The following is a 288,358-nucleotide window of genomic DNA, read 5'->3' on the forward strand; positions in this document are numbered from 1 at the left end:
CTTTACACCTAGACTGAGCTTTGATCTTGATCTTGCATATTGTAGTAAGTTATCTACATATAAACTCTATACTGAGACATTGGAATACAAGCAAATACAGCCATATTTAGGGTTTTCCCTTACGCACGGTGCAAGAAGGGCTATAACAATGTTGCGTTTAGGTATTTTACCCGTGCCAACCTTTACCTCTAGATGGTCACTAGCTGGTTCCCCGATATGTAAACTCTGTCAAGGAGGTGATCAGGACATTGAGCATGTTTTATTCGTATGTCCTCATCCAAATATAGTTTCAGCACGGGCAAGATATCTTGACCCGATATATCGCAAATGCAAAATTACTACAGTAAAAAATTTGTTATTAGTGGGCAAACAACCACCCAGTGAATGGGTTTGTTATAATCTCTACAAATTTCTAAAGTCTTCTTTAACATTATACTAACTTCTGTTGATTTATTCTTATGTAAACTGTTTTTAAATTTGTGGTCCTCAGTTGAGTACCAAAACAAATAAAAATCTTTTGACTAGGTTTTGACTTTGACAAAGGCATGATTGCAAACGAAAAGGCGAAGCAGGTGAGGACAGATCATGACATTCTACAGCCTTAAATCAGCACTCCTGAAGGGGCCCTAGTAACAACAATGTTACTCCTTAACACCCTGCTACTGGAACATAGAAGGCTTTTAGACATTCACCGGGAACCCAAAAACACATGGAAACATAGGATAGAATCTGCCGGGCTGCCACCTGGTCGGCATGACTACAGATTTAAAGGCCCAGCCAGTATAACAAATAGAAAAATAAATGAAAGACTTTTTTTTTCACTTATCAGTATATACTTCAATTTGTAATGCAAGAAAAAAGCACTTTAACATTAGCCTGTCTGCTGGTGCAGCAGCCCGGTGCCCCCTATCCAGCCCGCCCAAAGTAGTTGGAAGGCACTCTCAAGACAGGTGCTCTGCCTGGCACTCACACTCCCAGGCACTTCTAGGCTGTTAATGTAGTCACATATACTTTTCTCTCTCTCTCTCTCTGCACTTCGCATGTCTGATCTCTGAAGCATGTGCATTAACCTACTAGGCCGCCCTTCCAATTAGTTGCACTGATAACCTAAAGGAATGTTTTTTTCTTTATATTTCAGATGCACAATTCTACACAGGGAATAAATGTGTGGTACACACAGCAAAGTTACCAGGCTTGCAATAACAAGCTTCTGTTTTCTTATATGTACAACACATAATGTTAGATATGAATTATGAAAATAGAAAGATAATCAAAGGACCACTTCTCTCTCCCATGAAATAGCGTCCTACTGGTACCTTAGAGTTCATCTTTAATGTTTGGAAAGAGTGTATCATTCTACTCATGAAGTAAAAAAATGTCACTCATAAGTGTCACACATGTGGTCACTTAATGCCAAAGAAACAGGAAACTTACAAAGAAAACCCAGAAACCAAAGGAAATACGAAACTAAGAAAAGAAAACAAGAAGCAAGTACTTTGTTCATCATCCCAACTGTGAGTAAATAGCTGGTCTGCGTTATTATCACAAGACTCTGTATTTGTACTTCAGTTTAAAAGTAACAGGTATTTTCATAGCTGCGACACTGAGGAATGTCTGTGCTGCTGTGGATAATTTAATACTCAAGAAAAGAAGAAGCGAGTACCTGCGGGTCAATTGCTGATATCTGGCAGCGCCTCGCACTAGGAGCCCACCGCAGTCCATCTCGTTGCTGTCCGAAATGGGGGCAAACTAGAGAAGCGAACCGATGAAAAAGGGGGAAAATTCATCGGTGGCACTTTGAAAGGCGAGTGGCCTCAGTCAGTTGCAAAGATTACTGAGGCCTATGGCAACTCCCTCCTGTCCGATTTCCTGATGAGGAATAATTTGCTTGACCCCTCCCAGAATGGCTTCCGACCGGGTCACATCACGGAATCTGCCCTACTGGCTGTGGCAGAACATCTCTGGTCCGCCCTGGACGCCGGCTATCCTATTGGATCTGAGCGCCGCGTTTGATACGGTGTCCCATGCCATTCTACTGCACCGTCTGGAGGAGGCTGGCATCACCGGACCGGCTTTGGAGTGGCTTGCATCCTTCGTTCGGGAAAGGTCATTTGTGGTGACAGTTTCCCTGTTCTCCTCGGGCATGCACCCTATCAAGCAAGGGGTGCCACAGGGTTCTTCCCTCAGTCCTCTGCTTTTTAATTTTTACGTGCAACCTCTAGCCGCTGTAGCAAAGAGCAGAGGACTGACTATGGTCTCCTACGCTGACGATACCCAGAGATGGCACTCTCCAATAACGCTGAGCAGGATGCCCGTAAGTTTCAGGGCGACCTAGAGGCAGTAGCCGAGTGGATGACCACCAACTGCCTCCGACTTAATGCCAGTAAGTCGGAGGAACTACTGGTGGGGAAGGACCATGGTCAGTGGAATGACCAGTGGTGGCCGGGAAGCCTTAGCCACGCCTCCCCCTCCCAAGGAGGATGTAAAAAATCTGGGAGTGTGGCTTGACTCATCTCTCAACTTTCGAGTCCAAACCAAAAATGTGGCAGGCACCTGCTTTGGACTCCTGCGGGGGCTTCGTCCACTTTTGGGGTTTATTGACGCCTCGACTCACCAGATCATCATTCAAGCCTCTGTTCTGTCTAGAATCGACTATGCCTCCTGGTTATACTTAGGGTCTAATAGGCAGAAATTTTGAGGCTTCAAAGGGTTCAGAACGCGGCAGCAAGAACCCTTCTAGGTCTGCGCAGGTCCTGCTCGGCGCCTGGCGCCATCCGGCGCCTGCACTGGCTGCCGGTGGCCAGGCGTATTGAATTTAAGGCTCTCTGTATCGCCTTTAAAGCCCTGAAACTGTCTTCTCCCGACATCCTGGCACAAATTCTTCTGTCCTATATTCCCTCAGGCCATCTTCGTTCCCAGGGCCAACATCTGGTAGTTGTTCCCCGAACAGAGCCCATGTTGGTGGCCGCTCATTCCACTGCAGAGCCGCCTTCCTTTGGAATTCACTCCCATCTCAGATCCGAGTCCTCAACAGCTACCTGGAGTTTAGGAAGGCCATTAAAACCTACCTGTTTCCTGCACCATAGTCTCTCTCTCTGGCCCATCCGTCTTGTCAGTTGCGTTGCTGTCAGCGCCGGGACGCCCCTTCGCTGGGGCAGCTGTTTGCACTTTACAAGTAATGTAATATAACATAACATAACATGAGTATCCTTCTCCCCACACACCATTTCTGCACATGCACTGTATGTTGCTAGGAAGCGCCTTTTTGACTGAGACTGATGCAGCCTCCTCACGGCACATCACCATGCAACGTGGAACGTCCACACGCAGCGTAAGGCCGCCATCTTGAGTGTCATTTTTCACTGCAATTTCACTATCATAAGGCATGACCGCACACCATTATGTCATAAAACAGTATACCAATGAGACTACATTAGTTGTAACTGTGGTGTAATGGAGACAGACGCGCGACTGTTCAAGAAGGTAAGAATGCGAGTGTGTCAATATCATAAGCACTGTCCTGTAATCAACAGTTTCTTTTCTGAGGTTCTAGTATATTGACCCCCAGTAGCTATTGGACATTTTAATAGCGACCTACCTGAAACAATAGCCAATTCAGTGAGCTCCCTGTCCAATTGATCGGTACTGGGAGACTTGAATATCCATTTTGATGAGTCTTCTTCACCCAATGCGGAGGAATTACTCGATAACTTAGGTGCCCTATCACTTAATCTGAGTGAATAGTCCAACTCACTTAAAAGGGCATCTACTCGATCCAATCTTTACCAACATTAATAACTAAGGGCCAGATGTAGGTCGGTCGGTAACGGCCGAAAATCGGTATTTTCGGCCGTTACCGACCGGTATATGAGTGACAGGTATGTAGGGGGCATTATTTTAACGAATCGGATTCTGAGGCACCGAGATGTAGGTGGGACTCTTCAGAGTCCCAGAGGCCTTACAGAATCGGTATTTTACCATCAAATCCAACTTGATGGTAAAATACCGATTCCGGTGTGCATGCACATGTGTGCATGCACACCTATGCCATGTGACAGGCAGACCAGCCCTTAGGGCATGTATGCCTGCCACATGGAACCCGAGCCTGTTTTGGGGGTGCCAGAGGGTGTCACTTTGACACCCCCTGCACCCTTGTGCAAATCGGTATTTACCGATTCGGTAAATACCGAATCGGTAATGCCCATTCATTCCTATGGGCTTCAAAGCCCATAGGAATGAATGGGCATTACCGATTCTGTATTTACCGAATCGGTAAATACCGAATTCTTCAGAATCGGTATTCCAGCACATCTGGAATACCTACATATCCACCCCTTAGATTTACCGATTTTTAATTACCGAATCGGTAAAATTCGGTAATTAAAAATCTATTTTACCTACATCTGGGCCTAAGTAGTGCAGAATCCCACTCCACTACCGTGGACTGATCACTACCTGATACCTATTTCATGGTTTCCTGTGACTAATGATCCTCTTCTGGATCCGGTAAAGAAACTTAACTGTAATTGGTCCAGGCTCCCTATTGAGACATGGGCATTTACTCCTAATAATACGCGCCCAGTACTGGAAGCTGATCCAGAATCAGCCAACTATACATTTAATGATTGGACTTGGTGGCTCCGAAGAAGTGGACAACCAACAAGAAAGGTCCCAAGAGCATTCCATGGTACACTCCTAAGTTTAGAGGATTAAAATTGAAATGCAAACAATCAGGGAGGCATTGGAGGAAAGATTTTTCAGACAAGAGGAAGTGCGTCTACAGGGAAGCTATAAAAATCTATAAGCTAGAAGTCAGCAATGCCCAATCCTTGTATTACGCGACTAGGATCTCCTCAGTGTCCAACTCTCCGTGTGAAATCTTTAAGATTGCCAAATCTGTAATTACCCCCTGGCCTCCAGCCTCTCCAGCTGTTGATACCTTAGCATGTTGCTATAATATAGCAGAGTTCTTTTTTTTAAAAATTCAATCCTTTTATCCGACATTTCTATAGTGTAACCGCCCCTATAAAGGATCGTCCATCAGAAAATAGGTCAAATTCACCTCTTACCAGGTTGAAGATCTTCCCTCCTTTGGACATAAAATCTCTAAAAATCTATTTTCATAAGTTAAAATCAGGTTCCCCGAGGGACATGCCCCCCCACCACTCTGAACCATGTTTTTGATACAGTTGCTCCCACTATCCTAGAATTATCAATCTTTCTTTGGCTTTTGGGACTGTCCCTTCCTTATGGAAATGAGCTATGGTGAGAGCACGGCTGAAAAAAGTAGGTGCGGACCCTCAAGTTTTTGCTGATTACCGTCCAATCTCATTGCTCCCAGGGATTACAAAAATTGCGGAAAAGCATGTCAACTCCATTTTGTCCACCTTCTTGGAGTAAAATGACTGCTTTCATCCATCGCAAACTGGATTTAGACCCCATCAGGGTACAGAGACAGCCCTGATTATAGTTGCTGAGGAAGCTAGGAAAATCTTGGATGCAGGAGGCTCGGCGGCAATCATCCTCTTAGATCTGAGTGCGTCTTTCGATACCGTCAACCATCAACTGCGGATCTCTAGAACCAGAGAAGCAGGGGTATCTGAAACCACACTAATGTGGTCGGAGTCTTTTTTAGATAACTACTCATTTCAGGTCTTTGAGGACAACTCCATGTCTAAGAGTATGCCATTGAGTTGTGGGGTTCCACAGGGCTCGTCCCTGAGCCCCACCCTCTTTAATATTTAATGAGCTCCCTGGCCGAGATTGTCAAACCCTATGGCATACAGATTGTAACATAAGCAGACGATACCCAATTGATCGTCTCCCTCAATCAATCTGGGAAAAGGGAAAACAATTTGGCCAACCTTTTGGAAAAAGTATCAGCGTGGATGGAGGGCTCTTATCTACACTTGAATGGAACAAAAACTGACCTGATGTATCTGTAAATGTAAATGTACCGATATTTATAGAGCGCACAGCTATTTCCCGAAGGTAGCGTCCGGGCGCTGTACGTATCCCGCTTAGGAACCCTTCCTGGTTTTTCCTGTGAGTGTCCACTCCTGGGAACCCCCAGGGTGAAACCAGGCATCCCAGCGCTTTTGGGGCCATTGTGGAGATTAAGCAAGCTATTGCCCAGAGTCACAGAGTGGGACCCATGATTAGAATAGGCACCGAGGCGAGAATTATCGGGTCCGAGGAAATTGAGCCCAAGACCCGCTGAGGCAGGAATTGAACCATGGTCCCGGGCCAGACCTCTGCATCAGGGACTGCCGCTCCAACCATTTGAGCCAAACTTCTCCACACCTTCCCTATTAGGCCCTATCTCTCTTTGGCCTAAATGTCTGGGCAGCATGCCCCCCCTAAAGATCAAATAAAAAGCCTTGGAGTCTGGCTTGATCACAAGCTAGACATGAAGGAGCGGTCCCGTAAGGTAGCTGGAAGTTGCTATGGACTACTTAAGATGATTAGGAAAATCCTCCCTGTGCTGCCGATCAATGCTAGGAATCTGCTGGTCCAAGCCTTGATTCTCTCTCGTCTGGAATATGCAAATGCCCTTTATCTGGGCTCCCCGCGATCGACGATAAAGAAGCTTCAGACTGTGCAGAATTGTATAGCTCGATTGCTCTTACAGACCCCCCACAGAGAATCTGCGCGAGCTTCTATAGCCGCTTTACACTGGCTTCCAGTGGCGGAGAAGATACAGTTCAAATCCCTCTGCATTGCCCATAAGAATCTGTCTGCTAAAGGTCCCCCCCTTCTACATTCCATTATCTCCCCATACTGCCCCACTAGAGCCCTGCGCTCAGGAAATAAACGCATGGCAGTAGTCGCTAGAAAATATAGGTATAGCAGTGGGGGAAGGCAATTCTCTTACATTGCCTCCAAGAGCTGGTATGCTCTTCCAAACTACATTCGTTTGGAGGAAGACCTTATGTCCTTCCGAAAAAAGCTAAAAACGTTCTTGTTCCCGGTCTTCTAAAGCCGCTCATCTGGGTGAGTTCGGTTCCTAGCGCTGGGAGGCCTTCGGGTAGCCATGCGCTTTATAAGTGCCAATTCATTCATTCATTCATTCATTTTGAACACCAAATGAACTGGTGTGATCTCGGCACATCATGCAGCACTCGGCAACTTAAGGGCAGCGTTATGAAGCCAGCAAAGATAGTAACACGCATTAAAGGGGCTCAGACTTCAGAAGAGTTCACAAGCCTCTGAGTGGCAGGCTGTTCTGACAGTCTTTCTGTCTGATTAATTCTTACGGTGGAGTGTGGTCTGTTTCTAAAAGAAAGAAGGCACATATTATTTTAAATGTAACATGTATTTCTCTTAAAAGAACTGAACATCCAGGGGCAGATTTACAAGCCCCCTGCGCCACCACTACGTCACTTTTCATGACGTACTGGTGGCGCAGGGGCTCCTCCATATTTACAAGGAGAGGATAAGCCACCCTGTGTGACTTTTCCTCTCCTTGTAAATATGGCCCATTCACACGCAACACTGTGCGTGGAAGGGGCATTCCTTGGATGTTGCTGTGGGTGTTCCCACGTAAACACCCATAGAACATGCACATCTCCAGATTTACTAGAAATCGTAAATGTGGAGTTGCGTGTGAATGCTATGCCACTCTAGAGGTGGTGTAGCGAGGCGCAACGAGGAGAAATGTTTTCATTTATCCTCGTTTTTCCTCTTTCAATGCGTGCTGCATTCTACAGCACGCATTGAAAGAGGAAAAAGCCTCTTGTGATTGTTTTTGTGCAGGAAGGGACACCTGCACAAAACAATCTCCCCACGACGCAGGCATCCTTGCACCATGGTACAAGGGTGCCAGCGCCACGCATGTCTGCAGTTTGTTGCGCCAGCGCAGGAAAAGCACAGAGATGCAACATATTCTCGTAAATATGTTGCATCTCTGTGCTTTCCAAACTAACGCAGCACGTCGCAGCAAAATGACTTGCTGCACCGTGCTGCGTTACTTTGTTGTAAATTTGCCCCCCAATGTCGGAGGAGTTCTGCCGGTAATACAGTACATGAAAAAACGGTTATTCTACCCAGCACAGCAACATTGCCCAGTCCAGCAGATGAACAAGTCTCTAACCAGCCTATTCACTGCAGCAAATCTAACTGCAGTGGTGGTGAGTGTGACTTAGTGACTCATTTGAAATAAACCCAGAAACAAGATGGAGAGACTCTGTACCAGGGAATTTAAATCATAAATGTGACGGACATCTTAAGCAAATTGAATAAAAGCAAAGCTGGTACAAATAGGGGCACAACTTGGCTATAGGTATGGCATTTTCTACAGTGTGAGTGTTACACATGAGACAAGATTAGACGCATCATATGTGATAATTATGCCATTTCAGTGCCCGCGTTCAGATCAAGACAAAGTGTCCAAATCCTGTATCATAGATTCCAAGGAACATGTACTGGGACACAGATCTTGAGTCAAAACGGGGGACAAACGTCCCAAAGGAACCAGAACCAGGGCTGAGAGCCTAAAAAACAAAACAAAACAAAAAAAATGAGGACATATGTCGCAGAGCTTGAACCGGGTCAAGGAACCCAAAATGAGGAGAGAGAGAGTCCAGAACCGGGCCACAATGGGGACAAAGGTCCCAGAAACAGAAAATGGAGGGGGTCAAAGGCAATTGGGGACAACGGTCCCAGAACCAGGGGAGGACAAAGGTCCCGAAACCAGTACCCAGAGGGGACAAAGGTCCCAAAACCAGCAATGGTCAAATGTCCCAGAACCAGAGGGGACAAAGGTCCCAGAACCAGAACCAAGAGGGGACAAAGGTCCCAGAACCTGTACCAAATTGGTTCCAGAACTAAGAGGGAGAGCCCAGAATGGAGACAAAAGTCCAAAACAAAGACCAAGTTGATGAGTTTAGAACCTTTGAAAAAAATTAGGTACGCGACAAAGAACCCATAACTTGGGCATAAACTCAGAACCAAAGAAGAGGGGAAAAAAACAAGACTGGACAGAGCAAATCACAACTAAGTCTAAGTGTCCACCCTTTGAAGAAAGAAAACTTCAAGCTAGAATAAAAACTCCTAACATCGCATACGGTACAGCACTTGGAAATCTCGAAGAGTACCCAGGTCTGTAGTACCTGTAAAGCATGGAGGCATCTGTTGAGCCGTTCATCTTCAACTTGGAGTGGAAAGCGAGGGTGGACAGTAACAGTTTGAAGAAAGTGAACTGTCGCTTTCTGGTTTTTGCTGGTAAAGGACAGATTGGAGAGAGTGGTTTGTCTTTTCCTGTTTTTGTCAGTCTAAGGGGAGTATGTGGTGGTGATACCTATTAGTTGTTTTGGGTGATGTGTCTCACCTCACACTTCACTCTTAACACTCTTTGTCCTAAACGCTCGCTTGCCTTAGTGCTTCATTTGTGTTCTTACCTTCTTGGCCTCACAGAATACTTGTTGTGTTCTAACTTGTATCGGAGTGTTCTACTCTTGTCAGTTGATGGTCTGGTCAGCTGGTGAGGTGTGCGCTCAGCTGTGTCCTATAATACACCTACATGTAACTAACTAGAGGTGTCCTGAGATCTATCTACAACAAGTGCCCTTCCATTTCTGGTGCATTGCAGCAGTTTTCAGATCTCCTCAGACTTTCTTGTTGCTCAAATGGGTGTAATTTCCGTTATTTATATGTTTCCCTTGTCTTCATTGCTTAATATTGCTCACCAGAAAATGTCGCTCATAGTCATTGAATCTCACTCATAATTAGGGTGACCTGAATTTTGAAGCCAAAAAGCAAGACATTTCCCAAAAATGGAAGAAGGACTATAGTTCTACTTCAAGCAAGCGCACAGAATGACAGCGCTCCGAAGCAGGGAATTACAGAACAGGCAGTTAGAACAAGCATACAAAGCAATTTTTAAATCCAGTAGCTTGCCTGTTAATTAAATTGCTTTCTTGAAACAACTGCTAACTATCCCTGCTTTGTAAAATATAAAAAAGCACCTCCCACAGTTTTCAGTCGCCCCTCTCTAAAAACCAGGACAGAAGCTACATTTCCGGAAATCTGCCGGGTCAGCAGGTGAAAAACCGGGACCGTCCGGGCAAATCCGGGACACCTGGTTACCCTGCTCATAATTACACTGAAATTATGAAAATGTCACACATAAGCAATCTGAAACCTTGGCAGCTATGTAAAGATAGACGACAGGCTTAACACACAGGGGCAGATTTACAAGCCCCTTGCGCCTCATTTAGGCCGCCGTTGCGTCACTTTTGTGACGCAGCGGCGGCGCAAATCCTGCTCCATGGTGCAGGGGTACTTACAATGTGACGCATCTGGGATGTTGTAATGCCCTGCGCCACATGTAGGCATTCCTGTACAGGGGGGGCGTTCCAGCGCAGGAACGCCTCCTAAAAGTGGCTGAGTGAAATCTACAAGATTTCACTCAGTCACTTTTAGGCCCATGCTGCGTCAAAACCCTGCGCCTGCCTGAAGCAGGCGTAAGGATTGACGCAGCATTAACTAGATAGGGCCCCCGGAGCATTGCTGGAGCTGCGTCGCGCTTGCGACGCAACTCTAGCAGTGCGTCACTTTTACGGCACAGATTCGTCATGCATTTGTGCCGTTTTTGTAAATGCGGCGCATCCATGATAGCGGAGCTGTGGCGCACAATAACTGGCGCATCCCTGCTGATTTGCAAGGATGCGCCAGTTATTGTAAATATGCCCCTCACAGTTTTAAAGACAACTCGTTCAAAAGAAGTGCATGCCTCTAAAACAGCGCCATAATAAGAAAGGGATGCACCAGTTAATGGTGCGCCTCATTTATAAAGCGGCGCACCATGGGGTAAAAACGGCACAGATGCGTGACGCATCTGTGGCGTTAAGGTGGCGCATTGCTGGAGCTGCGTCGCAAGCGCGAAGCAGCTCCAGCAAGGCTCGGGGTGCCCATCTCAACAATGCTGCATCAAGACCTACGCCTGTTTCAAGCAGGCGCAGGCTTTTGACACAGCATTGGCCAGAAATTGACTGAGTGAAATCTCCTAGATTTCACTCAGCCACTTTTGCGAGGCGCACCTGCCTCGGAACGCCCACCCTGCGCAGGAACGCCCACAAGCAGCGCAGGGGTTTACAACGTGACGCATCTGCCTAGATGCGTCACATTGTAAATCGTTCGTAGGGATGCGCCACGTTTACGCCGCCTTGCGTGACGCAACAGCGGCGTAAACGTGGCGCAAGGGCCTCATAAATCTGCCCCGTAAGGTGGTTTGTCCAGTAGTTAATTAGTGAAAGAGTGGGTGTTGTGTACTATCTAATTACCCCTCGAGCATCCCCTGCTCCGCTACGAGGAGGGCCCTTTCTTAGTCGCGCCGCTATTGACAAGCTCAGACGGCTCTTCTAGCCACACTCCTATTTGGCAGCTTGGACGGCTCTTCTGTAGCCAAGCTCCTATTGGCCAGCTTCGACTGTTCTTATGTAGTGGCGCCCCTATCGGCAGCTCCTTCAGTAGCCACGCCCCCTGAGGAAAGAGGGCGCCTCAGTTCTGCCTTGGTCTGGCTGACAGAGCAGCTTCTCTTCTAGCTCTAGGGGGAGCCTGGCAGCCCCTCCTTGAACTATCTGATTTACCAAGAGCAAAGTCCCCTCTCACATCAGCCTTCTCCCCACGAAACTGGTGTCTCCTCATTTTATCCTTCTATGCTAGAAAACGCCGCACAGCCTCTCCACATTTTATCCTTTTGTGCTACAAAGTGCCGCACAGCCTCTCCTCATTTCATCCTTCTGTGCTAGAAAGAGCTGTGCAGCCTCTCCTCATTTCATCCTTATGTGATAGAAAGCGCCGTGCAGCCTCTCCTCATTTCATCCTTCTGTGCTAGAAAGAACCATGCAGCCTCTCCTCATTTCATCCTTCTGTGATAGAAAGCGCCGTGCAGCCTCTCCTGATTTTATCCTTCGGTAGTAGAAAGCGCTATGCAGCCGCTCCTCAGTTCATCCTTCTGTGCTAGAAAGAACAATGCAGCCCCTCCTCATTTCATCCTTCTGTGATAGAAAGCGCTGTGCAGCCGCTCCTCATTTCATCCTTCTGTGCCGGAAAGCGCTGTGCAGCTTCTCCTCATTTCATCCTTCTGTGCTAGAAAGAACCGTGCAGCCTCTCCTCATTTCATCCTTCTGTGATAGAAAGCGCTGTGCAGCTTCTCCTCATTTCATCCTTCTGTGCTAGAAAGCACCGTGCAGCTTCTCCTCATTTCATCCTTCTGTGCTAGAAAGAACCGTGCAGCCTCTCCTCATTTCATCCTTCTGTGATAGAAAGCGCTGTGCAGCTTCTCCTCATTTCATCCTTCTGTGCCGGAAAGCGCTGTGCAGCTTCTCCTCATTTCATCCTTCTGTGCTAGAAAGAACCGTGCAGCCTCTCCTCATTTCATCCTTCTGTGATAGAAAGCGCTGTGCAGCTTCTCCTCATTTCATCCTTCGTGCTAGAAAGCACCGTGCAGCCTCTCCTCATTTCATCCTTCTGTGATAGAAAGCGCTGTGCAGCTTCTCCTCATTTCATCCTTCTGTGCTAGAAAGAACCGTGCAGCCTCTCCTCATTTCATCCTTCTGTGATAGAAAGAACCGTGCAGCTTCTCCTCATTTCATCCTTCTGTGCTAGAAAGTGCCGTGCAGCCTCTCCTCATTTCATAGCGCCCACATCAGTGGTGATAAAGATTGCCGTGAGTGCATGATTGGACTCTTCACCCGATGACAGTGTGAAGGGCGTCGATCTGGTGTCACACGGTGGGCGTGAGTGTGCAGGTCACAGGTCCACTGTCGGTCTCTTTAAAGCGCTTCCACCGCTGGGGGTCAAACAACTGCAGCGTCAACGCCTGTCCACAATCCTTTGCGAAAAATCTGCATATATTACAAACCCTCACTGCACTTCTCTTTCATCCCTACGTGCCATGGATAACTAGTTTTGAATCCTGTGTTCGCAGATTATCTTGTATATTTTTGTATCAAACTCTCTATTGCTGCTCGTCACAAGTTGCAGCCTAACACTAACCTTATTGGGCGATTGTAATGTCGGTTACCCTTAATGAGAACAAATTGTTTACATACTACAACCAAGACTCGGATGAATCACTTGCACTTTGTGTGGCAGTGAAACTCTGATCAGGAATTTTTGGGAGACGTTTTCTAAATCGTAACATAATGTAAGATGAGTTACAACGTAAATGTATCTGCACGCCTTTTACGCGCGACTTCTCTTCTTGAATCTTCTACTTCCTTCCCAGAGTAGGAGCGTGTTTGAGACCAGAAGGTGTGAGGAGATGAGAGAATAAAGGGGCTGTTTGGGGCTGTTTTCCTGTGTAGAACTTCTATTTCACAAAGCACTAAAAGATATAAGTACAATCATGCCGTTTTAAAATAGCGTTTAAAATACCTGAACATAAGATCTCATCTCGCCTGGTTAGAGAGATAATTCTCCCTGCCACACAAAGGGGCATATTATCAAAGGGGGCGATAGGCAATTATCGCCGCTTTAGCAGCGGCGAAATTCTATCGCCCTATTAGCAAGCTGTCGCTAACAGCAGTTAGCGACAGCTTGTAGGGCGATAGCGAGCGGTTTGGGGCCCGCTTTGCATGTCAGCGATATTTATCACTAATGACATGCAACCTGTTAGCGACTGAAAGCAGTCGCTAACATCGCTATCGCCTATTACCAACTCAGACGTAGCGATGAAAATACCCCAAAAACTAACGCCTGCTCAGACCAGTTCTTAGCCATTATATCCAATGGGAGATGGATATAATGGCTAAGACCCTGTTAGCGATAATGCATGAACATCGCTGTATCCTCAGCGATATTCACGGATTTCTCTGCTATCGCCGGAAATGTTATCGTTTTTGAGATAAACGTTGCTAATAGCACGTTATCTCAGCGATAAAATCCAGTGACGCGCAGCGATAAAAAAATTGCAGCTAACCCTATTTAGCGATAAATATCGCTATTCGTTGATAATATGTCCCAAAGTGCAAGTGATTAGACAGTCTGTAGAGCGAACCCCAAAAATATAATCACCTGACAATGTTAGTGCGAGGCGGAAACTTGTTACGATCAATAATGGTGAGTGTGGTACAAAAACGTTCAGCATAATCTTAGTATACAGGATTCATTAAAATGGTAATTTAGGCCTCTAGGAGTGAAAGAGACACGCAGTGAGGGTTTGTATGCAGGTATTGCGCAAAGGATAACGCAATATAACGCAGGCTAACTTCCTCGGAGCAGGCTAACGCGATTTAGGCGTTAGAGCACCTTGATTTTATCATTTAAAAAAATACTCATGTAGCTGCTAATTGTGCATTGATTGTATTTTAACCATTTGCTTATTTTGCACAGGGGGAACTTGGGAATTGACTTAAGAATTGCCTAATACCCCTCTACTTTCTCCTTACCTCCCCGGTCCACCACGAGCTTGCTCGATTGTTGTGGAGGGAGGCAGCTTGCTATTCTCACTTTTCCCACACTCCCGGCGGGGCCACGGGTGAGCGGTCTAGTGCAAATACGCTCCTCTCCCCATAAAACGGATGTGCTGGCCGTCGCGCAGTGGACGTGCGCAGCGGGCGCGCCGAAGGCACGCCAAAGGCTAGCCCGTCTGCGCCCGTCCGCGCCAGACCGGGGCAGGGGGCAGGTCACTATGCTCGGCCACTGTTTTACACACCTAACCAACTAAAAGCACTTCACAGCAACTACGAGCTAGGCACCGCTCAGCTACATCGACTGGAACACTATGGCCTCCTGCCCTCTGATCTTACTTCAGTCACCTCTGACATCTCTTCTCCAAAGAGGGTACCTTTCGCCCTCACTGACTTGCACTGCGATATTGCCCATGATCCCTCCTCGGATATCCCTGATAACAAAAGCGACGAATTAACGAGATATTACCTCAATACTCGTTCCCTTGGCAAGCATCAGTCAGAGATACTCTCCCTGATCGAGCTGAACAGGCCGGATATCTTATTCCTGTCTGAGACCTGGCTGCGTGACGACTTATCCATAAAAAACACCAGTTCACCGCACTCTCAACTACTCAAATCGCTCAGACGGAAACACTTATTATTAAACTGGAAACACACTTCTCCTCGCTGGCATGCGTCGTTGCATATCGTCCTCCCTTGCACATGCCATCTTATCCGTTGGAGTTCGGCGATTTAATCGGCCATTTGGTCATCAATCACTCAAGAGTGTTGATCATGGGTGATTTCAACTACTGGCCGGATGACACAAATGAAACCCCACTTTCCCGTGACTTCACAGACCTATTGACCAATCTTAACTGCATTCAGCTTGTTCACACCCCTACGCACAACAAAGGTCACACCCTAGACCAAGTCTGGTCCTTCAACCTAGACATTACCCAACTTGTTGTTCTTCCCTGCACCTGGTCAGACCACTGTTTAATTAGGTGCACACTTGCCGGCCTGGCTGTACCTCCCTCGATTAGACCCAGCAGCATGAAGGCAAGGAATTGGGGCCAAGCCAGCATCGAGACCCTTAAAACTATTCTTATCAACACTGCCCCGCCATCCCAAGATACCTCTCTCACAATTCAGGCGGAAAACCTAGCCACTTGGCTTGAACAAGCCAGCAACAAGGTTGCCCCACAAAAACACATTAAAGCACGCAGGTCTCATGACGCTCAAAAATGGTTTTCTCCCGCCCTGAAGTTACAAAAACGAAACCTCAGACAAGCTGAGCGAAAATGGCGAAGAAAATATGAGCCTGAACTGAAAACCAGCTACTTGTCCCTTTTTAAGGATTACAAAGCTGCTGTGTTAAAATGTAAAACCGAGTTCATCACAAGCAAAATCTTGAACTCAGCTAACAAAACCAGAGAGATCTTCTCGATAGTCGACGAACTGACAGGGATGGAGAGAGTCTCAGCACAACCTGTGCACTCTCAAGAATTGTGCGACAGGTTAAACAACTACTTCTTCGAAAAAATTGACATAATTAAATCTAGCATCCCCTTAACTAGCACCCCAGTCCCTCTGCTTTGCCTGACAAAATCTGTCCCCCTCTACTGGATCATTTCCCCTTCATCAACTCAGATTCCTTTTCCAACCTGATGAACAGGGTCAAATCTGGCTCCCCTCTGGACAGTGGTCCTCCCCATATACTGCGCGAGGCTTTCGGCGCATGTCCTGATCCACCCATATCTCTTCTCAACACTTCTATCGGCAGTGGAACGGTCCCCGACTCCTTCAAAAGTGCAGAGATCCTCCCCATCCTCAAGAAACCTGGGGCGGACCCCCAAGTGCTGAGTAATTATCGCCCAATATCCCTCCTACCTTACTTAAGTAAGATTTTGGAGACACATGTGGCGGAATGCCTGAGCTCCTTTATTGAGGAGTCTCATTATCTGGACCCTCATCAAGCCGGCTTTAGGCCTGCCCACTCGACCGAGGCGGTTCTTGTAACGGTCATGGACGAGTTACGCACGGGGTCGGACCACAACTCCCCCCCTTGCCCTGATCCTCCTCGACCTTTCCTCCGCGTTCGACACAGTCGATCACAACATCTTGATCGACTGTGTCCGCAGTGCCGGCGTTGGAGGCCAGGTCCTGAGGTGGTTACGCTCCTTCCTGACGGACAGACATCAATCTGTCAGATTGGGCAATTTTTGCTCAAAAAAAGGTCGGCTCTCTTGCGGAGTCCCACAGGGCTCTTCATTATCCCCCCTTTTATTTAACCTATACATGCAACCTTTAATATCAGCCCTGAAGGAAATGGGAGCTCTGGTCTACAACTACGCAGATGACCTGCAACTCATCTTTAACATCCAACCTACTAGACTCTCTGAAATCAATCTACAGTCTACTATGACGTACATTAGCACTTGGATGAATACCAACCAATTGAAGCTTAACCCTGACAAGACAGAGTTGGTCCTGACACTCACACCTTCTAACCCCTGGAATGCCAGCTTTTGGCCTCCCGCTTTGGGCTCTTCGCCCACCCCAGTTTCTTCGGCAAAAAGCCGGGCGTTAAAATTAGCAGTGATCTTTCGATGAACCCTCAGATCAGTTCTGTTGTGTCAGCCTGCTTTCTCATGTTACGGAAAATAAAAAAAATAAAAAGATTTTTATCTATAGAAGCTCTCACTCTGGTCGTTCTTGCGCTTATCATCTCACGGCTGGATTATGCCAACGCACTGTACGCAGGTCTTCCTGCGTACCAGACACATCGTTTGCAACTGATACAGAACCAGGCGGCCAGACTGATCTTCCAACTCCCGGCTCGCCACCACACAAAACCACTGCTCAAAAAACTGCACTGGCTCCCCATGGAACAGCGTAGCATCTTCAAGCTCAGCTGCATTACGCATAAAGCCCTACCAGACACAGGCCCTAGGTTCATCTCCAATCGGATCAAAAAATACATCCCCTCCCGTACCCTCTGTTCCTCCGGACAACATTTACTGACCATCCCTAGATATAAGCGCCAAAAATATGGCGGCACTCGCTTTTCCACACTCTCCCCCTAAATCTGGAACTCCCTCCCCCTCTCAATCCGTTCCACTGATTCACATTTTCACTTTAGGAAGCTGCTTAAAACGTGGCTATTCCAGCAAGCCTACTCCTCCTAAGCCTCCAATCCATAGAGCTCTATCCCAGAAGCGCCAAGATACCGACCAGGTGAACGTTGCGCTCTATAAATATTTTAACATTAACATTACCATTAAAGGATTGTGGGAAGGCGGTGTTGCTCACAGTCTTGGGCGCTGCAGAGTTGTCTCTTCACAGCGGTGGGAGCACATTAAAGACACAGCATGGAGCCATTACCTGCACAGCTGCCAAGGTTTCAGATTGCTCACCTGTGACATTTTCATAGTGTCAGTGTACTTATGCGTGACATTCAACCACTATGAGTGACACTTTCTCACAAGCAACATCAAGCAATGACGTCCATGGAAACAGTTAAATATCAGACATTACACCTGCATGAGCATCGCATTTAAACACTGAGGGGCAAATTCTCAAAGAACTATTGCCAAGTTATCAATACTTTATCGCAGCCAAAGTTGCGATAAATGTATCACCCCATTCACAAGCTGGTGCAAACAGCCCATATGAGTGACAAATCAGGGTGCGAAGGAGATAGGGCTGCATTACGGTGTGCTACTGACACATCAGGGGCCGGAGATGTGTGTGTGTGTTTTGCAGGTCCCGCAGCAGTTATCTGCGACAGGCTCAGTGGCAGCAATGGAAAGATGAGGAACTGCAAGGCATGGATAAACCCAGCTACATGTCGGTGGTTCCAGCCTGCATCTGCTCCATGGTCTCCAATGTCCTGCGCATCTGTGTCAACTCTGTGCTGTCATCGCTGGGGCCTGTCTGACTAGACATTTCTTGTATCCGAGTATTGGCCCCAGCGATGTCAGCCAAGGATTGTCGGGGAGCATGGTGCGGACAGTGGGTGTCCGTTAGGGACTGTAAGTGGTCCCTGATGGGTCTCAGACACCCACGTATGGTATCGAGTTTGTCTGCCACGAGCTCGAAGCCCACCCGCAGCTAATCAGCCATCTCCACCTGGCAACCCAACACACAACGTTGTAATTCCATGTGTTGCTCGGGGGGTCCTGGGAGACAGCCATGGTGGTGGGTGCTTCCTGCTATGTGGCCTGTGCAGGGGTGTGGTCACCTCGAGGCATCGGGGCTATCCTGCTCCTGAGGGTGGGGTGAGGAGGCTGTTCTTGAGCCGCTGGAGGGTGTCTGAGCATAAGTGCAGGTTGTCCTCTTCATCATCACTGATGAGATTGGTGGTCTGCTCTGCAGTAGGTGTTTATTGTCCCTCTGCAATGTAAAGGGGAGATGCAGGTTTACAGTGTATGCTATGTATGTTGACGCTTTGCAGACGTTTACATACAGACTGCATGACAATGTACATTGTGACTATTGGTGGAGCTGGCTATTTGTAGGCAGACAATAGGAATTTCGACTACATGACGGATGTGTGGTTGTACTCGTATATTAACATCACGTAGTGTCAGGCAATGTCAGATGTGAGTGACCAGTTACTACGTACAAGCGGAACCTGTTGTGTCCTCTGTCCTGTGGTGTAGGTGTTTCACTTTGTACCACATTGCCGTCAATGTTGATGTGCTGTGATTGCTATGTGTGTGTGCTGCATTGTGCGTGAGTCACCCCTGCAGCTCTGATTTCGCGACCTTTATCCCTTTGAGGCGGTGTGCCTTTGAATTGTGTGTTTTTCGGGGGCTGTATTGTTTGCGACTTGGGTCATTTCTGCTCTTGGACAGATTTTGTGGTCTTGTGCATTGTTTGTCTGCTGTGTAATCGACGTCATGGGTTGTATGTGCTCATGGGTGTGTCAGAGTGTGACCTGCTCCTTTACAGATGTAATCTACACTGGGCCAACTCAATGTCGAATCGTGCACCATGTCATGTATTGTGACTGAGCCATGCTTTTGGTCATGCAGTGTCACTTGCATGGTCAGTGTTGCTCACACAGCCGCTGCTTTTCTGGATTCTGCACATGTGCATGGGTAAGTTGTGTCGTTGGTGATATAGAGGGGGGCCATATGTGCACATGGTGGACGTGGCCTACTTGGTATTTGTATGTGTGTTGCAGTGTTCCAAGGGTATCAGGGACATGTTCCACTATCATTGTGCGTGTGCTTTTTTTTATTTTCAGGAAAAAAATAGTTACATATTGTTGACGTACATCATACCAGTGGTTACATATTCAGGAAAAAACAAAAAAACAAAATCGTGCTGAATTTGCCAAAAACTAGCCAAAAAGGAGAGCAAAAGAACCCAGGTAGAGAGAAGAAACAAAGAGAGAGACAACAAGAAATGCCGAGCGGGAGGCCCAAACAATGAAATCATATATTATTAAACAAAAACATAAACATACTTATTATCCAGACATTCTCCTGCTCCTCCCCCACTCTTCCATCAATAAACCCCATGTCTGTCTACCCCTTGCCCTCCCTCTCCGCCCTTTACATTTATACAGCGCAATCTCCAAATTAAATATATGATACAATCTAGCATACCATGCCTAATATGTTGGCGGGTCTGCGTCCTTCCCCATAGTAGCAATTAAAATACGATAAACATCTGTCACTATAAAGCATAAATAACCTTGAGAAGGCTCTAACTGTAATCTTTCATCAAAATCAAATATCAGCATGGTGGATGTTAAAGATACTGCCCGCCCCAGAATTTGACATGAAAACTGTTCAATACCTGCCTTTAGGCCCAACAACTTCCCACAATCAGCAAACATATGAATTATATCAGCTGGGCCCAGGCCACACCTTTGGCATTTTTCGTTATCCCGATTCCCCCACGCCCAAAGTTTAGCTGGTGTAAAATATAATCTGAACACAGTTTTAAAGGTTAGTGCTTTGAGGTTTGCACTTCAGAAGGTTTCCTTGGAGAGCTCCAATGCCCTACAAATATCTATGTCCGGGTTGTCCAATTTAACAGCCCATGCACTTTCTACTTTACAAATGTCATCCGGAGTAGCCTCCAAAAAATATTGTTACACATCCTTGACACAACTCTGCTTTTTCGTTAAAAGTTCTAACAACGGGATTAGAGCCAAGATAGTGAATTGTAAGACCAGCTTATTTATCAATTCCCTCGCTTGTATATATTTAAAAAAAAGTGCTCGTGTTTAGCCCATATCGTAACTGACGTTCCTCAAACGAGACAACCCCATTCTGATCAGCAATATCTCCAATCTGTTTAATTCCTGCCTTTTCCCATATTTTACTTGTATTATCATAAAATGGAGCCGGGAAGGCTTATGAGCGCCACAACAATGTATATCTTTGAATTCTGGATATATCCATTTTTTTGCTAATCTTTCACCATATATTCCCGGTGGCTCTTATAATCTTAAACCGTGTTTTCTTATAGTAGCTGCCGTCCAGCTGCCTTAACACTAACCCTGGAGCGAGTTTACCAACTGCTAGCGCATAGATAGATGGCGGAGTCTCCCTGTCCACCTCCACTACCCCAAACGAATCCCAGCTTTGAGGCCTAAATAAAATAATCATGTGTTACAGCGTTACCGCCCAGAAATAATATAAAAGGTTAGGGAGTGCCAGCCCCCCCCCCCCCCCGGTGTTGAGGTAACGTCATACATTTTAGTGATCTCCTAATTTTCTTATAGCCCCATATAAATTGAGAAAACATCCCCTGTACCTTTTTTTAAGTATTGAGTTCTCTGGTTCCACGGGTATGCATTGACATAAATAGAAAACCTTGGGGAACATCGTCATTTTAAATATTAATTTTAACTTTGGCAAAGACCAGGACATTTTAGTCTAAGGAGTGGTGGCCTACATCTTTGGGAACCTGCCCCTCTCCTTCCCAATCGGCCAGAAATCTCGGCGTTATATTTGACACGTCGCTGTCCATGACTCTTCAGGTCAACAGAACGGTGGCCACTTGCTGGGGGATCATTAAGATCCTTAAAGAATTCTGCACTATCTCTCTCCCCAAGCACGTAAGCAGACGGTTGTTGCATTAGTGGGCTCCAGGTTGGACTACTGTAATGCACTTTATGAAGATTCCAACAAGGGCCTTATCCAGCGCCTTCAGGTCGTGCAGAACGCGGCTGCGAGATTTGTTTTGGCTCTACCTAATGCATCCTCTGCTACAATGGCCAGGAAGAGCCTGCACTGGCTTCCCATTCAACAGAGGATCTCATTTAAGATCCTTTGTCTGGCCTACAGAGCTCTTTTAGCTGGCCCTCTGGACCCTTTGGGCTCTCTTTTAATTCGCTATGCTCCTAGCAGGACCCTTAGATCTTCGGAGATGAATCTGCTTATAGTTCCCCACGCAAGAAAGGTCAGATGGGGCAGCAGAGCTTTTTCCATCACTGCCCCTCGGTTGTGGAATGCCCCCCCTCTGGAGATTAAGGCCCAACCGTCTCTGTCCCTCTTTAAAAAGGCGCTCAAAACTTGGTGCTTTATCAAGGCCTATGAAACAGAAAGCCCTATTCAGCCTGCATGATATGGATCTCAAACTCTGTAACTAATGGGGCCATACCTCATATTGGCTCACCAAGAAAAGGTTAAATTTAACCAATGCTGTGTTACAGGTCCGGACATGCCTTAAGATATAAAAATAGATGTGCACAGGATCACCCACATAAAGGAAATATGTGAGAAGGCAAGGAAAGTGCCTCACGAACGTAACACCCGAGGGGGATCCCGGTTTGTTAATCACCGGTATACCCACTTCTCATCATCGGTTACTTTCCTTGCTGGGAGGATGAAACAAGTGCAAAAAGAGTGTGCACAAGAAAGAATAGAGAAAGAAACAGACAAGGAGTGTACAAATACACTACCTAGTAGGACAGAGAAAAGTGCTCAGAAAAAATTAGCAAGTACCTACACCCAACAACCAACAAATATAAAAATGTGAGGTTTGGCTAGCTGAATCGATTTTATTCTGGTGCTGCCAAACTTCACCGTAAAAAAATGGTTACATTGATACCATTCATTTTTGTGACTGGACCGACATGTTTCATTGCCTTGTTATTGGCAATTTCGTCAGGGCAAATAGTTGGGTCTCTATTCTCAATCCTCCATTTTTTCATATGAGGACCTTATGCTCGAGAATGGTAATCATACCGTCGAGCATCAAAAAGACGGCGTGTCAAAGATCACGAAACCATCATGGAAACTCCTAGGTGTGAGTAACAGCTGCCGAGTCCCTCCGGCGCTTCCGACGTCTCGCAGTCCCAAGGCCTACCAGTAAGAGAGTATATTTGCTCCAGCTAGCTTCTTTTTGGTTAGGCGCCTTGACGCCCATTGGGCTTAGTAGCGCGATACAAATCAGATTTCATTCATTCATTCATAATGACATTTGCTCTACCAATAATGGATAGATGTAGATTATCCAGTCTCTTGAGGTCCCCCTCCATTTTTTTAAAAAGAGGTGCCAAATTTATTTCCCAAGTCGAGCCGACCTCCGGGGTTATGGCTATTCCTAAATATGTGGCGGCATCTGTCCTACGTGGATCCTGGAATTGCATATTTCTAGTACAAACAATTAGTGTCTTGACAGTGTTGAGACTATAGCCTGATTATGTACCAAATTCTACCGCAAGCCTTTCAATCTTATCTATCGCACTTTGCGGGTCTGGTGTAACAGCTGCGATGTCGTCTGCATCTGCTAGTACTTTTGTGCTATAGCCCAAGGTCACTATTGGTTTTATTGCCTGATCCGCCAACGTAGATCTGATCAAAGGTTCTATGTAAAGGGCAAATAATATAGGGGAGCATGGGCACCCCTGTCTCGTCCCCCGCATGATCTTAATCCTGCCTGACTCTTCCCCCATTAGTTGGATTTTAGCGTGTGCCTCAACATACATCGCTTGAATAGCAGTTATTATTCTTATTGAAGACTGGGGTACCGCAGGGTTCAAGCTTGAGCCCTAATACTTTTTAATCTATATATGGTCCCCCTGATTAAACTAATCTCTTCATTTGACATCAGTACAATTGCTTACGCTGATGACACACAGCTAGTGCTAGTCCTCGAAAAGGACATGGTCAATGCTGAACAGACTTTGAGAGACTGCCTTTCTGCAACTTTCTCTTGGATGACAAATAACCATCTAAAATGCAATTCCGCCAAAACGGAAATTTCGCCGTTTGGAGTAAATAACTCTTTCTCTCCTCAGAAGTGGTGGCCAGAGGAGGCGGAAGCCCCGCCAAACACAATTAATACAGCACGAAACTTAGGGATCAAATTTGATGATACCCTATCGTTTAAACATCAAGCAAGGGAGGTAGCAGGTGCATGTTTTAACATCATAAAGTGGCTCAGGAAATTTTTCGATCTGCTCCCCCTTGCAGCCAGACGCACGGTTGCAGTAGCATTAATTACATCCAGACTGGATTATTGCAATAGCTTGTATGCAGGGTCAAATAAATTGACTCTGCACAGACTTCAGATGGTCCAGCATGCGGCCGCAAGACTGGGACTTAGATGGCCTAGAAAGTCCTCGGCCTCTGCTGCATTGGCTGCCCTTCACTGGCTCCCGATCCATAAACGTGTTCTGTTTAAGGTCCTGACCATTACTTACAGGGCCTTCCACATGAAGGGCCAGATGTATCTCCGCAAAAGTTTTGCGCGATATCACCCCTGTCGTAACCTCAGATCTGCTACAGCCCACTTGCTTATTGTCCCTAAATTTAGATTGGCAACAAAGGGAGGTAAATCCCTGGCAGTGATTGGCGCAAGGGCGTGGAATAAACTACCCCACCAGCTACGTGAGATTATACCCAAACAAGGGTTTAGGAAAGCCTTGAAAACTTGGATATACAGCCTGTCGGATTTAACATGGAAAACACTGATGTGAATCTCTACCCCTCTGGGGACAGTATGGCTGTAAACATCTATTCAGCTGGGTGAGTCAGAGCGTCAAGATGCTCCCTGGAGTGATAGTGCGCTATATAAACTCCATATCATATCATATCATATCATATCATATCATATCATATCATTATACCAAATCCCTTAGATCTTGCATTCTGCCACAGGTATGCCCACACTACCTGATCAAATGCATTTTGCGCATCCAGCAATATCAGAGACATCTGTGTCCCGGTGGCGGCGGGAATATCAAATAAAGAAATAACCCTTCTAATGTGGTCCGTTGTGCTTCTGCCAGGGATGAAGCCATGCTGCCATGGCTCACTAAAGTCCCAATTACCTTGGACATTCTCAGAGCTAATATCTTAGAGTACAATTTCTCGTCTGTATTAATTAAGGATATTGGTCTGTATGCAGCGGGATCTTCCGGCTCCTTTCCTTTCTTCAGAAATATCACGATATTAGTTTCCTGACAAGAACATGGCAGGGTCCCCTTATGTTGTACTGACAAAAACAGATCCAACAATATCGGGATTAGTTATGTTTGTAGAGCTTTATAAATCTCCATTGGGATCCCATCCCGGCCTGATGCCTTACCTGGAGGCATCATCCCTAACGCCTCAAGGACCTCATTCAAAGTGATATCTGCTTCTAACGCAGGGAGGAGAGGAGTCTCGTTCTCCACTGCCACCTTCATTCCATCAGATATGGAGTCCCTGGAGCGATGGAGATCCTGATAGAAGTCAGTAAGTATTGTTAATATTCCTGATAATTCTGTAGCTGTTGTTCCATCCTTCACTCTTAATTGTAAAATATTATTTGCCACCGCCCTTTGTTTCATTCGCAATACCAGATGTTTCCCCATCATCTCTCCATACTCGTAATTATCCCGTGTTGCCGTTTGAAATTTTTAGCCACTTTTTTATTATAGATTCCATTAATTTTGGCCTTAACCTCAATTACTTTTAGCTCTAGTCTAGCTTGTAGATCTATCTGCCTCTGTATTATAGTGGCCATATGTTGTCTCTCACTCACACTCAATTCTTCTGTCAATACCCGTATTTCGTCCCTTTGTTGTTTTTGATGATACACCCCAAAGCTTGTTATTTCGCCCCTAAGCCCTGCCTTATATGCGTCCCACACCGTTTCTCTGGATGCACTATATCTATTCATATAAAAAAACTGTTTAGTCCAGGCCCTAATGTGCTCTATAAATCCTTCTACAACGAATAGTTTTTTATCGAACGTCCATTTCGTACGGCCCTTTATGTGTGTCAGGACCTCTATGCTCATTACCAGTGGATTATGATCCGAGAGGACCTTAAGGAGTCTTTTGATCTGTGCTCCTTCTATGAGCAAGGCTGAAGCTAAAAAGTAATCAAGTCTGACATATTTTCTATGTGGGCATGAAAAATAAGTAAAGCCTGGGTCCCCCATTTTTTTACGTGACCTTATATCTACCAGGCCATGACTTTCAGTAAGAGCGTTAAAGGTTTTATGAACCTGGGGGTTCCTCCCTGTATACCCTCCCCTACCCCACTCCCCAGTATCTACATGTATATTTAGATCCCCGCATATAATTAGAGGCGTCGGCCAGAATGCTAATTCTGTCTCCAGTGTTGCCCACAATTCTGCATCATCAATATTGGAGCCATATTCTGTACAAAGAGTGCATTGGTTAGGTATAAGAGCAATGGCCCACCTGCCCCATTTATCTGCCTTAACTCGATTATTTGGTAAAAGACGCGAAGAGACATGTATAGCCACGCCTCTAGTGGTGGTGGTTTGAGATAAATAAACAACTTGAGAGTACCCCCGTATAATGTTAACCCCTCTTTTCTGCCAGGGAATGTGTGTCTCTTGCTGACATATAATGTCGGCCCTAAATGCTCGGAGCATTTCCCAGCCCTATTTCTTTTACTCCTATCATTCAATCCACCAACATTAATTGTAGACATTGTCAGTCTACCCATACTTGCGGCTTCCTTGCTTCCTATATTGCTCTTTCAACCTCTCTCTAGCTCTCCTTCTAGTAAAGCTGCAACCACTGGTACATCTTATCTTCTGTCCAACCACCTTATTTTCCTGGATTTTCTGCTTTTTACCCCCACCTCCTCTCACCCACCCTCCCCGCCATCCCCACTCCCCCTGTACCCTTTTTCCCTGCACTCCCATCCCCCCTCCCTGCTGAATAAGGTAACAGCCCTTGCTAGCTCTGTAAGTGATGTATGGTGGCCCCTTCCCTTCCCTCGTGATGGCGTACCGTACTGCACCGTTATATGTTTTAATCTCACTGAAATATCATACCTAGACCCATATGATCCCCCCACCCGACAGAGATTGCTGTATTTGATTCTAATTTCTATAGAGTGAAAACAAGAAAAGAGCACAACAAAAAGAAAAAACAACATCATTAAACCACACTTTAGACAGTTTCTAAGCAGTTCTGTCGAAAGGCGACAAAGGACCAGAAATCCATCCAGAATTCACCCCCCTGTGTTAAAAAATTCCTTGGCCTTAATTTCTGATACAAAAACTGGGTTTGATCTTTCCAGATGACTTTTAGCCGAGCCGGGTTAAGAAGAAAGGCCTGCGCCCCCTTCTCCTGAAATTGGGTAATCATTTTCCTCAGCCGCCATCTTCGCTCCACTGTAACGCGGGCGAAATCTGGCCTGGTAAAAAAAGTGAATCCATCCGCCGCCCGCTGTGCCTCAGGTCTTGCCTTTTCAAACACATTCTGTCTCAATAAAAAATTCCCAAAATATACCAGAAGAGCTCGGGGTTTAGCATCTGGGCGAACTGGCTGTCGAATGTTAAAGGGAACCAGGTGTGTTCTTTGTATTTCTTGAGCCCAGTTCCATCCTACCAGCTCCGGGAAAGATTTTTCCAGAAGCTGGACCATAAAAGTGTGTGCACTTATTCCTTCTTTGGCGATTTTCGCCTTCCTCAAGTTTCCACTGAATGTTTGTGAGTTGCTCCTCATGTGTCGTAAGTTGACCTCTTGACCCAGTGAAATCCTCTTCTAGTACAGCTGTCCTTGTCTCAAGCTCTGCCATCCGGTCGTTTATATCACTGCAGGTTTTAGAAATTTTTCGAATTGCACACTGAAGTTTCTGGTTAGTGTTCTGGGAGCGTTTGCTTTCCACTCGGGCTTCTTCTCTGTGTGCCATGACACACTGCAGTATGGATCCTAGAGTGGGGGAAAGTGCCGGGGTGCCTGCTGGCCCTTCATTCAAATTAGGCTGATTACGACCCCCCAACAGTTGATCTCCTGTAGAGTAGTCCCATCTAAGATCTTTTTGTTTGGGGTTGCCCATTCTCCCAGAACGAAGGTGTGTTTTTTTATTAGGTGTAAACCCAGCCCTACCTCCCCCTTCCGCATCCCTGCCTGAGATACTGTCTTCCTTGCTGGATTCTGAGTTAGTCCCATGCCCTGAGCCCAGACCAGACCACGTAGCATCGGAAAGTGAGTTGAAGTAATTATCTTCTGAATCTACATCCTTCTCTCTGCCAACCTGCAGGATCCTACACGTCTTAAAGGACCCTTTGCATTCTTTTCCTTTCCCCCTCAAATTTAAATGTAGCCCGAGCTCTCCTCCTGCTGTATCAACATGTCATTCAATAACAACACTTTGTTTTAAGTCCCCGGGGAGTCCAGTCTCACCGGCATCCACATCCACATCCTCGTTTTCAACATTAGACAAAATAGTACCTTGTGTCTGCAATGTAATCGTCTCTGATTCCTGATGTTCCGGTATTTCCCCCTGGCCCAGTGGGGATTTACCAATTACATTTGATACCATTGGCCCCTTAGAACCAGCTTCTTTATCTGGGCTAGTACTGCCAGGCTGCTCCTTAGATTCACCATGAGCTGAACTGCTCCCTGTGCCCCGAAACATATCCATTATTGTAGTGGGCCGGGGTGGCTGGGGCTGTACTCCCGCACCCCTCCCCTTCCCTTCCTGAGCATTCTCTAGCTTCCCTAGCTGCCGTCGACTCTGCGCCACCGTGGCAGGCCCTGGATCTGGATCTGTCATACTCTGCTTCAGCCTTGGGGATTCCACCGGAGCAGGCTCCCCCGGTCCTCCTTTTCCCTTTGGACCTGTCTTGGGAGCCATTACACTCGTGGTCAGCCAGGTGCCACAGCTTTCACTTGCGCCGTGAATCCGGGCAAAGTTCCTGCTCCAGACCGCGGCAGCTAGCAATCAGCTGCTCTGCGATCTTCACCAGCGCCAAAGCCCCACGCTGATTCTCCGGTAAGCACAGCGCCGTTAATGCGTGCTTCTTTGCAATGTTTGTTCTGCTCGGGCGGAGCGCCATTCAGGTCTGCAATATCCCGTACTTAGTTAAAGCTCGCCATCACTGGGAAGACCACCAACGACTGACCTCACTCAGTCGCCATCTTTGACTCTCTGAGAATCCCCAAGGTAGGTCATCATTGCGCGTGTGCAGTGTGCTACACATGGTTGTGCCCATCTACCCCCGTCCTCCCAGACCCGGGTCGTTTCTCACCCTGTTGTTGTTGGGTCAAGTCATATTGAGCTGTGTCAAGACCCCCAACTCCTGCCATGGTCTCCACACTGGTGACTGTGGCCACCATTTCCTCCCATTACTCCCATTACTCCCATTACTCCCACCTCCAGTTGTCGTTGCTGCCTTCCTGTTGGCAGAGTTTCTGTTTGGTCTGGCTCTGCACATCATGCCAGCGCCCCTTGACATTCTCCATTGACCTGCACGACACTCTGACTGCATTGTTGTTGCTGACGATGGTCTGCCATATTTCCGTTTGGGTTGCCAATGTCGCAGTGGAGGGGACGAACAGTTGTTGGTAGTGTTCTGTCACCTCCGTGACAATGATCCGGTCTTCCTGTAGACTGAACCCCGGTTTCCTCTTCCTCTTCTCATTGCCATTCCCCGTACACAGGGTTCCAGGTTGGTCCTCCGTGGGCATTGTGGGATTCGGGTTGTCCTCTGCACTCGATTCGGGTGCATCCATGGCGCTACACAATTTGTTTTGGTATTGGTGTGTGTTTGTTTTTATAGTGCATTCTACCGTATGTTGCGTGGGGATTGCAGGCCTGTCATTGGTGGTCGCTGATTTTGATATTGCGATTTGGGGCATTGCAACTTTTTGGGCATTCGGGTTTTGCATTTTTGTTTGTCGTGTTGATTTTTACTCGGTCTTTGGGCACATTATCCTGCGACTATCGCATGGTGCCGCCGGGTTGGGAATTAGACGTTAAGACGGTGTTATTTTCTCGCAATAGACTGCGATGTGCAAAGTTGCGTTAGCTAAATTTGCGATGGTTGTCACACTTTCTTGAGAATATGCCCCTTAGGGGGGTTATTTTTTAGCCTGTGCGTCACTTCTCATAAACGAGGCCCATACATTATAAAGTAAGCAATGTGTTATTGAAGCCCATGGGTCTCATTTATGGGAAGTGAGGCATCGCTGCGTTAAAGCAGCGATGCAACACTTCTCAGTGAGCCCTCCTTGTGGCACCATGGATGCGTCATATTTACTGTATGACGCATCATTTCACAAGAAGTTACAGGTAACATATCATTTGGCGTATTGCTGGAGTTGTGTCGGAAGCGTGACACACATCCAGCAATGTTCCTTTCACATGGGGCATGCCCCACGTGAAAGGGCCTACGTCACCCTTTAACACATTGGTGCCCAGTCTGCGTATTCGATCCAGCAGCAGAAGCAGTAGCCTCACGCAGTAGCAGTTGGTGACGGCAGCCGGGATGTCGAGTTCACGGTCCTCGGTTCCCGATTGCTGCGTTTCTCGATTGCCGCCCCCTTTGTCCTCGTCTGCCTCCACTGCCCAAAGCCAGCAGCCGGCAGCCGCCACCCCTTTCCTGGAGCAGAACCAGCGGCAAAAAAACCTGTGAAAGCAGTGCGGTAGAGAGTGGGGGCAGGGGAGACTCCAGCATTCAGCAAGAACGAGACTCCAGACCCCAGCGAGGAGGTAGAGGTGGATCAGTGACCAGAGAGCGGTGCAAGCAGTGACCGGAGTGACCAGTGACCGGAGAGCGGTGCAAGCAGCCAAGCAGCCAAACAGGCAAGCAGGCAAGCGGGCAGGTGCACTGCAGCACTGCTGGGTCTCAAGTGTGCAATAGTGTGAGTGTGAGAGTGCGCCCCCCCCCTTAGCAGGAGGCTGCAGAGTGAAGTCCCCAGGAGAGTTTGCTGTGGCGGCCCAGCTAGGCTGGTTGCGGCCTGAGGCCTCCAGCGAGCACTGCTGTCTCACTCCCCCCAATCCCCCTCTACCGCCACCGACTGCTACCTACTGCTACTTTGTGACCGGAACTCAGCTTCTCCAGGCAATTTCGCATCATTCCACCACCCTACCCTCCACCCACCCACCCAATCGTAGTCACACTCACTCCCCCCGCCTGGGATAGTGTAATGGGGGATGCAGTCGGGGAAAGTTAGAAGCTCACCCCCGCCAAAGGACAAGGAGACGGCTACAGAGGCTGCACCAAAGAACTCCAAAGCATTAACTCCCCAGGCCCCTGTCCTCCTGTTAAAGATGAATCATACCGGGGGCTAGACACTGGAGCCTCAACAGACGCACCGGTTCTGCCACTGCAACTTCTAACAAATTGAACAACTGCAAGTAACTGGCTAAAAGCCATATCAAAATCATCCACAGCGGCGACTCCAGCAGCGAAACAGGGTGGTAGTACCAAACCCATTTCCATGGTCCCACTCAGGCACCACTCAGCACCTAACAGCAGTAAACGGGAACTGATTTCGTACTTTTTAAAAGTTGTAAAAGAATCCACCTTAGTCAACCAACACCGTAGTGACTCCGGCGCCTCCAAAACAAGAGACAAAATCAGTATTAGCCCAGCCTCAGTGAGCGAGGCTACCACGTGCGCTCCCAGTGGAAAAACGTCAAACCGGGAGTGCGGGAAGAGAGGTTCCGAGTCACCTCAACAATTGGAAGTCCCATACAAAGCATCCGTAGCCGTTCCAAGCCTCCAACTCTCATCATCCAAAGCTCTCATCCCGCTCAAACTCAGACAAAAGCAAAACAACCAAGTCTTCGTGGCACAAATACACCACCCTCTGTTGATCTTCTTCTCAATCATCAGATACCACCTTCACCTTCCCCAGGTTTTGACGGGCCCCAAAGTCATAATGAAATGGCCCCCACCAACGAGACGACCACAAACATCTCGCACTCGACAGGGAACCAGACAAAACATCAGGGCATTCAACACATCTAAGTTCAGGAGTTTGTCTTCCCCAATTCCGCCCAAAACAACCGCAACAAGCCTGGATTTTCCTCATTTTTGTTTTAAGCACAAGCAGAACAGCATCAGTGCCAGCCCCTCCTCCAGGCAAACCTACAGGAGGAGCAGTCCCCTTCCCTGACATGCAGGGCTTGAACTTCTTGCTGCAATCACCCCAAACAAGAGAACAACTCTGCAGGACCCTTGTCTTCTATAAACCCCTCTGTCAGTATGCCCAAAACACTGGACACATGGCGCCCAGGCCTCTACAGCCGAACCAGGCAGTGTCCCGGCTCCATCAGCCTGGCAGATCTTGCTACAAACAATGGACTCAATCACCAAAGCAAGTCTTACCACGGTGACAAGCTGGATACCCAAGTGGATCTCCTAAATATCTTAGCAATCCACATTCAGGGGGTATGACAGACACTGCAAAGTGTCAACGAGATGGTCTTGAGGGTGCAGCGAGACCAGGAAACAACATATTAAATGTGTAACTGCCACTGCACCCAAATAAACTAGCGGTGGTACCCGCCTTTCTGTCAGATCTTCTTGTCCCAACCAGGGAATCCTCAACAAAGATTGCCCCATAAATAGAGCAAGACCAAGAGGCACCATGGGCGACGGACACCAAACGTCCCCCGCCCTGCGGGTGAGCAGACACCCAGTAGTGCAGTTTCCAATTTAGAACAATTACAGACTGACATTACAGCATCTAGTCCAGCTATAACCATTGCCAATCTAAACATTTCATCCCTCCAATCAACTTACAAAGATGAGCAACCATTAGGTCAGCCATTTACTGCAACCAATACATTAGCCAAGCGGGAGAGAAAACGTCTAAGAAAAACAAGAAACAAAAGGCATTCCAGAGAGGCAATCAACTTAATTCCTGTCTGCATCGACCAGGGATTGAAACAGAGTGACCACGATATGGCCCTCACTCCTCAGGACACAATTGCAAACAAGGACCAATCGAGCCCCTTATCCATCCAACCCACTTTCCCCAGCCACCTAAATAACACCAAAAGGGAACTATCGCAGATTGGGAATGTATACAGCATATTTAAGCTTCAGAGGAAAGAGAAATACCCTCTACCCACCCAGGCAACACAATCTGAGAACCCCCCAATGACATCAAAGAAATTTATGAAAGAAACAAGTATAACTAGCCCACGTGTAGTACATTCAGTTACTGCTAACGAGAGGAAAGAAAACTGCCATCAAGACAAAGCCCGTAACCCTAACCCGGGAAGCAACCAAGCAACCTGGATAAAGGTCAACAAACAATGAACACAAAACAACATAGATGCAACCGTGACCACTCCTTCGACAATTACAGAGCCACCACTGGCCAACAAAGCATCGGGAAGGGCAGCACGCCTAGCGTTGCACCAGGACTCCTCTTTAAACATCCACAAATTGGACTTTATCCCCAACTACATATCAAGGGGAGCCCATGACATCTTAAGCAGAAGCGTCCTGCTCAAACTCTTTAAAGCACTGTCCCCTCTAAGCCACATAACCACCAGTGATATTGTTAGTATAGCATTTAAACAGAACACGCACTTCATGGGCCAAGAATCTACCAGAGCTTTGTTCTCTTGGGGCCAGATGTAGGTCGGCAAATACCGGTCAGTAACAGCCGATTTCGGCCGTTACCGACCGGTATTTGCAAATGGAGATGTAGGGGCCTGCAAATATACAGAATCTGTAAATTTACCGATTCGGTAAATTTACCGATTCTGTAAAATACCGAATCCAGATGTAGGTGGCACTGAAAACAGTGCCACAGGCCATTACCGATTCGTTATTTACCATGTAATTCTATTTCATGGTAAATAACGAATACCTGTGTACATGCAGTACACCTGTGCCATGTGGCACACAAACATGCCCTACGGGCATGTATGTGTGTCACATGGCACACAAGCCAAAATCAGGGGTGCAACAGGGTGTCAAAGTGACACCCTGTCACCCTTGCAAAATCGGTAATTTTACCGAATCAGTATTCAGCAGGCCCATAGGAATCAATGGCAATTACCGAATCGGTAAATACCGATTCGGTAATTACCGAATCATACAGATTCGGTAAAAATTACCGATTTTTTACCTACATCTGATTTACCGAATGTAGAATACCGAATCGGTAAAATTCGGTATTCTAAAGTCGGTAAATCAGATTTACCTACATCTGGGCCTTATTGAACAAATCTGGGAGCACAGGGACCAATTTGCAAAGTTGGGCATTAAGCTTAAAAAAGATCGACCCCCCTTGCTACCCCAACCTGCCCCAATCATTTAACCAACCAGTGGGCCTGTTAAAGGGAGCCAAAGGCCCAGACCATCAAACCCCCAAAAGAGGAAAGAGTGCACAACTAAAAAAATCACCATCACCTTTGCTAATCTAACAGCCATTAAGCACCCCGGATTTCGGGATCTAATCGCAGTCTGCTCAGTCTGCTCACCCCCAGATATGGCATGAACCAACACCCATGTAGCTACCAACTCACTTCCAGGCTGTAACATCTGCTCCTGGAATGTGTTCGGCCTGAGCACTAAACTAGAAGATCCAGGCTTCATGAAAGTACAGAATTCTTCTCTTCCAGGAAACCTGGATGACAAATCCCACACCTATAATCGGATACAAGGAATTTCCGAGGCCGGCCAAAAAAGTCGCCAACCTAGGGAGAGACAAAGGAGGCCTTTCAATCTTCATTTCAACCGATATTCCATGGCAAGCTTCAAGTATAGATCTAGAGGTCTCCTGTTTGCAATGTGTCAAACTCGAAGCCCCGCCCTTCACTTGTCTGATTATTCTTAACACCTATATTCATCCAGTGTTCAAGCGAAAAAGGATAAGAGTAGACCACTTACTAGCAACACTGGCAACCTTAAAACTTGCCCATCAGGATGCAAACATCATCCTGTCAGGGGATTTCAATATGAACTTACTACAAGCCACTAAAGAGCACACACAGGCACCAAAACAACGAGACGCACTTGGCAAGAGATATGCGGCCAGTCTGGCTGAGCTTTCAATGAGTATGCTAAACTGGAGCAGCCCGACAGACAGCCCAGCAGCACACACCAGGATCACCCAAAAATCAGCTTCAACAATAGACTACACTTTTACAGAACTTCCAAATAATGGACAGGACTGAAAGCGACCACCAACCGCAATCGTTCACGTTGCTAAGTAACATAGATAACCCAGTGTCAGCCAGAGTATTATCCCAACAAACACAATGCCACAATTTAAAACGTCTTGCATGGAAAACAGATTTGATCAACAACATCATGGGGATATGCACCCACCTCCTGGAAAGATTTCAAATCGAACCCATAAACACACAGGCATGGGAGAGCTTCACCCTAGAATTAAATAAAAAAATCTGCAACCAGGCCGCAGGCAAAAAAGTAAGAAGACATCAAGGGGCCGATTGGTTCACAAAACAAATCAGGACTCAAAAACAACAACTTAACAAACACCTTAAAAGACTACGCATCCAGTGCTCCGCCCCCTCCCAGGATCTCCTGCAATTATTCACTAAAGCCGGAAAAGACCTAAGGCGGCAAAAAAAGCGTTCCAAGAACAACTTTGGCCCAAACTCCACCATTCCACCAAACAAAGGGATTCTAGGATCTTTTGTGAAATAATCAACTAGTTAACAAACGGCAAGAACCGGCATTACAACTCAGACATAATGGAGGACTCCTGGAGGGCCCACATCGATTACTTATACAATGAAACGGCAACTGACTGTCCGGCAACTTGTGGTTCAGAACCAGGCGTGAGGGCAATTGTAGCAAATCGCGTCAAAATCACCTCCAACCCAGAAACACCTGAATACTTCTTGCAAATCCGGAAAGAGCAAGTTCTAAAAATTATTTAAAAACTCAAACCCGAGGGAGCTCCAGGACCGACCCAAAGGGTTGCCAAATGTTTTGTTCCGGTATAATCCTTCATTCTGGTCCGACCTTCTCACGACACTCTTCTCTTCAATCCTAGCATCGCGTATCTTCCCAGACTCTTTGCGGGGCAGCATTTTTAACTCAATACACAAGGGCTCCCGTTCTGACCCCTCCAACTACCATCTGATAGCCTTAATCGACGTGAAGGCAAAAATGTATGCATCAAACTTGTTGGCTGACTTGGAGGACTGGGTCAGAAGATGTAGCCTCATTCCCAACACCCAAACAGGATTCAGGGAAGGGATGGGCACACTCAAAAACATCTCCGCGGTCACCCAGCTAGCCAACTAAGCCCTTGCAAAATCCAGGCCTCTTTACGCATGCTTTATAGAGCTCAAAGCAGCCTTTGACAAAGTCCAGAGAGCCAAGCTATGGGCAAAAATGCATAACTGGGGTGCCATAACTAAACTCTTGGATGCCATCAGCAATTTGTACTCCCAGACATGGGTTCAGGTCATAAAAGTAGACGGGCACAGCATAACCAAAAAGTTCCAACCTCTTAATGGGTTAAAACAAGGGTGGCACCCTGCCTGTTTAACCAGGGGCGTAACACAGGCCCCTGCAGCCTACGCGGTGCGGGGGGCCCCTAGCTCCAAGGGGCCCCCTCGGCACTGAACTCTGGCTAGGAGGGCGCCTGATTGAGCCCGGAGGGGGCCCTTCTAAGTACCGTGCAGGGAGGCCCCCTCACTTTTCGTTATGCCAGTGTCTTTAACATCCACACCGCCGACCTTGACAAACAACCACGGTCAATCCAATCTGACCCCCCCAAAACTGGACAACGTCCCCCACACCCAGTTTACATTACACGGATGATATTGTGCTCCTCGCACAAACACCTGTAGGCTTGCAACGATTCATCACCAAACTGTGGGGCATATTATCAAGGGGGTTTATCTCCGCTTTTTTGTCTTTAAAAGCCAAGAAAGCGGAGATAAAATTATTTCCCTATTACCTAGCTGTCGCTCACACCAGTTAGCGACAGCTAGTAGGAGATAGCGACCATCTTGGGCCCCACTTTGCATGTCAGTGATATTTATCACTAATGACATGCAAAGTGGGCATGCCAAGATGTTAGCGACTGGAAACAGTCGCTAACATCGCTATCCCCTATTACCAACTTACAACTTACAACTTTTGGAGATATTCGCGCTAAGCGCGAATATCTCCAAAAGCTAACACCTGCCCTGAGCAGTACTTAGCCATGTTATCCAATGGGAGGTGGATAACATGGATAAGAGCATTAGCTCGGTAATGCATGAATATCGCTGACTTCTCAGCGATATTCATGCATTGCGGCCGTTTTCTATCGCATTTGCGATAAACCTTGGTAATACCAAGGTTTATCTGCGATAAAAATCGCCGCAGCTCAGCGGTAAATTTTTGTCTCTAACCAAGCAATAGCGATAATTATCGCTATTGCTTGGTAATATGCCTCTTGGTGCTTATACCATCTCGGCCCAACTAACCGTCAATCACCAAAAAACAAAAATGATGCATTTTGCCAGAGGAGTCAAAACAAAGGCAAACCGTAAATTCATCTAGCACTTGGATGGGCAACCCCTGTCCCGGGTAGACTCATACAAATATCTTGGTTTCCAAATAGACCGCAACCTTAATTTTAAATCACAATTGGGACAAGGCCGTACCAGAGCCAAACAACTCCAGTTTGCCTTTAGAGTCTTAAAGAAAAAACTTACAGGATGTCCTACAATTCATTTACTTAAAGCCATTTCAGCAAAATTACCACCCTCCATCTCATAAGGCTCAAAAATGTTAAACCTCAAAGACGCCATCTCCTTAAATTCAGCGCAATCAACCATCTTTAACCCCTTCCCCGCTCATGACGAGCTCAGCTCGTCATGAGTTACAACGCTCGTACGCCCCTCGTACGCTGAGCTCGTCATGTAACGCGGCTTTTTAAAAAACGCAGCGCACAGGGGGAAAACCGCTAGCGCGCATGCGGTTAAGAACCTGGTCTTGATCCCCCGATACATCTCACAATCCCAAATATGACTTGAGTATGGACTAAGAAATCAGACTCCTGCCAGACAAGGGGCATTAGCCAAATATGACTGGAGAATGAGGGATGCAGAGGATAATACCTTTGCGCATCACTGCTGGGAGAAAATCGAAACCCAAGCCAGGCTAAGTAACTCAACGTTCAGTGTTCTGAAGGATTCCCTTGCGGCATTGCAGCTCGAGGAAGCCTGGCTCACCCTCCCCACCTATTCCAGTTCTAAAACTGTAGTCAACAAGGCAATCAAATTGGCTTCCTTATTAATAGACAAAACGGCCTTCTCAACAAAAAAACAAAACACGCCTGGGACGTGATCCAAGGCTATCAGTGGCTGAAACCCCAACCATACCTGCTAGACCACTTTTCCCAGGAGAAAAAGCACTACCTAACGTTACTGCAGGTGAGGTCATTTCCGTCAAAAGACTTGACACCAAAATGGTAATACGCCTCGTAATCCAAGGAATGCCGCTTATGTGGAGGAGGGGATGAGTCTTTTCTACATTTACTATGCATATGCCCCTCCCCTGCAGAGACCCGAAGAATGGTCTTCCGGGAAGCCTTTAGGAAGGGACAAATAAGGTCATGTAGAGTAGCCGTCATTCAATGCCTTGGAGTACTATCAATCCAACTGTCCTGTAGAGCCATATTATTCCTGAAAACCGCAGCAACAGGACTGGAAAAAAAGGAAAACATTAGCTTACTAATTAATAAGTTTTAGTATTACCCGTCCAGAAATTTACTTATGGTGTCATCTGTATGTTTTATACTCATCTGTTTTTATTCTAAAATGTATATTTCATGTCTGGTGGTTTTTCGCCCTTTTATGATTTTTTATGAAATCAAATAAAAGTATCTATTCATGGTGCCCTAGAAGTGGCGCAGTGAAATCTCATAGATTTCAATGCCCCACTCCTACAACCCTTTCTAGCTGGGGAACGCCCACCCTACATACATTATACCTGGGCCAGGTATAATGTAGCGCATGGGTTTACGAAGTGACGTACTGCCTAGATGCATCACTTCGTAAATATGGCGCAACATGGTGCATTATTTCCACCACTGCTGCATTACTAATTGACGCAACGGCAGCACAAAAGTGACACAGGGGCTCATGAATAAGCCCCCAAGTACAACACATTCCCAACTGGACAAAACTATCAACGGCAAACAGCACAGTGACAGACATCACAGACTCATTGTTTCAGAGCCGGCATTAGCGCAGGTGGTGCCCGGTGCAACAATCTTTTTTGGCTCTTACAGGACATATTTTTTACACTGATTTCCTTAGTACCACCCTCCATCAGTGCCTGTCATCTCTTCATAGCCCCTCTCTAACATGCACTCATTTGTTTTATAGCGCTGCTCATACCAGTGCAAAGCACTTTACGTTACACACACTATACAGAGACAATCATTCATGGGTAATTCATTCTAGGAAATGTTATATAACGCAGAGAGGATTACAAGGTGGAGGAATGAGTATCACATATCATCCGTACTATTAGGCACTATATTTTAAGAGTGTTTGATCTGGAGTAGGATCGTACAACCGTACAACAGTGGTTGGAGTTGGCTTTACTATTAAGATTGCGGGCATATGTACAAGCCCCTATCACCACCACAACATCATTTATATCAACGTTGTGGTAACAATAGGGGCTGCGCCTTATTTACCTGCCTTGTACATAAGGCCCCCTTTCACACTATGTTTAGCGCAAAAGGGGTGGGCAGTGGGTATTGCGGTGGGCATTCCACCGCGACACCCATTTATTTCAACACTGCCCCCTGTACACATGGGTGGCGTACATAGGAGGCAGTGCCAAAATTAAGACCAGGGAAAACCTGGACTTAACTTGGCGAAACTATGAGAAATGCATTATTTCTCCAGATTTTTGCTTTTTCCATGTGTGCTGCCTTGTGCAGCACACATGGAAAAAGCAAAATACCATGGATTGTTTGTGTACAAGAAGGTGTCCCTTTTTGTACATAAGCCATCCTTTAAACAAAATGCCATTTTGTGACTTTCGTGTGTGCTGCATGAAGCAGTACACATGACGGAGACAGAATGGCATTTTAGCATTGTTTATGTGCAGGAAGGGACACCTTCCTACACATAAACAATCTTCCCCTGCATGCAAACACTCTTGCACTATGCTGCAAGGGTGCCTGCGTTGGCGCCAAGTTGCTAAACTTAGCACCACCGCAGTGATAAACGCAAGGCTGCACCACATTCTTTTAAATATGGTGCAGCCTTTAGTTTCAGAAGTGGTGGAGAATGGCTTTAAGCCAGGAAGGCTCACGCCTCTCTCCGCCACTTCCTTGTAAATATCCCCCTGCATTTCTACTCAAACAAATTCCTTTTAGTCAAACTAGGATAATGAAAGTCTGGGTGGGAAAACATAGGGGATTATTCTTAAGAACGTGTGATAACTATCACAAAATTAGACTAACACAACTTTCAACATCGCAGTCCATCGCAGGAAAATAACACTGTTTTAACTGAGTATTCACAACACAGCGGTATCATGCGATAGGCCCACGGTAATGCGTGAAATGTCTGTGATAAAGTCAACGCGACGCTGCAAAGATGCGAAACACGAACGCAAAAAAAGGTGCGATGAGGCCAATCGCAAAACAAAAATCAGCGAAAATCAGCCACAGGCCTGCAATTCACACACATCAGGCGGAAAAAATCACCATAAATGGGGAAAATAAACAGACAAACAAATGCCAAACAACAGAGAAGCACAATCGATGTTGCCGGAACAAGAATGTAGGACAACCAGAACCCCACAAACACCACGGAGGACCAGCCTGGGACCTCAGGAACAGGGAAGGCCAAGGAGAAGAAGAGTAGGAAGATGCGCTTCAGTCCGCAGGAAAACAGGATCCTGATATCGGAGGTGGTAGAACACCATCAACAACTGTTCATCACCTCCACTGTGTCATTGGCAACAGAAAATGGACTATGGCAGTCCATCGTGGACAAGGTGAATGCAGTCGTAGTGCTGAAGAGGACAATGGAAGAGATCAAGAGGTGCTGGAAAGATGTCAAGGGCAAAACCAAGCAGAAACTTTCCAACAACCGGAAGGCAGCAATGCAGATGGGAGGTGGGAGTCCTGCACCACAGGAGGCGCTGGACTATATGGAAGACATGGTGTCCAGAGTCATCAGTGGGGAGAAGGTGGCAGGAGTTGGGGGACCGAACACTGCTCAACATGACCGGACACAACAGCAACAGGGTGAGTAATGAATGACCAGGGACTGGGGGAGAGGGAGAGGTGGGCACAATACACACATGTACAATTAAGTAGAGCACATCTGCAGACACACCATGCACCAGCCCCAACTCCCACCAAGAGACCAATGTACCCAAGTATGCAACATCTCAGCACTGAACCAGCACAGAAGTCAAAGGCACACCGCATGTAAGGGAGAAAGGGCAGCAAAATCAGAGCCGCAGGGGAGACTCCCCCAAAAAGCAGCACACACACATAACATGCAGAGCACATCAACATTGACAACAATTTGGTACAAATTGCAACACGTCCACAAAAGAGCACAGGACACAGCTGGTGCCGCTTGTGTGTAGTAACTGGATAATCACATCTGGCATTGCATGGAAATGTGAGTTGATAATGTTCAGGTACAAACACACATCCGTTATGTTGTCGAAATGTTCACTGTCCCCCATCAAATCGGAAGTTCCTCCCAAACAGCCACAATGTACACAGTCATGCAGCCTGTATGAAAACATGTACAATGCAACAACATCATGTGAACACAATGTTAAACTTTAACTCCCCTTCACATTGCAGAGGGAGAATCAACACCTCCTACCGAACAGCCCGAACCTCTCTTCTCTGATGACGAAGAGGACCACGATAGCTTCAATTCCGACACCCTCCAACAGCTTGTGGAGAGCCTCCGCAGCCCAGCTCTTGGAACAGGGCAGCCCAGCTGCTAGGAGGAGACCCTACCCCCTGCTCAGACCACATAGTAGGTAGCACCTGCCACCTCAGTTGCCTCCCAGGACCCCACAAAGAACACATTGCCTTCTAACGACGTGTGTTGGGGTGCCAGGAGAATCTGGCAGAACAGGTGCAGGTGGGCTTCGACCGCAGGGCAGCCAAAGTAGATGCCATACGTGGGTGTCTAAGTTCCATCAGGGAACACTCACGGTCCCTAACGGACACCCACAGTCTGCTCGATGCCCTCCAACGGACCATGGCTGACATCGCAGGAGCCCTGGCTCAGAGACTAGAACAACTTTCCAGTCAGAGTGGCTCTAGCGATGTCACACAGGACTTGGGGCACATGTGTAGGTCAGTGGAGACCATGGAGAGGACGCAGGCGGAGAGAGTGGCTGCCAAGGCTGCACACCAGCAAGAGGTATCTGGGTTTCTCAAGGACCTCAGGACCATCCTCATGGCATTACTGCCATAATGCCTGGCGCTGATGCATGCAGCTTCTACCACTACCTCTACATCTCTGCCCCCTGAAGTGTCAGTGCCATACAGTGTGGCAGACATTCCACCTCCGGCCAATGAGATATCACTGCCACAGAGTGCTGGAGACAGAACACCACCGCCCACACGAGAGGCACATGAAACATCAGAGGACGAAGATTCAGATGAATCTGACTTCCTGGTAAGAAGAAAACTGTAGCATGCATCTCCGCCATATGGCCGGTTTCTGCTTGGTTCTGCCCTCTGCATCATCACCTTCTACTGTCCCCTGATACACTCTGCGACACTCACCTTGGGCCTCGAAACGGACTGCTATATTCTGTTTGATCGCCAATGACACAGCACTCGGACTGCTGACTGAACTCTTCCTCTTCCTTTGGACTTGTCATTCCCTGAAGGACTCTGGCTGGCCCTCCACGGGACAGCAATCTAAAGTGGGGTTTGCATGGCCCTGTACTGCTCCAGCTGCGACACTCCACTGAATGTGCCTTAAACATTCTTTGTCACACAGATGTGTCATGTTTATGATCTTTCAAGTGTGGAAGTATGGATGAATGTAGGGTCAGTGATTCCCCCTTACGTCCATGTTGCTCATGTCGTTGGACTTGGGTCCGAGGGTGACACATTGCCGAATGCAGTCCGGGTGGCGCCGACACTACAACAGAGAAACACGCATTAGTAACTTCCTTGTCCAGCACAGTACGGAATCATGCCCAGAGCCACGAGGTCATTCTTCACGCCCTTACGCTGGACTGGCATACACCAGGCCAGCCCACTCCGCTTACGTTCACAAAGGGGGACGACAACGATACATGTCCCAGGTCTTCCCTGTAGTGATCTGCTCATCACAGGTCTAGTTGTCAGCATGCCACAGTGTTACATCACTGCTTTCACGTAGCGATGCCGATAAAAAACAGGGTAATGATTCTGTTTAGGAGTCAGAGGTGGGAATCCTAAACTGTATTCAAAGCACAATACCTCTGACACCATGGATATGAGTCTTCTTCTTTTGCACCAGATAGATTTTTTATTCATCCCTGGTTTGTAACTAAATACAGATGGTGTTTTTTACATTTTAAACCAAGACATGTTGTCCCTGTGCAGGACTCACTGAGGAAATATTCTATTACCTTATTTCACATGTAAAATATATACAAGCATAATGAAAAGCTTTAAACCATAATGACATTAAATTCACATCCATACATTATACATTAGACATAAGACTGTGCAATTTACAATCCTAAATCACAATGATGCTAACAAGAAACAACAACTATAGAGTGTACAGGTAGATACTAGTCCTACTCCTTTGTGTGGTAATACCGGGACTCCTCTCATTAATGTCCTCAGGTTACAGTAATATTTTTATAGGGGGGGTAGGTGTGAGGGGTGAGGAAGGAGGAAGAAAAATAGTTCAAGGGAGGGAAATGGGAAATGAGACAAGGTGGAGAAGGAGAGAAAGAACCTGAACCGCATATTCACAAAACTGTTTTTGGTGGGGATTAGCTGTGAGTTACTACTTTTTACTAGGTTAGTGTCCTTCCATTTCTGGTGTTTACAACAGTTTTAAGCTCTTATTAGAGTTTCACATTGCTCATATTCGTAGAGGATGTCACTCATAGTTGTTGAATGTCACTCGTAATTACACTGAAATTATGATTATGTCACACATAAGCAGTCTGAAACCTTGGCAGCTATGTTTCTACTCTCGTCATAGGCTAAATATAGGTTCCACGCAGGCACAGACAGACAGCCCCAGCCCCGTTGTCTCTGCTCTCCTCACACTTCTTAGATCACAAACACGCCCCTGCTAAAGAGCAGGAGGGTGGAATGAGGAGACGTTGGGTTCATTACTTCACGAGAGGGGGGAAGGAGGGGGCTTTGCTCTCTGTAAAGCAGAGGGGACAAGTGGAGGCTGCTTTGTTCCTGCTAGAGCCCTCCGCCCCTCTCGTGAAGAAAGTAATCCGTCTCCTCATTTCACCCTTCTTGTAATCCTTCTCCTCTTTTCATCCCTCTGCTCTACAAAGCCCAGCGCACCTTCTCCTCATTTCACCCTTCTTCTCCACAAAGCCCAGCGCACCTTCTCCTCCTTTCACCCTTCTTCTCTTGGGATCATCAAAGGCTTCTCTCTTTCTTCAATCTTCTTCAATCTCCCAAAGCAGGAGCGTGTTTGTGAATTAGCAACAGGTGTGCAGGAACTAAGACGCTAATTACGTTTCCTGTTTTAACCTGACTTTGAGTGGTATAAATAAACCCCCGAAGGCATATCCCCATTGACATTTAATATCCAAATACCACGCCCATTGTAATGATAAAATATCTTTATATATTTTACTATTTGGACGCTTACTCCAGGAAACTTTGGGCCATATTATCAAGAACAGGCAATACATTATCGCCGCTTTTATCGGCACAGCGATAATGTTATGTTATGTTATGTTAACAATCTTTTATAGAGCGCACGTACACCCAGAGATTTCATGGTGCTAACTTGTCGATGCCTGAGCGGTCGGTAGATTATACATGGGCCTGAGTGAATAGCCAGGTTTTGAGCTGTCTCCTAAAAATTAGGAGATTGGTGCAGGAGCGGATTTCCAAGGGAATTCCAGAATCTGGAAGCTAGAGTCACGAACCTGCGTCCGCCCTGGCGTTGGAGCTTAAAAGAAGGAGTGGCCAGTAGATGGAGATTGGCGGACCGGAGATTGTGAGAAGGGACGTACCTAGGCAACAGATTATTGATGAATTGGGGACTGCGGGTGTGAAGGGACTTGAAAATGATGCAGGCCGTTTTGAATGCTACTCGTTGGGAGATAGGGAGCCAATGAAGTATTTTTAACAGGGGTCTTGCTGATTGCCAACGTGGCTGTTGATGGATCAATCTAGCGGCTTGATTTTGAACTAATTGGAGACGTTTACTGAGAAAAAGAGGAAGGCCTAAGTAGATGGAATTAGCATAATCCAGGTGTGCCAGTACTAAAGCTATCAACACCTGGATCAGGGCCGACTGGTTCAGCATCCGACTGATCTTCCTGATCCTACAGAGCTGGAAGAAACAGGAGGACACCACCGTGCCTACTTGGGTTTTTAACGATAGGTCCTAATCGATAAACAGCCCCAGGCTCTTTACCGAGGTGGAGGGAATAGGTGGAGAGCCAAGTTCTGGAGGCCAGTAATGTGGGCCCCAGAATATTTGACTTTTGCCATTAAGGACTAGTTCGGTCTTGCCGGTATTCAGCTTCAGGTGATTGGAATCCATCCATTGACGGATGTGCAGCATGGTGCCCTGAAACTCCCGGATGGGATTCAGGGGAGTTATCCATTGTAAAGATAAGTTGAAGATCGTCGGCATAATTAAACGTGATGGCCTTGAATGCTTTCAGGGACTGGATCAAAGGAAACAAATACAAATTAAACAGTAGGGGGGACAGTGAGGAACCCTGAGGGACCCCACAGCAGTGAAGGGAGCTAGGCGGACCGCTTGTGTGCGGTCGCTGAGAAAGGACCTGATCCAACTGTGAGCTGAGTCGCAGATTCCGGCCTGTCTGACACGGTCCAATAAGATGGTATGATCGACCGTGTCAAACGCGGCCAAAAGGTCCAGTAGGACCAGAGCCTGTGGAATTCCTTTATCAGCATTATCATGGAGAGAGTCCATGACTGCAGTAATAACTGTCTCAGTTATGTGGGCAGGACGGAACTCGGCTTGATGGGGATCCAGATAGTTAGACTGCTCGATGAAGTTGGAGAGGTGGGAGGTTACATGCGCTTCAAGGACTTTGGCCGGGTAGGGGCGAAGGGAGATAGGCCTGTAATTAGAGAGGGTTGAGGGATCTGCCCCCGGCTTTTTCAAGAGGGGTACGACAACTGCCTCCTTAAAGACTTTAGGGACCTTGCCCAGGATGCATTAACAAAGGTCAGAATGGGAGATGAAAGGACCAAAAAATGTCCTTTAGGATGTCCCGGGGAGCAGCAGTCCCTGGGGGAGACGGATTTTACCCTAGTCAGTAGGGCCTGTAGGGAGTGTACATCAAGACGTGGAAAGTGATCAAAGGAACAGGTACTAAAAATGCGTGCCGGGGGATCCGGCTTAAAATCGATGACTGGGATACTGGCTTTGATGGTGGTGATTTTATCAAGAAAGTATTCATTGAGAGAGTTGCACAGATGTTGGGTGACCACAGATTTAGGAAGAATTCTCTCAGTGTTGGATAACGTATTGACAATTGCGAAAATGTCTTTAGATTTATTTTCCGAGTGTTCTATTGTATCCGAGAAATAGGAGGCTTTAGCTTGAATGATGGCTTTCTTGTAGTCGGCACGTGCAGCCAGATAAAGGGATTTTGCGTGTGGGTAATAGGCCCTTCTCCATTTCCGCTCTTTTTGGCGGATATCTAATTTTTGGACCCTCTGGGCATCCGAGCGGTGGGCAGTTTTAAGTCTTTTTAGTGGGGCATGTATGTTACTTGCTTCCAGTAGCCAGTCTGAGATGTTGGCTTCAGCCTGATCGAGGTCCAGGTTGTCTGCTGGAGTGGAGCTATCTAAACTGTCCGGGAAAGCTTGTTTGTCGAGAGTGCTCCATTTCCTGATGAGGCACCCCTTAATTGCCGGGGGCTTGCTGCAAGTAAGAATAGAGATATTGAAGTTGATAAAAAAAATGGTCGGACCATATACAGGGGGATATGATAGGTGTGGGAACAGTAAGATTAGAGCTCCCACCTGATCAAGGGTATGTCCCTTGACGTGGTTAGCAGCAACAATGTGATGACTAAAATTCAGACCAGAGAGAAGTTCCATTAATTCGCTGGCCTGGGGGCCGCAGAGGTCATCGTTGCACCAGTGTTTTAAATCGCCGAGTGAGAGGATTTTTGTATAGTCCGTGACCACAGTGGCCAATTGTTCACACAGTGAAAGAGGAAATAAGGGCATGTGTTGGGGTGGTCTGTATATTAATACACAGATTAGTGGGCCGGCCTTAGACTCAAGTTTGATAATCTGATTGTCTACTACAGGGAGATTTAAAGCGGACATAGAGGTAAAAACATGGTCTTTATTAATGATGGCCGCTACTCCACCTCCCGCCTTTCCTGGGGCTCGGTCAACATGCAGAATGTAGTAAGTGTCTGGAAGGGCTGCCAGGATGTCCGGGGAGGAGTCAGTGTTAAGCCATGTTTCCGTGACAAAAAAGATGTCAGGTTTGTCTGATAGAAGGAGAAGGAAGATATCTAATGAATGCTTAAGTAGGGTATGGGTATTAAGGTAGGATATGTGAAGTTTTAAGTCTCTGGCTTGCACAGGAGTGGGCCTCTGGCTATGGCAAGGAGCGGTGGGCAGTGGTCCTGGTTGACTTTTAAGATCTCAAAGAATGCCGAGGTGTTTAAGGTGATCATAAATGGCAGGGCAAGGCGAGAGGTTTACCTGATGTAACCTTCTTAGGTCCTCCGAGGAGTAAGTGGTAATTTGACCAGGGGGGCTGGCCCCTAGGCCCGGGCTACCGCGGATGGGCACAGATGGAGTTGCCTTCGGTGCGGATTTGGCACGCAGGCGGCCTGCCCGCTGCGCGTGTCTTCTGCGCGTCTGGGTGGGTAAGGCCATTTTTCCTTGTGAGGGCGGGAGGGGCAAGACAACTAGTCCTCCACCCCGAATACTCCCCCAAGATGGCGGCTCTGAAAATGATCAGCGTTCCTTCCTGATCTCCCCGACAGCGCCTAATCGGCTGAGGGTGAGAGATGCGCGAAGGTGCCGGTAAGTAAGGGAAAGTGCAGGAGTTTTAAAAACACACAATGAAAATTAGACAGCTTAGCTTCTTATCCCGGCTTCCACTTCAGGAATGGCAATCTACTTTGTATGCGCGCTTGAGCAGTAGCGCGGCTTTTATCCTTGTGAGGGCGGGAGGGGCAAGACAACTAGTCCTCCACCCCGAATACTCCCCCAAGATGGAGGCTCTGAAAATTATCAGTGTTCCTTCCTGATCTCCCCGACAGCGCCTAATCGGCTGAGGGTGAGAGATGCGTGAAGGTGCAGGTAAGTAAGGGAAAGTGCAAGAGTTTTAAAAACACACAATAAAAATTAGACAGCTTAGATTCTATTCCCGGATTCCGCCTCAGGAATGGCAATCTACTTTGTATGCGCGCATGAGCAGCTGCGCGGCTTTTCTCCTTGTGATGGCGGGAGGGGCAATACAACTAGTCCTCCACCGCAAATACTCCCCCAAGATGGCGGCTCTGAAAATGATCAGCGTTCCTTCCTGATCTCCCCAACAGCACCTAATCGGCTGAGGGTGAGAGATGCGCGAAGGTGCAGGTAAGTAAGGGAAAGTGCAATGGTTTTAAAAACGCACAATAAAAATTAGACAGCTTAGCTTCTATTCAAGGCTTCCGCCTCAGGAATGGCAATCTACTTTGTATGCGCGCGTGAGAAGAAGTGCGGCTTTTATCCTTGTGAGGGTGGGAGGGGCAAGAAAACTTGTAGTGTAGTTCCTATATTCCCAATAGGCTCTGCGCATTGGAATAATATAAACAGTAGTGTAGACGTAGGACTGAGGTCGACTAGGTCTCTACTGACTATATTAGACTTAATTAGTTTTTCCAGCTAGCTCAGAGGTCACTAGAAACTTTCTTGAATGTTCAGGAAAGAGTTAACTCTCCGGACTTAGACAAGAAGGGATTAGCTTCTGACAACCATATAACATGACAACTTTGCTCCCTCAGAATAAGAGTGTATCTCTAGAGTCGTGTGAAAACAATAGACAGCTATTTCACTCAGTCAATCGTGCATACTTAGTTTCACCAGAGTGCAGAGAAATAGAGAGACAGGCGTTTTCAATAAAAGGTGTTATTTATTGAGCAGTCTTCTTTCTCATGCAAGTTAAATGAATTGCCACAATTGCAATACTTATAGTAAAGTAAAGTGCGTACAGTAAAAGGAGTATTATAAAATAATACTGTAAAAGCATTGATATGGTTTCTTAGCCATATGATACTTTAAAATAGATAAAATATATACATACATAAAAACATTGACTAACGTACTCAACTGGTGCTTCTAGATACGCCTACCCCTGTGTACCTGACCTAAGCCTAATACGTGGGAAGGAGTAAGTAAGTAGCAGTTTAAGTTAAGTTGGTTTTTGCCAAGGAATCTGAATCAAGAATTCTCTTAAGGGTTTAGTCAGCTCCGTACCTTGGTAATAGAATGTGGGAGGTCTTGTATCTCTCTCTCAGGACTCGATATCCCAGGAACCCGCAAGGCTGGCTGGAAACATCGGAGCTGGAATTTTCTCGGCTGGAGAAAAAGACAGCGTCTTTCTCAGTGCGTCAAAAGAGAGGGGCGGCGTCCGTGGGCTCTCGCATCAGCTGGGCTCTCGGGCAAGTAGATAGCCGCTCTGCTCCAAACCACCGTGTGTTTGCTTAAGGCAACGTTGGTATATTTATACCTGAAAGGTGCCGGGTTTGACGTAAGGTTGGACATAAGACGTCAATAAAAGATATCACTAAGAACTGGCCGTTCTTTCAGTGCTCGCAGGAGTTCTAGGACAAATCAAAACAGAAGCATGGGGAATTCCCAGGTTGCTGGAGGTTTGGTTTGTTTAAAGAACGCGTTGGACTTTCTAGGAGTCTAGGGAAGTAGCCTTGCCTAATTTGGACTGCATGGGCTACGACTAAATATGGATATGATTCTTATGCCTTTATAAGGATATTATTTATTATAACCATATAAGGGCATAAATCGGAAATATCGAATTAGGGTCCTAGATAGAAACACAACACCCACTCCACGAATTAATGTCCATCATTACTAAAACTAAGCAATAATAAACATATAACGATGCATGTGTGTTTTCCAACCCACCCCAAAATACATAAATCGCATTTGAAATGGTATATGGCAAATACACGAAAATGAGTATTGGTACTGTACGCTTTTCAAGCAGTGTCATCATTCAGTTAAATACATATATATATATTAGCTGAATGAATTGTGAAAATTACACATGAAATGGCTCTGAATACAGAAAAGAAGGTCGAGACCATTTCATCACATATTTATACAAATGCTGTACATGTGCTAGAGGCTGAGGTAAAATATTGTCTCTAGAGTTCCTAAAATAGAAGCTCTGTTCTCTAAGAATAGTTCTACTTTAAGCAGAGTACTTTGTGCCAGAAAAAACGGTAAATATTTTGGAAGTGAAAAAAAATTAATTTCGCTTTCAGGGGAAAAATAGTTCCAAATGTTTTCAGTAGCTTTTGTTTATCAAAGCTGAAGGCCGAATTCAGAGTTCAGTGAACGCTGTGTGCTTGTTGTTTTAAAAAGTTATTCTCGTTGTTCAGGGGAGAACATAATTTCAGACAGATTTGCAAAAAATTGGTCTACAACATCAGGTGAAAGTTCGACCAAGTTTGAAAATGCTGTAACAGTGCATGTGTGAGAATGATTGCTATCATCGATGTCAGGATCAGCAATGCTCACAGAAGGTTGTACCTGTGTGGTGCTGCTTTCATCTCGTACCCCACCGCCACATACTCGTAGTGGTGAAGTCTCAACGAATGCCGTCATCAGAATAGGTAGCCGCTGGGGACAACACGATGCATGAGCCGTTACAGGACCTAGCAAAGTATCGATATCCATTGGTACTGCTGATGGTAGTGTAAGACAGATGTCCAACACTCATTCTTCTCCGCATAGCATACATCGAAGCACAGGTAAGATGCAATCTTGCCAGATTGGTCTGAATGAAAGAAACCAGGTCATATTCAGATCTCTTAGCCGGGCTAATCCGAGTAATTTAGTGATGCGGTTCCGGTAGCGCATTGCTAGGATTGTTTCTCCCATCGTTGCTGGAGTCTTGTCTGCGGCTTTGCTTGCCATATTGAAGCAGAAGGATCAAAAATAAAATTCCTGCTAAGAGTCCCAAAAGTAGAGGTAGGCCGCCAAAGACAGAATGGACAAAATTCGGAAAGATGCCCAGAACTGTTTCAATGGGTGTTAACAGTCCCGAAAAAACTGTCTTAAATACATGTGCGATGCCATTGATTTAACATTTCTACGAAATGCACGGGGCAATTTGTTGATAATAGGGAATGTATCTCTGCCGTTGTCCTTGCAACTTGCAGTTCGTACGTCTCTGTGGACGAGGTTAAAGGCATAGTTGTCTGTACAAGAATAGATTTCATTCTGCTTAAAGTATTAATAAGAATATAAGAGATATTCAAATAAGGCCACAACGCAGCCTCCATGTCTGGATTGCTGTGTAGATACAATACTTGCATACAGCAAATGACCCTGGAGCTAACGGTTACGAGATAGGGATTTCCTGGCACCATTCCACAACAGCTGTGGTCACTTATTAGAACATAACTGCCGTTGGAAAGCTGTCTGAAAAATGGCTCTATCTGTTTTGCAGGAGTGCCATGCAGGTGACATGAAAGGTTATTTGAAGACCCTTCGCAGGCTCCATGCAAGTTAATACCTTGACACAGAAGTGTACCACTTAGTGATTTTTTACAGTTTTTACCACTAAGGAATACCTCCTTTTCTCCTTCACTATAACATTTGTGTGTGTTAAGTAAATCCCAGATTGATTTGATGTATCCTTTACCCAACCTTTCATACAGGCCTGCTGGTATATACTCTTGGCAATATTTAAACTGGAAAGTTGCTATCGGAATTGTAATTATTCCGTGTATTATCCATTCAATGACCGGTCTTTCTGACATTGTCAATGGTAATCTCTCAAGTTTTTCAATGCTCAGAATAGTATAGTCTGCTCCTTTTTGTGCCAAACTGATTTGTTTATCAGTAAGGTTAAAGATAGAAAATAATGACGTTGTGTTGTTTAAACGCCATGGCACGTAGCCTGAACGCAGATTTTGCAACGTCCAGCCAAGCTGTACAATAGAACGAAATTGGGACTGACCACGTTGTAACATTAGCAAGTCCTGCTCTATTATATCAATAGCAGATGATACAATACTCTCCAGTGAATATATTCTGGAGGACAGAGTCGTTAACCCATTGTCCACAACAGAAAGTGATTTTTCCAAATGAATACGATCAATTTCTCGTATTTTTTCGGCTGTTTCAATTAGTGTTACTTTCCAGGCCTCGTTGTATGCAGCGTATATACCGGCCGCTATGAAACGTTTTTGATGCTGTTTGCGTGGTCCCAGTAGGAAATCACGCAAGTCAGCATCGTCTTTAAGTAAAGTCAAGTGTTGCTTAATTTCAGCCAGTGTGGAATTCTGTAGCCACTCAAGGCATAATTTCCCTACACTGTATGTTGTAACTATCCCTGGATGTTGCCTCTGGGAGTATCTTGGGTCTGGCCTGGTCATTTTGAACCCCTGTGTTTTGTTCAGGAATCTATCTTGACAGTTATTTGTATCTGTGGGCCAGATCAACCATTTTTTCCAATCAGGATGTGTTCTGTTTTGGTGTAAAATATGGGATACGTCTATCTCAACATCTGTAGTGCTATTACTGTCAGGTGCTGGCTTTGGAATAGACGGTTTATTTAAGTCTTTTATCTTAGCTAGGCCAAGACAAGTAGTTTGTTTATTGTGTCATTCAGAAATATTATTTGTTCTGGGATCATGCAGGCCCTAAATAATGCTTCTAGGCCTTGTACCTGCCAATCTTTGGTACCCCAGATGGTTTTTGTTTCAATGTTGTTTTTCCAGAATTCAAAACCAAATGTAGTCATTTTTTCATAAAATGTTTCAGAATAAGTCAATTTAGTATTTGTCAACATTGTTTTCATTCCTGTCTTATTTAGCATTTTAAAATAAAACGTTTCTGCATCACTTGTGTTAAACCCTGAGAAGTATAGGAATTTCTCATAAAATGTTTTCAAGCTGCCTCTAGGCGGTGTTGCACAATGTTCCCATTGGTTATAATTAAAAACATTTCTAGGTTGAGCAGATGTATGCAAATAGTGATGACCAAAATGATTATAGCAATACAGTTCTTCATAATTTGATGAACCCTGTAAATAATCATGTTCTGTGAATTTAGCTGACATTACTAAATCTGACATCATATTAATAATATTTTCAAAGTCCCAATCATAAGAGAAAGTACTTGGTTTTACAAAGTCACTTAATGAAACCCTGAACTGGTGTGGATATTTCAAGAGCTCGATCGGGCCATAAATTTCATAATCAGTTCTGTCCCATGCTACCCCACCGGGTATTGGATTGGCTGTGATGTTCACTGATGACAGTTCTCTTTTCTCGATGTGAGATGACTTGTGAGGCTTTAGGACCAAGTTGATGTTCTGACTTGCTGTGTCCATTGTACTGTATTTTCCTTCAACTAATTTTCCCAAACAAAGAACCATGATGAGCCAAAGCAGGAGGAAAAGTACACCTAACACAATCCAAAATTCAATCCATGGTGAAATCATATAGGTTTCTTTTAGTTGATGAAAGAGTTCAGTTACTTTGTCTTTGGAAGTTTTTGTTGCTGGCATTTCTTCATGTTCACTTGGATCATCAGAAAAGTCATCAAAATTGATGAAGTAGCCAGATGCAGTTCTGTCAATTTTTGGAATTGCTTCCGAAGTTTCATTTGCTTTTGGATTTTTCTTTGTTTCATTAGCATAGACTGAGGCTACATCGTTGTAGACTGGTGTTTCTTGACGAACTGTTGCAATTTGGGTTTCAAGAGGCACAAGTTCCATGGCTTTGTTGCATAGTCCTTTTTTATTCACTGCAGGTTTATCAAATGTGATTAGTCTCTCAGTTTGAACCTCTTGGATTGTAGCAAATTTTGGTATTCTGCTATTTCTTGGGAGTCCACTTGGCCTACTACTTATTGTTGGCCACATGATTGTGGTTTTACCAGGTCGATGGATACAACTCGGTTCTCCATTTTACCAGCAAGGGGCGGTAGTACAACTGATCTTGTTCCGCTGACAGCTAACCAACAACAACAAGGAGCAAAGAGGGATTACAGGACCTAGGTCGCCCTCCACTCATCAAGTCTCAATACCAATTTTGACCTAGATCACCGGCACTCTTCTCTTATGCTATGTAGCGATATCCCTCACGTTGCATTCAGTTACAACTACCTCCCCTCTTTTAATGATTGTGGGGTAGGGGGTATATCACTCTCGTGCCCAACTTACAAAAGCCCGCCCCTTTAAAACAGACAATTGTGAAACCAATCAACCACTGTGAAAAAAATGTGTGAGAGCGAGATGGCACCTCACGGGCACACCACCAATGGGGAACCTGGCAGGTACTCACCAGGATAGCCCTGTTCTCATCATTGGTGCCATCAAGGTTAAAGAAAGGTGTCCAGGTGAAAACAAATATGTGTTTGCGAAGAAAGAAGTGCAGTGGAAAAAAAGAACAAAACACACAATAGTGTCACACAATATAAAACATATGCATGCAGCACAGACGTACAAACTTTATTTCTGTTCTTTTTTGCTGATTGCATAGATTAAAAAAGTGAATCTGACTGCTGCTTATACAGCCATATTCTACTTGCCGACATGTTTCATTGCCATAATGTTCATCTGGCAATTTCTTCAGGACGTACAATTTTTTAGGCCACTGCCTTGGACACCGGGGCTTCACAACCTCTAACGGCAGCTGTATCTCATACCAGCCGAGAGGTATTGAAAACACTTGTAGACTAACTGCTTCTGTGAGTTATCTGATGTCCCCTTCGTATTTTTACGATAATAGGAGACCTGCCGGCTTCCACTCGACCGTGACAGCTAAGACAGGTACTGCTTTTCTGTAAGAAGGCCCAAATTCCTTCTTCACTGCGATCTTCTCTCTGACCAGATCCCCAATCTTTGGAATCCAGACAGGTCTTGCTGGGACAGGTGTTTTTTTTTCAGTGGCTGTTGGCTGTTGTTTTAACTTTATGTTACTCAGGTTTCTTCTTGTTTCATTTAAGTCCTGTAAAACAGCCAAACGGTCTTTGATATCAAAGGATTTTTCTTCTACCACTGAAGTGTGACTATCAAGATCCTGAATGTGCATTCTAGTACCGAACAATAGTTCGTATGGAGTGAGACCTTTTAGAGAATTTCTTGGCAGATTATTAAGACTACGTTGGACACTTGTTAAATGTTTGACCCACCTATCACCCGAACCTAATACCCTCGCCGTTATAGATTGCTTTATGTCCCGTTTTTTTCTTTCCACTACCGCATTTCCCTCAGGATGGAATGGAGAAGAGTACCGCAATGCAATGCCCATGCTGGCCATGGCCTCCTTGTAAGCCCGAGAGCTAAACGCAGGACCCTGGTCAGAATGTAGCATGCCAATTGCGTATATGCCGATAAAGACGCGCAAATCTTTGTATAACAGTTCTGGCGTCACCCGAGCGCTGGTGTCTACATTTTAATTGAATCTAGTCTTAAATATTATGGGGAAGAATTTCTCCTGCTGGATTTCTGCGTATAGATAGCTTGATGCTTTCTAAAAAAGGGGTCCTGGTAATACTCCGGTCGGTTCACGACTGCGATCTCTGTTGCAGTCTGGACAGGCCTTCGCAAATTTGTAATGTTGCAAGCTCATCCCCGGCCACCAGTATTCTGATTGTAATTCTTTAAGAGATTTCACGATCTCTTGGTGCATTAGACCCTCACCCATGTGTGCGTCTGCTATCAATAAGACTCTCCTGTTGGTGTTTGGAATTACTCTATCCCCCACTCCAGGGATTTGAGCAAAAGGAACGGAGTTTGCATCAATTATGTATGTATTACTGAGTGGATAGTTCAGAGGTAATGCTGCATAGTCGCCTTTTAAAGACGCTTTTACCGCCAGCATTGTTTCTCCGTCTATGTATTTTTTACAACGCTTTTTTGTGGCTACGGAAGCCGGTTGAACTGCTTCCGCTGTGGCTCTGTTAGCCAATGAATTCCCTGCAACGTGAATGCCATCACGTTGATGACTCAGTGTATGTATCACGTGAGTCTTTCGTAGTTCTTTCTGCAAAAGAACTACTTGTTCCCAAAGCTTTTTATGCTTTATTGTGGCACCTGTGTCATCTTTGTAACTGTTTTTAACCCAGTTCTGCAAGCCATTATTGTAAGACCTGACGCAGAATGCGAATCGCACACTATTAGTTTCGGGAATTCACGATCTGCATTTTCAAGCGCCATCTTTAAAGATCTTATTTCAGCTCGCTGAGCTGAACAGTTTCTGAGTGATTCAGTTTTGGTGACTATTGGTCTGAATTTACCAAAGCGCCAGTGACCTTTAACAATCGCGCACGCTGTGTTGTAGGATTTTTTCTCTACATCGTAGTGTTGTGCAAATCTGTCCATGTAGATTACACCTGTGTACTGTTCGAGAGGCAGAATTTCGATTGGCGGAGGATATTCTTCTTCATATTCTAGATTTTCTAGTTTTTTCATTTTCGGGTCAAACTAGTATTTCACGTCTTCTGTAGCAAGAGAATTTTCCCATTGTATCCATTCTGGATCTAATGCCACTGCAGTCAAATTGCGTGGGCTTGTTAATGCCTCAAGGGCTGATTCAGCTGTTAAAACAGGTATTCTTCTGCCTTGGGTTTGGGCTCTTTCTTTTGCTACAGCAGTTTGAACTGCTATTAGAATTATTTCAGTTGAACTGAATTTTATTTCAGCTTGTGTGTACAAGTGAAATTTGTAAGCTATTGGTACCGTTTCTCCCTCTTTAGAGGTCAGGTACGTGAATCCACATCTTCCTGGGATAGCTCGGATTACAAGGTTGCATAAGTTTTTGCGAGTTTGTAATTTTATTTTAGCTAACATGTCTGTTTGCAATGATCTTAAAATGTCTGTGTGTTTCTGAGTCCAATTGATTGGTTTGAAATCAGGTTTTATTAATTCATAGAGAGGTTTAACCCTCTCTGCATAATTTAGAATGTATGTTCTTCCGAAATTCAGGAAACCTAGTATTGATTGTAAGTTCTTCAGCGTTTTAGGTGCTTGGAGTACAGCACACTTCTCTAAGAAGTTGTCTGCTAGGCTTTTGCCTTCACTTGATAATTCATATCCTAAAACAGGACAGTTAGATGGGCAATTCGTGACTTTTTAAAGTTGAATTTGTAACCCTCAGCTGCGAACCCAAGTATTATGGTGTTCACTCTTTTCAAGTGAGTCTCCAGGTCATCATCTGTGAGATAGATGTCATCAACATAAGATAATGCCTCATCATCATATATTTGTAGTAACTCTGTTACCCTTGCTGAGAATTATCCTGGGCTATTCTTGAATCCCTGTGGGAGTCGACAGAAGTGTTTTTGCGACCCCATTATTGAGAAAGCGGTAAAATACCTGCCTTCCGGTGCAATGTTTTGACAAAAGAATCCATTAGAGATATCTAATGTTGTTTTATATTTTTTGCGCACAATGTTTTTCATTAGTGCTGCACTGTGTGAATTTTGTACTGCAAATGTTTTGCAGCAGGAGTTTAAGTGTCTGTAGTCCAAAACTAGACGATATGAATCGACTGGCTTGGAGACAGGAAACAAAGGATTGTTCATTTGTGAGGTGCATGTTTCAATCATCCCCTGGTATTCAAGTTGATCTAAGATCTCCCTGACTTGCTTTTTAGCTTCTTGTTTAACTGGATACTGCCTTTGTGCAGTGGGTTGCTTTTTTAACTAGATTTTGTGGTGAGGCGAATCCTCATCCCATCCTACATGATTTTTATATAATGCAGGAGCTTGGGCCACTGTCCATTTTCTTGCATATATGGATTTTGTATGAGTTGAAATATGATTTGAGAAGGCAGGCATAATCATTTCTTCGCCATGAGGGCACTCCCTAACAAACTCTGGTGGCCAGTCTTTCTCAGCTAGAAGAATGTCATAGCCTTTCGACAGGTTATCCCAAAAGAGACCCCTTACTTTCCTAGTCTTGTCCCCCTCTATACGCAATGTTATTTCGTATATTTTATGAGGTTTGCTAACTCTGGTATCTGCAGTTTCCACTTGAATGTATTCATTCGTGTCCACTGTCTCCAGAAGATTCATCAGGATCTTGCGAGCTATGGTCACTTCTGCTGCGCTGTATAGCATTGTCTGGGCCCACTCTCCGTTTTTCAGTTGTGTCCTCAGGTTCCTCGGCATGTTTAATTATTTTAATACTGGCTACCTTCTTTCTTGGAAATTGTAATTTTTTACTTTGATGAGCAGGTTCCTTGTCTTTGGACTTGACGTGCTCTTCCCTGAGTTCTGACCGTCCTCTTCTTTCCGATTTCTGTGAGGAAGTCTGAAAAGATCGAGAGGGACGTGTATTAATATCTTGATATCTATCTGGTTTTTTCAAATTATCCCTATTTCTAAGGTTGTATCTTTTCTCAGAGGGCTCCCTCTGGGGAGACTTGTCTCCTCGGTCTGGTGATCTATCTCTCCGTTGAGTAGACCTTCCTCTGGACTGGAATCGTTTTTCTCTGGGAGTGGATTGTTTATTACCATCCCAACTCTTTTTTGTAGTATTTAGATTATTTTTAATAAATGTTTTTTCAAGTTTTTTAGTTAGTTGGGGTTTTACTGGTTTCCCACCCAAACTATCTCTACCTAGTTCCTCATAGGATTTTTCTATGATTCTGGCAAGTTCAAATGGTTGTTCTGCTACATCTGTTTCTTTCAATTTCTGGCGGATCGCCTCAGATGCTGCTTCTCCTTTTATGTTGGCTAATAATATAGCCAAGACCTGCTTGAAGTCTTTCAGTAGTTTCATACCCAGAGTTAAAGCAGGTTCTGGACCGTATTTATTTTGAATCTGTCTTAGCACATCTGGTATAACCGCCATAGACGAAACACCATGTGCTTTTGTGTAAATCGAAGCAAAAACTGTGCCCCAAGTGTCACAGTCCTCCACATGTGGTGCGATCCCCATTGGAAGACAGATAGTCAGAATTCTGTATTTCTCAGTAGGTGTAGTATCAGGAAATACTGCCTCTATTTGAGTGATTTTCTGAGCTAACCAGAATGGAATTTGTTCCCGTTTTGCGGGTATTTTGCCAATGGCTGATTGTATATTCTGTGGTGTGATTTTATTTGTGTTCCCCTGGTGAGGGGTGGTCTGTGGAATGTTTATTGCAGGTTGGACTGTTGAAGTCCGCATTACATATTGGACCAATTGCCTATGTATTTTAATTAGCAATTTTAGCTGAGCTAAAAGTTCCTGGTCTGACATTGTTTCAATGTCTGGATGTGGTGTGTAGCTGGCTAGAACCGGCCACGTTGCTCCTGGTCTATCAAGTGGACCGAGCCTGGTGATGTGATTGTGATGTTTTAGGGCGCCTTTAAACCAGAGCTGGTGCTCTTGGTAATTTAGTGGAATTTCAACATCCTCGAAAGGAGTGTATTCATCCGGAGGTTCCTCTATTTTATAATAGTGGAATTCTTTTGTTACAGCGTTTGCTGCTGGAAAGTGTATCCATGAATAGAATACCTCTGTCTGCCGATATTCATGGGCCTCTACCACGAATATGACTGTACCACCTCGTGATGTCAGTCCATTTTCTATAAGTTTAATAGTTGTAGTTCTTCTTACGTTGACCGGAATGAGTATAGCATGCGGGTCATTTTCTTATAGACTTGTGTCATCCGCTAGGAGTTGAGCTGTTATTCTAGCTGCCTCCCTTTCGTCTTCACTTTCCATCATTTTTAGTAACAGAAAGCTTTTTGTTGCAGATCAAGTTTCAAGGAAACAAAGATTAGGTGCACAATATTTTGGAACACTGTATCCTTCAACGTTGACTAAACCAAAAACTATACATAGGAATCTCTTCCAACTAAGTTCCGGCGGATTTTAACCTTTTACCCACTCCAGACGTCTATTGGAGTTTTTAAGGGAAAAGGGTCTGTGTAAAAAAGCACGACTGAGTTACTCTAACGTCTTGCGTTAGATTTATTGCCTTACCAAACGTTGGGCGCCATGTAGTGTAGTTCCTATATTCCCAATAGGCTCTGCGCATTGGAATAATATAAACAGTAGTGTAGAAGTAGGACTGAGGCCGACTAGGTGTCAACTGACTATATTAGACTTAATTAGTTTTGCCAGCTAGCTCAGAGGTCACTAGAAACTTTCTCGAATATTCAGGAAAGAGTTAACTCTCCGGACTTAGACAAGAAGGGATTAGGGGGCATATCATCAAGGGGGTTTATCTCCGCTTTTTTGGCTTTAAAAGCCAAGAAAGCAGAGATAAAATTATCTCCCTATTACCTAGCTGTCGCTAACACCAGTTAGCGACAGCTAGTAGGAGATAGCGACCATCTTGGGCCCCACTTTGCATGTCAGTGATATTTATCACTAATGACATGCAAAGTGGGCGTGCCAAGATGTTAGCGACTGGAAACAGTCGCTAACATCGCTATCTCCTATTACCAACTTTTGGAGATATTCGCGCTAAGCGCGAATATCTCCAAAAGCTAACACCTGCCCTGAGCAGTTCTTAGCCATGTTATCCAATGGGAGGTGGATAACATGGCTAAGAGCATTAGCTCGGTAATGCATGAATATCGCTGACTTTTCAGCGATATTCATGCATTGCGGCCGTTTTTTATCGCAACCTTTGTAATACCAAGGTTTATCTGCGATAAAAATCGCCGCAGCCTAGCGGTAAATTTTTGTCTCTAACCAAGCAATAGCGATAACTATCGCTATTGCTTGGTAATATGCCCCTAGATTCTGACAACCATATACCATGACAACTTTGCTCCCTCAGAATAAGAGTGTATCTCTAGAGTCGTGTGAAAACAATAGACAGCTATTTTCACTCAGTCAATCGTGCATACTTAGTTTCACCAGAGTGCAGAGAAATAGAGAGACAGGCGTTTTCAATAAAAGGGGTTATTTATTGAGCGGTCTTCTTTCTCATGCAAGAGAAATGAATTGCCACAATTGCAATACTTATAGTAGAGTAAAGTGCGTACAGTAAAAGGAGTATTATAAAATAATACTGTAAAAGCATTGATATGGTTTCTTAGCCATATGATACTTTAAAATAGATAAAATATATACATACATAAAAACATTGACTAACGTACTCAACTGGTGCTTCTAGATACGCCTACCCCTGTGTACCTGACCTAAGCCTAATACGTGGGAAGGAGTAAGTAAGTTGCAGTTTAAGTTAAGTTGGTTTTTGCCAAGGAATCTGAATCAAGAATTCTCTTAAGGGTTTAGTCAGCTCCGTACCTTGGTAATAGAATGTGGGAGGTCTTGTATCTCTCTCTCAGGACTCGATATCCCAGAAACCCGCAAGGGTGGCTGGAAACACCGGAGCTGGAATTTTCTCGGCTGGAGAAAAAGACAGCGTCTTTCTCAGTGCGTCAAAAGGGAGGGGCGGCGTCCATGGGCTCTCGCATCAGCTGGGCTCTCGGGCAAGTAGATAGCCGCTCTGCTCCAAACCACCGTGTGTTTGCTTAAGGCAACGTTGGTATATTTATACCTGAAAGGTGCCGGGTTTGACGTAAGGTTGGACATAAGACGTCAATAAAAGATGTCACTATGAACTGGCCGTTCTTTCAGTGCTCGCAGGAGTTCTAGGACAAATCAAAACAGGAGCATGGGGAATTCCCAGGTTGCTGGAGGTTTGGTTTGTTTAAAGAACGCGCTGTACTTTCTAGGAGTCTAGGGAAGTAGCCTTGCCTAATTTGAACTGCATGGGCTACGACTAAATATGGATATGATTCTTATGCCTTCATAAGGATGTTATTTATTATAACCATATAAGGGCATAAATAGGAAATATCGAATTAGGGTCCTAGATAGAAACACAACAAACTAGTCCTCCACCCCGAATACTCCCCCAAGATGGCGGCTCTGAAAATGATCAGCGTTCCTTCCTGATCTCCCCGACAGCGCTTAATCGGCTGATAATATGGGCTTGATAATATGCCCTTGTGAATTCTCATAGCAGCCCAGGTTCAGGGGTTTAAACTGGGATGCTATGGGAATTCACAAGGGCATATTATCAAGCCCATTATCGCCGCTTTCTAAAAGCGGCGATAATGTATCGCTTGTTGTTGATTTTATGGCCCGTCATTCGTAGTCTAAATTCAGTTCCACTGCGTGTGGCTTCACTGCCACACGAAGTGGAAGTGAATCATCATTCCTGGATACATGCTAGACATACCGAAAAAAAGAACATGCATTTTACAGAAGCAAAAACTATGATCGCCCAATAAGGTTAGGGTGAGGCTTCAAAGTGTGACGAGCAACAATAGGGAGTTTGGTACAAAAACGCACAAGATAATATGAGAGCACAGGTTTAATTAAAATAGTTATTTGTGGTCTTAGGGATGAAAGAGAAGTGACATGAGGGTTTGTATGTAGATATTTCGCAAAGGATTGTGGGCAGTCGGTGACGCTGCAGTTGTTTGATCCCCAGCGGTGGAAGCGCTTTAAAGAAACAGACAGTGGACCCGTCACCTGCACACTCATGGCCACTGTGTGACACCAGATCGACTCCTTTCACACGGTCACCGGGTGGGGAGTCCAATCATACACCTACAGCAAGCTTTATCCTTCTTTGGATTGTCGGTTGAAGTCTATGTGAGGGTGAAAGAGTGAAATCACGCTAAAATGAGGAGCGCCTGCTCAGTGCTTTTTAGCACAGAAAGATAACAAGAGGAGACGCCGGTTTCGTTTCTACACGAGAGGGGAGAATTAACATTAGGGTCATATTAACAAGGGCAGTATCGCCGCTTTAGCAGCACTTTTTGGAGATATAGTGGCGATATTTTTATCGCCCTATCAGCAAGTTGTCGCTAAGAGCAGTAAGCGACAGCTTCAGGCGATAGCGACCGGTTTGGGGCCCGCTTTGCATGTCAGCGATGTTTATCGCTAATGACATGCAAAGTGGGAGTGCCCAAACTGTGAGCGACTGAAAGCAGTCGTTAATACAGCTATCGCCTATCAGCAACGTAGGCGAAGCGATAAAAAAAGTCACGCTAAGCGCGATTATCGCTACGATCCAACGCCTGCTAAAAATATGACTTACCTGTTTCTTCAATTAGAGGTGGATTGTCAGGTTAAGTCCCCATTGGCGTTAATGCATGGATATCACTGGCTTTCCAGCCATATTCAGGCATTTTGCCGCTATCGCTGGATATATTAGCACAATGGAGATAAACGTTGCTAATAGCATGTTTTCTCCGCTAACATATCCAGCGATAGGCAGCGATAACAATAAACGCGCTAAGCGCGTTTTGCGATAAATATTGCAATTCCTTGCTAATATGCCCCTAAGGGTGTTAAAAATACCAGGGGGAGCAGCTGAAAGGCGGAGGAGTAAGCCAGCAGCCCCCACTGCACTGCGCATCAGCAGAAGAAAGACCCTTCCCTGCCTGCAGCCATCCAAGTATTACATAGAACCCACCACACCGTCAGCGTGGTGGGCTCGGGGTCTGCCGATCCTCCCTCCTCTGCTGAGCAGTATCCTCTGTGGGATGCATAATATTGATTGCATCCTTCCAGGGAAGCACCAGCGCCAACGGCGCACAATGGGAGTGTGTTTGTGAGGACAGCTCCGCCGTGATCGTGACATACAGCAAAAGCCTGGCCGCCCTGTGCGCTCCTGAACTACCATCCATTTAAGATCAGCAACAAAGCATGCCGAGGGGTAGCATCGGAGGGGATTACAACCAGGCGCGCAACGCCCATTGGACTCAAAGGGCTTCAGCCCCTCCCCTGTCATGTGTGTCAGCCCGGCTGACGGATGTATGACATCACAACGCATACTTTCACAACGCATGCCATTACGACGCAACTTTTACAACGCATACCATTACAACGCATAGTGCTTTGGGGCGCTGGATAGTGAATAGTTTAATTTACTATTTCAACTCCAGTCCCCGTGGACACTAGGGAAGGTTATTGGATAGTAAATTAACCTATTCCCTATCCTAGAGCGCCCCCCAGCGCAATGCGTTGTAAAAGTTGCGTCGTAATGGCACTGCATAGTAAAAGTTGCGTTGTAAAGGTTGTCTCCCCCGGCTGACACAACTTCCCGGGACCACACAGTGGCACCCGAGTACTTCACAGGGAGCATATTATCAATGGCCTGCAATAATTATCGCTGGCCGTGCTTAGCAATAAATTTCTTATCGCAGGCTATCTCTGAAATTTATCGCCCTGGTAGTGCGTTATTAACAACGTGTTTCTCCAGGGCTATAAAAATTCCAGAAATAGCAAGGTTATCGCCGTTTTGCAGGGAACATCGCTGGTTTTGCAGCAATGTTCCCTGCAAAACGGCGATAACCTTGATGATAAGACCCTGTGGTCGTATCAGCATAATCCACCCCCTATGTCAAACATAGATAAGTCAGGATTTTAGCAGACGTTCGATTTTGGCGAAAGCTGCAGTTTTCGCCAAAATCTAATGTATGCTAAAATCCTGTGGGCTGCCTTGTAAATATCGCAATGTGAACATCAGCAATATTTGCAAGGTAGTCCATCCGGGTTACGCCCAGTGACACCCACTTTGCATCTCATTAGAGATGCAAAGGGAGGCGTTGGGAAAAAGAGTGCTAACATGCGATTATGCATGCTTTCACCCTCTTGCAAATTGGGTGATAGTTATATCTCTGCTTTTTTGGCTTTTTCAGCCATAAAAGCTGAGATAAAGCCCTTGTAAATATGCCCACAGGTATTTAAAAGACCATGGGGCATATTACCAAGGCCATGCGGTAATCGTCTCAAATCGCGCTTATCATGATTTACATTATTGCTGGATTACATCGCCATGTTAGCAACGTATCATCAACGTTTTGCTAACAGACAATGTAATTCCAGCGATAGAGGCCGAATAACAGGATTAGCTTGTGATATCCAGTGAGGATTTCACAGCGCTCATGAAATGCTTGATAATAGGGGAGTGTGTACCTAACCTGACGATCCACCTCCCATACAAAATATGCCTAAATCAGGTTTTAAGCAGACGTAGAAAACCGGCGATAACCGTGGTTAGCGCAGCTTTTAATATCGCTTTGCGGTTCCTTGGCTGCGTTGTTAATACCGCGATGACATGTTTGCGACCTTATTCATGTTGTTTGAAGATGGATTGCCTACTTTGCATCTAATTAGTGATGTGTATCGCTAAGATGCGAAGGGTTACGAAAACGGCAGCTAACATGCGCTAATGCATGTTAGCGCTGCATTGATGATTGTGCAATATAAAAATCGTAGCTTTTTCGGCGCTATGTGCTGAAAAAGCGGCGATATGTGTGTTGATAATATGCCCCCATTTACTTGCTAACAAGGCTTTGTTGTGTATTCACCCCGCTTATGGCCCCTGCATCTCCACTCTGCATATTGCAGGAATAATCAGCCTCCCCCTGAAATATTTAGTAGCCCCCACCTCCTGAAATTTGGCTCTAGTTGCACCTCTGATTACAACAGCATTTACGGGTGGTTTAAGGCACGAAGCCGAGGTATTCTGCCCCCTCCATTATCTCACGCCATGTTATGTTTTACTACTTAATCAGGATTGAAATTAGTGCCTGGAGTGTTTTTGACCTAGTTTGCGAGCTTGACATGTGCTATTGTGCTGCCAGTGGGTCTTAGAGTGTCCTCTCCGGCGGACTTGTCAGTCACTGCCCCTGCTCCTTGTTGTCCTTTCTTCTCCTTGATATGCAAGTCTTCTGCGGCTAGAGTTACACGTGCTGCAGCTCCTGGTGATGGTCTGCCCTATGTTGAGTACATTGCTGGCACACACCTCTATGGGGCATTGTTAGATTTGGGGGTCTCTAGTTGACAGAAGTAGGTACCTTTGGCCTAATAGGGACCGTTGCGTCTAGTCAGGGTAAGGGGCTACACTCCTAAACTCACCCTGCTCACCCCCTTGGTAGCTTGGCACGAGCACACAGGTTTATCTAAGAGGCAGTGTGTAAAGCATTTGTGAACACATATAGTAGTACAGTGACAACACTACAGATGGACACCACACAGGTTGCATTATAAAAATAAATATTTTTATATAGACTTAACACAAGACCAAACAACAGAAATCCACAATACTGTACTCAAAAACAGACTGTAACTAGCTCAGTTCTCTCAAGTTGTAAATGTAACACTTTACTCCAATGTACCTTTGATGCGGAACACAAGGAAAACAAAAGGGTTGCAGGGAAGTTGATGCGTCGGTTCCTTACACTCAGGTGAGTGGATGCGTCGGATCCTTACTGCTGCGCAGGGGAGTTGATGCTCGCTTCCTTACTGTGTGGGGAGGTGAAACATCGGTTTCTTACTGCTCTCCAGTGCGATGCGACAAGATGACACCTCAATGTGATACTCTTCTCCGGTGCCATGAGACAAAATGGCGTCTTGCTCCCCGTGCGACAACGTTGATGCAATGTGTGCAAACCCGACGGCCGTGCGGTGACTCGATGATCTTTGGAGCTGTGACAGGCCCTGCAACGCGCTTCTCCGTCGATGCGATGGCGACCTCTGCGGCGGCGGAATGCTTCTCTTGCGATGCGCCGCGCTTCGGGGATGCAATGATGACAGCTGCAGCGGTGACTCGCTTCTTCGGAGATGCGACGACACGCTTCTCTGTGAGCAGGAGGTCCAAGGCAAACTGCCAGTGACAGGGACTGCGAGCAGGAGGTCCAAGGCAAACTGCCAGTGACAGGGACTGTGAGCAGGAGGTCCGAGAGAAACAGCCAGCAACAGGGACTGTGAGAAGGAGGTCCGAGAGAAACAGCCAGTGACAGGGACTGTGAGCAGGAGATCCGAGAGAATCAGCCAGCAACAGGGACTGTGAGCAAGAGGCCCGAGAGAAACAGCCAGCAACAGGGACTGTGAGTGGTGGGAAAGAGAGAAACAGCCAGTGACAGGGACTGTGAGCAGGAGGTCCAGGAGAAACAGCCAGCAACAGGGACTGTGAGTGGTGGGAAAGAGAGAAACAGCCAGCGACAGGGACTGTAAGCAGGAGATCCGAGAGAATCAGCCAGCGACAGGGAATGTGAGCAAGAGGCCCGAGAGAAACAGCCAGCAACAGGGACTGTGAGTGGTGGGAAAGAGAGAAACAGCCAGCGACAGGGACTGTGAGTAGGAGGTCAGACAGAGACAGCTGGTGACAGGGACTGCGAGTAGGATGTCAAGCAAATCCAGCACGTGACAATGACTGTGACATGGGGGTAGGTAGAGACAACCAGGGACAGGGGCTAGGGAATGAAATGAAAGGAGTTAGGGACCTCCGGACCCAGACGTGACAGAGGCTGAATGAACATGAGTTACATCGAAAGACACCAGGCAGAGACATCTGACAGGGCAGGGAAGACAGCCAGTGACAGAGGCCAAAATGAGACAGAGGGCAGTGCGAGGCTCGAGGAAACAGCAAGTGGCTGATGTGGAGAGAGTGCGTGGACAGGCAGAGACCAGCAAGAACTAAGGCTGCCAGCGAATGACACCCAGGGAGCAGGATGGACAGTCTGAGAAAACAAGTGACAGGCACTGACGGGTCAGATTGATGCAGATGTCACCACATAGACAGGCAGCGACAGATACTGAATGGAGGTCAAGCCTTTAGAGTGGGCTGACAATTCTCTGCACAGAATTGCAGAGACAGATGACAATTGTTTTGAGACAGAAATAATTCTAGGCATGTAACATTTTCAATAGGTAATGGTTTCACGTCAATTGTGTGGAGTTACTCATCACGGATCTGTGCCGTAAAGGTGGTGCATTGCTGGAGTAGCGTCGCTAGCGTCGCAAGCGTCGCAAGCGCAGCGCAGCTCCAGCAATGCTCTGGGGGGGGGCCTATTCTTCCAATGCTGCATCAATCCTTACACCTGCTTCAAGCAGGTGCAGGATCTTGACGCAGCATGGGCCCAGAAGTGACTGAGTGAAATCTTGTAGATTTCACTCAGCCACTTTTAGGACGTGTTTTTGCGCCGGAATACCCCCCTTGCGCAGGAACGCCTCCTTCTGACGCAGGGCTTTACAACGTGACGCATCTCCCAGATGCAGCACGTTGCTGCATCTGGGAGATGCACGATGCTTTTTGCGGGGGAACGCCCCCCCCTGTATACATTATACCTGACGCAGGTATAATGTAGCGCAAGGGTTTACAAAGTGACGCATCTGCTTAGATGCGTCACTTTGTAAATAGTGCGCAACAGGAGGCATGTTTTACGATGCTGATGCGTCACAAAAACGCATCGGACGCGCAAAACTGACGCAAGGCCTCATAAATGAGGCCCCTGGTCTCTTAAATCCAACGGATTTGTTTTTAAAGGGGAAGGATTTGGGACCCTGAAAGTATCAGATCAAACATATTTCATTGGCAATGGTAGAAGAGATGTGATTGGTTGACTTTCTTAGTCTCTATTTCACCAAAAGGGAGAGTTCTAATCCTGGTTACATAGCCTGAACAATTTGTGTGATCTTGTGCACCTATTGTCCACTTCCAATGCCTACGCTTCATAACCATCACAATTAGAGAGAATTTAGAAACAGGCCAACCCCTCTAGTGAAGAGCTTAACAAAATCAGCCGTTGCTACAAAAACCTTTAAAGGTAATAGTGGTTCTATTGTTCTGTCTGAAAGGTTTGGCAAGAGAATGGAGGTGAGAAGAAGGAAGACGAGGAGGATTTGTGTTCAGGTGATGACAGAGCACAACATTGTCATTGGAATGAGAAACATGACAAAGTGAAAATCCACCCTGTGCCAATATCTGTGGGAACCCAGCTCGAGACAGTGAGCAGAGCCTCTTTCCGAAACCCAGGAACCCGTAGCAGGGTGACGGTGCAGAAAATGTGAAGTAAACTCTGCCCATCTGCTCCTCAGGCAGCAGGGCACACTGTCCATCCGTGCCTTCTGTTGCAGGGCACTCTGTCCATCTACGCCTCAGGCAGCAGGGCACACTGTCCATGTGTGCCTTCTGTTGCAGGGCTCTCTGTCCATCTGCGCCTCAGGCAGCAGGGCACACTGTCCGTCTGTGCCTCCTGCTGTAAGGCACTCTGTCCATCTGCGCCTCAGGCAGCAGGGCACACTGTCCATCCGTGCCTTCTGTTGCAGGGCACTCTGTCCATCTACGCCTCAGGCAGCAGGGCACACTGTCCATGTGTGCCTTCTGTTGCAGGGCTCTCTGTCCATCTGCGCCTCAGGCAGCAGGGCACACTGTCCGTCTGTGCCTCCTGCTGTAAGGCACTCTGTCCATCTGCGCCTCAGGCAGCAGGGCACACTGTCCATCCGTGCCTTCTGTTGCAGGGCACTCTGTCCATCTACGCCTCAGGCAGCAGGGCATACTATCCATGTGGGCCTTCTGTTGCAGGGCTCTCTGTCCATCTGCACCTCAGGCAGCAGGGTACACTGTCCATCCGTGCCTTCTGTTGCAGGGCACTCTGTCCATCTACGCCTCAGGCAGCAGGGCATACTGTCCATGTGGGCCTTCTGTTGCAGGGCTCTCTGTCCATCTGCACCTCAGGCAGCAGGGCACACTGTCTATCCGTGCCTTCTGTTGCAGGGCACTCTGTCCATCTGTGCCTCCTGCAGAAAGGCACACTGTCCATCTGTGCCTCCTGTAGAAAGGCACTCTGTCCATCTGTGCCTCCTGCACAAATACACTCTGTCCATCTGTGCCTCCTGCTGTAAGGTACACTGCATTCCTCTGTAGTGGGGGAGCCTGTCAGGATGTGCGCACACTATCCCTCTGTACAATACTGCCCCCAATTGCCACTAAATCACTAGGACACACTACTCTCTCTGCTTCCTGTAGCAGAGCCACCTGCCCCTCTAAGCCCCTGCAGTGGGGCACACCGTGCCTCCTATAACAGTTCACTGTTTCACCTATTTCTTCCAGTAGCAGACCACCCTGCCCTCCTCGATGCCTTCTGTGCAGTGTGCACTGCCCTATAGCATCATGGACTCCTGATAAGATGTGCCTACTGCAGCAGGGCACACTGCCCTGTCTCTCTGTGTTTCAGGCAGATCAGTGACTGAACTGCCTACACAGTTCAGGGCACACTGTCTCTCTGTTGCTACATGCCACCCAGTTGTCCATACGTGTGTGCCTTCTGTGACATAAGAAGCTAGCACTCTGTCTCCTTGTGCCTTCAGGAGCAACGGACACCAGTGCCCATCTGTGCGCAGCAGCAGGGGCGCACACTGCCCCTGCGTGGAGCAGATTGCACTGCATTTCTGCGGCAACGGTACTGTGGGACACCAGCTCTTTCTGCCTCGGCTGACGGTGCTCGCTTCCTGCATATCACTATTCTTACTTCAGTGAGTGCAACACAAAAATAACCTTTGCACACCACACCCAACCGTGATCCCAGAAATACAGTTTTTTATCCCCCAAAACACACACCATTATCAAAAATTCTGCCAAAACACACCCCAAATTTCATATTTTACCCCAATACACACCACAAATTTCATACTTTACCCCAATACACATCCCAATTTTCATATTTTACTCCAAAACACCCCCCACATTTAATATTTTATCCCAATACACCCTCAAATTTCATATTTGACCCCAATACACATCCCAATTTTCATATTTTACTCCAAAACACCCCCCACATTTCATATTTTACTCCAAAACACCCCCCAAATTACATATTTTACCCCAAAACACACCCAACATTTCCGATCCGACATCCTAAACGCATACCCACCTCAACTCCCAGATCCAGACCAAGCCCAAGCACATCCACTGCAGTACCCTCATGTGCAGGCCCCCCAGCCCTTGGCCCTCCATTGTCACCATTGTTGACCTCATTGCACCCCAGGGTCTCCCATCCACCGATGACATCCTCCTCGGTTATCTCAAGTTCCGCCTGGACAACCCCTGTGAGCAGAACACCACAGCCTTCTGGGGAAGGTCTCCAACATCAGACGCAAGCTGCAACTCACCTCAACAGGCCACATAGCAGGACATACGGTCAAGCACGTCACCTCCGCCAGCGGGAGCTTCGACTTCAGCCACAACACCGGACTCTCCTGGACCGACCATCATTGGTAACATCATGTCTTCGCATACAATAATAATAACTGTGGGTCTCAGGAAACTCAAAGCTCTGTGTTCAAAGTGTGTCTCGTCCACTTCATGAAGCGTTAGGACCCATCACTACGTGGTATGGATACCCATCAGTTACGTTTCCTAGACCGCCCTGTTGGTCATCATTTGGGCCAATCTCACCAAGTGGTACGTCCACAACGTGCCATCAGTGCACACAAAAGTTGGTAACTGAAAAGCAGTGCATAAAGAATAATACGTGGTAGTGAGTGATTAAAAATGGATAGTGGGTACAAAAATTACTTTAATCAGACGTAATCCACTTCCAAGATTAAAAAAAGATAGTGCAAAATATCAGTAGTTTGAACAAATATCTACTGCATGTATAGAGAGGTCGACATGTTTCTGCAGTTACTGATACTACTTGTATCACCTGCTTCTTCAGGACCAAAGTTGTATTTTGCTACTGCTTACAAAAACGTGCGAGGCTTCCCCGTATAGCGCAGACGCCAGACTGGGGTATCGACGGATAGAGCAGTGCCCCTATTTCCTGAGCTGTGGCCAGGCGAGGTGTGGCGCCGGTTTCTCACACTCTAACTTCTACTAAACAGGAGCATTGAGAATACCGTTTCAGGTGATATCGTATTATTATTTGTATTATGCACACACACACGTTTTTGCACGCGTGAGGGTGAGGCAGTGGCACAGGGATAGGCTGTCCCCATGCATTGCTGGAGTTGCATCATGGTTTTGACATGACTTCAGCAATGCGTGACTTTAGCGCAGGCAGATATGTCAGGATTCCTGACGTATCTGTCATTACTTGTGTCATGGAGCACTGTTCAGTGATTACAGCGCATCCATGCTGTCGCAAGAAGGACGTAGTGAGAAGTGTTGCAACGCTGTCTTGTCGCAGTGCAGCAGCACTTTTCATGACTGTGGCACAGGAATGTGCACTATCTTATTGATTGTGTGCATTCCTGCACTGTAGTGTTGTCGCAGGGCAGCACTGCAACATTGCCTGCAGGGCTGTCCAGCGCCAAAACCTGCAGAGATATGGGTCCAAGCTTTATCCACGTTTTTAAGTCCAGCTATTATATGATCTAAAGTAACTGGCTCTAACTCCAGTTAGAGTGAGTTTTTGGGCTCTTCAGAATTTCAAGCAGCCCCTTGATAATATGGAGTAGTGGTGTTTTCGTGCATTTGTGCACAGGAACGCCTACTTTGCATGTCATTAGCGATAAATATTGCTGACATGCTTGGCAATAAAAAACGGGCTGCTATCGCCGAAAAACTCTCACTGAGGCCCGCTGGCTGCAGCTTGGTAATAATTTGATAATGAAATTGCCACATTATCGGCAGAAAACTGCAGATAACGCAGCGATACTGGGCTTGATAATATTCCCCCATGTTTTTTAAGTGGTGCGTGCTTTCTTTTCCCTAGTGAGCTTCTGGCTCGCCCAGTGGTCGAAGAGAGAGGGATCACCAGGGCAGGGCCCCTTCTTCTTCAATTGAATTGAATCCCCTACTTTTTTATTTTACAACTGCGTCCAGGATGGCAGAAATGGCTAAGGCCTATAGATAAGGCTTGGCTGTTCGTGGACGCTCAGGGCGGGCCCAGAGAAAACAAGGACAATGTCCACTTCTCCTGCTCTGCCTCTGGCAGCTGCCCCCCTCTTCTCTCTTGATCTCCTTCTTTCTGTTATTCACCCTCTTTCTGTCTCACTCCTCCTCACTTGCTGAAAACCAGGGCTTCAAGACACGGTGCTTACCCTCTTGTTCCTCTCCATTCCTTTATTTGTTCCCCTGTGAAATGGATCCAAACAAAAACACTTTTGCTGAAAATGTCTTTTTCTGACATTTTTCCATGTAAAAGTGCAGCCTCTGGACTAAGGGAAATAAAAAGTTCAAAATATGAAGAAAAAAAGTGGCCAGATTGATTTTATTCACACCCAAACACTTTAGCACTACTTTACAGAGTTTGCCAGAGGCACACTTCTTTAGTTTTCTCGTCTTTTTTTTAATAGCATTGTTTTCCACGGGTCGAGAAGTGCACCATTCCTGGAGGTACTGCAATACCTGGTTGTTGGCCTAAGCATAAACCAGCTAGATACGAAAAGGCCTGTGTGTGTATAAGGGTCGGTCCAGGATTGTGTGTAAGGATAGATGCACCTGTGTATGAGGGTAGGTCCAGGATTGTGTGTGAGGATAGATGCACCTGTGTATGATGGTAGGTCCATGTGTGTTAGTATTTGAGAGTGAGTACAGGTGTGTGTATGAGGAAAAACAGACATGTGTAGGTGGGAGGTCCAAGCATAAACGTCCACATGTGTGTGAGGAAGGCCCAAGTACGGCACTGGTGAAACTCATGTACCACAACAACCAATCATGTTACATGATATTATAGCAATAAAAAGAAAAGTATCAGCGGGGAGCGGTAGGGGGATGAAGTGGTTACTGAATAGACAAGCATCTGCTTGCATGGAGAAGTTTAATAGCAATCTCATAAGTTCTGCAATGAAAAAGTAGTATGTGGATAAAAGGTACAACGACCAGGGTAGCACACGCTGGTTTGTGGGTCAGAGGCTGGGTGAGTCTCATATTCACCGGAGTTCAGCGGAATGTGAAGACGTTCCCTGGAGAGGCACATGGAGAAGGAGAATTATGTATTGCATTTAAATAGGACTCCATAAAAAAGTGTAAAACGGACAAAATAATGAAGTGATACTATCATAAAATGTGCCTCATTTTGCTGCATGATTTGCCTTTTCTTCCCGCATAATTTATTAAACCCTGCCGCATAATTTGGCCCTTCCCTGATGTGTAAATCTAGTGTCACTGCCTATTGGCATTTCAAAATGCAACAGGCAGGCCATATGGTCCAGGGGCTTTTCCCATTGCTGATTCTTTTATTACCTACCAGAGATTGAATCCATCATGGGCATCTTCGAAGTTTCTTGCTTCTCTGGAGGGAATCCTGTCAGGTTCACTCTATCCAATCCAGTTAGGAGCTGAGTTCTTCTGGTGATTCAGAGCCCTGTGCTCTATATAGGTCAGTGTAAAAGTCTAAAATGGCTGCTTATGCTGTTTTGTGCAGTTCATGGCCTATCATAGGTATGTGTCATTTGTGTGATGCTCATTTTGGGTTTAAACAGCCATGCACGTAGTTTGCCTTCTTTATCTACCTCATAGTCTTTGTGGATTAGGCTGCAGATTTACAAGCCCCTTGCGCCACTTTTGCGTCACTTTTAACATGGGAAAAGTGATGCAAAAGTGGTGCAAGGGGCTTGTGAAGAAGCCCCTAGGTTTTCAGTATATATGAGTTGTCAGGGGCGCTGCATGTTCCTGCCCGCCAACTGTAAATATTGCTGGCTGAGAGGGTCATGTATTGGCGCCTGTTCTAGGTCATTTAGTGTTTTATCTGGTGTTATCAGTACCTTAGCCATTATTTTCCTGGCACCACACTGAACTAATGTTGAGTCCCATAGCCACCACTAAGAAAGCTTCCATTCGATTAGCATGCTAGTAGCTGACCTCTCATTTTCCTAGGAGTGTTGGATTATAGCCCTCAGTGTTTCCTTGAATAATTGTTCCTGAAAAATGGTGCCTTGCAATTTCCAACTCAGAAAAGACTTCATATCCACAGAGAGGGGATTTTGGTCTGATAGAGTTTTGGCTAGGTATTATGGGGCAGATTTATGAAGGCCTTGCGCCGCAGGTGCGTCACTTTTTCCCATGTTAAAAATGACGCACCGGCGGCGCAAGGCCTTCATAAATCTGCCCCTATGTGTTTGATACAAGTGTCGGGAGAGAGTTGGAGCCAAGAGAGGAAGTGGGTGGAGGGGGTGGAGGAAGTGGGTGGAGCCAGTGGAGAAAGTGGGTGTGTCCTCCGATAAACATTTGAGCACCTGGACTTCATATTTTCTAAATTAAGCACTGGAAAACAGTGGTGAGGAAGGGGTCTTTGCTCTAGGTAAATCAGATGGTACAAGGAGAGACTGCAGTTCTCCTTCAAAAGCTGGCAGTGCCAGGCTCCCTCTAAAGCTGGAAGCAAAGCTGCTTCTGTCAGCCATGTTATGTTATGTTATATTATTGTTATATAGCTCAAATCACCCACCGGTCTCTAAGCGCTTCTAGAGAAAGTGAACAAGTCGCCAGAGTAGAAAAACTAGTGGCAGCGGGGGCAGAACTTAAACCGATGTCAGTGTCTCTCTAAAAAGATAGGTCTTTAAGAGCTTCCTAATGGTAAGCAAAACCGGTTCCTTTCAGAGGTTCTACAGTAGATCATTCCAGATCTGTGGAAGGAGGACCGAGAACGCTCTGCCCCCTTTAGTTTTAAGGTTGTACCTGGAAGAGTCTAGCCTACAGGCCTCAGATGATCGTAGAACTCGTCCGGGAACGTACTTCTGCACTCGATCTTTTATATATTTAGGTACATCACCATAAATAGCCTTGTGGGCTATACAGAGACTCTTAAAATGCACGCGCTGTTCAATGGGCAGCCAGTGCAGTTTATGTAGTAATGGGGTGGCTTGCTTTCTCCTAGGGAGTCTAAAAATGAGCCTGCCGCATCATTTTGTACAACTTGTAGTCTCCTGAGGAGGGTCTGGGAAATTCCCAAATACAGGCCGTTCCCATAATCCAGCCGACAGTGGCGGAAACAATTGATTGCAATGCAGATGTAGAAAGGAGGGGAAAAAGTCTCTGTTGCTGCCTAAGTAAGCCCGTGCAGATTCCCACAACCGAGGAAAACTGGCAGGCCATGGTCAATTCCGAGTCGATTTCAGTCCCAGGCTTTTTACCTCTGGCACTGGTACTGGGACCACTCCTAATTCTGGGGGCCAAAAAAGATCACACCAAGGTCTATTTTGAGTTGGAATAATAAACACCTCGGTTTTATCCGGGTTGATCTTCCAGGAGTTGGCTGCCATCCAATTAACAGTAAACCTAAGAAGATTTTTTTACTGACTCCTGAGCCTGGCCGTAGTTGTCAAGCAGGACCAGAAGTTGAGTGTTGTTGGCGTAGTTAAAGACCTGGCAGTCCCTACGTGTCAGAGCCTCCACCAAGGGCTGCAGATAGATATTAAAAAGGAGCGGAGACAATGCAGAACCCTTGGGGACTCCACAGGTCAGGAAGCCCAAGTCCGACAGCAGCTCACCCAATTGAACTCTCTGAGAGCGATCAGTCAGGAAGGATCTTAGCCATTGATGTGCTTGCCCCTTAATGTCCAGATTCGACAGACGGTTCAGCAGAATGTTATGGCTGACCGTGTCGAATGCTAATAACAGGTCTAATAAAATCAGAACACTCATCTGTTTACTATCGGCCCTAACTCTGAGCTCGTCCAGAATGGACACCATCACCAGCTCTGTACTATGGTGCGCTCTGAAACCCGCCTGTCTAGTGTGGAGCAATTGATTTTCATCTAGGTATTTTGCAAGGGTTTTCAAGACATGTTACTCCAAAATGTTTGCTAGAAAGGGGAGCTGCGAGATAGGCCTATAGTTTTTTAAGGCTGCCGTATCCGCCCCAGGTTTCTCAACAGGGGGGTGACCCTTGCTTCCTTCAGGTTATTTGATAGATAGTCCATGTCTAAAGACTCATTAAGTAATCCCAGAGCCTGCCTTTCCAATCCAGGCAGAGCCATTTGGAAAAGCCTCGGAGGAGAAGGGTCCATTTAAGAGCCTGATTTGATCTGCTTTGCTAGTGCAGCAAGGGTACCAGAATCGAAGCTTGGGAAATTAGACAGCTGGCTTCCCGAGCTGTGGGGGGCACTAATCTGATCCAGGGAGCTGAAGTCAATGAGGGTTTTAATGATTTCCAGGATAATGTCCATGACTTTCTGAAGAAAGAAATCCTGGAAGCTATCGCAGTTTGTAGAGGCGATTGTAGGCTTTTTTTTCCCTTTTTGACTCAGCTCCTTCAGAATAGCAAAAGTCTCTTTTTGTTTATTTCTCCCCAAAGCAATCCTTTCTTCGTAAAATGCTGTTTTCCTGACTAGGATAGCTAATTTATACGTAGCGAAAAAGGCTTTATAGGTTTTTAACTCTGCTGGCTCATACCCAACAGGGACTGATATCAGTTATCTATGCCCGCGGTTGTGAAGACCAAATGAGGTCTAAAGTGTGACCTTTAGTGTGAGTAGGACTGTTAACCAGTTGCTGCAAATCCATTGAGATCATATTAGCCTAAAATAGATCCGCTACGGGCACTCTTTGCGTCTTGTTCCAGTGATAATTGAAATCCCCCACTACTAGGAGGCGTTTATATCTGGAACATAGATCAGTAGTAAGCCCCAGAAAACATTCATTAAAATCCGGGGTAGATCTAGGGGGCCGACACACTACCATCAGTATAAGGCAGGAGGATTTCAAGGAAATTTTTATACCCAAAACTTCCGCACTGTCACAATTTTCTGCCAGTATTTTAGTAACTATGAGGCTCTTTTTAAACAGGAACGCCACTCCCCCGCCCCTGGAGTCCCCTGGCCTATTGTGCCACACCGCATCAAAATCCATTGGTGTAGTGTAGTTCCTATTATCCCAATAGGCTCTGCGCATTGGAATAATATCTTCAGTAGTATAGACATAGGACAGAGGTTGACTAGGTCTTCTACTGTCGATATTAGACTTAAAGTTTAATGTTTGCCAGCTAGCTCAGAGTTCACTAGAAACTTTCTCGAATAGACAAGGAGGAGTTTAACCTCCCTGGATAGACAAGAAGGGATTTAGTTTCTGACAACCATAGAACATGACAACTTTGCTCTCCCCTAATCAGGAGTGTATCTCTAGAGTCGTGTGAAAACAAAAGACAACTTATTTTACTCAGTCAGTTCAGTGCATTCTTAGTTTCACCAGATTGTAGAGAAAAGGAAGAGACGGGCGTGTTCAATAAAAAGATGTTATTTATTGATCAGTCTCTTTTCTCATACAAGAGAAATGAATCGCTATTATTTGCAATACTTATTGTTAAGTAAAGTGCATACAGTAATAACAGAATTATAAAATAATACTGTAAAAGCATTGATATGGTTTCTTAGCCATATGATACTTAAAATGGATAAAATAGATACATACATATATACATTGACTAATCGTACTCAACTGGTGCTTCTAACTACGCCTACCCCAATGTACCTGACCTAAGCCTAATACGTGGGCGGGAGTAGATAAGTAGCAGTTTAAGTTACGTTTGCTTTGCCAAGGGTCTGCTTCAAGAATTCTCTGCAAGGGGTTATTCAGTTCAGTACCTGGGATTTAGAAGGCTGGAGGGCTGGTATCTCTATCTCAGGTCTTGATATCCCAGCTGCCTGCGAGGGCGGCTTGGAAACGCCGGAGCTGGATTTCTCGGCAGGAGAAAAGGCAGCGTCTCTCTCTCTCAGCGCGTCAGAAAGGAGGGGCAGCGTCTGTGGGCTTCGCTGTCAGCTGGGCTCCTCGGCAAGTCTCGCTGCTCCAATCTTGTCACCACCTCGTGTGTTTGCTTAAGGCAATGTCGGTATTATTTATACCTGAAAGGTGCCGAGATTGACGTAAGGATGGACATAAATACGTCAATAAGGATGTCATACGAACTGGTCGTTCGCACATTCTTTACTGAAGTTCTCGGCTAAATCAAAACAATGGCTGTGGGGATTTCCCAGGTCGTGGTAGGTTTGATTTGTTTTGAGAACACCGTATGCCTATTAGGGGGCTGGAGAAATAGTGCTTGCCTAATGAGATGGCATGCGCTATGACCTAATCAGATAACGGGCTTCTGTGCCGTTGTGTGGCTAATCAGATAACGGATTTCTGTGCAGTTGAATGGCTGCTAGTTAATTATTAACCAGACAATGGTCAGAAATAGGGGGATCGATACAGTACCCATAGTAAATACATCACACCCACTCCACGTAATCTATGTCCATATTTACAAATCTAGGCATAGTAAACAAAACTAGTAGTGCATGTGTATACCGAACCACCCCAAAATACAATCAAATGCATTTTGAAATTGGAAATGTGAAATACACGAAAAGATGAGTATAGTTACTATATGCACTTCAAGCAGTATAATAATGCTAAATCTAAACGCATATTTTTGAAATCAGCATGAATGAAATGCGGAAATTACACGTGAAATGGCTCTTAATACAGAAGAAAAAGTCGAGACCATCTCATCACAAAATCATAAATACTTGTGAACATGCTAGAGGGTAGCTAATGTCTCTAGAGTAGTTAAAAATAGAAATTATGTTCTCTAAGAATAGTTTTACTTTACGCAGAAGATAAGTGTCCCATAAAATCGTATATATTTTTGGAAATGGATGGGGAAAAATTGTCTCGCTCTCCGTAAAAACTGGTGAGAATATTTCTTATTGCTTTATTTTCAAAGTTGAAGTCCAAATACAGGGTGTGTGGAACACCGTGTGCTAGTTTGTTCAAAGTCATTCTTTCTGCTCTGGTGAAAACATCATATTGTTGAGACTTTCGAAAAAACTGTCAACTGCTTCTTGTGAAAGTTCCACTAACTCGGAAAAATTTTGTAACATGCATTCATGAGCATGATTGCCTTCATTGATGTTTCGATCAGCATAGCTGACAGAAGGTCGTACCTGATTGATGCTGCTTTCATCTTGTACTTCACAACTCTTCAATCGTAGTGGTGAAGTCTCCACGAATGCCATCATCAGGATTGGTAGCCGCTGGGGACAGCACAATGCATGAGCCGTTACCGGACCCAACAAAGTCTCTGCGTCCATTGGCACATCCAATTGTAGTGTCAGACAGGTGTCCAACACGCATTCTTCGCCGCATAGCAAGCACCTTAATACAGGCATAACACAACTTTGCCACATCGGTCTAAATGAAAGAAACCAAGTCATGTTTAAATCTCGTAGCCGTGCTAGTCCAAGGACTTTAGTTATGCGGTCCCGGTAGCCAATAGCTCGGATTGTTTCTTCCATTGTCGCTGGTGTCTTGTCTGTGACGTGGTTTGCCATAGCGAAGTAACAGGATCAAAAATAGGATGCCTGCCACTAGTCCCAAAAGGAGAGGAAGTCCGCCAAAGATGGAATGGACAAAATCAGGAAAAATACCCAGGATGGCTTTGAATGGGGTTAAAGCTCCCGAAAACACTGTCTTAAATACACTCGCGATTCCACCTGTATCAGAAATATTTAAGATTTCGCTCAGTATTTCTGCTAAATGTATGGGGGAATTGGTTGATAACAGTGAATGAATCTCAGCAGTTGTCCTTGCAACTTGGAGATCATACGTTTCTTTTGATGACGTTAACATGGTTGCCGTCTGTAGGAGCACAGTCTTCATTCTGCTTAAAGTATCAATTCGAATAGAAGAAATTTTCAAACTGGGCCATAACCTTGCCTCCCTGTCTCGTGCATCGTTTGGGAACAATACTCGTTCACAGCACATGACCTTCGTAGTCACGGTTATGAGATAAGGTTTTCCGGGCAGCAGACTGCAACATCTGCGATCTACAATTAGAATGTAACTCCCGTTCGAGAGTCTCCTAAAGAATGGTTCTATTTGTGTTGCAGGTGTACCTAGCTGGTGACATGAAAGGTTATTTGAAGTCCCTTCACATGCTCCATGCAAACTAATACCCTGACACAGAAGTGTACCGCTTAGTGACCTTTCACAATTATTGCCACTAAGGAACACACTTTGTCCTTTATTACTAACACATGCGTGTGTATAGGGCAAGTTCCATGTTGACTTAATGTATCCTTTACCCAACCTTTCATACTGGCCTGCCTGTATATATTTTTGGCAGTATTGAAACTGGAAAGTTGTTATCGGAATATTTATTATCCCATGTATTATCCATTCAATGACAGGTCGTTCTGACATTGTCAATGGTAATCTCTCAAGTTTTTCAATGCTCAGAATTGTATAGTCAGCACCCTTCTGTGCCAAACTGATTTGTTTATCAGTAAGGTTAAAGATATTAAATAGTGACGTTGTGTTGATTAAACGCCAAGGCACATAGCCTGAACGCAGATTTTGTAACGTCCAGCCAAGTTGTACAATAGAACGCAATTGGGACTGACCGTGTTGTAACGGTACGCAGACATAATATCGAACTTTTAATATCGAAGTGACATAATATCGAAGTTTAAATATCGATGGTGAAAAATATCGGAATCACAAATATCGATAACAAAAATATCGTAATAAGTATGTGTGCTGAAATATCGATAACAAAAATATCTAAGTAAAAATATTGTTGTAAAGAAATATCGATAAATAGTAAAAATATCGAAATAAAATATATAGTAATCATTATGTAGTAATATGTGTTATTGTTGTGTAATAATTAATAATATTTAGAATTTATTAATAGTAATGTGTACCTATAAAATATAATTAAAAAAAATAAAAAAACATATATAAATTTAGGAGCGGGATGTTGGGTTAATAGGGGATAAGGGTGGGGAGTGTATTAAAAATTTATATATTATAAATATAAAATTGCTGAATTTTCATTTTAATTAGAAAATATTAAAAAAAAGAAATTTTAAATATAACATTTTTATAAAAATTAATTAATTGATATATACATTTAGGAGCGGGATGTTGGGTTTATAGGGGATAAGGGTGGGGAGTGTATTAAAAATGTATATATTAAAAATATAAAATAGCAGCATTTTTGTTTGAAATTGGAAATTTTTTAAAAATTAAATTTTAAATACATTTTTTGTATAAACATTAATTAATTGATATATAAATTTAGGAGCGGGATGTTGGGTTTATAGGGGATAAGGGTGGGGAGTGTATTAAAAATGTATATATTAAAAATATAAAATAGCAGAATTTTTATTTGAAATTTGAAATTTTTAAAAAATTACATTTAAAAAAAATGTTTGTATAAAAATTAATTAATTGATATATAAATTTAGGAGCGGGATGTTGGGTTTATAGGGGATAAGGGTGGGGAGTGTATTAAAAATGTATATATTAAAAATATAAAATAGCAGATTTTTTATTTGAAATTTGAAATTTTTTAAAAATAAAATGTTAAAGGGATATTTTTAAGGGTCCAGGGTCAGTTTTCAGTTTTTGGGTAAAGGGGTATTTTTTGGGTTCAGGGTCAGTTTTCAGTTTTTGGGTAAAGGGGTATTTTTAGGGTTCAGGGTCAGTTTAAGGTTTTTGGGTAAAGGGATATATTTAGGCTTCAGGGTCAGTTTTCAGTTTTTGGGTAAAGGGGTATTTTTAGGCTTCAGGGTCAGTTTTGGGTTTTTGGGTAAAGGAGTATTTTTAGGGTTCTGGGTCAGTTTTGGGTTTTTGGGTAAAGGGGTATTTTTAGGTTTCAGGGTCAGTTTTCTGTTTTTGGGTAAAGGGGTATTTTTAGGGGCCAGGGTCAGTTTTCAGCTTTGGGTAAAGGGGTATTTTTAGGGATCAGGGTCAGTTTTCTGTTTTTGGGTAAAGGGGTAATTTTAGGGTTCAGGGTCAGTTTTGGGTTTTTGGGTAAAGGGGTATTTTTAGGGTTCTGGGTCAGTTTTGGGTTTTTGGGTAAAGGGGTATTTTTAGGTTTCAGGGTCAGTTTTGGGTTTTTGTGTAAAGGGGTATTTTTAGGGTTCAGGGTCAGTTTTCAGTTGTTGGGTAAAGGGGTATTTTTAGGGTTCAGGGTCAGTTTTCAGTTGTTGGGTAAAGGGGTATTTTTAGGGTTTAGGGTCAGTTTTCAGTATTTGGGTAAAGGGGTATTTTTTGGGTTCAGGGTCAGTTATGGGTTTAAGTCTAATATATTAGATAGAGACCTAGTTGACCTAAGTCCTACGTCAATTCTATAGGATATAGATCATTGTCGACAGCGCAAAAACCCTTGGTGTCATACTCGACAAAACACTCAATCTAATCTCCCACATCAATTCCATTTCAAAGTCTGCTCGATACCAACTGCGCCTTCTTTGGGGAATCCGTCACTTCTTCCCGGAGCAGGACCTTAAAACCCTGGTGCAATCGCTGGTCCTCTCCAGATTGGACTACTGCAATTCTCTTCTTACTGGCCTCCCCAAATCCCACCTGTCCCCCCTTAAATCTGTTCTCCATTCAGCAGCTCGTTTCATTTATGGGGCCAAAAGAAGCGGCCACATCACACCGATGTTATCCACCCTCCGCTGGCTTCCCATTGAGGCTAGAGCTATCTACAAGACTGCCTGTATCACCCACAAAGCCATGCACTCCTCCTCTCCTCGCTACCTGGTGAATAAACTGAAACTCTCTGGAGGCTCTAGACCATCTCTTAATGCGGAAAATGTACTGCTTGTACCTCCCACTTTCAAGAAGGAAAGATCGATGGCCCAATCCTTTTCAGGCAACGCAGTGAGAATCTGAAACTTACTTCTGCCTGAGCTCCGGACCACCACCTCCTCCCAGGCCTTCAAAACGGACCTCAAAGTTCTCCTCCTCCAAAGACACCTCAAAATTGAATTCACGCCCTCTCTATTATCTGAAAGAAGACCTCCCATTATTGAAAATTCTATTCTCCATGACTATGGAAGTGCCTTCCCAGTGTGTTCTTGTGGTTGGAGTGTTTGCCATTTATTGCAGTATTATCCTTCTACCTGTGTTTGGTACTCTTTTGTAACATGCACACGTCACTTTTCTCTTGTAACACACTGTTTGCTACCTCTCATATTTTGTTTGCTTTAGATACTTGCACAAGTGCCACCGTAACGTTTGTTCTTGTGCTTGAGTGTCTGCCATTTATTGCAGTGTTATACCTCTACTTGTACTTTGTGCGCTTTTGTAACCTGCACACATATCACGTTTTCCTCCTGTAATGTACCGTTTGCTACCTCTTGTATTTTGGTTGCTCACAATTGCCACGTTTGCCTCATGTAATTTAACGTTCTCTTTTGTAATTTGTTCACTTGTAATTTTCTCCTCATGTATCATTACTGCTCCTATTGTGAAGCGCTCTGACACCTTCGGGTAAAGTCCGCGCTATATAAAAACGCATAAATAAATAAATACATAAACACATTTCTTTCACAAAGGAAAGGGTGCAGGACCAGGGACACCGAGGGACAGCCTGTGTTACTGCACCCTTTTCTTCGTGAAAATCATTTCTCTGTTTATGCTAATACTGGCATACTTTGAAATGAAATAACAATTTGCATTTGTAATGTCAATAGCTGGCATTTCCACTAATATGAGTGGCTTTGCCCTGCAAATGCTGTGAGCAGCCTCCTGTGTGGCTTCAGCAGTGAATATGTCATTGCGCCAGGAAACAAAAATAAACCTTCAATTTACCCAATATAAGTTAAAAGGAAGGACACAGTAAAAGGAAACAGCAGCCACGCAGGTCAGAACAAAACTATAAAAGAGGCTAAAAGGAAGGCTGAATGTGAGGTTTCCTCTTATACAATAAACCTGCAAAGACAAGCGAGGGGAGGGGGTTTAGGCACTGCTGCTTGGGACTACACAAATCAGTAAAAAGACAGCTATATAAGGAGATGAAGCCAATATAGAGATGACTTTAAGTCTCGAATGTGCTGTCAAACACGAGACCTAAAAACAGAGATAAAAGCATTTCCCCTCTTATGCCATTTATAGGCCTCCTTGTGGAGGGATAGAATTCCAGCACAGTCGCAGTTTTAGAAAATGTTGTGAATCTTGAAATGCATCAAGTTCCATGGATGCTGCTTGGGAACACCCACAGCAACACCCATGGAATGCCCTTTTCACGCAGAGTAATGCGTGAAAGGGGACCATATTTACAAGGCCATGAAAAGTCACGCTGGGTGACTATATGTGGCCTTGTAAATATGGGTAGGCACACGGCGCCACTGGTGCGTCCAAAAAGGTGACACACCAGCGGCGCAATGAGCTTGTAAATCTGCCCCTTTGTGTTTTACACCACATATTCATTTGGTACTTTGCAAACTATACAATCTTTCAAAGCTATCAAATGCTTTTCTGGATTTGCTTCTAGCTAATTGCCCAATCTAATACATTTTGTAAGGTTTATGTGGAATGACAAATCTCTCCGAAAGTGCACTGACATGCAGTCAATATAAAACGGTTTCTAAGAGCACCAGATTAATAGTCAGCAGATGCGGTGTGTTTAAAGAAAACTGAGAGACAAGACGTACCTTCGTACCAATGAACACAAACTCTCAGTACTCTCATCAGTCAATAGACTCCCCGTAAGAAGGCCTAATATGTTATTTACAATCACCAAACTAATAAGGGCATCAGATGTCACTGATCAGATTTCATTAAAAAGGAAATCAGCACTCATTTTTTTGTAAACAAATTTTACTGCATTTTATATTGCAATGCAGTACAAAAAACACCTGGCCTCATTTACACAAAAATAACAAAGCGAGGCGCCGCAAGCCATTTTGCTGTGCTGAGCTGTGTCATTTTAAAAGCATACGGTGTCATGTAGTTCCTATATATCTATATATTTTCTGCACGTTTAGACAACATAGACAATAGGATTGGTGTCAAACTGATTCTGGACACCCCTATCGGGAATGTTAGCCTGTATACCAGCTAGCTCTCAGTGCCACTAAAATCCCCTCTTACCAAGGAGAGAATAGTTCTTGGCAACTATCAGACATGACAAACCTGATCCCTTAGGACCATGGAAGCAGTGTACTGCTTTTCCCTCAGTCACTCGTGCTCACTTGGTCTCAGAGAAATACACAGAATAAATGTAGGGACATTTTCAATAAGGATTTATTGTACAGTCATTATTCTAGTGTAAAATAGATGTGCTGAAACAATCATTAGACAGAAACAGATATAAATGACTAGAAGCACTATTAAAGTAAAAGGATGGTGGATTTTTATCATTCTGCTAAAATCATGAATGCAGACAAGTATGTAAAATACATGACAATAAAATGCGTACTCCTACAATGCAATCCTAACTAGATGTACCTAGCCTCTGTGTAGCTGTTAAGCTAAGAATCCCTCTAGGATAAAGTTGGACCCCATTACCTGAATTAAGAGACTGGTCTGTAGATGGACACACCGCAAGGGATGTCAGACCACTGCAAGCTGAAGTATCTGCATGCAGGAACCATAGCGTCGCGCGTCAGTGCGTCAGGCTGGAAGTCCTGATCTCTTCTCTCTATTTCAGCAAGATGTGCGGGCACATGCATCATTCGTTTTTCATTCGCAAAAGGTGCGATTCGCAGAAATCGGCCGTTTGCGAATGCAAAATCGAATTTTGGAATGCATCAATAAGAATGTGTAAATCGCAAATTTTGGAATCGCTATTGTGTTTGCGATTTCTAGTTAGAATCGCAAAAATTAAGGAATCGCATTTTTTGTACAAAAAAGTGCATGCATGAAAAATCACAATTTGCGATTTACTTAGAAATCGCAAATTGCGATTCCTATTTTTAGAAGAAGTCTGAGCTGGTGGTATTTTTTTTTCTTAACAGTGAAACAGGTGAAAGTGATCAGAAAGGCATAAAAGGAGAACACAAATGCATCTCACAAACATTCACTATGGCTGCAATCATTGTAGTTGCACGTAGGATGAGGTTGAGAGCTGCTGCTAGGAGGAGAAGGATGATTAGTGAAAGAATTTTTAGATTGCGCAGAACTTTATTAGGGCAGACAGAGCCAGATATATATGATAAGTATAGGCTCAATGGTGTTTCTATTTTAGAGTTGATTTCAGATTTGGACCCAATTTTGCAGAAGCAGACACGTAGGACCCCAGCCATTCCTACTCATGTTCAGGTACTTTGTTCACTCCACCTTCTTGTCTCAGGGTCTTTCCAGGGTGTCATAGCCGTTGCTGGTGGGGTCTCCCAGAGTTCACTGTCTAGGTTTTTCAATAATTTTCTAGATGCTATGTTGCAAAGGATAAGGCATTACATTACTTTCCCTACAACTGCGCAGGAATTGCTTCAAACCAAGTTAGACTTCTACAACTTGGCACATTTCCCACATGTCATAGGCTGCATATATGGGACACATATTCCTATTTGTGCTCCTTCTGACAATGAGTACATTTTCCGCAATCGGAAATGTTACCTTTCTCTCAACATTCAAGCTATATGTAACTCTAAAACTATTATCACTGATCTAGTTGCTAGCTTCCCTGGTAGTGCTCATGATTCCTACATTTTCAAACACAGTGCTATTCATGGTAGACTGCTGGCTGGAGAATTTGGAGATGGTTATTTGCTTGGTAGGAGAATTTTATGGAAATAAATTCATGTAGTGAATGAATACTTTACATTAACACTTATAGCTTGTATTCCACCTTTTCATGTACTGTAGGTGATAGTGCTTATGGTGTCACACCATATCTGACTCCAACTACTCGCAAAGAGCAACAGTACAACCATGCCCATATTTCAACACGCAATGTCATTGAAAGAACTTTTGGAGTCATGAAATCTAGATTTCGCATACTACATGAAACAGGAGGTGCCTTACAATATCGCCCTGAAGTTCGCTGTAAGATAGTTGCAACATGTGCCATGCTGCACAACGTAGCAACTAAGAGAGGTCTTGAATTGGATTTTGAGGATGTCTTGCAAAACAATGACAACCAACCCCAACAACCCCAAGCCAGAATACATGGACCAGACGCTGCAGAGGGCAGGAGAAGGAGGGCAGAGATCACACAACATTACTTTTAACACAGGTATGACACTTACAATGCTTATATTTAGGTACAATTTTCTTTTTATTAAGGTTAATGTGAAAAGATTTGAAAAAATGTAGTCATCATAATGGCTTTTGAATAAAGTAAAGTTACATGTATTGAGTTGTCATAAACTTTTGAGAAGCATAAGTCTTATGATGACCAATGTATCATGTTACTTTTGAAACCATGCTATTTCCTTCTACCTCTCACCCCTAAGGCTTTACTTGTGACATTGTCAGTGCCCTTGGTCATGCTGGTGCCTTTGGAACTTTTCCTGTTGCTGCGGCGTTCCACTACTAGACTACTACTCCCTTGACCTGCTATATCTGCCCCACTACCACCATAACTAACCTCCTCTTCCACAGGCATTTCACTATTTCTCACAATTTGCATGTTATGTGTGAAAGTCTTGAGTGAGGACATTCCCTATGAAATATCATCACAGCACTTTGTCAGGCCCTTCTGCATTGTAACTGCATTCTTTACAAGCTGTGCTGTGCTCATGCACATTCTATCCATTGCCCTACTACAAGATAGCATAGAAATGTTTGACCTTTTTGACCTTTTTGACTGTAGTAAATATTGTGCCTTCATTGTTGCACACATGGAATCAATTGAAGTTGCTATTCATTCCAGTTTTTGAGAGGACACCACATGGGCATTTTCCATAATTGCAGATATTTGTGTCAAACTGCTACTGATGGCACTGAAATCATCACTCATAGTACTCATTTTTCTTTTAATGACCCTAATGTCTTTTCCTTGCAGACGCTGAATTTTTAAAAGCTTCAATTCTACCACACTGGCACTGGTGTCATAATCATTGTTTGATCTGCGCTGCCCATGACGTGTCCTGCGCCTAAAAAATTGCTGCAATCTATGACGTCTGCCAAGCTGTCTTTGTGGAGGTGCAGGGTTTTGTGGAGTAACTTGGACTTGAACATTATCATTTTGTTGTACATCGCTGTCTGACTCTGGAAGTTGACGTACTCTTTGAGGTGGATTACTTCTCTGGACTGTTGGTGAGGATGCTTCAGAATGATTTTCAACAGAATTCAGCAAATCCTCAGTGAAAGACTCAGCAAAGTCTATGAAATGTGTGTCCAGGTCTTCATCTATGGTTAAAAGAGTGCAGAAATTTGGTTACTAAGTGTGAAATGTACTTTATGTTGCATTAAATAAAGTACTACATGTGAATATTCAATACATGTTTCCTGCCTACTTTTCTTGCCTATTTCTAGATTTATTATTTGCTGTTGAAGAAACACAATTAACAATTGATTTCTGATAATGTCAAGAAAAAACTACAAGTACCATGATGCATTGCAGCTACTAGGTGAAGCACTGTTCCACACACATCCTTGGATTAAACATTGAAGCAGATTGTACAACAAACCAAAATCACTTATAATGTACTTTAAATTAGCCAGCAGACACAAAAATTACAACTAAAAAAAGAGAAAGATTCTTTACCTTGAGAAGTTCCGGGTACCTCTGATGTGTCAATGTCTATTAATCCAATCACCGCCTCTGTGGAAAGGGTTCCTTCAACAAGGTCCTCAAGGGTGTAGTTGGCTTGTCTTTGGGAGTTCCACCACCAGTCTTTCTGGCAGACTTAAAGCGGGTCGCAAGTCTTTCTTTTGCGCGACTGCGCAGATCATACCATCGTTTTTGCAAGTTGGTGATGTCTCTGTGTGCTACGCCTACAGCATTAACTTTGGCTTGTATTGCCATCCAAAGTTTCCTTTTCACCCCTTCAGGCACCTTAAGGGACTGTTTGCCAAACAACTGATCCTGTCTCGCAGTCACGTCTTCTATTAAAATCTCTAACTCCTGTTCACTAAATTTCACTTTTCGCTTCCTTGCATGCTGCTCCTCAGAAAAATGTTCAGACTCCATTGCTTCAGAACTAAACACAGGCTCCTCCACTACCAACAGGCACAGCTCCAACTGCCAAAAGTCTCTCCTGCAGTACAAATGCAGACCCAGGTGCATTTGATTGCTTCCCTAGCTTCCTGGCAGTAATTGTATTGCGATGCATCATGTGTGCGATCTCGCAATTAGCGAATTTGCAAAAATGCGAATTCGCTAATAAGAATTTGCATTTTTATGCGATTCGGTAAAAATTGCGATTTTTACCGATTCGCATAAAATTTGCGAAAAATGTGATGCATTCCATTTTGCGAATCCTTATTTGTGATTCCCTACATTTCGCAAATAACGATTCGCAAAATGTAACGATGATGCATGTGCCCGTTGATGTTTATATACCCAAAGGTCTCCCCAGGAGCTCTACCTTGCTGTGCCGCTGTCAGACTTAGGATGACGTCAGAAATGAACCTTGTACATAGGTATTATGCAGGAGATGGTAGTCGTGCTGTGTTTCCGAGAATCTAAGGATCCTCATGTATAATGTATGAGGCTATTGTTCAGGGAAAACCCCACGTTCTGTAAGTAGTGCTGTAACTAGGTAAAGGGTCAGTCCTAGCAGCACAGTATATATGTATTGTAGGGACGAATATAGGTGAAAGGTTCAGATGTTACCCTGGCCTATATTGGGGTACCTACATGGAATATAACACCCACTCCTCATCCGACCAAACAACATAATTACGTTGTGAGGTATTGGTGCGCAGTAACTATAGTAAAAACCAATACTTTTCGAAAAAAAATGTAAAACTTTAAAAAGTGCTAAAAAAAAAATTACTCAAGCAATAGCTCTAATGTGTCCCTATATATAGTTCAAGCTACTATAAGCATTGGAAAGCCATGCCAGTCAAAATTCTCATTAGGATTTTTGGAGTTCCAATTTATGAGTTCGTTTTTGAAAAAAAGAAAAGAAGGCCACATTTTTCCCAGCCATGACGGGCCAAATGTTTATGTGTCCTGGCTGGTAGACGCAACATTGCTTATGCTTGCCTTCGCAGATGACGATCCCTGTAACATCTCGAAGATGATGTCAATTGAGCACAGATGATCTTCCCTACTGTCTGCAGCCGATGCCAGGGCAGTCGGTGTGCCATCCAAGGCCTGGGTGTCGGAGGAGGAGCCGGTATCCACCCCAACAGGAGCCTAGACTTCCTGTGGTGGCTCTAAGAATGCTGCCGACAACATCGGAATACGCGGGAGACACTGCAGAACCTGGGCCTTTATCGGGTCCAGTAGAGCATCAACGTCCGGTGGGGCAATCGATGGAAGTGTCAGAGAGAGATCCAACACGCATTTTTCTCCGCAGAACAGGCATCGGAGAACAGGTAAGACACAGTCCAACCAGACTGGTCTGAGTGACAGAAACCTAGAAGCACTTAGTTCCCGTAGGCGAGGTGTGCCCAGATGCTGTACCATGCTATCACGGTATTTAAGCTCCAGGAGCACTCTCTCCATTTCCTTGGTGACTGGGACGTCCATTGCTTAGCAGAAAATTTCAATTCAATTCAATTCAATTCAATTCAATTGATCTTTATTTTGACTTTTTCAGCCATAAAAGATACATGTAAAACAAAACAGCCTAACACACAACATATATATTGTATATACAGTTTAAAATACATCTTATTATAAAAATACTAAGACCATTTCCAACAAAAGAATAAAAGTACATGATACATAATAAAAAGAGTTGTGTCACCAATTGCATTTTTCCTCAAGGGGCAAAGTCATACACCATATTAATTAGCAGAGTATTTACATACTTTAACTACTCATAACGGTTGACCAACCTTCCTTCTTGAATAATAAACTGATAGAAGAAATCTGCTAATACGGAATACGACAATTTGTAGGGTATTTGTCTTTGCAATCCTATACGCTTGAGAGCATGTTCTTATTCCTAGGATATTGCACAAGGCTTTAACCCATTTTTTTCTTGCTTTGTCGTACGCTGAGCAGAAAAAAAGAATATGTCTCTCATCTTCCATATACGAGCCTGGGCACATTGCACACTTCCCCTGTATAGGGTCAACCCCGTCCCCATTTTTCTTAGACCAGCGTTGAACATTGCAGCTTGTCATAAGATTCCCATAGCAGAAAATTTACAATCAGTATACCTGCAATTAGGAGCAGGATCAGCGATAGCCCTCCAAAAATGCTTCAGAATATCGAATGTTTAAAGTTTGGTATAACTCCGAGAACCGTTTGAAAGGTGCTTAACAGTCCAGAACCTATGGTCTTAAATAGGTAGACCATACCCGTTGTATCAGACATGTTAAAGATACGATTCACCATTTCTGTGAAATGGAAGGGGTAGTTTGTACATATGAGTGCCTGAATCTCGGCCGAGGACCTTCCTATTTGAAGATCAAAAGCCTCCTGGGCAGAGGTTAAGGGAACGGATTTCTGAAGAAGCATGGCTTTCATTCTGCTCTAAGTATCAAACTGTGTAAGAGAAATATTCAAGAAGGCCATAACGACGCCTCCCTGATTGTGTGTTTCGGTGGAAACAATACTTGCATACAGCAAGTAAACCTGGTGCTCACGATGACTAGATATATTTGAAGCTAGGAAGCATTCCGCAACAACCTTGATCGTTCAGCATCAAGTAGCTCCCATTCGAAAGCAACTCAAATACCAGGGTAATCACGGCTGCCGGGGTACCTCTCAGATGGCAGGACAAGTTTGCTACTGAACCATTGCAGGCCCCGTGTAACATAATATCCTAGCATCTGAGAGATCCACTTAAAGCGTTCTCGCAGTTTGTGCTGCTAAGAAACACTTCTCGATCCCCACTTCTGCATCGAAATCTATACGGTAATTCCCAAAATTCCTAGATGAATTCCCTACCCATTTCTTCATATCTGCATGCCTGTTGTTGTTTTTCTAGGCAATTCTAAAACTGGAAAGTTGTGATCGGTAATGTTATATGGCCATGGATCAACCATTCTGTAGACGGTAATTCTGCTACAGTGAAAGCTAACCTATCCAGTTTTTCAATACACAGCATTGCATATTTTACTCCTCTTGGTGCCATTTTCATCTTTTTTTTCTGCGAGGCTGTATGCAGAAAGCAAGGACGTACTGTTGATAAAACGCCAAGTCACATAACCAGTGGGCAAGGGTTGCATTGTCCAGCTTAACAACATAATTGAACGTAATTGAGATTGTCCGTGATGTAGTATGGACAGATCTTGTTCTAGTACATCAATGGCAGAAGATACAATGTTGCCCAGTGAATAAATCCTGGATGTTAATGTAGTCATACCATTGTTGACTACAGCTAATGCTTTTTCTAAATTGATCCTATCTATTACTTTAATCTCTCCACTGCTTCTTGTTGGGAGATTTTACAGATTTCATTATAGACAGCATAGTAGAAACATTTTTGACGTGGCATTCTGGGACCCAATCAGAAAACCTGTAGATCCACAAACGCTGTAAGTAAGGATAAGTGTTATCTCACCTCTGTGAGTGTTAAGGTTTTTAGCCAATCAAGGCATAACTTCTCAACACTGTATGATGTTACCACCCCCAGATGTTCTCTTTGTACATAGCGTGGGTCTGGCCTATGGGTACGGAGCCCTTCAATGGTACCCCTGAATCTTTCTTGACATCTGTTAGTGTCTGCGGTCCAAACCAACCATCCCTTCCAATTGGGGTCTGATCTATTGTATTACATGATGTCATCTGAAGTAAACCTTTCTTTGGACGTATTGTTGTCCCTCTGTTTGTGATAGTGTTGGAATCTCAGGTGTGTTCAAATCCTTGTTCTTGGCTATTCCAAATCAGGAAGTCTATTGCACAGTTTTGATCAGAAATATCATCTGCTGTGGAATGAGGCATGCTCTAAATAGTGCTTCTGTTCCCTGGACTTGCCAATCTCTGGAACCCGAGACTGATTTTAAATCAATAGTGTCTTTCCATAATTCGAAACCCTGTTCAGACAGTTGGTTAATAAAGAAAGCAGAATAAATCTTTTTGGTGTTTGTCAACATATTTTTCTGTGCAGATGTAGGTGCAACCTTATAGTAATATGAGACTCGGTCAGAAGTATTAAATCCTGAAACATATGAAACTTTTTGTGCAAATGTTTTATAACTACTTTTCGGCGGTGTTGGACAATGTTCCCATTACTGATATGTGACATTTCTAGGGATACTAGATTTGTGTAGGAAGTGATGACCAAAATGTTGATAACAATACATGCGGAATTCAAACGCCATGAGGGGAATGGCTTGAAAAGTACTCACCAGCACCTACCAGTGTAGCAGGGATCCTGTTCTCCTACAGAACTGTGCATAGAGACTTGGAACCTCAGTGAATTAGGGTGAAACAAAACTCACCTTGGAACCCAAAATCCCCTACCGAGCTAGCTACAGTATCTCATTGGTCATTACAAATTCCCAAAACTTAGACAAACCAGAACATGAACTTAGAATACCTCAGGTCACGTGGAATATATGAATACACTTTCGTTATACAATCATTTAAATCCAGAACGAGGAGTAAATGAGTACACGTGCACATTTGAAATGTTTATTTACTAATGCAGTGTTCTCAAACGCAGTATCTTAGATAATACAAGCAAACATAGTATAAGAAGCAAAGTTATCAGCAAAGTTACTAGTCCATAGAATACAAAAGGTGACAACATGCTAAAATGCTGAATAGGGTTTAACAACACCTAATTCTCACCCTCCCTATTTAGTATATTATACTATATCTAAGAAGATCTCTTTGGGTTTTAGCAGGGCGGCCCCATATCTCAAGATCCTAGTGGTAAGGGATCACATCATCTTCCACCAGCACTCTGCATGCGAAGCACCATCAAGTGTGTACGGGTGCGCTGCGTGGAGCAATATAAAACATGCCTAAAGCCAGAATTCGGCTGCCGCTGCATGTATGTTATGTCTAGGAAGGTGCGAAGATCAGGCCTCACAACAACCACTGTGTCGAGTTATCCTTGAAGGCTTCAGCACTCACTGTACAGACACAGTACACTAAGCAAAGCTGATATCAGAGCAATAACATATTATTCTCGAGTGAATCAAAGTGCTCTACTAGGCTCAGGGCTAAAACAACAGTTTATGTGTCGTGTGCAAAAGCAGCAGAAAGGATGGCGATAGGCAATTATCGCCGGTTTAGCTGCCGTTTTCGGCCGAAAAGCGGTGATAATTCTATCGCACTATGAGCAAGCTGTCGCTAACTGATGTTAGCGACAGCTTTTAGGCGATAGCGAGCGGTTTGGGGCCCGCTTTGCATGTCAGCGATATTTATCGCTAATGACATGCAAAGTGGGCGTACTCAACCTGTTAGCGTCTGAAAGCAGTCGCTATCGCCTATTAGCAAGGCAGGTGTAGGGATGGAAATATTCCCGCTATTGCCAAATACCAACGCCTGCTCAGACCAATTCTTAGCCATGTTATCCAATGGGAGGTGGATAACATGGCTAAGAGCATTTTGTCACTAATGCGTGAATATCGCTGTATTCTCAGCGATATTCACGCATTTCGCCGCTATCGCTGGATATTTTAGCACAATGGAGAAAAACTTTGCTAATAGCATGTTTTCTCCGCTAACATATCCAGCGATAGGCAGCGATAAAAAAATCGTCGCTAAGCCTATTTAGCGATAATTATCGCTACTTGTTGGTAATATGCCCCATAGAATTATTTTAATTTTCATGCACAGTAAAATATGTGAAATGTATTTCTCTGGACTGGGGGCAAATATACTAACATTTTGTTCTAGGTTTATGTCACGAAAGTGATGCTAACCAGCACAAAGTGTGTTTTTCCTAATTTACTTGCCAGTGCAAAACTTGTTTTGTGCCGGAAAGAACCTTGGGGCAGATTTACAAGCCCATTGCACCACCGGTGCGTAACTTTTTCTGACACACCAGCAGCGCATTTTGCTGCCCCATATTTACAAGGCCAGGAAAATCCACCCTGGGTGACTTTTCCTGTCTTTGTAAATACGGCCCCTTTAGACGCTGCACTTTCTGTGAAAGGGGCGTTTTATGGGTGTTGTGTGTGTTACCACTCATTACCCTTGGAACCTTGGGGCATATTAGCAAGGAACCTTGTTAAAATTATCGCCGTTTTATCGGCAGGAAACTGACGATAAAATGTAAATAATGGGCTTGCTAATATGCCTTATAGAATTCCTATAGGATCCCAGATTAGATGTCCTGCACATCTAACCTGGGATTCTATAGGAATTCTCTAACGCATAAGAGCAAGCCCATTATCGCTGTTTTATCGTCAGTTTCCTGCCGATAAAACGGCGATAATTTTAACGAGGTACCTTGCTAATATGCCCCCAGACACATTTCCAGGTTTACAAGAATCATGAATCTGGAAATGCGTCTGAAAACTACACCTCTCTAGGGGAGGCGTCGGGAGGTGCAACGAGGAGAAATGTTTAATTTTTCCTTGTTTTTTTCCTCTTTCTATGAATGCTGCATTCTGCAGCACACATCGAAAGAGGATATCACCGCTGGTGATTGTTTATTTACAGGAAGGTGTCCCGTTCTGCACATAGACAATCATTTCAACAATGACGTTTTGAAAGTTCTATGTGTGCTAATGCGGCACACATAGAAGTTGTAAAACGCCATTTCTGGTTGTTTATGTGCAGGAAAGAAACCCTTCCTGCACATAAACATCATCCCCGTGACGCCGGCATCCTTGCACCATGGAGCAAGGGTGCCTGCGTCGGCGCATGGCAGCAGTTTGTGCGCCAGCGCAGGGGGAAGCACAGAGATGCAACATATTGTTGTAGATATGTCAGTTCCCTGTGCTTCCAAACTAATGCGGCGCGGCGTGGCAAACTTACTTGCTGCGCCGCGTTAGTTTATTGTAAATCTGCCGCCCTGAAAGTAACACAAATCAGCTCAAAGCATTGCTTTCCGTTATTTAGCGCCATGAGGCATTACATGGGAATTTCCATGCAACCACCCATGCCTTGTGACTTAAAACCCTATCTACAAACAATAGCACACAGGGTTTAGCGCCAAAGATTAAACCATTCAAAAGAAGGAGTTAAGAGGAGAAATGTTTTTATTTCTCCTTTCTTTTCTACCTTTGCATGCGTGCTGCACTGTGCAGCGCAAATACAAATTAGGAAACTTTTTAAAGCATGTCTACATTTAGAGTTTTGTACTGGAAGGAAATTCTTCCAGTACAAAACCTATGGCAGACTAAGGCACGAACACTGGCGCAATCGTGCTAAGTTTTGTGCCTGGCGCACAATAGCCGAAAGCAGCGCTGGCACTAGGGAAAGGAGAGAAGAGAGACACATCTTTGTAGATATCGTGCTCTCCTTCTACCTCCCTTCCACGCAACACAGCGCAGCATTTTTGGCTACTGCGTTCTATGGGGCATATTCTCAAGAATGTGTTATAATTACCACAAAATTAGCTTAACGCAACTTCTCACATCGCAGTCCATGGCGGGAAAATAACCCTGTGATAACGTTGTATTCTCAATTCAAAAGGGGGTGGTGATGGACAGAGTATCTGAATTAAGCAGAACACTCCTACCCAGTCAAAAGATCAGGGCTTGATTCATCACCGCTTTTTAGCTCACTGCACCATCCCAGTTCAGAACCTGGTTACATGCAAATTAGTCTGACCCTGGCCCAGTGCATCATGGGAACAGGGCAGACCAAACTACCAAGCCAATTCTTTACTGGAAAGGAAACAAGCTTCCGGGGACCGGTTTCTGGCATACAGCCGTCTTCGGCCCGGCTTGCTTGAATCCTGATGGTGCAGTGAGCAAGGGACTCACATCTGAGCATACCCTTCCACACTTATGGTGGCCAAAACGATTCAAAAGGGGGTGGTGATGGACAGAGTATCTGAATTAAGCAGAACACTCCTACCCAGTCAAAAGATCAGGGCTTGATTCATCACCGTTTTTTAGCTCACTGCACCATCCCAGTTCAGAACCTGGCTACATGCAAATTAGTCTGACCCTGGCCCAATGCATCATGGGAACAGGGCAGACCAAACTACCAAGCCAATTCTTTACTGGAAAGGAAACAAGCTTCCGGGGACCGGTTTCTGGCATTACAGCCGTCTTCGGCCCGGCTTGCTTAAATCCTGATGGTGCAGTGAGCAAGGGACTCACATCTGAGCATACCCTTCCACACTTGTGGTGGCCAAAACGATTCAAAAGGGGGTGGTGATGGACAGAGTATCTGAATTAAGCAGAACACTCCTACCCAGTCAAAAGATCAGGGCTTGATTCATCACCGTTTTTTAGCTCACTGCACCATCCCAATTCAGAACCTGGCTACATGCAAATTAGTCTGACCCTGGCCCAGTGCATCATGGGAACAGAGCAGACCAAACTACCAAGCCAATTCTTTACTGGAAAGGAAACAAGCTTCCGGGGACCGGTTTCTGGCATTACAGCCGTCTTCAGCCCGGCTTGCTTGAAACCTGATGGTGCAGTGAGCAAGGGACTCACATCTGAGCATACCCTTCCACACTTGTGGTGGCCAAAACGATTCAAAAGGGGGTGGTGATGGACAGAGTATCTGAATTAAGCAGAACACTCCTACCCAGTCAAAAGATCAGGGCTTGATTCATCACCGTTTTTTAGCTCACTGCACCATCCCAGTTCAGAACCTGGCTACATGCAAATTAGTCTGACCCTGGCCCAGTGCATCATGGGAACAGGGCAGACCAAACTACCAAGCCAATTCTTTACTGGAAAGGAAGCAAGCTTCCGGGGACCGGTTTCTGGCATTACAGCCGCCTGAAACCGAAGACGGCTGTAATGCCAGAAACCGGTCCCCGGAAGCTTGTTTCCTTTCCAGTGAAGAATTGAAATTATTTTGGCCACCATGAGTGTGGAAGGGTATGCTCAGACATGAGTCCCTTGCTCATTGCACCATCAGGATTCAAGCAAGCCGGGCTGAAGACAGCTGTAATGCTAGAAACCGGTCCCCGGAAGCTTGTTTCCTTTCCAGTGAAGAATTGGCTTGGTAGTTGGGTATGCTCTGTTCCCATAACGCACCGGGCCAGGTATAGACTAATTTTCATATAGCCAGGTTCTGATCTGGGATGGTGCAGTGAGCTAAAAAACAGTGATAGATCAAGTTCTGATCTGTTGACTGGGTAGGAGTGTTCTGATTAACTCAGATACTCTGTCCATCACCACCCCCTTTTTGAAATTAGTTTGGCCACCATGAGTGTGGAAGGGTATGCTCAGACATGAGTCTCTTGCTCATTGCACCATCAGGATTCAAGCAAGCCGGGCTGAAGATGGCTGTAATGCCAGAAACCGGTCCTCGGAAGCTTGTTTCCTTTCCAGTGAAGAATTGGCTTGGTAGTTTGGTCTGTCTTGTTCCCATGATGCACTGGGCCAGGGACAGACTAATTTGCATATAGCCAGGTTCTGAACTGGGATGGTGCAGTGAGCTAAAAAACTGTGATGGATCAAGCCCTGATCTGTTGACTGGGTAGGAGTGTTCTGATTAACTCAGATACTCTGTCCATCACCACCCCCTTTTTGAAATTAACGTTGTATTCTCAACCCAGTGGCACCATGCGATAGTCTCACGATAACGTGACAAATGAACGCATTAAAATGAACACTTCGACAAAAAAATGCAAAACAACAACGTGAAAAAAGTATCGATGCCCCAAATCATGATACAAAAATCAGCTAGAACCAGCGACAGGCCTGCAATTCCCACACGTCATGCGAGAAAATGCACTATAAAAGCAGGAAAAAAAGACACAACAAAATAAACTCCGTTGCACCAAGGACGCACCAGGGCCAAGTGCAGAGGACAACTCGAACCCCTCAAGTCCCATGGAGGACCAGCCATGAATCCCGAGGTTGGGGAAGGGCAAGGAGAAGAGGAAGACAGGGTTCACTTTGCAGGAAAATAGGAACATCATCACAAAAGTGATAGAACACTACCAACAACTGTTTGTCACCTCCACTGTGACATTGGCAACACAAAGAGGCGCTGGCATGATATGAACAGCCAAACCAGGCAGAAACTCGCTGCCAACAGGAAGGCAGCAACGGCGACTAGAGGAGGGAGTCCAGCGCCACAGGAGGAGCTGGATGAGCTGGAGGAAATGGTGGCCACAGTCATCAGTGAGGAGACAGTGCAAGGATTTGGGGGTCTGGACACTGCTCGATATGACCTGACCGAACAGGACAGAGGACACAACTGGTGCTGCTTGTGCATATGGACTGGCCAATCACATCTGGCATAGCAGGAAACTGTGAGATGAAAATGTATGAGTACAACCTCACATCCATTATGTATCAAAATGTACACTGTCTCACATCAAATAGCCAGCTCCCCCAAAACAGTCATAATGTACATTGTCTCGCTGTCTGTCTGGTAACGTACAATGCATCGACATACATGGAACACACTATTTACCTTCATCTCCCCTTCACATTGCAGAGGGACAATCAACACCTCCTGCCGAGCAGACCAGATATCCCTGCACTGATGATGAAGAGGACCCTCTGGCCATCTGCTCTGACACCCTGCAATGGCTCTGGTACAGCCTCCGCACCCCACCCCAAAGAGGAGGGCTGCCCAGCTGCATCAAGGTGAGCCCGCCCCCTGCACAGTCCAAAGAGCTGGAAGCACCCACCACCATGGATGGCTCACACCACCTCACGGAAACACACATGGCATTCCAACGCCATGTGTTAGACTGCCAGAAGGAGCTGGCAGAACAGGTGCGGTGGGGTTTGACCTCATGGCAGCCAAACTGGATGCCATGCGTTGGTGCATAAGTCCCATCAGGACCACTTACACTCCCTATCGAACACACACAGTCTGTTCCATGTTCTACAACAATTCTTGGATGACCACGCTGGAGCTCTTACTCGTATACAAGAACTGTCTAGTCAGACAGGCTGCAGCAACGACAGCACATCACAGATGTGGTGGACAATGAAGAACAGTAGCCATCACCTCCACCCCCTGATGTGTCAGTGGCACACAGTGATGCAACCATAACACCATCACACACACCTGACACACCTGACACAGAAGACATATCAGAGGACGAAGATGTGGATGGTAATGACTCTGTGTCAAAAAGGAGGTTGTTGCATTCATCCCCGCCATATGGCCTGTTCCTGCTTGGTTCAGCCCTCTGCATCATGCCCTGCAACAACACCTTCCACTGTCCCCTGACACACTCTGCAACATTCACCTGGATTCTGACATGGACTGCCATATCTGCTCTAGTTACTAATGACACAGCAATCAGCCTGTGGACTGAACTCCTCCTCGTCCGAATAACTTGTCATTCCCCAAAGGACTCTGGGCAACCATGTAATGTGTGGTGTGCATGGACATGTACTGCTCCAGCTCCGACACACCACATAATGTGAATAAAAAATTCCAAGTCACACTGATATGGCATGTTCAATCAAGCATAAAAGTATGGATGAACGTAGGGACATTGATTGCACAAAAAGGTACACTCTGGGAAATGACATCAATGCTCATGTCTGACCCTGACCCACATGGCCAATTAGATGACTGTGATGGTGTGAACTAGCTGTGACCTCATTGCTCATGAACACCAATCTCGAAATCCCCCAACGTTGCCACACGTCCATGAGCTAAATAGGGCTGTTTGAAATAATGTCAAAATCGGTAGTAGCCCTGAAGGAATATATGATGCTTTTAGTGCGATGTTTTTACATTGCATCTACCAGTACTCCGCATATTTTTAATTAGCAAACCATTACTTCGCAGATGCATTTGTAAAATAAGAAACTGCTTTCACTGCGCAGATAATTACTTTGTAGACCACTACTCTGAAAATATGTACCATTTTTTATTTTTTTTAAAGAAAGTAACCTAGCCCCTGAGACGGGATTACAGGGAAATAGGGGTTTTGGGCGGGGAAGTATTTTTTAATATATTTTTAATAATAATAGTCGCTTATTAAATTTCATACACATCTTTTTTTCACATTGCTTTTTTTCTTTTAATAAACACCCAAACACTTTGAAAGGCTTTTAATTATTTTTGTAACTTTTAATAAGTAAATAAACACCCCTGCACTACGCAAAATACAAATTGAAAATACACTACACTACACAAACTTTATAACACTACTCTAATCCCTTCAACACTCCCTTTAGCACGAACCTACCTTGTGCCACAGTCCTGCCCCTACACGCAAACACTTCCCTATATGTCACCCTGACACTTCCCTAATCCCTAAAACACTATCCTACACTACACAAACATTACAACACTACTCTAAACCCTATAACACAACCCCCAGCACGACCCTACCCCTACTCCTAGTCCGTTCCCTATACTCAAACACTACACTACACGACCCCTGACACTATCCTAAACCCTAAAACAATACCCTACACTACAAAAACTCTACAACACTAACCTAAACCCTAGAACACTACCCCCAGTACGTCCCTACCCCTACCCCCAGTCCATTCCCTTCACTGATGCACTACCCTAAACGAACCCCTTACACTACCCTAAACCCTAAAACACTACACTACACAAACACTACAACACTACCCTAAACCCTAAATCACTACCCCATCACTACTCTACCCCTAATACCAGTCCGTCCCCTACATTGAAATACTACCCTACACAACCATCCGAAACTACACTACACACAAAAAACTACCCTACACTACACAAACAATACAACACTACCCTAAACCCTAAATCACTACCCCCAGCACGATCCTACCCCTACTACCAGTCCTTCCCCTACACTTAAACACTACCCTACACAACCCTCCGACACTACCCTAAACCCTCAAACACTACCCTACACTACACAAACACTACAACACTACTCTAAACCCTAAAACACAACCCCCTGCACTACACTAAAACAAAAAAACTACTACTCTAACACCCTTAAAAAAAACACACACCCACTTACCTCTCTCTTCTTTGCACGTCCCGTCGTAGTAATATAATGCGGAGTAATAGCACTTCGTAGTAATGGCCATGTAGTACCGGTGTGTTACCGCCTTGAAGTAGTGTCCCCCATCACATGTGACAACACAGTCTCGGGTGAAAGCGCTGTGTGCCGGTGGTGTTCGCATGAGCTCTACCTTTATTTTACCCGTATTTTGGTTTATTGTTTGTTAAAAGTATTGCTGCTGCCACAAAGGTAAAGGGAACTAAATAAATACTGGGGGAATTAGCGGGACATTGAATTTGTAAATACAACTTTTTAAAAACTTCTTTTTAGCTGTTGGAGAAACCACGACATTGACCTCTCACCCGCACGATAAAAATACATCTCAATTCACTCCGCTGCTTTAGCGGGATTCAGGGGATACATCTCACCCCTGCGCCATCTTGGTTAGCGCTCTAGTGTCTGGCTTGCCTGCAACTGCCTTCCTATTTAAGCAAGGCAATGCAGGCGATGCGCCGGAGATGCCCCCAGAGATAAGCCCGTCCGCGTGCCGGCCGCGCCTAGTGCCAAGAATGCTGCCGGTATTATAACTGCCAGAATAAATTACTCTAAGGAGGCCCTACTGAGTATAGGAAAGAAGGTAAGGAGTGGACCTCAAAAAGATCCATCACAGACCTCTGCTATCTTAGTGTGTGGCCTGATCAACAGTAGATCCCTGGTCAAACATCATCAGGAGGTGGCGGGCCAGTTGGAAGATATGGACCTGGATTTTCTCTTTATTACAGAGACCTGGACCAGTCCTGACTCCTCTGTTGAGCTGGGTTTTGCCTGCCCTGGAGGCTATAAGATGTTTCATAAACCCAGATCCCTGGGAAGAGGTGGGGGTGTCGGGGTTATATTTAAGGAGAGGTGGAACTTTGCCCCCCTACAGATTGATGAGGTTGTAGGGATAGAACTGATGGGTTTTACCCTGCAAGAAACTAAAGGAAGGACACTAACAGGTATGATTTTCTAAAGGCCCCCAGGCCTAGATACTCAGTACCAGGTATTGTTTGACACTAGCGCCGCCCTTGCCCTGACCCACTCCAGACTGCTGCTTTTATGAGATTTTAACCTATGGAACAATGGGACCCTAGGGAGTCACCTGAAGGACCTACAACACTTATGTGAGAATTGCGGCCTTGATCAGCTGATTACTGGAACCAACCCACTTAGGTGGACATCTGTTGGACCTTGTGTTTGCAAATCAGACTGAGACAGAGGTGATTGGCATACTACCCCAATTTTGGACTGACCATTCCCTGATTCACTTTAAGATCACTATATCTACCCATGTGAATAAAAATACCTGCCCAGCAACCCACCGAAAGGGAAGGGACTAGTCTAAATTACCAAAAGATAAAACAGATCCAATCTTTACCAACCAGCCACTTTTTGCTCCAGGTGACTCGGTGGGCCAGAACTATCATACCTATTGTAACTATATCACTGATACCCTTGATAAACTTGTCCCCTTGAAAAAGATAAAGAACAGTAGGAAACCTTCAGCCCCTTGGTTTAGCGAGGAGCTGAAATTATTACGTAATCAGTGTAGACAGGCAGAAAGGAAGTGGTGAAGACTCTATTTAGAGACTGATAAGAGACTGCTGAAGATAGTGCAGGCTAAATATACAGGGGCCATTGCTAAATCAAAAGCTCTCTTCTATGCCACCTCTATACTTCAATCACCGAACTGTACAAAAACTCTCTTCAATATCATAAGAGACCTTTCCAACCCGGCCTGCACGAGCAATAGGGTGGTCGCAACACAAAAACGTTGCGATGAAATCGCCATCTTCTTTGAAGAAAAGATTGGCAAAATTGTGGGGGGGCTTGCTCAGGGTAAGGTCAGCAGTCTGGACGCACCTCTCCAGATTGCCGAGGAGGAACCACGGGTAGTATCATCCATTGAGAGTTTTCAACCTCTCACAGAAGAGCTTTTTAACAGCCTTGCTCTTATTGTATCTTCTGGTTCTCCTTTAGACCCCTTTCCTCATAAGATCTGGAAGGAGTATGGACCAGAGCTATTTTCCTGGATGCGATTGATCTGCTGCCAGTCCCTGGAGGAAGGAGTAGTGCCGGAGGTATGGAAGCAGGCAGTGGTAACTCCCCTACTCAAGAAACCCTCACTGGACCCAACAATCCCAGCTCACTTTAGGCCTATATCTCTCCTGCCCTACCATATAAAAATTCTGGAAAAGGCAGGTCTTTGTCGAGTTACCTTGAAGATAACCGTTTACTGGACAGGGATAAGTTTGGGTTCCGCCCAGGCCACGGGACAGAAACTGCGTTGGCAACCATGCTGGACACACTGCGAATGGGAGTCAACAATGGCAACCCATCAGTGCTATTACTATTGGATATGTCGGCCGCATTCGACACGGTAAGCCACGCAGTCCTGTTATGCAGATTGGAGAAATTGGGTGTGAAAGGCAAGGCTCTGAAATGGCTGCAATCGTACATGTCAGGTAGACAACAGGTAGTGACCATGACCCCGTATGCTTCCTCCAAGTCCCTGGTTCATCACGGAGTGCCACAGGGCTCGTCGATCAGTCCTATCCTTTTTAACATATATCTGAGGCCCCTGATCCCTATTATAAAATCTTATGGGATCGACCTGATCAATTACGCTGAGAACACCTAATTGGTGTTTTCCATTGAAGGGAAACATGCGGTGTCTATGGACAAATTCCAGGAATGTATGTGTCGGGTCTCCGGTTGGCTTAATGCAAACTCTCTACAATTTAACGAGGGGAAAACGGAGGTAGTCTACTGCTCGACGGCTAAATTGAATCAGCAAATACCGTGTGAGCTTAGGTTCTCCCCGGGGGCCGATCTCTGTGTCCCAGTTAAAACAGTGTGTAACCTGGGAGTACTGTTTGATGAAAATCTTCAAATGGTATCGCAAACCAACAAAACAATCAGCGTATGCTTTGGCCTGCTAAAAGCTCTCAGACAGATTCTTCCTCTCCTACCCAATGAGGCTAGACCGGTGGTGGTAAGGAGTATAATCTTGTGCAGACTGGATTACTGTAATTCCCTATATTTAGGTGACATTTCATATATTTTGCAGGGGCTGCAGAGAGTCCAGTCTCTGGCGGCCAAGCTGGCACTCAACAGACCACGCAGTTCCTTTACCACAATGGCCTCGAGAGATCTCCATTGGTTGCCGATAAGGGACAGAGAAACATTTAAATCACTGTGCATTATCTATAGAGCACTGCACAGTATGGACCCCCTACCAATGCAGGAAAGATTTCCATGGTACAAGCCCACTAGGCTCCTTCGTTCCTCCAGTGTGAGTCTGGCAACAACTACCAGATTCAAGAAATCCAGGATGGGAGGCAGGGCTTTTTGCACAGTAGCATCCCGGCTGTGGAATGAGCTGCCCCAGAACATCAGGCAAGTCGACTCTCTGATATGCTTCAGAAGGAGCCTAAAGACCTGGCTATTTGCTAAAATCTGAGATTCCGGTGCCCATGACTCAGCCCTGCTATTTGCCGTTTCCATCTGATTAGGTGTTTTCTAAAGCGCCAGGATACCCGTAGGGTGGCAGTTTGCACTATATAAGATACAATACAATACAATACAATACAATAGAACCTCTCTTAGCATACCTACTCACACTCAACTGTGTGGACACAGCCTTTTTTGATGGATCACATTGATCCACATGACAAGAATCTGGACACCATACTCACATTGCCGAAGACACGTGAGAGCACAGGTTTTCCAGCAACTATCCCACACATGATGTCTGGCTCACAGAGGTGGAGCTGTCAATGGGGACTCAACCCCCAGGTGAAATGCATCTGCCAGTGCCTCCCTGTGTACAGACAATGCTCATTGAGGCACAAGATTTGGCATTCTAATCAACACTCATCACAGTTGAACACCAGTGAAGTTGCATAGGCTTTATTGGCATGTGCGTGTCAGTACAGGCAAGAGAAGGGCCACAACATGCAGACAAATGCTTCAGGCAGTAACAGGCAGCACAGGAACATGTAGAGGTGCAAGAAAGGTTGAGCTAAATATAAACCCCATTCATTAAGGATGGCAACGTTCTCAGCCCAACTTGCCTAGCTGGATGAATCATGTGATGTTTGGCGTCTGCTCCTTGCCCCCTGTCAGGAGACATGACTCACAAAACATGGGATGGGCATAGTGCTGTACCACCAGACTGTGCCGACTGTCTGCTCTGCTGACAGTGAGCATGTGAAAGGGTCCAACAAGGTTACATGTAGCACTACTTTGCCAAGTGTGTACTCTCCCTCCAGCAGTATGTCCGATTTAGGAACGTTGCCAGACGACGCTGTGCAGCTCTGCCCATGGGACTGCCTCACCTTGCACTGCTGTATGTCAATGCATAGGTGCACGCACATACATTCTAAGTCCAGCTGAATGCAGACATGTCCACTGTTGTGGTGGGATATGTGACCATTCATCCAAGATGCAACAAGGTGTTGGGAACTGTGCTCTGGGTTATAACGTGTTGTGGCTGCAGGAACGTAGTTACTCATCCATGAATGCGAGCGCAGCTTCATGGGCAATCAGTTCCAAGAGTACGTTGTTGTCGAGTTCAACTAACACGAGTTCAAGCCAATCCATTAAGTGGTTCAGACAGATGTGCTCCGTCCATTCCGTTTCCTCAGTCAGCAACATAGCCCAATAGGGGAGCGCCTCGATGTGGTCACTGCACACAAGGAATTGTGCAATCTCCCATGCACAACTGCCAGCACATACGCAGAATATCAAGGCATCCCATGCACAGGTATAACTGTTACACTCCTGTTCGTGATCCAACAGGGGTAGCACACACAAGTCATAATCCAGTTCAGCTACCGTAGTGTTGGATAGGCAGACATCCATGGGCCACTCAAATGTGCATGATTGACAGTGGAACCAGGGCTGGACGTAAGTGATGTACGCAAGACAGAAGCTTAGATGGAAACTGATGCACAACACTACCAGTGGCAGTGCTCCCAACAAATGCAGCATACATGCACGGTACTGTTCCACGTGACGGGGGTTTTGCATGTGCCCGGGATGGCCTGCCATAGCGTTGGTGCGTCTTGGAGAACCGGCACTCTAATGACCTGTGGCGGTTATGTGGATGATATGCCACAGCTCTGAGCAATGAGTCGTATGTGTGTGCAACATTAGGAAGAATGGGTTGTTGTGTACGTGAGTGTCAAGGTCATCCCATGCAGGGGTACCTCAAGCAGGGACTTTTGAGTGTGGGGTGTGGATACGTTGGTCTTTCATTAGTGCAGTTCGTGGTGCGGGAGTCGTCATCTGCATTGGTATCTCTCTCAGGGTGTGCCAGCCGCATTCAAGACCAAGGTTGGAGGTGCTGATGCCCTTCCGCCTTACGTATTGGAACAAAGGAGCTTTCATCCCTAATGTTTGTCTGACTACTACTTGCATTTTCGAAAGTGATGTGGCTTTGGAGCTGCAATTGAGGCTAGGCCTTAGGCTTATGGTGCACCAATACACACACACACCAGTTGGCATGTAGAGCATCAAGATCGAGTGGCCTTGCGCTCCTTGTACAATCTCTCTCCCTCTCTCTTTCTCTCTTTCTCCGTCTCTTTCTCTCTGTCCTTTGATGAGCGCATGACACACCTCCTTCTCTTTAATTTTTATCTTCCAGGCTGTGACCTACAGATTGTCCAGGGAAGACCCGCTATGGCTCTTCCGAATAGTTGTTTTGAGTTATTTTGAATGAAATTTTGTGTTGTGAATTGCAATTATGAATGTATGATTCTCCATTTTCTGACCACACATGAATGTTCTAATTGTGCGACATCAGGCGAATTGTTTGGTTCATGATTCCGTAAGGTTGATGTGACATATCTTTGTCTGGGGGGTGCCCGGGGTAGGGCCCCAGGGGGGGTCCAGGAAAGGGGGTGGGGTTTTGTGGCCCTGTTGGGTGTCTGAGCTGCATGATCAGTAGCTCCTTGGCATCTGTTGTTCTGCAGGTGTGGCTGTGGGCTGGGATCCCTTTCACGGTGCAGGTTGTCGTCCGACTTTACACCTGGTCCTGGCAGGTGTTAAATCCCTGCTGCTAGCGTGCCTTATCGCCTGTTTTGGGGTCTTATCGCAAATCTGGCTGGTCGTTGAGAATGTTGCAAAGTGGTGTTTTCGCGACTTTTTGCAGGGGAACGCCTTCTTTGCATCTCATTAGCGTTAGTTGCCGGTGTTATCCGCGGCAATGTTTTTTGCGGCTGCTAATGCAGGTAAACTGGTGCTATCGGCTGTTAGCTCCAGCTTGTGAATGGTGCAATAAATTCACCACCAGTTTTGCTGCGATAAAGTGCCGCTAACTGAGCGATAAGTCCTTGAGAATATGCCCCTATGACTTTTTGTAAATCAGGACCAATGTTTTGTAAATTTTAACAAATTATGGCCCATCCTTAATATTATATGGTGATTATAATGTTTGGTATGCTCATCCTCCATCGTTTTCTTTTTTGTGTTACGTTTCGACCTATGCGTTTTTTTATTTTCTTTATTTGTACCTTGAGCATCAATGATTGACCGTTTTGGAGGAATATTTGGAAAACGTTTTAAGAAAAAACATCTTGTGAACTTGTATGTAAAACTGTTTTTACTTTGATTTGGTGATGGATTGTTATTCTGAGAACATGATAGTTTGTGACGTATACTTGAAAGCACAACTTTCAGTTGAGATTTCTGTATTATTTGGTTATTTTTCAGTTCATAAATGTGCTTCTAGGTTAAGCTGCAGGCTTCAAAGATGTCACCTCAACAGCATGCTTTAAAAAAAGTGCGAGCCGATGTATGCCTTTTAGTTTGAGCCTGCAGGTAGCGCACATGCGCTGTTACTTTGCGACCTATCGTGTTTTTTTAAAAACCTCTAAACAGGGATTTTAGCCCCTCCCATTACACAAGTTCACATTCATTTTTTAAGCTACTTTAAATAAGATCACATTCATGTTTTTTTAGAAATGGGGAGGAAAGTGATTTGCCCAGAAACACAGGATGTTTAGTCAATGCCACCCCTGCTTGTTTTTCTTTTTTATGTCGGACACATGCTGGGGCATATTTACAAGTGCTCATTGCCACTAGAGCGTCTCATTTTCCAAAGTTCCGGTGGTGTTGCTCTCTACCCCATGTTTACAAGGTGGCGTTAAACCACTTAATATGGCTTAATGCCACCTTGTAGATACGCCCCTTACCACAGCCGTCCCCTGCGACAAAGGGGCAGACAATGGGTGTTGCTGTGGGGGTTTCACTGCAATACTCATTGCTTTTTTAACGTATTAATTTCTTCTTATATTTTTCTTTTTCTATACGTGCATTCTGCAGCACACATAGTGACGCAGCAATGGCGGAAAAAATGCATCATGGTGCGCCTTATTTACGAAGTGATGCATCTAGGCAGATGCGGCACTTTGTAAACCCCTGCGCTGCATTATACATGCGCCAGGTGAAATGTATGCAGGGTGGGCTTTCCCTGCAAGAAAGAGTCGTAGGAATGGCGCATTGAAATCTATGAAATTTTGCTGCGCCACTTCTAGGACACCAATGTGTCAAAGGGTGACGCAGGCCCTTTCACATGGGGCAAAAGACGTTTTCACATGGCTCTTGTCCCTTGTGAAAGGAACATTGCTGATGTGTGTCACGCTTCCGACATAACTCCAGCTATGCGCAAAAAGATATGTCATCTGTAACTCCTTGTGACATGATGCGTCATACAGTAAATATGGCACATCTGAGAAGTGTTGCATCGCTGCTTTCAAACAGCGATGCGCTACTTCTCATAAATTAGGCCCATGGGCTTTAATAGCACAATGCTTACTTTATAATGTGAGGGCCTCATTTATGAGAGGTGATGCACAGGCTCATCCCAGTAAGTATTCTTTTTTGTTTTTAAATGCGATGCTCATATGGGTATAATTTCTGATGTTGCTTCTGAGAAAGTGTCACCTATTGTGGTTGAATGTCGCTCATAAGTACACTGAAACTATGAAAATGTCCCAGGTGAGCAATCTGAAACCTTTGCAGGTAATGGCTCCATGCTGTTTCTTTAATGTGCTTCCACTGCTGGTGAAGAAACAACTCTGCAGCGCCCAAAAGACTGTGAGCAACACCACCTTCCCACAATCCTTTGCGTAATATCTGCATACAAACCCTCATTGCGTTTCTCTTTCACTCCTAGAGGCCTGAATACCTATTTTAATGAATCCGGTCTACTCAGATTATGTTGAACGTTTTTTGTACCACACCCACCATTGTTGATCGTGACACGTTGCAGCTTCGCACTAACATAATCAGGTGATTACATGTTTGGGGTTTGCTCTATAGTCCAATTGCATGTGAGTCATGTGTTGAGTTCGGGGTGTATGATCAGTCGCACTTCGTGTAGTGGTGCAAATAATTTTTAGATTTCGACCTAGGCAGCGCATGTGCTGTCTCGTTGAGAAATGTTGTATACAGTATAGTGGGAAAAGCCCCACTCCCTTTCTGGCTATCTTTTTAATTGACTTGTGGATTCGTTTTTTTCTAAATGCTGCTTTCTGATTGGTTTAGAGGCTGCTAGTCTAGCTTTATCACTGCTATGTCTCCTTCCACGGCTATTGGCCCCTTTACTGTGTGTTTGCTGAGCACTACTTTGTGCCCTTGCTACCTCTCCCGCTGTCCGAGCCTTCTCTCACGTCCCCCACACATCTCATTATGAGATCACCGCCACAGCCCGGGGGATTCCTGTGCCACCCCTCCCGCTATCCGAGCCTTCTTCCCCGCCCCCCCACACATCTCATCGTGAGATCCCCGCCACGGACCCAGGGAATCGCCTCTGCTTGTGTGAGAACTGTGAGGGCACTGCGCGTTATCAATACCACGGGCTTGTTTTCACGCCATTTAAACTTTGACACATTTAAACCAGCTCAGGAGCCTCGGGAACCCTATGCGCTTGACCCCTGATGTTAGGGAAGAGCCGCGCTGGGATTGGTAACCGCACGGGAGCTGTTGTGAATTCCAGGAAGAGCAAGGCGTTACCAAGCAACCCATCCACCTCCCCCGTTCAACTTGTTTTTAATTATTATTGGTATATTCCATGCTGCTGTGAAGCCTGCAGGCTGTTCCTTTGCGTTTCTGCTTGTAGGCATGTGTCGCGTGCATCTCTACTTGTCAGTGTGAGCATGCTTCAGAGCATGTCTGCATGAATGGAAATAAAAGAAATGAGGGTGCACGCGGTTAATGTCTCAGTGGGCAGATGTGCGCTCGACAAACCTTGGTAATGTGTGTCGTGGGTTGTTATTGAATTTGTGTATCTAAAAATGACTGATTTTCTGTTTATAACCGGGAGAGTGTGAGGTGACATGAGTGTGTGTCAGGTGTGTAAATAGTGCCACAAACTCAAGTAAGCTTGGTTTTCTGCATGGTTATGAAACCAGCACTCGTGCCAGACTCTAGTGACGTGCAGATGTTGTAACAGGAGGTGACATCGGCGTGAAATATCTAGTGTGGCACAATAGTCGAGCAAGAGGATATATCTGTGTGAACCCTCTAGTGTCCTGAAACCTTCCGTAGTGCGGTTTGCAGATAGACACATTGCAACACACTGCGGGCTTGAAAGGGCCGTTCGCTTGGGGTGCAACTAGATGCCAGTGGAAGGTGCTTCTGGCTGGGGCCCACTTTCACTCATTGTGGAGGCGAACGGCCCCACCAGTGCAAAATATAACTATCAGTTGAAATTACTCTTGTAGTGGTCGGTCAGGGAAAATGACACTTTAAGTGTGAACAGTGCAAAACTCTCCTCAAGAAATTCACAATATGGAAAACATTTAATAGTAGAGATTTTTTGGTTTCATTCGACACAAACAAGCTGTGTTTTGATATAGCTCGGGAGGGTAAGTAGAGCTTTAAGGGACACAAAAGGTTGGGGGTCTCTAATTGGACTGTGGCCTAAGACAGTAGCTCAGAATAGTTTATGAGAAGTGTGTCCACTGTACAAAGGGCATATTTCATACATGTGGCCTGCAGGCATCCTCTTCCCCCTGCTCCAGGTTCTCCTCATCACCTTCCAGGTCTGCATTCATTCTCGTTCTCCTGCTCCAGATTCTCCTCATCATCATACTGGTCTTCATTCTCTTTCTCCTGGTACTGGTTCTACTCCTTATTGTGAACTTGTTCTCCTGGTCTTCGAGGGCCTAGATTTTCTGGCTTGCTTGCCCGATTTCTGTTTCATTTTATACCACATCTTCATTACTCTCTAGCCCCCTCCCTTTTCATGGCCTCCCTCTCTTCATTGCTCCAAGTCTCCCGCTCTGTGGGGCATATTACCAACAAATAGCGATATTTATCGCTAAGTAGGGTTAGCGGCAATATTTTTATCGCCGCGCATCACCAGATTTTATCGCTGAGATAACTTGCTATTAGCAAGGTTTATCTCAAAAGCGATAAAAATCAGGCGAAATGCATGAATATCGCTGAGAATACAGCGATATTCACGCATTAGCGACGAAATGCTCTTAGCCATGTTATCCACCTCCATTGGATAACATGGCTAAGAACTGGTCTGAGCAGGCATTGGTTTTTGGCGATAGCGGGAATATTTCCATCGCTACGCCTGGCTTGCTAATAGACGATAGCGACGTTAGCGACTGCTTTCAGTCGCTAACAGGTTGGGTACGCCGACTTTGCATGTCTTTAGTGAATAATATTGCTGACATGCAAAGCGGGCCCCAAACCGCTCGAAATCGACTAAAAGCTGTCACTAACATCAGTCAGCGACAGCTTGCTAATAGAGCGATAGAAATAAGGCCGCTAAACTGGAGATAATTGCCAATCGCCACCCTTGGTAATATGCCCCTAAATCTTCTCCCGTTCCTCCTTTCCCTCCGCCCTCAATCTCTCTGTGCCCTGTATCTACACCTTCCTCTAAACTTGACCTCCTGTACTGCACCCTTCTTTCAGACACAAATGCCTATTTTCATTGTTCATATTGCAGCACAAGTCTGAAATCCTTTCATTTTCCAGCTCCAAAAATAACTTTATCCTCCCCGAGGACGCCTCTCTGCGAGAGCTGCTGTATCTACTCTATCGCCACATACTACCAGATGGAGTTCAGAGGTTCATACAATATTTGTTGAAGTAGTCTTTACTCTAGGTGGTTATATTCTGCAACTACAGTGGTTATTGCTCAGAGTTTAGTTCTTGCTTGCCTCTCGTTTCCATTGTTTATTTTAGCTTTTTGTCCTATTTTTGTTTCAAAGGGCAACATTTAGAGTACAATTCAGTTAAAGGCAGCTTATATTTTTATACCCTATCAGTTTTACGTTTCTTTGGCTCCAACTAGTTGCTCTACAACATTCATTACACACATTGGCAAAGCCAATAGCTCTAGCCAAACAGTTATAAGGTCCCAAAGCGAGACCTATTGGCTATGCCAATGCTTGTTTGATTTCTTTAAACTTCTAACCAGAGGAAATGCTTCAAACAGGGGACAGTTTGTGAAATTGTTGTTCTCCTGAAGTTAAGTATATGGGGGTAGATTTATGAAGGCCTTGCGCCGCCGGTGCGGCACTTTTTCCCATGTTAAAAATGACGCACCGCGGCGCAAGGCCTTCATAAATCTGCCCCATGTTCTACACAAGAGCAGCCCCGGTCCCTGTATCTCTGTTCTCCTGACACAATGCAGGGGCACATACACGCTCCTGCTTTGGGGAGAAGGAAGAATATTCAAGAAGAGAAGACATTGCCTAGAGAGCAAGAAGGGTGAAATGGGGAGAAGGATGAAATGAGGAGACTTTGGGTTAATTTCTTCACGCGAGGGGGGGGGCCTTTGCTCTCTGTAAAGCAGATGAGACACGTGGAAGCTGCTTTGTTCCTTCTAGAGTCCTCCGACTCTTTTGTGAAGAAAGTAATCTGTCTTCTCATTTCACCCTTCTTCTCTAGGAATCAGCAAAGGTTTATCTCTTTCTTCTGTCGTTTTCTTTCTCCCAAAATCAGGAGCATGTTTGTGAATTAGGAGGCAACAGGTGTGCAGGAACTAAAGCGCTGATTGTGTGCAAACCTGACTTTCAGTAAGAAGGAATACAAGCATTGGCATAGCCAATGGGCCTCGCCTTTGGGACCGTATAAGTGTTTAGCCATGCAACAGGTGATGTTGTTGCACCAAGGATATTGTGCTGGATAACCATAGCTGCCAAGGGTTCAGATTGCTATGTGTGTCATTTTCATAATTCCAGTGAAATTATGAGTGACAGTTCAATGACTATGATTGACAGTTTTTCGCAAGCAAAATCAAGTAAGGAAGACTAGGAAAACATATAAATAACAGCAATTGCACCCGTTCGAGCAAGAAGACTCTCTAAGAAGATGGTTAAACTGTTGGAAAAACACAGAAACCGAAGCACCTAGTGCCCTTCTAAGCTGACCATACTGTTAAACAAAAGGAGGACTCAGATATGCACCACTCATTGACAGTGCCGGCCGCAAATTTCAGCAAAGGGAGTTATTGTAGTAGGGTCAGATTATCTGTTGCGAAACCAGCGCAATGTTCCTGCCACTTGCTCACCTCAAGAACAGAGAATAACAAAATGACTGCTATAGATGGTGAGGGGGGGGGGGGAGAAAAGAAGGCCATGAGGACTGTTTTCCAGATTGGGTCTCATCACTTGAAAGCAGACATCATCGTTCGCTGGGGCACTGAATGTATCCAAGGCGCAGACTCCACTCAATTCCTTCTGCTCTGACAAACGTTACATTTTATTAAGAGCACTGATCGTTTTACAAGTACACAGGTAATAAGTAATGTTTAATGCTGCACTTATTTGGATTTGAGGCAGGCTGGTAGGTACATGGTCTCACTGCTGCAGGCAGCAGCCAGCCTGGCCAGAGTCTCTGACCCCTAAAAGGAGGGATCATGAATATACCACACTACACACTCTGCACAGAGCACGCAATGGGCCGAAAGTGGCGCACAGTAATCTCTGCAGTGCTTCATGGTGGCTGCATGCTCGCAACAGCACTCACAATTAAGTCTAATATGTTTGATAGAGACCCAGTCGACCTCAGTCCTAAGTCTAATCTATAGGATATATTATTCCAATGCGCAGAGCCTATTGGGAATATAGGAACTACACTACAGTTTGGGCTGTGATGCTGCTCACTTGCTGCCTGCAATTGCACATGAAGGGGCAGATTTACAAGTTCTGGCGCATTTCTGTAAATAAGAAGGGATGCGCGAGAAAAGATGCAACACGCAATCATTTACAATGCGGCGCACCGTGGCACAAGGATAGGGCGATGCGTGTCGCATCCTGTGGCGTAAGGGTGACGCATTGCTGGAGTTGTGTCGTAAGCGCATAACCTCTGTTGAGAAGTTCTCGTTTCACATCGGGTTCAAAGTAATACACTTCGCAGCGATTCCAATTGACCGAGCACCAACAGGATCGAGATACAGCCCCTGAAGAAGGGCCAGAAGGGCCAGAACGGCCCAAAATGCATTGGGCAGAAACCATTTACACAACGCAAGTGTGGGAGCCATCGCATCGCAAGTGGGTGAACATTTACATGGAAACAAAGCTATGATGGAATCTAAAATATTTTTTGATTCAGGGGCGCGGGAGATGTTGCCTGGCTACTAACATGCCCAGAATACTTCCTATACTGTACCCTTGTTTCTGGACCTCTACATAAACCAGAGGTCTGTAGTTGTGCCTTGATTGGCCCCAGTATTTCCATAAGGCACGGTACAGCTGATGCTTCCGGCCACAACCAGACCGTGGCTCCAAATCAAATGAAAAGGATAGGAATTGGCATTGTAAAATTAGGGTTGGGGGAGCGCTCCAAGCGCAAAAAGTTATTTTATCTGAAGAGTTAATAATCCTGCCACCGTTGCTGGCTCTTTTGTGCTTCTGCAATGGATGGCAACTTCAGGCTGGTTGCAACCATCAAGTATTACTTGATGTTGTCGAGTCTGCTGGCCTGTAGCTGGTATTATATTAGTCTTAAAAGAGAAACCACAATGTGATACTTGTGAGTGTGGGAGGATGACCCTTCCTGTCATTAAAGTTAGCCAGAGGACAATTATTCAACTTCTCTTGTTGGTTTCAACCAACTTTTTATGTCTGCAACTACTGTAATATTTTATCATCATTTTAAAATACCATTTAACTCGCCTGCTTCTTTTCTCGCACCTCAAGTCTGAACCTAAATTCTAGCTTAACGGCAGGAACCGTATGCAAAGGAGTTGATGCTGCTTCCACTTATACTATGACAAAAGTAGTGTGGAAATATTGTTTGGGTGCAGTTGTAAACATGGGGTCCATCACAGGGGGGTCCACTATTTCACACTCATATTTTGTTTTGTTAAATGTGAGTAGGCTACTATACATTTCAAAGTATTTTACATTCTGCCTGAGTCAGTCAGCCTTCAGCTGCGGGCCGGCTGCAGTATCGAGCGCCCGCAGCTAAGGAGGGTCCTGTGCATAACATACGTGCCTCAGGAGGTGGAGCTTAACAATATTGACACCGTAGTACTCGTTGTCAGTAGCCAGCACACTGGGCCCAAGTGCACGTGTCGCAGACGCCAACTGGATGATAGTGAGGCAGCTGAGTGACGCCGATGTAAACTACACTGATCTCAAGGTCACTGTTGAAGCCCACCACAGAGCAGAATACAAAGGTTCCCTACCACTGAAGTGCTACCATGCACAATCAAGCCGATGAGGGGGACACTGTGTGACGTAGATTAACCAGGACACTCCGGGAGTAATGCACTGACAAACGAGCTGTAGATGCTTCTAATGCTGGCCCACAGGGACCTGTTCTTCAAATATGGAATACTGGGGATCCAGGACCAGCTGTCAGTATCTCTGCTGATGTCACATGTCTCACTCGCTGTAGTGCTGGCAAAGTCTCCAGCAAGGTGTCCGACTCCTCGCAGCCGCAGGCGGCCAATTACTGGTTAGATGCTGGGCAGGGCCTATCGGGACCACCATGAGCTTCACAGGACAGCGGAGATGGCCACCCAAGCCACCAGGCTGCGCACCATGCCGCCTGCCCGCAGTCCTGCCGGTGATTCACTGGAGCTGCAGACGCCACACGCCGGGGTGTACAGGCACACAACGGTGTTGTTGGGACAGGGGCCGCAAGCAAGGGAGGCCGCTCAGCTAAGATTCCACCGCCCAGCGTGAGTGTAATCCGGGCCCTGCGCCACGGGGACACCTCGCTGCTCACTCTTCTTGCCAGCAGGGTTACAGGGCCTCCTCCGGGACCTGGTAGTTCCGTGCAGGGGTTCCTTACGGGCTCTCCACTGGTCAAGAACAGCACCAGGGCCACCGCCACTCCAGAGGGTTTGTGCTCGTGCTGGGGGTAGTGTGTGTTATTTCGGGAAAGAAATGCGATGCCAAAGCATGCGGGATGTTTGTTGCACATTCACAAAGACAAAGACACCCCACAGAATGCATATGTTGTGAACACATCCAGTCAATCCTACACTATATCACTTCATCTGAGCCTGGTCTGCAGGTTCACGATAGCTGGGCACCTGACAGTTGGCAGGAGCTGCGCAGCAATGCACCACCCGGCACCGTGCCACAATGCAAACCAGAGGCAGGCTGCACCTCCCGGCACCATGCCACAATGCACACCAGAGACAGGCGTGCGCTTTACGAATACCAACAACTCCGCATCCAAGCTTGTTGTGAAAGGTCCTCGAATTTCAGTTTAGACAATGCATTTTGAAAGTAACAAGGTAGTGTTGGTGCAAGTGTGCCTCTCATATCAAACTTGTTTAGTATCAGTTAATTGTCAAACATGCAGGAGCCCGACCGGTTGTTCAGCACAAACTCCCCCAGTATCCCTTTATTTCGCATACTCCCGCTGACCACACTTCCTGCCAGGGCCACTCTTCTTTCTCCTCGGCACCTCCACGCCCCTGCCCTTATTCTAAGCAGTGCTTTCGGGCACTGTGGCCCAAACTCAAGGGCCTGGAGCTTGGCGCTATCTTGTAGTGCAGTACAGCGCAGTGCTGCAGGTAGTAAATGAACCACTGAGCAGAGCGGCTTGAACCTCGCCATGGCCGGTAGCCTTCAGAGAGCGGTGGACAAAAGGGCAGGCCCGCCGTGTGTAGACAGAGTACTGGCCCTGCAGCTCTTTCACGTTAAAGGTCCATGGCAATTTGAGGGAACCCCTGTGTCTTCAAATTCGAATTATACTATCAGTCCAGAAGCAACAAAGTCCCTACCTGGTGTTCAAGAGGAAACTGCATCAGCTGGGGTTGAAAATGCCCCACATTTCCTGACAAAACTGAGTGGTGGATGAGGACTCTACCAATTTCTTCCACACCCCTGAGGAGGTGTGGGCCTGGTTGTGCTCCAAGTATATGGAGACACACCTAAACAGTGACTCAACCTGTCTGGGCTGGAAATGCAAGTATTCGAGATAGATAATGCAATTGATCTGGCCGGACCCACCCAACAATAGAACAGGCTGCTAAAGAAAATGCGCAGCTGATGGCAGAGATCACGCACTACAACAAGAACTTAATTGAGGTCCTGGACTCCGATCATGGCTCAGATGTCTTGAGAGGGGAGCGGCTGTTTTGTCCTGCGCAGACTCCCAGACTGGCTGATGACCTCTAGGCGCTGGAGCTGAGATGAACTCAGATACGCACAACATTAATTTATCAAGGGATTTTTTGGGATTGAGTGGGGGGCCATAGAGACACACGCCTAATTCCTGCAATGAACCTGGTCAAGAGTCACAACCCAGCGGCCCAGGTCCTGAGTGCCGGGATACCGCACCGCCTCCGCTCCAGCCTGTACTGGGAGGTGCACGTGTTCCTGCTGCAGGAAGCAGTCAGCAGGCAGATTCCCTCCCCTAAGCAATGCAAGAGCCAATCACAACGCTGGTAGGCGCAGCAGGCGATCGTCCCAGACGGGACATTTTCTCTGCATAGAGAAAAGGGAGAGTGGGCGGTGCTGCTCGAGGGCAGGGGGCAGTGGCTCCAGGGCCGACCAAACAGTCAGTACCCACAACAGTGGGCAAGCCACTCCCCCCTGCCCTCGACCAGGACCGCCCGCCCCTAACCAGGCACAGAGGCACTTACGCTTTCTCGCAATGCGAGAAGGCAGAAACATAAATGGTAGTTTTTACACTTTATGTTTCTGCCTTCTCACACCGCGAGAAAGCAGTGGGGCCACACCCCCCGCCCCAATGGGGGAGCCGCCACTGCGTTTTAAATTAACTAAAGTAAACAAATAGAAAACAAGCACCAGTAGTCAGTGACAGCAGAGCCTGTGCCACGCTCATGCGATCAGCTGGCAACGATACACGCACTAGATATTGTATTTCTAGTGAATCTATTTTATTTATTTTTAGTTTTTTTTCCATTTGTATGGCGCTCAGCTACCCAACAAGGGTTTCCCGGCGCCTATGACATTAAGTTGGATTGAAGGAATATGCTGAGTTGTATTTTAGCACAGTTGTTTCTGGAAAAGCCAGGTTTTTACATGTTTCCGGAAGTGAACGTAGCTTTCCTCTTTCCGGATATGTAGGGGGAGTGAATTCCATAAAATAGGCCCTCTGACAGAAAACGATCTCCCGTCAGTTCTTTGCAGTTTGAATCTGGGAACAGCGAAATTTGCTGCAGTTTGGGAGCGAAGGTTTCTTGTTGGCAGGTAGGGGGAGGCCAAGGCTTGTAGATAGGTAGGTGCCGTTTTGGTTTTGATTTTAAACATGTAACTCAGGGTTTTGAAACTGATCCGATGTTCTACCCTGAGCCAATGTAAGTCGTTCAGATGTTTTGATACTCTTTCTGACTTTGGTATCCTACACAGGAGTTGTGCAGCAGAGTTTTGGATCATTTGAAGTCGCTTGATCACTGCTAGGTTCGAGCTTAGGTAGAGGATGTTTCCGTAGTCAATACGCGATGTTATTAGTGCGTTGACTACGGTTTTTTGCGTGTCGAGGGGCAGCATCCAAATGATTTTCTTCAACCATTTTATTATGGTGAAGCAGAGGCCAGCGACTTTGTTTGCCTGCTGTTTCATTGACAGAGTATTGTCAATAATGACTCCTAGATTTCTTACCTGTGTAGCTGGGGAGGGAAGATTACCCAGCTCAGGTGGCCAATGGGGGGGGCTCCAGAGCTCCTTATTCTTTCCCAATAGGAGGACCTCAGTTTTATCCCCATTTAATTTCAACTGGTTGGTGGTCATCCAGTTGAAAATTTTCTGGAGGCCAGTTTTGAGTAGAGAAGGGGCTGAGGGATTAGACTCTGATAGTGAAAAGATGATTTGAGAGTCGTCAGCGTAGGACATTAAAGTCAGGCCTGCGCAGTCCGCCAGGTCTGCCAATGGTCTAAGGTACAGATTAAAAAACAACGGGCTCAGGATGGAGCCCTGTGGGACTCCATGTGGGGCGGGAAACGTGTCTGAGCATGCAATACTGGATTTGATCTGGAAGGTTCTCTTGGTGAGAAAGGACTTGATCCACTGTAGGGCATCACTGCGAATGCCGTTTCTCTCTAGAGTAGCCAGAAGAGTATTGTGTGATATGGTATCAAACGCCGCACTCAAGTCTAAAAGGATGAGTGCGACCGTTTGACCCTCATCCAGGAGTTTGCGAATTTTTTCCGTTACACTCAGTAAGGCGGTCTCCGTAGAGTATCCTGCTCGGAAGCCTGATTGCGATGGGTGGAGGAAGTTATTTTCCTCTGTGAAGGTAGTGAGGGCGGAATGGATATGCCTTTCCATGAGTTTGGAAAATGCAGGGAGTAAAGATATTGGTCGATAATTAGAAAGGACCGTGGGGTCAGCTAATGGTTTTTTCAATAGTGGGGTTACCATAGCGTGCTTCCAGCTTGACGGGACTGTGGAAGATTGGAGGGACGCATTTAGCATGTCTGCTATCGTGCTCAGAAGGGTAGTGTCAAGTTGTTTTCGGAAACATACAGGTAGAGGATCGCAGGGGGAGCCTGATGAGATGGACTTCAGGGACGTTTTTAGGGAGTCCATGGTTACAAGGGGCCATTTCTCAAGGGAGTTCACTTTTTCCGGTGGCCTAGGGATATCCTGCTGTGAGCAATTATCATGGGGTCTGGTAGTGATGTTGAGGATAATGTTTTCTATTTTATCATAAAAAAAATGTCACACGTCTTGACATTGTTTTTTTGTTAAAGGGCGGGTAGTAGCCGTTGTTTGAGCGCCTGCTAGGTCCTTCACTGTGTTGAATAAAGTCTTTGCTTTGTTTGTGGCATTGTTAATGGAATTGGCCACGTATAGGGTACGGGCTTTGATACAGGAGGAGTGATATGCGTTTCTCGCCTTGTTGTATGTTTTCTTATTTTCATGTTTATAATCTTTGCGCCATTTCCTTTCTAATGCTTTACATTTAGATTTTTCAATTTTGAGAAGTTCATTAAACCAGGGGGCCGGAGGACGATGGAAGTTTCTTTTTGCCTCCGTTAGAGGAAGGCATTTTTTGACTGCAGTTTCTAACCATTGGTTGGTAGCTATAGCTAGATTTTCCACATTTTGGTCGTGGGAGGGTGTGCTAATTGTTAGCGCTTGATTCAGCTTGTTTACGTCGAGTGATTATCCAATTTCTCATGGAACGAGCAGGCCATGTGGTATTTCTAGGGGCGAATGTTCTAGTTAGGCTGAAACTGATGAGGTGGTGGTCTGACCAGCATATAGAGCTGGTCAGAGTCCATTTTAAATTGGGGGTGTTTGTGACTATGGGGTCTAATAGGTGTCCTACCTTGTGCGTAGGACCGGAATTGAGGAGTGATAGGTTTAGGGCAGTTAGATCGTCTATTAGATTACTGCAAGCCATGTTTGTTTGGTCCTCAAGGTGCAGATTTAGATCCCCTAGGAGTGTAAAATTTTTGTAGTCTAACAGAAATGGAGCAATATGGTTTGCTAGGCTGGCTGACCAAGAATTGGCATTCCCAGGCGGTCTATATATTAGGGCCCTCATTTATGAAAAGTGACGCATCCTTGCGCAGGCGCAGGGATGCGCCACAATTCCTTACGACGCGCTGCGTCAGAATTTTGCGACGCGGATGCGTCACATTAATCCAATGGCGCATCATGTCGCAAGTGATGCTGTAAGCCCGAAAAAAGACACGCAGACGCTGGCGTCCTGACGTACCGGAAAGTCACGCAAGTGCGGGAAAAGTGCCGTAAGTCGCAATCGCGGAACTGACGTAAGCCTACGCGTCGCTGCGCCACTTTCACGTTGCGTCACAATCCGGAAAACGCCAAAAATACACGCATCCATATCCTAATTCTCCCGCAAATGGACACAGCAGCAGCCAAGGGAACCTTCCACATGGCAGCCAGGATGCCCAGCCACATGGCGGCCAGGATGCGCAGCCTGAAACACAGGGAGAAACCCATGTAAAGAGGAAGCGCAAAATTAATTTCAGTGCTGAGGAGAACAACATACTCATAAATGAGGTCACAGACCACCAGCACCAGCTCTTTGTAAGTTCCAAGTTGCCACTATCAAAAAAGAGGCAATTTGGCTGTCCATATTGACAAAGGTCAACGGTGTGGCCCAATCTAAGAGGACAGTCATTGACCTGAAGAAACGCTGGAACGACATAAAGCGCCGGACAAAAGAGAAAATGGAAAAAAAACGCAAAAAAAGCAGCGGCGACAGGAGGAGGCAGCCCATCACAACAGGAAGAGCTGGATGACCTTGAGGAGCGGGTTGCGGCGGTCATCCCAGACGAGTTGGTGGTTGGAATTCCAGGACAGGACAGTGCAGAGCATGAGGAACCGCAAGACACACAGGGTAAGTCCCTACAAGGGGAAATGTGCAAAGAAGGTAATGTTGTGCAGTCCATAAACTAAGGTAGCCGGCTCAATTACAGACGTGTAGTGGAAAGAGTAGTCATGCAATGTCATGAACTGTGAAGGGTCTTCAAAAAGTATTGTACCAGGGACATGCACATGTCACATTTGGTAAACACCTACCCCTGTCAAAGTAATAACATATTTTCTAAGTGAAGTCCCATCCCACTGCTGCACCTGACAAGTGCCACACGCAGGTGCAAATATACAACTACCCTCATGAAATACCATGATGTTATTTTGATCATGTAGTGGCGGCACAATGTACCACACCCACAATAATAGGCCACAGACAGCCATGTAACATAGTACAACATATCATGTCATTGCACCATTCCCACATTAAAGTGTGAGAAAGTGCAATTCCAGGGCTGTTGCTGGGGGTGTACCCACAAACATTCATGTCCAATTGACAATGTCCAATAGCAAAATCAAACTGTAACTATGACGCTGTTCCACAAATATATGCATCCACAGGGTCTGTGTAAGGCATGCACAACCTCAAGAAATACAAACTGTTCCCTCTGGGATATACCCAATATATAGCTTTTGCATTCAAGTGGACACATAGAAAGCGGAAAAATCTTTAGATGACTGCATCATGCAGGAATGTGTCCCTTCCATGCACACAAACACTGATCCCCTGCACCGCTGGACCCCTGCAACATGGTGTAAGTTTGCCTGGGTCGGCGCATGCCAAGCATTGTGCACCTGTGTTGTTGTGAAGGACAGGTGACACCAATAAAAAGACCCTACTCATAGTCACCCCATGCAGGCCCTAAATCTGTCATTGTACTATTTTGTGCATGATGGTTTCAGCCACATCATCTGCATATGTAAGGGAAAGTACTCAGGAATGTTACTCAGCATGCGAAGCCCGGTGCCACATTACACAAGCATCATGTATAACGTATGCATGGTGGGTCTGCACATCCAAATAAAAATATCAGTAGTGGTGATGTGCAATCCATACAATTTTTTTTAATACATTAGCATCTGGCAATTGTGTCAGTACCTCACACCTGCATCATGGTAGGTATAGGGGTGAGCCAGTGCCACTGGGAGAGGCCTGCACCAAGGTTTGATGTACTTGAATGATGCTCCTCACATGAATGCATGACTAAAGCACTGACCAGCCACGTCTGGATGAATGACGTATATAACATGAATAACAACATGTAGTGACATACAGTGCATACAGCACATCTATGTTGTCACGACTTTGGGAAAAACATGAGTGTACCAATTGTGTTCTTGCAGTGAAAGAACATCCAACATCAATAGTTTGCAGGAATGTGCACCATCTCACCAAAGGCCTCCATTCATGGTCTGTACCTATGCATGCACTGCAGCATACCTATATTGCAAGGTGTGCAGTCCAGCTGATAAACATCCAGCAAATATGCACCATAGTTAATAATACAAATGGATCATCAGCGAGTCTGCAGCACTGTGGGCCTTATTTATGAACGCCTTGCGCCGCTGGTGCGCCGCTTTTTCCCATGTGAAAAGTGAGGCACCGGCGGCGCAAGGCCTTCATAAATAAGGCCCCGTATGTGTAGCTTAAGTGCCAAGAATGTATAATCACATTAGCAAGCTGTTGCATACAGATGAGAGCAAATGCTCAGGAGTGAGAGCAACGTCTATGTCAATGGCATTGCATGTCCCAACAAAACTATGGCAATTACATGATAAGAAGGTGTTACGTATCCAAATAATGCAAACAAGTTGACTAACTGCACCTTGCAAGATTAGCAAGGCTGTTTCAGACATGAGACAAAAAAGCAAACTCATGCAAATGCACAATACCTCCTGGAATGAAAAGCCACAACATACATGTCCCTAAGGATGGTGACATCGTGCCACAACATATATGCATGGGAGTGGTACTGGACATCGCTGCAAACAAGGTTACAGGGTTGCCCTGTGACAAAGATACACTCGACAAATGTGCAACAACAACAATATTGTGTGCATTCCTATGGCACAACCATGAAAATTTTAGCTGCAAGAAGACAGTGAGGCAACCCATGTCCCTCCTTGCAATAGCATGGATGTACAGTACCTACTGGACATTGCTCAATGATTCAAGCAATGACAGATCCTTTAGAAATCATAATGTCAGTGTATGCACAACCATGCCGCAACTCCACCAATGCATAGTGGCAGACAATGGCAATGGCACTGCCCACATACATGGCTGCCATGAGGTAGGGGGAAAGTAGGGATGCAAGTACATTCATGAGGGGTGCAGAAATGATGGTGTCATTCAAGATCCTAACAGTGCTATTTGTGTGCTGTAGTGACACAAGTATTTAAGCATTGGTGGACTGTCTTTGCACAAGGAGTGGATGAGAAGTCATGCACTGCCCTTGCTCCTGCTGCAAGAGGGTGCAAGGATGGCGGTGGTGATTGCTGGTCAAGTCACATATGTCATGCATTCAATGATGGTAGTGCCAGGAGAGTATGAAGTCAGACCTGAATCATAAGTACCTGCAGCCGTACTATGGAGCCGTACTACAGGTACTTAAAAGTGTCCTGTTCAGTGGTATGTTGAGGTCCCTTGATGCTTGTGTGTCATGTCAGTGAAGTTACCCTTGAGGTGTTGTTGGTGAGGTAACTTAACCAGCTGAGGTGGAACTGGAGGTCATCAAGAGGGATGCTGTCTGTGGATGTCACACACTGGGGTGCAATGAGGTCAACAATGGTGTTGGAGAATGGAGCACATGGCCTGTGTGTCCTGCACATGAGTGTGCTGTTGAGTATGCCCATGGGCCCGGTCATCATAATGTAGTTGTCGTAGTACATGGTCAACCATGGCACATTAGAGTGCCTGCTCATTCTGAGTGTACCAGTGTATGGGTTAACAATGCCTCTTCCATGATTGTCCTGCTGCCACATGCAGGTGACACAGAAGTTGTCAGTGACAGTGATGGTGATGTCTGTAGCAGAGTTACGTCCTGTTAGGTGAGGTGGCATACAGGGTTGAATGTGAGGAGGTTGCTGACATTGTATAGTTGCAGTGTCCAAGAGGAATAAACCTTGGTACACAGTGTGGACCTGAGCCAGTCAAATGCAAACAGCGTATACCATGGTTGTGGTAGTCATTAGTGATGACCATTACAATGTATGCTGCACAATGTCAACAATGAAATGCATGTGTTCCAAAATATCATCTCTAAATACTTCATTGTGGCCACAATCATGTTGTGATGTAAGTACTACATGTGGTAATGAGTGTCAGTAAGAAAAATTTAAAACTTATGACAAATCCTAAAAATATCACAAATGTGCATTTATGTGTCAAATAATTACATTTGGTTGTGTCATGGGGTGACATATATCTGAACTATTATTTATATATATGTACATCATGAGAAATAGGGGGTGAAATGTTGAGAATAAGACAAAATGCTGTGCATATTTCTTCAGGCTATGAAAAATGGTGTGTGCATTACTCAAAAATCTGACTCAATTGTGTGTGTCGTGGTTGTTCATAAAGGAATTTAATGCTTCAGATCTGGGTGTGTGGTGACAAGGATAGATTGTCCATGTACTCACTGAACTTTGAACAGTGTAATGAAAGTCTCTGCTGTGCAACACCTACTCTACAGTTGCAACATGCCTAGTATTAACAATGGATACAATGGAATGTGATGACATGGCATGTTTTGGTGATATGTATGTGCCTTTTGGCAGAAGACTGTTACACCTGCTCTGCATGGGGGCACAGTGACAAACATTGGCAATTGGGGGGGGACAGCTGTGAGTCAACAAATGCAGGAAATACCAATCAATGTCTTATGGATGCAGGGATGTGTGTGAGTGTGTGCTGCAAAACATATAGTGGCCCATTCACAGAATGAACTTAAGACTCTATCCAAAACGTAGTACTATATTGGTATTGACAGAATGCACTTACTAATTCTAGCATTCACATAATTAACGTACTACTTTTGCTATACACAGAAGTTAGGATTTTGTCTTAAGTTTCTGTGAAGACAGACTTAAGACAGACTAAAGCCAAAATCCTAACTTCAGTGAATACCAAAAGTACTAAGTTCATTCTGTGAATGTCAAAAGTAGTAAGTGCATTCTGTCAACACCAAAATAGTATTAAGTTTAGGATAGAGTCTTAAGTCTGTTTTGTGAATCAGGCACACATTGAGGGAAGTCTGACATCAAAGCTGTGTCCCATTTCTCTGGAGCCTATGCAACCCTGCCTTTGTGTCACGTAAAACGAATTAGCCAGCCAGGCTCACTACTCAGAGTCAATCACAACGCTGTGAAGTGCTGGTGTGACTGGTAATAGGAAATGGGATAAGTCATGCAGCCAAATGCTGGAGTGACGGCCATGTTTGCAATGGAGGCTGAAATGCAGCCTACATACCAAACATGGAAGTGGGTATTACTGCTCTGGTCATCATGTGTGGCACCTGAGTCATCTTGCCAATATGCACATGCCCCACCTCATATTAGATCTCTCATACACACCCTCCCATGCCATGATGACACATAGCATGATCACATCAGTCACTCATCCCTTGTGTCTCAATTATAAGTCAGTTCAGTGCTCTCATCAGAACCCACACTCCACATATGGTCCATTAACTACCACTAAGGCCCCCACCCCTGTCTTCATGTGTTCCTTCATCACTGAATATGTTACCTCACACTTAGCCTACTCAATGTCAGCCGCTGTGCAAGCGCACAGCAGACGCATGTACATGGTGTGCTGAAGGCACGCCAATGGCTAGTCTGAATGCGCACATCTGTGTCTAAAATGCAATCATTTCCAGCAGCAACTGATATACAGTCATTCACTGATGCAGCTCACCCAGCCTCCATGCACTCATACATGGAAAACATTGGAGAATGACAACAGGCCTTTGCAAACATGACCCGCAGACATTTCACATGCCTACACTGCTGACAAACCTCAACCACCACCCTGGCCTCAAACACAGCCAACGCCAGCTTTTCTGCAAGTGAAAGTCACACCTGGAAGCACAACTGCGCATACCAGACCTCCACCCTCTGCAAGCCTACCAAACAGCACTACAGGGACACGGCATGGTAGAGCACAGATCTCTAAGAAGCAAGAGGCACCAGCAGATACCTTGTTAAGAACTGTATGAACACCAAGACACCTGGGGCCTTATTTATGAAGGCCTTGCGCCTCTGGTGTGCCACTTTTAAAAAGGGAAAAAGTGACGCACCGGCGGCGCAAGTCCTTCATAAATAAGGCCCCTGAAATGTAAAACACATACATGGACGCAATGAGGGAGTACCACAAAAAAATAGTCTACGATAATGGCAAGTCCTGCAAACTCGTCAAGGTCCTGCATGAATAAAACAACCTATGCTGCAAAGCTACAGACATCACCCTGGCAGGACAGACCTGTGATAAGTGTCCAACAAAGTTCACCATAAAGTAAAAAATGTCACTACAACAACTTTGCCGTACACAGGAGATGCCACAGGCACCACCACGCAAACCTCTTCCAACACAACAGCCATACTACCATACCCACCGGGACACCAGTCAAAGCTCAATGCACCCCCTCCAACATGAGATACAGCCACCTGTGGGATCACTACAGCCCTTTCCTCATCACATCAACAACAGCACCAAGATCACCCTATTCACAGCCACAGGTGACATCTGCCCCCTCTGAGACCAAGAGCTGTGAGTGTGCTCTGACACACACTAACACCACAAAGATTAGCTACACTACATGAAGCAGGATTCCAAGGAACAACGCTTAACTGGGTCACTCATCCCAGCAAGAGGTCCAAGGATCCGACTGACAACCTTCGTCTTTATGATCACGTAATTCCAATGCTGAATGCAAGAGGGACCATCTATGTGTCTGACCCTTGTCAACATCAACAGGGCTGCCTCAGCACCATTTGAAAACAAACACAGCCTCAACATTGTATCCATTGCTCATGACAGACAGCTCATACTCTCTCACACCTAAGACTGCACCAACCAAACACTTGAAATACATTGCGGAATGCATTACGTCGCAGTCTGCATGAACCACAGCTGCATGAAAAATAAATCAGAGAATACAGAAGTCTGTGTCCTTGGAACAACTCTTTCAGCATGTAAAAACACCGGTTGGGTCTCCCACTCTGATGGGAAGGGGCTGCGGCTACCGCTCAAAGAGACAGGTCTTGATGAGTCTTCTGAATGGGAGTAGGTCCTGGGTCTGCCGTAGGTGGGCCGGGAGGGTGTGCAAGATCTTGGCGGCGAGGTAGGACAAGGATCTGCTGCTGGAGGTTGGTCATAGGATGCGGGGGACAGTGGTGAGGGGGAGGCTGGTGGAGCGGACCTGGCGTGTGGGTGTGTAGAAGCTGAGTTTGCTGTACAGGTAGGCTGCTCCGGGCTACTGGAGTGTATTGTGCGTCTGGGTCTGGAGCTTGAAGCTGATCTACTTGCTGATGGGGAACCAGTGTAGGTCTCACATTTGGGGGAAGATGTTGCTGCGGTGTGGGACGTTGACAATCAATGAGCCGTAAGTGTATTGGATGCGTTGCAGTACTTGTAGGTGTTTGTCTGGGAATCCTCAGTACAGTGCGTTGCGGTAGTCCAGTCCACTGCTGCTCAGGGCCTGCGTCACACTAATTTTAGTCTGGGGTGGGGATCCACTTGTATATCCAGCATAGCATGTGGAGGCAGTTGTAGCATGAGGAGGAGATGGCGTTGACCTGCTCAGACATGGAGAGGGAGGAGTACTGGATGTATTGTAAGTTGCGTGCATGGTCAGTGGATGTTGTTGCTGTTCCCAGTGTGGTTGCCCACCAGGAGTCGTCCCAGGCTCACGGGGCCTTATTTATGAAGGCCTTGCACCGCCGGTGCGTCATTTTTAACATGGGAAAAAGTGGCGCACCGGTGGCGTAAGGCTTTCATAAATGAGGCCCAGGGTGTGGGTCCAAGGATGAGGACCTGTGTCATGTCCAAGTACAGTTTCAGACTGCTGCTCCTCATCCACTTGGTGAGGGACTTCATTCCCTCGTGGAGGTTTGTTGAGGGTGTGTGTGGGTCCCTGGTGATGGAGAGGATGAGCTGGGTCTTGTTGGTGTAGGAGATGATGTAGAGGCTGTGATGGCGGCCCACGTGTACGTGGGGGACATGTACATGTTGAACAGTGTTGTGCTGAGGGATGACCCCTGGGGTACGCCGCAGATGATGTTGATGGCGTCCCATTTGATGGATGGGTTTTGGACACTCTGGACGCTCTGGGTTCTGCGGGAGGGAAAGGACGTGGTCCAGGCTAGGGCCTTCAATTGTAATCATGATTCTCGGAGGTGTGTCTTCAGAGTGTGATGGCATACCGTGTCAAAGGCAGTTGACCGGTCCAGGAGGAAAGGGCTGCTGACTTGGTGCTGGCTAGTTGGTGCATGATGTTGTCTGTGCCGGACATGTGCACGGTCTTGCTGCTGTATGTACGTATGAATCCGGACAGGGACGGGTGAAGCATGTTGGGGTCTACCAGCCCGCGGCCCAATAGCATGTTCATCATTACCTAGATGACCTTCGTTGGGAACGTGAGCAGGGAGATGGGCCGTGAGTTCCCGAGGGCCTTGGGGTGTGCCTTGTGCGTCTTGAGGAGGGCATTGCTTGTGGCGTGCTTCCATATTTCATGGAATGTTGCTGCATTGAAGAAGATGTAGATGAACTTGTGTAGTTGTGGTATGATCGCTGCCTCTGCTTTGTACAATAAGTGCTGTGGTGATGGTACTGCTGGTGATCCAGATTGTACGGAGTTCATGACCTTGTGTGTTGCGTCCTTGTTGACGTAGTACCAGGATGTGCTGCGGTTGGGGCTGGTGGTCCTCGCTGGGGAGGTGGAGTCTGGCATAGTTGGGGTGGATGTGGTGGTGAAGCTCTCGTCGATGGCACTAAACGTGCGCTGTGAGAAGATGGACAGTGAGTCCCACACTTCTTGTGAGGGTGGGATGTTGACAACGTTTGCGCATGGGTTTCTCTGTTCAATAACGATGCAGAAGACCTCATTGCTGTCGTGTGCATTGGTATCCAGAAAGGTTTGGAAGGAGGAGCTCTTTGCCAATCTGTTGAGGTGGTGATGTATACACGTGGCGTCCTTGTGGACTGTGTGGTTGTGCAGTGTGTGTCCATGGAGCCATGTTCACTCCATCTTCCGGCATGTGCGTTGGTAGGTCTGGAGGTAGTTGGTGAACCGGGTGGCTCTGTTGCAGGCGTGGCTGTTGGAGGGCAACGTGAGTGGGGCAAAGGTGTTGGTGCAGTCCTACATACACTGTCAGAGTTTTTGGGCACTGGCGACTGGGTTTGTGGGGTTGTAGTTCGGGCCCTGGCAGAGGGGTGTGACCAGCTGGTCTACGTTTACTTTTACCCAGCATTGGTGAGGCAGCAGTTGTCTGCAGTGGTGTGTGGTTGATTAATAGAAGGTAAAATTGATGCTGTGGTGGTTGGTCGAGTGCAGGTCAGTGGTGTGGTTGGAGGTGACGTGGGTGCCTGTTGAGAAGACGGGGTCCAGCTTGTGGCTGGTGGCGTGGGTTTGGTCCCGAGTTGTCTGCAGGCGGGTCTGGTGAGGTCGTTGATCAGTATGGTGGAGTTGTCGTCGTTGTTGTCCTTGAGGTGTAAGATCAGGTCCCACAGGATGATGTGGTGCATGGAGGGGAGTGTGTGGGTGCTGGCGAGGTCATTGATGGAGCAGCAGAACTGAGCACAGGGTTGGTGTGCTGTACATGAGGGTCCTCTGAGGGTGGTGTTGGGTGTCGGTGTGGATGTTTATGTGCAGGTGGTTGCCGGTGTTCATGGTGTTGTCTGCATGGGTGCCGACCTTGAGGGTGGACTTGTGGTCGATGGTGACCCATACACAAAATCAGTCAGCGCAATCCCTGCGGTTCAACTTGTAGCTGTCTGGGATGTCTATGGTGATGTTGGTCGCAGAGGAGTAGTCCCACCAGGTCAAGTTTAATAATCACACATCTGGGGCGGAGGAGTCAAGCACATCCCAGAGCCACATGGGCTGTGTTCGTGTGGAGTGGGTGTTGTGGATAATGCATCAGAGGTGGTTGGGTCACTCCATGGGGGTTTGGTGGCTCACTTGCATGTGAAGCTGCATGTGCGGCAGGAGAAGGGTCCCGTGTGTATGTTATTGTGGTGGCCTGGAAGCAACTGTTGTGTTGGATGGCATTGAGTGCATGGAGGGTACAGGCGTAGTACTGGAGGCGACTACTGTAAAAAAGCCTAAAGGGCCAAATATAGACAAACAGGTGGTGAAGAATACTCCCTCGCTTAAAACGTTTTTTAAAGTTAGGGACCAGCCCATAAGCTCCACTACACAAATAGAGGGAAGCGATATCACAGTACCTTAAAAAAATCGCTTTGAGCCTTTGGAAAACCTATTCACTATGGAAGAGGCCGGGCAGTCGGATCCCTTAAATGGAGAGGATATAAGTGGGAAAGCCGGGAAAGCTGGGGGTAATGAGTCTCCGGTAATATCAGACCCAGAGCACCAACAAGTCCAATCAAACCACCCAGATCATATAAGCCCCAATACACCCCCCATACTTTTTATTCCCTCTTCTACCTCTCCTCTTCCCTCTCATTCTATCCTTTCTCATAAGACTCAGTCCAGTGATACAGTAGCAGTACCAGTATCAGCCACTCAAGACACGAGACCCAAGAAACCTCTAGTAACAGCGGCGCCTCTACTAAATGGCTTAATAGGAACCCAAGAAGGAGCCTCAAATCAGGGTCCCCATAAAAATAGTAACCCAGAGTCTGTCTCCTCCAGAGCAAGACGAAGATCAGAAGAAGTCAGTGAGCAAGATAGTGACCGATTGGGACGTCTTTTTCAGTCTCTAAGGGGAGACATGATGTCAAAATTTGAGATATCTGAGAATAACCAAAAGACAATACAAGACAGATTTGACCTCCTGGAGTCCAAGCTAGACAATGTCATCTCCCGTACTGGGAAGCTGGAAATGGAAATGGAAGTATTAAATAAAACTGTACAGGGGAACTCTAAAGATATCGATACCCTGAGAGCACAAAATAAATCCCTGGTTACAGATGTGGAGAGATTGGAAACCCAGGCCCGAAGAAACAACTTGAGGATTCTGAAGATACCAGAGGGCGAACAACTGGAAGACATCAAGGGTTTTGTGTGTCGGCTTCTCAGGGAAGGAGTCTTAAAAGACCGTCCTGATATAAATCTTGAGGCGGAAATTCAAAGAGTACATAGAGACCCTTTCAAGAGACACACAGACAGGAAAGCCCCTAGAAAGATTTTGGTTAATTTTCAAACTTTCAGTGTTAAGGAGCTTATCTTAGGGAGATGTCTGTCAAAAATTGATCTTCGTTACCGGTCTAATCCCTACCTCATCAGGTCAGATCTAGGAGCAAGAACTGCACAGCGACAATGGGAGCTCGGTACCAGAATGCCAGAACTGAGATCATTAGGTGCCCAGGTGCAGATGAGGTTCCCTGCATTACTTAGAATTATGTGGAGGAATAAGACTTACAGTTTTTCACAGCCTGATGATGTAGATAATCTCTTGGGTCGTATGAGAGAAAATCAAGAATGATAGCGAAAGTAAGATAAGATACCTATAATAGAGTTGGGTCCAAAAAAAATAATAATAATAATAATAATAATAAAAAAAAAATATATACATATATACCAAAGGTGAAAATTTAAATAAAGGAGTATGTAGCACTGAAATAGATTTAACATATTCCGTGCCATATTGTATTGATACACCAATGAGGAAAGGGAAATTATTAAGCACTTTATTTTTTTTATTTTTTTCCACTCGTTGTAAAAGATAACTTAAGTTTGGATTCAGTCAGAGAACCCTCCAAGGAGCTCCAAAGGCGATGACATCGCCTGGTATGTTGGGGGGGTTCCTCTGGGGGGAGGGTGCACAATGGGTGGAGGGAGCAGCGGGAGAAAAGAAAAAAAAATCCTCATATATAGAAAAACTTCATTCACACAAAGCTCAGGTTGGGTGCGAGACCATAGCTGAGCCATGAGTATGCCATATAAGCTTAAAGCCCTTTCATGGAATGTAATGGACTGGGGGGAAAAAGGAAACAGGCCCGGATCTGTGAATTTTTAAGGGACTCAGATGCACATATTATAATGCTTCAGGAGACCCACCTAGAGGCAAACGCTTGCAGTTCACTTTTTAGGAAAATGAGGTGGGTGCAGGAAATTATATGTTCTAGACAGACGGGTACAACCAGGGGAGTCACAATTATAATTCGTGCAAATAGGGGGATAAATCTGAAAAAATATGTGACAGATCAGACAGGAAGATGGTTGGTAGCAGCAATTTCTATTCAAAATGTCCCTTATACATTTGCAGTATACTATGGACCAAATGAGGACAACCACCTCCCGCTTCTAAAGCTAGCAACAGCTTTATTGGGGACAACGGGCCCAGTAATTTTGGGAGGTGATTTTAACCTGGTATTTGATCAGATACTAGATAGAACCTCGAAAGCCAAGTATCATGCTCCCACCAAATCACTTTCTACTTTAGGTGATATAATGAAAGATTTTAGTCTCCTAGACGTATGGAGGAAGAAATATGGATCTACACGGGGGTTTACTTTCTATAGTAAAAAATACAAAAACTACTCAAGGATTGACCATTTTTTAGTTGATCAGCACCTTTTTACAGATATTAGTTCTCTCTCGTTTATATCCGTTGGGATGTCAGACCATGCAGTCTTGGAATTGGTATTTCTACTAAACCTGAGCCCCCTTAAAATTAGATGGACATTAGAAAGGACACTGTTACTCAGTGACCAGGTTAAAAGAGAAATCAAAGAAAAAACTACAGAATTTTTTTCTATAAATATAGGCTCCTCTATCCCCCAGGTGGTTTGGGAAACCTATAAAGCCTTTTTAAGAGGGGTTTTGAGCTCCCTGATGGCCTACAAAAGAAAGGCCACAAAAGCCAAAAGGAGGGAAGATCTAGCGGCAATAAATAGAAAAGACACCGAGCTACAAAATGCCATTTTATTAAATCCCGATAGGGTCCGGGCTTTAGAGAAGGAGCTTAGAGAGTTACAACTTCAGCTTAAAATCCGTGACGAGAAAATTATAAAAGAAAAATGGGAGACTAGTAAATTAAAGAACTTCGAATATGGCGAAAAATGTGGGGCTTTACTAGCCTGGAAAGCTAGAGAGGAAAAAACTTGGAACAACATCAAAGTCTTAACTCAGAGAGAAACAGGAGACCCGATTGTAGGAGAAGCTGATATTAGAGATGAAGCCAGGAATTTTATGAAAAGCCTCTATACGGAAGACAAAGATCCAAAGTTAGATGAGATAGAAACCTGGTTGCTTCAGAAAAACTTACCGCAAGTTTCGGACCTGGATAAGAGAACTCTAGAAAGCGAGATCACAGGGGGGGAAATATTAAAGCAATTAAAGAAAATGAAATGGGGCAAAGCCGCAGGTTCAGATGGGCTCCCGGTTGAGCTCTATTTAGACCACATAGAACAACTGTTACCTATACTTACAACACTTTTTAATCACTTACTCTTCCACGGTCACAGTATCCCCCCTACCTGGGCTGAAGCCACAATAACGCTTATCGTTAAACCCAATAAAGACCCCAAGAGAATTGAGTCTTACAGGCCAATCTCTCTTTTAAATATAGACATGAAATTATATTCTGGGATCCTAGCGACCAGACTGGCAAAGATTATAAAATCCATAATTCACACCGACCAAAGAGGCTTTATCCCAGGGAGACAACTTAATTAATCAACTTTTCAAGCGATAGGAGCCATAGACTACGCTAAAGATAAAGGCCTCCCGTTAGCCCTGGTAGCGATTGACGCCGCCAAGGCCTTCGATCAGGTCAATTGGAACTATCTCTGGGCCACAATGAACGCATTTGGGTTTCCCCCAGGGTTTATAAAGGGTATTAAATCTTTGTACTGCAACCCAACGGCAAAAGTACTGGTTAACGGGGCATTATCTGATGGGATTAATATCTCCCGAGGAACTCGACAGGGCTGCCCCTTATCCCCTCTTTTGTTCGACATTTTTATAGAGCCTTTTGTTTGTGGCATTAGAAGGGACAATGTTATTCAACCATTCAGGATGGCTAACTTGGAGTTAAAAACTGCCCTATACGCTGACGATCTTCTTTTATATACATCCAACCATACTGAAGCTATACCCAGGCTATTCCACCTTGCAGAGGAATTCGGAAAACTGTCAGGCTACCAGATTAACAAGGAGAAGACAGAGATAATGGGGTGGAATAATGATATCCCCATACAGGGGGTGAAACAAAAGATGAGATACTTGGGAATTTATCTAACTCAAGATTTAAAGAATATACCGATAATCAGTTTGCAGACAGTTGTTAAAGACATCACTAAAACCTTAACTAGATGGGGTAATCTTCCATTAAATATATATGGACGAGTTAATCTCATTAAAATGACTATACTTCCCAAATTGACTTTTCTTTATGTTATGTTATGTTATTCTGATTTTTGAGCGCACAGCTGCCCCAGCCAAGGGGCGTCCCGGCGCTATATCTAGAACAGATAACACAACTAATGACACAGAAAAGGTAGGGAATGGTTAATAAGGCAGAGGAAAGAGGTGAGTTTTAACAGCTTTCCTAAAGGCAAAAAGGTCCTCCAGGGAGCGAATGTGGGCCGGGAGTGCGTTCCATAGTTTAGCGGCCAAGACCGTAAACGACCGGCCACCCAGTCGACATTTTTTGAAACGGGGGACAAGTGCCAAGTTTTGGCCGGCAGAACGAAGGCTGCGCAAAGGAGTGTACAGGGACAAAAGGTGCTGAAGTATGATGGGGGTGCCAAATTTAAGAATTTTAAATGCAAAGCAGAGGGCCTTGAACTCTATACGTCTGGTTACTGGCAGCCAGTGCAAGTTGAAAATTGTGCTACGGGCTGAGCAGAAGCGCGGTAGGCCCACCAGGGCCCTGGCTGCCGCATTCTGCACCCGTTGAAGTCGCAAAACTTCCGCCTGGTTGGTGCCCAAAAACAGTGAGCTCGCGTAATCGAGCCTCGATAGTACGCTAGCTTGGATCACCATCTGGGGGGTAGGGGCATCAAAAAATTTGAGGATAGGCCTCAGACCACGCAGGATGCCAAAGCACATGGACGCCACCTTCTTAGTATGGAACGAGAAGGTTAATTTGGAATCCAACCAGACGCCAAGATTTTTGAGTTCAGAAACAGGTTTTGGGGGGGGTCCCAACTCCTTAGGCCACCAGCTAGCACCCCACAGATCAGGGTGTTTCCCTAGTACCATCACCTCAGTTTTGAGGGCGTTGAGTTGTAAACAGTCGGCAGTAAGCCAGCTAGCAACAGCCCTCAAACCATCCGCAAAGTTCGATGCCAGTTGGTCAGAGTCCCCATTAAGAGCCACTGCCAACTGGGTATCATCGGCGTATGATACCATAGTGAGACCCCAACTCTTCGCCACCTCCGCCAGAGGTTGAACGTATAGGTTAAAAAGAGTGGGGCTCAACGCCGAACCTTGCGGGACTCCTTTGGTGATAGCATGGGACTTCGATCTAAACGGTGGCATCACAACCTGAAAAGATCGCTCTGAAAGGAACGATTGAAACCACTCCAACACCCTGCCTGAAATGCCTGCCTCACTAAGCCTACGAATGAGAATGGTGTGGGATACAGTGTCAAAGGCGGCACTTAGGTCCAAAAGGACCAGTGCCGCCGTTTGACCTGTATCTAGTACAGAGCGGAGATGTTCGACCATGAATAAAAGTGCCGTCTCTGTACTATGTCCAGATCTAAAACCATTCTGTGTCGGATCCAGTATATGTGCAGATGCCAGATGATTTTTTAAGATGTTATTCACATGGGCCTCTGTAATCTTTGCCACCCAAGGAAGAAGGGAGATGGGTCGATAACTCTCCGACTTCAACGGATCCAATCCAGGCTTCTTTATGATGGACATGACACAGGCAGCCTTCCAACTAGGAGGGACAGAGCCGATGGTAAGGGACTGCTCCACCAGATGGCGAATAGGAGGAAGGCAAAGGGACGCCGAGTCCAAAAACTGGGCAGGTCTCAAAGGGTCATCCGGAGAGCCAGACTTGAACTTGGCCGCTAGGAGATTAAACTCCTGCTCCGATGGTATGGAGAGAGAGGCCAAACACTGAGAAGTACGCAATGTCAAGGGCGTACTGTCAGGGTCAACTTTAGGAAAAGAGCAATAGATGACATTTACTTTTTCCACAAAGAAGCTGGCTAATGCCTCGCAGTGGGCAAGGGAACAGATTTCCGTAATAGGAAGTCTGTTCACTGTGAGCTCCTTCAAGACTTTAAAAACCAGTTTGGACGGGTTACAACTCGCCTGGAACTCCCGTGCATAGTAATCAGCGCGGGCCCGGCAGACAGCTCTATGGTATAACTTTACCTTGGCCAGATAGCAGACTTTCAGGTCTTTATCATAGTTCTTCCTCCATGCTCTTTCAGCTTGTCGGCAGGTAGCTTTGATACACCTGAGTGCCTCCGTGTACCAGGGGTTAGGCTGAGCATATCGATTCCTGCTCCAGCTGGCTGGGATTAATTCGTCAAGGACTTTAACAATCCAAGCGCAAAAGATGGTATAACCGGTTGCAACGTCATCTGTATGGACCCGAGGTGTAGTGATCAAAAGACGGTGGAAATCCTCCAATTTGAGCTTTTTCCAGGGCCGCCTGAAAGATGTTTTACCAGGCTTCCCAGTAAATTGTGTCACTATTGTGACAGACAGCTCAATGAGGTAATGATCACTCCATCCCATTGGTCTAGGGGGGGAAACCTCGACCAGTTGAAGGTTTGTAAAAAACGGGTCGAGGATGTGACCTCCATCATGGGTCGGATGACGGACCAGTTGAAGTAGTTGTACTGCTTCAAGATCATCCAGCAGACCTCTAACCGCAGGTATCTCCATGGCATCAAAGTGTATATTGAGATCGCCGATGATGGTAATGTTAGAAGAGAGCAGAGAGAGAGAGCTTACCAGCTCAGGAAGGGCTATCCTGAAAGCACTATCACTACCTGGAGGGCGGTAAATCGAAAGACCTGACAATGTTTGATTCTGACTAAAACTGATAGAAAAATGGGCACACTCAGCACCTGCCAAGTTCATGGGCTTCCAGGTGCAAATGAAGCAAGTTTTGAAAACCACGGCTATACCTCCACCTCTCCCCTTGCGATTTAATGTATGAATAGCGTAGCCCGGAGGAAGGGCCAGATTAATAGTGGCCGTGTCCTCATCACCCAGCCAGGTCTCCGTCATAAAGAAGACATCAGGGCTTTCTAAGGAGATAAGTTCATAAATATCTCGATGATGTTTCGACAAGGATCTGATGTTCATATGCCACAGTTTACCGGCAATAGGGGGTGGAGGTTCCCTCTTACGAGGCGGTGGTACCTGGCTAGGAGCCAGCGTCGGAGCCGATAGTTCCCACCATCCACATGAACAAGTGTGAGGGCCGCACAGAGGATGCTGAGCTGAGTGCAAACAAGAGGGAAAACATCATCTGATCAAATGATTCCATCCCCCTATCCTTCCCTGCAAAAGATATTACTAACCTCCAAGGCAAGATTGGATCTTTTATATGGGCCTGCAAATCCTCTAGGAAAGCCTGGAAAAAACTGAGGAGGGGCTTAAAAATCGGAGGACTGGCCTTACCGGACTTACTTGCATATTGTCACGCCTTCCACTTTAAAAACTTTAGGCTACTTGCTAACACATTAGACGCATCTTCACAGGGCCGTTTATTCCAGGCTTTATTGTATGATTCACCACATGGCCATGATTTCTTTCTATTTAAGTTTGGTGACCAAAAATATTTCAAGAAGGTGCGTCTCAAGATCTTACAGACTGCACTTAAACCCGGGGGTTTATCCGTAAGGTATTGGGAATTCCCTACTTTCACACGTATACACCAATTTGGGATTCCCCGGGCACTCCTTTATGTCTTCAGGATCAACTTTCACTTCCCTTGAGAATAGCTGGAATTGTGAATTGGGGGGATTTATGGACAGACTCAGGCCTTATGGACTGGAACTCCCTAACATTACTTACAAACGGTTTATTGACGAGATTCAAATTTTACCAATTATCTGCTTGGTGGTCAAGTCAGACTTTACAGCGGGAAAAAGATACTGTAATCTTGGATGCAATCCGCAGAGGAGGGAGATGGACTAAAGAAGTTTCATTTTGGTATAAATTGTTTACTATTGACGAAGAGAAAAACTTACGTCGGGAACTGACAAGCCTCTGGGGGAATACAATAGCTGAATCACCCGAAGAGTGCAGTAAAATTTGGTCAGATTCCTTTTCTTTATCCCAGAAATTAATTAAACCAGCTAATTTAAGGCGGAATCACTTGTTCGCGGCCTATAGAGTATATTGGACCCCGGCAAAATTATATAAGATAACGCACAACAATTACCACTGCCCCCGCTGTAAACTCATGGCAGCAGATGATATTCATATATTTCTGGAATGCCCGGAGATCCAGGAATATTGGAAAGCGATAGTTGGCTTCCTGGGGGAGGTATTATCAACAACTATACTATGCACACCCAGGCTAGTCTTTTTTGGTTTACCGCATGATTACAATATCAACAACTTACATTCACAGTTTATTTTTTATGTGGTTGTTATCGCTAGAAGAGAAATATGTAAAGAAGGGAAGTCAGCTGTCCCCCCCAGATTCGCAGAATGCCTAAAAAACATAATGGAAGTCTGTAAGATGGACACGGTTGGCCGAGATGGTAACACTGAGAATATATGGTCAAAACTGGAGGTCTGGTCGAACAAGTAAACAGTCCAATGATTATGCCAGAGGTTGTGTCGGTCCTGTCCTCCCCTCGCTTGATTAACATCACCAGGAGTCACGGGAGTTGGATAAGGAAACAACCTACCTCTGGGACATCCCTGTTCGCTTGACACTGACTCCGGGGCGGATACAGAACTGTCAGTTTAAATGGCGACAATGAGACCCATCTAGAGCACACAAAAAACTGGTGGCATATATGAGGACTTGAAAAAAAAAAAAAAAGAGGTGGTTGGGTCACTCCATGGGGGTTTGGTGGCTCACTTGCATGTGAAGCTGCATGTGCGGTAGGAGAAGGGTCCCGTGTGTATGTTATTGTGGTGACCTGGAAGCAACTGTTGTGTTGGATGGCATTGAGTGCATGGAGGGTACAGGCGTAGTACTGGAGTCTGGTGTAGTGGCGTTAGTGGCCACAAGGGGTCCTGGCGCTGGGCATGGTCCAGGCGCAGATGGCTGCAGACTGGCTTGCTTAAGGTGTGCCTCTGGTGCGCAAGTAGCACAGTCGAGCACAGTTTGGGACATATGGGGATGTGGGAGGGAGGAGCAGCTGGTAGGCGGGACCAGCAGTGTGCATGGGGTGGTGGAACAGTGGCACTGAAACCAAAATGGTGTGCAAACAGGGTGTAAAATAGTTGCACTGAGGCCACTAATGGGACACCAATATGGTGGTTCTGCACACCTGCCAGTGTGTACTCAGCAGCGGCAGCAGGGGCACACAGGGGGAGCTGGGTGTAGGTTGAGCAACATACCAGGATCAATCTGTATTATCCAAATATAACGTAATTAGCATGAAGACACAGGAAATGGTCCACACACAAACAACACAGCTGTGATGGCTATGACAGGTGGGATGATGGGAGATGGTAAGAAATCCATGTCCCCAATCCTCAGTAATTGTGGCCTGATACCTGTTGCACACATATAGAGTGCAAAAAGCCACTTGGACTTGCTACTGTGCTGGAATGTGTCCCCAATATACACCAACAAAACAGACATCAGGACATGCACTCAAGTTGAATGTTGCAAGTGTGCAAGCACTGTCTGGCCATGTGCAATGTTTTTGGACAAACATTTGGAATCCATCAAATGAATCATGCCATGTCATTTTAGGTAACATGAGTGATGATGTGTGGAAGAGGTGTGGCGCCGCGGCCAGGGCGACTGACGCTTGGAATCTGGGGACCACGGTTCGATCCCCGGCTCCGGCGGCAGGTTAGCCCAGCACCATGTGACTCTGGGCAATAGCTCGCTTAATCTTCCCGACGGCCCCCAGCGCCTAGAGACCCTTACGGGTGATTGTGCGCTTTACAAATGTGGACTTTACTTTACTTTATGTGTAGCTTTAACTTTGACATGTTGACACACATCAAAGTCAAAAAGGGTAGATGACTCAGATTTGTGCATCTGTACACCATATGTCAGACATGATCATAAACATACATCTATTTTTCATTTCAGAGCATGGTACACATCCTCATGAGCAGGAACCTATGTTTGAATCCGATGATGACGGCGGGGAAAGTGTACCAAGTGTAGACACAGACATCATCCAGGACCTGTTAGAAGCAATACAAACTCCCTCTCCCCGCACCAGAAGGCAAATCAGCACAGTGGGATCTCCGCTTGCCCAACCTGGAACCACTCCTATGCCACCTCCCACAACATCTCTGCCTCACCACTCGCCAAACACGCTGAATTCTTTTGAACAACGTGTAGTTGATGTACAGGGTCAGTTGGCACAGGAGGTGCGTAAAGGCATTGAGAGCATGGCAGGCACCCTAGAGGGAGTTCTCCGTTGCCTAACATCCAATAGTGGCAGTGCGGAAACTGGTAGCAGCAATGATGCACCACCGAGAGGAGGAGCCAAGATGGCCGTCGGGACGGTCGTGTAAGCGCCCGGCTCCGCGAGCCTTTCACTCCTGCATCAATATCCTGCCTCCTTTCCTGTGCCTGTGTTGCGGTATTACAGAGATTGAAACGCGCTGACACCGCTCGCGTTCCTCCGAAGTCTCTGCCTGCTGGTATTACGGAGATCTGGACAAGCCGATTTTCCTTCATGGTTGCCCCTGGACCCTCTGCCTGCCGCCGCCGCTGGGCGCTGCTTTACCGACGTCGGAGAGACGATCTGGGGAGGCGCTGTTGTTTGCGGTACTGCTGCCGGCTGCAGTGGGAGATGGTGTGTATCCTTCACGGATGTGGCGAGTTCCCTCAGTGCTGTAATGTATACCGGCGAGGTGGGATCCCCCTCTCGTACTACCTCCCATTGTTCCTCTGCTGACGAGCTGAGCTGCCTCCATTTTGGGACATTCTTCCTGCCTAGGGTCGCCCTCCTCGCCTGAAGCACAACTCTGTACTACAAGCCGTGTCTCTACCGGCGTCCCGGCCTTTCTCCCGGGGTCCGTGTCGCCCTCCCCTTACCACTGTGGTTTCATCGGCGATATGGTACTGGCGCTGGTTTTTCAGGACGGGGTGATGAATGCCTCCTTATCTCCCGGGGGTGCTATCCTGCCTAGTCTTGAGGGTGGTGACGGCCCGACGGCAACTACCTACGTCACGGACAGGTTGGAACCGCAGCGGGACCTGACTTACGGCGACATCCTGGCAGCGCTCACCGGCTTGAGGGACACATGGTTGCGATGCACCCGGGAGCTGGGTTGGAAGATTGACGACGCCATTTCTGCTCCGAGGCGCCCGATGCGATCCGGCTCCCTGCTGCTTCCTATCACTCCTGGAATGGATAGTATGTTTCTACATGCGTGCTCGATACAGCGGATGATGCCTGGCAACAACGTATTGTATCTGCCGGTTGACGGAGCTGCTGTTACATTGTCTCCCCCCACTCCGAGAATTGTGACTGTGCCGCTGCTTTCGTCCCCATTACCTCGCTCACCGCCTTCCCGGCTGCTGACCCTCCTGGCCGCCTTTGCCTCTGAAGGCTTTTTTCTAAGGTGGTGGACTGTTTTTCATCCTGTGCATGAGGGGACGATGGTATTTTTGGACACTGGACTTATTGGTCAATGGAGACTTTCATTTCATCTTCTCCTGCTTCTTCTCGGTTGGGGGCGGCCATCTTGTCCCTTTGTTCTGCCTTCGATGAGCTCCCGGCGGTGGCCATGTTTGGTGGACTTTCGACGTTCGGGCCAGGGCTGATGGTGTTCTTCTCACTGACTTTGTCTGTTCTACGGGCGATGATTCGGACTGGGACGCTTTCTACTATGTTTGAATGCGCTGTTTTAACTGTTTCTTTTCCCCCCTTCAGGTTGTATTAATCTGTCCTGTTGTTGATCCTTTTTGGTGGGGTATAGGTTTCGTGCGGGCTGTGGAGTCTGGGAATAATTGGTTCTGACCCTCCTCCGGGTTTCGGTGCTCTATGGGAGTTTTAGATTGGGATGTTCCTTTCTTACTCTCATAATTTAGGTTTTTCCCTAATTCTTTCCTTTTTCTTTTTCTCTTCTTGTTCTATATTTCGGGTTTGCTGGGCGACAGACACACTGCTGGGGGGGGGGGGTAGGCCGTAGCCTCCGCATGCGTGTAGGGTGGGGGGTGGGAGAGGGGTCTTTAGTTTACTGGTTTTAGTTTCTATGGTGCCTTGGTCTCTCTTTCTTTTGCCTTTCTTCTTTCTTCTTTTGGTCCGTGTGTCGGACTATTGCGGGCGGGTGGCGGCGTGCGTTGATTCGATTGCTGCTTCTGTTACCTTAGTTCCACGTACTTTGAGCCGCCGTGCCGCCTGGGGAAACTTGACTTTTGGGCTGTTGAACTGTCGGGTTGATTTGTCACTCGGTGCTGTTATGCCTACACGGATTCTGTTTTCTTCATATATAATTTGTATTTTTGATCTGCAAGTGAAAAGCTGACCTTTATTGTTGCAACGAAAAATGTTTAAAATTAACCTTCATTGCTCCTTCGTCACGGTATCATGTTGATCTAAGCTGTGGTCCTCGATGCTCACTTGTGGTAATGATGTATTACTGTGTCGCTATATTGTATGCGCATGTGCTTTCACAGTTTTTTGTGGCCGGCCGGTTGGTTGTGGGCCCGTATTTTGTCATCTTAATGCACAATAAAGGTTTTGGAAAAAAAAAAAAAAAAAAAAAGCAATGATGCACCACCACGTACTTTGTTTCACGCCATGAATGAGATATCAGAAGTCATGCAGCAGAGGCACAGACAAATGCCTAACACAAGTGCCAGTCTTGAAGTGGCCAACAGGCTGAGGGAAATTCAGGACACCCTTAAAGATATGAATGCAAAACAGGATGCCTACCTGACAAAATTGGCAAACTACCAACGGGATGTAACAGCTGTGCATGAAAATCACCAACTCATGCTCAGTGCATTCATGCGGTACCTGATGGGCATTGAACATGATGCTGGTACAATCCCATCAACATCTGCAGCCCCTGATGTGTCTATGCCTCCTGTGTCGACTGCACCACTGATTCCACCATCAGCTGTGACAACAAACACATCTGATGAAGAAGATTCTGAAGATTGTCCAGTCCTCCGCAGAACCATGCGTTAGCATCACATATTGTACCTGGACAATACATATACACTGTCTGGTGCACATAATACTGGCATTGTACCACAGTAATGATGAACGACAAATTACTGCTAGCCAATGGATGTACAACAAATTATCTGTGGCCTCCCTCCATGAGGTGAACATATGATGTTGACACTCCCTTATCACACAATAAAAAACTAATCACTCATGCATGTCTCAAATGCCATGTTGATGTATGGACTGTGCATGTACAAATTCAACCCTACTGTATGTGTCCCTTGATCATTAGAGTCCTGTCATACCTTGCTAATTGCTAAGTTGTGTCACTTTCATAAATGTGCACCCACAACATGCAATGTCCAACTGGCAACGTTCATAAAGTGACTATTAACGTGTCTACAACAGCATTGCTAATGTGCAACATTACGAATGATGACTTAAGTTAGAATGACTAACACTACAAGTTTGTACAAGGAGGGGGTGACTGGGAAAATCAGATCTGCTTGCACGCTACCATGATTGTGGGTCAGTCCAAGGTGCATGTATGTGATGATGAAATATCTGACATACCACATGTATGTATGAAAGGAAAACATCAGCACGTGGCTGGCATCAAAGGCACATCCTAAGGTAAGATGAGTAGCACACAATTCTATTAACTTAAGCATGGGAATAGGGACATGCTTCACACCAGTGATTGAAACAACATCACTCAACACTCACATTATGTCTCATGTATGAAGTCCTACAAAAACTTCAGTGCTGCTGCAAAGACTGTGGCACTCATGCCTCAATGCCTTTAATACACACTTGGTACAGTCTCCTACCACTAGATCATCAAAGTGAATGTCAACTTACATGAACATAAGCAAGGCATACCACACAACACCTTAGCCCAAGTAAGTCACACTACACACCATCCTCTGGTGGCCACATGTCTACATGTTTCACATCACAAACACCGTGATGGACATACTTTAAGGAGCACCCACACACCCCTGCCCACAGCACATCTTCCACAGGGCTGCATCCCCCATTGCACACGAACAGTGACAGTACATGGCCTCCACCATTGGAACATGCACCTCCACAGTAATAGCAAATGCTGAGAGCTACATGACATTAGCAGTTACACCCCTGCTGACCAAACAGACGTCAAGACCCACAGGCACATCTTTCCACACACATATGCAGTCAAATTCATTAACCAGAGGGTCATCATGCACCCAGTGATGTTCATAGGAACATAGAACATCCCCAATCCTCCGCCATGACAAACAACAGCATCAAGAGGTCCCTCCTACACGCCACAACAACATCCACACAATCCTCAAAGTAGGTCACACTGCCACTCCATATACACAATACATGGCATCATTGCAAGAAACAATGTTCCACAACACACTAGCAGTTAGACTCCACTATGGCATGAGGCAAGGTAATACACCACACTGGAATGTCTCCACCCTTGCAGACCGGAACAGAAGATTCAGCCTAATACATTTCACAGCACAACACACAGAGTACTGATGCTGAGTTCCTCAGGGACTGTCCCTCAGTACCTTTGTCTGCTATGTCTACATGGCTCCGCTTGCTGAGGGCATCAGTGAACATGGACTCTGCATAGTACCCTACGCCTAACACACCCAGCTCTGCCTCTCCCTCACCAAGGTACCCAACATCACAGGACAGGACTAACCACAATGGATGCGAGATGTGCCAACAAGTATGTGCCTCAGCTGGACAAATCTCCATTTGTTGTCAAAACAGGTCATCATCATCACAAGAACCACTACCACATGGGACTATACCTGGGGGTACCCTGGGCTGGATAAACATTTCAGCACTCATATGTGCCACACAAACTATACATTGTACAGAACACATCCCTCACCCTGTCATTACGGATAATAGCAGTATCCTCACCATACTTCTTCACCCTCTGCTAACTCTGAAAGTGCATCAAAATTATTGCCAACTGATGCATTCATTAGATCTGCCACACATCCATCATCATCAGCCTGTGCAATGTGAAAGCCCTCAATAACAGTATCAAAAATACCCTCAGTACAAAAAAGATGAATGTCCAGACAACCGTAGGTAGACGTTCCCTGTGGCTCCCATGATAATACCACTTCCGCCTGCACATACAGGAGCTCTACTGCATCCACACCCATACAGATATACTGACACTCAAGGAGCTCACACACGCCTACACAGTCAGCCAGAACCCTGGGACAGCAAACCTCTACCAATGAATCTGCTTCTAGGACCACAAGACATACGTCTGCAATACAGACCTAGCCATGGTCACATTTCCCTGCATCTACATAGCCAGCCTGTAAACCATCTTTCTTTTCCACTTGCAGAAAAGACGTGGCTCATACTGGCCCTCAGCATTGGGTAACACTGCAAACATTGAGGTACAGTCTCAATACCAGGTGGCCCAATAAATGACCGCCCTTGTGCCATCTGACTCTCACTTGTTGTGACGTTGTGTGATGCCTAACCCTGCCTAACAGTCATCATCCATCACCAAGGCACATAGTCATGGGATAATGCTGCATGCAGCAAATCCAACCCTTGCACGCATTGATCTGCGTTACAGGCACGTGCAATGGGTGTTGCTGTGTACCTTCCCAGCAACATCCATTGCCTTTTGACACTGCCCCAGATGTAATAGGAACATGAAATGTGAGGCACTGTCCAGAAATTACACAGACCCAGTGCCGGCGTGAAGAATGCTCAATGTTGACAAATATGATGAATTCTCCTTGTCTCCCCTTTTTCTCACAATGCAGTAGACATAGTAAGAGGAAGAGGCCGTTGTGATGATTGATTAACTGACAGGTGTCCGTTCCTGTACAAGTCTGATGTTCACCGCAAGGCAGACACACTTGCCCCATTTTGCAAAGATGACTGCGTTAGCGATGAACAGGACATTGTGCAACAGTGCTGGTGAGAACAACAGGACTGCGCAGTAACTAGCAGATACGGCACGGTCCTGCACTTCATCCTGCAAAAGGGTAGCGCTACAGGAAGGCCTGCTGTGCTCCACTACGGAAAAACGTCATGAAAGAGGTCCCAGAATCTTTACACATGATTGTTGATCACATGGGCTCACCTGAGACACATTACCTAAAGTCCCTCAAGGGTGAGTATTGGCCTGTATGAATTCGTGATAGTGTAATGAACATTTGCCTTACAATAGCTAACATGTAACGGTAATCTCAGATATGAGATCATTGTTGACATTCCTTGGCCAGCAAGGGTAAGGCTCAACCAGCGCTGATTTCTCAACTTCATATGCCTACAAGTACAACTTATTGTAATTGAAACACATATTTTATTATCAAAAATTGTTCACACTATTTAAACGTAATGCTAAACTACACTACACTATAAAAAAAATAATAATAAAATCCTACACTAATCTAATCTAAGGCACTAACATCTACACTTATCTTGTCTAACTGTTCCTATACCTACCTCACACATACTACACAACACACAGATGACCCCCCACCCCCTATTCAACAATCACACATCAGGCATACATACACTTAATCTAAACACATACTAATTAACCTACCTAACTAAACAATGATATATATATATTTTTTTTATACATCTCAAAATACATTTAACATACACTATACATCAACCCCCACCCACTCTTAATAACTTAACACTTATCCTAACACTATTCCTAAGTACTACAACTATCCTAAATACTATCTAACCATTTTAAAAATTTTAACAATAACAAGGTCCGTAACTTGACATGTGAAATTCCATGTCATGGACAACGACCACAGTAGTTCACTCTGTTCATTCCTGCTCGTCCATTTGTTCAATGGTGGCCTTCATGTCGGCAACCATGGACAGCAGGGTGGCCAGCTGCAGTTGCATGCCCGCAACCTTCAATGTCAGTTCCTTTTGGGCCTTTTCAAAATTTTCCATTTTGCCCTCAATATTGTTCATTTTGGCCATCAGGAGCACACCGTCGATCTCAGGGGGAGCTGCTGCATGCCCTGTTGCTGTACGTCCACCTGTCGTCGTTGGAAGGGCCTCTGCTGTGGTGGGTCCAGATTTTTGAGCAGTGGTTGCCACTGGGGTCCGATCCGAGGGATGTCCAGAAGTGGATTGACTTGCAGATCCTGAACCAAGACCAGCTGGGGGTGCAACCCAACCAGATGTTGATGGTGCTGATGTCTGAATGCCTGAGGGTCCACTCTGTGTAGGAGATTCAGTGTCCATCTGGGGATGTTGATCTTCACATGATCCAGTTGGTGGTCCCGAGTGCATGAGTGAGGTTTTAGCCTTTTCCTTCCTGCTCCGCGTGTTGGATGGTGGAGTGGGAGTTGGTGATCTCCATGCTCCAGCAGCACGTGAGTGCTCATGTCGGCGTCCCATCTTCCGGAATGAACGACCAACATTGCGTATGTGGCGGTATCTCTCTAGACGGATGCGATACTGCCTCTCCTCATCTTGTGTCATGTTTTCTGTAATGGAGCAATGACATCCACATCAGTCTGCACTTACACATTGACACCTGTACACATGCACATTAATGCAATCTTCTGAAAATTTTGTCAAGGGGCTATCGTTAACAGGGCATCAATTTAAAAGCATGGTGGCATCATCATCGATGGTCATACACAGGGATGCTAATTGATGTTGCGTACTACCTAACATGATAAATAATCTACATGACATGTAAGGCCTCAATACATATGAGATGGTGCATTCCAATGCATTTGTCCTGGCCATGAACCCAATGCTCGCCATTCACATATGCAGGCCCCTTCTCAACATGATGCCAGTGCATCTGTGTGCAGGCAAGGTTTGTATAGGCATTGTAATTGTGCTCTTCATACGCAGATACATAGCAAGGTATATGGACCATCATCCCTGTATGCTGCACAAGCCTACACACATGTAAAATGCACCATGGAAACGAAACATGGCCAAATTAGGATTGTCTTGCAAGGAAAGACACATGTGTGCACTGCAATTGATTTGGGCACCGCCTCCTATCATTTAACTCTTGTACATGGGGTGCTGCTTGGGAGTAAATACGTGCTGCGTTTTCACACTACGCAACACACACTGCACAACACTTTCATGGTAGACACATCTTGACAGGGGACGTCATATCATGGCCAGCATCAAGGCCTGGTATGTGTATTGACTATGCATGATAAATGATGCAATGGCCATTTATACACATGTACATCAATGCATATTTACTACTGATGTCAATAGTCAAATCTGCCGGTGGGCCTTTTAGTTGCATAGGTAACTGCATGATTATTGTGCTAATTGATGATAGACTTGCAGCACTGTTGCATCCCTCTAACAATGGCAAGTACTGACACACGTGGGGCACAAGCAAATCCTACTTGTAGGAGGTATGTCTATGTTGTACTACAATTAGCATGTGTCATGTAGCCATGGTCTACATACACTGACTGTCACGTACCCCAAGTCTCCTTAATCAGCACGACACTCTTTGACATCTCCATGTGCACACTTGCCACCATTGCATGCACACACCACCACAACATACAAACCTATGCCAATGACACCCATCTGGTACGGTCCCTCACCCATGACCCAGCCCCAACCAAAAACAACCTCCATGAAGGAAAGATAGACGCTGCAGAATGGAAGAAGGTCAGTCAGCGGATAATGTAGACACACAATACAGAGGTTATCATTCTTGGCAATTCAACATCCGCCAGGGACGACGCCTATTGGTCCACAACAATGGTCACTGCAAGAACACCCACGGAGCATACACCCCACTTGGGATTCTTCCAGGTCTACTCACTCACAACTAACAAACAAGTGGACGTCATGTCATCCTTATGAATCTACACCCTGCGCATGCTCCGATAGATATTCTGGTGGATCACAACCGGAACGTGTGAGACGGTCACCCAGGCCCTCATCAACAGCCAAGTGTACAACGGGAAGGCCCTATACACAGGAACCACTGCCAGACTTCACTTAGAATTACTACCCATAGTAAATGCATCGGCACAACTCATCCTCGACGGCCCTCACCACAGCAGCATTTCTACAGGCCATATTGACCAACACTGGGTCACCGTCAACACAAGGATCACGTTCTGCCTCCTCACCCACACACACACACAGACACATGACATGGGCCAAGAATGACTCCTCAACCGCCTCTCGTTCTCAGATCCTACCGGCCACCTCCGCTCCACCAGCCTCCCACTGGCCACCATCCCAAGGATTGACTCATCCACCACTGGACGTAGATCATCCTCCTACCTGGCCACCAAGACATGAAAGTCCCTTGGCGCACAACTACGACTGACCTGGACCATCTTACCTTCATTAAAGAACTGAAGACCTGCCTATTTCATCAGTAGCAGCACACCCCCTCCCTTCAGTGCCTTCAGCCCCTCACACCTGAGTATGGTGCTCTATGGAGGTCTAGATGTATTGTTTGATTGTGGTCTCATTTTATGTGATAGATACTTACAGCAGCACAAGAAGTGTTACTGTGTCCCTTGCACACTGTAACACCTCATACATGTGACCCTTATCATTGAGTTTATGGATTTCCACATGGTGCCATTGAGTCCTTCACACTTCCATGCACATGTGATGTGTAAACATGCCGCATGCAAGAATGAAGATTTTGGACTGTCTGCATACTTGGCATGCATGAGGAGACATTGTAAGCATACAGACAAAGATAGTAAGGATTTCACACTCACCAATGGCCTTAGGATCCTTGAAGGACTCCACCTCATCCCTTGTATTGCGACTTATATAGCGCACGTATCACCCGAAGGTATCAAGGCGCTTGCTTAGGGAACCCGTCCTGGTATTCCCCTGTGAGATACCCCGGCAGGGTATCCACAAGGTGAAAGCCAGGCATCCCGCCGCGAGGGGCCGTAGTGGAGATTAAGCAAGCTATTGCCCAGAGTCGCAGAGTGTGACCCCGTGAGTCGAGTAGGCACCGGAGCGAGAATTGTCGAGTCGGTGGAATTTATGAGCCCGAGACCCGCCGAGGCGGGGAATCGAACTCTGGTCCACGGCCGATCTCAGCATCTGGGTCTGCCGCCTCTAACCACTGAGCCACGCTTCTCTGTGTATGGTGGTGGACCACCTACAAGGGAAAGACAATAGAGCAGATTCTCAGCGTATGTTGCATATTTCAACACAGTACAGAGATTACATGAGAGTCAGTGGTATCTTCAACATTGGCTTACGAAGCGTCCCATGAGGCAACCTGATTCATACAACAGTCTCTGGCTAAGTGCTTCACATGTGAAGCACACTCTTCCACTGCATGTATGACACACATGTGATCCCTTGTTTGTGGTGTCACATTGAGATGGCATTTGCCAAATACTTGCACACTTGTCCCATATCGATGATATGTTTGCATTGTGTAGATGTATGTGATTGTGCTTTTATGGGGGACTTCATTTATAATGCAGCACACCATGGTGAAAAAACGGCACAGATGCGCGAGGCATCTGTGCGGGAATTGTGGCCCATTGCTGGAGTTGCGTCGCAAGCGCAACGCAGCTCCAGCAAGGCTCGGGGATGCACCATCTGCACAATGCTGCGTCAAGACCTACGCCTGCTTCAAGCAGGCGCAGGGTTTTGACGCAGCATTGCCCAGAAAGTGACTGAGTGAAATCTCATAGATTTCACTCAGCCACTTTCATGAGGCGTTCCTGCCCAGGAAGGCCCCCCCTGCGCAGGAACGCCTTCTTATGGCGCAGTGCTTTACAACGTTGTAAACAGGGCGTTTTATTTGCGCGGCAGTTGGTCAAATAAAGTGACGCAATTGCAGTGCAACTGCCTCATAAATCTGCCTTTATGTATGTAGCATTTTTGTGTAGCAAATTATGTTAGAGATTTAGCAAATTAACACCAACCTGTAGTTGATGGTAAGGTGCATTATTTTCCAAACATGCACAATTTAGCTTTTTGGAAGGTGGCAGGTGATGCACACACATGGCCATAGGGCATGTATGTGCACCATATGCACACACATATACTTTTGAGGGCTGCAGCAGGGTGTCTTTGAGACACCCCTGCACCCTTGTAATTATTCACAAATGTCGATTAGCAAATAGCAGATTTGCATTTAGTGTATTTATTTCAAACTATTCCAATGGCCCTCCTGGGCCATGGCAATGCATATGGAATGATCCCTTATTTGCAAAGTATAAACATGCAAGTTGCACATACGGAAGATTAATGAATTCCTAAAATAATAGTGCTTTTACTTCATACATACCATTTAGCAAATCATACATAGCGATTCCTTGAAAATCTCAAGTTTAGATTAGCGAAAGGGTTTGTTGATAGATATGGCCCTATATCTGATGTCACAGCGGTGCAAGGGGATCATCAGTGAGGCCCCTGTAGTTTCACAATGGAATAGCTTAACCTTAATACAGCAGTTAATACATGAAATAAATGTAATTTGACTTACCAATTGTTCCCTCGACCTCGATTCCAAGGTGGTCCAGGAGATCCTGCTCACGGTTGATGACATCAGCCCACCGATGCTTGTACTGTCTGAGGGTCCGGTCCACTCCAAATATTCGCAACATCTGGTACCTGACCCTCTCCCACCTCTGCTTCCTTTCTTGGGTTGGGTAACCCAGCAGTACCCTGCCTCCACTCCCAATCATGTTTGGGAGGTAGTGGACAATCAGCCACAGTAGCCCCCCATACTCCTGCTCAGTGAGGTTCCTAGACCTGGGTGACATTGTGACAAAGCACAAGCCACGCTGTGTGAATGCAACAAAAAAAATTGTTGCTTTCACAGGAATCCCCCTATTACTATAAATCCACAAAACTGAACACTAATCCCCCTATTACTAACTTTGAAAACCCCTTAACACAACACAAATCCCCCTATTAATGAATATTAAAACCCCTAAACAGACAGACACCCCTTTACACACAACACACAGGTAGACAATACACAACACTACAGAGACTATTTGGACACAGTTAGCAAGACACACACTGTAAAACAACTGCAGGACAGGACAAAACTCTCAAGCACTTTGCAAACACACTCCTACACCTCTCAGAGACTACAAAGGAGTGAAAGAGAAAGCGAAAGTATTATATAACTTCCTGTTTGTGGGCAGGGCAGGCTGGTTACATAGGGGCATATTACCAACAACTAGCGATAATTTTTGTCTCTAACTTGTTTAGAGACAAAAATTATCGCCGCACATCGGCGATTTTTATCGCAGATAAACCTTGCTATTAGCAAGGTTTATCGCAAATGCGATAAAAAACGGCCGCAATGCATGAATATCGCTGAAAAGTCAGCGATATTCATGCATTATCGAGCAAATGCTCTTAGCCATGTTATCCACCTCCCATTGGATAACATGGTGAAGAACTGCTCAGGGCAGGTGTTAGCTTTTGGAGATATTCGCGCTTAGCGCGAATATCTCCAAAAGTTGGTAATAGGAGATAGCGATGTTAGCGATTGTTTCCAGTCGCTAACATCTTGGCACGCCCACTTTGCATGTCATTAGTGATAAATATCACTGACATGCAAAGCGGGGCCCAAGATGGTCGCTATCTCCTATTAGCTGTCACTAACTGGTGTTAGCGACAGCTTCGTAATAGGGAGATAATTTTATCTCCGCTTTCTTGGCTTTTAAAGCCAAAAAAGCGGAGATAAACCCCTTGATAATATACCCCATAATTTCCTGTTGCGATGCGACTCGTTTCCGTCGATGCGTCATTATTGGCATGCGAATAAAACATAATTATGTCGCATCGTTGACTTGAAGCATGGTACAGTTAAAAATGTTCCCCTTACGGTGCGACCAGTTATGGTGGAAGCGTCATTATTGTCATGCCACACAATCTTTATTATGTCGCATCATTGATTTGAAGCATGGCTAACTGATGACATATTTTCCCCCCAAGGTGCGACCAGTTATGGTGGAAGCGTCATTATTGTCATGCGACACAATCTTTATTATGTCTCATCGTAAATTTGATGCATGGCTGACTGATGACATATTTTCTCCTTACGGTGCGACCAGTTATGGTGGAAGCGTCATTATTGTCATGCGACACAATCTTTATTATGTCTCATCGTAAATTTGATGCATGGCTGACTGATGACATATTTTCCCCTTACGGTGCGACCAGTTATGGTGGAAGCGTCATTATTGTCATGCGACACAATCTTTATTATGTCTCATCGTAAATTTGATGCATGGCTGACTGATGATGACATATTTTCCCCTTACGGTGTGACCAGTTATGGTGGAAGCGTCATTATTGTCATGCGACACAATCTTTATTATGCCGCATCATTGATTTGAAGCATGGCTGACTGATGACATATTTTCCCCTTACGGTGCGACCAGTTATGGTGGAGGCGTCATTATTGTCATGCGACACAATCTTTATTATGTCGCATCATTGATTTGAAGCATGGCTGACTGATGACATATTTTCCCCTTACGGTGCGACCAGTTATGGTGGAGGCGTCATTATTGTCATGCGACACAATCTTTATTATGTCGCATCATTGATTTGAAGCATGACTGACTGATGACATATTTTCCCCTTACGGTGCGACCAGTTATGGTGGAAGCGTCATTATTGTCATGCGACACAATCTTTATTATGTCGCATCATTGATTTGAAGCATGGCTGACTGATGACATATTTTCCCCCCAAGGTGCGACCAGTTTTAGTAGATGCGACTTTATTTGCATGCGTCACAATCTTCATTAATGGCACATTGCAGTTTTTATCTGACAATGTTGTTGCATATCTCAAGTGCTGTATGTTTTGACGCTGGGCAAAAGATGCGTGTTTACACTTAGCGTGAAAGTATCTCAACAGGAACACAAAATGTTTGTGTGTAAATATTTGTTGTTTCTATATTCAGCTGAGTCAGACTATGACATGTGTTGACCAAAGTCATTTTTGGTCCTTGTGTAACGTCACTTTTGTGCGTGGAGTCAGGAATGCATGGGTCAGATTGTGACGTAGGCAGAGCTAATGTCACTTTTGTGCGTCCAGTCAGGAATGCATGGGTCACATAGTGACGTACGCAGACCCAACGTCACTGTTGTGTGTAGAGTCATGCATGCATGGATGAGATAGTGAAGTATGATACACCAACTTCATTTATGTGGCTGCCACATTAGTCATATAATGCAAACTTGTGTGAGCACTGAGGGCTACTTTTTCATGGATGGTCATATTTATCCTCACATCCACTGTGTAACATATTAATGAATGTAATGTTTGTCCTATTATTGATTTACCTCCAACATGACTTTGCAACATACAAGAAATGTTTAATATTTTTACCTGCTGTCTGATTTCATAATGTGGACTCATCTTCACCTGTGCTTTTATCATTTTCTGCACCACTAAATTGGGATGGTAAATGTTGGTTTTTGACTATTATGATTTTATTCCCTAATTTATGATGTTTTTGCGTAGATTATTACAGCATGCATTTGTGCGGCACTTCCCTGCAGCAAGCAAATAGGGCCGGAAGGTGCTGTGTCTTTGACATACGGGAGATTCCTGGGGCCTTATTTATGAAGGCCTTGCGCCGCCGGTGCGTCACTTTTTCCCATGTTAAAAGTGACGCACCGGCGGCGCAAGGCCTTCATAAATAAGGCCCTTGTGCTTTTCTTGTGCGCTGACTCACAATGGCCGGCCTGCCTACCTGCACTATGTATCCTGTGTTGCATGGAGGAATATTTTAGTACAGGAACGGTCACCTTCATACACATGTGCATTCATACCCTGCACACAGACACACATGCACTATGGTGCCAGGGTACCTGTGTTGAACAGACACTGGTGAGTGTGGCCATTGCAGGTGAAATTGCAAGGCAGTACAATGTAAATGGATGTGTGGCCTGATGTATGTCTGATGTCAGCCTCCAGACATGAGAGTAAATGTCATGTATACCTGGTGACCTATCCTTAGGACACCCCCGCGCCGCAGGGCCGCCAGCTGTCGCGTGAGCCCCCCGCCTGAGTGCCACTGCTCTCAGCCTCGCTGAGCCGTCCTTCCTCTGGCCACGCCCCCCGCCGCTGCTCGTTCTCCCGCATTTTCTGCATTTTGTTGTTTAGTTTGTAACTGTACATCATTCCGTATTTAATTCCTGTTTTGCCCTCTGCTTGTAATGGTGTCCCCCCCCTGTGTATTTTGTCCCCCGCGCCCACCCGCCCAGCTCCCTGCTTCCCCCTTCCCGCCGCCGAGAGTGTGGACACGCCCCCTCCCTTCTGTGCCCTCCCCGCTCCCGCCTCCCAGCTGCTCCTCCCTCCCTGCACTTGGCCATAAATGGCGACCGTGCGCACGCGCGGCGTTGACGCACAGCGGGAACGCCGATTGTGTGCCGAAGGCGCGCCAAAGGTAAGCCCGTCTGCGCCCGTCCGCGCCTGGACCCTGGCTCCCGCAGACACCAGCCCACCCGCCGGACCTACGCCGCCGCCAAACTCTACGCACTCAACACCGGCCGAAGCCCGGCCTGCTATCGAGCCACCCCACGACGCACCCACAGACCCTTCTGCTGCCACTCCTGCAACTTCACCTGCATCCAGACCTGCACTACACCAGCACCGACCAAGCCGAGCACCAGCAGCAACCACCTCAAGTGCATCCTGCTCAACACCAGCTCCATCCACAGACACGCCGTCCAACTCTGGAACCTGATCTACACCACATCTCCAGACGTCGCCTTCCTCACAGAAACCTGGATGAACGCCTCCTCAGCGCCCAACATCGCCATCGCCATCCCGGACGGCTACAAGATCATCCGGAGGGACCGCGTCAACCAGACAGGAGGTGGCATCGCCATCATCCACAGGAACTCCATCCGCATCACGACCAACACCGACGACGCCCTCGCACCCGCCAAACACCTGCACTTCCAGATCCACATCAACCCCAAGACCACCCTCAGAGGCACACTCATCTACAGACCCCCGGGACCACGCACACAATTCTGTAAAGACATCGCCGACTTCATTAGCCCTCACGCCCTCCTCTCCGCTGACTACATCCTCCTCGGGGACCTCAACTTCCACCTGGAGAACAACTAAGATCGCAACACCACCACCCTGCGGGACAACCTCGCCAACCTCGGTCTCAAGCAGCTGGTGACCACCCCCACCCACTACGCCGGACACACACTCGACCCCGTGTTCTCATCCAGCAAGGACATCACCTTCAGCCACGCCACCGGACTCCACTGGACGGACCACAGCTGCGTCCACTTAAGCTTCAAAAGGACCACGATCCACCACCACCAGCAACAGCTTGCACGCAGATGCTGGTACAAGATCACAGCCGACCAGCTTGCGACTTCCCTGAGCATGAACCCTCCCACCAGCGCAACAAACCCAAGCCAGGACGCCACCAACCTCGCAAAGTGGATCAGCAACTGCGCAGACGACCTCGCCCCTCTGAAGACCCCACCTAGCAGACCCCGCAGCAAGAAAGCCCCATGGTTGACCAACGAACTCGAGAGCTCGAAGAAGAACTGCCGAGCACTCGAGAAAGCCTGGCGCAGAGATCCAACACCAAACAACATGACTGCCCTCAAGCTCGCCACCCGAAAACACCACCAACTAATCCACGCTACCAAGAAAAATGCATTGAAGGAACGACTGGACAGCAACGCACACAACAGCAAGGTAGTCTTCAACATCGTTAAGGAGCTCTCCAACCTCAACGGCGGAAACAACGACATCACCCCTTCGCAAGACCTCTGCAAGTTCCTCGCCTCCTACTTCCACAACAAGATCACGGACATACACAACAGCTTCAGCACTCAACCAACGCTCGCCACGACTGAACGACCGCCCCCCCACCACCACCCTCCGTGCCTGGACCCCGATCAGCACCGAAGACACCATCCGCACAATGAACTCCGGATCTCCGACCGACCCCTGCCCTCACCACGTATTCAACAAGGCCGACGCTGTCATCGCACCCCACCTGAGGGACATCATCAACGCCTCCTTCGACACCGCCACCTTCCCGGAGAGCTGGAAGCACGCCGAAATCAGCGCTCTACTAAAGAAGCCTTCAGCCGACCCCACCGACCTCAAGAACTACCGCCCCATCTCGCTGCTCCCGTTTCCTGCAAAAGTCATCGAGAAGACCGTCAACAAGCAGCTGGCCGCCTTCCTCGAGACGAACGGATCGCTCTACCTCTCGCAGTCTGGCTTCCGGGCCAACCACAGCACCGAGACGGCCCTGATCGCAGCCACCGATGACATCCGAGCCCTGCTAGACAGCAGAGAAACAGCGGCCCTCATCCTCCTACACCTCTCCGCGGCCTTCGACACTGTCTGCCACCGTACCCTAGCGCAGCGCCTCAGCAACGTTGGACTCCAGGAGAAGGTACTGGAATGGATCACCTCGTTCCTCGCCGGAAGGACACAGAGAGTCCGCCTACCCCAGTTCAGATCAGAAGCCACCAAAGTAATCTGCAGCGTTCCTCAAGGCTCCTCGCTCAGCCCAAGCCTCTTCAACATCTACATGAGCCCCCTCGCAGCCATCGCACGCCAACACAAGCTCAACATCATCTCCTACACCGACGACACCCAGCTGATCCTCTCCCTCACCAACGACCCCGCCACCGCCGGAGCCAACCTACACAAAGGGATGACAGACGTAGCCATGTGGATGAAGAACAGCCGCCTGAAATTGAACTCGGACAAGACAGAAGTCCTCATCCTGGGATCCTCACCCTCCGCCTGGGACGACTCCTGGTGGCCCCCCGCCCTGGGCAGCGCACCCAAACCAACAGACCACGCACGCAACATGGGCTTCATCCTGGACTCCTCCCTCTCCATGACCAGACAAGTCAACGCAGTCTCCTCGTCGAGCTTCAACATCCTGCGCATGCTACGTGAGATCTTCCGGTGGATCCCCACCGAGACCAGAAAGACTGTTAGCCAGGCCTTCGTCACCAGCCGACTGGACTATGGCAACTCCCTCTATGCAGGAACCACTGCCAAACTCCAGTAGAGACTCCAGCGGATTCAGAACGCCTCAGCACGACTCATCCTGGACATTCCCCATCGCAGCCACATCTCCGGACACCTGAGAGATCTGCACTGGCTCCCGGTCAAGAAGAGAATCACCTTCCGTCTCCTCACCCACGCACACAAAGCCCTACACAACCAAGGCCCAGGATACCTCAACAGCCGCCTCAACTTCTACGCTCCCACACGCCAGCTTCAATCGACCAGCCACGCCCTCGCCGGTGTCCCCCGCATCCGAAGAGCAACCACAGGAGGAAGTTCCTTCTCCTACCTGGCCACCAAGACTTGGAACTCCCTCCCGACCCACCTCCGCCTGAACCAGGGCCACCTTGCCTTCAGGAAGTGGCTCAAGACCTGGCTGTTCGAGCAGTAGCCAACCCCCCCTCCCCTAGCGCCTTGAGACACTCCGGGTGAGTAGTGCGCTATATGATAGCTTTGATTGATTGATTGATTATGTACTCCACATATGAGATTGTAATGCAACTTGCAGTGTAAATTTTAGAAAAATTAATCATGCACAAGGGAGTAAAGGTTGTATTATGTATTTTTATTAGTCCTAACAAAAATCAAGATGCATGATGAGGATGTTATTTTTCACAATCATAAAAAAAATTATGCACTATGTCTGCACGTCTGCGGATGCCTGCTGCTGTGCTTTGGTTTACAGGAGCATGGCCGTCCTCCTGGTCATCCTCCGGCATTTGTGGATTTAAATCAGGTCCATCATCCCAGGGGACTTTTGTGAGCACACATATGTTGTGCAGTATTGCACAAGCCAAAATTAATTTGCACACTGTCTCTGGTGAATACAGCATACGTCCACCAGACTTGTCCAGGCGCCGAAACCTGGCCTTGAGCAGACCAAATGTTCTTTCAACAATGTTCCTGTAAATGTAAATGTAAATGTACAGGAATTTATATAGCGCAAATCACCGAGCGGTTTCTAAGCGCTTGCTTAGGGAACCCGTCCTGTTATTCCCCTGTGAGATAACCCCGGCAGGGTATCCGCAAGGTGAAAGCCTGGCATCCCACCGCGAGGGGCCGTTGTGGAGATTAAGCAAGCTATTGCCCAGAGTCGCAGAGTGTGAACCTGTGAATCGAGTAGGCACCGGAGCGAGAATTGTCGAGTCCATGGACATTTTAGGATTCAAGACCCCGCTGAGCCAGGAATTGAACCCTGGTCCCAGGCTGACCTCTGCTTCCAGGTCTGCCTCCTCTAACCAGTGAGCCACACTTCTCCACATTCCTGGTCCTGCAATGTGCTTGGTTGTACGCTACTTCCTGTGGCTACTGTGGGTTTCCATAAGATGTCATCACCCACGGCTGGATGCCATATCCCTGGTCAGCTGTAATGGAATAAATGAGAAGGTAAAATGAAATGCCTGTAATGGTTCTGGTCGAGTACAGGCCATATGTTGTGGGCAATATTTCATTTGGCAGTGTCCATTGGGCATGGATGTTGCAGAGAACACACCCCGTGACTCACATGCAAGACACCTTTGGCACATAGTTATACTGGGAATTTGACACAGATTTGGACGGACATGCATTGACTCCCTATATGCCTCTAGATGACCTTGGACCTCATTTATGAAGGACTTGCGCCACTGGGGCCTCATTTATGAGGCTGTGCGTCACTTTTACGCTGCTGGTGCGTCACTTTTTGTGACGCACCAGTGGCGTAAAAAATGCACCCTGTTGCGACATATTTACAAAGTGACGCATCTAGTTAGATGCGTCACTTTGTAAGTCCTGCGCCACATTATACCTGCGCCAGGTATAATGTATGCAAGGGGGGCGTATTGACGCAAGAAAGGGTCGTAGAAGTGACGCAGTGAAATCTATGAGATTTCACTGCGTCACTTCTAGGACACCATTGCGTCAAAATCTTGCGCCTGCCTCACAGCAGGCGTAAGACTGATGCAGCCCCTTTCACATGGGGCTTGCCCCATGTGAAAGGGCGCATTGCTGGAGTTGCGTCACTTTTGTGACACATTCAAGCAATGCGTCACTTTTGCGCTTACAGATACGTCAGAAATACTGACGTATCTGTAACTCCTTGCGACATGATGCGTCATACATTAAATATGACGCATCAGGTATGTCGCAAGGAGTGCGCACTGAGAAGTGACGCATCGCTGCTTTCACGAAGCGATGCGTCATTTCTCATAAATGAGGCCCACGGTGCGTAACTTTTTCCCATTTTTTAAGTTAGGCACCAGCAGCGCATGACCTTAATTAATTATGCCCCTTCTATTGATGTATATGTATATGCTAGTACAACATTATTCCACCCATGACCTCATTAAAGTGTCATTGAAGCAATATTAACAGTATGGTAGCATGGATGGTGCATTGTATCATACTCTTTTGCTTACCTACAAGTAGGCCATTGCCATACTGACCATTCTTGAAGCGGTCATTTATGATGCAGTTCCGGAATATGAAGGCATCATGTACACTGCCAGGGTATTTTGCCAGCACATTGGTAAATAGTCCATGGTGATCCACAATGGCCTGTACATTGATTGAATATGTATGTTTGCGATTTATGTACAAATGTGCTGTTGCTGCCGGAGGTACTAATTGCACATGTGTACAGTCAATGGCACCCAGCACATGGGGTAAGCCTGCTATGTCATAGAATCCTTGCTTGATCTCCATCTGCTCTTGTGGATTGTTGGGGAAACGGAGGTAGCGGGGTGTCAGATGGATGATGGCATCCAGGACAGTTGGTAGGAATGATGAGAAAGCTGGCTGGGATATTCCTGCCACTTTGGCAACTGTTGTCTGGAAGGAGCCCGACGCTAGCATATGCAACACAGCCAGGAGCTTTGCCTGTGGCGGTATGTTGGTAGGCCTGTTGGTTCCTACCTCTAGCCTTGGTCCAATGAGTCACAGTAGATGTAGTATGGTCTGCTTCTTGAGGCGAAATAGACTTATGACCTCCTCATTCCTGAGGCCTCTCAGGACGCTCCTTTGACGGAATAACCGCTCCTTTCTGCGGCGTTGCCTTGGGGGGGGGTGGATTTTGTGGGGCAGGGGGTTGTGGTTGGATTCCTGGTGCTAGTCGTCTCCGTCTGGCAGCTACTCGCAGCATTACCACCTCCATGGTGTGGGGATAGTTGCAGCAATGTCCACTGTGGCCTCTCCTCTTGCTATGTGCAGATGCGTCATTTCCTGCGCGTCCGTTTTGTAGGCGCACCAATTCTGACGTAACCGCAACGCTGCGCATTTTCCGCAACAGATGCGACAAAAGTGGATAAAGTCATTAATATGGATGCGTCACTTTTGCGAATGTTTCTCCGTGGTAACGCCCACCTTGCATACATTAATACTTACGTGTCGCAGGGCATTTTCACGCAGTGGATTTCCGTGCGCAGTGGGCTGAAAGTGGCGCATCGTTGGAGATGCGCCACTTCATTAATATGGTGCATGCGTTGCGCCGACGATGCGCCATTATTTTCGGCGCATCGACGGCGCATCGACGGCGCAAGCTCTTCATAAATGAGGCCCCAGGAGTCCAGAGAAAGTAAAATTGGGGTTAAGGATGATTTGAAAAGAGGCGGCTTCACAGTTCGGGATATTAACTGGGAGCATATCGCAGGTAAAATCTTTACGAAATATAATAGCGATACCTCCACCCACTTGGCCTTGTCTATCCTGCCTTGTGATGGCATAGTTGGCTGGGAGAGCAGTTGCTACATCCGGGCCGGAGCTTTCGTGTAGGCAAGTTTCTGTGAGGAAGAGAGCACTGGGTGCTTCTTCTAGTAGAAGGGTGAGGATATCAAGTTTGTGCTGTGGCAAGGATCTGCAATTTACGCTCAAAAAGGACTAATTGCAGCTGGTGCGTTTTGGGCGTCTGGAAGGGATTTGAGAGAGGGGTTCTGGGTCCTGGTATGGTTGGATATTTGTGAGTTGAACATTGCAATTCATGCAGTGTGTATCACCCAATAGCGAGAGCACTATGCAATCGCGGTGTGTTGCCGGGCTTAAGGCTTTTAGTTGCGTGGAACTCATACCTGAGAGGTGGTTAGAGTAGGGATCCCTGCCCCATGCCCCCTCCTGTCCCGGATGGGCACAGACGGGCATGTCTTAGGCTTGTCTGCGGCGCGGCTTAGGCGCGATTGCTGCGCGTATTCGCTGCGCGTCATATGGTGTGACTGGTTTTGTAGAGGACGGGCTATTGCTCAGCTCCGCCTCTACCACACAGTTTGCCCAATCAGTGCCTGCCCCAGCCTGAAAGTCGGAAGAAGGTACCGCCCTGCACCCTCCCCACAAACAAGCCTAGCGCTTGCGGAGGACCGGGGCTACAGGGGACACGGGGGCATATTACCAACAACTAGCGATAATTTTTGGGGCATATTATCAACACAGGCGATAAAATTATCGCTTGCTTTATCGGCAGAAAACTGCTGCTAAAGCCGTTTTTGCGGCAAAAAACTGCCGCAAAAGCGGCTTTAGCGGCAGTTTTCTGCCGATAAAGCAAGCAATAATTTTATCGCCTGTGTTGATAATATGCCCCTTTGTCTCTAACTTGTTTAGCGACAAAAATTATCGCCGCACATCGGCGATTTTTATCGCAGATAAACCTTGCTATTAGCAAGGTTTATCGCAAATGCGATAAAAAACGGCCGCAATGCATGAATATCGCTGAAAAGTCCGCGATATTCATGCATTATCGAGCAAATGCTCTTAGCCATGTTATCCACCTCCCATTGGATAACATGGTGAAGAACTGCTCAGGACAGGTGTTAGCTTTTGGAGATATTCGGGCTTAGCGCGAATATCTCCAAAAGTTGGTAATAGGAGATAGAGATGTTAGCAACTGTTTCCAGTCGCTAACATCTTGGCACGCCCACTTTGCATGTCATTAGTGATAAATATCACTGACATGCAAAGCGGGGCCCAAGATGGTCGCTATCTCCTATTAGCTGTCGCTAACTGGTGTTAGCGACAGCTTGGTAATAGGGAGATAATTTTATCTCCGCTTTCTTGGCTTTTAAAGCCAAAAAAGCGGAGATAAACCCCTTGATAATATACCCCACGATTTGTTTGCAGAAAGGTATTTGGGAAGTGGGTTTACACAATTTACATCACACAGTGCTGTTTATTAACATAATCGTGGCACAGGCTCTGCGGCACTGACGGATGCTGCTTGTAAATCCAGCACACCCTCCGATGTCAGACCAAAGCAAGTGGCGTCGGCCTGTCCAAATGGGTCGCCGTAAATAATGCCAACGTGGTACCACAATAAGCAGCGTTTGCAAACGACTTTTGACCGCTGATAATAACTACTTACATCTCAGCGTATGTTTTATTTTAAGCACGTCTAACTTTAAACTAATGACAGACGTTTCCTCCAAGAAATGCTTTTATAAAATTCAAGACGTGAGTTTCACTGTCACACAAAGTACAAGTGAAACATCCCGCAAGAAAGGATTGGCTTCACGCCACGTAAAGAGATACTTTTCTTGAAGTCAGTCGTCAGAGCCAAAATACGATCGCCTGATAAGGTTAGGGCGAGACTGCAATTTGTGTCGATCAACAATAGAGAGTTTGGAACAAAAACGCACAAGATAACCTGTAAACATAAGATTCAAAACTAGTTATCCATGGCTCGTAGGGATGAAAAAGAAGTGGCATGATGGTTTATATGCAGATTTTTCACAAAGGATTGTGGGCAGGCAGTGACACTCAGTCTTGGGGCGCTGCAGTTGCTTGATCCCACGCAATGAGGGTTTGTATGCAGATATTGCGCAAAGGATTGTGGGATGGCGGTGTTGCCAATAGACTTTGGTCACTGCAGAGTAGGGTGACCAGCCCTCCGTAAATTTGGAGCTCAGTCCCTGGTCCATGAGGATCCTTTTGTCCCTAATTATGGCCGCTAGAGGGAGCAGCACTGCCCCCTGCCAGAAGCGTCAGCCCCCGGATGGGGCCCCTCACACCCCTCTGAGGACAAGAGCAGCCCCCAATGGCCACATTCAGAATAACAATGGGGCAGTCTGGGCTGGGACAGCATGCGGTGTCCTCCTCCTGCCTCAGTGTCCAGCAGGGCCTTCTGTCAGATGGATCAAAGGTAAAACGCCTATGCTGCAAGGTGAGGAAAGAGTTTCTATAATGAAACCTGCCAAACAAATTTAAAAGAGCGGGTCATAGGTGCATATTACCAAGGGGGGCGTTATTTATTGCAAAATGCGCTAAGTGCATTTTTTTTTTATCGCTGCCTATCGCTGGATATGTTAGCGGAGAAAACATGCTATTAGCAATGTTTTTCTCCATGTGCTAAAATATCCAGCGATAACGGCGAAATGCGTGAATATCGCTGAGAATACAGCGATATTCACGCATTAGTGACAAAATGCTCTTAGCCATGTTATCCACCTCCCATTGGATAACATGGCTAAGAACTGGTCTGGGCAGGTGTTAGTATTGGGAGATATACGCGCTTAGCGCAAATATTTCCATCGCTACGCCTGCCTTGCAATAGGCGATAGCAACGTTAGCGACTGAAAGCAGTCGCTAACTGGTTGGGTACGCCCACTTTGCATGTCGTTAGTGATAAATATCGCTGACATGCAAAGCAGGCCCCAAAACGCTCGCTATCGCCTACAAGCTGTCGCTAACTGCTGTTGGCAACAGCTTGCTAATAAGGCGATAGAATTTTTGCCGCGTAGCGACCGAAAACGGACGCTAAAGCGACGATAATTGCCTATCGCCCCCCCTTGAGAATATGCCGCATAGTTCTTTCACTGGCTGAGCTTTTTCAATATTATTTTCAACAAAGCCACGGTTGCTGCTTTTTTAATTTAAGCAACTAACAACCATTGACAAAGTCAATAGTCCAGCTTGGTGTTGTTGTAATGATACTTGCTGTATTTTATATCTGGATACAATGACAGAAACAACATAATACTAGTCGGGTGGGTGGAACACTATGCTAAGCACAGATTTTTAGCCTTTAAGCAATGCCCCCTGTAATTACATCAAACACCCCCTTTAAAGAGACCCCCCCAGTTTTCTTACCCCACTTAAAGCCCTGAAAACAACACCATGTCACACTCCTGGCACTATGCATAATGCATGACTCATGACTACTAAGTTTTCAGATTGTCTATGTACAGGGGCATAGTGAACCCTCACCCACCCCACCCCTTACTTTAGGAACTATAGCGAGGTGAAGTTCTTGATGGGCCTCTTCTGACTGCAACTCTGCAGGCAAAGGCTCAGTTCTTAATGTGAAAAGGTGGGTAGGTAAATAAGTGAAGGAATGTGTAAATGGCTGGATGGATTTGTGAAAGGATGAATGAAAGGCTGAATGGATACATAATGAAACAAGCATTGGAAATGCAATAGGTCTCGGATTTGAGTTAGAGCTAATAGCATTATAAATGGCAATGTCTTTTATCCATGTGTTATGGAGTGTATGCATGTGGTGTGTAATGGAATTATGTGGTTTGTATTGGAATTGTTCACCCTGCACTCACTACTCTGCACTCACTACTCTGCACTCTGCTTTCACTACTCTGCACTCACACTCTGCACTCACACTCTGCACTCACACTCACACTCTGCACTCACTAGTCTGCACACTCACTCACACTCTGCACTCACTAGTCTGCACACTCACTCACTACTCTGCACTCACGACTCTGCATTCACTACTCTGCACTCACTACTCTGCACTCATTACTCTGCACTACTACTCTGCACTCAGTAGTCTGCACTACTACTCTGCACTCAGTAGTCTGCACTCACTACTCTGCACTCACAACTCTGCACTCACACTCTGCACTCACACTCTGCACTCACACTCTGCGCTCACTAGTCTGCACACTCACTCACTACTCTGCACTCTGCACTCGCTACTCTGCACTCACTAGTCTGCACTCACTAGTCCGCACTCACTAGTCTGCACTCACTAGTCTGCACTCAGTAGTCTGCACTCACTACTCTGCACTCACACTCTACACTCACAACTCTGTACTCACAACTCTGCACTCTACTCTGCATACTCACTCTGCACTCACTACTCTGCATACTTACTCTGCACTCACACTCTGCACGCACACTCTGCACTCACTAGTCTGCACACTCACTCACTACTCTGTACTCTGCACTCACTACTCTGCACTCACTACTCTGCACTCACTACTCTGCACTCATTACTCTGCACTCATTACTCTGCACTCACAACTCTGCACTCACAACTCTGCACTCACAACTCTGCACTCACACTATGCACTCCCACTCTGCACTCACTAGTCTGCACACTCACTCACTACTCTGCACTCTGCACTCACTACTCTGCACTTACTAATCTGCACTCATTACTCTGCACTTACGACTCTGCACTACTACTCTGCATTCACTACTCTGCACTCACACACTGCACTCCCACTCTGCACTCACACTTTGCACTCAAACTCTGCACTCACACCCTGCACTCACACTCTGCACTCACAACTCTGCACTCACTACTCTGCACTCACTACTCTGCACTCACTACTCTGCACTCACTACTCTGCATACTCACTGTGCACTCACTACTCTGCACTCACACTCTGCACTCACACTCTGCACTCACAAGTCTGCACACTCACTCACTATTCTGCACTCTGCACTCACTACTCTGCACTCACTGCACTCACTACTCTGCACTCATTACTCTGCACTTACTACTCTGCAATCACTACTCTGCAATCACTAGTCTGCACTCACTAGTCTGCACTCACTACTCAGCACTCACTACTCTGCACTCACTACTCTGCACTACTCTGCACTCATTACTCTGCAAACTCAGGGCCCGATTCACAGAACTAACTTAAGACAAAATCCTAAACTTACTACCATTTTTGTATTCACAGAAGGCACTTACTCATTTTGGTATTCACAGAAGACACTTACTCATTTCGGTATTCACAGAAGTTAGGAGTCCTAACTTTAGGACTCCTAAATGCCTTCTGTGAATACCGAAAGTCCTAAAGTTAGGATTTTTCTCAGTTTAGGAGTAGTAAAGTTAGGACTCCTAACTTTAGGACTCCTAAACTCCTTAACTCCTTTTGCGAATACCGAAAGTCTTAAAATTAGGATTTTTCTCAAATTAGTAGTAGTAAAGTTAGGGCTCCTAACTTTAAGACTCCTAAATGCCTTCTGTGAATATAGAAAGTCTTAAAATTTGGATTTTCTCAGTTTAGTAGTAGTAAAGTTGAGATAAATCCTAATTTTAAGACTTTAGGTATTCACAGAAGACATTTAGGAGTCCGAAAGTTAGGAGTCCTAACTTTACTACTACTAAATTGAGAAAAATCCAAATTTTAAGACTTTCGGTATTCACAGCAGGCAGTTAGGAGTTCTAAAGTAAGGAGTCCTAACTTTACTACTACTAAACTGAGAAAAACCCTAATTTTAAGACTTTCGGTATTCACAGAAGGCATTTAGTAGTCCAAAAGTTAGGAGTCCTAACTTTACTACTACTAAATTGAGAAAAATCCTAATTTTAAGACTTTTGGTATTCACAGAAGGCATTTAGGGGTCCTAAAGTTAGGAGTCCTAACTTTACTACTACTAAATTGAGAAAAATCCTAACTTTAAGACTTTCGGTATTCACAGAAGGCATTTAAGAGTCCTAAAGTTAGGACTCCTAACTTCTGTGAATACCGAAATGAGTAAGTGCCTTCTGTGAATACCAAAATGAGTAAGTGCCTTCTGTGAATACCAAAATGGTAGTACGTTTAGAATTTTGTCTTAAGTTAGTTCTGTGAATCGGGCCCACACTCTGCACTCACTACTCTGCATACTTACTCTGCACTGGCACTTTGCACTCACACTCTGCACTCACTAGTCTGCATACTCACTCACTATTCTGCACTCTGCACTCACTACTCTGCACTCACTACTCTGCACTCACTACTCTGCACTTACTACTCTGCACTTACTACTCTGCACTTACTACTCTGCACTACTACTCTGAACTCACCACTCTGCACTCACCACTCAGCACTCACCACTCTGCACTCACCACTCTGCACTCACCACTCTGCACTCACAACTCTGCACTCACAACTCTGCACTCATTACTCTGCACTCACTGCTCTGCACTCTGCACTCACAACTCTACACTCAAAACTCTGCACTCACAACTCTGCACTCACAACTCTGCACTCACAACTCTGCACTCACTACTCTGCACTCACAACTCTGCACTCACTACTCTGCACTCACTACTCTGCACTCACTACTCTGCACTCACACCCGTCATACTCACACTCTGCTCACCCGCCATACTCACACTCTGCTCACCCTGCATACTCATACTGATCCCTTGCATACTCATACTGATCACCCTGCATACTCAGTTTGCTCACCCTGCATACTCACACTCTGCTCACCCTGCATACTCACCATGAGGTAAGAATTTGCTTCTTTAATAATTAAACTATGAGCAAAACGCTGCCTGTGATCTCCTTCTCGTGAGTATGAGAAGCTTGCACCGCTGCTGCCTGTGATCTCCTTCTCGTGAGTATGAGAAGCTTGCACCACTGCTGCCTGTGATCTCCTTCTTGTGAGTGTGAGAAGCTTGCATCACTGCTGCCTGTGATCTCCAAGCTTGCACCGCTGCTGCCTGTTATCTCCTTCTTGTGAGTGTGAGAAGCTTGCAGCGTTGCTCCCTGTGATCTCCTTCTTGTGAGTGTGAGAAGCTTGCACCGCTGCTGCCTGTGATCTCCTTGTGAGTGTAAGAAGCTTGCACCACTGCTGCCTGTGATCTCCTTCTTGTGAGTGTGAGAAGCTTGCACCGCTGCTGCCTGTGATCTCCTTGTGAGTGTAAGAAGCTTGCACCACTGCTGCCTGTGATCTCCTTCTTGTGAGTGTGAGAAGCTTGCACCACTGCTGTCTGTAATCTCCTTGTGAGTGTGAGAAGATTGCACCGCCGCTGCCTGTGATCTCCTTGTGAGTATGAGAAGCTTGCACCGCTGCTGCCTGTGATCTCCTTGTGAGTATGAGAAGTTTGCACCGCTGCTGCCTGTGATCTCCTTGTGAGTGTGAGAAGCTTGTACCACTGCTGCCTGTGATCTCCTTCTTGTGAGTAGGAGAAGCTCACACCGCTGCTGCCTGTGATCTCCTTCTCATGAGTGTGAGAAGCTTGCACCACTACTGCCTGTGATCTCCATCTTGTGATGATGAGAAGCTTGAACCGCTGCTGCCTGTGATCTCCTTGTGAGTGTGAGAAGCTTGTACCACTGCTGCCTGTGATCTCCTTCTTGTGAGTAGGAGAAGCTCACACCGCTGCTGCCTGTGATCTCCTTCTCATGAGTGTGAGAAGCTTGCACCACTACTGCCTGTGATCTCCATCTTGTGATGATGAGAAGCTTGAACCGCTGCTGCCTGTGATCTCCTTCTCATGAGTGTGAGAAGCTTGCACCACTGCTGTCTGTAATCTCCTTGTGAGTGTGAGAAGCTTGCACCGCTGTTGCCTGTGATCTCCTTGTGAGTATGAGAAGCTTGCACCGCTGCTGCCTGTGATCTCCTTGTGAGTATGAGAAGCTTGCACCGCTGCTGCCTGTGATCTCCTTCTCATGAGTGTGAGAAGCTTGCATCACTACTACCTGTGATCTCCTTCTCATGAGTGTGAGAAGCTTGCACCACTACTGCCTGTGATCTCCTCCTTGTGTGTATGAGAAGCTTGCACAGCTGCTGCCTGTGATCTCCTTCTCGTGAGTATGAGAAGCTTGCACTGCACATGTCTGTGCTGTGCCTGTTCTTTGAGAGGGACTCTTGCTCTGTTGCTGCTGCTGCCTTGGCACAGTACCTGCTGTGAGTGTGTGAGGGAAGCTTGCACCACTGCTGCCTGTGATCTCTTTCTTGTGAGTATGAGATGCTTGCACTGCGCCTGTCTGTGATCTTCTTGTGAGTGTGATTTGCTTGCACCGCTGCTGCCTGTGATCTCCTTCTCGTGAGTATGAGAAGCTTGCACCGCTGCTGCCTGTGATCTGTGATTCCGTGGATTCTGAACCCGTTCAATAAAGGTCACCGTATCGTTAGGATTTTGGTAACAGCGGAACAGAAATGACGAGTGCGGTATGGACGAGTGTTTTCGTCATATTCGAGTGATGGATTCACTACGGGCCCGATTCACAGAACTAACTTAAGACAAAATCCTAAACTTACTACCATTTTCGTATTCACAGAAGGCACTTACTCATTTTGGTATTCACAGAAGTTAGGAGTCCTAACTTTAGGACTCCTAAATGCCTTCTGTGAATACCGAAAGTCCTAAAGTTAGGGGGGCATATTATCAAGGGGGTTTATCTCCGCTTTTTTGGCTTTAAAAGCCAAGAAAGCGGAGATAAAATTATCTCCCTATTACCAAGCTGTCGCTAACACCAGTTAGCGACAGCTAATAGGAGATAGCGACCATCTTGGGCCCCGCTTTGCATGTCAGTGATATTTATCACTAATGACATGCAAAGTGGGCGTGCCAAGATGTTAGCGACTGGAAACAGTCGCTAACATCGCTATCTCCTATTACCAACTTTTGGAGATATTCGCGCTAAGCGCGAATATCTCCAAAAGCTAACACCTGCCCTGAGCAGTTCTTAGCCATGTTAACCAATGGGAGGTGGATAACATGGCTAAGAGCATTTGCTCGATAATGCATGAATATCTCTGACTTTTCAGCGATATTCATGCATTGCGGCCATTTTTTATCGCATTTGCGATAAACCTTGCTAATAGCAAGGTTTATCTGCGATAAAAATCGCCGATGTGCGGCGATAATTTTTGTCTCTAAACAAGTTAGAGACAAAAATTATCTCTATTGGTTGGTAATATGCCCCAGGATTTTTCTCAGTTTAGGAGTAGTAAAGTTAGGACTCCTAACTTTAGAACTCCTAAACTCCTTTTGCGAATACTGAAAGTCTTAAAATTAGGATTTTTCTCAAATTAGTAGTAGTAAAGTTAGGACTCCTAACTTTAAGACTCCTAAATGCCTTCTGTGAATACCGAAAGTCTTAAAATTTGGATTTTTCTCAGTTTAGTAGTAGTAAAGTGGAGATAAATCCTAATTTTAAGACTTTAGGTATTCACAGAAGACATTTAGGAGTCCGAAAGTTAGGAGTCCTAACTTTACTACTACTAAATTGAGAAAAATCCAAATTTTAAGACTTTCGGTATTCACAGCAGGCAGTTAGGAGTTCTAAAGTAAGGAGTCCTAACTTTACTACTACTAAACTGAGAAAAACCCTAATTTTAAGACTTTCGGTATTCACAGAAGGCATTTAGTAGTCCAAAAGTTAGGAGTCCTAACTTTACTACTACTAAATTGAGAAAAATCCTAATTTTAAGACTTTTGGTATTCACAGAAGGCATTTAGGGGTCCTAAAGTTAGGAGTCCTAACTTTACTACTACTAAGTTAAGAAAAATCCTAACTTTAAGACTTTCGGTATTCACAGAAGGCATTTAAGAGTCCTAAATTTAGGACTCCTAGGGCCCGATTCACAGAACTAACTTAAGACAAAATCCTAAACTTACTACCATTTTGGTATTCACAGAAGGCACTTACTCATTTTGGTATTCACGGAATGCACTTACTCATTTCGGTATTCACAGAAGTTAGGAGTCCTAACTTTAGGACTCCTAAATGCCTTCTGTGAATACCGAAAGTCTTAAAGTTAGGATTTTTCTCAATTTAGTAGTAGTAAAGTTAAGACTCCTAACTTTAGGACTCCTAAATGCCTTCTGTGAATACTGAAAGTCTTAAAATTAGGATTTTTCTCAATTTAGTAGTAGTAAAGTTAGGACTCCTAACTTTTGGACTCCTAAATGCCTTCTGTAAATACCGAAAGTCTTAAAATGGGTTTTTTTCTCAGTTTAGTAGTAGTAAAGTTAGGACTCCTTACTTTAGAACTCCTAAATGCCTGCTGTGAATAATGAAAGTCTTAAAATTAGGATTTTTCTCAATTTAGTAGTAGTAAAGTTAGGACTCCTAACTTTTGGACTCCTAAATGCCTTCTGTGAATACCGAAAGTCTTAAAATTGGGTTTTTTCTCAGTTTAGTAGTAGTAAAGTTAGGACTCCTTACTTTAGAACTCCTAAATGCCTGCTGTGAATACCGAAAGTCTTAAAATTAGGATTTTTCTCAATTTAGTAGTAGTAAAGTTAGGACTCCTAACTTTCGGACTCCTAAATGCCTTCTGTGAATACCAAAAGTCTTAAAATTTGGATTTTTCTCAACTTTACTACTATTAAACTGAGAAAAATCCTAATTTAAATACTTTCGGTATTCACAGAAGGCATTTAGGAGTCCGAAAGTTAGGAGTCCTAACTTTACTACTACTAAATTGAGTAAAATCCTAATTTTAAGACTTTCGGTATTCACAGCAGGCATTTAGGAGTTCTAAAGTAAGGAGTCCTAACTTTACTACTACTAAACTGAGAAAACCCCCATTTTAAGACTTTCGGTATTCACAGAAGGCATTTAGGAGTCCAAAAGTTAGGAGTCCTAACTTTACTACTACTAAATTGAAAAAAATCCTAATTTTAAGACTTTTGGTATTCACAGAAGGCATTTAGGGGTCCTAAAGTTAGGAGTCCTAACTTTACTACTACTAAGTTAAGAAAAATCCTAACTTTAAGACTTTCGGTATTCACAGAAGGCATTTAAGAGTCCTAAATTTAGGACTCCTAGGGCCCGATTCACAGAACTAACTTAAGACAAAATCCTAAACTTACTACCATTTTGGTATTCACAGAAGGCACTTACTCATTTTGGTATTCACAGAATGCACTTACTCATTTCGGTATTCACAGAAGTTAGGAGTCCTAACTTTAGGACTCCTAAATGCCTTCTGTGAATACCGAAAGTCTTAAAGTTAGGATTTTTCTCAATTTAGTAGTAGTAAAGTTAAGACTCCTAACTTTAGGACTCCTAAATGCCTTCTGTGAATACTGAAAGTCTTAAAATTAGGATTTTTCTCAATTTAGTAGTAGTAAAGTTAGGACTCCTAACTTTTGGACGCCTAAATGCCTTCTGTAAATACCGAAAGTCTTAAAATGGTTTTTTTTCTCAGTTTAGTAGTAGTAAAGTTAGGACTCCTTACTTTAGAACTCCTAAATGCCTGCTGTGAATAATGAAAGTCTTAAAATTAGGATTTTTCTCAATTTAGTAGTAGTAAAGTTAGGACTCCTAACTTTTGGACTCCTAAATGCCTTCTGTGAATACCGAAAGTCTTAAAATTGGGTTTTTTCTCAGTTTAGTAGTAGTAAAGTTAGGACTCCTTACTTTAGAACTCCTAAATGCCTGCTGTGAATACCGAAAGTCTTAAAATTAGGATGTTTCTCAATTTAGTAGTAGTAAAGTTAGGACTCCTAACTTTCGGACTCCTAAATGCCTTCTGTGAATACCAAAAGTCTTAAAATTTGGATTTTTCTCAACTTTACTACTATTAAACTGAGAAAAATCCTAATTTAAATACTTTCGGTATTCACAGAAGGCATTTAGGAGTCCAAAAGTTAGGAGTCCTAACTTTACTACTACTAAATTGAGTAAAATCCTGATTTTAAGACTTTCGGTATTCACAGCAGGCATTTAGGAGTTCTAAAGTAAGGAGTCCTAACTTTACTACTACTAAACTGAGAAAACCCCCCATTTTAAGACTTTCGGTATTCACAGAAGGTATTTAGGAGTCCAAAAGTTAGGAGTCCTAACTTTACTACTACTAAATTGAGAAAAATCCAAATTTTAAGACTTTCGGTATTCACAGAAGGCATTTAGGAGTCCTAAAGTTAGGAGTCTTAACTTTACTACTACTAAATTGAGAAAAATCCTAACTTTAAGACTTTTGGTATTCACAAAAGGCATTTGAGAGTCCTAAAGTTAGGACTCCTAACTTCTGTGAATACCGAAATGAGTAAGTGCGTTCTGTGAATACCAAAATGAGTAAGTGCCTTCTGTGAATACCAAAATGGTAGTAAGTTTAGGATTTTGTCTTAAGTTAGTTCTGTGAATCGGGCCCCTAACTTCTGTGAATACCGAAATGAGTAAGTGCCTTCTGTGAATACCAAAATGAGTAAGTGCCTTCTGTGAATACCAAAATGGTAGTACGTTTAGGATTTTTTCTTAAGTTAGTTCTGTGAATCGGGCCCTACGTATTTAGGGATTCGTTCAGAACCCTTGGGTTCCATTTTGTGTGCGCCAGCCATTTTGTGGTTGCCCTCACATAGGCTGATGATTTCGGCCAAATGAGTCTTTAGCACACGTACACTTTAGCTGACTTCTGAATGACCCGAGCGAACGGACCCTCTTGCCTGAAGCCAAACTCGTTAGGCCAGTTCCTTTCCCAGTAGCTGATCGAGATTGAGGATCCAGGCACAGGAGATCATAAACCTTTTATTACACACAACTATGTCTTATCTTACTCACACCTGTCTCTGCTCCTTTCTTTATGACCTGTTTACGATGAGGAGGTGCCCGGTTTTATTATGGGTTCGATCGACCTGTCTGATGAAGAATGTTGGGTTCGACTAATAATTGTTGGTGGGCTGGGCAATGAAATGTGGGTTTGCCATGCAATGCTTTTTGTCGTGTACACATGGGACTGGTCAACTGTAAATAAGGAATGTTTGCCTGAAGCACAATATTTGGTATAAAAGGGATGACTTGCTTTGTAGAATTCGAGCAGTCTCCTACGAATATACGCCTCCGTACTTCGTGGACCTCTGTTTCTGGTTGCAGCCAATAAATTTGAGTCTTTGACACCAACAAGAAGTTCCCGTGTCTCTGTATTCTAGGACAGGTGAACTCGGAGACTTCGGGCGTTCTCCCTGGCGCCGATGGGTCTTAAATAACCCGGTTCTTCAGATCTCCTTCTCATGAGTATGAGAAGCTTGCACCACTGTTGCCTGTGATCTCCTTCTTGTGAGTGTGAGAAGCTTGCATCACTGCTGCTTGTGATCTCCAAGCTTGCACCGCTGCTGCCGGTGATCTCCTTCTTGTGAGTGTGAGAAGCTTGCATTGTTGCTCCCTGTGATCTCCTTCTTGTGATTGTGAGAAGCTTGCACCGCTGCTGCCTGTTATCTCCTTGTGAGTGTAAGAAGCTTGCACCACTGCTGCCTGAGATCTCCTTCTTGTGAGTGTGAGAAGCTTGCACCACTGCTGTTTGTAATCTCCTTGTGAGTGTGAGAAGCTTGCACCGCTGCTGCCTGTGATCTCCTTGTGAGTATGAGAAGCTTGCACCGCTGCTGCCCATGATCGCCTTCTCGTGAGTATGAGAAGCTTGCACCTCTGCTGCCTGTGATCTCCTTGTGAGTGTGAGAAGCTTGTACCACTGCTGCCTGTGATCTCCTTCTTGTGAGTAGGAGAAGCTCACACCGCTACTGCTTGTGATCTCCTTCTCATGAGTGTGAGAAGCTTGCACCACTACTGCCTGTGATCTCCTTCTCGTGAGGATGAGAAGCTTGCACCGCTACTGTCTGTGATCTCCTCCTTGTGTGTATGAGAAGCTTGCACAGCTGCTGCCTGTGATCTCCTTCTCGTGAGTATGAGAAGCTTGCATTGTGCCTGCCTGTGATCTCCTTGTGAGTGTGAGAAGCTTGTACCACTGCTGCCTGTGATCTCCTTCTTGTGAGTAGGAGAGGCTCACACCGCTGCTGCCTGTGATCTCCTTTTCATGAGTGTGAGAAGCTTGCACCACTGCTTTCTCTAATCTCCTTGTGAGTGTGAGAAGCTTACACCGCCGCTGCCTGTAATCTCCTTGTGAGTATGAGAAGCTTGCACCGCTGCTGCCTGTGATCTCCTTGTGAGTATGAGAAGTTTGCACCGCTGCTGCCTGTGATCTCCTTCTCATGAGTGTGAGAAGCTTGCATCACTGATGCCTGTGATCTCCTTCTTGTGAGGATGAGAAGCTTGCACCGCTGCTGCCTGTGATCTCCTTTTGAGTGTGAGAAGCTTGTACCACTGCTGCCTGTGATCTCCTTCTTGTGAGTAGGAGAAGCTCACACCGCTGCTACCTGTGATCTCCTTCTCATGAGTGTGAGAAGCTTGCACCACTACTGCCTGTGATCTCCTCCTTGTGTGTATGAGAAGCTTGCACCGCTGCTGCCTGTGATCTCCTCCTTGTGTGTATGAGAAGCTTGCACAGCTGCTGCCTGTGATCTCCTTCTCGTGAGTATGAGAAGCTTGCACTGCGCATGTCTGTGCTGTGCCTGTTCTTTGAGAGGGACTCTTGCTCTGTTGCTGCTGCTGCCTTGGCACAGTACCTGCTGTGAGTGTGTGAGGGAAGCTTGCACCACTGCTGCCTGTGATCTCCTTCTTGTGAGTATGAGATGCTTGCACTGCACCTGTCTGTGATCTTCTTGTGAGTGTGATAAGCTTGCACCGCTGCTGCCTGTGATCTCCTTCTCGTGAGTATGAGAAGCTTGCACCACTGCTGCCTGTGATCTGTGGTTCCGTGGATTCTGAACCCGTTCAATAAAGGTCACCGTATCGTTACGATTTTGGTAACAGCGGAACAGAAATGACGAGTGCGGTATGGACGAGTGTTTCCGTCATGTTCGAGTGATGGATTCACTACGTATTTAGGGATTCGTTCGGAACCCTTGGGTTCCATTTTGTGTGCGGCAGCCATTTTGTGGCTGCCCTCACATAGGCCGATGATTTCGGCCAAACGAGTCTGTAGCACAGGTACACTTTAGCTGACTTCTGAATGAACCGAGCGAACGGACCCTCTTGCCTGAAGCCAAACTCGTTAGGCCAGTTCCTTTCCCAGTAGCTGATCGAGATTGAGGATCCAGGCACAGGAGATCATAAACCTTTTATTACACACAACTATGTCTTATCTTACTCACACCTGTCTCTGCTCCTTCCTTTATGACCTGTTTACGATGAGGAGGTGCCCGGTTTTATTATGGGTTCGATCGACCTGTCTGATGAAGAATGTTGGGTTTGACCAATAATTGATGGTGGGCTGGGCAATGAAATGTGGGTTTGCCATGCAATGCTTTTTGTCGTGTACACATGGGACTGGTCAACTGTAAATAAGGAATGTTTGCCTGAAGCAAAATATTTGGTATAAAAGGGATGACTTGCTTTGTAGAATTTGAGCAGTCTCCTACGAATATACGCCTCCGTACTTCGTGGACCTCTGTTTCTGGTTGCAGCCAATAAATTTGAGTCTTTGACGCCAACAAGAAGTTCCCTTGTCTCTGTATTCTAGGACAGGTGAACTCGGAGACTTCGGGCGTTCTCCCTGGCGCCGCTGGGTCTTATATAACCCGGTTCTTCAGATCTCCTTCTCGTGAGTATGAGAAGCTTGCACCACTGTTGCCTGTGATCTCCTTCTTGTGAGTGTGAGAAGCTTGCATCACTGCTGCCTGTGATCTCCAAGCTTGCACCTCTGCTGCCGGTGATCTCCTTCTTGTGAGTGTGAGAAGCTTGCATTGTTGCTCCCTGTGATCTCCTTCTTGTGATTGTGAGAAGCTTGCACCGCTGCTGCCTGTTATCTCCTTGTGAGTGTAAGAAGCTTGCACCACTGCTGCCTGTGATCTCCTTCTTGTGAGTGTGAGAATCTTGCACCACTGCTGTCTGTAATCTCCTTGTGAGTGTGAGAAGCTTGCACCGCTGCTGCCTGTGATCTCCTTGTGAGTATGAGAAGCTTGCACCGCTGCTGCCCATGATCGCCTTCTCGTGAGTATGAGAAGCTTGCACCTCTGCTACCTGTGATCTCCTTGTGAGTGTGAGAAGCTTGTACCACTGCTGCCTGTGATCTCCTTCTTGTGAGTAGGAGAAGCTCACTCCGCTGCTGCTTGTGATCTCCTTCTCATGAGTGTGAGAAGCTTGCACCACTACTGCCTGTGATCTCCTTCTCTTGAGGATGAGAAGCTTGCACCGCTGCTGCCTGTGATCTCCTCCTTGTGTGTATGAGAAGCTTGCACAGCTGCTGCCTGTGATCTCCTTCTCGTGAGTATGAGAAGCTTGCATTGCGCATGTCTGTGCTGTGCCTGTTCTTTGAGAGGGACTCTTGCTCTGTTGCTGCTGCTGCCTTGGCACAGTACCTGCTGTGAGTGTGTGAGGGAAGCTTGCACCACTGCTGCCTGTGATCTCCTTCTTGTGAGTGTGATAAGCTTGCACCGCTGCTGCCAGTGATCTCCTTGTGAGTATGAGAAGCTTGCACCGCTGCTGCCTGTGATCTCCTTATTGTGAGTGTGAAAAGCTTGCACCACTGCTGCCTGTGATCTCCTTTTTGTGAGTGTGAGAATCTTGCACCACTGCTGCCTGTGATCTCCTTGTGAGTGTGAGAAGATTGCACCGCTGCTGCCTGTGGTCTCCTGTGAGTATGAGAAACTTGCACCGCTGCTGCCTATCATCTCCTTCTCGTGAGTATGAGAAGCTTGCATCGCTGCTGCCTGTGATCTTCTCGTGAGTATGAGAAGCTTGCACCACTGCTGCCTGTGATCTCCCTCTCGTGAGTATGAGAAGCTTGCACCACTGCTGCCTGTGATCTCCTTCTTGTTAATGTGAGAAGCTTGCACCGCTGCTGCCTGTGATCTCCTTCTTGTGAGTGTGAGAAGCTTGCACCATTGCTCCCTGTGATCTCCTTCTTGTGAGTGTGAGAAGCTTGCCGAGCTGCTGCCTGTGATCTCCTTGTGAGTGTAAGACGCTTGCACCGCTGCTGCCTGTGATGTCCTTCTTGTGAGTGTGAGAAGCTTGCACCACTTCTGTCTGTAATCTCCTTGTGAATGTGAGAAGCTTGCACCGCTGCTGCCTGTGATCTCCTTGTGAGTATGAGAAGCTTGCACCGCTGCTGCCTGTGATTCGCTCCTTTATTAATTAAACTATGAGCAAAACAGCTGCATCACAATTAGGGGGAAAAGGTGATATAGATCAAGTACACGCGAAATGCCGTGTATTGCTCCAGAAATCACAATAACACGGGTAATATGCTAACAGGTGTATTTAAAATTATGCTAGTTTCCTATTACTAATGTGCATGTTGTCTAAACAGCATCCTCGTTGTTAACAGCCAAACATGCAGAGTTACAATTACAAAACAGAAGGAAGGTATTCAGGCATCAGTGATAAGACGTTGCAATACACCAAATAGCTCCAGTCTGTTTGCACTCAATACTAGACGTAGTATCAGATAATCCGTGGATGGAGGTCACATTTATTTGTATGTCCTTATTCATAAGGAAGGTAATCATACTGCAACCTTCAATGATTAGTCTCTAGGCATCCACGTGAGCCGCACTTTGTAGGTTGTAGGTCAAATCAAATCAAATCAAATAAGCTTTATTCTGTTCATTATGTTTAAACCATAAAAGCAGCAAAATAAAAATACATACATGTATAATTGACTCAACAGAACATATACAGAATAAAAGAGTCCAACTATTGAAACAACTAAAAATCAATTTGACAGTGTACGTGCAAAATCAGAAAGGGTAGATGGATTAGTGGGACTAAATACTTTGGAGCCCCTTTCACCAGGAATTGTGGTCCAATGTCAATTGCGTTTTGGGAAGATTGGATCGAGGGCCAGGATAGAAATCATGCAGGTCCCAGATGGAAATGGGGCCATCTCCCTCTTTGGGCAGAGAAAATCGCAAGTAGGGGACAATGTTCACTCTCTTGAATTTAATTAAAATCAAGTCGCCCGGAGTGTCTTTGGGTGACATGCCTAGCCACCCCACCCTCCTAACACTCAAGATTCCACCATCCAATCCAGATGGCAATGGTCTGTTATGTTGTAGCCAGGAGATGGTTTTGTGTAACAAGTCTTGGTGGGTTTCCAATTTACTCTGCCTGGGTGCTGGGACCCCGGAGAGAACAGCCACATAGGGGGCGGCTTCCGGTGGTAAATTAATCCGGGGTGCTGTCCTGGGAACTCTAAGAGGTACAGGTACAGAGTTAAGGGTAATACTCCGGCTTCTTGGATTGGGTATCGGCATTAAAGGTTCAAGAGTTTGCGCTTTCGTACTTGTCATACGTGTCATGGGCTTAAGCTTTTCATTTTTACTGGGGAAGATGGGGTGGGTGGGTGTAGCATTATTTTCAGTTGGGGTGTAGGTCCTTAATACTGTTTTTTCGATAATGGTCAGCCTGTCTCCCAGGGCGTCGATTTTTGTGACCAAGGGTGTTAAAGCAGATACTAAAAGTTGCTCTATCTGGGCCAGTAAGGTCAAATGAAGAGGTGATGCAAAGTCTGGTATTATGTTCACGGTCTCAACCGGCAAATTTAAAGGTGGATTGAAAGGAGATGATGAATGGCTTGTGCACGTTAATTTAGCATTAGGTGATTTCCCAGTATCATTGTCTTTTTGCGCGTCAGGATCTCTACTCACTATAGGGGGGGTAGACACATCCTGGGCGTAATTCGTACCACACAAGGCATTCAACTCCTCCCAGATAGACATGTTGAGAGGAAAACAATAAAAGAGAGTTCAACGACAAGGATTAATGAAAGACAACCCAATACCTCCACCTACGTTGGGGCCAAGTGGGGGGGCCCGTTCCGGCCTCTTCGTGCCTCTGAGGGCTTAGCCCGCGACGCGGGTGTTGAGACCCTTTTTGTGCGCCTCCTGGCGCGGAAATGGCGTGCTGCGGCTTCCGGTGCCACTAGGGCGTCTGGGAGTTGTGGTCTGTAATGACTCCCCCTCCGCACTGCGGCCGCTGATGGCTGTGGGCTGCGGCGGCGGGAGGGATAAGGACAGGAGCAAGTTCGTCGGTGACTGGCGCAAGAAAGACCCCGGACAGATTTATGCCCCCACGCTGCAGGTAAGTAGGTTGTAGGTATAAAGTTCATATCCGATTTGTATTGGGGAAGACAGGGAAAAAAAAGGCGCTGACATGGAGAGCTGTGTCGTGAAATGATTGTGCATGTGTTTCCCACACGATGTTTTCCTTATTAGACCTACCTATATATAGATATATATATATAGCTCTAATAACACAATGATACAAGTTATAAGACTACAAATGTTTTGTATAAAAAAGGTCAATTGGTAACTGAAAAAAAAGACAGGATTGACATAGCCAAAGACCCCGCTGCACCTCGTAAAACTGAAGGAACCATGGGGCATATTATCAAGTATGGGCGTTACATTATCGCCGCTTTTATCGGCAGGAAACTGCCGATAAAGCGGCGATAATGGGCTTGATAATATGCTCTATGAATTCCAATTGAAAGCCCTGTTAGATGTAAAGACATCTATCTATCAAGCCCATTATCGCCGGCTTTATCGGCAGTTTCCTGCCGATAAAAGCGGCGATAATGTAACGCCCATTCTTGATAATATGCCCCCGTCTGTTTTGTGTTAATTACTTCTTATCTAATCAGATAACAGTTGTGTCACATTCCTACCCTTTACGCTGGCCTCATGTTTGAAAGAAGGGGGCGAGAAGATTGAAACCTTTGTTTTCGCAGCAACACAACAGTTACAATAAGAAGAAGAGCAGCAGATTTCCCACAATAAGAACCCCCTAAAAATTCAACAACTTGCATCACAAGTTAATGTTTAATACAAAATAGAACACTACATGTAACATGTTTACCAAGTTTAAGGCTTATAATTATATGAAGCTTTTAAAAGTGTAATTGTTTTTGGTGTCTCGTGACTTATGATTATGGATGCAGCATGCTTGTTGTGAGTATCCAATGAACGAAAATTGTTGATATGAAATGCGATGTTATTACAAATCTGTACTTAAAACAGTTTTAAACTGCAAACTGAAATGAAAATAAACTACACAAAATTCACTTATAGAAAGGACCCTTGCATGCACCTTTTAAAAACACCATGGGCATCTTTTTTGTTTCTCACTTCCAGTCCTATATCCTTGTGAGCCTTTTACTCTGGCCTCCTATTTCATCCCTAGCTAAATTTGTAAAAAAAGAAGGCAGAGGAGGTGTTAGAGAAATGTGGGTTCCGCACCAACAGGAAGAATAAAAAAAAAACGTTTTTCTAATAACGATAACGTCACAAGACCCATGCCCTAGAAGGATCACCCTGCATACTCTTACTGATCACCCTGCATACTCATACTGATCACCCTGCATACTCATACTGATCACCTTGCATACTCATACTGATCGCCCTGCATACTCATACTGATCACCCTGCATACTCACAGTGTGCTCACCCTGCATACTCATACTGCTCACCCTGCATACTCATACTGATCACCCTGCATACTCATACTGATCACCCTGCATACTCATACTGATCACGCTGCATACTCAGTCTGCTCACCCTGCATACTCATACTGATCACCCTGCATACTCACACTCTGCTCACCCTGCATACTCATACTGCTCACCCTGCATACTCACACTCTGCTCACCCTGCATACTCTCACTCTGCTCACCCTGCATACTCTCACTCTGCTCACCCTGCATACTCTCACTCTGCTCACCCTGCATACTCTCACTCTGTTCACCCTGCATACTCTCACTCTGCTCACCCAGCATACTCACACTCTGCTCATCCTGCATACTCATACTGATCACCCTGCATACTCATTCTGATCACCCTGCATACTCAGTGTGCTCACCCTGCATACTCAGTGTGCTCACCCTGCATACTCATACTGCTCACCCTGCATACTCATACTGCTCACCCTGCATACTCATACTGATCACCCTGCATACTCATACTGATCACCCTGCATACTCAGTGTGCTCACCCTGCATACTCATACTGATCACCCTGCATACTCATACTGATCACCCTGCAAACTCACAGTCTGCTCACCCTGCATACTCATACTACTCACCCTGCATACTCTCACTCTGTTCACCCTGCATACTCTCACTCTGCTCACCCTGCATACTCATACTGATCACCCTGCATACTCATACTGCTCACCCTGCATACTCATACTGCTCACCCTGCATACTCATACTGCTCACCCTGCATACTCATACTGATCACCCTGCATTCTCACAGTCTACTCACCCTGCATACTCATACTGATCACCCTGCATACTCATACTGATCAAACTGCATATACTCATACTGATCACCCTGCATACTCATACTGATCACCCTGCATACTCATACTGATCACCCGGCATACTTAGTCTGCTCACCCTGCATACTCATACTGATCTCCCTGCATACTCACACTCTGCTCACCCTGCATACTCACACTCTGCTCACCCTGCATACTCTCACTCTGCTCACCCTGCATACTCATACTGATCACCCTGCATACTCATACTGATCACCCTGCATACTCATACTGATCACCCTGCATACTCAGTGTGCTCACCCTGAATACTCAGTGTGCTCACTCTGCATACTCAGTGTGCTCACCCTGCATACTCATACTGCTCACCCTGCATACTCATACTGCTCACCCTGCATACTCATACTGCTCACCCTGCATACTCATACTGCTCACCCTGCATACTCATACTGCTCACCCTGCATACTCATACTGATCACCCTGCATACGCATACTGATCACCCTGCATACTCATACTGCTCACCCTGCATACTCTCACTCTGCTCACCCTGCATACAATCAGTCTGCTCACCCTGCATACTCATACTGATCACCCTGCATACTCATACTGCTCACCCTGCATACTCACACTCAGCTCACCCTGCTGGCCCTGGAAACCCACATACAAATCACCCTTACTGATCACCCTGGAGACTCGTACTCTGCTCACCCTGCATACTCACACTCTGCTCACCCGCCATACTCACACTATGCTCACCCTGCATACTCACACTCAGCTCACCCTGCATATTCACACTCTGCTCACCATGCATACCCATACTGATCACCCTGCATACTCATACTGATCACCCTGCATACTCATACTGATCACCCTGCATACTCAGTCTGCTCACCCTGCATACTCACAGTCTGCTCACCCTGCATACTCACAGTCTGCTCACCCTGCATACTCACAGTCTGCTCACCCTGCATACTCACAGTCTGCTCACACTGCATACTCACAGTCTGCTCACCCTGCATACGCACACTCTGCTCACCCTGCATACTCACAGTCTGCTCACCCTGCATACTCATACTGATCACCCTGCATACTCATACTGACCACCCAGCATACATATACTGATCACCCTGCATACTGAGTGTGCTCACCCTGCATACACAGTGTGCTCACCCTGCATACTCATACCGATCACCCTGCATACTCACTCTGCTCACCCTGCATAGTCACCATGAGGTAAGAATGTGCTCCTTTATTAATTAAACTATGAGCAAAACAGCTGCATCACAATCAGGGGTGAAAAGTGATACAGATCAAGATCACAATAACACGGGTAATATGCTAACAGGTTACCAGTGACTACGGCCACTTTCAAAGCATTATTGTCCTGCTGCAGGGTACTGCAACAGTCAGAATCACAGAGGTGTTCACACCATATATGCTGACATGATTAACACGGTCTCAGTGCGCGAGCCACAAGAAGTGGAAAAGCTTCATAGAGCAGGCAGTAAACAATGGTGCACGCGCTCCCAACATCTGGCTTCAATTACCCAGGCCCCTGACAGCTGGTAATTGATAAATTATAGCCTTCTTCCGCGCGTGTCCGCACGGAATATGCAGGAAGTAGAGAAAGTCTACAGACTATGGCCTATTGTGTGCTGACTTCTTAAAAGACAGGCATGCAAGGCCCAATCGCCATGCAGATGGCAAAAAACGAACACGAAAAATCACGAGCATTCAGGAATGTTTGGGTTGCTTCTCGGACACCCTGATTATAGGACTCTTGGCTCCACCCACACTGCTTTGCAGTGTGTGACTGTTAGACCTGACATCATTGGTATGAGTCTCTCCTCCATTTTTTCTGTTTGCCTCCTCTGTTTACGATGTTTTTGCTGGTATATTGCTTTGGGCACTGTGCCACTGCTGATCAGTGCCACAGTGCAAGTGCTCCCTATGTGAAATTGCTATATTGATTGAATTCCATGTTTGGCTTATTTGGTTTACTGTTAGTCCCTAGTAACGTGCACCAGGAGTGCCAGGGCTTGTAAATACAAATGCTGCTAGTGGGCTTGCAGCACGTGTTGTGCCACCCACAAAAGCGGCCTAGTAAAAAGTATGTCTAAAGGTCTGCCATTGCTAGACCTACGTGCAGTCTGGTACTGTCACGCAGACTGCGCAAGTACACCTACTTGCCAGTCCCTAAACCTTCCCTTAACTTCATGTTAGTCACCCCTATGGTAGGCCCAAGGGCAGGGTGCATTGTAAGCATAAGGTAGGACAAGCCTGACAAGGTTGGCATATCCTAATAGTGAATTACAGCCATATTCGTTTTTCACTATTGTAAGGTTACCTGCTCTCCATCAGTTAGAATGGGCTGCCAGGATTATTAATGCTATAATCCTAGCTGGCTCGGGGAGCATGGTGCAATGCCGAGTTTGGTATCCCTGTACTCAGGGTTTAATAACGCATCCGTTTGGGTGGATGGTTTTTGGACTCTGTGTTTGAAAATAGCACTTTTAGAAAGTAGCTATTTTCTTGTCTAACTGTCTACCGGTCTCTGCTGGTTCTGCTGTGCGTGTGACAGGAGCTGGGTGGCTCCAGAGGTCTGAATGAGTCAGTGTGGGATGAGTGGGGCATTTGCATTAAGAGTAGGCCGAAGACTCTGCCCTGCACAGTGAATAGGCCAGGTGCCTCGGCCTGGCAACACCCACAACAAACCCAAGATGGGGGGAAATTCCCCTGCATGGACAAAGGGATCAAAGCCAAAAAGGGGTATAAGAGAAGACCCCTGAACCAAGAATTTAGATCACAAGGAACCCTGAAACCAAGGACAAGAAGCCTGCTGATCCAAGGACTTGCCTACCCCTTCTGCTAGTGTGCTGTTTGCTGGGGGGAATCCTGCATTGCTTCTTTATTTTTGCCAAGGAACCAGGAGAGAGGAACTGTGTGTGTACTCTCAAAACTTTGCTAAGAAAATCTGCAAGGGCTGGAAGAGTGCCAGCCTCCTGTTGAAGTCACAGGGCTAAAGGACTTCATCTGCTTAAAGTGCTGTTTGCTGGAACTTGTGAATCCAGCACCTCTGAAAGAATCCAGCAATCTCGATGCCGACGGACGCCGCCGAATCCAGCTCGACATCGTGAGTAACGGCTCCAGTGTCCCGCTTCCTCGACGCCGGCTGCCAGGCCCGATCGACGCCAGCAGCAACGCCAGTGAGTAGTGAGTTCGGCTCCAGCTCCAAGTGACCTCGTGTCTGCACCGCTGCTGATCGCATCGACTTCGAGCCCTCTCGACGCCGTGAGCGCTGCTCATTCTTGCAACATCGACGACGCCGTATCCTGCTTCATCTCGTGAGCGCTGCTCCTGCCGGACTTCGGTCGACGCCGCTGCAGATCGCCCCGACTCCGAGGCCCGATCGACGCCGAAGACGCGACGCCGGACATCTCGACGCCGCTGATCATCGAGTGCTTCACTTTTCCAAGGTACTGTGTTGTGGGGGTCTGTGCGACTCCGGGATCGACGTAGCGCTCCTCGCGGTCGACGCCGAACCTTTGGATTAACTTTGCCTCGACGTCGTGTGACTCCTGTGTGGGTTACATTGTTGCCAAGAACTGTGTTTTAAAGAAGAAGAGTTGCTTTTGTTACTAAAGACTTTGTGCTAAGAAGAAACCGTGCTTGAACTATTATTTTTCCTTCCAAGAGTATTTATTAAGATTGTGGTATATTTTTGTCGTTATTTGGTCTTGTGCTAAGCCTTATATAAAAATCCTTATTTTTCTAATACTACTGTGTCGTGTCCATTTGTAGTGTATTCACTTTATTACTGTATGTGGTCATAAATGCTTAACGCACTGCCTCTGAGATAAGCCTGTCTGCTTTGCCAAGCTACCAAGGGGGTGAGCAGGGGTTATCTAAGTGTGTGATCCCCTTGCCCTGACTAGAAAAGGTGTGTCCCTATTTGTCAGAAGTGTATACCTCTGCCAACTAGAGACAGCCGCTTCTAACATTGGTGGGTCAGCGGTGAGGATTTTGAACTTGGCATTTATGACCCATGTGCAGTGATTAGTGTACGCTACATAGTGAAAGCTGACCATAGCGCATTCACAATCTACTTGGTTGGATATTCTATTTTTGTTCTCCGCTTTCCTGAAGCTTGATTTTTGAAACTGCCAGTTTTGACCATGAGTGATGCCGGAGTCACTACCCCTGTTGTTGTGGAGGAGTTTGATAGGAGTAAGATAAAGGATTACAAATTACAGGATCTGAAATCCTTTTGCAAGCAATTTAAAGTTCCTACAACAGGCCTCAAAGTTAAGGAAAATGATCTCAAAGCATTGCAGGCCTGGTTGGAGGCCAGAGATCCCTCTGATCCGGTGGTGGTACCGACAGAGGAAGGGGAAGGGGAGGAGGGAGTGCCAGTGAATAGGCCCCCATCCCCTCCTGGCAGCAGTGTTTCCTCCAAAGGTCTTTCCCCTGAAGAAAGAGAAGAAAGGGCGAAAGAGCGAGCTTACAACATGGAAATGGCAAAACTTAAGATAAATGGGCAGTTGGAGTTAGAAAATGCAAGAGGCAGAAGAGAAGCTGATTTGGAGATCAAAAGGGTAGAGTTTGAAAGAGAGAAGTTAGCTTTGGAGCGTGATACCAGGTTGAGGGAGTTGGAGCTCAAAGCTAAAGAGTTAGAATTGAATCCCTCTGGTGGCAGCATCCCATCTGTGCCTACAGAAAGTAGGTTCTATTTTCCTAAAGATGTGATAAAAGATTATCATAAGAATGAAGATATTGGTCAATGGTTTAAAGCATATGAGTTAGCATTGTTGGCCCACCGGGTCCCTGAGAAGGATTGGGGAGCGGGGTTGTGGGGTCGCTTTGTGAATGAGGGAAGAGATACCCTGTTAGACATACCTGTTGAGGATAGGATGTCTTATGCTCATATGAAAGATGCTTTAATGCTAAGGTATGGCCTAACCCCAGAAAAGTACAGACAAGCCTTTAGAGAATGTAAGAAGTTGCCTGGTACGACGTGGGTTGAATATGTGTCATTTATTTGCAGAGCCATGGATGGTTGGGTAAAGGGCAGCAAAGTGGAAAGTTATGAAGCTCTTTATGATTTGTTTGCTTGGGAGCATTTGTCTAATAACTGTTTTCCAGAGCTGCGCCAGCACCTTATTGATAGCAAGATATCTAACCCTAGAAAAATTGCTGAGGAGGCGGACCGCTGGGTCAGTACCAGGGTCCACAAGGGTCCAGTTGGAGACTCAGCCAAGGGTGGGCAGGGTCCCCAGCAGAAGAGTGGGGGGGACAAGGGTAAACAGAAGGAGTCCCAGAAAGGGCCCCAAAGTAATCCCCAAGGGAACCAAGAGAAAGGTTCCCAGCCTCCCCCTGTGAAGAAGCCAGGGGCCCCGACAGGTAAACCTGTTCATAGGGGCCCACTGACCTGCTACGTTTGTGGGCAGGTGGGACACCGGTATTATGATCCCCAGTGTCCCATGAAGAATTCTAATGCACCACCATGTGCACCACCCCTTCAGTTGGCGAGTGTAGCCCTGGGAGGGGAGGAGATGGTTGCCCCTGGTGGGAGGGGTCCCGCAGAGATGTCCCTGGTCTCGCTAGGAGACATGGAATTGGTCCCTCCACCCCCTCTGCCTAGTAACACTAAGAAATATAGGCAGTGGGTGACCATTAATGGCCATAGAGTGGAAGCTCTCAGAGACACCGGAGCAAGTGTGACAGCTGTCAAGTGTCACTTGGTGTCCAGAGAGCAGGTTGTTCCCCATGCATTCTACCCTGTGATAGCTGCTGACAACTCCCAGAGAGAGTGTGAGGTAGCTCAGGTTTCCTTTGAATGGGGGGGAGTTTCAGGTACTCTTCAAGTTGCTGTAAGGCCCACCATGCCTGTTGATTGTCTCCTGGGCAATGATTTGGAAGACTCCCCTTGGGCTAAGGTGGAGAGGGAGACACATTTGAAAATGTTGGGTGTGCCAGAGTGGGTGTGTGCAACCACTCGATCGATGACAGCAAGTAAGGGTGTTGATGGGGTCCCGGAGCCTGAAAGTATGGCCCAGGACCCAGCTGTGAAGAGAAGAGGCAGGAGGCGCGGGAAACCGGCCCCCATAGTTCCCGTGGTCCAGGCGGAGGTAGACCCTGAGGGGGATGCCCTGGAGCCCACCGGGGAACAAGTTGCTGAACTGGGAGACCTACCCGAGCTGACCCACTGGCAGCAGGATGGTGGTCCCTCCATGGAGGAATTCTGTGCAGAACAGAAAGTGTGCCCTTCTCTTGTGGGTATGAGGCAGCAGGCCTCAGCCCAAACCTCAGGTGATCCGTCAGGGTCACATTTTGTTTTCTGGGAGAATGACCTCCTGTATAGCGAGCCTAAGGCTTCTGAGCCTGGGTCAGCCCATGTGCTGGTGGTACCCCAGCGCTTCAGAGCCTTCCTACTGGGTTTGGCTCATGACGTTCCTTTAGCTGGACATCTGGGGCAGGACAAGACCTATGACAGGCTTGTCACCCATTTTTATTGGCCTCAGATGAGAAGGGATGTAGACATCCATTGTAATACTTGTCACACTTGCCAGGCAAGTGGGAAAAGCGGAAGGAAGCAGAAGGCTCCCCTCCAACCTTTTCCGGTGGTCAGTACCCCCTTTGACCGGGTGGGGATTGACATTGTTGGGCCACTGGACCCCAAGACAGCCCTGGGCAACAGGTTCATCCTGGTCTTGGTGGACCATGCCACACGGTACCCGGAAGCCATCCCTCTCAGAACAGTGACGGCCCCCGTGGTGGGACGGGCACTGATGGGTGTTTTCTCTCGAATGGGGTTCCCCAGAGAGGTGGTGTCAGACCGGGGCACCAACTTCATTTCCAACTATATGAAGTCTCTGTGGAAGGAGTGTGGGGTAACCTAAAAGTTCACCACTCCTTACCACCCGCAAGGAAATGGGCTGGTTGAGAGATTCAACCGGACCCTTAAAGGCATGATCATGGGTCTTGAAGAACCAATGAGGCGGAAATGGGACGTCCTCTTGCCATGCCTACTGTTTGCTTACCGTGAGGTGCCACAGAAATCTCTAGGGTTCAGCCCCTTTGAGCTTTTGTATGGACACCCGGTAAGAGGACCTTTGAGTCTGGTCAAAGAAGGCTGGGAGCAATCTCCCAGGAAACCTCCCCAGGATGTATACAGTTACATGCTGGCCTTTAGGAACCAGACTAGGCGCTTCAGAGATCTTGCTCAGGCAAATCTGGAGGCCAGCCAGGAAGAGATGAAGCGGTGGTACGACCGGAATGCCACTCTGGTCGAACTTCAGCCTGGTCAAGAAGTTTGGGTCATGTCCCCCGTGGAACCTTGTGCGCTCAAGGACAGGTGGACTGGACCGTTTAAGGTTGTGGAGAAGAAGAGCGATGTCACCTACTTGGTGGACTTGAAATCTCCCAGGAACCCCTTGAGGGTCCTGCATGTCAACCGTTTAAAGCCCCACTTAGAAAGGTCCGAAGTGGGCATGCTCCTAGCTACAGATGTTGGAATGGAGGAGGAGAGTGAGCCTCTTCCTGACCTCCTGTATGCAAAAGAGCAAGATGGGTCAGTGGATGGTGTTGTCCTCTCTGACACACTGACCCCTGAACAGCAGCAGGATTGTCGCCAACTGTTGGGACAATTCCCCGATCTGTTTTCCTTGATTCCTGGTGTCACTCAGTGGTTTGTCCATGATGTGGACACTGGGGACAGCACTCCTGTGAAGCACAAGGCTTACAGAGTGACTGACAAGGTCAGAGCATACATCAAGGAGGAGGTCTCCAAAATGTTTGCCTTAGGGGTGGTTGAGTCCTCTACCAGTCCTTGGGTCAGCCCAGTGGTCTTGGTCCCAAAGGCTGCAGCGCCTGGTGCTTCACCGGAACTTCGGTTCTGTGTAGATTACCGAGGACTCAATTCAGTCACCAAGACTGACGCGCACCCCATCCCCAGAGCTGACGAGCTCATAGATCGGTTGGGGGCTGCCCGGTACCTTAGCACGTTTGATCTAACGTCTGGGTACTGGCAGATCGCCTTGACTGAGGGGGCAAAAGAGAGGTCAGCATTCTCCACACCAGATGGGCACCACCAGTTCCGGGTTATGCCCTTTGGGATGAAGAATGCCCCTGCCACCTTCCAGAGGTTGGTCAACCAGGTCTTGGCTGGACTGGAGGATTTCAGTGTCGCCTACCTGGACGACATCGCAGTGTTCAGCGCCAGCTGGGAGGAACACTTGCGCCACCTCCAGGAAGTGTTGTTGGCCCTGCGCAGAGCAGGCCTCACAATCAAAGCCAGTAAGTGCCAGATTGGGCAGGGTTCAGTGGTGTACTTGGGGCACCAAGTAGGGAGCGGCAAGGTGGGCCCCCCTGCAACCCAAGATTGATACCATCCTGGCATGGGCACCGCCCAAAACCCAGACTCAGGTGAGAGCCTTCTTGGGTCTCACGGGTTACTACAGGAGGTTCGTCAAGGATTATAGTAACATTGTGCACCCCTTGGCTTTGCTGACTTCCAGGAAGCAGCCAAGACTTGTGATCTGGACTAACGCCTTTCAGACGGCCTTTGACACCCTGAAAACTGCAATGTGCACAGCACCCATACTCCAGGCACCCGACTTTTCTAAAGAATTTGTTGTCCAGGCGGACGCTTCAGAGCATGGCGTGGGGGCTGTTCTAGCTCAGGTGAATGAAGAGGGCCGAGACTTACCTGTAGCCTTCATCAGTAGGAGGTTACTTCCCAGGGAACAGAGGTGGAGTGCGATAGAGAGAGAAGCATTTGCTGTGGTCTGGGCGCTGAAGAAGCTAAGACCCTACCTGTTTGGGACTCACTTCCGGGTTCAGACAGACCACAGGCCCCTCAGATGGTTGATGCAGATGAGGGGTGAGAATCCAAAGATGTTGAGGTGGTCCATTTCCCTACAGGGGATGGACTTCACGGTGGAACACCGCCCTGGCACAGATCACGCCAATGCTGATGGTCTGTCCAGATTTTTCCGCCTTAGTGATGAGGACTCCCTAGGGTAAGGGTAGTTCTCCCCACATTTCAGCTGGAGGGGACCCGTGTTAGACCTGACATCATTGGTATGAGTCTCTCCTCCATTTTTTCTGTTTGCCTCCTCTGTTTACGATGTTTTTGCTGGTATATTGCTTTGGGCACTGTGCCACTGCTGATCAGTGCCACAGTGCAAGTGCTCCCTATGTGAAATTGCTGTATTGATTGAATTCCATGTTTGGCTTATTTGGTTTACTGTTAGTCCCTAGTAACGTGCACCAGGAGTGCCAGGGCTTGTAAATACAAATGCTGCTAGTGGGCTTGCAGCACGTGTTGTGCCACCCACAAAAGCGGCCTAGTAAAAGTATGTCTAAAGGTCTGCCATTGCTAGACCTACATGCAGTCTGGTACTGTCACGCAGACTGCGCAAGTACACCTACTTGCCAGTCCCTAAACCTTCCTTTAACTTCACGTTAGTCACCCCTATGGTAGGCCCAAGGGCAGGGTGCATTGTAAGCATAAGGTAGGACAAGCCTGACAAGGATGGCATATCCTAATAGTGAATTACAGCCATATTCGTTTTTCACTATTGTAAGGTTACCTGCTCTCCATCAGTTAGAATGGGCTGCCAGGATTATTAATGCTATAATCCTAGCGGGCTCGGGGAGCATGGTGCAATGCCGAGTTTGGTATCCCTGAACTCAGGGTTTAATAACGCATCCGTTTGGGTGGATGGTTTTAGACTCTGTGTTTGAAAATAGCACTTTTAGAAAGTAGCTATTTTCTTGTCTAACTGTCTACCGGTCCCTGCGGGTTCTGGTGTGCGTGTGACAGGAGCTGGGTGGCTCCAGAGGTCTGAATGAGTCAGTGTGGGATGAGTGGGGCATTTGCATTAAGAGTAGGGGAAGAGTAGCTCCTGATAGCCTGCCCTGCCTGATACAATGCTGGCTCCGCCCCCGTGCCAGGCGACTGAAGACTCTGGGCCTGCCTGGGACTTTCCTGGCCCACCTCCTGCCGGGCAACTGATGGCCCTGCCCCTGCCAGTGACAATGCTGGCTCCGCTCCTGCTGGGCGGCTGAAGACTCTGCCCTGCACAGTGAATAGGCCAGGTGCCTCGGCCTGGCAACACCCACAACAAACCCAAGATGGGGGGAAATTCCCCTGCATGGACAAAGGGATCAAAGCGAAAAAGGGGTATAAGAGAGGGACCCCTGAACCAAGAATTTAGATCACTTCTGACAAGGAACCCTGAAACCAAGGACAAGAAGCCTGCTGATCCAAGGACTTGCCTACCCCTTCTGCTAGTGTGCTGTTTGCTGGGGGGAATCCTGAATTGGTTCTTTATTTTTGCCAAGGAACCAGGAGAGAGGAACTGTGTGTGTACTCTCAAAACTTTGCTAAGAAAATCTCCAAGGGCTGGACGAGTGCCAGCCTCCTGTTGAAGTCACAGGGCTAAAGGACTTTATCTGCTTAAAGTGCTGTTTGCTGGAACTTGTGAATCCAGCACCTCTGAAAGAATCCAGCAATCTCGACGCCGACGGACGCTGCCAAATTCAGCTCGACATCGTGAGTAACGGCTCCAGTGTCCCGCTTCCTCGACGCCGCCCGCCGGGCCCGATCGACGCCAGCAGCAACGCCAGTGAGTAGTGAATTCGGCTCCAGCTCCAAGTGACCTCGTGTCTGCACCGCTGCTGATCGCATCGACTTCGAGCCCTCTTGACGCCGTGAGCGCTGCTCACTCTTGCAACATCGACGACGCCGTATCCTGCTTCATCTCGTGAGCGCTGCTCCTGCCGGACTTCGGTCGACGCCGCTGCAGATCGCCCCGACTCCGAGGCCCGATCGACGCCGAAGACGCAACGCCGGACATCTCGACGCCGCTGATCATCGAGTGCTTTACTTTTCCAAGGTACTGTATTGTGGGGGTCTGTGCGACTCCGGGCTCGACGTAGCGCTCCTCGCGGTCGACGCCGAACCTTTGGATTAACTTTGCCTCGACGTCGTGTGACTCCCGTGTGGGTTACATTGTTGCCAAGAACTGTGTTTTAAAGAAGAAGAGTTGCTTTTGTTACTAAAGACTTTGTGCTAAGAAGAAACCGTGCTTGAATTATTATTTTTCCTTCCAAGAGTATTTATTAAGATTGTGGTATATTTTTGTCGTTATTTGGTCTTGTGCTAAGCCTTATATAAAAAATCCTTATTTTTATAATACTACTGTGTCGTGTCCATTTGTAGTATATTCACTTTATTACTGTATGTGGTCATAAATGCTTAACGCACTGCCTCTGAGATAAGCCTGTCTGCTTTGCCAAGCTACAAAGGGGGTGAGCAGGGGTTATCTAAGTGTGTGATCCCCTTGCCCTGACTAGAAAAGGTGTGTCCCTATTTGTCAGAAGTGTATACCTCTGCCAACTAGAGACAGCCGCTTCTAACAGTGACGTAGGCCCGAGCCCTAAAAAGGGTGGATGGATGGATGAGTGAGTGGAAGGATGGATGAGAGAAAAGGTAAATAGATGGATGTATGGGTGGAAGGGTAGATGGATGGGTAAAAGGGTGGATGGGTGTGTGAAAGGATGGGTGGATGAGTGAAGGGGAAGATGATGGGCGTGTGAATGGGTGGATGAATGAGTGAAAGGATGGGTGGATTGATGAAGTGATTAGTGAAAGGTTGAATAGATGGATGGATGAATGAAAGGGTGAATGTAAGGATTGATGAGTGAGTAAAAGGGGGTTAGTTGGACAAAAGGATGACTAGATGAGTAAAGAAGTGAAAGGGTGGATGGATGAGAGAACGGATGGATGGATGAGTGAAAGGATGGATGAGTAATAGGGTTAATGGATGGATTCATGAATGGATGAGTAGATGAGTAGGTGGGTAGAAGGATGGATAAGTGAAAGGGGGATGGAGAGAGAAAGGGAGGGTGAATGAATGGAAGAGTGCATGGGTGGAAGGATAAGTAACTGGGTGGATGGATGAGTAACTGAAAGGATGGCCGGATGGGTGAAAGGGGAAATGGCTGGCTGGATGAGTGAATAGTTGGATGGGTGGAAGAGTGGATGGATGAGTGTATGGATGGATGGGGTAAAAGGGTGGGTGGATGGGGATGGAGAGTGAAATGATGGATGAAAGGATACATGGTGGATAGGTTTGCAAATGGTTAAATATGTTGGATATAAATGGGCACACAGATGGAAGGAATGGTGAAAGACCGAATGAAAGATAAAAGTATGATTACACCTTGTAGCACCTATTATCTTAAGTAACATTTATTATACATTGACTTTCACGTTTATATGAATCATTGCCTCTATATAATGTGTGTGTGATGTAAAGCACTCCAACACCCTGCCCTACATACTTGGGATGAGTCACACTGTAAAAGAAATTAAGTACACATTAGAGCCAGTCTATGTGAAGCTGAGGTGCACCATGGGAGGCTGGAAAGGGGAGGCAGTTGTGTTACTTGGGGATGGCACTGCAAAGTTCCTTGTATATCCAGTAGTTTTCAATCAACAATAAAAGCGGCCTCACTTAGTACCTGTTGGAGCGAAATGAGAGTTTTGAATCGTCTCAGGTAGCAAGCTGCGGGCATACTGAAAAACTGTGAAGTGCAAGATTGTCTCAACCTAATATGAACTTATTTTGACTTCAGTGGTTGTTTATTTACTTACTTATATACTATTGTGCCACCTCCTCTGACGTGTCTGTAAAGCTTACATTTTGTCCCGAAGTTTTGTCCTGGATTTTGACCTTCTGTCCTGAATTTTTGTCCTAAAATTAGACCCTTTGTCCCGAAGTTTTACACTTGCCGTCCTGAATTTGCACCCATGCCAGTTGGTCACCCTACGTTCAAGGCAGGGCTGCCGTGCTCTCTCTAGAGCTGGCAGTGCCAGGGTCCCTCTAGAGCTGGCAGTGCCAGGCTCCCCCTAGACCTAGCAGTGCCAGGCTCCCTCTAGAGTTCGCAGCAAAGCTGCTCCTGTCAGCCAGGCCGAGCTGAGGAGCCCCTCTCCTTGAGGGGGCGTGGCTACTGAGGAGCTGTCCGAGCTGCCACTAGGGGCACAGCTAGATAAGAACCGTCGCAGCTGGCCAATAGGAGTGTAGCTACAGATGAGCAGTCCGAGCTGGCCAATAGGAGCGTAGCTACAGAAGAGCAGTCCGAGCTGGCCAATGGGAGCGTGGCTACAGAAGAGCCATCGGAGCTGAGCAGGGGATGCACAATTCACCTTATTCTCTTTCGTGGGCATAGTATAATGGGTGAACTGCTGTTTCATTCACCCCAACTAACAGTTTAAATGGTAGAGTCTCAGCAGCATTCTTTAGCCGTTGGCGAGAAATAAGCAGACATGCTCAACTGAGTCACTCATGCTGCCACCTAGAGGCAATTATAAATCTTTGAGGTTGAAACTCTGCCCGGGAAGGCTTGAGTTTTGCAGACTCGGCGTTTGGATAACGTTGTTTATTTAAAATGGTATTTAAATGCACTTGCTTCAAATCTTGAATTCAATCTTCCAATATGTAATGGTGCATCTTTCTAAGGGCCTCATTTATGAGAAATGACGCATCGCTGCGTGAAAGCAGCGATGCATCAATTCTCAGTGTGCACTCCTTGCGACATACCTGATGCGTCATATTTAATGTATGACGCATCATGTCGCAAGGAGTTACAGACACGTCACTATTTCTGACGTGTCTGTTAGCGCAAAAGTGATGCATTGCAGGAGTTTGTCACAAAAGTGACGCATTGCTGGAGTGTGTCACAAATGTGACGCAACTCCAGCAATGCGTCCTTTCACATCGGGCAAACCCCATGTGAAAGGGCCTGCGTCAGTCTTACGCCTGCTGTGAGGCAGGTGCAAGATTTGATGCAATGGCGTCCTAGACGTGATGCAGTGAAATCTCGTAGATTTCACTGCATCACTTCTACGAGTCTTTTTGCGGGGGAACGCCCCCCCTTCATACATTATACCTGAGGCAGGTATAATGTAGCGCAGGGGTTTACAAAGTGAAGCATCTGCTTAGATGCTTCACTTTGTAAATAGTGCGCAACAGGAGGCATGTTTTACACCGCCGATGCGTCACAAAAAGTGACACACCGGATGCGCAGAACTGATGCAACCCTAAGTGTTTAATGGTTCATTTTCCACAATGCATTTATATTGTGTGTGTGTCCCAGATCTATTTGAGATGAGCCCTACAAACACCCCCATCTCAGACATGAAGGGGACATGTGGAGAAGTGTGGCTCACTGGTTAGAGGCGGCAGACCCGTAAGCAGAGAACGGCCCGGGAGCAGGGTTCGATTCCCGACGCGGCAGGGTCGTGGACCAGGGTCAGCGGACTCGATAATTCTCGCCTCGGTGCCTACTCTAGTCAGAGACCACACGCGGCAACTCTGGGCATCAGCTTGCCTCATCTTCACAACGGCCCCCCCAGATCGCCGGGGATGCTTGGTCGCACCTTAGAGATACCCATCTGGGACCATCTCTCAGGGTGAGCCAGGACGGGTTCCCCAGCGGTCGAAGCGTGGAGATACTCCTCCGGGAGTCGATTCCTAGCGCTATATAAACCCACAATTAAATTAAATTAAATTAAATGAACCCTGCACCCCTGTCCCTCCCCCTGAGATTAGCCCTGCACCCCTATCACTTGCTCTTTTAGCAGTAGGCTGATCCCCAGTCGCAGGCACCAGGAACCCCCATACCGAGCCCATCACAACGCGCTCTTGAATTTAAGGACTCTTAAACAGGAGAGAATATCCTAAAATGAAAGAAATTGTAAACGGTAGGGGCCTCATTTATGAGGCCATTCTTCACTTTTACGCCGCCAGTGTGTCACTTTTGTGACGCACCAGCAGCGTACAAAATGTGCCTTGTTGCACCATATTTACAAAGTGACGCATCTACCTAGATGCGTCACTTTGTTAACCCCTGCGCTACATTATACCTGCGCCAGGTATAATGTATACAAGGGGGGCGTTCTGACGCAAGAAAGCGTCATCGAAGTGACGCAGTGAAATCTACAAGATTTCACTGCGCCACTTCCAGGATGCAAATGCGTCAATTTCTTACGCCTGCCTCACAGCAGGTGTAAGACTGACGCATGCCCTTTCAGATGGGGCTTTCCCATGTGTAAGGACACATTGCTGGAGCTGCGTCACTTTTGTGGCACACTCCAGCAATGCGTCACTTTTGCGCCATACAGATACGTCAGAAATACTGACGTATCTGTAACTCCTTGCGACATGATGCGTTATACAGTAAATATAACGCATCAATCATGCCGCAAGGAGGGAGCACTGAAAAGTGACGCATCGCTGCTTTCACGCAGCGATACGTCACTTCTCATAAATGAGGCCCTAGAAGTATAAATAAATGGTGGGAGATTAAACCACAGAATTTTTTTGTAATGTAGATGCTTTACATGCATAGGGGCAGATTTACAAGCCCCTTGCGCCTCTTTTATGCTGCTGTTATGTCACTTTTGAGACGCAGTGCCGGCGCAAAACCAGCGCAATGCTGCGGGGTATTTACAACATAACGCATCTGGGAGATGCGTCACGTTGTAAAGCCCTGCACCACATGTAGGCGTTCCGGCGCAGGGGGGGAGGGGCGTTGCGGCGCAGGAAAGACCTCCTAAAAGTGGCTGAATGAAATCTACAAGATTTCACTCATTCATTTTTAAGGCCACGCTGCGTCAAAACCCTGCGCCTGCTTGAAGCAGGCGTAAGGAATGACGCAGCATGCTAGGCATAGTGAAAAACAGGATCCTTTTCAAGTCCCTTGTGCTGGCCTTTAAGGCCTTACACAATAGCGGGACCTAATACATTCGGAAGAGGATCACACCTTATACCCCGGCCAGGATGCTGAGATCATCTACACATCTGTTGGTGATACCAACATTTTCTCTGTCCAGAAAGGGTGGCAGATCCTTCCAGGTGGTAGTCGGAAGAGTACGGAATTCCCGCCCCCCCAGTCTTTGACAAGAACACGAGCTTCCTAATTTCATTCACCAATTAAGAACCTGGCTGTTCACACAATAATCGCAGACTTTTATAGCAGTACTTCCTCATTTCTTCTTTCTCATGGGGTACTTCTGTTGCGCCTGCGCTGGGACACTCTTCGGAGTAGCCGTGCGCTATATAAATCCCACATAACAATAACATTAACATTAACATTAACACAGGGGCACCCCAAGCCTAGCTGGATCTGCGTCGCGCTTGCATGCAACTCCAGCAATGCGCCGCCTTTACGGCAGCAGATGCGTCATGCATCTGCCCATTCTTGCCCCATGGTGCGCCGCCATGATGGCGCAGCCGTGACGCACAACAACTGGCGCATCCCTGATGATATGCACGGATGCGCCAGTTATTGTAAATCTGCCCCACTATTTCTACCCTTGTCATAGGCTATTAATATATCCACGCAGGTACAGACAGCCCCAGCCCCTTTGACTCTGCTCTCTTGACACCTCCTAGATCACAAACACGCTTCTGCTAGAGAGCAGAAGGGTGAAATGAGGAGAAGTTGGGACTGTTGGGTTCATTTCTTCACAAGAGGGTGCGGGGAGGGGGCATTGCTCTGTAAAGCAGAGGGGACAAGTAGAGGCTGCTTTGTTCCTTCTAGAGTCCTCCGCCCCTCTCGTGAAGTAATCCGTCTCCTCATTTCATCCTTCTTCTCCACAAAGCCCAACGCACCTTGGGGCATATTACCAAGCTATAGCGATAATTATCGCTAAGCTTGGTTAGCGGGAATTTAAATATCGCCGCGCTCCGACGATTTTTATCGATTAGGAGCCTTGGTATTATCAAGATTTATCTCCTAAGCGATAAAAATCGGCCGAAATGCATGAATATCGCTGAAAAGTCAGCGATATTCATGCATTAGCGAGCAAATTCTCTTAGCCATGTTATCCACCTACCATTGGATAACATGGCAAAGAACTGCTCTGGGCAGGCTTAGCGCGATTATTTCCCAAAGCTGGTAATAGGGGATAGCGATGTTAGCGACTGTTTCCAGTCACTAACATCTTGGCACGCCCACTCTGCATGTCATTAGCGATTATCATCGCTGACATGCAGAGTGGGCCCCTAAATGCCCGCTATCGCCTATTAGCTGTCGCTAACTGGTGTTAGCGCCAGCTAAGGAATAGGGCGATAAAAGTATCGCCGCTTTAGCGGGAATTTTTCCCGCTAAAGCGGCGATATTGCCCTTGGTAATATGCCCCCTTCTTCTCATTTCACCCTTCTTCTCTTGGGATCATGAAAGGTTTCTCTCTTTCTTCAATCGTTTTATCGTCTAACATCTTACTCTATGTTACTGTTTGGACACTTCCTCAAGGAAATACCTTTAAAAGTTAAGGTGATCTGACATGAATTTCACTTCCACAAAAAATGCAAGTGAATCATCTTTTTCACACATGCTCAGTTTATTCAGAAATTATTCATTTTAGCGAAGCAAAAACTACGATCGCCAGGTTAGGGTGAGGCTGCAACTTGTGAGGATTAACAAGAGAGAATTTTGAACAAAAACGCACAAGATAATTTGAGAACACAGATTTCATTAAAAAAGTTATTTATGGCCTTAGGGATGAAAGACAAATGCAATGAGGGTTTGTATGCAGATTTTTCACAAAGGATTGTGGGCAGGCGGTGACGCTGTAGTAGTTTGATCCCCAGCGGTGGAATCGCTTTAAAGAGACTGACAGTGGACCTGTCAATCAATCAATCAGTACATTTGTAGAGCGCGCTACTCACCCGTGAGGGTCTCAAGGCGCTGAAGGGAGGGGGGGGTCCACTACTGCTCGAATACCCAGGTCTTGAGGTGTTTCCTGAAGGTGAGATGGTCCTGGGTCAGTCGTAGGTGTGCGGGAAGGGAGTTCCATGTCTTGGCTGCCAGGTTGGGGAACGATCTTCCACCGGTGGTGGTTCTGCGAATCCGTGGTATTCAGGGCCCATGTTGTGGAGCGCCTTGTGTGCGTGGGTGAGCAGCCTGAACGTGATCCTCTTGCTGACGGAGAGCAAGGGCAGGTTTCTCAGGTGGGTGGATATGTGGCTGTGGCGAGGGATGTCGAGGATGAGTCGTGCTGAGGCGTTCTGTATGCGTTGAAGTCGTTTCTGAAGTTTGGCTGTGGTTCCTGCATATAGGGCGTTCCCGTAGTCCAGTCGGCTGGTGACGAGGGCCTGGGTGACCGTCTTTCTGATTTCGGTGGGGATCCACCGGAAGATCTTTCGGAGCATTCGCAGGGTGTTGAAACATGAGGATGAGACTGCGTTGACTTGCTTGGTCATCGTGAGGGAGGAGTCCAGGATGAATCCCAGGTTGCGTGCGTGGACTGTGGGTGTTGGTGCGGTGCCCAACGTCGTGGGCCACCAGGAGTCGTCCCAGGCAGATGGGGATTGTCCAAGGATGAGGGCCTTCGTCTTGTCCGAGTTGAGCTTCAGACGGCTGTGCTTCATCCATTCTCGACATCTTTCATTCCGTCCTGGAAGTTGGCTTTGGTGGTGAGAGGGTCTTTGGTGAGGGAGAGTATCAGTTAGGTGTCGTCGGCGTTAGAGATGATGTTGATGCTGTGTTTGCGTGCGATGGTGGCGAGGGGGCTCATGTAGATATTGAAGAGGGTTGGGCTGAGTGAGGAGCCCTGGGGTACTCCGCAGATGATCTTGGTGGCCTCTGAGCGGAAGGGAGGGAGGCGGACTCTCTGGGTTCTGTCGGAGAGGAATGATGTGATCCAGTCCAATGCCTTACCTCGGATCCCGGTGTTGTAGAGGCGGGTTATTAGGGTGTGGTGGCAGACGGTATCAAAGGTTGCCGAGAGTTCCAGGAGGATGAGAGCGGCTGTCTCTCCGTTGTCCATCAGGGTTCTGATGTCATTGGTGGCTGCGATTAGGGCGGTCTCGGTGCTGTGGTTGGCTCGCAATCCGGACTGAGATGGGTCGAGTGAGTTGTTTTCTTCGAGGAATGCAGTCAGCTGTTTATTGACGGTCTTCTAGATTACTTTAGCCAGGAAAGGGAGAAGAGAGATGAGGCGGAAGTTCTTAAGGTCTTTGGGGTCTGCTGTTGGTTTCTTCAGAAGGGCGTTGATTTCTGCATGTCTCCAGCTTCCTGGGAAGGTGTCTGACGTGAAGGAGCTGTTAATGGCGTTCCGGAGGTGGAGTCCGATGATGGTGTCGGCTTTGTTGAAGATGTGATGAGGGCATGGGTCAGAGGGGGAGCCGGAGTGGATGGTGTTCATGACCCGGGTGGTGTCTTCAGTGCTGACGGGGGTCCATGCGCTGAGGCTGGTGGTGGGGGTCGTTGGTTTGGTGGTTGGAGGCGGAGTCTGGGGCCCGAAGCTGTCGTGTATATCTGCGATCTTGCAGTGGAACAATGTGGCGAGGGATTTGCAGAGGTCTTGCGACGGTGTGATGTCGTTGTTGCTGGCGCTGGGGTTGGAGAGCTCTTTGACGATACTGAAGAGTTCCTTGCTGTTGTGGGCGTTGTTGTCCAGCCGCTCTTTGAACGATGTCCTTTTGGTGGTGCGGATCATCTGGTGGTATTCTTGAGGGCTGTCATGTTTTCTGATGTCCGTTTGTGGTGCCAAGCTTTTTCGATGGTTCGGCATGATTTCTTTGCGGTTTTGAGGTCGTCTGTGAACCATGAGGTTTTTCTGTTGCTCGTCTTGCCTGGGGGTTTCTTCAGAGGAGCGAGGTCGTCGGCGCAGTTGGTGATCCACTGTGCGAGGCTGTGTGCTGTGTCATTGGTGTCGGGGGTGTCGACAGGTGGGTTCTGGCTCAGCGGTGTGGTCCGCTGGTATGTGGTGACTTTGCTCCAGCATCTGCGGGGGATCTGTAGCGTCTGGTGGTGGGAGGTGGTCTTCTTGAAGGTGAAGTGGATTCAGCTGTGGTCGGTCCAGTGTGGTCTGGTGGAGTGGCTGAAGGAGACGTGGTTGCTGGCGGAGAAGATGGGGGCGAGCGTGTGGCTGGCGAGGTGGGTGGGCGTGTCCACCAGTTGCTTGAGTCCGAGGTTGGCGAGGTTGTCGAGCAGGGTGGTGGTGTTGTTGTCGTTGTTTTTCTTCAGGTGGAAGTTCAGGTCCCCTAGGAGGTTGTACTCTGGTGAAGCTAGGGCGGGCGGGCTGATGAAGTCGGCGATGGTTTAGCTGAATTGTGTTTGTGGGCCCGGAGGTCTGTAGATGCGTGTTCCTCTGAGGGTGGTCTGGGGGTCAGTGTGGATCTGGAAGTGTAGGTGTTCGGCGGCAGTGAGTGTGTCTTCGGGGTTGGTCATGACGCTGATGGTGTTCCTGTAGATAATGGCGATTCCTCCTCCAGTTTTGTTGACTCGGTCCTTCCGGGTGATTTTGTAGCCGTCCGGGATGGCTATGGCGATGTCGGGGGCCGAGGAGGCGTTCATCCAGGTTTCCGTGAGGAATGCGACGTCTGGTGCTGTAGTTTCAAGGAGTTCCCAGAGTTCGATGGCGTGTTTGTGGACGGAGCGGGTGTTGAGGAGGATGCACTTGAGGTCGTTGTTGTTGTTGTCGTTGCTGTGTTCGGTGGGTGGGGTGCAGGTTCGGAGGCAGGTGAATTAGCAGGCTTGGCAGGTGAAGGGTCCGTGGGTGCGCCTCGGGGTGGCTCGGTGGCAGGCGGCAGGTCGTCCGGTGTTGAGTGCGATGAGGGTGGCGGTGTCGTATCTCAGTCGGGTGCCCTGGCATCGGCTGGGGCCAGGGGTTCTGGCGCTGGGCGCGGTCCCCAGACTTGGACGGGCACAGACGGGCTTGCCTTTGGCACGCCTTTGGCGCGCCAGCGGCGCGCCCGCTGCGTGTGTCCTCTGCGTTCCGCGCGGCGCCCTCCATAAGAGGCAAAGTGGGAGGGAGGAGCAGCTGGGAGGCGGGAGCGGGGTGGCCAATGGGCGATTGGCACGGGGCACAGAAGGCAAAAGGGAGCGGGCCGCAAGGGAGCAGCAGCGTGAGATGGTGAGCGGGGGGGGCACAGAGGGCGAGGAACGGGCGGCAAACAGAGGGGCAACCACAAAAATAGAACAGGGCAACAATCAGCAGGACAAATTAACAAGCAGCAGAGACAGGTGCAGGGCAACAATCAGCAAGACAAATTAAACAGACAGCAGAGACAGGTACCAGGGCACACCAGCGGCGAGCCCTTGGCAGCAGAAGCAGGGGCAGACACGGGCAGTCACGGGCAACCAGGGGGAGCCGTGCGGCGTGGGAGTGACAAGAGGTCAGGTCACACTCACTGCCGAGCGGCGCCCTCCATAAGAGGCCAAGTGGGAGGGAAGAGCAGCTGGGAGGCAGGAGCTGGGTGGCCAATGGGCGATTGGCAGCGGGCACAGTAGGCAAAAGGGGCGGGCCTCAAGGGAGCAGCGGCAGGAAGTGGTGAACTGAGGGGGGCACAGAGGGCGAGGAACAGGCGACAAACAGAGGGGCAAACAAAAAAATAGAACAGGGCAACAATCAGCAGGACAAATTAACAAGCAGCAGAGACAGGTACAGGGCAACAATCAGCAAGACAAATTAAACCTGTGACCTGCACACTCGCGCCCACCGTGTGACACGACAAGCCCTCGCCGCAATCCCGCGCATCCATAGATCCACCATGGGGGAAAGATCCTTCTCCTACTTAGCGGCCAAAACCTGGAATTCTCTCCCCACCCACCTCCGCCTTACACAGAACCACCTCTCCTTCAGAAAGCAACTAAAAAGTTGAATATTCGATAGGTAAAGTACCCCCCTCCCTCAAGCGCCTTGAGACCCCCTGGGTGAGTAGTGCGCTATACAAATGTTTGAACTTGAACCTTCACACGGTCACCGTGTGAGGAGTCCAATCAGTCACAGCAGCTTTATCACCGGCTTGCTGTGGATTGTTGGTTCAAGTGCAAATAACAGGGGGGCATATTACCAAGGAATAGCGATATTTATCGCAAAATGCTCTTAGCGCATTTTTTTTTATCGCTGCCTATCGCTGGATATCTTAGCGGAGAAAACATGCTATTAGCAACGTTTTTCTCCATTGTGCTAAAATATCCACCGATAGCGGTGAAATGCGTGAATATCACTGAGAATACAGCGTATTCACGCATTAGCGACGAAATGCTCTTAGTCATGTTATCCACCTCCCATTTGCTAACAAGGCTAAGAACTGGTCTGGGCAGGTCTTAGTATTTGGAGATATTCGCGCTTAGCGCGAATATTTCCATCGCTACGCCAGCCTTGCTAATAGGCGATAGCGACGTTAGCGACTGCTTTTAGTCGCTAACTGGTTTGGTACGCCCACTTTGCATGTCATTAGCGATAAACATTGCTGACATGCAAAGCGGGCCCAAAACCGCTCGCTATCGCCTAAAAGCTGTCGCTAACATCAGTTAGCGACTTCTTGCAAATAGGGCTATAGAATTATCGGCCTCTAAAGCGGCGATAATTGCCTATCGCCCTTGTGATATCCAGGGAGGATTTCACAGCGCTCATGAAATGTTTGTTAATTGGGGAGTGTGGACCTAACCTAACGATCCACCTCCCATACAAAATATGCCTAAACCAGGTATTAATCAGACGTAAGAAACCGGCGATAACCGCGGTTAGCGCTGCTTTTAATATTGCTACGCGGTTCCTTGGCCGCGTTGTTAATACCGCGATGACATTTTTGCAACCTTATTCATGTTGTTTGAAGAAGGAATGCCTACTTTGCATCTAATTAGCGATGTATATCACTAAGATGCGAAGCGTTATGAAAACGGCAGCTAACATGCGCTAATGCATGTTAGCGCTGCCTTAATTGTGCGATATATAAATTGCAGCTTTTTCGGCGCTGTGTGCCGAAAAAGAGGCGATATGTGTGTTGATAATATGCCCCCATTTACTTGCTAACGAGCCTTTGTTGTGTTTTCAGCCCGCTTATGGCCCCTTCATCTCCACTCTGCATATTGCAGGAATAATCAGCCCCCCCCCCTGAAATTTTTAGTAGCCCCCACCCCCTGAAATTTGGCTCTAGTTGCGCCTCTGATTACAACAGCATTTCCCGGTGGTTTAAGGCGCGAGGACGAGGTATTCCGCCTCCTCCATTATCTCACGCCATGTTATGTTTTGCTACTTAATCAGGATTGAAATTAGGTGCATATTAGCTACGGCCAGCGATAATTATCGCTGGCCGTGCATAGCGATAATACTATTATCGCAGTCTATCTCTGGTATTTATCGCCCTGGTAGCGCGTTATTAACAACGCGTTTCTCCAGGGCGATAAAAATTGCAGAGTTAGCGATGTTATCACCCTTTTGCAGGGAACATCGCTGGTTTTCAAGCGATGTTCCCTGCAAAACCGCAATAACCTTGCTGCTACGACCCACAGGATTGTATCAACAAAATCCAACCTCTATATTAGGGATGGCTAAGTCAGGATTTTTAGCAGACTTTAGATTTTGGCGAAAACGGCTGTTTCGCCTAAATCTAATGTGTGCTAAAATCATGTGAGCTGCCTTGTAAATATTGCGATGTATATTTGCAAGGTAGTCCATCCCGGGTACACCCAGTAACGGCCACTTTGCATCTCATTGGAGATGCAAAGGGAGACGTTGGGAAAAAGGGTACTAACATGCAATTATGCATGTTAGCACCCTCTTGTAAATAGGGCGCTGGTTTTATTTCAGTTTTTTATTGGCTTTTTAAGCCAAAAAGGCAGAGATAAAGCCCTTGTAAATATGCCCCTTAGTGCCTAGAGTCTTTTGACCCAGTTTGCGAGCTTGACATGTGCTATTTTGCTGCCTGTGGGTCTTACAGTCTCCTCTCCGGCGACCTTGTCAGTCACAGCCCCTGGGCCTTGATGTCCTATATTCTCCTTGATATGCAAGTCTTCTGTGGCTCGAGTTACTTTGCTGATACTGCTGTTCTGCTAACACTACTAGCAATGCTCTAATGTTAACTGCTATCACTACTCTATTTCTCCTTCCGTCACTGCTTTACTACTAAAACTGCTGCATTACTATTTTGCTACTTCTGAAGTCATTGCTAAACTGCTAACTTATTCATTTGATTCTAAACACAGTATATTAATATATTTATAATAGCAACTACACCACTAAACTCATTAATATGCCGAGACCAATTGGCATTGCCAATGCTTGTTATTCTTGGAGTCACTTATAGTTTAATTTTTACGATGTTATATTATAACGCAAGTTTCCGATGGCATGTGGAGCTTCTCTGCCTTTTTGAAAGGCTGTGGGGCATATTATCAAGCCCATTATCACCACTTTAGCTGCCGTTTTCGGCCGAAAAGCGGCGATAATTTAATCGCAGTATTATCAAGGGCACGCTAACAGGCTTTAGCGCGTGTTTCCTTGTGCTAGCACCTGTTTACTAACTCCTTGCATTGCATCGTTGATGAGATGCAAAGTAGGTGCACCTCACATAAATTCATGGGAATACATTGCTAACGCAGCTTCGGGATATTTACAACGATGCCCCGGTGTAGCAGGGTTTCTGTTCTCCCACAGAACTGTGCACAGAGGATTGGGACCTCAGCGAATTAGGTGACCCAAAACTCACCTTAGTACCCAACAAACCCCTTACCGAGCTAGCTACAGTGTCTCATTGGTCATAACCAACTCCCAATGTTTAGACAAACCAGAACATGAACTTACAAACCTCAGGTTACGTGGAACACATGAGCACTCTTTCGTTATACAATCATTACAAACCAGAACATGGAGTAAAGAAGAACACGTGAGCATTTGAAATGTTTATTTACTAATGCCGTCTTCTCAGGCGCAGTATCTTAGATAATACAAGTAAACATATTATCAGAAGCAAAGTTACCAGCATAGTTACTAGTCCATAGAAAGCAAACGGTGACAGCATGTTAACATGCTGTAAATGTATAAGGGTTAGCAACACTTATTTCTCACCCTCCCAAACCCGCATATTATATTAATTGCTAAGCAGGTCTCTTTGGGTTGAATTAGGGCGGGCCCATACCTCAGGATCCTAGTATGAAGAGATCACATCAGCATACACCAGCTCTCTCTGCATGCGAACAGCATCAAGTCTGTCTTTGTGCTTCAAGCAAAGCAATATAAAACCCGTCTAAAGCCCAAAGTTGGCAGAAGCTGCACTTATGCTATGTCTATTAAGGCGCGAAGATCAGACCTCATAACAATTCAGTATCTTGTTGTTCCTGAAGTTTCAGCACTCTCTGTACAGACATAGTTTATTAAGCAAAGCTGATATCAGAGTAATAACATATTATTCTCATGTAAACCACAACGAACTACTAGGTTGAAAGCTAAATCAACAATTAAGTGGTGTGTGCAGAAGCAGCAAAAGGAAAAATGGCGTTTAAACATGTAATGTGCCTATGCTAACTTAACGCATTATCAAGATATATAGTAGCTATATGACACCCCCCCATGATCTGAGGACGGATAAGATAAGATTAGGGCAACTTCATGAAAGCAGAGTTCAAGAACCATGAACAATCTTTATAAGTATAAAAAACTGCAGTAAACAAATCAAAATATAAAAAATTTCAATTTCAGAATTCCACAGCACTCAAGCCAATAGGACTGGGAGGTGAAAAATTGCAAAAACAAAAAAATGGGGCATCATCATAAACCAAGAAGGTTCATCAAGGCAAGACCGAATATGCAAAATATGCAGCTACAGCCTCCAACAGGAAATCACTGTCTTCATCCGAAAACAGTTCAGCCATCCAATTTAAAAGCGGGAAAGAACATACATGTTCTCCTAGTACTGGAGCCTCTATCACCATCAGAGGACAACTCGGTGGGTTTTCAAGAAAGCTCAGTGCCAAGAAATCTTGCGCTGCCGCTAGTACGTTCCAAGGACCCATTAGTCCATGCATCGCTGCTAAGGCCATAATCCTTTTGCCAGTACAAACCAACTCGTGAGTAACGATGGGACTCATCAGCTGATTAAAGTCGACGTCAGGAGAAACCGGTCCGCAGAGACACAAATCAATGGCCCAGTCAAAATCACAGGTCAGGCAATGAAACACAGGCTGGACACAGGTGAAGTAGGAAAATCGAAACGATAATCCATATGCCGTGCTCAAAATCGCAAGCGGCAGCGTGCCAAAATATTCAAGCATCCGGTTGCAAAACAGCGCCAGCAGGGGCTGGGCGGCTCCTTCCACATGTGGGGCATCCATATTTAAGGAAGCAAAGTACAATTAGGCCGCCTGCCGCCAGTGCCAATAAAACCGGGAATCCACCAAACAAACTCGAAAAAATGGAATGAAAGAAAGCAGGGATCACTCCAAATATCTTTTCAAATGAAGTTACAAGGCCGCTGCTTACTGTTTTGAAAAAATGCGCCAGCCCAGTTGTGGAGGACGCGTTAAAGATAGAATGTATCATTTCGCCAAAATGCAACGGTAAATCAGTATTTAAAAGGGCCTGAACCTCAGTCCGGGTGTTAGCTATGTGAAGAACGAAAGTCTCCCTAGCCGAACTCAAGGCCACTTCTTTCTGGGACAATAGCGCCCTTATTCTGCTCATGCCGCTGAAATCTGCTTTCAAGGTTGGGATGCGTGGCCAAATGGAAACCTCCCTATTTTCATGTGTGGGTGGGTACAGGACATTTCTGCAGCAAACGACACGTTCAGTTACGGTTACCACATAAGCTACACCTTTAATTAACCCGCAACAATCTTCATTATTCAAAAGTAAATAACTTCCGTTCCCCAATAAGGTAAAAGTCGGGGTGATTGCTGGTACAGGAGTCCCTTTTAAAATACATTCTAAGTTTGGTCTGTCCTGGTTGCAAGACCCGTGTAATTGTATGTGTCTACACATTAACGAATGATCTGGAGTTTCTGTACATTCCTCCCCATTCAGATAAACTTCCTGGCCGTCTTTCAAACATCGATAAGTGTAAGGAAGGGACCACACTTCATGGAGAAATGCACTACCTAAAGGCTCATAGCGACCTATGGCAACATATTTCATACCATTTGTAAACTTATATAAAGCAAAAGGTAATGTTATCAAACCGTGGATAAGCCACGTCGCAGCGGAGGCCTCTGCCACAGAAAAAGGCAAGGACTCCAATTTCTCAATATGTAACATAGAAAAAGAAGTATCTCGCATAGAAAGCAAGCGTTGTTTGTCAGTTAAATTAAAGGGGGCAAAGAGAGAAGAAACATTCATGTAGGTCCATGGCACCTTGCCAGATTTACGCGTTTGAAGGTTCCATGCAAATTGCATGATAGAACGTAATTGATTCTGTCCATGGTACAACACAGATACTTCATCATGCACAATATCCACTACAGAAGACACAATATTATCTAAAGTGTAAATGCGGGAAGAAAGCATGTTAATACTATTGTCTACTACTGCAAGCACTTTCTCTAGATTTGCTTGATCTATAGCCCTAAGTCGTGTTGCTGCCTCAATCTGTGATGTTTTCCAGATTTCATTGTAGACAACATATATCCATCTTTTTGACCTACCACTAGCCGGGCCTTTGATGAAATCATTTAAATCCACATCATCATTTAGTTTTGCAAGATGTAATTTAACTGCCGATAATTTAGAATGCTTCAGCCAGGTTTGACATAATTTACCCACAGAGTAAGTTGTGACAGAATGCTCACTTCCAAAACGAGGATCAGGTCTGACCTGTGTAAAGCCATCAGACAAACCCAGAAAACAGTGCTGGCATAAATCAGCACTCCTGTGCCACACCAGCCAACCTTTAGGGTCCATACTGGATATGTTAAAGGATGAATTCAGTAATAGGGTCTGTAAGTCCCTAATCGAAAAATGACTATAATTATTCCAGCCAGAATATTCTTCCAACTCTGGAATAGTAGGAAAATTTAGTTTTTTAGAAGTAGCCAATCCAAAGCACGTTGTCTGTGAAATAGTAGAATTAAAAAACAACATGTGATTCGGGATGAGACATGCAAGGTGCAAAGCCTCTGTGCCTTGTACCTGCCAGTGTTTAGAACCCCAAACAGATTTTAGATCAATTGTTTCCTTCCATAATTCATAGCCACCAACAGCCAGCTGAACAAGAAAGGACTGCGGAGCGCATTTCTCCAAGAAGTGAGGAGCTAAACCTTTACCTTCATTGTTGAGCTCATAGCCCAGGAACAACACTGTGTACTCAGCAATGTGCGATTTTGCAAAGTTAAATTTGTAACTCATGTCTGCAAAGTTACAAATAATTGAATTTTCCCGACACAGATGCTTCCAAATTTCGTCGTCTAGGAGATAGATGTCATCCACATACGAGCAAGCATCTGGGTCGATTCTCTCCAAAAGAGAGACAATGCGTGCGGTAAAAATACCAGGACTATTCTTATAGCCCATTGGGAGACGCCGGAATTGTTTTTGGACCCCAGCACATGTAAAACTGGTCCATTGGGAGCTAAAGCTGTCCAATCTGTGGGCATAGAAACCATTGGATATGTCAAGCGTTGTTTTAAAACGCTTACGCACTAGACTATCCACCAGGGCAGAGCCGTGAGTATTCTGTACTGCACAGTTACGGCAATGCGAGTTCAAATGCCGGTAATCCAATACCAAACTATATGATCCGTCAGGTTTGGTCACAGTAAAAAGAGGATTATTCATCGGTGACACACATGTTTCAATAACTCCCTGATATTCCAATTGTTCAAGGATTTCCGCGACGGAAGCTTTTGCTTCACGCCGAATGGGATATTGAGGTTGAGGCTGCGGCTGAGACCGCAATGGAATTTCGTGGCAAGGGGACAATTTATCCCAACCACATTGGTTACGGTACAGAGCCGGTGCGAGAGCCCGAGCCCACTCTTCTGCAAAATGCTGCGCATGCTCTTTCGAGACAGTGTTCGCGAAACTGGGGAGGATTACCTCCTCCCCTCGCGGCGCCGCGAGCACAAAAGGTGGGGGCCAGTCAGCCTCCGAAAGCAAAATGTCATACGTAGAAGAAAGATTTTCCCAAAACACCCCCTTTACGGTACGCTGTATGTCACCTTCAATTAACAGGACAATTTCATAAAGTCTCTCAGGGGGAGCAAGTCTCGTATCAGCTGTTTCAACGTACACATCAGTCGCTGTCACCCTCAGTAGTGGACGCAGCGCCTCTCTCACTATGGTAATCTCCGCCGCGCTGTCCAGCAAGGTCAGAGCCCACGTCAGATTCCGAAGCCGCGTTCTCACTATCTGTGGCATATCGATGCGCTGTCAAGGCTGCGACTTTCTTCTTCACAAACTACGGTCTTTTTGGCGTAGAATCCTCCTGCTTTCCTGCGCCTTCTGTTTGTCGGGGCTGACCACGTCCCTGTTGGCCACCACATCCCCTCCCGCCTCCTCCACCACCGGTCTTCGGGCCGATGAGTCCTGAAAGGAACAAGGAGAGCGTTGATCAGAAACCTGAAATCGATCAGGTGATTTAATCATCGCGCAATCGCGCAAATCATAAACTCTCTCTGTCGGCGCAGGAACTTGCGATGCAGGATATGATTCCGTAGTCTGCTGTTGTTGCTTCCCCTGATTCTGTTTTTTAGGCCAATTCTGTTTTTTGGACTTGGGATGTACATCTGCCGCAGCAGATTGCACTTGTGGTTGTTTCTTCTCCTTAACTGCGAAGTACTTCAAACCCTTACTTGTGCGACCAATTGTTTTATAAGCGGCCACCACAATCTTCGCCAACTGTCGGGGTCTGTCGGCCTCTGGTATAACTGCCAAAGCGTTAGACACCTGAAAGTTCACTGCGTCTCCTTTAACATTGGAGAGAATGAGATCGCTTACAATCTCAAAAGAACCACACAGGCGTATACCCAATTCAACAGCCGCCTCCGGTCCGTGATCATCCTGAACACGTTTTATGATCGTAGGCAGCTGTGTCATTGTAGGGGTGCCGAAGCACCTTGCATAAACTGCCGCAAAAGTTTTTCCCAGCTCTCACAGTCGACGAGTTCGGGAGCTAAATCCTTAGGTAAAGTAATCGTTAACATTCTATGTTTATCAGCAGGAGTAGAATTCGGAAACACAGCCTCCAGTTGGTCAAATTTCTCGGCAAGCCAAAAAGGAAAATCATCTTTATCATCGGGGCATTTACCAAAAACTGAATTGACCATAACTGGATTAAGCCTCAAACTGCCATGTTCCGTTTGAGCGGCCGCACCCCCCGGGGGACCTCCCGGGAGATGACGTCCTATGTATTGCACTAATGCTCGAATCACAGCAATCGAGACAACGTGTAGTCTACGAATATCCACTAGTGGACAAGCACCGTGATTCGGGTGCGGGGTGAAGCCACCCAATGCAGGCCAATTTGTACCTGGAATGGACAGTGGACCTAACCTCGCAGCGGACAAAGAGTGGGGTAGGGCGCCATCAAACCAAACGCGATGCTGCCAATGATCAATAGGTATTTCCAGTGCCCTGTACGGTGTGTACTCAGCCGGTACAGGGGATGGAGTGTAGTGGAGGAACACACCAGAAATTGCGTCCACCTCCGGAAATGTGACCCACGAGTAAAACAGCTCGAAAGGGTACGCCGGATCTGCACACACCACCAAAATCACAGCCAAGCCTTCCAAAGGGACTTGGTAAGTTTGTAAATGGTTGCGCACCGCAATGCGACTATGCTGCGCAATGGCCACAGCCATGATATCACCAGAACCACGAATAAACAAAGAAAACTTTGTAGCACAACTGGGTAGTAATTCAAAGAAACCGTTTTAGATAGATTCAAGCTTGAAAAGACCTATTTCAAAAAATAGGTAGGTTTCACCAACACCACCGTTTTCCGGAAACGACAGTGAAGGGGTTAAGGTTTGAATGATATACTACTCGAGTGCCATGATATAAGACCACCAACGTACGGGCGCCATGTAGCAGGGTTTCTGTTCTCCCACAGAACTGTGCACAGGGGATTGGAACCTCAGCGAATTAGGGTGACCCAAAACTCACCTTAGTACCCAACAAACCCCTTACCGAGCTAGCTACAGTGTCTCATTGGTCATAACCAACTCCCAATGTTTAGACAAACCAGAACATGAACTTACAAACCACAGGTTACGTGGAACACATGAGCACTCTTTTGTTATACAATCATTACAAACCAGAACATGGAGTAAAGAAGAACACGTGAGCATTTGAAATGTTTTTTTACTAATGCCGTCTTCTCAGGCGCAGTATCTTAGATAATACAAGTAAACATATTATCAGAAGCAAAGTTACCAGCATAGTTACTAGTCCATAGAAAGCAAACGGTGACAGCATGTTAACATGCTGTAAATGAATAAGGGTTAACAACACTTTTTTCTCACCGTCCCTAACTCGCATATTATATTAATTGCTAAGAAGGTCTCTTTGGGTTGAATTAGTGCGGGCCCATACCTCAGGATCCTAGAATGAAGAGATCACATCAGCCTACACCAGCTCTCTCTGCATGCGAACAGCATCAAGTCTGTCTTTGTGCTTCAAGCAAAGCAATATAAAACCCGCCTAAAGCCCAAAGTTGGCAGAAGCTGCACTTATGTTATGTCTATGAAGGCGCGAAGATCAGACCTCATAACAATTCAGTATCTTGTTGTTCCTGAAGTTTCATCACTCTCTGTACAGACATAGTTTATTAAGCAAAGCTGATATCAGAGTAATAACATATTATTCTCATGTAAACCACAACGAACTACTAGGTTGAAAGCTAAATCAACAATTAAGTGTCGTGTGCAGAAGCAGCAAAAGGAAAAATGGCGTTTAAACATGTAATGTGCCTATGCTAACTTAACGCATTATCAAGATATATAGTAGCTATATGACACCGGACCCGCGTAGCGACGAATAAAATCGCGCTAAGCCCCCATTAACGATGCAATCTAACGTCTGCAAAATTCCTGACTCAGCTATATTATCCTATGAGAGGCGGATTGTCAGGCCATGTAAACCATGTCGTATTATCAAGGTTTTACCTATCGCTGAGTTTTTATCGTTGGATTTCATGCGATATATCCGCATGTCCCCCCTATCGCTGGATTTATTATCGCCTTGGAGTTAAGCGTTAATAATAACGCGCTATCTCGGCGATAAATCCAGCGATGGCCGGCGATAAGAAAAACCACGCTAAACGCACTTATCTATAATCATCGCTGTTTGTTGATAATATGCCCCTGTATTTTTTCTACCGTTCAGTGGGGGGAGTCAGACACGTTGTGGAGTGTGTATCCTTGCCCCCTACCTGTTCACACAGACCTTTCTCTCCCGCTCGCACACACTGTCAAGAGAGGAGCAGGGAAATGCAGGGGAGAAGTGTGACCATTCCAGGCGAATGCCTGTGCCAGGTTCCTTTACTTTTCATTTAAATGCACCCTTAAGGTGACACCTCAGGGAGCAAAGAGAGGGTCGGGCAGAAGTGAATGCCAGAGACGGCTCACAATTTTGGTCAGTTCAGAACGGGGGAGGGGAAGTGTACTGGGGCAGCCTGACGTGAATAAAAGCCCGTTATCACTGATTGTCCAGCAAGAGGAGCTTGCAGGACACTGGAAAGCTCATCACAGCGTGCGCTTTTTAAAAACACCCTGCAAGCTTCGTTACTTCATGAGAGCACGCCGGACCCAGGGCCACGTCAGCACATATAACACTTGACAGTACAGCTTTGCATATGTGGAGCTGACACTTGGTCATTAGGAAGGATGGTCCGTCATGATAATTTCCTATTTCATAAAATAGTCTTTTATATTCCATTATATTTGTAGACTTAATCTCTGCCACTTGTTGGGGTTTTATTGTAATTTCATGAATATCAATTATGTATTGAAATATTATTAAAATATTGTTTTAATGTCACTTAATTTGTATTTTAAAATAATGAATGTTCTCATATCAACATTGAATTTGAGAGTTGGAAATTTAGAAAATGTTATTTTAATCTATCTGTGCATTTCGATCTTTTACACTGACTTCATTACTATTGTTCTATACATCAAGTTGTTCTGTTTCAATATATGTTAGTTGCCTAGGAATTTATTTTCTACTGTGTGTTCATCTGTTGTTTTGCCCATTAAAGTAGCTGGCCTTCATGTGTTTATCCCCGAGAGTCTAAGCGCTGTGACGTCGCACCTAATATAGGGGCATTTTAGCAAGGGCTTCATCGCTGCTTTAGCGGCACTTTTTGCCTAATCAGCAAGCTGTTGCTAAGTGGCGTTAGCGACGGCTTTCTGTCGATAGCAGCCGGTTTGCCCGTCGCCTTGCATGCCTGTGATAATTATCGCGAATGACATGCGTTCCCAACTAAAAGCGACTGAAAACTGTTGCAAACACCTTCATACCTGTGTCTCCACTCCCTTCCGGCCCCGCGACTCCCGGCCCCCCCTGCATCCTTTATGTACAGGCCTTTATTCAAGCGCCCTTCCGCCTTCGTGCCCTGGTCCCCGCTCCCGTCCGCACCTGTGTCTGCCGGCCCCACCCCTGTGTCCTTCAAGTATGTTCCTTTTCTCTAACCACCCCCACACTCCTCCCCCCTCACATCTGTGCCAACCGACACCCTGACGAGTGGGGCCTTTGCCACACCACATCCCATGTCTCATCTGACCTGGCGTCAAGGTCGGCGTCCGCACTGGATCCCGTCGCCGAACCAGTTGAGCAGGAGGGGCCGTCACTCTGTCCGCCTTGGGTCTCCCGTGCTTACTCTGCAAAGAGACTACGACAAACATTACTCCATTCCCCCCATCCCGCTCTACCCCCTGCCATTGCTCAAACAACTCTCCCTCTTCTCTGCTCTTCTCTCCGTCGTTCAACTGGTGGGACGGGCCGCCCTCCACGGACTCCAGCCCTGTTGTCCCCCTGCGTTCATGCTCTAGGCCGCCCTCTACGGGCTCCAGCCTGCTCAGACACGCTCTTTCCCTACACGTGACCAGCAGCTCCCCCAGATCCACACTCTCCCTCCTCTGTCCTGTGTGCCACTCCTCTGGGTTCCAATTCGAACTGACGGACCTCAGCCACCCTCCTCCGGTGGCTGCATCGACCCTTCGGGGTGGGGCTGGTGGATACCTACTGCCCCGCCGCACGGCCCCCCTCCCGCCGAGGCATCACCCACCCTTTGCCCAAACCACGCTCACCCCACTGACCCCAGCCAACCCCTCCGAACGCCGTCCCTGCGGCCCCTCCTCCACCCCCATGCCTGATGCCCGACGCTGGGCCCGGCGCTGGGCCTCAAGAACCCCGCCATCTCCCCCGAACACCTCCCTGTCACCCCTCCCACTGGCCCCTCCACGTCTCCCTCCTTTCAATCAGGACAGGTGAGAACCCACTTGTTCCCCGGGGGGGGGGCGCATCTCCGCTGCCCCTCCCCTTGCCTGTGTGCTCCACTGCTCCTTCCTTCTTCAGGCCCTTCTTTTTCCCACCCCTCCACTCTCCTGCGTCACTCCCTGTGCCCCTCCCGCAGTCTCCGGCTGGGCCGCCTTCACCATACCCGCCCCTTCCGTACCGGTCACCCTTGGCCCTGAGCCCCACATCGCCGTCGGCTCCATCGCCCCTGCCTTGAAGGTGAGACTTGGCCTCTTGGCCCCGCTCCGCTTTTCCTTATGCGGGCGCTTCTGCGTCGAGGCCACGATTACCCCGTGGCCGCGTCACCTCCCCAGCCTCCACTGGTACGAGCTTCACTGCCCGCGGCGGCTCACAAGCAACCACTGCCACAGTGACACCATTCGCTGCACGCCGCGGGGTCTTACCTTGATGTCGGGCCGCAGGATGTCAATGCGGTCCGCATCCTCCAACAGACGTATGGCCTCCAGCACGCAGGGTCATTGAAATGCACCATCACCACAAGTCCCTCACCAGTAGGCCAACCTCACACTTCCGCACTGCACGTCTTTTCACACACAGGGATGCCGCTATCAATACAAACCGCCGCTGGACCAACGCACGATAAGCCAAGCTACCCGTACCACTCTCCCAACAACTACCAGAAGCCAAATAGCAGAAAGTTAAGAAAAAGAAGCCCCAGAGAATCTCCCCCACCGGCTGATGCCTCGTGATACGAAATGACCGGTTATAAACCCCAAGGAGCCCAAACCCAGCCGAGCCCAGCCCAAAGACAGCCCAACCAGCACAACTAGCTCCCCATGTCCAGCAGCCCCTCCTCCGGCCCAAAACCCCCTGGGCAGGGCCGGACTGGGAACCAAAACAGGCCCTGGCAAAGTGCTTGGCCGCTCCTCCCTGGGGGGGGTTGGGGGTGCCGCCAAGCTCTTTGCCAGGGCCGGTTTTCGGCCAATTTTGTTACATTGCCAATTTTGCAGCTATGCTGCAAAAACGGCCCTGTAACAAAACCAGCCCCCAGGGGCCCAAAACCGGCCCCACCCGTGCAGGCCACCGGGAGATTGCCCGGTGCCCTCTACGCCAGCCCCCCCCCCTCATAGCCCTATTCTCGCTGCTTGGATGCAATTGTCTGCAAGTAGTCCCTAAACAAAACTAACAAAGCCAGGCAACGCAATAAAACAGTACTTGGTCGGTGCTGCTTCTGATAAAAACGGAAGTGATGCATCTGAGGAACCGCCAACAGAAACAAAGATAAAAGCAGCAATGCCAGACTTAAACAAATCACAAGGGGCAGGAGAAATTCCACAGACTTTGAGCCAACATACAGATTACTGTAGGTCTCGCTGAGACAGCGCATAGTAAGCCGAGACCTAAAAATCACCATCCAGCCAGTCAGCCAGTCAGCCCACTTCACAGTGAGCTGTCCGGCTACTAAAAACGTTTTACTGCCATCTTTCCGTCATCATGCTCGAGAGTTTTATGGCCACACAAAGTGCAATGATTACATCCCAGCTGACCGTTCTCCCTCTAGGGACAATCAAGTGAACTGCACTTGATCTCAGCCAAAAGGCCGAGAACCACATATTCACAAAACTGTGGGGCTTATTGACAAGGAGAGCGATAGGCGAATATCACCGCGCTTAAGCGGCGATAATTCTATTGCCCTATTCACAAGCTGTCGCTAACAGCAGTTAGCGACAGCTTGTAGGCGATAGAGAGCGGTTTGGGGCCCGCTTTGCATGTCAGCGATATTTATCGCTAATGACATGCAAAGTGGGCGTACCCAACCCGTTAGCGACTGAAAGCAGTCGATAACGACGCTAACGCCTATTAGCAAGGCAGGCGTAGCGATGGAAATATTCGCGCTAAGCGCGAATATCTCCAAAAACGAACGCCTGCCCAGACCAGTTCTTAGCCATGTTATCCAATGGTAGGTGGATAACATGGCTAAGAGCATTTTGTCGCTAATGCGTGAATATCGCTGTATTCTTAGCGATATTCACGCATTTCGCTGCTATCGCCAGGATTTTTATTGCTTTTGAGATAAACCTTGCTAATAGCAAATTATCTCAGCGATAAAAAACGGTGATGCGCGGCGATAAAAATACTGCCGCTAAGCCTACTTAGCAAGAAATATTGCTATATGTTGGTAATATGCCCCTGAATTTGGAGAGGATTATGCTGTGAGTTACTACGTTTTACTAAATTAGTGCCCTTCCATGTCTGGTGCTTTACAACAGTTTTAATGCTCTTATTAGAGTTTCATGTTGCTCAAATTCGTAGATGTCACTCATAGTTGTTGAATGTCACTCATTATTACACTGAAATTATGAAAATGTCACCCATAAGCTGTCTGAAACCTTGGCAGTTACGTATTTTCTACTCTCGTCATAGGCCAAAAATAGGTTCCACGCACCATGGGTGGCGTAGCAGTGGCGCACTGTGCAAGGAAGTGAGGATGCGTGACGCATCTCTCGACGTACGGGCGGCGCATTGCAGGAGTCATGTCGCAAGTGCGACATGACTCCTGCAATGCACAGGAGCCACCTATCCAATGCCTGCTGCGTCAAGCAGGCGTAAGGAATTGACATAGAAAGTGACTGAGTGAAATCTCATAGATTTCACTCAGCCACTTTTGCGAGGCGCACCTGCCCCGGAACGCCCACAAGCGGCGCAGGGCTTTACAACGTGACGCATCTGCCTAGATGCGTCACGTTGTAAATCGTTTGTAGGGATGCGCCACGTTTACGCCGCCTTGCGTGACGCAACAGCGACGTAAACGTGGCGCAAGGGCTTCATAAATCTGCCCCTCTGTGTCTAATGGGTTCACCGGGTGAGCGAGGGAAGGCAATGAGTCCGATGGTGTAAGCCACCTTTCGGTGACGTCACTTCCTGTCGTGACGTCACTTCCGGTGACAGCGTCTCCCCCCACTTATTTTTTTAGTACTTGTGCCCTGCCCAGCCCCTTTGTCTCTGCTCTGCTGACATCTCCTAGATCACAAACACGCCTCTGCTAGAGAGCAGGAGGGTGAAATGAGGAGACGTTGGGGCTGTTGGGTTCATTTCTTCACGAGAGGGGGGCGGGGGCTTTGATCTCTGTAAAGCAGAGGGGACAACTGGAGACTGCTTTGTTACTTCTAGAGTCCTCACCCCTCTCGTGAAGAAAGTTATCCGTCTCCTCATTTCATCCTTCTTGTAATGCTTCTCCTCATTTCACCCTTCTTCTCTTGGGATCATCAAAGGCTTCTCATTTCTTCAATCGCCTTCATTCACCCCAAAGCAGGAGCGTGTTTGTGAATTAGCAACGGGTGTGCAGGAACAAAAATGCTAATTACGTATCCTGCTCTGACTTGACTTTTAGAGTTAATAAACAATAAGTATACTCCCATCGATAATATTAATTCAAATTCTTATATTCATTTCATATATGCCAATTTTCTTACCTAATTATTTGGACGTATCCTCCAGGAAACGTCTTTCAAAAATTCAGAAGTGAGCTTCACTGCCACACGAGGTGCAAGTGAAACATCGTCATTCTGGAAGGATTCCATAGTCAACAACTAACAGGAATCACCATTTGCGATCAATTTAGATGCATTTTACAGAAGTAAAAACTACGATCGCCCAATAAGGTTAGGGTGAGGCTGCAATTGTGACGATTAACGATAGAGAGTTTTGAATAGAAACACGCAAGATAATTTGAGAACAAAGAAATCATTAAAAAAAAGTTATTCATGGCCTTAGGGATGAAAGGCAAATGGAATGAGGGTTTGTATGCAGATTTTTTGCAAAGGATTGTGGGCAGGCGGTGATGCTTCAGTTGTTAACCCCTAGCGGTTGAAACGCTTTAAAGAGACCGACAGTGGACCCGCCACCTGCACACTCACGGCCACCGTGTGAGACGAGATCGACGCCCTTCACAGGTCACCGTGTGGGAAGTTTATTTAGTGCGATTTTCTATAGCGCGAACATTACCCGAAGGTGTCAGAGCGCTTTACAAAAGAATCAGGGGTATATTATCAAGGGGTTTATCTCCGCTTTTTTGGCTTTAAAAGCCAAGAAAGCGGAGATAAAATTATCTCCATATTACCAAGCTGTCGCTAACACCAGTTAGTGACAGCTAATAGGAGATAGCGACCATCTTGGGCCCCGCTTTGCATGTCAGTGATATTTATCACTAATGACATGCAAAGTGGGCGTGCCAAGATGTTAGCGACTGGAAACAGTCGCTAACATCGCTATCTCCTATTACCAACTTTTGGAGATATTCGCGCTAAGCGCGAATATCTCCAAAAGCTAACACCTGCCCTGAGCAGTTCTTCACCATGTTATCCAATGGGAGGTGGATAACATGGCTAAGAGCATTTGCTCGATAATGCATGAATATCGCTGACTTTTCAGCGATATTCATGCATTGCGGCCGTTTTTTATCGCATTTGCGATAAACCTTGCTAATAGCAAGGTTTATCTGCGATAAAAATCGCCGATGTGCGGCGATAATTTTTGTCTCTAAACAAGTTAGAGACAAAAATTATCGCTAGTTGTTGGTAATATACCCCTCAGTTGCGATACATAAGAATTTAGGTTTACGTGAGTTTACATAAAAGACACAAATAGGAAAAAAAAGGAAGGAAGAGCTACAAATGGATAACCTCTAAGAATCACATAGGAATGGTTGTGAGTACAAAGGTCTACTACATATACTAGTGGCTAGAGATATCTCTATATATATACATAAACAAGTCGTAGGGGAAGAGGGGGGAGAGAGAAAGGAGAAGTAAGGGACAGGAAAGTGAGACAAAACGAGAGGGAAGCAGATAGTAACGAGTAAGACAGTGAGGAGTGTGTCAGAGATAGGAGGAAAGACAATAGAAAGGTCGCTAGGACCGAGGGAGAGGTCAGAGATCGCTAAAATGGCGGATCAGGAGAAAGGTAGAAGAAGGAGCGAGTTGTAAAAAGAAAATGGCGGGGAGCACAAAGGTCCAAGTCCGAAAGTTCAGGAAGAGGGCTGCTATAGCCAGCAAGTCCGGGGGGAGAAAGGCAGTCGGCCCCAAAGTCACAGCCGCACCGTCCATGAGCAGCGGGGGTAGAGGTGTCCAATCCGGAGACCAGGGTCAGGGAAGGAAGACCACTGGCGCCGAGGCAGCTGTACGCAGATTGGGAGGCAGCAAAGTAAAAAACAAAGTTAAAGGAAAGCAGGAAGGGGCGTCTCACCGGATCAAAAGCAAAAAGATGGGCTCAAGTGTAGTCACGGACAGCAGTGGAACTTCCAAACTTCCTCTGTGACTCTTGTACTTCCCACGCACTCACAGCAAGCTTTATCCTGCTTTAGATTGTCGCTTGAAGTCCATGCCAGGGTGAAAGAGTGAAACTGTGCTGAAATGAGGAGCGCCTGCTCGGTGCTGTCTAGCACAGAAAGATAACATGAGGAGACTCCGGTTTCGTTTCTACAGAAGAGGGGAGAATTAACCTTAGGGGCATATTAGCAAGGGCAGTATTGCCGCTTTTACCGGCACTTTTTGCAGATAAATCGGCGACATTTTTATCGCCCTATCAGCAAGCTGTCGCTAACAGCAGTTAACAACAGCTTTCAGGAGATAGCGACCCGTTTGGGGCCCGCTTTGCATGTCAGCGATATTTATCACTAATGACATGCAAAGTGGGAATACCCAAACTGTTAGCGACTGAAAGCAGTCGCTAACCCAGTGATCGCCTATCAGCAACGCAGGTGAAGCAATAAAAAAAGTTGCGCTTAGCGCGAATATCGCTACGATCCAACGCCTGCTAAAAACATGACTTACCTGTTTCTTCAATGGGAGGTGGATTATCAAGTAAAGTCCCCATTGGCATTAATGCGTTAATATCGCTGGATTTCCAGCGATATTCAGGCATTTTGCCGTTATCGCTGGATATATTAGCACAATGGAGATAAAAGTTGCTTATAGCATGTTTTCTCCGCTAACATATCCAACGATAGGCAGTGATAACAATAAACGGGATAAGCGCGTTTTGCGATAAATATTGCAATTCCTTGCTAATATGCCCCTAAGGGTGTTAAAAATCCCACGGGGAGCAGCAGAAAAGGGGAGGAGTAGGCCAGCAGCCCCCACTGCACTGCGCATCAGCAGAAGAAAGACCCTTCCCTGCCTGGCTGCAGCCATTCAAGTATAACATAGAGCGAGGGTTACACCGTCAGCGTGGTGGGCTTGGGGTCTGCTGGTCCGCCCTCCTCTGCTGAGCAGTATCCTCTGTGCGATGCTAACTATTAATTACATCCTCTGTGGGAAGCACCAGCGCCAACAGAGCACAATGGGAGTGTGTTTGTGAGGACAGTGCCGCATTGATCGTGACATCCAGTAAAAGCCTGGCCACCGTGTCTGCTCCAGAACTACCATCCATTTCAGATCAGCAACAAAGCATGCCGAGGGGTAGCATCGGAGGGATTACAACCAGGCACGTAACACCCATTGGATTCAAAGGGCTTCAGTCCTTCCCCCATCGTGTGTGTCAGCCCAGCTGAGACAACTTACCGGACCCACACAGCGGCCCCCGAGTACTTCATAGGGGGCATATTATCAACAGCCTGCGATAATTATCATTGGCCGTGCTTAGCGATTCATTTCTTATCGCAGGCTATCTCTGGAATTTATCGCCTTGGTAGCGCGTTATTAACAACACATTTCTCCAGGACAATAAAAATTCCAGAGATAGCGAGGTTATTGCCGTTTTGCAGAGAACATCGCTGGTTTTCCAGCGATGTTCCCTGCAAAACGGTGATAACCAAGCTGATACGACCCTGGAGTCGTATCAGCGTAACCCACCCCCTATGTCAAACATAGGTAAGTCTGGATTTTAGCAGATGTTCGATTTTGGCAAAAACTGCAGTTTTTGCCAAAATCTAACGTATGCTAAAATCCTGTGGGCTGCCTTGTAAATATCGCAATGTGAACATCAGCAATATTTGCAAGGCAGTCCATCCGGGGTACGCCCAATGACGCCCACTTTGCATCTCATTAGAGATGCAAAGGGATGCGTTGGCAAAAAGGGTACTAACATGCGATTATGCATGCTTGCACCCTTTTGCAAATAGGGCGATAGTTTTATCTCTGCTTTTTTGGCTTTTTCATCCAAAAAAGCAGAGATAAAGCCCTTGTAAATATGCCCCCAGGTCTTTAAAAGACCATGGGGCATATTACCAAGGCCATGAGATAATCATCGCAAATCAGGCTTATCGTGATTTACATTATTGCTGGATTACATCGCCGTGTTAGCAATGTATCATCAACGTTTTTTAACAGGTGATGCAATTCCAGCGATAGATGCCGAATAACAGGATTAGCTTGTGATATCCAGCGAGGATTTCACAGCGCTCATGAAATGCTTTATGATAGGGGAGTGTGGACCTAACCTGACGATCCACCTCCCATACAAAATATGTCTAAATCATGTTTTAAGCAGACGTAAGAAACCGGCGATAACCGCGGTTAGCGCGGCTTTTAATATTGCTTTGTGGTTCCTTGGCTGCGTTGTTAATACCGCGATGACATGTTTGCCACCTTATCCATGTTGTTTGAAGAAGGAACGCCTACTTTGCATCTAATAAGCGATGTATATCGCTAAGATGCGAAGGGTTATGAAAACGGCAGCTAACATGAGCTAATGCATGTTAGCGCTGCCTTGAGGATTGTGCGATATAAAAAACGCAGCTTTTTCGGCGCTATGTGCTGAAAAAGTGGCGAAATGCGTGTTGATAATATGCCCCCATTTACTTGCTAACAAGGCTTTGTTGTGTTTTCACCACGCTTATGGCCACTGCATCTCCACTCTGCATAGTGCAGGAATAATCAGCCTCCCCCTGAAATTTTTAATAGCCCCCCCCCCTGAAATTTGGGTCTTGTTGCACCTCTGATTACAACCGCATTTCCGGGTGGTTTAATGCGCGAGGCCGAGGTATTCTGCCTTCTCCATTATCTCCCGCCATGTTATGTTTTACTACTTAATAAGGATTGAAATTAGTGCCTGGAGTGTTTTTGACCCGGTTTGCGAGCTTGACATGTGCTATTGTGCTGCCTGTGGGTCTTATAGTGTCCTCTCCGTCGGCCTTGTCAGACCCTGCCCCTGGGCCTTGTTGTCCTATCTTCTCCTTGATATGCAAGTCTTCCACGGCTAGAGTTACACGTGCTACAGCTCCTGGTGATGGTCTGCCCTATGTTAAGTACATTGCTGGCACACACCTCTACGGGGCATTGTTAGATTTGGGGGTCTCTAGTTGACAGAAATAGGTACCTTTGGCCTAATAGGGACCCTTGCATCTAGTCTGTGTAAGGGGCTACACTCCTAAAATAACCCTGCTCACCCCCATGGTAGCTTGCACGAGCACGCAGGCTTATCTCAGAGGCAGTGTGTAAAGCATTTGTGAACACATGCAGTAGTACAGTGACAACACTAAAGATAGACACCACACAGGTTGTATTATAAAAATAAATATTTTTATATAGACTTAACACAAGACCAAACAACAAAAATCCACAATACTGTACTCAAAAACAGATTTTAACTAGCTCAGTTCTCTCAAGTTGTAAATGCAACACTTTACTCTCAATGTACCTTTGATGTGGAACACAAGGAAAACAAAAGGGTTACAGGGAAGTTGATGCGTCGGTTCCTTACACTCAGGAGAGTGGATGCGTCGGATCCTTAATGCTGCGCAGGGGAGTTGATGCTTTCTTCCTTACTGTGTGGGGAGGTGAAGCGTCAGTTTCTTACTGCTCTCCGGTGCGATGTGACAAGATGGCACCTCAGTGCGATACTCTTCTCCGGTACCATGAGACAAAATGGCGTCTTTCTCACCGTGTGACAACGTTGATGCAATGTGTGCACGCCCGATGGCCCTGCGGCGACTCAATGATCTTTGGAGCTGTGACAGGCCCTGCGACGAGCTTCTCCATCTATGCAATGGCGACCTCTGCGGCGGCGGAATGCTTCTCTAGAGATGCGCCGCGCTTCGGAGATGCGATGATGAGAGCGGCAGCGGTGGCTCGCTTCTTCGGCGATGCGACGACACACTTCTCTGTGAGCAGGAGGTCCGAGACAACCAGCCAGGGACAGGGACTATGAGCAGGAGTTCTGAGAGAAACAGCCAACGGCAGGGACTGCGAGCAGGAGGTCTGAGAGAAACATCCAGCGACAGGGACTGTGAGCAGGAGGTCCGAGAGAAACAGCCAGCGGCAGGGACTGTGAGAAGGAGGTACGAGAGAAACAGCCAGTGACAGGGACAGGGAGCAGGAGGTCCGAGAGAAACAGCCAGCGACAGGGACTGTGAGCAGGAGGACCGAGAGAAACTGCTAGCAACAGGGACTGTGAGCAGTAGGTCCGAGAGAAACAGCCAGCGACAGGGACTGGGAGCAGGAGGTCCGAGAGAAACTGCTAGCGACAGGGACTGTGAGCAGGTGGTCCGAGAGAAACAGCCAGCGACAGGGACTGTGAGCAGGAGGTCCGAGAGAAACAGCCAGCGACAGGGACTGTGAGCAAGATGCCCGAGAGAAACAGCCAGCAACAGGGACGGTGAGTGGTGGGACAGAGAGAAACAGACAGCAACAGGGATTGTGAGCAGGAGGCCTGAGAGAAACATCCAGTGACAGGGACTGTGAGTAGGAGGTCAGACAGAGACAGCTGGTGACAGGGACTGTGAGTAGGATGTCAAGCAAATCCAACGCGTGACAATGACTGTGACATGGGGGTAGGTAGAGACAACCAGGGACAGGGCCTAGGGAATGAAATGAAAGGAGTTAGGGACCTCCGGACCCAGACGTGACAGAGGCTGAATGAGCATGAGAGAAACTGCTAGCAACAGGGACTGTGAGCAGTAGGTCCGAGAGAAACAGCCAGCGACAGGGAATGGATCAGTGGTCCTACACACTCTGCAGGACACACCCTTGATTTAATTTTCTCCAATTGGCCTGACCTTAATGTTCTCCCCCCTCTGCCCCTCACGTGGTCTGACCACTACTTGATTCCATTTGAAGTATCTATTCTCAGACCGCCTAAGATGGAATCTACCATCCGAGAACAGGGCAGAAAGTGGCATAAAGTCACTTGTACTGCCCTGGAGCAAATATTTAGGAGTAGATCTGATCCTCTTGATGCTGATCTTAATGTAGTAGTATCTTCCTTTAATAAAGATCTCTCCGCTGCCATTGAGCAAATTGCCCCGATGCAGAACCTCTCCTCTTCAAGATCTAAACCATCAGCTCCATGGTTCTCTACAATACTAGGGGAAAACAGAAGAAAATGCAAAAAATTGGAGCGCATATGGCGTCGATCATACGATCCGGTGGCCAAAGCCCTTTACAGATCTGCTCTCAAAGAGTTTCACAAACTTAAACGCATCGTCATGAAACAGTACTTTGCGGATAAAATTAAAAGAGCAGAAAATTCCACCACGGCCCTCTTTAACATTGTTAAGGAGTTCGCTAACCCCTCTGCCTTGGCATGTCCTGTCACCCCTGCCAATTGCTTAGCAAAGGCCTGTCTGACTTCTTTTATGAGAAAATGGTGAATATCACGGCAACTATTCAACAGATTCCCACAGCAGCTACTTCAGCTCACGACACCACGTGTGCTGAAGTATTTACTTCATTTAAACCTTTGTATGAAGATCATGCCTTGTCCTTGTTCCTGAAATGTAAATCCGGATCCCCGCTCGATCCAGCCCCGGCTCAGATTTTGAATGAAATTGCTCTGCTTCTGATTAAACCTCTGCTAGAAATCTGGAACTCCTCCCTGCAATCGGGCCTCTTTCCCTCTTTGTGGAAACATGCGCTGTTGTTACCTATCTTGAAAAAAACGGGTGCTGACCCATTATGTTTTAGCTACTACCGGCCCATCTCACTTCTCCCTAAGCCAGCAAAAGTGCTAGAGAAGGCGGTGCAAGAGCAATTGTCCGAATACTTAGAAACTAACCATCTGCTTCATGACACCCAGTCAGGATTCAGGCCAAACTTTAGCACTGAATCAGCTCTGAATTCGCGAATGTGTGGATAGGGGAGAGGAGGCCATGTTGGTCCTCCTCGACCTATCCGCAGCATTTGATACCATCTCCCATGACATTTTGCTAAATCGCCTTCAGGAGGTGGGCATTGGAGGGATCCCGCTAGCCTGGGTGAAATAATTTTTGACGGGCAGATTTCAACAGGTCGCCCTTGGCCCTTTTGTTTCCACGGAGAAACCATTGATATGGGGAGTTCTGCAGGGATCTGCCCTTAGCCCCCTCCTATTCAATGTGTACCTGATGCCGTTGGCGAAGGTGGTCGAATCTTGGGGCGTCAGAGTGATCTTTTATGCTGATGACACTCAGCTTGTGTTTTCATTTCAGGATCACTCTGTAAGCTCTTTGGCTAATTTTCGCCAATGCCTGGTTAACATCGCCTCCTGGATGTCTGGCAACAACTTAAAATTGAATACTGATAAGACGGAGGTTTTATTTTTTTAATCAGAAATCTTCTATCCCCCCAATATTTGGTGGCCATCTGAACTTAATCCTCCCTGGCGCCAGTTCAAGCTGCCTGTAATTTAGGCTTCCAATTCGACACAGCTCTCTCCTGCAAAACCCAAATTAATAAAGTCTCATCATCCTGCTTTGGAAAACTCCGAATGATTAAAAAAATCATCCCTTTTCTGCCACTTGAGTCCCGCAGAACAGTAGTCCATGCCCTAATAACGTCCCACCTGGACTACGCAAACAGTTTGTATGTTGGGGCCCCAGCATACCTCATCAATCGTTTGCAAACAGTGCAGAATTCAGCTGCCAGGCTGATTTGTAATATTCCTTATCGCCACTCGATTTCACCTTATCTGGCCAAACTGCACTGGTTACCAGTGAGATACCGCATTCAGTTCAAGGCTCAGGTCCTCGCCTTCAGAGCTCTCAATGGCCGAGGCCCTGCATACTTAGGGGCAGATTTATGAAGGCCTTGCGCCGCCGGTGCGTCATTTTTAACATGGGAAAAAGTGACGCACCGGCGGTGCAAGGCCTTCATAAATCTGCCCCTTAATGCATAGACTCAGGCTGACTCATGCGACGCGGGATCTGAGATCCAACCATCTTCGCCTTATGTTCTGCCCACGATTCCGTCTGGCACGTACGGGTGGCAGAGCTTTTGCCGTGGTCACCTCCAGATTGTGGAACCTACTACCGGTGGAACTCAGATTCTTGACATCAGAGCCTCTGTTTCGAAGGAAATTGAAGACCTGGCTCTTCTCTCGTACCTAGCCCCATTGATCCTTTTCAGCTCACCCTTTCTGACCTTCCTATTCTCATGTTTTCAGCACCGGGACACCCCCATTGGGGGTAGCTGAGCGCTTTACAAATTTCTAAATAAATAAATTAATAAAATAAAATACTGAATGGCGGTCGAGCCTTTAGAGTGGGCTGACAATTCTCTGCACAGAAATGCAGAGACAGATGACAATTGTTTTGAGACAGAAAGAATTCTAGGCATGCTTATGACATTGTCAATGGGTAATGGTTTCACGTCAATTGTGTGGAGTTACATGTCACGCATCTGTGCCATAAAGGCGGTGCATTGCTGGAGTTGCATCGCAAGCGCAAAGCAGCACCAGCAATGCTCTGGTGGGGGCCTATTCTTCCAATGTTGCGTCAATCCTTACGACTGCTTCCAGCAGGTGCAGGGTTTTGACGCAGCATGGGCCCAGAAGTGACTGAGTGAAACCTTGAAGATTTCACTCAGCCGCTTTTAGGAGGCGTTCCTGCACCGGAACGCCCCCCCCCCACCCCTGCGCATGAACGCCTGGCGCAGGGCTTTACCAACGTGACTCACCTCCCAGATGCATCACGTTGTAAAACCCCCGCAGCATAGCACATCTTTTGTGTCGCCGCTGTGTCACAAAAGTGACACAGCGGCGGCGTAAAAGAGGCGCAAGGGCTTGTAAATCTGCCCCTTGGTGTGTAAGGCTCTCAGCCCTACAGTGCTAAAAATGCAGGGAGTTGACATCCAACAGTGCCAGTCTTCCAGACACTTCTGTCTGAAGCGCTTCAAGATGTCACACACCTTCAAACGCTTACCTCTTTCTCCTCTGTTCGCGCCTCAGCACATCTTGGTCTGCCCCCCGTTTAGCCTCAGTCCAGACAGGGCACAGCCCTCGCCCTCAAGCCTGTTGGCATTGCCTTTGTTTTGGGCGAGTGGTGCAGGGCTCTGTACCAAGATGGGCGGAGGAGCTACCGTTACTAAGGAGACTCAAATTTTGAGGTCGCATTCTTCCATAAATTTCCATTTCTACGGAGGAAAAACCTTCCCTCCTAAGTTACGGGGTAGAGGGGGCTCCCAGGAAATCTCTCCAGACCACCAACGGACACAGCACAAGCAGCACGACTGGCACTTCTGGTCTCTTAAATCCAACTGTTTTTTTAAAGGGGAGGGATTTGGGACCCTGAAATTATCAGATCAAACATATTTCATTGGCAGTGGTAGAAGAGATGTGATTGGTTGACTTCGTTATTCTCTGTTTCACCAGAAGGGAGAGTTCTAATCCTGGTTACCTAGCCTGAACAAATTGTGTGATCTTGTGCACCTATTGTCCACTTCCAATGCCTACGCTTCATAAGTATCACAATTAGAGGGAATTTAGAAACAGGCCAACCCCTCTAGTGAAAAGCTTTACAAAATCAGGCGTTACTACAAAAGCCTTCCAAGGTAATAGTGGTTCTATTGTTGCTCTCTGAAAGATGTGGCAAGAGAATGGTGGTGAGAAGAAGGAAGACGAGGAGGGTTTGTGTTCAGGTGATGACAGAGCGCACCATTGACATTGGAATGAGAAACGTGACAAGTAACAATCCGCTCTGTGCCAATATCTGTGGGAACCCAGCTTGAGACAGTGAGCAGAGTTTCTTTCCGAAAGCGAGGAGCCCGTAGCAGAGTGACGGTGCAGAAAATGTGAAGTAAACTCTGTCGATCTGTGCCTCAGGCTGCAGGGCACACTGTCCATCCGTGCCTTCGGTTGCAGGGCACTCTGTCCGTCTGTGCCTCAGGCAGCAGGGTACACTGTCCATCCGTGACTTCTGTTGCAGGGCACTCTGTCCATTTGTGCCTCCTGCAGAAATGCACACTGTCCGTCTGTGCCTCAGGCAGCAGGGCACACTGTCCATCTGTGCCTTCGGTTGCAGGGCACTCTGTTCATATGTGCCTCCTACAGAAACGCACACTGTCCGTCTGTGCCTCAGGCTGCAGGGCACACTGTCCATCCGTGCCTTCGGTTGCAGGGCACTCTGTCCATCTGTGCCTCCTGCAGAAAGGCACACTGTCCGTCTGTGCCTCCTGCTGTAAGGCACTCTGCCCGTCTGTGCCTCAGGCAGCAGGGCACACTGTCTTTCTGTTCCTTCGGTTGCAGGGCACTCTGTCCATCTGTGCCTCCTGCAGAAAGGTACACTGCATTTCTCTGTAGTGGAGGATCCTGTCAGGATGTGCTCAGTCCAGCTGAGCACACTATCCCTCGGTACAATACTGCCCCTAAGCTCGCTTCCTGCATATCACTATTCACACTTCAGTGAGTGCAACACAAAAATAACCTTTGCACCCCACACCCAACCCAGAAATACCTTTTATTCTCCCCCAAAACACACACCAATGTCAAAAATTCTGCCAAAACCCCCCCCAAATTTCATATTTTACGCCAATACACCCCCAAAATTTCATATTTTATCCCAAAAAACACCCAACATTTCCAGTCCGACATCTTAAACCCATACCCACCTCAACTCCCAGATCCAGACCAAGCCCAAGAACATCCACCGTGGTACCCTCATGGGCAGGGCCACAATCATTGCACCATAGGGTCTCCCATCCACCTACGACATCCTACTCGGTTATCTCAAGTTCCACCTGGACAGCCCCAGTGAGCAGAACATCACTACCTTCTGGGGAAGGTCTCCAACATCAGACACAAGCTGCAACTCACCTCAACAGGCCACATAGCACGGCATACGGTCAAGCCCGTCATCTCTGCCAGTGGGAGCTACGACTTCAGCCACAACACCGGACTTTCCTGGACCGACCATCATTGGTAATGTTAGGGCCGCATTCTTCTCTAGATTTTTACCTTGCCAATCTTAGAATCCGTGGTCGACTGGACTGTTTTTGCCTGCTGAGAGTGTAAAGGAAGATTTCCAATTCACGAAACACAATACTTTGCAATAACCAATTTAAGCCTAATTGAAAGGACGACTGACTACAAAATTCAATTTTTAAAGATTTATTACAAATCCAAGAATAACTGGACATACAAGCACCTCAGCAAGAGGTTTAGAAAATAAACCGGAACTAATACAAACATAATCCTGCGCAAGAGTCTCAGACGACTCAAGATGATTACAAGTACAATCTCTAAAAGCATCAGGCAAACAATGACAGTCCCTACTTGAAGCGTGGACCGCATTTACTCAAAGGAAAGAAAAGGTTAGTCTGTCCTTACACTAACTCTAAGCTGACATCCCTACTTAGCATCCCTCTCAGCATCCCTCCCCGGCAAGAGAAATGGTGTCAGCAGTGAAGACTTCCTAAGAAGTACACTCACTTTCAGAGGTAAGTAGTCTAAGCATTTAAGATTGTTCTAAGTTGCTCCTTCCTTAAGACTCCTCTCTCCCCTATGATCTACCCATCTCTCTCTAAGGCTGCTCTAAGACTGACTTTCCACCCACGGGGCAGCTAATACAGAATCGCAAAACAGTAAACACATCCTAAAACACACCCCTTCGGCTGGCCTTGAGTCTTGGATTTTTCCATCCGTCTTCAGCTGAATCCAAAAACCGTTGCTGTGTCCTTGGGTCCCAAGCTCCTACTCCGCCAAATGTATCCCTTCCAAATACCAGTTAACTCCCCCAATACTCGTCCCTGACATCCTAACTCCTAAAACAAAGAACTATTCTACCTAACGAGGTCCGCGTCCTTGCACTTGCAACGGAAAGTTTATGAAACTGCAACCTGCAACGCACACAAATATACAGTTTTAAATTAACTGAGAAGAGGAGCCTTCCCAAGGAAATTACATTTCAGGCCTACAGCGTTTGGCCAACATAGAAACTTACAATTAGGCCTTTACTGGTGTTTTCATGTCTCAGGCCTTTACATGTTTAAATGCATTTGAATGAATGAATGATTACGCGCTTGTATAGCGCATAGCTACCCGGGGCATCCTAGCGCTTTTGACCGAGCACACAAACACCACTCACTAAAAGAGGAAGGTCTTCAGCCGTTTCCTAAAGGTAAGATGGTTAGATTCCAGCCGAATGCAGTCTGGAAGCTGATTCCAGAATTTGGCTGCGTGAAGATAAACACCAGCAGCAACCACCTCAAGTGCATCCTGATCAACACCCGCTCCGTCCACAGACACGCCGTGGAACTCTGGAACCTCCTCGACGCTACATCACCGGACGTCGCCTTCCTCATGGAAACCTGAATGAACGCCTCCTCTGCACCCGACATCGCCATCGCCATCCCGGCTGGGTACAAGATCATCAGGAGGGACCGCATCAACCAGACCGGAGGTGGCATCGCCATCGTCCACAGGAACACCATCCGCATCACGACCGACGCCAACGACTCCTTCGCCGCAGCCGAACATCTCCACTTCCAGATTCACACCGACCCTAAGACGACCCTCAGAGGCACCCTCGTCTACAGACCCCCGGGACCACGCACACAATTCAGCGAAGACATCACAGACTTCATCAGCCCGCACGCCCTCCCCTCCACTGACTACATCCTCCTCGGGGACCTCAACTTCCACCTGGAGAACAACAAGGACCGCAACACCACCGCCCTGCTGGAAAACCTCGCCAACCTCGGACTCAAGCAGCTAGTCAACACCCCCACCCACTACGCCGGCCACACGCTTGATCCCGTCTTGTCTTCCAGCAAGTACATCACCTTCAGCCACGCCACCGGACTCCACTGGACCGACCACAGCTGCGTCCACTTCAGCTTCAAAAGATCCACGACCCACCACCACCCGCAACAGGTACCTCACAGGAATTGGAGTAAGATCACCGCAGACCAGCTCACCACCTCCCTCAGCCAGAGCCCACCTGCCAACACAACGGACCCCAACGAAGCAGCCCGCAACTTCACACAGTGGCTGACCGCCTGCGCCGACGACCTCACGCCACTAAAGAACTCTCCCAGCAGACCCAGAAGCAAGAAGGCATCCTGGTTCACCGACGACCTCAAGGACTCCAAGAAGACCTGCCGCACCCTCGAGAAAGCCTGGCTCCTCGACCGGACCACCGACAACATGACCGCCCTCAAACACGCTACCCGCAAGCACCACCAGCTCATCCGCACCACCAAGAAGAAATCCCTGAAGGAACGACTGGACAACAACGCCCACGACAGCAAAGAGCTCTTCACTATCGTCAAGGAGTTCTCCAACCCCAGCACCGGCACCAACGACATCACTCCGTCACAAGACCTCTGCGACTCCCTCGCCTCGTTCTTCCACCGCAAGATCGCCGACATCCACAACAGCTTCGGCGCCCCACCCACGCACCCAACCGTCGAACCAACGCTCCCAACCGCCACCCTTCGCACCTGGACCACGGTGACCACCGAAGACACAGCCCGCACGATGAACACCATCCACTCCGGATCACCGAACGACCCCTGCCCACACCACGTCTTCAACAAGGACGACTCCACCATCGCACCCCAGCTCCGGAACATCATCAACGCTTCCTTTAACACCGCCACCTTCCCGGAGAGCTGGAAGCACGCCGAGATCAGCGCCCTCCTGAAGAAATCTACAGCGGACCCCACCGATCTCAAAAACTTCTGCCCCATCTCGCTCCTCCCTTTTCCTGCTAAAGTCATCGAGAAGATCGTCAACAGACAGCTGACCGCCTTCCTCGAGACGAACGGATCCCTTGACCCCTCGCAGTCCGGCTTCAGAGCCAACCACAGCACCAAGACCGCCCTCATCGCAGCCACCGACGACATCCGGACCCTGCTCGACAGGGGGGAAACAGTGGCCCTCATCCTCCTGGACCTCTCCGCTGCATTCGACACGGTCTGCCACCGCACCCTAGTCCAGCGCCTCAGCAACATCGGTATCCAAGAGGAGGCACTGGAGTGGACCATCTCGTTCCTCGCCGGAAGAACACAAAGAGTCCGCCTCCCTCCGTTTCGCTCCGAGGCCACCGAAGTCATCTGCAGCGTCCCGCAAGGATCTTCACTCAGCCCCACCCTCTTCAACATTTACATGAAACCTCTCGCAGCCATCGCACACCAGCACAACCTCAACATCATCTCTTACGCCGACGACACCCAGCTGATCCTCTCCCTCACCAGAGACCCCGACACCACCAGAACCTGCCTACACGAAGGGATGAAAGACGTCGCCGAGTGGATGAAGGACAGCCGCCTGAAACTGAACTCGGACAAGACGGAAGTCCTCATCCTGGGATCTTCGCCCTCCGCCTGGGACGACTCCTGGTGGCCCCCAGCCCTGGGCACCGCACCCAAACCAACCGACCACGCACGCAACCTGGGCTTCATCCTGGACCCCTCCCTCTCGATGACCAGACAAGTCAACGCCGTCTCCTCATCGTGCTTCAACACCCTGCGTATGCTTCGCAAGATCTTCCGCTGGATCCCGACCGAGTCCAGGAAGACTGTCACCCAGCCACTCGTCACCAGCCGACTGGACTACGGAAACACCCTCTACGCCGGAACCACAGCCAAGCTACAGAAAAGACTCCAGCGCATCCAGAACGCCTCCGCCCGACTCATCCTGGATGTCCCCCGACGCAGCCACATCTCCAGCCACCTGAGGAACCTGCACAGGCTCCCCGTGGACAGGAGGATCACGTTCCGGCTCCTCACCCACGCACACAAGTCTCTCCACGACCTGGGCCCCAAGTACCTCAACGACCGCCTGACCTTCTACACGCCCACCCGCCAGCTACGGTCCACCAGCCTCGACCTCGCAGCCGTACCACGCATCCGAAGAGCAACGCCGGAGGAAGATCCTTCTCTTACCTGGCTGCCAAGACTTGGAACTCCCTCCCCATCCACCTTCGGCTGACCCAGGACCATCTCGCCTCCAGGAAACAACTCAAGACCTGGCTGTTCGAGCAGTAGCATACCCCTCCCCCCAAGCGCCTTGAGACCCTCCCGGGTGAGTAGTACGCTATACAAATGGCATGATTGATTGATTGATTGAAATGAGAAGCGACGGCCACCCATACGCGTCCGCTTGACCCTAGGAACTATCAGAAGGTTTTTTTGGTTAGATCTGAGAGATCGAGGGATCTGATGGTGAAGAAACATGGGGCGTAGAAGGGCTGGGCCATTGACGATGGTTGACTTATGAACCATGAAGGGATCAAATAAATCCTAACGGGTCACACTTACCAATAGCCCATATACGATTAAGGATAATTAATAATTCAGTCGGCAATGGAGAAGGTTCAATCGTTTATTCATCAAAGACAAACCCTGACAGGGGAGCCCCGGTCTACACAACCTCGAAGGTGCGCAGAGGAGACTGCTAACATGTTCAAAGTACAAGGCATATATACGTTTTCACACTTCGAGAATGACACCCTACAAGGAAAAAATACAGTTTATCAGCAGGCCAAGAGGAATACCCATATAAGGCACAATTGATTGCTAGTATCGTAGCCTTCAGCTATTCCGGGGGCAGGTCAGCCGGTTGCCTCCTAGTCTATCTAAAGCCTGGGAGGACAAGAACGTGCTCTGTGTGAATGTACGCATCCCACAAAGAAGGCAGGTGCGACCTTGAGTTTCCCTTGAGCTACCAGCTAGCTGACTTCGATCATGGTTTGGCTGACGCCATGGCTCAGAGGAAGACATAGTCACGTGATTTCAGGGAAAACGCATTTGCACACCGTGAAACGAAACAAAATGGTTCCAGCCGTGCCAATAGTACTAACCTTCATAAAGTGAATATAGGTAACTGAATGAATACACTTTATTCTAATTAATCGAGTATATGTTTTACAGAAGTTATATTGGACATATTAGGCCAACAATGTATGTTTATTGCAAATTCGATCCCTACAGATGGCCCTTTTGGCCTAATATGGCCAATACACATACCCTTATTCTACAAATACCCCTCATCTATTTGCATAAGATCAGACACCTCCTTTTGGATCATCTGTTTTTCTACCTTGATTTTTCGAGAAAATTGCAAAGCTGACGTGATCCTGGTAGCACAAAATGAGCAGCAGGCAGGACCGCATTGGAGACACAAGCAACATGTAAATATTACTCCAAATGCCCCCGCCAGTATCATAAATATCTTCCAACCCCAGGTGGCTAAAAGACCCCAAAACCTACTGCTAAGGGACCAGGTGCCATTATCAACATGGGCCTCACTAGCTAATCGATGTAGCTTCTGTATAGCTAAATGAATAGTAGGCGCTGAATCTGGAATAAACACGCAGCAAGAGCTGCCGATCACACAACAGGCTCCTCCCCTATCTGCGAGGATGACGTCAAGAACCATCCGGTTCTGGAGCGAAACAAGCCTCGTCGCAGCAAGTTCTACTGTGATATTAGTTAGTATTCCAGTAGTGGTCTGGACCACATTCTCAACTATCCTCGACAAGCGTCTTATACTGCGACTATTGAATATGGGCCCCCAGAAGGGAGTAAGTCCCTTCGCAAAGTCTCCAAATTGCTGCAAGGAAGTATCTGTTTCATCAGTGGCATCAAGATCATAACTCCTAATGTTCTGGCTCACTACTTCCTCTTTCTGTATCAGCTGATGAGTTCTATGATAGTCAGGAGGGGCAATATATACAGGGGGATAAAGAAACGAAAGATAACAACTTCCTGCCCAACCCCGGGGAAGCCATGTGTAGGCATTCTCACCACACACAAAATAAACATCTGGTGGGGTAATCATTGGTGGGGTACTGTATACTTGTAGAGTGTAGGTGTAATTGCATCTACTCCTGCCTACCTTAACATGGCCTCTACTCTGTATGCAGAACGGGGAGGTAGTATTAATGATAGGGATTGGTAAGGCCTTGTCATTTGTAACATTTCGGTCCTTAAAATGCTGAAAGTACATCGTATCATTGAAAGGTTCAAAATCCTGCATTTCTTCCATTAGCCAGGTAACATCCTTATAATCAGTATATAAATTCATGCAGGCATTAGGGTCTAATGAGCCCTCCCCTTCATTTCCCGCTGCATCAAATCCTTGATGTTTCTCTATGTATTTTAAAATGGCTTCATAATCTTTTTCAGTATACAGCTTCGGTTTTGCTACATAATGCGAATACATCAAAGATAACAATTGGAACCATGCCTCACAACTGGCTAAATAGGACATCGGTAGGTAAATGAACAGTTCATGTTGGTGCATAACTGAAGGGAGTAGTCCACATACCCAACAGTTCGTCTTATTTGTAGTGGAATGGGTCTGATGCAACATTTCTATAAAGGCATTTTTCATATAAGTCTCTCTATGTCTAGCCTTATGAGGGGGCAAAGAGTAAAAGAGATGTTCTTCTGGGGCAACAGTAGTGCCTAATAACTTCTGTACTGGATGCTGAAATTCTAGATATACAAACACACTCATCATAATAATTGTAATAATAATGATAAAAACAACGAATGCCACCTTCACTCTGGTGGACCATACGGAAAACAAATGCATATTATCCATATATCGCAGAGGGGCTAGTGGTCTCTCATCTTCCATCGCAAATCGGGCAAAAGGAAACATGCTCGCTAAAAGTTCAGATATAACTCGGTCCCTCTCTATAAGTCCAAAAACTATCTGTATCCACAAAGCACGCACGTCACCAGAGGGGTTCTTCTCCCTGTGTCCGTTCAGAGTCTCACAGGTAGACTCTCGTCATTCATATCCATTGGACAAAACAGCAAACAACTTCCTTTGTTTTGTAAAACGACTGCAGCCCCCAACTCAGTCTTTCTTGCTGAACAGAGCTATTTAGCACAATGTTCCAAGCTCTCAACGCGTTCACTCCAGTGTCTCGCTCAGTACCCCAGCAAATCTATCCAAGGTTTCTGAACTCAAGTTTTTCCCTATCTCCCTCCAAGAGGAGCTGGGGTACCGCGCTGTTTTCGGGGCCGCAGGTCGTATTTGCAGTGACCAGGCCGCTCATGATCAGAAAACAACTCAGTGGCACGGGCATTAGATACATCCGAATCCTGTGATGAACCCTCAATACTGGTCTCCAATGATTGGGCCACCACTTTGTCGCCTGGGGGCACAGCTTCACTCGGCTGCTCCCTTTCTAGTGCTTCTGAAAAAGGGACAAAGCTGCGGAGTAATTCTCCTTCTTGGCTTGGAATTCCTTCGCGGTTTTGCAAATCAAAGGGCAAAGGTAGAGGGAGTCATTTCAAATGACTCCCATGGATTCAGTGTTTTCGCCCGTGCACCTTCACAGCTGACCTGGTAACGAGAATGATCTGGTAGGGCTCAGACCGTTTCGGCTCCAAACTCGATTTCCTCTGGTAGTTCCGTACTAGAACCCACTGACCGGGTTCCAGCCGATGTCCAGGACCCTCTGGTAGCGGCCGCAATATCTTGAATACCTGTTGATGAATAGAACGCAGATCTTTAGTTAAGGCATACCAATAATCTTTCATCAAAGGATAATCAATGTCTCTAAAGGACCTCGGTCTAGGGACTCCCCACACGTTGGCAGGTCTGCCAAAAATGACCTCATATGGAGACAACCCGGTTCTCGTGTGTGGAGTCGTTCTTAAGGACAATAATGCCAAAGGGAGTGCATCAGGCCATTTTACTCCAGTGCTTGCGCAGATCTAGGCCATTTTCAATTTTAATATGCCATTGTATTTTTCAACTAGCCCTGCTGACTGGGGGTGTCTGGCTGCATGGAACTTCTGGCAAATTTGTAAACCATCACATACACTCTGAACTAATGCCGAATTAAAATGTGTTCCATTGTCCGACCATATAATTCGGGGCAAGCAATATCTGGGGAAATATTCTTTAATTAAAGCTTTAGCAGTTGCCACCGACGTGGCTTCTTTGGTGGGGTAGGCTTCAACCCATTTACTGAAAGCACAAACCACCACCAGCACGTATTTCAAGTTCTTAACCCTCTCCATTTGGATGTAATCAATCTTAATAACTTCAAAAGGCAAGGATGGTGGTGCAAAATTTCCACTTAGAACGGACTCTCTGCCCCCCGAATTATAGCGTAAGCATACTGGAAAATATTTGACCACATGTGCGGCTGTTTTGGGAATGTTTGGGTTGTTCCAGACGGGGTCTAATACAGCACAAATACCCTTTGCTCCAATGTGTGCCGGGCCATGGGCCATAGTCACTACTGCATATACCAATGCATTAGGGAGTAACCAACGCTGTCTTTCAGTTCGATCTATCCAACATTCGTTCTTGTCCAGTTTCCCTACTTCCTGTTCCCATTTCTGTGTCTCATCTACGGTAGCTTCCTTCTGTAGTTCTCTTATACTCTCTATGGTATTATCAAACACGGACGTTTCCGCCACCCACCGGGCTGAAGTACTGGGAAACATAGGAGTAGCTTTAGTCTGAGCTGTTTCTTTCGCCACTGAATCAGCATTGGTATTTCCTTTCCCTGTGGAATCAACTATTTTCTGATGGGCGCTACATTTGATAATAGCCACTTTATCTGGTAGTGTCAAAGCTAACAACAAACGATCAATTAAAGGACCATGCTGGATCTTTTGGCTATGTGTGGTAAAGAAACCCCTTTCCCTCCATAACCTCCCAAAACTATGGGCAACGCCAAAGGCGTACTGGCTGTCTGTGAAAATGTTTACTCTCAATCCTTTACTAATCTCGCACACACGTAACAAAGCTATTAGTTCAGCTGCCTGGGCTGAGTGGTGTGAAATCCTAGCAGTTTCCACTACTGTTTTCAAAGTCGTAATAGCATACGCAGCTGTTGCAGTTCCATCTGGTAATTTAAAACAGGAACCATCAACATACAATTCTCCTTGGGGTTCTGGTAAAGGAATGTGAGATCCACACGGCCCTTTGTCTCTTCCTCAGTTCTAAACACACAATCATGGATATCATCCTTTTTATCACTAGAAGGGAGAGGCAATAGTGTTGCTGGGTTCAAGGTGGCGCATCTCTTTATGGTAATGTGGGGTGCAAACAATGTCAATTCGTATCCTGTCAAGCGGGCACTCATAAGGTGCTGGGTTTTAGTTTTATTCAACAAAATATCCACAGCATGTTGTACCATTACTGTGAGGTCAGTGTTCAACACTATCCCCTCTGATTGTCGGATGGCCGCGCTACCGCCGCAGTGGCCCTCAGACAACTGGGAAGGGCCCGTGCTACTATGTCCAGTACTGATGAAAAGAAGGCACAGGGTCTTTGCTTCCCCCCGAAATCCTGAGTTAATACTGAAAGAGAACAACCGTCCACCTCGTGCATATAAAGTGAAAAAGACTTCCGGTAATCCGGGGTACCCAAAACCGGTGCGGAACACAAAGCAGATTTTAAAGAGTCAAAGGCTTCTTGACATTCATCCGTCCAGGGTAGGGGTTCATGCACATCTTTGGTAGTCAAGTACAACAAGGGTTTAGAGAGGAGTGAATAGTTAGGTATCCATTGGCGACAGTAAGAGGTTATGCCAAGAAAAGCACAAACATCACGTTGAGTACGAGGTACAGACATGTTAGTAATCACAGATATTCGTTCTGGTGTTAGTCGTCTCCCCGCTTTCGACAGTAAGTGGCCAAGGTAGGTCACTTCCTGTCGACAATATTGAAATTTGGAAAGGGAGACCTTATTTCCTTTTTTAGCCAAATGGTGTAACAACTTCACAGTAGCATCTCTGCACCCATCCTCCATATCAGAGGCCACCAAAATGTCGTCCACATATTGAATGATTGCATTGCCGGTGGGTAAAACTAGTTCATCCAATACTGCTTTCAAGGCCTGGCTATATATACTAGGACTTTCTGTATAACCCTGAGGTGCGCGCGTAAATCTAAAACTTCGTCCTCCTAATGAGAATCCGAAGATATGTCTGCTATCAGGATGAATAGGAATGCTAAAGAAAGCATTCTTTAAATCGATAACAGAAAAATATCGGGCAGTAGGGGGAATCATGGTAAGGATTGTAGTGATATCTGGTACCACTGGGTATTGTGGGACCACTATTTTGTTGACCGCTCTAAGGTCAATCACAAAACGATATGCGGACTTATAGTCCAGGGTACCATCAATTGGAGTCTTTTTCAAAATCGGCAAAATGGGTCTGTTACAGATATTTGCCGCTGTTTCTTCCACCACCCCTTTGTCAACTAGGTCGCGAATGATATGGAGCAATGCTTGTTCACCCTCTGGTGATATTTTATACTGTGGAATGTGAGGCATCTTTGCATTTGGTTTTATGGTGATTGACTATTGACTATTCTTAACAGACGCATGTCGGTATCCCCTTTCGCCCACAAGGTTGGAGGGATGGTAGCAAATTCAGGAGGCAAGGGTTCGTTTTTAGCAAAATACTGAGCCATCTTTATAGGTGGTTTCTGCATGGTTAGGAAAACACCATCAGGTGAGCAGTAAATTTGTGCATGAAGTTTCTTTAAAAGATCCAAACCTAACAAATTCTCTCCACAATTAGAAGTAAGGAGAAAAGGAGTATGCATAGAAATGGGACCAATCGTAAAAGGCAGAGGTTTTGAAACGGAACGGGGCTGACTACTGGTATTCCAGAGAATCCGACTGATACATTATTTTGGCCAGACAGAGCTGCCCCTGGGACCAGTGCCTGGGCGACTGAACTACTCATCGCTCTAGTATCCACTAAAAACATCCCTGATGTACCCAACAGTTCTCCTTCTACATAGGGTCCCTCTTGGTCCACTGGTACTGTAATACGGCCTCCGCTCTGTCCTTGGCTGTCTCATGCGTACTCTTGGTCCTCGTATCTGTCATTCTGATAGCTTTCATTGTAATATTGTCTATTCTGGGGGTCGTCAAAATGATTCTTACGAGAACCCTCGTGCTGCGCTTCTTCTCTCCTCATGCTATTTCGAACCATGTTTCCCCGACCTCTTCCTTGACCCCTACTGGGTCCGTTTCGACCTTGTAGCAGAGGGCAATCTATTCTCCAATGTCCCTCCTCCTTACAATAGGAACATTGGTTTATCCCGATATTCGGCGGGCCCCCTCTGCCTCTCCCCGCTGGCTGGCCCCTTTGATACAAGCCCCACACTCCTCTTCCTGTCATTTGACCTCTGCTAACTTGTTGCAATAATACCTTTGTTTTTAAATCCTTAGTCTTCTTCTCTAATCTGTCCTTGATCTCATTCTCGCGATGCTCGTAATATTGGGCCATACTAAGAATGACGGACGGTGCAGCTGTAGTCCACGTACTTTCAGACGACTGAAGGCGAGACATAACTTCCGGGAGTAGATTGGTAACAAATCTATTCACAAATAATCGAATTCCTCCTTCTGTAGAGAGATCCTGTCCACTGAAATCTATAAACACCTTCTCAAACCGAGTAAAGAAGTCGGACACACTTTCATCCTTCTTCTGTCTACATGCTGTTAATTTATCCAAATCTACCTTCCTAGGAGGTAAAAGTGTTTTCATGAATGTGACAATTTTTTCGGGCACGGCTAATATTTCATCCCGGGGCTTCTCTCCTGGTTTTCGTTCCTTGTCCCAATCTTTTAATTGGTTCCATGTCCCTCCTAATTCGGGAATATGGTCAGTATCATGAATCTGCCTCCATATATCGACCGGAATTAGGAGACCAAAAAATAGCTTGATATCAACTATAGTCATGATGGCAGAATTGGCACTTTCGGTCAATTCCTTGTAATAAGCTGTAGGATTTTTACGGAGATCTGGTAACTGGGCTTGTAAGCACTTCAATCCGTTTCCAAGGGGTATAAACCCATTGTTCCTGAAGCCTGGCTTCCACCCTGGCCCTAGTTACCACATTATTGGTATCTTTCAGTTCAGGTACTTCAGGGAAAAAGAGGGGATGCACCTCTCTCATGGGATGCTGCGCTCCCCATTCAGCGCTCTTTCAGTGCATCCTTTCCCTATAACTCAAAAGGGTGTTAACATTCTGATATACTTCCTCAACTTGGAGATGGAATTTATAAGCATGATCCCTGATGTCACGCAAAAATCTGAGGAGGTAATCCTTCCTCAAAACACTGTTCCCATAGTGAGATCAGTCGGATCGCCATGCTCTCTAGAGCTAGTTGTTGGGCAACTGGTTCAAAATCCTTCATAGTACTCCAAATATATTCTAAGTTATAAATAGGATTCCGCATCCACTGGGATGCCTGAATTATAATAGCTCTTCTCTCCTCCTGTCCTAACAGCGACCTAGTGAAAGCTCGTTGATCACTCGGGTCAGACATCGGTCGCTTGGGTGTGGCCCCAGGGCCCACCATATTTCGAAGATCTAAATAAGTTTGAGTTGGAGGAGAGAGAAATACAGGGTGCAAGGGAGAAGTGACGGCCGCATCCGGCCGAAGGGATAATAAGGGTGAGGTAGTTAGTCGAAGAGCAGGAGGGGAAACCGGAATGTCGGATCCAGATCCGCCAACGGGAGCCGTGGCAATCATTCCCGATGGTCGGGCAGCTGCAACAGCACTCGCCTGATCGACTCGCCCCACAGGCACGGCCGGATACAGACCTTGCGGGCATAAGGGGGAGGTGGTCGGGTTTCCAACAATTCTTCCAATTCATCTCCTGTCTCTGGTATGGCTACATAGCTTTTATCGGTCTCCAGACGAAATTGCCTATCCATCCGTTCAATATTCTTCTCTACTTTATCTTTATCATATGCTATAGCTTTCTGTGTGACTGTCTGACCCGACTTCATCTTCCCCAGCTTCTCTTCCCTTATTCGTCGTCTTTTTGCCTCCTTCAACTATAAGTCAAGGAGTCAAACATTGACTGACGACTCTTTTTCATAAACAATTTATTCTGTATATAATTTATCTTTTTCTCATCGAAAGACCCCATGAGAGGCCATTGTAGATCTGAATTGTCCCTGGTATATTTGTTCCACAAAGTATTAAACAAAATTGGCTGTAATCCATGTTTGGTGTACATATCGAAACTGGGGCTACCTTCGGGAGGAGCAGGCTGTCTTTCTTCGAGCCGCGTTCCTCTCCGACAACAGCACCCAAAACACATTTTACTAAAACACGACATTGTGCTTTATTCTACTCGCTCCTTTTACCTATACTCACACACACACACACAGTCGGACGTGTCCTTTCATAGCATTCACTCATATAATTGTCACAATAAAGTGCTGAAAAGCAGTGCAAGGCAGTTAGTTCTCAGAACCTATTCAAATGCAAATGACGTCTTCAAATACGAACAGAGCCGACTCCTGCTCGGGGAATCGATTCTAAAGAATTCCAGACCAACAGATTCACAAAAAGAGACAATCGTTTAGAGTGCTCCGAGACCCTCAGATAGGCGAACCACGAACTCTCTCACAAGGCACCCCGCGGTCCTGTTCTGGTTGGGCTGGGTATCTGGACATGTCTCCAGACCCCTAGCTTACCCAGTTGCTCCCAGAGCTGTCCCGGAGAGAATTCGGCCAAGCGAGCAACACTGTACTCTGCTAAGGCATCAGAGGTAGTCTCAATTAATCACAAAACAAGTCCGTGAGGTATCAACTCGCGCAGCCCCTTCGCCACAACGACAGATCCCCCCAATTCCCTCGTGGTCCGGCTTCCCCGGCCACCTTCAAACAAAGACAGTTAACTGTATATGCAAAAAGAAACACTTTCTCGAAGTGGGTCTTATCCAATTCAATTTCAAAGATCACTCACCTGGTGCACTCGGTCGATTGCAGGTTCTCCACTGCTGACATCTAAACAGACCGACACAGTCTGCACTTCTCTCGGGTTAAGCCCGTGGGACTCCGGAGTAGGGTCTTCAACAGCTGGGAGGGGTACTGGCCTCGAGAGGGGAACGACTTGTTTTCATACCACAAACGGGTGTCTCAAATCAGGATCCTCTTTCTGTCCACTAACTCGGCCAGAATTCCTCCTTGTCCCGCTACTCCTGCTTATAGGAGGGGACGACCCTATCGCGCAGTCCCGGCGGAGTCGCCAACTGAAGGGATCAAATAAATCCTAACGGGTCACACTTACCAATAACCCATATACGATTAAGGATAATTAATAATTCAGTCGGCAATGGAGAAGGTTCAATCCTTTATTCATCAAAGACAAACCCTGACAGGGGAGCCCCGGTCTACACAACCTCGAAGGTGCGCAGAGAATACTGCTAACATGTTCAAAGTACAAGGCATATATATGTTTTCACACTTCAAGAATGACACCCTACAAGGAAAAAACACAGTTTGTCAGCAGGCCAAGAGGAATACCCATATAAGGCACAATTGATTGCAAGTATCCTAGGCTTCAGCTATTCCGGGGGCAGGTCAGGCGGTTGCCTCCTAGTCTATCTAAAGCCGGGGAGGACAAGAACAGGCTCTGTGTGAATGTACGCATCCTACAAAGAAGGCAGGTGCGACCTTGAGTTTCCCTTGAGCTACCAGCTAGCTGACTTCGATCATGGTTTGGCTGACGCCATGGTTCAGAGGAAGACATAGTCATGTGATTTCAGGGAAACCGCATTTGCACACCGTGAAACGAAACAAAATGGTTCCAGCCGTGCCAATAGTACTAACCTTCATAAAGTGAATATAGGTAACTAAATGAATACACTTTATTCTAATTAATCGAGTATATGTTTTACAGAAGTTATATTGGACATATTAGGCCAACAATGTATGTTTATTGCAAATTCGATCCCTACAACCATACACATGGCCTTGAACCGGACCCTCTCCTGCACTGGCAGTCAGTGTAGAGCTTGCAGTGCCGCCTCAGCAGAACTATATTTAGGGACATCCATGAGTAATCGGGCCGCGCAGATCTGGACAGACTGTAAGATTTTAATAGTGCCTAATGGTGCACCCAAATAAACCACGTTCGCGTAGTCCAAACGGGATAGAATGAGTATCTGGACAAGGAGGCGTCTAGCCTTGGGGGGTAAGCAGGGCCAGGACCTTCCTTAGCGATCTAAGCAGACCATAACATGTTGCTGCAACCTTGCGTGTCTGTACTTGAAAACCCAAACTAGGGTCCAGCCTAGCACCCAGGCTCTTGATTTGGTTTTTGGGGGCAGGAGGGGGGCCCAGACAATCCAGCCACCAAGGATCCAGATTAATGGGGGCATTGTAACCTAGCATCATGATTTCGGTCTTTGCCCCATTAAGCTTCAGGAAGGAGGAGTCCATCCATGCCAGAACCTTAGTGAGACAGGGGGAGAGATTATTTATCTCTATCTCAGCTGCGTAGGTGCGTGAGAGGGAAACAACCAGCTGCGTATCGTCGGCGTAGGTGACCAACTGAACTCCCCAGGGGAGGACCACATCAGCCAGAGGCCTCATATAAATATTGAACATGGTAGGGCTCAATGAGGAACCCTGGGGAACGCCATATTGCAGGGGGATCTGTTTAGAGGTTACTTCATCCACAAACACAGCGAAGGTTCTGTCAGCAAGAAAGGAACAGACCCATTTAAGGGCAGTCCCTGTGACTCCTACCTCCCTTAAGCGCTGGATCATTAGCAGATGGTTGACCGTATCGAAGGCTGCGCTGAGTCCAACAGGACCACTGCAGCGCAGCCTCACGAGTCAACAATCTTTCTAGCTTCCTCGACCACGATAACCAAGGCGGTCTCGGTGCCCTGCCTACTTCTAAAACCCGTCTGGGTGTGATGCAAGGCTCCGTTGGTCTCAATGAACGAAGGTAATACAGAATTTACATGTTTCTCCGTGATTTTCCCTAGCCCAGGCAGCAAGGATATGGGGTGATGATTTGACAAGTCATCAGGGTCTAGACTGGCCTTTTTTAGAAGTGCCTTGACTTTAGCCTGCTTCCACAGAGGGGGAACCACACCTGCTGTCAGTGAAGAATTGATGACGTCCCTAATGACTGGTGAGACAGTCGCAGAGGCCAACTTAAGAACAGATGGGGGCGTGACATATGTGGGGGAGCCAGATTTAAGGTTCCCCAGAAGTTCTTCTACTGTGGCTAGGTCAAGCAAGGGAAAAAAACTCAAGCATAACAGGGAATGCGGGGGTTGCTGCCAGAGAGTTGATTTCCCCACGGTGGAACGAGGCATAAATAGTTGCCATCTTAGAGGCAAAGAAATTAGAAAGCTCATCGCAGCGTTTCTGGGGGTCCGACGATTTGTAAAGAGGGCTGGGGGGGGACACCAAAGATTCAACAATTGTCAAAATTTCCCTAGGGGAGTTGACGGCAGCCTCAATTTTGCCTTGGTAATAAGAGGCTTGTGCAGTTTTTATTTGGTTTTTATATGTCCGTACTGCCAGTCTGTATTTAGCTTTGCTGTCATCAGAAAAGTCTTTTCTCCAGCTTCTTTCAGACAGCTTGCAACTCTGCTTAAGTCGTTTTAATCCGCAAGAGTACCAGGGCTTTTTATTGGACCCAATGCGATGGCAGGCCTCTGATTTGGGGAGAGTAAGATCAAGCGAGGCCTCTAACCAACTATTAAAAGATGAGTTGGCCGTGACAGGATTATCACAGGGGGGGGGGGGGGGGGGGGGGGCGGGGATTTTGTCAGATGAGCTACCCAGTCATCTAGCGAAAGTCTAGACCAAATCCGGTTCAGCTTCCTCGTTAATTTGACTGGGTGATCAGGAGGTGACCACCAAAAAGATAGCAGAGCATGATCTGACCAAGGAAAAAAGAGCGACTGTTCCCAAAGAATATTATCGAGGTTGGTAAATAAATGGTCGATCATATGGCCTGCGGTGTGAGTAGGACTAGCTACAATTTGAGTAAGCTGTAGCATACCAAGACCGTCCATAAGATCCTGCGACGGGGAAGTCTCCGGCTCATCAAGGTGGATGTTGAAATCGCCCAAGATGGAGAAATTGCGGGCAGCACTAATAATATGGGTGATCTTATCATGGAAATTATTGCAGAAGTTATTGTGTGCTCCTGGATGCCTATATACTAAGATCCCCGTGAAAGAACATGTGGGGGAAAAAGAGATGGTAAATGACAAACTCTCACAGTCTAGTAGAGGACTGCTAGAAGTCCGACATCCAGGCCGTTCTCATAATCCAGCCGAGCGATGACAGTGCGGAATCAATTGATTGCAATGCAGATGTAGAAAGGAGGGGAACGAGTCTCAGTAGCTGCCTAAGTAAGGCCATGCAGATTCCCACAACCGAGGAAACCTGGCAGGCCATGGACAATTCCGAGTCAATTTTCAGTCCCAGGCTTTTTACCACTGGCACTGGGACTGGGACCACTCCTAATTCTGGGGGCCAAAAAAGATCACACCAAGGGCTATTTTGAGTTGGAATAAAAAGCACCTCGGTTTTATCCGGGTTGATCTTCAAGGGGTTGGCTGCCATCCAATTAACAGTAAACCTTAGAAGATTTTTTTACTGACTCCTGAGCCTGGCCGGAGTTGTCAATCCGGACCAGAAGTTGAGTGTTGTTGGCGTAGTTAAAGACCTGGTAGTCCCTACATGTCATAGCCTCCACCAAGGGCTGCAGATAGATATTAAAAAGGAGCGGAGACAATGCAGAACCCTTGGGGACCCCACAAGTTAGGAAGCCCAAGTCCGACAGCAGCTCACCCAATTGAACTCTCTGAGAGCGATCAGTCAGGAAGGATCTTAGCCATTGATGTGCTTGCCCCTTTATGCCCAGATTCGACAGACGGTTCAGCAGAATGTTATGGCTGACTGTGTCGAATGCTGCTGACAGGTGTAATAAAATCAGAGCACTCAGCTGTTTGCCATCGGCCCTAACGCTGAGCTCGTCCAGAATGGACACCATCGCCAGCTCTGTACTATGGTGCGCTCTGAAACCCACCTGTCTAGTGTGGAGCAATTGATGGTCATCTATGTATTTTGTAAGTGTTTTCAAGACATGTTGCTTCAAAAGTTTGCTAGAAAGGGGAGCTGCGAGATAGACCTATAGTTTTTTAAGGCTGCCGTATCCGCCCCAGGTTTTTTCAACAGGGTGGTGACCCTTGCTTCCTTCAGGTTAGTTGATAAATAGCCCATGTCTAAAGACTCATTAAGTAATCCCAGAGCCTGCCTTTCCAATCCATACAGAGCCATTTGGAAAAGCCTCAGAGGAGAAGGGTCCATTCGAGAGCCAGATTTGATCTGCTTTGCTAGTGCAGCGAGGGTACAAGAATCGAAGCTTGGGAAATTAGACAGCTGGCTGCTAGGGCAGGGGGGGCTTATCTGATCCAGGAAGCTGAAGTCAATGGGGGTTTCAGTGATTTCCAGGATAATGTCTATGACTTTCTGAAGAAAGAAATCCTGAAAGCTATCGCAGTTTGGAGAGGCGATTGTAGGCTTTTTTTCCCCCTTTTGACTCGGCTCCTTCAGATTAGCAAAAGTCTCTTTTTGTTTATTTCCTGCCAAAGCAATCCTTTCTTCGTAAAAAGTTGTTTTCCTGACTAGGATAGCTGATTTATACGTCGCGAAGAGAGCTTTATAGGTTTTTAACTCTGCTGGCTCATAGTTAAATCTCTACCGCCTCTCGGCTTGGCAGAAGAGTTGCATTTTTCCCCTTAATGTATTATGAAACCATGGGGCCCCCTTCCCTTTGTCTCTGACCCTTTCTTTCCATTTTCGTGCCAGTAAGTCAATGGCCTGCTGCAGCCGGGAGAAGAAGGCTTCACTTTTGTGGTCCAGGTTATCCTCTCTCACCTCAGGGGAAGGAATTGAGTGTAGTGTAGTTAATAAAGGATCTGCCTCAACATTCTTCCACATTCTGACCTTCCTCCACAAAGGTGGGGGCTGCAAAAGTGGACTGTCGCTTGGGACCCAACATCTTAGTAGTGAGTGATCCGACCAGACACAGGGACAGATATCAGTTATCTATGCCCACGGTTGTGAAGACCAAATGAGGTCTAAAGTGTGACCTTTAGTGTGGCTAGGACTGTTAACCAGTTGCTGCAAATCCATTGAGATCAGATAATTGCAATCCCCCACTACTAGGAGGCATTTATATCTGGAACATAGATCAGTAGTAAGCTCCAGAAAACATTCATTAAAATCCGGGGTAGATCTAGGGGGCCGATTCACTACCATCAGTATAAGGCAGGAGGATTTCAAGGACATTTTTATTCCCAAAACTTCAGCACTGTCACAATTTTTTCTGCCAGTATTTTTGTAACCATGAAGCTCTTTTTAAACAGAAACGCCACCCCCCTGCCCCTGGAGTCCCCTGGCCTATTTTGCCACAACACATCAAAATCCATTGGCAGGGCTGCCACAATATCAGGGGTAGATGTATGCCCCAACCAGGTTTCTGTAAGTGCCAGAATGTCAATATCTCCCTCTAGCAGTAGCGAGAACACTTCATGATGGTGTTTCTGCTAGCAGCGAGTATTAAGCCCGCTACCTTCAACCCACAGACCGTAGGGCTCGGGTCTGACCCTGAGTCCTCAGGCACCCCTCCGCCTCAATATTATTGGCCTTCAGTAGGGATTCGGCTCGCAACCCTGCCTGAAACCTCTCCTCTAACACATAGTTACCCGCCTTGAGTGCCCATAGTGTTTCTGTCGGGTAAGTCAGTGTACGGGCAGGGGTTCGGGGCCCTGGTCCCGGCCGGGCGCGGACGGGCGCAGACGGGATTTCCTTCGACACGCCGCCGGCACACCACCGGCGCGTCCGTTGCGCGTCGGCCCCATCAGCTGTTTTTACGGCAGCCGCGGCAAACTAGACAGATACCCAAGATGGTGGCGTAGCCTGTGCAACCGGAAGTGAGAGAGTAACCGCAACCGTCACCCTATGCTCCCTCCACTCAAACAGCACTTAGAGCTGCGGTGGATCGGGGAGAAGTGACTGGAATGCGGCAGCTGAATTAAGGTAGGCAATTAAGGGGTGAGAAAAGAGGGTTTAAAAGCACACTGTAGGTGTATAGATTTTTAAAAGATCACACGCGCACCAGCCACCAACGAGCTCGGAGCTACCTGCTCTTCTCTAGGCTGTGCATCGGCCCCATCAGCTGTTTTTAAGGCAGCCGTGGTGAACTAGACCGCTACCCAAGATGGCAGCGTAGCCCATGCAACCGGAGGTGGGAGAGTATCCGCAACCGTCACCCTACGCTCCCTCCACACAAACAGCACTTAGAGCCGCGGTGGACCGGGGAGAAGTGACCGGAATGCGGTGGCTGAATTAAGGTAGGCAATCAAGGGGTGAGCAAAGAGAGTTTAAAAGCACACTGTAGGTGTATTGCAAGCAACTTCAGTGGATTCGCAGAGTAACACACAAAATAAACAGGAATTAATAATAGATTTTGATAAGATCACTCGCACACCAGCCGTCAACGAGCTCCGCGCTACCTGCTCTTCTCTATGCCGAGCTGAGGCACCCCTCTCCTTGAGGGGGCCTGGCTACTGCAGAGCTGTCCGAGCTGCCAATAGGGGCTCAGCTAGTTTAAGAACCATCAACGCTGGCCAATACGAGTGTGGCTACATAAGAGTCGTCACAGCTACGCTATAGGGGCGTGGCTATGGAAGAGCCGTCCAAGCAGACAAATAGGACCATGGCTACTGCTGGCCCATAGGGGTGCGACTAGAGAAGAGTCATCCGAGCTGCCAATAAGAGCGCGGCAACAAAAGAGCCGTCTGAGCTGCCAATAGAAGCGTGGCTACATAAGAGCCATCGAAGTTGGCCAATATGAGGGCGGCTTTAGAAGAGCCATCATAGCTGGCCAATAGGAGCCTGGCTACTGAAGAGCTGTCCTATCTGGCCAATAGGAGCGTGGCTACAGAAGAGCCATCCGAGCTGAGCAGGGGATGCACAAGTCCGAGGGATTACTAGATAGTTGACGACACCGCCTCTCTTTCTTTCACTAATTAACTACTGGGCAAACCCCCTTAAGTTTCTGATTATGGCGTTCTTTTAAAGGCATGCACTTCTTCTGAAAGATTTGTCTTTAAAACTGTGTAGTGTTAAGCCTGTCTTCTATATTTACACAGATGCCAAGGATGCCAAGGTTTCAGATTGCTTATGTGTGACTTCAATGTAATTATGAGTGACATTTAACAACTATGAGTGACATTTTCTGGTGAGCAAAATCAAGCAATGAAGGCAAGGGAAACATATAAATATCTGAAATTACACCCACTTGTGCAACAAGAAAGTCTGAGGAACTTAGCTGCCAATGTTTAAGATTGCTTCTTTGTGACATTTCCATAATTTTAGGGGGCTTATGAGTGGCATTAAGTGACCACATGTGTGACACTTAAAAGTGACATTTTTTCATTTCATGAGTAGAAGGACACACTCTTTCCAAACATTAAACATTAACTCTAAGGTACAAGGAGGACGTTAATTCAAGGGGGAGAGAAGTGGTCCATTGATTATCTTTCTGTTTTCCTAAAGCATTTCTAACATTATTTGTTGTTCATGTAAGAAAACAGAAGCTTTTTATTGCAAGCCTGGTAACTTTGCTGTGTGTATCACACATTTATTCTCTGCGTGGAATTGTGTATCTGACTCAGGTATTGTTCCGGTATTCATAACGCCATTAAATAGATCTAAAAGCATTGGCGTTGTTTCCTCCCTTAGACTTTTGTATAGCTCTACCGGTATAGCATCTAGGCCCGCAGCCTTTCCGCTTGCCAGGTCTTGCAGAGCTTCCAATACCTCAGACATTGTGATATCTTGTTCCAGAGATTCGATCTGGACCGGTTTTAACTTACTACCCATGTCTAGCCAACTTATATTTGGGGCCTCTACACCTGCTTCCTCCTGATATAAATCTTGATAGAATTTCCTAAACACCTCCAAAATTTCACCTGATTTATCGTATATTTGGCCCTGATATTCAATTTGTGTCACTATGTTCTTACTTGCCACCTGTCTAATTCGCAGGGCAAGTGCTCTACCTGCTTGCTCACCAGTTTCGTAAAGGCGTGATCTCTGTGCCTGATAATTTGCTGCCGCCTTTCTTGCTAGTTGTTTCTGGATCTCTGCTTTTAGGGAGTTTACTCTATGTAGACTCTCGACAGATTGAGTGTATGAAAGTCTATTGTCAAAAATTACACCCAGATTTCTAACCTTGGTGACCGGGTTAGGTGGAGGGCCAAGATCTTGAGGCCAACAGGTGGGAGACCATGCAGGAATGAGTTTTCCAAACAGACAGTTTGAATTCATCCAATTATATATTGGAAGTTATCAGCAAATTCCCTTCCATTGTTGTTAATGGCCAGGACAAGCTGTGTATCATCCGCGTACGATGTTAATGCTAGACGATAAACTTTAATGACCCTCGCTAAGTCCGCTACATAAATGTTAAAAAGTGTTGGACTCAGCGAGGATCCCTGGGGGACTCCACAAGGTAGTGAAAAGGAGTCAGAGGAGAATGTGCCCATGGAAACCGATTGCGCTCGTTCTGTCAAGAAGGAGGCAAGGAGTGAGACGGCATTTGATGATACTCCAGCTTTTCCGACACGGTCGATCAGAATAGAATGATCGACCGTGTCGAATGCAGCGGAGATCAAGTAATATGAGCACCGCGGCACCTCCTTTGTCGAGGATCATTCTTATCTTGTCTGATGCTTTTATTAATGCCGTCTCCATTCCATGTCCCTTCCTGAATCCGAATTGGGAAGCGTCTAGGCAGTTGTTAGTATCTATGTATTCAGATAATTGGGCATTCAAAATTTTTTCAATTATCTTCGATGGATAAGGAATACATGATATGGGTCTGTAACTCGTGACTTTAGAAGGATCTAATGTGCTTTTTTTGAGTAAAGGCTTAATTACTGTCTTTTTCCATATGGTAGGGTAAATGTTTGATGTAATCATAGCATTGAAAATATCTGCAAGAACAGTTGAGATCATTTCTGGAGCAGTTTTTAAAACAGAAGGTGGACAGGGGTCATTGGGTGAGCCAGCATTAGCTCTGCGAACAATTTAGCTGTGCCGTGCTGGTCATTTTCAAAGCACAGGGATGCATTGTATTAACTATAGGGCTTCCGGTTTTCCGTTTTAATGATTTTTACAGACAAATACAGACAGAAAACAATGGGGCATATGTAAAATCCCCTATTGCCACCACAACGTAATTTTTCTGATGTTGTGGTGGGGATAGGGGCTTAGCCTTATTTACAAGGCAGATCAACTTGAATACCAAGGGGTGCTTGAAACATGCACCTCGTCAATGAACAATCCTTTGTTTCCTGTCTCCAAACCAGACAATACATATCGTTTAGTTTTGGATTACAGACATTTAAACTCTTGTTGCAAAACTTTTGCAATACAAAATGCACACAGTGCAGCACTAATGAATGACATTGTGCGTAAAAAATATAAAACCACATTAGATATTTCTAACGGTTTCTTCTGTCAAAACATTGCACCAGAAAGAAGGTACTTGACGGCTTTCTCAATTATGGGGAGACATTGTCACTTCTGTCGTCTCCCCCAGGGATTCAAGAATAGTCCAGGGTTATTTTCAGCCAGAGTAACAGAGTTACTACAAATGTATCTTATGTCGATGACATCTATCTAACAGACGATGACTTGGACAGGCACTTGGACAGAGTGAATACCATAATACTTGGCTTCGCATCTGAAGGGTACAAATTCAATTTTAAGAAATCACGAATTGCCCACCTCAACGTCCTATTCTTAGGATACGAACTTTCAAGTGAAGTATCCCAAGTGGAGGCAAAAGCCTTAAGTGAAGGCAAAAGCCTGGCAGCAAACTTTCTAAAGAAATGTGCGCTGCACCAACCTCCAAAAACGCATAAAAACTTACAGTCAATTCTAGGTTTCCTGGATTTTGGTAGAACTTACATTCTAAATTACGCAGAAAGGGTTAAACCTCTCTACGAATTAATCAAACCTGATTTCAAGTCAACTAATTGGACTCAAAAACACACAGAAATTTTGCGATCAGTGCAAACAGACATGTTAGCAACAACACATTTACAGACACGCTTAAACGTATGAAACCTTGTAATCCGAATCATCCCAGGGAGATGCGGATTCACGTACTTAACCTTTAATGAAGGAGAAAAAGTACCAATAGCTTTCAAATCACACTTGTACACACAAGCTGAAATGAAATTCACTTCTACAGAAAAAATTCTGACAGCGGTTCAAACTGCAGTAGCAAAAGAGAGAGCCATGGCACAGGGAAAGCGCATAATGGTTGTTACGCCTGTACCTGCCCTAGAGGCAGTGACAAAAGCAAGCATTCCGAATGCAAAGGCTTTACATACGAGATGGATACAATGGGTTAACTCTCTTGCTTCAACAGACGTTGAATTCGTTTCTGACCCCTACTTGAAAACTCAAGAATTTCTACAATATGAACAAGAATTTCCTCTGCCTACTGAGATTCTGCCTCTAGAATAGTACGAATGTATACAGACGGATCAGCACAGCCCGCAATTGGGGGTAAACAGGCTTATAGTGCTGCATGCGTCAATGTTAAAGGTCGCTGGCGCAATGGTAAATTCAGACCTAATGGTCACAAAAACGCAATCTCTCGGAGATTGTACAGCTCAGCGAGCTGAACTCCAAGCACTCAAGATGGCGGTTGAAAATACTGATCGCGAAGTCCCCACACTCATAGTGTGCGATTCGTATTACTGCGTGCAATCTTACAATGAATACTTTCAGAACTTGATTCAAAACGGGTTCAAAGATGCAAAAGGTGGCACAATCAAGCATAAGTTGCTTTGGGAACAAGTAGTTCAATTACAGAAAGAACTACAAAAGACTCACGTGATCCATACACTGAGTCATCAGCATGATGGTGTTCACGTTGCGGGCAATTCATTGGCTGATGAAGCCGCGAAGGCAGCTGTGCAAACGGCTTCCGTAGCTGCAATCACTTGTTCAAAACCAAAAAAAGACGGCGAAACAATGCTAGCTGTCAATGCCACAAGCAGAGGCAGCGATGCAGCGTTACCTCTAAATTATCCACTCGAATATTCATACATTATTGATGCGAACTGCGTTCCTTTTGCTCGAATCCCAGGAGTGGGGGGATAGGGTAATTCCAAACAGGAGACGCAGAGGTACTTTAATACAAGAAGCACATATGGGAGAGGGTCTGATACATCAAGGGATCTCTAAATCTCTACTAGAATTAAAAGAGATGTATTGGTGGCCAGGGATGAATTCCCACATTTACGAATTTGCAATCAATTGCGATGTCTGCTACAGAGATCACAGCATATAATGCCGCCAGATACATGACTACAGTATAGCCAGCTCAGTACAAACACCATTGTTAGACAGCATTAGACTTTCTACACGCAGACGTCACTATGTACGAATGCGGTCCCACAACTATTAGGACAGATTCATTTGGATGTGGCCTCATCCCTTGGCTGATGCCCGAACTGTTATTAAAAATTTGTAAGTCTTTATCGGCACATACGCAATTGGCACGCTACATTCTGACCAGGGTCCTGCGTTTATCTCAAAGGCTTACAAGGAGGCCATGACCAGTTTGGGCTTGCATTGCAGTACTCAAGTCCATTCCATCCTGAGGGAAATTCTGTAGTGGAAAGAAAAAACTGGGACATAAAGCAATCTATAACAGCTAGGGTATTAGGTACGGGTGACGGGTGGGTCAAACATCTAATAAGTGTCCAACGTAGTTTAAACAATCTGCCAAGAAGTTCTCTGGGTGGAAACACTCCATATGAAATCCTTTTTGGTACTAGAATGATTGTCGAGGATCTCGATCGCCATACTTCAGTGGTAGAACTGAGGCTTCGTTTTAACTCTGAAATGCAAATTAAGTGGAATTGAGAATTCGATCTTGCTGGGGGGAATGTGAAGCTCGGCTGCCAATAATTGTACTTTGCACTAATTAGTTTTGCACTTTTGCACAAATTTGAGGAAATTGTTTTTAAACGTAATTTTTTAATCTGTGGGGGCTAACTTCTGCCATCATTGAGCGGCGTTACATTTGGGGCCTGAATTACGGGAACTAGTGCATCTTTTTCGGGACACGCTTTGTCCCTGGCGGCCATCTTTAATTGCCGCGCGCTGACGGAGGTCAGCGTTTCAGTCCTTGCACGCGGACCGACCACTGCTGTTATTTAAGGGGCTTGGTCTGGTTATGCGATGCTTTACAGAGTCTTCGTTTTAACTCTGAATTGCAAATTAAGTGAAATTGGGAATTCGATCTTGCTGGGGGGAATGTGAAGCTCGGCTGCGAATAATTGTGCTTTGCACTAATTAGTTTTGAACTTGTGCACAAATTTGAGGAAATTGTTTTTAAAATTCATTTTTTAATCTGTGGGGGCTGAATTACGGGAACTAGTACATCTTTTTCTGGACACCCTTTGTCCCTGGCGGCCATCTTTAATTGCCGTGTGCTGACGGAGGTCAGCATATCAGTCCTTGCACGCCGACCAACCACTGCTGTTATGTAAGAGCCATGGTCTTGACAGGCAGCGGTTATGCGCAGAGGTAGCGCCAATGTCGCGATGAAGGCATGACAAAGGCAAGACCGTCTGCGACCATCCGAGACCGACCGGGACTAGGGGCCAGGACCTATGCCCAAAAACTTTCCTTCCTCAAACCTACTACACAATATTCGTCAAGTCAGCTGCTTAGCTTGCGAGGTAGGAGGGGCACTAACTGTAGTTTACTATGTCCTTTTGAGGCCCATCCTTTATGCAGTGGCTGTAGCTATGGTTTTAATAACCCTAGTTTAAACATGTCTAATAATTCCATTGTTAAAGATTTAAATGAGCAGGAAGTGATACGAAAGTACCCCAGTAAAAATAAAATGTAACATTTTTGGAGTATTAATTGTCGCTCCCTTCCAAAACATAAGGAGGACATTTTTAATTTGCTAAATAATGAAGGACCTGATGCTATTTTTTTGACGGAAACTTGGTTGAATGATAGTTCAGGTCCAGACGTGGCATGCGCCCTCCCCGATAATTACACTATAATAAGGAGAGATAGAATTCTCAGGAAAGGTGGAGGGATCGCGATTATTTTTTTAAAAAGCTATTCATGTAAATTGGAAGACTTCCCACTGGTGGCTTGCGAAGCTGCCCTTTTTAAACTCATGCTCTCCCCCTAGCTTACTCTTTCTTGGGTTTTGGTCTATCGACCCCCAGGACCGGCTGGTTCTTGGGTGCCCCTAATTTCGGATTTGTTGGCTCCTTGGCTACTTAAATTGGCTAATTTTACAATTTTAGGAGACTTAAACCTTCATTTGGAAAGTACGGATTGTCTAGCAAGTAAGGCGCTTATTGCTGATCTATCTGCACTGAACCTACCTCTTTGCAATGTCGGCCCCACTCATATAGCTGGTCACTTTTTGGACCCTATTTTCTCTAACTTGTCTGATATAAACTGTCCTCCTGCACTGCCTTTATGTTGGTCCGACCATTTGCGGTTAAGTTCCAATACAGAAGTTTATTGAAACTGTCCCCATTGTTTCCTGATATATCAGGTCGGACCAGAAATTGGGGAAAACTGGATATAGCAAAATTCAACCATTTATTGCTAAACAATGCCCCTTCTTTGAACTCCATATCACTGGCTTCCTTGAACAGTATTTATAATTGGATTGCCTCCACTTCTAATGCTTGCCTTCCACCGACCGTGAAAAAATGTAATAACCACCGGCCTCCTACCCCCTGGTTCACAGAGCAGCTAAAAGCTGAAAAAAGAAAGTGTAAAGTTATGGAAAGAAGTTGGAGAAGGAATTACTCCCCAGAGTCCAAAAATATCTACAAAGTCACACTGAAAATATATCATGCTTTATGCAAAAAGGCACGAGCTGATTATGTCTCCTCCACTATTTTGGTGCAACGAATTGTCCTCGTTACCTATTCTCCATGGTTAAGAAGTTAGCCGGTTCAGGGACGCAACCCAGTCCGCCTGTTCTTGACGAACCACAATGTAACACTCTTGCTAACTTCTTTATAAATAAAGTTGAACAAATCCATCGGACATTAGGAGGAATTTGTGTGACGAGTCCGGCTCTGCCTGGCATCATTCAGGTACCCACCGTGGCGGAGGGCTCTCTGTTAAAATTAGAGCAGTGGCCTCTTTTGGACATTGGCTCTTTTACAAAAATTCTAGAGAGCATTAAATCAGATTCTCCGTGCGGCCTGCTTCCAACTGCAGCGCTTTTGCAAATGGTACAGCCTGCCTTAAGAGTGGTTATGGAGCTATTAAATGCCTTTCTTAGTGAGGCAGAGATGCCAGCTGTCTGAAAACATGCAATGGTCTTGCCGTTGTTGAAAAAGCCAAACACGGACCCTGCTATGCCGTCTAATTTTAGGCCGATTTCTCTGCTCCCGACTTTTTCCAAAGTCTTGGAAAAAACATGTGAATGACCAGCTATCTACGTTTGTGGAATCCTCTCACTTTCTGCACATCTCACAATCTGGTTTCAAAGCAGGGTTCTCAAAGGAGACCACATTGCTGGGCGTCACTGAGATGCTACGCCATGCAGGTGATACAGTGGCGCTTATACTATTAGATCTAAGTGCCGCGTTTGATACGGTTTCCCATATCGTATTAATAAAATCCTTACAGGCATTGGGCATCTCTGGATTGGCGCTTGCCTGGCTGTCCTCCTTTTTATCGGTGCGTACATTCCAGCTTTTTTCTACTAGGGCCACCTCAAAGTCCTACACATCCCTGCATGGGGTGCCGCAGAGCTCAATTTTGAGTCCACTCTTTTTTAACATCTATGTGCAACTCCTGGCAGTGATTGCTGAAGCAGCAGGGTTGGCGCCGTTTTCATACGCCGATGATACTCAAATCATCTTTTCTCTGCAATTGGGCTTGCGCAATATTGCATCGTGGATGCAAGTTAATTTACTCAAGCTTAATGAGCAAAAGACGGAAGTGCTTATTTTTGGTAAAAATTCTGAACATTGGGGCCCTCAACATTGGCCAGCTGAAATGTGGCCTTTACCTACGCCTTCCTCTCAGGTCCGCAATCTAGGCTTTATTATTGACAAGAAATTGTCAATGAAACAACAGGCAGCACAAATTGCGGCCACCTGTTTTACCATCTTAAAATGGTTTTAAAAAAATCATTTGGATGCTCCCTGTCGATATCCAAAGGACGGTAGTCCAGACACTTGTAACATCTCGCCTGGACTATGGCAATGTCCTTTTTTGGGGGTCTAACAGGGATGTACTGTGAAAGCTCCAAGTGGTGCAGAATTCTGCAGCCAGATTGCTGTGTGGACTTCCCAGAATGTCAAACACGGTAAGTGCCCTAAGAGAATTACATTGGTTTAGGGTGGAACATTGCATAAAATGTAAAGCCCTATGCTATATGTTCAGAATTAAGATCGGCTCTGCTCCTAAATACTTACAAGATCTGGTACGCCCCTACCATCCTTCTCGCCTGCTTCGCTCCTCTTCAAAAGAGCTATTTCAAATTCCCAGGATCAAATTTACGAGAATGGGAGGCCGCTCCTTCTCTCTTCTTGTTCCAACTTTGTGGAATTCCTTACCTGATGTGATGCGGAAAGAGAAGCTGTACCCCAATTTCCACAAACAATTAAAACTTGGCTTTTCAATCAACATTTCTAATTCAGATTTCCTGACTCTCTTTTATGGCCTGCGCTGGAAAACCCTTGTTGGGTAGCTGTGCTCATTAGAAAAATAAATTAACATAAGATAACAGAACAAAAACCCTTTGATATCAAAGACCGTTTGGCTGTTTTGCAGGACTCAAATGAAACAAGACGAAGTCTAAGCAACACATTACAGAAACAAATGACCACTGAAGAAAAACCACCTGTCCCAGCAAGAACTGTCTGGATTCCAAAGATTGGGGATCTAGTCAGAGAAAAGATCGTGGACAGAAAAACAGTAACATCAACTTTGATACGTTTTCCGAGGATTCTACTGAACCTGAAAAGACGCCAGCAAATAAAACTTTCAAAGAACAAGTAACCAAACTCTTTCATCAACTTGAAAATACATATCTGGTATCACCATGGGTTGAACTTTGGATTGTGTTAGGCATACTTTTTCTCCTACTTTGGCTAATCCTTGTATTAAGTTTGGGAACGCTGATAAATGGGAAATATAGTAAAATGGACACAGCAAGTAAGAACATCAACTTGCAGCTGAAGCCACACAAATCATCTCATCGTGAACAAAGAGACTTGTCATCAGTAAACATCGCAGCCATTCTTATACCTGGTGATATAGCATGGGACAGAACTGATTATGACATTTATGGTCCTGTAGAGCTGCTGAAGATTCCACATCAATTTAAGGTTTCCTTGAGTGACTTTGTTTCACCCAGTACATTTTCTGATGATTGGGACTTTGAGACTGTTAATATCATGATGGCAGACTTAGAAATGTCAGCAAAATTTACAAACATGACTACTTAGAGGGTTTATTTTTATTTATTTATTTATTTATTTAACTTGTATAGCGCGTTATAACCACCGGGGTCTCTAAGCGCTGTTTGTCCAGATTGCGTAGTGGGGTTCGGTATTTACTTGAACTTAACACAACGCCTAGAGGCTACTCCATGCTTGCTAGAACAGTGCGGTTTTAAACTTTTTTCTGAAGGATAACAGATTGCATTCCTTCCGTAGTTCTGGGGCCAGTTTGTTCCATAGAGCTGGGAGTGTGTTGGAGAAAGCACGTCCCCCCACCGTGGCCAGTTTAAAACGGGATTGGGACAAAAGGGTAGCGTCCGACGAGCGCAAAGTCCTGCTCGGTGTATATGGGGACAGGCGGGATTTCAAGTATCTTGTGCATTACCGTACAACGTCTTATGTACGATACACAATCCTTTAAATACAATCCTCTGCCGAATCGGGAGCCAATGTAGCTCCTGCATCAGAGGGGAAGAGTGGGCAGTCCTAGGTTTCTTGTAAATCAGCCGGGCTGCATCGTTCATAACCCCCTGTAGCATATCCAGCAGCCGCTGGGGTAGACCGATATACAGGGAATTTCCGTAGTCCAGCCTAGCCAGGATTGTGGCTGAGACCACGTGTCTCAAGGTGGAAAATGAGAGTAGTGCAGCGATCTTCCTCAATTGTCGCATTAGGCCTATACAGGTACCCACTACCGTGGTGACTTGTTTTTTCATGGAAAGTTTGTCATCCACGTACAGGCCTAAACTTTTGACTGCAGACGCCGGTTCCGGTGGCACACCCAGCCCTGCAGGCCAGAATTTCTCGCTCCAGGGGTTGCCCGTGATGGAAATAGGCAACACTTCCGTCTTATCCGGGTTGATTTTTAAGGAATTCTCGGACATCCAATTAACCGTGGCTTTAAGTATGTCCTGCAACCTGGTAGACGCTCCCGGGCCATCATCCAGCCGGATGATTATCTGGGTGTCATCGGCATAGTTGTATACTAGGCAGTCCATCCTATTCAGGAGTGCAATTAAAGGCTGCAAGTAAATATTAAAGAGTAGGGGTGACAGGGCAGAACCCTGTGGAACCCCACAAGTGATGGGAGCAGAAGTGGAAAGAAGATCCCCCAACTGTACTCTTTGTGTCCTACCCTGCAGGAATGATGTAAGCCATGCATGTGCTGTGCCCCTGATACCAAAAGACCTCAACCGCGACAATAGTTGTTCATGACACACGGTATCAAAAGCCGCGGAGAGATCCAGTAGTACCAGGGCGCTCGGTGTTTTTATATCAGCTCGACTCCTCAGTTCATCCAGAATTGATAGCATGACTAATTCCGTGCTATGGTTGGCACGGAACCCTGCCTGATTGGGCTCCAGCAGGTTGTTGCTCTCTAGATGTCCTGAGAGCAATGCCAGCACATGCTGCTCGATCACTTTGGCCAGAAAAGGCAGCTGGGAAATGGGTCGGAAGTTCTTCAAACACTTCGTGTCCGATCCAGGTTTTTTTAGTAGAGGAATCAAGCGAGCCTCTTTGAAAGCTAGAGGGACCTGTCCTGTGTGAAGGGAAGAGTTCAACAGATGCAAAACTTCTTTCTCAATGCCTGGCAGTGCCAATTTGAACACATCAGGAGGGCATGGATCAACCCGAGAGCCGGATTTGACTCGGTCCGTAATCATGAGTAATTCCTGTTTTGCAATTGGGGTAAACTCAGCTAACGGTATAATATCCAACGGGGCAGTGTGATCAGGTGGGCGGGGACAATCGAGGAGTGTAGTTGCAGCAATTTCTCCCAGAATATCGGAGATCTTGTTCACAAAAAAATCCTGGAACCTCTGGCAATCCTCCTGGGCGAACTCAGTGCTTTGCTCTTTGTTTATCCTGAGCTCAGCCAGGACCCGAAAGATTTCCTTCTGAGGATTTCTAGCTGCAACTATTCTTTCCTCAAAGAAAGCAGCCTTCCTAGTTTGGATGGCTAGTTTGTAAATCGCTAAGGATGAAATATATTCTTTCTTGGCAGTGGCGTCATACTCTTTCCGCCATGCTCGTTCTTTCCTCCTCACCCCACGTTTCATCTCCCGTAAGGAGTCATTATACCAGGGAGCCCCAGCTCCTCTCTCCACATTCTTCACCCTACGAAGGGGTGCCACCAAATCAATGGCTCTCCCCAGTCTATGCTGAAGATAACCACAAAGGGCATCAATATTAGCGTTCTGCTCCTTTGCTGGAGGAGGCTCTTCCAGGAGATGCACCATTTTCTCCCCATCGATGTTTCTCCATTTCCGGGCCATTTTCCAACCTTCCCTAGGCTTGGACAGGTGGCCGTGCAGTAGAATTCTGCCCCTTATTAAAGAGTGGTCAGACCAGGCGCATGGCAAGATCTCTGTGGGGCCCTGGACTGGCATAGTGGTCCAAACTAAATCAAGCACATGTCCCTTCTCATGTGTCGGTCCCTTCACTTGTTGAGTGAGATCCAAGGAGGAAATTGCTTCCTCAATCTGTAGCGCTTGCCCCTCTTTAGGGGATTTTTCCCAATGGTAGTTGAAGTCCCCGACAATAATCATTTTGTCATATCTCGAACGCAGATCCTGGACCAATCTGATAAAGAGGGCCGGGAATTCTGGCGAAGCCCAAGGCGGCCGGTATACTACCAGAAACACCACACATACCGCCCCCCGCCTGAGTTTTACTCCCATAACCTCTGCGCCCCCCAGGGTTTTGGATAGAAACCTTTCGGCGCGGAGACGGGCCTGATAGAGAAGAGTTACTCCGCCTCCTTTCCTAGCTCCCTCCCTATTGAAATGGAGTGCCAGATAGTTATCTGGTAGGGCCGCCACTAAATCCGGCGCCGAACAATCCTCCAGCCATGTTTCGGTAAGCGCAAGGGCATCTAGCTCCCCGTCTTCCAGTAGTGAAAAGACCTCCAACTTGTGGCCCGGCAAAGAGCGCGTATTAAACAGGCCATAGTTTAAAACGTGAGCATTGGAGTAGCGCTGCCGCGCTCTTGTGCTCTCAGATGTAATCAGAAGGCCCTCCCGAGCTAGCAGATGTATACACTCCTGATCAAGGTGGGCCTTGCCCATGTTGAGCTCCAATAAATCACATCAGAATATGAACAAATGTTTTGTTTTAATCATTATGGTCCTCTTTATTTGCACAAATCTGCAAACCCTAGAAATGTTTATACTTATTATCAATGGGAACATTATCCAGCGCCACCAAAGGCTAGCTCAAAAACATTCAATGTAAAATTTACATACTTCTCAGGTTTTAATGTCTCAAATCCAGAAACATTTTACTTTAAAAATGTTAATAAGACAGGAATGAAAAGTATGTTGACTAATACTAAGCAAATTTATTCTGCGGCCTTTTTTGCTCGATTGTCCACATTAGGTTTCGACTTTTGGAAAGACCACATTGAGACAAAAACTGTCTGGGGCACAAAAGACTGGCAGGTGCAGGGATTAGAAGATTTATTCAGAGCCTGTTTTCAAATGACACTGTTTAACAGACATCTTGTCTTGGCTTAGCTAAGATAAAAGACTTAAACAAACCGTCCATACCTAAATCCACACCTGATAGTAATAGCACTACAGATGAGGAGGTAGACGTGAAATATATTTTACAACAAAACAGAACTGATCCTGATTGGAAAAAATGGTAAATCTGGCCCACAGACACAAATAACTGTCAAGATAGATTCCTGAACAAAACACAAGGGTTTGCAGTAACAAGGCCAGACCTGAGGTATGTCCAGAGACAATATCCAGGGATAGTAACAATATACAGTGTAGGAAAACTATGCCTTGAGTGGCTACACAAATTCACACTTCCAGAAATAAAACAACATTTAACTTTACTTACTCCCTTCAGTGCTAATGACAAGGGTAACTCGTCATGGAGTTTCCATTGATTTCAATGGAAAGTCAATGGGAGTGATCGGCATGCCTTAGCATCCAAGTGGTTAAAGATGGCGTTGATTTGAGAGACTTCTTACAAGGGCCTCGTAAACCACATCATAAACGTTTCATATGCGCTGGTATATATGCTGCTTATAATGAAGCATGGAAAATCACGCAAATGGAAACTGCAGAACAAATACGATAAATTGATCGTATTAATTTAGAGAAAGCTCTCTCTGTAGTTGACAATGGGTTAACGACTCTGTCATCCAGAATTTATTATTTGGACAGTATTGTAGGTATTTCTTAGTGGTAAAAATTGCAGAAGCGCACTTAGCGGTACACTTTTATATCAGGGTATTCATTTACACGGAGCCTGGGATGGTTCTTCAACCAACTTATCCTACCACCTGCAGGGTTCCCCGGCAGCGGTGATAGATCCACTTTTTATGCAGTTTTCCAGTGGGAGCTACATAATGTTGAATTATCACAGCTGTTGTGGAATAATGCCAGGAATAGCCTATCTCGTTAGTGTGTCAGCCAGGGTGAATTGTTGTATGCAAGTATTGTTTCTTAAAACTAAGACAGACGGGGAGTCGCGGTTATGGCCTTCACTGAACATCTCTTCTATACGAATTGATACTTTAGGCAGAATGAAAGCCATTCATTTACAAAAAACTGTGCCACTGACCTCATCCAAAGAGACGCATGATCTGCAAGTTGCAAGGTCCTCTGAGGAGATACATGCCCTATTATCAACAAACTGCCCCATACATTTCGCAGAAATGTTAGGTCATATCATATCATGTCTGATACCAGTTGTATTGACCATGTATTTAAGGCAGTTTTTTCGGGACTGTTAGCACCTTTTGAAGCAGTCCTAGCCATTTTTCCAAATTTTGGGCACTCTGTGTTCGGCGGCCTGCCTCTCATTTTGGGAAACGTAGCAGGAATACTATTTTTGTTCCTTCTTCTCCGATATGGCAAGTCCGGTCACCAGCTACACCCATATTACCATGGAGAACACTCTTCTGGCAATACAGTGTCGTGAGCGCATGATACAGATTCTTGGCTTGCTCATTTGAGAGATCTGAATACCACGTGGTTCTTATCATTCAGACCAATCTGGCAAGATTGCATCTTACCTGTTCTACGTTGCCTGCTATGTGGAGAAGAATGCGTGCTGGACATCTGTCTAACACTTCCATCAGCGCTGCCAACGGATGTTGATACTTTGCTTGGTTTGGTAACTGCTCATGCATTGTGTTGTCCCAAGCGGATACCAACCCTGATGACAGCATTCATTGAGATCTCACAGACGCTCACTACTGACGGTGAGATACGTGGATCGACAGGCACACAGGTACCATCTACTGCGAACATTGCTAATGCGGCTGACGCTGACGGCGATGCTTCTCATCTGTGTACAATTGATCTACTTAATGAAGTAATAATAATAATAATAGTAATATTAATAATATTACGTAAAGCGCACAATCACCCGTAAGGGTCTCTAGGCGCTGGGGGCCGTCGGGAAGATTAAGCGAGCTATTGCCCAGAGTCACATGGTGCTGGGCTAACTTGCCGCCAGAGCCGGGGATCGAACCCTGATCCCCAGATTCCAGCGTCAGTCGCCCTGGCCGCGGCGCCACACCTCTTCCAAGTAGTCCAACTTTCACCTACTGTGGTAGACAATTTCTTTGCAAGCTAAGAGGATTTGATGTTTTCTCCTGACAACGAGAATAACTTTTGAAATTAGCACACATCCTTCTAACAACTCTGAATTCGACCATCGCTTTTCAAAACAAAACTTCTAACTCTGGAACTCTATTTTTCCAAGATTTGATTAGACTTTTTCCAAAATGTACCTTTTTTGGCACAAAGTAATCTGCTTGAACTAATCTTAGAGAACAAGAATTCTTTGAATACTTCCTAGAAACAATATTGACCTTATCCACAAACCAAAGCAGTTTATATATTCTGCTATTGAATGAACCTTTTATTCTGTAATTAAGAGACACTTCATAAATGTATGTTTCATGATTCATTCAGTTAGCATTGCCAATATCATACTATATGCTTAAAATTAAATCATTGCTTTCAAATGCATACAGTACAAATGCTCATTTTCGTGTACAACCAATTTTAAAATGCATTTTATGTATTTTGGGTGGGAGTGTAAACACATGCTTTAGATATGTTTTAATACTTAGAAGTTTAGTAGTGTTGAACATAATAAAGTGGAGTGGGTGTTATATAGCATTTTAGGACCCAAGTGTAATTTTCCCGATTCATGTCCTTATATAGGTATAAATCACCTTGCCCTAATATAGGCATAGAAATCATAACCATATTTAGACATAGCCCATGCAGTCCAAATACAGGCATGGATACTTCCACTAGTTCCGAAAAGCCACAACGATTTCTTGGAAAACTTGGCTTCAGCAGTTAGGGACTTCCCCTTGCTTGAATATTGATTTAGCCAAGAACTCATGGAGTTTTCCAAGAAATGCCCTATTCATGTAGACTGGTCTGACCACCTCTCCATCCCATTCTCTCTTCACCTATCACACTCTATAACTCTTGGCCAACCTAAGAGGGCTACCTCCTGAATCGGTGATGCTAAAAATATTGGTGTTGGTTCCCTCTGTGAATCAGCTTTGTTATCCCTTCCAAGGCTAGACCCGAACCTAGATGTTGATGAACTCACCTCCCAATGCCTCACAGTCCTAACAGTCGAAATCAATAACGTCGCTCCTCTCCAAAGCAAAAATATGAGGCCCACTCCCTCAGCACCTTGGTTCAACAAATCCCTCTATGAAGAAAGGAAGCAGCTAAGATTCCTGGAGAAACAATGGAGGCAAGCGTCCTCCACCGATAATTTGGCCACGCTTCGTTCAGCAAGATCCAAGTACCACAAGCACATCTTCCAAGCGTCGCACTTCAGAACCCTCCTTGACTCGGCCAAAAATAGACCCAAAAAACTATTCGATCTCATCAAGAATCCTAACTGCTCTCCCCCAACCTCCAAATTGGAGGATTCTACAAAGAAAGCAGCGGATTTAGCTATATTCTTTGACGAAAAAGTGAAATCCCTTGTGGATCAGGTCGCTCATCCTACCCCTCCAGAGGAGCGCAAATCCTTAGACATTTGGCAGAACTTTGAACCCATCTCTGAAGATGCCCTCCTCAATTGCATCCTCGAAACAAAGCCCTCCAACCATTCTCTTGACCTCATTCCCAGTGCCATTGCCATTGACTTCTATACCCATTCTCTTTCCTATTGGACCACTCTGGTCAACCTCTCCCTCTGTCAAGGCTCCCTCTCTATCTCCTTCAAAACTGGGCAGGTCATCCCTCTGCTTAAAAAACCCACTGCTAATGCGAATGACCTCAACAACTTCTGCCCCATCACTAACCTACCCTTTCTTGCGAAGATCACAGAAAGATGTGTAGCAAAACAACTCTCTCGTCATATCAAGGACAATGATCTTCTTGACAATTGTCAGTCGGGCTTCATCCAAAACTGCAGCAATGAAACAGCCCTACTGAAATTGATTGATGACGCGCTGAGGATACTCGATTCGGGGGGTCCTGTCTTCTAATTCTCCTTGACCTTTCTGCAGCCTTTGACACTGTCAATCACAACACTCTCCTCAACACTCTGCAACAGAGAATGGGCATGGAGGGCACTGTGCTTAAATGGTTTGCTTCCTTCCTCTCTGATAGATCCCAAATGATCAAAATAGCAAACAGTCTTTCATCTCCTTTGGCGGTAGGTCAAGGTGTTCCTCAAGGCTCTATACTTGCACCCACATTGTTCAATCTCTATTTAGAACCACTGGGAAATCTCCTAAGTAAATCCGGGATCCACTATCATCTATATGCAGATGACACTCAAATTTACCTCAAGGTTGCCTCCACTCACGATCTCGCCATCAAAAGCTCTACTCTCGACTCCATTCAATACTGGATGCCAACTCATCAACTTATTCTGAATCCCTCCAAAACTGAGGGGCATAATACCAACAACTAGCGATATTTATCGCTAAATGCGCTTAGCGACTTTTTTTTTATTGCTGCTTATCGCTAGATATTTTAGCGGAGAAAACATGCTATTAGCAATGTTTTTCTCCATAGCGCTAAAATATCCAGCGATAGTAGCGTAATGCGAGAATATCGCTGAGAATATAGCGATATTCTCGCTTTAGCGATGAAATGCTCTTAGCCATGTTATCCACTTCCCATTGGATAACATGGCTAAGAACTGGTCGCAGCAGGCGTTAGTTTTTGGCGATAGCGGGAATATTTCCATCGCTACGCCAGCCTTGTGAATAGGAGATAGCGACGTTATCGACTGCTTTCAGTTGCTAACGGGTTGGGTACGCCCACTTTGCATGTCATTAGCGATAAAAATCGCTGACATGCAAAGAGGGCCCCAAACCCCTCGCTATCACCTTCAAGCTGTCGCTAACTGCTGTTAGCGACAGCTTGATAATAGGGAGATAGAATTTTCGCCGCTTAACGGCCGAAAACGGCCGCTAAACCGGTGAAAAGTGCCTATCGCCCCTTTGATAATATGCCCCTGAATTCCTCCTCCTCTCCTCCTCACTTTCTCCTCCCCCGGTTCAATCAGGGATGGATCAGATGAATCTACTTAACAATAAACCCATCATTGTCGACAACGCAAAATCCCTTGGTGTCATACTCAACAAAAACTCAATTTAATCTCCCACATCAATTCCATTGCAAATTCTGCTCAATACCAACTGCGCCTTCTTTGGGGAATTCGTCGCTTTTTCTCGGAGCAAGACCTTAAAACCCTGGTGCAATCGCTGGTCCTCTCCAGACTGGACTATTGCAATTCTCTTCTTACTGGCCTCCCCAAATCCCATCTGTCCCCCCTTAAATCTGTTCTCCATTCAGCAGCTTGTTTCATTTATGGGGCCAAAAGAAGCGACCACATCACACCGATATTATCTACCCTCCGCTGGCTTCCCATCGAGGCTAGAACTATCTACAAGACTGCCTGTATTGTGGTAAATAAATAATTAATTACCGGTACTATTTTTCATATAATCAATAAAATAGGTAGCTCAATAAATAAGAGTCAGGATTCGAGGTATCTTGAGTCAACAGGCTTTAATCAGGCATAAAGGACAGGAACAGGACAGCCTGTACGGGGATAGAATGAAGGCAGCTGCCGGGGACAGGATCTGGGAATAATGCGGGGAAAGGGGTAACTTTTTGTAACAGTCTATAGTATATATATCAAAACAATTGCATTACATTCAGTACAGTAGGTGTAGCAGTAGGCGTGACTCGTAGCAGTCGCGAAAGATAAGGGCAAAATGATGTAACAAGAAGGCGTGTACAGGGCGTATACAAAGACATGTGATGTAAACGTAACAGAATATGTCATAAACGGGGCGGAAACATGGAGGGGGCTACCTGAGCAGCTGGGACCTCTAACCTAGTGGTGCGCGCAAACGGGCAATGACGTGTTACCAGGGAGAACTGGGGGCTATGACTTCTGCGCTAGAAGAGGAGACTAAAGTCTGGAGTGTCAGAGCGACATGTACCCAAGACATATCTGGTATCTGGTGTTTAGAGTACATGTTGATAGAATCCAAAAGTTATCAGGGCAAAGACTAATAGACACTAAGACTGGTGCATGCATAATTCTACATGTATTGCGTGTACGAGGAATATTCTATGAATATTAATACAGTATTTCTCTTACATGGAGACATAAAGGCTAGACCATGACGGAAACTATTGATGCGATGCAGCAGCATAGGAATGCAGCGAAGGAGGGCTGGACTGATAACTAGAAACATAACATACTCTTGGCAGACTGGGAGGCAGAGCCAGGCCGGGCCGGGCACTGTGAGGCATGAAGTAAGCGAAGGGTCAGGGATGCAGGTGGGGGCTGTATCGCTCCTCGGAGAGGGTTCAGGAGACAGGAGCTGAATCTGAGTCCGGGCCCTTTTGAGGCCTAGAAACGGGGACAATTCAATGAATTAACGACTGGAAACTGACATACTAGAGACGGACACAACTGTAATTGCGTCTTTAATCGATCAGAGGGGAATACATGCATATCGATCATGCACATATAACATAAGATGGGGAACACGTAGGCACATACAACATGGCAAAATTTACTTTTCCACATTCCCTCCTTGTGCCCTACGTTTCCATCAGGAAACATCAATATTCATGATACCATCTATCATTTCATATAGCATCATTTGCTCGTCTCGAATTGTCTTGGAACGGGATTTAGGACTAGGAATACAAGAGGTAGCACACATGCCGCAAATCGCAGGGCCACATTGTATACAGAGGCAGCAACTGAATATGATCATTACTGCAATACCTAGGAATGACAATACTTTCCATCCCCAGGCAGATATAATACTCCAGAGCCAAACGGACCATGTCCAGGTGCCTGGATTCTGGTGTAACTGATGGGCAATTTTATGAAGTCTGGTTATAGCTGAATAAACAGACGGCGCGTTATTAGGAATGAAAATGCAGCAACTAGATCCGATGACTCTACATGCTCCTCCTCTATCGGCCAGTATGACGTCAAGAACGAGACGATTTTGGAGCACGACAAATCTCATAGCAGATTGCTCTTCAGTTAAGTTACCTAGAGCAGAAGTAGTCTCATTCACTACTGCTTCAAGGGTTCTGGTTAACCTACGTATTAACTTACTATTCTGGACAGGTCCTATAAAGAAGAAAAAACCTTTATTAAAGTCTTGATACTGTTCTAGAGTAGTTTCAGTTTGATCGACAATTGGGGACTCGATCTCCCTTCTAGGTCTAACGTGTACTAGATGTGTATTTCTGTGATAATCAGATGGGGCTAGAAAAACTGGTGGCAGTAGGAAGGCAATGTAACATGTTCCATCCCAATCGAGGGGCAGACGAACATATGCGGTCTGACCACAAACAAAATAAGAATGACGTGAGGCTTTGAAAATAGATTTCCCACTGTCACTATACTCGACAATAGTAGTACAATCACTATGTCCTACATGTGCGGAACCATTCTTTCTGACACATAATTCGCCTTTGACTGGTAGTACTGAAATAGCAGGCAAATCTGGAGTAGTATCAGACTGAACATTCAGGACCATGAAATTCGAAGAATAATTACCTAAATCATATACTTCATTTTCTAGATCTAACCCTGTTCTATGGGAGAGACCTTGTTTGTCTGGAAAACATGTTCTATTCAGAAGGGACATATCATTGGAAGATGACGTTAACGTGGACCATGCTCCACACGAACCATTATGTGAAAACGGATAAGGAAAGAGTGGCAGAACTCCCTTCGGTGTCTGGAAAGGGGGGAGTCGACCACACACCCAACAATTGGTGGCATTGCTGGTCTGGTGTGAATAGTGTAACATTCTAATGAATGTGTTATTTCGCATAGCAAGACGATAGGATAGCTTGTGAGGAGGCAGATCACTAAATGTGTGCTCTACTGTAGCATTAGAAGACATATGTACATGTGAACTTGGAAAACATAAATGTAAAGCATAACTTGTGCAGGTAACCATAAGACTCAAAAATAATAAGAAACTTAGAACAATTATACATCTTTTAGAGTTTTGACTAACTCTCTCACTATGGGGGTCTATCTCATACATGTCAGGAACCTGTCTAACCGTTTCACCCGAGAGGGACTTAGACAATTAAACTGGCTGACTTATTTTACTAGACCGGAGTTTCTGTTTATACTCCTGTTGCGGAGTTTTCTCTAACAGGGGAACTTTGAGTTCAGAGTCAAGTTCAGAGTCTGTTTTTAGGCAGTCTTTAGGAATAAGGCAGTCCTTAGCAAAAGTCTTTTCTCGTACTCCATGGAACTTCTTTATGTGGGTCAGGTGGACCCAGCCTTTCCTGCCCTCGAGTTTTACTGCAGTCCTTGTTGTAAGCAAAACGAGGCGGGGCTCCTTCCAGCGGGGCTCCAGCGGACTTGAACGATCAAAATTCCGCACCAACACCAGATCGCCTGGAATGACTTCATGCGGTTTCCCCTCGGTGTTGTCTGGAAATGCGGCAGCAACCTGTGAACGACAAGAGTGTAGGGCAGACATCAAGGAAGCTAGGTAATCTGTCAGCATATTACTGGAAACATCTGTAATACTGCGGGGTCTAGGTGTACCCCACATGTTTGGGGGGCGGCCGAATACGACCTCATACGGGGACAGACCTGATCTGGAATGTGCAACCATCCTCATATAGAATAAAGCAACTGGCAGGGCAACTAGCCAGTCTACACCTTTCTCTTTACATGTTTTCGCAATGCGAATTTTCAGAGTCTGATTATGTCTCTCTACGAGACCGGCTGCTTCAGGATGGCGCACACAATGAAACTTCCACTGGTACCCTAACAGAAGGGAAACATGTTTCATAAGCTCAGATGAGAATGGCTGGCCGTTATCAGAATACACGACCCTAGGGAGTCCATAGCGGGGAAAGAATTCACGAACCAACTGCCTGGCAGTGGTCGCGGCTGTGTAATCTGGAACTGGATATGCTTCTGTCCACCTGGACAAAGCGCATACAACTACGAGGACATACTTGAAACCTCGACATCGCTCCATCTGAATATAATCCATCTGGAGGACTTCAAAAGGGTGGTCAGGAGGTTGGAATCCACCTTGTTCCACCGGGACACTTTTACCTGGATTGAACTGACAACATATCATACAGGTACGGACTTTCTGCTTGGCTGCAGCTCGTAAGTGCTTGTTGAACCAAAGGTTCTGAATACTGTCTAACATAGCTTTTTCTCCTAGATGTGCTGGACTATGTGCGGTATTAATAATGACTTGAACCATAGAGTCGGGGAGAAACCATGTGGCTTTTCCCTTCGTCAACCATCCTTGATCTGTCTGGACCCCTCCTTGTTCGGACCATTTCTTGATTTCTTCGGGAGTAGCATGTAACTGTATGTCTATGACATCTTGTGTAGGGTCCTTGACTGTCATACAGGTAGTCGGATCTGGAGTGAGTGTCTGTGTCGTGTTAACTGGAATGTCTGGGGTCTGAGCTGTAAGCTTGGCTGTTCGATCTGCTAGATCGTTACCTTGGGAAATGATGTCAGTAACTTTCGTATGTGCCTTGCACTTCATGATAGCGATAGCTGTCGGTAAATGTAGTGCATCTAACAGAGCTTGGATGAGGAGACCATGCTGAATCTTGGTTCCATGAGAAGTCATGAAACCTCTCTCCTGCCAGAGCACTCCAAAGTCATGTACGACTCCGAATGCGTAACGTGAGTCTGTATATATGTTTACTTTCAGGTTCTTGGCACGTATGCAGGCTTGGGTCAGAGCAACTAGCTCTGCTGCTTGAGCAGACAGGGTGTCAATACGATGTGTTTCTACAACTTCAGTTTCAGTAGTCACTGCATACGCGGCTACTAGTTCTCCTGTACTTGTTCTCATACATGAACCATCCACATAAAGTGTCAGGTCGGGATTAGGTAATGCAATGTCTGTCAGGTCTTGTCTTGGCTTTGTCATAGTGTTAACAACTTCCACACAGTCATGTGTGGCAGAATTTGAAGTAACTGACGGTAACAGTGTAGCGGGATTTAAAATGTTGCAGCGTCTGATTTCTATGTGTGGCTGGAACAGTGTCAGTTCATAACCTGTTAAACGTGCAATTGTCAAGTGCTGAGTCTGTGTTCGGTTTAAAAGAACTTCCACGGAGTGTGGAACTTGTACTGTCAGGGAATGTCCTAACACTATGGAATCACTTTGTCTGATTGCTAGAGCTGTGGCTGCAACTGACTTGAGGCACGCAGGCAGAGCCTGGGCTACTGGATCTAATGTGCTCGAGAAATAAGCACAGGGCTTGTACTGTCCTGCTTGATCTTGTGTAAGAACAGATAATGCAGTACCATCACGTTCTGTGACAAACAGTGTAAAAGGCTTACTGTAGTTCGGTGTTGCTAGAACAGGTGCTTGACATAAGGCTTTCTTTAATTCATTGAAAACAAGTGTATGTTCCTGGGTCCAAGGGAGGACAGTCGATACGGCTGCCTCCTGTGTCGTTAACTGTATCAGTGGCTTGGCTAGAAATGCATACTGAGGAATCCATTGTCTGCAGTAAGAAGTGAGGCCAATAAAAGCTCGTACCTCCTTCTGTGTCTTGGGCTGTGGAAGACTCGCTATTAACTGGATATGGTCTGGTGTCAACTGCCTACCCCACTTGGACAGTAAGTGTCCTAAGTAGATCACTTGCTGAACACAGAATTGTAATTTGGAAGGGGACACCTTGTGCCCCTGCTCGGCCAGAAAATACAGAACCGTGAGTGACGCTCGCTCGCAGTCACGTTCAGAACGGGCTGTGATCAGTAGATCATCGACATACTGGAGCAGGGCAGTGTCAGTTGGCATGTGAATATTGTCTAGTTGTCTCTTAAGTGCTTGACTGTAAATACTAGGACTCTCTGTGAAACCTTGAGGAGCTCGTGTGAATTTATAGCTCCTTCCATTTAAACAAAAAACGAAAAGGTACTGGCTGTCTGGATGAATGGGGACACTGAAAAATGCGTTCTTGAGATCTATAACTGTGAAAAATGTAGCTTCAGAATCAATGGCTGTTAGTAGGGAAGAAATATCTGGGACTACTGGGTACTGGGGTATGATACATTTATTAAGCTCTCGAAGGTCAATCACTAATCGATATACTGGAGGTGCATTTGGATCAGTACGTTTCAGGACCGGAATGATAGGAGAATTACATACATTGGAGTCAGTTTCTACAACCACTCCTTGAGCAATATGCTCGTCAATAATTTTGGATAAGGCTGCTACAGCCTCAGGTGGCAATCTGTACTGTCTGATTCGTGGCAAAACTATACCTTGTTTGAGAGTCACACGATGGGGTGTGATGTGCATGCAACCTACATCAGTTGGACCTTGCGCCCATAAATGCTGTGGTACATTCAATAATCTTGGATCAAAATCACGTAATACATAGTGACCTTTAAAGTCTCTGAGAAACAAACGGACTCCTTCTGGGGAGCAGCAAATTAGTGCACCTAATTCTTTTAACGTTTTAATGCCTAACAAATTTTCTGGACATGATTTCGTAAGTAATAAATCAGTAGTTCGGGACAATGGACCAACTTCTAGGGAAACTGGTTTCGAAATTTCATTAACAATCGGCTTTCCTGAAAATCCAAGGGAAACATTTTTAGAGCCTGAGAGCGGAGCCCCTGGAACCTCGTCATGACTGATAGTAGTCCTACTTGCCCCTGTATCAATCAAAAACTTTCTGTCTTTCCCTAATACTTGACTGTGTACATAGGGACCCTCTTGATCTACAGGTATCTCGATGAGAGGCAAGCCTACCTCCCTCTCTAGGCTGTTTCATGAATACTGTTGATACTCTGGATACTCTGACTGGGCATACTGGTACATCTGCTGTGTAACATGCTGTGTTGCAGCGATAGGCTGCGGTGCTGGAACTGTCTGTTGTGCATTCTGGGGTGGCTGAGAAGTCTGTGAAACTTGTTCTTGTCTAGGCGGACGTGGTCTTTCTTTAGTTTTACCAGTGGCTATGTTGTGTTTCAGAACTGCACACTCGTTTATAAAATGACCTGGCTGTTTACAGTAATTGCAAGTCCCTTTAACGGGAGCTGCAGGATGACTGGCTTGATTCGGACCCCTCTTCTGACTGTCTTGTGGAACCGATTGTGCAACTAATACTTTCATTTTCGTGTCTTTCATACGTCTCCTTTCGTGTTCTTGCTCTTCCCTGATTCTATTCTGGTGATACTGGAGCATTTGTAGCATTTGTGACGGAGTATTAGCTTGCCAACTACTTTCGACTTTCAATACTCGATTTTTAACTTGTGGACTTGAATTCTCGACTAGCTTGGTTACAAAAAGATGAGGGTACGATTCACTACTCGTTTTCAGACCACTGTTAATAATAAAACATTTTTCAAATCTAGAATAAAAATCACTAGTGTCTTCATCCTGTTTCTGTTTACAAGCTGAGATTGCATCCCAATCTTCCTTTTTCGTGGCTAGTAACCTTGGCAAAACCTGTATCAATAACTCGGGCAATTCTTTAACTTTACCCCCTAGACCAGTACCTGGTACTCGTGTAGTATCTTCAGCTTCTAGAGCTGTCCAATCTATCTTTTTCTCTCCCACCTCCCATTCTTTTTCCTTGAGTTTTTCATATACCCCTGCGGGCAACAGGACCTTTAACATTTTAATGATATCAGGATACGTGTATTCTCCCATACGGAGCATGTCTTTTAATTCTCGATGGAACCCTGCTGGATCTTTGTCGTGACAGGGAATTAACTTTTTCATCTCTAAGAGTTCCATCTTTGTGATAGGGGTGTAAACAAATACTCGTTCTAGATCACCACCCGTTGTCCTAACTGGGTGTACTTCTCGTAACGGATGCTGTCTATCTATGTAAAATGATTTACTTTCTGGAGGTGAGACATGGACAAAATGCGGATTCAGAACCGTTCTATATTTGTGGCGCTGTTCTAGAATGATACTAATTAAATCAGTACCTAGACCTCTCCATCTATACTGGAGTAACTCGTTCAGAACATCATGTAACGGACCTGGATCAGAATGCTGTCCCTCATACAGTGTAATGAGGTGCTGGATCATATACATACCCACCAGTCGCTGCTCGGCTGGGGGCAGTTTCAGAAACATTTGTGCCACTATTTCGTCAGGAAAAGTGGTAGAATCAGTAGTCCATCGGACCGCTGATCGGGCTAGTTCTTGTTCATGCATGGTACTAAGTTCACTATAACCGATTCGTGATTTCAGAATGTGGTCGGTAGCTTGAAATACTTGCTCAAGAGAACCTTGTTCTGGTGCTGGAGGAGGGAAAACTTTCTTGTGTTCTAGGCGTGAATGTCGGTCGGGAAGTCTAGTTCTACCTACATACGCTATTCTGGAGGGATTCTCGTCGTCTACCTCTTCGGTATCAGAGTTGTCTTCTTTCTCGGTTACTTGTGCTGCTTCTCGTTTCTCGTGTAACTTTATTATTTCCCTACGGATCTTCTTGTACATACTCTCTATACAGTTCTGTGTCTTGTGTCTTCCCTCGGCTATATGGTCACTCCACCTGGTCAGGACTTTCATTTCTTCCGGATCTTTATCCGGATAATCTTGTTCTCTTATCAAACAATTAATTAGAAACTTTAAAAGCATGAGCTGAATCTCGACTTTTCTCTGAGCCATGGCCTCGCCAATACTTCCTGGATCTGCTCCTGTACGGATGAAACGATATATTCTGTCTAGATAACCTTTCATATTCGGTAGGGTGTCCAAATATTCGGTCACCCGTCTTACACGCAATGAATACAGGACCATATCATCATCGCCTGGGACTGGATCATAACGGCATTCGGTAAGAGCTCGCTTAATATCTGCAACTGACTGATGTTTGGGCGAACGCTGTAACGCTCGGGCATGTAGCTCGAGTAATGTCAGACGTCTGTGTTGAGGCGGGGTTCCAGGAGGACTTCCCCCCGCAGCTCCTAGACTAGAATCGTCGACGGGTATTGTACGTGCTGGGAGAGTGACTGATGTAGCGGGTACATGTACTGTAGGCTGGACCGGGGGTACCGTAACAGGTGCTGCAACGGGTGCCCCGGTGGCTGGAGGAACAGGAATTACATTATTTACGGGAGCTGGCGGAGCAGGATTTGCATATTCTGGGACTGTGTCGTCCAAATAGGACGAGAGAAAAATATCAGCTGCGGTCGGTTTGTGACGTAGCTTAGTCGGAACTAATGGCGGCGGAAAATTACATGGTGCTTCCGGGGTTGCTTTCGGCAAGCCCTCGGCAAGAAGAGGATACATACCCTTAATAAGGGCATTTCTCTGTCTGTCTGACTGTTCGGCTTTAACTCGTTCACCTACTTCGATTAATTCCCTTTCTTGGGCTCTTTCTGAGGATTCCCTACTTAATTCTGTCTTTCTGATTTCTTTTTCGGTTCTTTTATGAGATTCTTTGCGCCATAACTCGATGGCATCTTTCTGGGACTGTCTGGCTTTCTTTTTCCATAATACTTCTTCTACTCGCATGATGCACTCGGCATCCCACGTACCTGATACGGGCCATCTATATTTCTCTTCTAATTCCTTAGTGTACTCCACCCATAAGTCTAGATATAATATGGCACTTAAGCCATGCTTATGATACATAAAATGACCTGGACTGTCCCTCGGCGGGACAGGAACTGCTTCCTCTAGCAATCCTTTTCTGGTTTTTAACTGACGTAACTTCGAGAATAGAGGCATAGTTTAGGCTGGAGTCTGGACACAATACAATACACTATAAACACAATAATAACTGGAAAAACAAATCACTCATACCACGACATTGAAAGCACATGAAATAACATTTAACATACTAGAATAACTAGATGCACTGCTAAAACAGCACGAAACTTACCGGTCCCATAAAGAGACACGTCAGGACCCGCGTCCACCTAGGTGAATACTTCGTGTTGGATCTGTGTACCCAAACCCACGGACCAGAGACAAATTAATTGACCCTGTCTAGATACTACCCCAGCAACGGTACTCACCGGGCAGCAAGAACGGAAGGCCTCGGACTGGACTGGACTGCTACGACGACGGACTACGAACTTCGGACTTCAGTTACAGGTGGGCCTCCGGATACCTCGGACCTTGGACTCTCGGCTTGGGCTCTGGTCGGGACTCGCCGCGTTCCTCACCGCCTCGTCTGGATGCTGGACCGCAACCTCCGTCTCCTCCGTGGGCCTGAGGGATACTTGAAGCAGAAATATCTGCACGTGCACGGTATGGTTCCGTCACGGCTGCAGAGGATTAGGGGGCCTGCGTGGCTTCTCCGGCGCATGGGGAAAGGGCAAGTCCCTATTCGGGCGCCATTATGTGGTAAATAAATAATTAATTACCGGTACTATTTTTCATATAATCAATAAAACAGGTAGCTCAATAAATAAGAGTCAGGATTCGAGGTATAAATAAATAAATCCACATTTGTAAAGCGCACAATCACCCGTAAGGGTCTCTAGGCGCTGGGGGCCGTCGGGAAGATTAAGCGAGCTATTGCCCAGAGTCACATGGTGCTGGGCTAATCTGCCGCCGGTGCCGGGGATCGAACCGTGTTCCCCAGATTCCGGAGTCAGTCGCCCTGGCCGCGGCGCCACACCTCTTCCACATTGAGTCAACAGGCTTCAATCAGGCATAAAGGACAGGAACAGGACAGCCTGTACGGGGATAGAATGAAGGCAGCTGCCGGGGACAGGATCTGGGAATAATGCGGGGAAAGGGGTAACTTTTTGTAACAGTCCATAGTATATATATCAAAACAATTGCATTACATTCAGTACAGTAGGCGTAGCAGTAGGCGTGACTCGTAGCAGTCGCGAAAGATAAGGGCAAAATGATGTAACAAGAAGGCGTGTACAGGGCGTATACATAGACATGTGATGTAAACGTAACAGAATATGTCATAAACGGGGCGGAAACATTGTTTCCTAACCGAATCTAACATCCTCACCTGAATTTTGCAAGCTAACATTACTGGCCATATGGCAAGGTCGCTAACCGGTGTCAAGGTCCTGCAAGCTGCGCCTCACCTAGAGATGTGCGCATGCGCAGCCGGGCCCGATAAATACCCGGTCCACGCCATGAACTCCATTTACCCACTTAAGGAGGGCCCTTACTCGCGCCATACGCTGACGTCATGAGTACCTGTGCGCGGGGTGGCTCCCAGCCTCGGGAAAGCGTGACTACTCCCCAACCCGCACCCGTTTGCAGCACCAGTTACCTTGCCCCTGAAGGTCTAGGAGGGGCCAGTGACCCCTCCCCCTGGGCGGGCACCTCCCATGGATGATGCCCGCCCCCAGACCTTAAAATAGCTGCTCACCGGTCATGACCTTACCGCCACAGGCCAGCATTGTTAACCGACGATCTGGCCTCCCCCAGCCTAGACCGAAACCAGACACGTGCTTACTCTGTAAAGCCCTCCAACCATGCCCAGAGATTATTCGACCATATGACGTTCCCTGCCTCAGTCAAGTGTACCCCATCCCGAAGGTAGAACTGCGCGCTCCAGATACACCCATGTGGAATTGTCTGCAACCGGGGGGCTCGAAATAGTTTGTCCAACTGTGTGTTGATCCTCTTTACCGAGTGATTCAATGCCCTGACCGAGTCCCCCCCTCGCCACTGCCACCGATGGATAAGTTGCGACCATACTACTGTGCAGCCTGGGCACCTCCTGGCCACCCACCCCGCAGTGGAGATTATCTCCTCTATAAGGACGCGCCTCCCCAGATTGGCCAAGTCATCCTCCCCCAGGTGAAGTATCACCACTGTTGGAGGAGCGGGTTGCTGTGCTAAGAGTCCCTGGAAGAAGTTCTTAAACTGGCTGAGGCATAGACCCCCTTTTCCAAAGAATGAAATGCTAAACCCCTTTTGTGCCGCCCTTTCTTTGCGGTCTCCTGCCATAAAAACATTTTCAGCACGCCTCACATAAGAGTGGCCCACAATCCAAACAATCAACGTCCTTTTCTCTCCATGTCGCTCGTGCCGCGGTGGTGTAGATCGCCGACGTCCCGCGGCGAGTTCCTCCCCTGCATCACAGGTTTGAGAAACTGCAAAAAACCAAAAACATACCAGGCGTGAGAACCATCCTGTCACAACATGTCAATTCGTGCATAACGTTTGTAACATTCAGACGACCATCTCTCAAGCCTCTTCACGGACTCTACTGGGAGACCCCCTAACACTGCTTCAGTGGCCGCCCCAATCCTAAAGGAGTGCGTACCAAAATCCTTGGGATCAAAACCTGCTTGTCTGACCGCCAGCTCCAAGACTCGCCTAAACTGGTACCTGGTCAAAGGTGTCCCATCCGCGTGACACAAGAGTGCACCCCCCGGCGTGCCATCTCGCTGCCTGTGGAAGATCTCCACATTAGAAACCGGGCAGCAAGAGTTGTCCCGGGACCGGTGGAGCACTATGGTGTGACCACGTGAGACCTGGTCCGTTTTCGATCTCTGAATTGTCACCCACATAGTATCCTCTCTGATCTTCACACAGGTCCACTGTAGGCCGCCCAACCTATCTCCCTTTGACCCTGCTACCAGTTCACCAATTCTCAGGGCCCCGTAGAAAGCCAGGGAAAATGCAGCCTTGAACAGAAGTACCTCCCACTCTGAGCCACAGACACTGTGAAGTGCCACCAATAAGGCTGTCAGTCGTGCTAACCCAATGGACCTTCTTCTATCTGCGGAGTTACCTTGTAAGCGGTGCCAACCCCTCAAAGCCTTGCGCACCATAAAGGTATTAGTGGGATCGCGCATGCCCTTCGCCTGAGCAAAGAAGGAGACTGCCGCCCTATGTCTGCTCGCAGCTGCCACTGAGCGCCCCTCCCTGTGCATAAATTCCAAGTAGGCCGCAAAGCTGTCCTCATGTGCCCACTTAACCTCCCATTCGAGCCCCAAGAAAGTACGGTGAGACAAAAACGCCCCTTCGTAAGCTGTCTTGGTCCTGGGGGCTAAGCTAGCAACCACGAGGTCCTGTAATCTGGGGCACCAATCTGCCAAAGTACCGCCGGGAAATGCGCTGGCGAGGGGTCTGCTGCAGGAAGATGTTCCCTGAAAACCTGCATTTTAAAGCGAGAAAGGGAGTCAGCTGCATTATTGAGTATTCCTGGGACATGTTTGGCCCTAAACACCACATTCCATTTCAAGCACTGTAACACTATCTACTTTATCAGGTGCAGTATTAACGGACAGCGTGCCCCCTGTTGATTTATACATTCCACAATTGTCATGTTATCCGACCAGAACACCACTGATTGATTACATAGATGTTCCGGCCAGACCCTCAAGGCCACCCATATTGGGAAGAGTTCCAGGAAGCCAATATTGGCGGTCAGACCCCACTCTCTCCACTCCTCCGGCCACCGCTGAGCGACCCACTTGGTCCCCAGGATGGCGCTGAAGCCCACACCACCAGCAGCGTCTGTCCATAAACCCAACTCTGCTGATGTTGCGGGGGGACCAGGCCACACCACCCTGCCATTAAAATCCTCCAGGAATGCCATCCATATGTGCATATCCTGGCGAATCTCAGATAACAACCTCGTGCGGTGATGTTTCTCCCGCAGTCCTTTCATCGCCTGGGCAATGGAGCGTGAGAATGGGCGCGCCATTGGAATGACCCGTAGAGCAAAGTTCAGTTGTCCCACAACTTCCTGCAATTGTTGTAGTGAAACTTTGTCTTTGCGAAGGCATTGCCGAAGGGCTGCCCTAAACCTCTCCACTTTGTCCATGGGTAACCTGAAGCATCCCTCCACCGAGTCAATCTCGATACCAAGGAATTCCAGGCAGGTGGACGGGCCGACCGTTTTCCCCGGCGCCAGCGGGACCCCAAAAGTCTGCATGAGCACGCAAAATTCCTGCAATGCCCAAGCACACTCCTGAGAGCCCGCCGTGCCCAGAAAAAGGAAATCGTCCAGGTAATGCATGACCTGGTGGTGGCCCGTCGCCTTTCTCATGACCCATTCCAGAAATGAGCTGAACGTATCAAAGTAAGCACATGATATGGAACAGCCCATGGGCATGCATTTATCCATGTAGAACTTGTCTTCGAAACTGAAACCTAGGAGGTGACGATCCGCAGGATGAACTGGGAGGAGGCGGAATGCTGACTCTATGTCGCACTTTGCCATCAGTGCCCCTGGCCCCAGAGCATGCAACAACTCCACCGGCTGGTAAAATGAGGAATACTTTACACTACAAATTCCCTCATCAATCGCATCGTTCAAGGAGGCTCCTCTCGGTGCCGACAAATTATGGATCAGTCGAAACTCGCCTTTCTCCTTTTTGGGTACTACCCCCAGTGGTGAACACACAAAATTGGGTACAGGCACCTTCAGAAAAGGACCGGCAATCCTGCCCAGA

Source organism: Lissotriton helveticus, chromosome 2_1 (assembly GCF_964261635.1).
Source record: "Lissotriton helveticus chromosome 2_1, aLisHel1.1, whole genome shotgun sequence".
Classification (NCBI taxonomy): domain Eukaryota; kingdom Metazoa; phylum Chordata; class Amphibia; order Caudata; family Salamandridae; genus Lissotriton; species Lissotriton helveticus.